At 38.9% G+C, this 214,728-nt stretch overlaps 12 protein-coding genes, 1 long non-coding RNA gene and 1 other non-coding gene across 17 annotated transcripts in view; 5 read left to right on the top strand and 9 right to left on the bottom strand.

Moving 5' to 3' along the window:
- Positions 1 to 7,835: 7,835 nt before the first annotated feature.
- Positions 7,836 to 34,454, bottom strand: wnk2 (WNK lysine deficient protein kinase 2). The gene is given in 31 exon segments (XM_088005637.1): positions 7,836 to 8,270; positions 8,371 to 8,681; positions 8,802 to 8,846; positions 10,222 to 10,320; positions 10,463 to 10,751; positions 10,753 to 11,005; positions 11,098 to 11,421; positions 11,423 to 11,676; positions 12,372 to 12,436; positions 12,550 to 12,607; positions 12,787 to 13,649; positions 15,260 to 15,421; positions 15,509 to 15,551; positions 15,630 to 15,794; positions 15,885 to 16,001; positions 16,093 to 16,255; positions 16,339 to 16,388; positions 17,069 to 17,644; positions 17,827 to 18,237; positions 18,409 to 18,519; positions 19,544 to 19,576; positions 20,156 to 20,278; positions 20,671 to 21,555; positions 21,670 to 21,980; positions 22,556 to 22,808; positions 22,976 to 23,195; positions 23,373 to 23,461; positions 24,866 to 25,023; positions 26,614 to 26,834; positions 27,101 to 27,273; positions 32,888 to 34,454. Coding segments are annotated over 31 exon segments (7,773 nt in total). The 5' UTR covers positions 33,545 to 34,454; the 3' UTR covers positions 7,836 to 7,979.
- A 3,645-nt stretch (positions 34,455 to 38,099) lies between these two features.
- Positions 38,100 to 44,460, top strand: ninj1 (ninjurin 1). The gene is made up of 3 exons (XM_014987471.2): positions 38,100 to 38,422; positions 41,830 to 42,070; positions 43,510 to 44,460. The coding sequence occupies exons 1-3, from the start codon at positions 38,366 to 38,368 to the stop codon at positions 43,662 to 43,664; spliced, it is 453 nt and encodes a 150-aa protein (XP_014842957.1). The 5' UTR covers positions 38,100 to 38,365; the 3' UTR covers positions 43,665 to 44,460.
- card19 (caspase recruitment domain family, member 19) lies at positions 44,456 to 49,113 on the bottom strand. The gene is made up of 6 exons (XM_014987469.2): positions 49,018 to 49,113; positions 48,465 to 48,604; positions 47,800 to 47,956; positions 47,632 to 47,694; positions 47,075 to 47,140; positions 44,456 to 46,975 (listed from the first exon to the last, which is right to left on the bottom strand). Exons 1-6 carry the CDS (start codon positions 49,022 to 49,024, stop codon positions 46,866 to 46,868), a joined length of 543 nt encoding a protein of 180 aa, XP_014842955.2. The 5' UTR covers positions 49,025 to 49,113; the 3' UTR covers positions 44,456 to 46,865.
- On the bottom strand, positions 45,064 to 45,191 carry LOC148159672 (U6atac minor spliceosomal RNA). The gene has a single exon (XR_015762974.1). It is a non-coding gene; the product is annotated as a U6atac minor spliceosomal RNA (small nuclear RNA).
- A 1,233-nt stretch (positions 49,114 to 50,346) lies between the features above and the next one.
- On the bottom strand, positions 50,347 to 61,651 carry bicd2b (BICD cargo adaptor 2b). Its single transcript, XM_014987472.2, has 8 exons — positions 61,148 to 61,651; positions 58,104 to 58,316; positions 57,102 to 57,254; positions 55,747 to 56,211; positions 54,197 to 55,198; positions 53,945 to 54,096; positions 52,529 to 52,760; positions 50,347 to 51,563 (listed from the first exon to the last, which is right to left on the bottom strand). The coding sequence occupies exons 1-8, from the start codon at positions 61,385 to 61,387 to the stop codon at positions 51,561 to 51,563; spliced, it is 2,460 nt and encodes an 819-aa protein (XP_014842958.2). The 5' UTR covers positions 61,388 to 61,651; the 3' UTR covers positions 50,347 to 51,560.
- A 5-nt stretch (positions 61,652 to 61,656) lies between these two features.
- LOC148159671 (uncharacterized) lies at positions 61,657 to 64,798 on the top strand. Of its 3 annotated transcripts, none has more exons than XM_088005635.1 (8): positions 61,657 to 61,897; positions 62,771 to 62,810; positions 62,937 to 63,008; positions 63,117 to 63,185; positions 63,347 to 63,397; positions 63,821 to 63,887; positions 63,967 to 64,042; positions 64,199 to 64,798. In XM_088005635.1, the coding sequence occupies exons 3-8, from the start codon at positions 62,984 to 62,986 to the stop codon at positions 64,274 to 64,276; spliced, it is 366 nt and encodes a 121-aa protein (XP_087861761.1). In that variant the 5' UTR covers positions 61,657 to 61,897; positions 62,771 to 62,810; positions 62,937 to 62,983; the 3' UTR covers positions 64,277 to 64,798. The 3 variants fall into 3 exon arrangements, with proteins under 3 accessions (XP_087861761.1, XP_087861760.1, XP_087861759.1); XM_088005634.1 differs by lacking the exon at positions 61,657 to 61,897 and adding an exon at positions 62,510 to 62,582 and having other exon boundaries at positions 63,821 to 63,883; XM_088005633.1 differs by lacking the exon at positions 61,657 to 61,897 and adding an exon at positions 62,510 to 62,582.
- A 1,368-nt stretch (positions 64,799 to 66,166) lies between these two features.
- tkta (transketolase a) lies at positions 66,167 to 74,390 on the bottom strand. The gene is made up of 14 exons (XM_014987473.2): positions 74,085 to 74,390; positions 73,004 to 73,121; positions 72,805 to 72,918; positions 72,597 to 72,694; positions 71,596 to 71,787; positions 71,312 to 71,430; positions 70,981 to 71,177; positions 69,511 to 69,675; positions 68,508 to 68,664; positions 67,950 to 68,080; positions 67,771 to 67,854; positions 67,569 to 67,662; positions 67,024 to 67,146; positions 66,167 to 66,470 (listed from the first exon to the last, which is right to left on the bottom strand). The coding sequence occupies exons 1-14, from the start codon at positions 74,189 to 74,191 to the stop codon at positions 66,283 to 66,285; spliced, it is 1,887 nt and encodes a 628-aa protein (XP_014842959.2). The 5' UTR covers positions 74,192 to 74,390; the 3' UTR covers positions 66,167 to 66,282.
- Positions 74,391 to 87,277: 12,887 nt separating this feature from the next.
- Positions 87,278 to 158,105, top strand: cacna1da (calcium voltage-gated channel subunit alpha1 Da). 2 transcript variants are annotated; one of them, XM_014987477.2, is made up of 48 exons: positions 87,278 to 88,179; positions 90,101 to 90,206; positions 105,196 to 105,335; positions 108,057 to 108,229; positions 108,732 to 108,884; positions 110,175 to 110,371; positions 111,248 to 111,351; positions 113,969 to 114,138; positions 115,366 to 115,440; positions 117,883 to 117,970; positions 118,098 to 118,124; positions 118,470 to 118,630; positions 119,594 to 119,819; positions 119,914 to 120,121; positions 120,707 to 120,827; positions 120,965 to 121,052; positions 121,205 to 121,235; positions 121,338 to 121,495; positions 121,640 to 121,769; positions 124,832 to 124,891; positions 124,970 to 125,029; positions 126,326 to 126,432; positions 127,187 to 127,274; positions 127,365 to 127,472; positions 127,572 to 127,624; positions 127,712 to 127,858; positions 127,939 to 128,140; positions 128,540 to 128,698; positions 128,825 to 128,935; positions 130,669 to 130,752; positions 138,031 to 138,063; positions 138,895 to 139,023; positions 139,105 to 139,170; positions 140,198 to 140,289; positions 140,381 to 140,540; positions 140,865 to 140,992; positions 141,074 to 141,170; positions 141,263 to 141,365; positions 141,746 to 141,847; positions 143,900 to 144,033; positions 146,139 to 146,255; positions 147,551 to 147,939; positions 149,621 to 149,647; positions 151,063 to 151,191; positions 151,357 to 151,496; positions 152,276 to 152,382; positions 152,516 to 152,833; positions 153,965 to 158,105. In XM_014987477.2, exons 1-48 carry the CDS (start codon positions 87,620 to 87,622, stop codon positions 154,268 to 154,270), a joined length of 6,672 nt encoding a protein of 2,223 aa, XP_014842963.2. In that variant the 5' UTR covers positions 87,278 to 87,619; the 3' UTR covers positions 154,271 to 158,105. The 2 variants fall into 2 exon arrangements, with proteins under 2 accessions (XP_014842963.2, XP_014842965.2); XM_014987479.2 differs by lacking the exon at positions 138,031 to 138,063.
- Positions 158,106 to 158,232: 127 nt separating this feature from the next.
- parapinopsinb (parapinopsin b) lies at positions 158,233 to 160,922 on the bottom strand. Its single transcript, XM_014987457.2, has 4 exons — positions 160,676 to 160,922; positions 160,269 to 160,597; positions 159,292 to 159,534; positions 158,233 to 158,352 (listed from the first exon to the last, which is right to left on the bottom strand). Exons 1-4 carry the CDS (start codon positions 160,905 to 160,907, stop codon positions 158,233 to 158,235), a joined length of 924 nt encoding a protein of 307 aa, XP_014842943.2. The 5' UTR covers positions 160,908 to 160,922.
- A 4,861-nt stretch (positions 160,923 to 165,783) lies between these two features.
- cacna2d3 (calcium channel, voltage dependent, alpha2/delta subunit 3) lies at positions 165,784 to 200,796 on the top strand. Its single transcript, XM_088005631.1, has 38 exons — positions 165,784 to 166,386; positions 167,539 to 167,620; positions 169,882 to 170,103; positions 171,534 to 171,650; positions 174,350 to 174,409; positions 180,093 to 180,255; positions 180,747 to 180,878; positions 182,247 to 182,301; positions 182,406 to 182,556; positions 182,798 to 182,872; positions 182,957 to 183,046; positions 185,632 to 185,745; positions 186,636 to 186,714; positions 188,374 to 188,546; positions 190,177 to 190,248; positions 190,848 to 190,928; positions 191,008 to 191,082; positions 191,877 to 191,960; positions 192,224 to 192,295; positions 192,393 to 192,454; positions 193,219 to 193,286; positions 193,444 to 193,489; positions 193,590 to 193,687; positions 193,752 to 193,845; positions 194,182 to 194,265; positions 194,385 to 194,506; positions 196,294 to 196,365; positions 196,442 to 196,503; positions 196,595 to 196,639; positions 196,722 to 196,784; positions 198,138 to 198,208; positions 198,293 to 198,368; positions 198,584 to 198,624; positions 198,708 to 198,763; positions 198,879 to 198,996; positions 199,099 to 199,211; positions 199,354 to 199,436; positions 199,967 to 200,796. Exons 1-38 carry the CDS (start codon positions 165,911 to 165,913, stop codon positions 200,057 to 200,059), a joined length of 3,840 nt encoding a protein of 1,279 aa, XP_087861757.1. The 5' UTR covers positions 165,784 to 165,910; the 3' UTR covers positions 200,060 to 200,796.
- Positions 200,476 to 201,779, bottom strand: LOC148159670 (uncharacterized). The gene is made up of 2 exons (XR_015762852.1): positions 201,247 to 201,779; positions 200,476 to 201,092 (listed from the first exon to the last, which is right to left on the bottom strand). It is a non-coding gene; the product is annotated as an uncharacterized LOC148159670 (long non-coding RNA).
- Positions 201,780 to 202,022: 243 nt separating this feature from the next.
- On the bottom strand, positions 202,023 to 203,812 carry LOC148159669 (uncharacterized). Its single transcript, XM_088005978.1, has 4 exons — positions 203,497 to 203,812; positions 203,030 to 203,416; positions 202,808 to 202,870; positions 202,023 to 202,574 (listed from the first exon to the last, which is right to left on the bottom strand). Exons 1-4 carry the CDS (start codon positions 203,810 to 203,812, stop codon positions 202,375 to 202,377), a joined length of 966 nt encoding a protein of 321 aa, XP_087862104.1. The 3' UTR covers positions 202,023 to 202,374.
- Positions 203,813 to 208,121: 4,309 nt separating this feature from the next.
- LOC106913396 (uncharacterized) lies at positions 208,122 to 211,192 on the top strand. The gene has a single exon (XM_088005630.1). It carries the CDS (start codon positions 208,814 to 208,816, stop codon positions 210,392 to 210,394), a length of 1,581 nt encoding a protein of 526 aa, XP_087861756.1. The 5' UTR covers positions 208,122 to 208,813; the 3' UTR covers positions 210,395 to 211,192.
- A 786-nt stretch (positions 211,193 to 211,978) lies between these two features.
- The window catches only part of LOC106918051 (uncharacterized), a 4,534-nt gene continuing 1,784 nt past the window's right edge, over positions 211,979 to 214,728 (bottom strand). Inside the window, exons 6-9 of the mRNA XM_088005977.1 lie at positions 214,564 to 214,626; positions 214,014 to 214,115; positions 213,262 to 213,296; positions 211,979 to 212,020 (exon numbers count right to left, since the gene is read on the bottom strand). Of these exons, the coding sequence (XP_087862103.1) occupies positions 211,979 to 212,020; positions 213,262 to 213,296; positions 214,014 to 214,115; positions 214,564 to 214,626 (242 nt within the window). The remainder of the gene's footprint in view (positions 212,021 to 213,261; positions 213,297 to 214,013; positions 214,116 to 214,563; positions 214,627 to 214,728) is intronic.

The raw sequence follows: 214,728 nt of genomic DNA, 5'->3' as shown, positions 1-214,728 counted from the left end.
TTTTTTATTGGTAGTCTAATGCACACATACAGCCATATTCTTACTAAAGTCCATCTGTGATTGGCTCTTCAGGCTGAGTGACGTTTTTCTCTCCAGGAAGCTGCAACCTCAGGGAGCGCAGCTGAGCTCTTAAACTCAGAAGCGAGTAAAAGATCCGGAAATGAACCAATGAAGACGTTCTCCTCATCCAATCAGTGCCAGATTGAATGGCACTGATCCAATCAGTGAATCAACCATACTGAACACAACCAGTTCAGTACGGTTTTGTTTGTATATTTGTGCTCCAGATGTTTTGTGGTCTAGCTTTTGTTCCTGCCAACCTTTGCTCAGCATCACTTAAGGATTTAGGGTTAGGGTTAGGAATAACCCTAACCCTAATGTCCAGTTTGATTCTGATGCTTTCAAAAATGGGAAACCATTTAATGACTGGAGCCATAAAACCTAATGAATGCTTTCCCTTATTCACAGAACAACGTTCAGGTCAGACAACATCTGTGTTTAGATTCTCTGTCAGCTGAGCAGACCACTGGACTGTCAGAACCATGAGTTCTGACAGTCCAGTGGTTAAACTAATAAATACTTTCCCTTGTCCAAAGAATGGGATTCAGGTCAGACAGCATGTGTGTTTAGACTGTGTCAGCTGAGTAAACCACTGAACTGTAGGAATAATGGGTTAAAAAAAACGTGACACATACAAGTTCTAGATCAAAGTAGTTTTGATTCTTATGGCAAGGCAGCTTTTTGAGGACATAACAAAGTTTTCCTTTTACTATCCCTCCTGAACTGTCCTTATTCTTCCAAACTTGGGGGATGTTTGCCTTAGACATTATGCCTCAACATTATGCTGAGAAACTTCTGCCTCTAAACTTCATGTTATTGATTAAAGCTCACCCTGTCATAAGCTTAATTAATATTCTTTATGTTCATCTCTAGCCATAAAATATTTGCTCAAGTAGTGTTTTGTTGTATTTTGTTCATCATTTCTCTCTTTCAGTAACAGCTGAAAACTAAACCATGATGCGATTTTGAAAAAATATGATCCTTAACTATTCATTTGACTGCAAATGAATTTTGATCATTACAAAACATGTATTTGAAATATGTGATAAGATAACCTCCTAACAAAGAAATCCTCTTTCAGACTAATTGTTAATTGTAATTTGTTCTGTGCACTTTATCATGGTCAATTTAACCTACCTTGACTTGTTTTTTTTGGATCAATTTGTAACTTGTACTTTTTCTGAATTATTTATCATGACTTCCAGTTAAACACGGGAAACAAGAAAATCAGTTAAAGGTCTTTGCAGTACAAAGTCAGCGGGAAGAAGCCAACAGTCGATTTCTGCAGGTCTCCTAATCCTGAGGTCAACGACTCTGGAAATAAAAAAAGAAGAAAAAAATATTTAAACTGCTCTATATTTCTTTTGCAAAAATGTGATAATCAAAAGGTGAAAAGTATCACTGAGCATCAGTCTCTCGGTTTGCTATCTTCACTTTTGTGTGGGCATCTTGATGAACCTCTTCATACTACACATGATTTAAAGCTGTACACAAAATCCAACAAGAAAACCTTTACAAAACAATACATCCCCAGCAAACAGTGTGCACTGAATAAATGTTACTTAAGCAAATGCAAAAAAAAAAAAAAAAGAAGCTTAAATTAAGGCAAATAGGTCAACAAAAACAAAAACGTTGCTCACCTAAAGTCCTTCAGTGACTCCAACAGATGGCAGCAGTCTTAAAACAGGCCAGAGGAATTTCCTCATACGTATCTCATGGACTAAGATGACCAAACTCATGTCGCCATCTGTAACTTCTGTTAGATTTTAAACCCTGTTCAATGTAAATCTAGAAAAATAGACATGAAATGGCTTTTGACATGAAATGGCTTTTGAGGGCAATTGGTGGCAATAAAATATAAGTGTGAAAATGAAAAAGGGCCTGATTGCCTAATTAGATCTTCATTTATTTAAAAAAAAAACAACAACTTGTAGCATTTTATGTCCACTTTTACTGTTATTTAGTACTTTGTGTTGGTCTTTCGCATAAAATTCTTATGAAATGCATTGACGGCTCTAATGCGTCAAATTGTGAAACTTTAGACGAGCCTCAAGAGCAACTTTCAGATAACATTATTTGACATACAGTATTTATTTACTGTGTTTTCTCTACTAATCACATATAAGTTCTGCATCTTTGAATCAGCTTGATAAAAGCCTCTAAACATAAGAACGTACTTTGGGGATCAGTAACAATGTTGAACTTTTAAGAACAAGTCACCTTCCAGCTGTGATGTTTTCCGTTCTTGTGTGGCGAGTTGTATTTCATCCCTGTTGAAGGCTGATTCTCTCTGGTTCCACCTTGATACAGTAGTCAGCGCCGACGTGGATAACGATCTCTTTGAAGCCACCAATTTGTCTTGAGTCCAACACACGATTTATGTGAAGCTCTAAAGGGAAAAGAGGCCGCTCATCTGTGTATTATTACTTAAATTAAAACATGAGACATGAGCCTTTGTGGTCTGTGAAGAGGCTAAGTTGATGGTCATTTTCTGCTATGAGACAAAGACTGATCCCAAAGATAAGGAGACATTGTTCCAGGGGGTTTTGCAGAGTTTGAATTCACTCAGCCTCCTCCCTACATTTGTTTTATATAACAAAGAATAGTTTCTGTCTGTCAGAGAGTGCTGCTTTGACCTGCGGACTGCGTAACTCAATGCATTTTCTCCTGGCCGGCAAACAAGTAATAAATCTAAATAGACTAATTCTCTTGCCTTGATGATTCTTTTAGGCGATACATTTTTCTAACAGTCATGCAAGAAAGCCGTGTGTTTGAGAAGTTGGCTTAGCCGTGTGTGCCTTTGACTAGCTCACACACATAACATCATCTGGGCTGTATGTTTAAAATGATTCAAATCGTACAAACTTTGAAACAGCAGGAAATTCTATGAATAAATATTAGTGAACAGACATTACTTTGGCATTCCTAACTGATTTAACACTTAAAAAGCTTTGTTGGATTTAGTTTCAGACAACGAGGTGAAAAAAGGTTATTTTTGCTCAAATCAAACCATTTAAGGTTTGATTTGAGCATTTGGCGTTTTTCCGCACTCACAATCTGAACATAGAGATGAAGGCATTCTTGGGAATTTGAATTCAATTTCTTTTGATTCGTTCATACGGTTGGCGATACGGCTTGTGATGGTGGTGACAGCAGATCGGTGGGTCACAGTGCTGTTGATGTGAAAGCTGTAAATGTCCCAGTCATCCTGTGCAAACACAGATTTTGAAACAAGGTGAGACGATGACCCCAGCAGGCTGGCCAAAGATCAGGAAAACATTGTGTGGGATGGTGAAATCTCACTGGTGTGCCTGCAGAAACACCTATTATTTGTCCTTTATTTCACATTTTCAATGTTGATTTTCACAATTTGAAAATTTTAAGCTTAAATTGGAATTGGTCATCTTTAAAATTTTGAGAGAAGTGAAGATTGAGAGAAAAATAACTCTCTCAATGGGCACATGATTAATTCATCCCTCTGTTGCTATAGATAATTTATCAAGCAGGGAGTGAGCAGAGCTATTTACTAAATCACACATTAATTAGTTGTCAACAATTAAAAACAACACGACTATCGTACACATTTATTTTTTATTAGATATTCCCTTTCAAGTTTCCACTTCAATTTCCCTTTTACATTTATTTTTAGCATGAAGAAGAAGACTTTAACTTCATGAGAAATTAGATCCTCGGACAGTTCATGCACTAAAAATATCAAAGATAAATTTAAAACATCCGATAGATTGGAGAGTGCGAGTCACTCAACACATTTTTGTTGCAATTAGTGTGTTCCGGATGAAGAGAGGATCCTTCATAGTCTTACTAGACAATAAAGATATCTAAATATAGATGTTTATTCTGTTTTCCTGTTGTAAGACTGTACCTTGTTTGGTAGCGATGCAGTCAAAGCCAGCAGAAGCCCAAAGACAGTAAGCAGCACCGTGGCTCGGAGCAGGTTTGATCCTACGAAGCTAAAATATTGTTTTGTGGGCTATTTTGAGCCCCATTGTCTTGCATCCATTAGAAAAATCAAACACTCCCACACACTAATCCACTCCCTCTACAAGAAAACCGAACTATAGTGTAGCTCAGTGGCAAATATGGCTTTTAGTGTTGACAAGAATGTCCAGCTTTTGCACTTGGTCACAATTTTCTCACATCACTTTTTGGATCAGGAACAAAAACATCATGTTAAGAAAAAACAGATATTGGAAAAGATATTGTGCTGTCAAGGAAAATTTTATTATTGACTTTTTCAAATATGTACAGCTTTTTTTTTTTTAGAGTACTAATTTGACAAGGTTGGCAGGGAGTTGGGACAAGTGGTGACAGCAGGCAAAAGCAATAATACACCTAGATTTAAATGCAAGCATTAAAGAGATTAAAGACACAAGGGTCAGTGTAAAGCACAAAAGAAAGACTGCATAGGAGACCCACCCCCAACAAATAAAAAAATAAACATTCAGGAATCTCTGCTTTGGAGACCAAAAGCTAAGAAATACTGTCATGCCGCTCACCAGGAATTGTGTAATTTATATTAGGGGAAATCATAAACACTAATGAAATTACAATTGAACCATCTAAAGTGTGTCTGGGGTCTGTGTTTAATCAATGTAAGGAACATTAGTTAGTTTCTATCCTCACCAAACCAAAAAGGAAACTGATCGAAGAGCAGATTGAACGGTTTATGCCAAACATTTCAGTGAAAACCGCAGAAAGGGGAAAATATTCTTGAAGTCATAAACCAGAGGACTGAAATTGTGAGCAAAGGTCTGAAGATTAACAAGAAACTAATAAACGTTACTCCTAAGTATTTTTATAACTTACACGTTCAAGCACGGGTGACTTTGAAGAAATCTTAGTCTTCACATTCTTTATTCTGTTTTTCTACTGCCAGCATTTTAAAGACAAATAATAGATCATAAAATATCCACGCAATAATCTCTCCAAGTTCAGGAAGGCAACAGTATGTAAAGCTACAGATTGCAAGAGAAGAGGTATATGATGATGATGATGATGATGATGATTTTTACTTTTAAGTCCGTTTGTCCTCTTTGTAATGTGGTTTTGATACCATCATTCTTCAGTGGGTCACCAGCATTTAGCATTTCAGTAAATTCAAGCAGACTGTGAAGATGTGAAGTTAAAGGTTCAGAGATTTCAGCTAGATATAGCTGGACTCAAATTAACATAAGACATCAGTACTTCAGTAAGCCTTAAGTTGATTTGATGGGGGTCACCTTGTGTGAAAGGCAACAACTAGTGGCTTGCTTCTTATCATTTCACCATCTAATCAAATGACGGGCGTTTGTACTTATCTAGTTAAACATTTGGAGCTTAAAAAGACCCAATGTAAACTCAAGTGATCTCCACGGAAAATATGTATCAAACATGTCAACATTTTTCTCAGTAAATGCATCTCTAATAATCCTTTTACATGGAAAAGTGACAGCAGTTGTCAGCAACAACACAAGTAATCAAAAAATAATAATAATTTTGCTGCATTTCAAACTTCCTGAATGATACAGTGATGGCATTTGCAGCCATAATACAGAAGTGAAAAGAAAATAACTTCACCATAAACCCTCAGCGTCCATTTGCCTCTAGGAAGATTTCTGACTGATTCAAAAAATAGTTGTCCCAAAGCAAAAGAGTACTGAGGAAAAACTGGTAGAGACAGTAAAACCCGCATGTAGGTTTTACTCAGGTTGACTGACATGTAGTGTGAATTTCATGTCAAAATAAATATAAAAAACATGTTTGCTGAGAAAAACATTTTTGTGTTCAAGGTTTATTTTACCTGTTTCCTACCTGCGTCATCAGCTCTCAGGCCAAATGGAGTCCAGCTACCAAAAACCGGACCTAAATCAAACAGAGATGCTTTTGGATGACTTTAAAAAGGCTGTTCTCGCTGTTGGACTGAGATAATCTCCTCAGTTTGCCTAAAATGCATTCTGTTAATAATCTCAGGCTTGTGACTTTTTCAGGACAGACCAGATTTTTGGGCTGGAGCAGATGAAAATCTCTGGAGTGGTAGATCTGTGGAGGAGTTTAACAAGTTGTCTCCTTTGTCCCACTGTCTTGGTTGAAGTTTGTCCAAGCATTAATATGAACATTTTGAACGGCCAAGGTGGCACATTGTACTGGATGACGAACACTATAAAAGCTCTTCACTCTCACTGGAATGCTTGAACAAGCACCTACCTTTACTCACATAGTTTTGATACTTTACGTGTCCTAAGTAATGTCGTGTAGACGGTGCTTCTTCATCAGGGTTTTGTTAAGAGTCTTTAAACCTCCGTATCTAGTAGTGGAGGTCTGATTTATACGGCAGAAACCAGGACAGTGGTAATGGGTGCAGGACTTGCTCGTGTTCTGAATCTTTATGAACTCAATTTTAAAAACGTGTCCAGCTGCAGATGTAGGTTTTAGGTGCTGACATTCTCTAACCCTGCTTCTCCCAGTCCGGTTCTTCTTTGCTCTCAATCTACAAAACTAAACATAACCTTCATCCCCAGCCTATCCTTACATACTGACTACACTAATATGTTCATTTTTATGTTTTTTTTTTTACTTTATATCTTAATTGTAAAGATATGTAGTATTTAAAAAAAAAAATAAAGGAGCATTTTCATTGAACCTGATTTCATGACAATTTTGCTGATGATGTGATCATTCCTCAAAAAGCAAAATAAAAAAAACAAGTCTAACACACCCAAAATAAAAACGTAGGACCCCGAGGTTTGATCCCACAGTGTCATTTGAACATTATTTCTTGAGACTAAGAGTCGCTTCCTTATTTGGAGAAGACGTGAGGAGTGACCAACTGAATGAGGTCCCACATACGAGCCACCAAAATGAGCGAAAATGAAGTCAGGCGAGGATCTTTGTTTGCTGCTCTTCTATACTGAAAGGAGTGAGTAAGTGTGGCTTGAGTAGATTGAGTACAGATGCTCTAGAAGCCTGCAAGGAAGATATGTGGCTCCACGCTCTACCTTCAATGCTTGGCGAATGCTTTGGTGTCCTGCTGGGAGTGCCGAAGGAGGCGAGATTCGGAAATATTTGGAGATATCGCTCAGATTGCTTCCTTTTGCAACCTTTTTAACAGATACGCAGCAGCGAATGGATTAATCAAGTCTAGTTTCTGCTTTAGATCTAAATGCTTTTCTTTTGAAAACTGAAACTGCAGTTCAAGGCACTCTCACAGGTGTGGCTTGCACCTGAGGATAAAGTTCAAGCTCATTCAAATCTCTTAAGGATATTGCAAGCGCTTGTGCTGGAAGTGTTTCACTGGTGAAGAATGAAACGTGTCTACATACCGAGCTGAGAAAGCAGAGTAAAGCAACAGGTCCTAGTGACCACAAGGTCAAGTCTTCACAGTGATGGCATAATGGTTCCTATTAAGGTGCTGCATTGAAACCCACAGCTGCAGCACCAAACTATGGATTATCCTCTGTTAATTGTACAAACACATAGGCTTTGTACAGACAAAGAAAAATTCATATATACACATGGCAGCTTGTATGTATAAACATATGGGGGGTGAAATGAGCAACACAACTTCTATTTCTAAGTACAAAATGAATGAACAGAGCATCATGTACATTCTGTGAGAATTAATGTGCATCAATAAACACCGGCAGATGTCTGCGCTTCAAGGCTGATCTGGCTAATTTTAGTTCTCCTAACAGTATACTGCATGTAAAATAATATTTACTATAATATTATGAACATGACAGTTGTTGACTGAAATAAAACAACATAAAACTCAAGAGTGGAGATGGATATATATATATATACATATTATTAAACACATGCTGGTTAAATATATACACTCTATGCACATTATATTGACTACAGCGGCTGAAATATAAGTTAAGGTTTTGGTAACAGAGTTGGAAGACACAATGCTACCCAGATTAGAGAGTCTTTGCCTTGGGGTCGGTCAGCTGATGAGATGAAGATGAAGTAGGGCTGGAGAGGGTGGAGGGCACAGCAGGAAAGGCAAAGACCCCGGCAGAAACTGGAAAGAAAAACCCAGGCCACTGATTGAAGGACAGAGGGGAGGGTAAAGCCGTGAACGCAGCAGGAGAGTGTAGCTGATACGTGTGAAAGGGTCGGGTCGCGGGGCTGGCCATCACTGCAGGCCCAGGGCTTTCAGGCCAGGATAAGGCGCAAGCCTCTGGACCGGGCGGAGTCCACGGTGATGCCTGAAAAGGTTGGAAAAGGAAATAATAGTAAAAATAATAGAAATTCTCTGTCTTAATTTTGTAAATACATACAAGCTTTTTTTTTCTTTTTTAAACCTACGTTTAAAGCCTGAGGCGGCTGTTCAAGTGTTTGAGGCACAACCTGGGGGCACAGCTGCTGCCCACGGATACTCAGAGAGTCGGTACGAGGTCGGTGGGTCACAATTAGAACCTCCTGGGCCCAGTCGTCCATCAGAACCTGTAGGTCTTCAGGCAGGTTGCTTTCACTGGGGCTCATAGATGTGCCTGTCTTGTTGTTGCTGTTGTTGGCCTGAGCTTGGGCCAGGCCAACAACAGGCTGCTGGGGCGGAGGCGTAGCACTGTGCATCTGCTGTGACTGATTGAAGGCTCCAGATGCCGAAGCCCCAGACCCTGACAACACAGAAATATATTAAATATAGTTATTAGGACGGCTTGATCGATAAAGGCAATCAGATTTTGATTAATGTAGTGCGGTTTTAAGAGGTTTTAAGAGGTTTTAATTTGACATACTGCTGCCTCGCTCTTTACCGAGACAGAGCCTTTTGAGTGTTGACCCTGTAAAATAGAAAAAAGATTTAGGTAAACTCAGCAGTTGTCTTACAAATCACATGCGGTGCAAAATAATGGCTTTATATAAACAAAAGAGAAAATAATACAGTACAAAAGCAAAAAAAAACAAACAAACACGATAATCAACGAAGACATGCATGTGAGAACCAGAACTATGTCAAAATGCATTTCTAGAGCATAAGCAGGACACAGATAGGAAGCAGCAGAGCCACAGCTCCGGGAATAAAAAAAAAAAAAAAAAACTTTTCCAGCATGTTTTTCACAGGCCTAAATACTAAGTATAATCAGGTATTGCAAGATGCATAAATTACAGAACTGAATATGTGATGTAAACAAAAGAGAATTGTTGGAAAAAATATTCATATCCCTTAACAATTATTAGATAATTTTGCCTTTACATCCACAAACCTTAATTTATTTTATTTATGTAGCAAATCAACAAAACATGTGAGGTAACTGAAGAAGAAAGTCTTAAAGTCTGGAAAAAAATTTTGCTTGCAAATACATTATTATCAGGCTACATGAATCAGTTGTTTTAGTATCATATTTTGCTGCAACTACAACATAAAAAGTCATTTAGGTTATGTCTCTATCTGCTCTGCAAACTAGAGAATAAAATGTTGGCCTTTGAAAAGTATCTCAAGCTCAAACAGACTGGACTGAAAGCATCTTTGAACATCAATTTCTTGCCACTGGTTCTTAAATAGATTTAGTTTTGAAATTTCACAGGCAGTTGTAAAATATGAGTTATCTTTTGAAACAAATTGAAATAATTTGGTGATAAATATCATCGAGGAGACAATGTGGCTGACCAGAGCATCTTCTTCTTCTTCATGAGAAAAAAACATAAACCACCTACATTTAAGACTGTGGTTGTAACTTAGGAAAGTGTGAACAACTTTAAGGTGAAGGAATACTTTCCAAAAGTATTGCACATGCAATTTGAATTGTGCAGTAACAATTATTACTAAATTTTGATTATCGAAACCTTAGATGTCAGAAACAATACAACTGTTCCAAAAATGAGTGACAATAACTGATTATTAGTAATCTCCAAATGATAGTGATAGTTATTAAACATTTATAAATGTTTTATAAAGTCCTTGATGACATTTGGAGCAACTTTTTTTTTTTTTTAGTCCTAAAAGTTTATCTGACAGGTTTGAATGAACAATGTACTGTATGTCTGTCGAATTAAGACAGGGAGCAAGAAAACTTGTAAATAATGCAAAGCAAAAGCAAATCATACACAGGTCCAGGACAGTTTTGCTAGAAAATAAATAGTGAAATAAAGCTAAATAAAGATAATTTAAAGTAAAATCAAACAGTGAAGTTATGCAGGAAGAAAAGAGATACAAACAGATAGACAAAGACACAGGCCCACTGAGAAATCTAGCTCGTGGTTTGCTACTGGACTTATAGGTCACTCTCTCAGACGGTTGAGGGTAATTAGACCAGCCTGTAGAGGAGCATAACGAAGGGAAGAAGATGACAGAAAAGCATAAGCTCTAATATACTTATCACTTTGTAAAAAACACCATCATATTTATATCATTAACATCTTTTTTTGTTTTTTTTTGCTGCATGGTTTGGAGTGTTACCCTGTTCAGGTTGAGCTTGTGTGCCGGCGACGTCTCCCTGCAGTCCAGCATAGATGTTATCGGAGGACATGGAGCCTTTCAGGGAGCAGGGCTGCTGAGTCTGCACCGGCTCTGAGGCCGAGCTGGGAAGGTGGCTGGTACACGACCGAGGCCTGCCGTGGGTCGGGAAGGAAGTTCTGCCTGGAGAACCGTTTAGACTCACCGCTGGCTCACTGGGAGCTGGAGCAGCACCTGGACACACAAGAGCAACATTCATCCTTATCTGAAATGAAAGTGTTAACAGTAGCTTAGGTTGTAATGAGCGACTCGCCTGGTTTAGTGGAGTCGCTGCTTTTGGTTTTGACGTGCCTAAACTGCTGAACTAGGGGGCTGAGAAGCTTCCCGGGCTTCAGTCTGTGTTTGCTGGACCTCTTCCTGCGGCTTGTGTGCGGTGCAACATGTAGGAGGCCGAGGCCAGCAGGAGGAACCTTACCAAGTCTGCGGTAGAGCAGCTCCACCTCGCCGCGTTGATGTGCTTGCAGTTCTGAGATTTCCTTCAGATGTCTGAATAAATGGAGGAAGGAATTAAACCATGTGAAAATCACCAAAGGGTATGACTACCAAGTCACCTCACATGAGGAAAAGGAAAATCTTACTTCTCTCTAAGTCTCTGCAGTTCCCTCTTTATGTCCGAGTCCTCCATCTCGGAGTCGTTGTCGCTGCTGGCGTAGGCCGAGCCAGGCAAGCCTCCGTGTCTGCACGGGGAATCGGAGCTCTGCACGCTGCTGCTGCGGCCGGTGCGACGGAGAAAAGCCACTGCTCTTTTCATGAGGTCACTTCCTCTGCGCTCGGAGCGCGCGTACTGGGACGGAGTGGCAGGAGCCAGCTTCGCAGGGCTGCTCTCTGCCCCTGAGTCTGCAGGAAGGAAGGAGACATGGACCGTGACGTCCACAGGGACGGAGTCTGAGGGCCGAACATGAGCTCTTACCCATGGGAGGTGGAGTGTCCAGGTAGAAATCGGGCGGGGCAGAGTAGCGGCTGCAGCGCGTCCTCTGAGTGATGTCGTCTTCTGTGCTCACCACAGAGAAACGTCCGATGGTGGTGGAGGTGGCCAAGGCTTCAGGGGGAACCGGGTCCCCGTTGTATCCACCGGGGTGCGCAGGGGAGGCAGCGCTGCTCCAGCTCCTCTGCTTCACATCTCTTCTGTTGGCCACTTCAGGAGGAACAGACATGATCTGGCAGAACAAAGGAGGAAGGCTTAGGAGACAAAGTATGGCTTTTATATTATCAATTCTGATATCTGTTTGTCTTGAAAAACTTACAAATAAGTAGAGAATGATGAGATTGATTGTTTTCAAATAAATACATGAAGATAATGGAAAATGTGTCACATTTGTCATGTTGTTCACAGGGATATATTCTCTGGGACAAAAACTTAATGACACCTGGTCAAAAACTTTTACATCTATTCATTTGATATTTGTCATCTCTATGTGTAAAATCTGTTGGCATCTGAACACTAGGTTTAAGTGTTTTATTGTTCTTAAAATGGCTCCAGAACAAAAATTAAACATCTGGTCTATTTTTATAAGATAATGAAAGTAACATGTGTGAGCAGGAACATGAACAAAGTAGGAAGTGCTCTCCTTACTTCTCGACTCCAACAAATCTGACCATTTCTCTCACTTAGAGAAAATTATAGTCTCTTTTCATTCTCAATATATATTTTATTAACTATCAGGCAAAAACTACATAACAGAAAAAAACCCATTGTGATTCAGAAAGTCTGTCATCTCAAAATATTCATATCTGAGTATTAGAATCAAACTTTTAAGCATTGTGTGAGCCCTAAAACATGCTGTTTAAATGTGACAATGCAGAGATTCAAACAAACAAATGTTGATAAAAATAACAAGCTAAACTTTGATACCTTAAATCGACCTCTAGTTCCAGAGCAGGACACGGAGTGAGGAACGTGTCTTCTTGACAAAGAAGCTGTAAGGCAGTAAATAAATCACTGAGTACAACAAGCCATCGTGTAAGTTTGACTGAAAAACGAATCATCTTAAAGTTCAGTTCATGTCTTTAGACAGATTAGTTGCTCGCACCACAAACAGCGGAGTCGCTCAGAGTGCTCAGGCTGTCCATTCTCTCAGGAATTTGAGGCTTACGGGAGAGATAGAAGAGAATAAAGCAAGAAAATTTAGATATGGAAGCATTAAACATTTTTGTAACATTAAATAAAATGACTGCACCTCAGCAGTCCAGTTTTTCTCAGCACCGGCTCAGCAACTAAACAGATTCTCCACTTATTTAAATCTCAGAGTGTGTTTCATCGTACTTACGAGTTGTTCTCCTGCCCGGTAGCGTCCCTCCCCAATCGGTCCCGGGGTGCTGTTCCCCGACCCTCCGGTGGCGCTGTCCGGGCCCGGAGGAAACTGGATGTACTCTGTCCCAGACCCCGGTGTCTCTGCCGCGCTGCCTGATGGATACATGGGAGCGTATTCCTGGAAGAGCAGGTTTCTCAGTTTTTCATCCAGAGTTTTAATGGTGCTGTCGACGAAGCCTCCCCGGCCGACCCGTCCCTCGCCGTCAGACTCGCTTGGCCCCGCGCCGTGCTGGGACGGTGCCGGGCTCTGGGGCAGCGAGGACACTTTGGAGCCTCCCACGTTGGAGAAAGGCTGGTGGAGGACGACTGGCTGCTGTGGCAACTCGCTGCGCGCCGCAGGAGCGTAAGAGACAGATGCCGGCTCTTTGGTGGCACCCAGCTCCTGGAGGGGGAGAGGGGTCAGAGGTGACCTGCCCTGGGGAGCGTTCACATCTAAGGACAGGGGCATGACAAGAGGACAGCAGGGCACCTCATCAACAATGGATGCTGTGTGGGTCAAATCGAGGGCCTTCTGAGCTCCATGGATAGGGGAGAGCGATCCAAGAGGAGACCCCTGTGAGTCCTCCACTGGGTAAGAGGCGTGGGGCAACGACGGGGGAAACGTTTGAGCCTTGGCTCCATGCAAGCTGGGCTGCAGAGAACTGCCTGCAGGCTCCATTGCAGACACTGACTGGAGGGTGGGGGGTGCAGACACAGGGGGTGACAGGGTGGCCAGGAGGAGGGGGTCAGTGTTGGATGTTATTGGAGGACTGTAGAAACCATAAATTTCATGAGCGAACCCTCCACTTCCGCCAGACATTGTAGAGGACGAGCCCTCTTCTACAAAAAGGACAAAAAAAAAGATCAAAATGTGCAAATTAACTTATAAAATGTTGGTAGACTTGTTTTATAATAATGGGGATGTTTCTATTGTGACATGACTTTTCTGTTTTTGATTTAACTTTAGAGAAGCTAATCCTTGTTTGAGTTCAGTCTAAATCTGTAAAATAAGTTTAACCTGTCATACAAACAAATCAAGCCTTGAATGCTATTAACATTAACTTTAATGCATTTTGTTGGGATTTTATGGAATAGACCAACACAATGTAGTGCAGAACAGTAAAGTGGGAGAAAATGTACCTGTGGTTTTCATTTTGTTTGCAGTTAAAAATATGAAAAAGATGGTGTGGATTTAATCCCAATACCCCTAAATGAAAGCCAGAGTACCAAATTTCCTTCTGAAGTTACCTAATTCGTAAATTTAAATTTGTTTAATTTAATCTCAGAATATATCCACATGCTCTCTGAAGCTCTCGGAGGTTTATTAGGTTTGTTGTTGGGGAACATTAGTGAAGAAGCAAACATGCTAGACCAAGAAACGCAGCAGCCAGCTCTGGGATAAAGTTGTTGAAATGATTATAACAGAATTAGGTTGTAAAACAAGATCTGAATATGCAGCAACCTCGTTTTCAAGACAGCATTAGACAGTGGAAAACATATGGCTATCCAGTTAAATTGACAGGTTTGGCTAGGAGATCATTAATCTGGCAGCCGAGAGACCAATGAAAAAAACAGAAGCCTCTTTTGCTGTTTGTCATAAGCAAGTTAGGCGATGCAGCTGCTCAGAGGATGGCTGGACCTAAACAGAGGCTGCAAAAGACCTGGCTGTAGCCAGCGCTTCCGACTGAAACATATTATTGTGGTAAAAGTAAATCCAACAGAGAATCTCTGGCAAAATTTAAAAGTGATCTTTACAAATGCTCTTAATTGAATTTGACTAATGTTGGGCTATTTCACAAGAACGGGGGGTCAACAAGTCAGTCAAATGAAAAGATGGATGACGAATGTGCCAAAAGACTTGATCCTGCAGCTGCATTTGCAAATTGATTTACAAAATATTTACTCTGGGGTGCTGAATACAAATACAAATACAAATTTTGTCAAAAAGTAAAGTTTCATTTGTTTAATTCAACAAATAACCAACGCCGTGGTCCTTATTTTGTCACCACAGAAAACTGAAGTGTCAATAATCACAACATTTTGTGATTTATTTAGACTACAGTATGGCTCATGTTGAACCAACTCAATTATGCTTCACATTGTGTTGGGCACTCATAAAATCCCAATAAAATAAACTGAATTTACTGGTTCAAATGTGACATGACGTGGAGAACAATTTATTACATTGTGGATGCCCCTGACTGAAGCTTTGACTGAATAATTAACATGTTGGTTAAGATGTACAAATATTGTTTTCATCTTGGGTTTCTAAGCTTCCTCACTGTGCGCACTGGAACCAAGTGAAGTTGTGATAACATCTGCTAGACTACTGACGTCTAGAAGAAGGTAAATACTTCTACACGGCCCTTCTTAAAGGCTTTGATTCTGATGCCACAAGGGGGCGCTGTTGTAGCATGTGGCTACCAGGCAGCATGCTGGAACGCAGTCACCTCTGGATGTGGACGGCTTTGCAGTGGCGCTGTCAGCAGGCTGGGTGTTGGCTGAGCTCCCGGGTGACTGCGTCGCTGTCCCCTCAGACGGAGTGTCCTGAGCGCAGGGCGGCGTCTCCTCCACCGGGCAGATGATGAACCATCTCTTTCCGGTGTGAAGAACTGCAGTCCGAAGCAAAAACGGAACAGTAAATACTCACATATGTCTGAGGGAAAACAAAAGGGAATTTTAAGCACATGTGATGTTACCGTTCTGCTGATATACAGGCTGCGGTGCCCCTGACTGCTGACTCTGCAGAAAGATTTACAGACGTGAGTTTTGCCTGATAGATTCATATTTTTGGCGTATTTGTGCAGATCCCGCTCTTACCTCTCCTGCCTCAGACATCTGGCCCTGCAGAGGACTGCCACTCAAAGCTGTGTCTTTTTCATCCCCCATGTCTTCATGCAGCATGTCTTCTGCTTTGTCCACAATGTCTTTCAGCTGGTCAATGAAGATCTCCTTCTCTAGCAGCAGAATAAAGCCGTTCTCCACCTACAAAACATTTAGTTTTAAATATTGTATAGTGTCACAAACAGAAAGAAAAAAAAACTAACACATTCGATTATAATTACGTAAGCTGACCATGTAGGTGGCAATTTCCTCCGGAGCGTCTCCGTCCAGGTCAAACTTAAATGTTACCATTTTGTGGTTGTGAGTCTCCAGCTGACATTCAACCATTTTGTCACCGGTGTTGCAAACCTATGAGGTGAACAGATGCACCTTACTTTTAAAGACATTGAATTTTATTAATTTGATGATCTTTACTGTCATCAATCACCATCTGACTCACATTGAGCATGCTCAGTTTGGGTTTGCTGGTCCTCTCTTGCCTGGAACGTGTGCGAGCCGACTTGCGATGATGTTTCCTGGGTTTTGAGTCACCTTTGCTCCCACATGCTAAGCTTTCATAGCCGTCGCTTGTTTCCCGACCCGAGGCTACGTCAGAGTTAACACTAGACAAAGAAATTATGCAGAAATAAAAACCCATCCTCCTGCTTGAGACTAACACATCTCACTAAAACGACTCGACACGCACCTGTCGTAGGTGTAACTGGACAGTGATATTGCTCTGTCACGAAGGACATCCTGAAAAAACAAATAAACACAATTTGCTTCATTAGTTGTAAAATATCAGTCACAACTTGATATACACTAATCAACTGCATCTTTTTGAGCTTTTAACGAGTATTACTTTTAAGTACCGTGCAATAAATACGTTTTTAAAACATAAATTCGGTAGACAAGATTGTTTATGCATTTTCTCAAAACTAAAAAGGGGCAAAATCATAAATACAACGTAGATAAGCATCTCGTAGCAAGTTGGAGAGAAATATACTCAAAGTTCTCGGATAACTTCAGATGCATATTTGGCCACTTCTATTCTAAGAAATAATAAAGCTCATTTAATTGGCCGATTTTTTTGTGCAGACTGCCAAAATTAATAGGACCTCACATAATTCTCATGTTTTTATGTGAAAACATTTTCAGACTTAGATTTCTAGCATTCTTACTCGTTTACAGTAGCTTTAAAATATTAAATACTAAAGTTTATTAGGAATTATTGTTAGAATATCAATAGGAAGGAAGGAAGGAAGGAAGGAAGGAAGGAAGGAAGGAGGAAGGAAGGAGGAAGGAAGGAAGGAAGGAAGGAAGGAAGGAAGGAAGGAAGGAAGGAAGGAAGGAAGGAAGGAAGGAAGGAAGGAAGGAAGGAAGGAAGGAAGGAAGGAAGGAAGGAAGGAAGGAAGGAAGGAAGGAAGGAATCCTACTTCTGCGCAGGCCTCCTGCTGGAAGCTCCCAGGGACGGATGTTGCCTCCACGCTGTGCTGAGCCAGGCCGGCGGACTCGGACACTGGGACTGTTGTGTGGACGCCAGCGGGCTGCAGAACTGAAACTCCAGCAGGAGCCGCAGCCTGACTCGGCGCTGACAGACTGACAGGAGCTGAGTCTGAGACCAAACCCGGGGTGGAGGTCTGCGTTGCAGCTGAGCTCACAGAGGAGACCATTGTGAGCTCGACAGTAAAAGTCGATGCACATATTGGTGCCTGAAGTTGGGCTGAGGCCACAGGCTGCAGTGGTTTTTGAGCTTGCGTTGGAGTCTGAGGTGCTGCTGCAGCCTGAGCTGACCCTGGAGCTGGAGGAGGAGTTTGCACCGGGGCTTTGGCTTCAAACTGAATCGTAGTCGAGACGGAAACTGAGGCTGGAGCGGGGACTGGAGACGCTGCAGCTGCAGGAGAGTCTGTGTCCATTCTGCTTCCCCATATCGGAGTGTGTCCAGTGGGTAAGACAGGGGGAGCTGTTTCCAAATGCTGAACATCTATCAGAGTCCCATGGGGAGCAGCCACCTGAGAAATAAGCGGAAAAAAAAAATAAAAACATCACATTTATGGGAACGAGCAACAATTTAATTTACTTTCTTCTGAATCTCCGAAGGCATGCCCTGCATGCATTATGACCAACAATACAGACACCACCTCAGATTTGTCAAGACCGAGCCATTACAGTGAGAACGGAGTCAAATATTCACCTGGACAGGCTGGTCAGCCAGTTCCTGCTCAGGGTGGGGGACAGGGAATGGGGTGGGTTGTACCTGGGAGAAAGGTAAGGGATGGGTGGAATGGAGGCTGCTGGTGTGCTGCTGAGATGTGTGTGGGCCAGCCTGCTGCTGGGGCACCACAGGGGATTTGGCTATTCCCAGGTGAGGGAAAGGGAGAGGCAAACTGGGGACATTTTGAGGCGTGGACATGGGAGTCTGAGGAGTCCCAAGAGAAGGAATAGATGTCAGAGCTGTGTGGGGGCTGAGCGGGAGGGAGGGGAGGAGAGGTGAAGGTGAGTAGTAAGAGGTAGACATAGCAGCGTCGCTGCTGCTGAAGGTGGACGGCAGGGAAGCCGGGGAAAAGGGAGCGGGCATGTGAACGACAGGATATGGGGAGGGAAACTGGGAAAGAAAAAGGGAAAACGAAATAAAATGAACAAAGACAGCGAGTCGGTACATTTAACATTCACACACAGGTCGTTTGGGTTTTTAATGCTCCATGTGTTTTTTGTTGTTTTTTTTCTTTGTGGTTTTTTTATGTCTCCATCGCAACAGCACTCTACCGCAACACACCTGTGTGCTGATGGGCAGGGGCAGCAGAGGGGGAGGAGCGCTGCAGAGCGGAAACCTGCCAGCGGAATCAGGAGGACTCAGATGTGACGACGGCTGGTCAGCAGAAAACAACTAAGGAAACAAATTAAATATCGATTTCTTTTTATTTAACAGAAAATCATTTTTGAATTAGAAATTCAGACTTATTTTTAAAAGTATTAGTGTTTGTTGGCAAGACAATGCTTTTCTCGTTTAGGACATTTTGTGGGAATCAGCATGATTTACTTGTCACAAATACATTCAAGTTAAAACAATGCAGTTGTTTAATCATAAAGTTATGCATTTTTCTGGTTTGAGATGTGTGAACGGCTTAAAATAAAGTATTATTTTAATGCAGTACAAAATTGCATTAGTTCTTTAAAAAAAGAGCTTCTTAAATCCCTCTCCACCTTCTGCAATGTGTCTGATAAGCTGCAGCCTTTTGCCAGCTTTGCTTGTCACAGTTCCAGTTTATTTTCAAATTATCTAATTCAAAGTCTTTGCTCTGCTGTCCAGAAGTCTCAAGTTAAACAAGCTAGTTAGATTTCTGAAGAAAACCAATCTGTAAATAAATGGAGATCCAAAATACTAAAATGGTCTCACATGTTTGCATCATCAGCATTTTTTAAGTCAATAATTTTCTATTTTCTAGTTTTTCTCAGTCTGCTTCTTTGCAACAAGAACGGCATCTGAGTCACGCTTTCTTTTGAAAATGGTTGCTATATTTAGACAAGGTTAATAAATGTGTCAGCATTTAAGCAGAAATTACTGAATGTCTTTGCTTCTGAAATTAAATCAAATAAGATTTATAAAATATGTATTATACCCTGAAACCTTTTTAAATAGTCCGTCTGCATCAGTTGCCTGTGCTGGAGGGACAAATGCGTCTCAAATCTGTTCATGGATTGAAGGCAGAGGGCCACCTGCTGCACTTTGGATGCTCATGATTTAATTATTGTTCAGACAGTAGAGTTATACAGTTATATATATTTTTAAGGAGTTTTATCTGCTGTTTTAAACCACAAGCTATTAGGTCCGAAGCTCTGAACCAGGTGAGCTTCTGGGGCAGCTAATTTTAAAACTGTTACCCTGTGTGTTTTGCAGTGTGCAAGTCTACCTGAGACGGGACGGCAGCTGGTTGGAGATGACACTACAGGGAGAGGAGACAAATGGGAGACAAGCACAGACCACATAAATAGAGTTTTTCGTACAAACGGGTGCACACGGAGTACATGCCCAGCAATAAAGAGCTGCGCAGCGAAAGGGAAAACTCTTTTTTTAAATATTTTTATCCATGCTACGCAGCGCACTATTTAAAGCAAAAACCTCGGGTGCTATTTATTTTGTTAATAAGGGCAAAATTCAATGAATAGGTTATTGTTAGGTAGTCACAGAGGCAAACACGTGTACAGAGAACACATGTTGATCACAGACTGAAAGGAGCTTAAAAAGATCATCTGATGTCCAGACTCCTCTGTTCCAGATCTGATGTTATCCCTGCAAATTACAATGTTAAAGGAATGAATCGCATTCTAGGACACTGCCAAATGTTCTTCACGGATCCCGTTGACTGACTGGAGCGGTTCTGGAGGCGCAGACAGGATGTTCCCAATACTGGGTGAGTTGTAACATTAGTATATCTGACATTGCTTCTATTGGACGGCCTATTTTTCTTTCTCTCTCTCTCTCTCTTCCTGTGAGTTCAGAGGTCATTCAGAGCTTGCAGTACCTGCTCCTGGGTGGACTGGACAGTAAGATGCGTCTGCAGAGTCGGGGCTGCGGCTGGGAAACTCTGGGACGTCTGTCTGCTCTGCTGCACAGGAGGCACTGGAGTAGCTGGAGCAGAAACCGTCTGTCACAAATACAATCAAGAGACCACATTTAATTAAACTTGGTTCAGACATTTGATTTGATTTTTTTTTTTTTTTTTTTTTATCTTGTTCTGCACATTCCTAAAGAGATTTAGCACATTTGAGCAGCAGCTGTCCATGGCATGAAACTAAGGGAGATTTTTAGGAGATGGACAGGTTGCATGTTGGTCATGGGAAGTTACAACAATGGTTAACTTCCCATTGTTGGGAAGTTAACCATTGCGAACCAAGGAACTGAGTTTATGCTGTGAATTAAGCAGAAGCAGAAAACTGGTTGTTAAAAGGACCAAAGCTGCTGGTGGAATCAGGAGGGATACTGACCAGTGCAGCTATGTTGCATTCAAACTACATAAAGCCTCCTTCGCTCACATACCATGTGATCTGCTCTGCCTTTGCTGCAAAGTGATGACAGCACCAAGTTCTCATCAAAGTTTGGGATTCGGGAAAGCGGGGCTTCCAGGCTCTGACTTTTCCCTTTATGTTCAGTTACAGAGTAGTCGGAGTCCAAGATGTGGCTCTGCAGTGGGTGATTTACACCTCCTCTTTCAGGGAGGGTGGGAGAGCTGGTTCTGCGACTGACAATGTGATGGAGACAGTAGTTGAGAAGGCGGAGTTCTCCACCTTCGTATAAACCAAGTGGAAACACGACTGATGAGGATGTGGAAAGGTGTGAAGGTGAGGCGGCCTTGCTTGGCTTGCTGTTTGGTGACGGTTCAGCAGGTGAGCCCAAAACATGAGGTGAAGTGGCCTGTGAAGACTTTAGCAAAGGAACAGAGGTAGATGCGTCTAAGTTGGATGTGCTAGAAGTGCGTCTGCGCCACCCGCCTCCTTCCAGCTTGTCCTTAAAGAGGAGAGACATGCAAGCTTTGCACTGATGTCGGCGGTGGTGGCGCTGTGGGCTGCGTGGCATGCTAAGACGGTGTGCAGAGGGAGGTTGTAAAATCAGGGGAGGGTGAGGTGAATTTGAATAACCTGCTGAGTCACGGAGAGAAAGCTGATGCGGAGGCAAGAAAGGAGACGACAATAAAGAGGGATTGTGGGCATCGTTTGAGGATAGGTAGTCTGCAGACTGCAGTGAACTCTGTGAACTGTCAGACGAGGAGAGAGCTTGCAACAGACTTTGGTTCTTTGTCTGAGAGAGGGAGTGCATCCTGCACTGTAACATCTCTACTGTGGGGGCACTGCCACGCCTAAGACACGCTGCGCTTTCAGCGGCGAGCGGGCTCTTGTGACATACAAAAGGATCACTGTAGTGGCGCTGATCAGGAATCCGTTCAGAAAAGAAGATAAAACATTAGGTTTTTGCAAAAAATAAAAATTAAAAATAGAATTTAAAAGGACGTATCATTAAAACACAACAGCAAGTACTCACTGTTTGACACTGAAAAGGCCCCTGGTGCAGTTGTGCCGCAGGCTGCTGGAAGGTCCCAGGATGCAGCTGATCTGCTGCGGGTGGCTGGTAGGCTCCCTGGTGTGGCTGCGTGGTTGGCTGTTTGTTGTTTTCATGTGAGGCCTGTCCTGCAGATTGCTGGTAGCATCCTTGGTGCAGCTGGGAGTCAGCGTGTGAAGGAGGACTGTAGAGCATCTGTGCAGTGGAAACGGGTTCTGGAAGTGACTGGTAGGGACCGTTCTGCCGATTGCTCAGATCGTCTAATTGCACGTTGGCGTTCGCTCCGCTATCAGCTGTGACAACAGAGAGAATGAAACACTATAATTCACCATGAAAAGCCTCGGTAGGAAAAACAGATAGTAATGAAGGGTCGAATGAGGCTGTAATTGGAATTTAAATTAGGGGTCATGGTGTCTGATTGCTTTAATTTCATTTCATCGCGGTGCAGTCCTATTTTTCTATCTCTACTTCAGGTTAATTCAAAGCAATTCTGCTTAATTTGAGGCTATTTGAGTTTTCACATCCCTTACAATTATTAGTGCAGATTGAGACTGTGTAATACGTAGCATTGTTACAAGTTTCCATATCCCTATAACCTTTTTACACATTTACTAACATTATACTCTCAAACTTCTATAAACCTTATTGAGATTTCATGCTGTAGATTATTTGTTTATCTGCGCCAATTGTTGAAAGAAGGCTACAAGAAGTCCCATTTAAGTTTTCTCACAAGCCATGTAGGAGACACAGCAAACATATGGAAAATATATCGAAGCTAGCGGTTGTAACAATGTAATAACATATGAACAAGATCCAGAGATAATAAAGCCAGTGCCCCTGAGATGTTGTTTTTCATTGAGCTTCTTACATGTGGCAGGTGTGATTACAGGAACAGTGCAGATCAGAGTTTCTTGGTCCTCACAATCTGCAGTGGTGAATATGGTTTCCTCGGGTGGACCAGTACCAGGGACCTGCAGAAGGTTCTGCTGCGTCTTCTTCACTTCACTGTTTCCATTTGGTGAGCCAGTCCTTTCCCTCCTCCATTTTATTAGAGCCACGCGGTCTCTGATGGATTTACCAACTATCTTTACGTCACATTCCAAGAAAAATCCTGACTCCACCTACAAGAAACGGGCAAGACTCTTGTTAAAGGTAAAATGAAATACATAAAAGTCAAAACTGAATACCTTGTACGCTAAACATAAATATGCTTCTGTCATGAGTCATTCAAAATTTGACCTTTCTATATAAATTTGCAAATAAATTATGACTATTTTGGTTCTTTTACCATTTCTTGTGCAACTACTTCTGGAACTTCTTTCTCCAAGTCGAAGGTAAACTCAATAGCACCAGTGTCCTTATATTTTCCCTTTAGCTTTTTAGGATCTTCAACCCACAGCTTTAAAGCAATGGTTGATTTTTTCCCATCGTCCTCCTCGTTTAGCTCAACCCTGACTCCTGTGTCTTCGGCAAAATACGCATGGTTCAGGAGGTCCTTGATGGAGTACCTGCAGAAAATACACAAACACTTCTGCACAACAGATCTTTACAGTGGCAACGCACGCTCAGATCCAAATACGGGCATTAACGTCACGCCGCCAGAGCAGAAACAAAATACAACACGAACACAGAGGTCCAGCTGAGGAATGTGTTTCAGACCAACTCAGACGTCTTTGGCAACTTACCGCTCCTCCCATCTGTGGCAGATACACTCCCCAATAATTTCCTTAATTTCTGGGTCACTGACTTTGCCGTAGCTGGCAGGCTTCACTCCCTGAAAAGCAAACCAGCATGTCCCAACTCACTATGACACAAGTTCTCATCCGGAGCAATTACTATACATCATGACTAGGAGCAATTCGATTAAGCAGTGTCAAAAAGCATTAATTTCCCTCAATAACACATCTTCCCCTCGATGTCCACAGATTAGGGATTACAGAGATACATAGTGCAGGAGGTAAAAGAAGATCTGCTTGCAAGTGGAGACTGGATGTCAATCTGAATGAGGCTTAAGGGGCTTACTTGCTTCGGTTTGATGAAAATTGAGGGTTAATAGTTTAAGTTTAGAAATTAAGGGCCCCTAGAAATGTGACTATTTACATGTTCAGACAAGACTTTTGTAAGTGATCGTCATCATGACATTGATAAGTGGGAATTATAACAAACATGATGTTCATGAAACACGCAAGATATTGATACGTATTTATTGATAAACCTTGTTACGTCGTTAAGATCAACGTGAGCCTGACAATCCATGTAGAAGTATTTATAAAACTAATCATCTTGCTCAGCTAGTTTTGAATTTAATTTAAGAAATCGATGAATTCTTGGGTTTTCACATCTACGCCTTTAATTAGACTCCTGTCCTCAGCCCGTGGTGTGCTGTCAGTAGAACTGTCTGTCTTTGAAAACTTAAAAAGTGCGGCGGGGAAAAATACTAGATTGCACGTTAGCCACGGGTGTGCAACGTGCCACGAACACAGTTTTGTTAAACTCCTTTGTGGTTTGCACCTGATTTCTGAGAGCTCTCAATGCTGACTGAGAAAAAAAGAGTAAGAAAGACAGATTGTCAGAGAGAAACACGGAACCATCAAAGAAGTTCTGTCTCAGCAGATTCTATTGCTGGCCTGATCCATCTGCAGATTCAGCTGGCATTTTTATTATTCACTGTGAGTTTTTAAGGTTTTTCTGGCTCAAAAAGCTACGATCAAGCTGGGTTACTGTTTACAGTTCAGTTCCTATGAAATCACAGAGACCTTCAGAGGTCTGGGCCACAAACAGCCTCACTGTGTTGATATATTCCTTGTCCCTATTCATCAGTTTATATATGAGTTATAGCTGCCTGATTTTATATTGCCACTAAAAATGCTCCAGTTACATTTCCCACTCCTATATTTTAACATAGATTATTGTGACAGTAGAGTACATGTAATATTTATTGTTGTTCTTCTTTGTCTAGTAATAAAAGTTACAAAAACAGTGACAGTTTGCCATAAAAGCTCACAAATAGCATCTTAAGAGGAATATCCACAGTGCTATTGTATCATGCACAATGACAGTCTATTCAATCTATTTAATTCTGTTCTATCATTAATTTCAAATTGCAAAAAGTAAACGTATCCAGATTGATGTGTTTCCTCATGATAAAAAAACCCACATCTCATGAAAATGAACTTACACTTGTGACTTTGCGGTAGATCTGAGCAGCGTTCTGACACTCAGAGTAAGGATACTCTGAGGTGGCCATCTCCAGCATGCACATCCCAAAAGCATAGACATCCACAGCCTCGTCATAGTGCTCCTCATACATCTCTGGGGCCATAAACTCTGGAGTACCTGGAACATTTACGAAAGACCGGGCTGTGTATTAAATATTTACACTTTTATTGTGTTATCAGTGTTCAAATGGCAGTTGCAGCAAAGCAAAAATGAAAGATTTTGCTAATGCTGAAGCTTTGGCTTTAAATGGATCTCAACAAAACTCCACGTGTTTGTAAAAACAAGTGACAAGTTAAAAGAAAAATCAGCATGCAGCTTTTTAGTCCTCTGTTGAAATCTGTTTTTTTAATAATGCAAATGTTTATAAATATTTTTATTTACATTAACGTCACTGAGAGAACTATATTACATTTCATTATTATTAAAAATTTTGAAATTGTGAATATTAGGGACTATAGCTGCTTTGCAACACAGATAAGGTGTTCTGTCATCTCTTATTTCAGAAGGAAGCATCATCTTCCTGGAAAAGACCCATGAGGATAGGCTTACCTCCTTCCAGGAAGTAATTAGTCTGAACAGCTTTCTGCTGACTTGCAGTGCATATTTAAGAGGCAATCGGTAGAAAACATAATAATGACAATAAAACAGTAGAAATGCTCTCCTCTGTGGGTTTTGTCTACATGCAGCATGTATGTACACCTGGTGTGTTATTGGCCTGCTCCACGGGAGAACATCTGCATCCAGCTGGAGGGTCACAGCCAACCACATGTTCTGATCCTGAGGTGAATATCTGCACTCAAAAGTGTGACTGGGCAAAATCAATACCAGGAGCCACGTCATAAAAAATGACTATTTGGTTGATTATGTTGACTTTATAAAATTGTAATTATTCATCAATTGCATTTTACTTACTTCTGCATAGATACTATCAGCTAAAAATGACAAAGTATAATTTAGTGATATTTTATTAGTAAAGTCAACAATATTGAATAATCAAAAAAATTATATTCAAAGGGAATCCCTTAGTTTTAGTTGCCATTTCAACCCAGGAACTGTGCCACACAAACATATTTAAATCAAGAGTTTTTAATTAAAGCTGACGTTCTTAAGACATATTAATATAAACATATATTATGTTAATATTAATTAATATATTAATCATATATTAATATTAATTATATTAATCAATTAATACGTATAATGAATAACAACATTTTATTAATAATATATTCTTAATATATTGTTATTAATATATTAATTGTCACTTTGTTGCACTATTTTTTTAAGCAGACAACTGTCACACTTTTCTGAGTATGAGCTAAACCTAATCCAGTTATGGGATGTAGTTTAGATGTCAGTCACTATGAGCTGGTTACCATGGAGACTGAATGCAGGCAGGTGAAATCACAGTGATTTCTTAGGACAGCTCCTCCTGAAGCTTGGACTTTAAAATCCACTATATTGCTTTTTATACCTTAACATCCAAAGGAAGATGTTACTGAATCAAAATCCGTCTGATAGGAAGGAATTACTTGTTGCAACATCTGGTTGTTTTCTTTTAATTTGTCACCAATCTGGACATGTGAAGAAACTGTCCTTTCAGGGCTGCAGCCCTGGAGCTCCCAAGACAAAATAAATTATGCAAACTGACAGAACAGGATTAAATTTGTAAAATTACTTTAGCCAAACAATTAGCCAGCAACTAACCAATAACACTTTTGGCAAAAGAAGCCCTCTTTAGGGTTGCTAATCCAAGGTCTCCTATTTTGACAGAGCCAGTTGGACCAGTGATGAAAATGTTGTCACACTTGAGGTCTCTGTGGATGATGGGAGGCGTCCTTGTGTGGAGGAAATGGAGACCTTTGAGAATCTGCCGACACCACCTTCTCAGGACTTTGGGCTTCATAAGCTTGAAGCGCTTTAAATACCTGCAAGAAGACAAACACACACTCTCAAATGTTCCAACTCATACACATAAAGACATTTGTTATATATAGAGAGAGAGAGATAGATTGATCTTTTTTTGAGGCGGTCTGAATATGACTAATACTTTTATTAATTTATAAAGTTGTTTAGCTGCCTAAACACACGGATGAAAAGTATAGATCACCTTTACTGTATGTGCACTCATGTAATGTACATTTAAACATGAGGTCTCAAAAGACAATAATTAATTGTTGTCACAGATTCTTACGTTTTCAGCGTGCCCGATGTCATTAGCTCTGTCACAAGGACGATGCACTTCTTCCCTTTTACTGGTGACTCCCAGAAGTCATAAAATCGCACGATGTTGGGGTGCTGCAGGGCCTTCAGCATCTCTGCCTCCTCTTTGAACCTCTGCCTCTCCGCTTTGGATAGTTTTCTTTCCTGGGGAAAAGGAAGGAAAACCTGTGAATTGATGTCATTTTTCCAAAAGTCTCACTCACACTAATCCATAAATAGACGACTTTTCTTTCTTTTTTCTTCTTTTTTTTAATGAACACATGTTTTTCATTGTACTTTATATCAAACTCACAGGCCCATATCAGGTGAAGTGTATTAATATTTTGGGATTTTTATAAATAAAAACAATACTCAAGATATACTGTATTTGGGAACAACATGAAGTTACTGATCAGCGGTTGCAATAAACCTGTCATGCATCAATTCTGCTTATGTACAGGATTCTAATTTGAATTGGTAAAATATTTTTTCTGTACTAGGAGGACACCAAAACCAAAACATCCCTGTAAATCCGGCCCTGTCTGCCTGTGTTGTATCAAGTCCAAAGTCAGCCTAGATGTCCACTTGGACAATTTAGAGCTTTTTATGTGTCCCTCTGCTGACCAGCTTTATAGAGGCGGGACAGATGAGAAACATCAGACACAACACTGCAACTTTTTCATTATACTCTACGTTAGCTTTTCACTTTGTTGGACCGATTTAACAAAAGTACCATAACAACTTTCATCCTGACTGAAGGAGTGAGCTTGACTGGGGCTCCCTTAGGATTGTCTGAGGCTCGTGTTTGGAGTGAACACAGCTTTGGCATTTTGATGTGGCTGAACATGGGGGTCTGACCCATTTACTCTCTTTTTCAGCACTGTTTATAAAACATACAAATCCCAAACATCTCAAAAACCCACAAGTGGGATCAACACGTAATCAGAGGACGGATGAGTAAAAGCCTCATTGTTTTGTCTGAAGCGGTAAAACAGACAAAGTCACGTCTGTCGAGGCTAATACGCGAGAGATTTCTTCATAACCACAAAGGCGTCAACACAAACTCGTGGCTTTGATGCAGTGAGTGCATCCACCTTCAAAGATGTTAAAACTTTAATTTTCTGTGTACTGTGAGTCTGATTGAATCTGTTTAGACTGGATCAATATTTTTGACCCCTGCCTTCCCTGAACTGTTGTATAAATAGTAAAAGAGCTGACAGCAAACATCTTCTGCATCGCGTTTTTCTCTCCAGTCAGCAGTGCAGCAGCTACAGTGGCCACAAATTTCTAGGCGTCTTCTGGATTTCCGCTGCTACTCTTCCAAGAGGGACAATATAACTGGAAGAAATACGTTGCAGTTCCTATTTCAAATGAGTGGGGTGCTCAGTAAGTTATTGACTGACACGTAGGACTCGGATTTCACTCAGCTCCCACTGTGACCTAATGCATCTTGCATTATGCAGCTTCTGAAGCTTCCTTTGTGACTCAAGTTCTCACTGAAGAGCCTGCGTTGTCCTTATGTCCCTATTGTTTCTTTTTAGGAAGTTTGCAAACAATTTAGTAAAGATGCTTTACAGGGAGAAGGTCTCCATGTGGCATCAGATCTGCTGTACATGATGATCGTTTTGCAGGAAATATAGTACAGAAACTTATATTTAAACGCAAAACATGAGAGCCAAATGTGCACATGTATTGAAAAACTATCTCTCTGCGTCACATTCTCCATATTTGCTGCTACCCTTAGCCGAACTCAGTCTTTCCTATCTGATCTGTGTGTTGGCGCAGAGTGCTGCATCAGCAAGAATCTCTCCAAATATATCTTTGTGTCCATACTGACAGGGGGTTTAAACAAGTGTTTTAAGTGTTTAAAACAAATAACCAGGTGCGAGATGAAGATGAAGATCTTAACTCAGCCATAATGTTGCATTTTACAAACTGATCTGATCATTTTGCTCAAATGACTTCCTCTGCAAATGTTTGACAGTTGTTGAGCAAATGAATGTCAAGAGAAGCTGCCTGTGTTGCTTTTTCTCTCCTTTAGTTTTGATTCACGAATCTTTATAAATTTGTGATTAATGCTGACTCACTTTCAGAGCTTCGGTAAACGTACACAGAGTAAAAGAAAAGCTTCAAAGGCATAGTTGCTCTAAAGGGCACAGCCTCGTCTCCAGGGACAGGATGGTTGAATCATCGCTAGATCTCCCCTAAGAACCTGATCAGACACACAGCTCATACACTCTCCACATACACCTCTATGATATGGATGGCTGGGCATTATGTAAACATACGTGACGAAAATGGGTCCATGTTTTTTGGAATACTGTAAATTCTGAAAAACTGTGCAGACATCTTATATTTACTCTCTAAGAAGGATTTCAGAATGCACAAAGCTCCAAGACAATTTTTTTAAAGAGAATTAAGCAACAATTTTAGTACGGGATACAAGGGAGTGATACATAGAACATCTAGACTTTTCTCATAATGGTCTAATCTAAGTTTCATCTCTGGTTGATTATCAGCCTGCCAGGATTCTGCCCTCCCTGGAAACTAGACCAGTAGAAAACGTGAGATAAGCACAATGCAGTAGAGATTTAATTCCAGAGGCAGTCTGAAACTGATTGAGTAGGTCTTCCATTTTTGGTAATTATTCCCCGAGGCCTGATGCAGTGAACCTTCTGCAAAAGCAAGAAGATGGGGGAGGACTTTGCACAGACAATTGCACTTAATGGATAAAAAAAAAAAAAGTTGGCTGGAATCCCCCCCTTCCCCATTTGGCTCCTCTAATGTAAAAAAAAATAGTTTCTGAACAATCACACCCCTGCTAAATAATTCAAAGAAATTATTGTACGAAATGTATGCTACAGCTCTATAACAGCTGTAAAACACTTCCTCTTTACAGGCAGAAGATTAATTTGGCACACTTGAAGTCCTGGAAGGCCAGCCTCTGTCTGCATGTCTGTCTGCAGACACTAATCTCCATATCACATGGATTGCATCTAAACTGATCATTAGATTACTGCATACACAGATTAGTGATGCAGCAAGCTGTCATTGCGGGGGAACAGTAGGGTTAGCATGTAATAAAATAACCTGCATGGTTAATTGAAAACTGAGGTTGCAGCATTTCTTTCTACCATAACTGTCATTTTTTCCTTAAAAAAACAATCTCAGAAAAAAGCATGGAGTGCCGGCCGCTCACTGTTCCTGAGTAATGCAGTGCAATACAGATCCTCTTCCATCTGTGGCTACACACTGGTAGACAGCTGGCTAAAAGAACGCTCCTACACCTTCATTTGCTTATGAGAGAAAAAATATCTGTCTATAAATATTTAGAGTTACAAAAACATGGGCAGTCATGAGAAACAAGAGAGGCATCAACTGCAGGCAAGCTGTAGCGAGAAATAAGACCAACTACCTGCTCCCATCAGTTTCTGATCCAAATATATTCAGTTCAATAAAACTACCACAACATTTATTGAATGTGTATACTAAGATATTGTCAAGGTATATGTGTCAAAATTTAAATAACTATAAGAGAATGACACAGATAAAACCATTTTAGTAATATTAGTCAATTTTGACAATATTAGGAATAACTTTTTTTCAGATCGAAAACAATTAGATCATGTTACAAAATTTTGCTTAAAATGTTAGTTTTGAAAATGTTAGTAATTTGAAGTACATAACCCAACAATTTGAGGACTTGCTACATCCACCTAAGACCAACATAGTCCCATCGTTCTCCTTTTTTTTATCTGAATCATTGTTGTATTATGCTTCTAAAAGAGCTTTTATAGTTACCAAGTGACTTTATTATTTATTAAATAAAAAATGGTAGATAAAAATGTAACTGTCTATGTGACAAAGTGTGTGAATTCAAGTTCTGGTGGTGTATCCTCTCCAGCAGGGGGCTCTGAGGTGTTTTACAGTTTGCTTTTGGCTGGCTGTGAATAAAAATGGCAATATAATCAAAGCTGAACAGTAATGTGCACAGTGACACTGAAGCGGCTGTATAAGTGATTTAAAGACTTTTCCTCCTTGGCTTTTTGTCTTCTAATAAAAAATCTGTCATCACTGAGAGTCTTTCCAAGAAGACTGTAATTGCTCATCAGTTAATCAGTTTTTTCCCTGCAGCTGAGCTGAATTATCTGAGAATATTTTTTCTTGACGCATGGCAGAACTTGTAAGAGCAAGGTTACGTTTTAGCCAGAAAGTTAAAAAAAAAAAAAAAAAAAAAAACATCAAATAGATGTTCATGGAATATTTTTCATGTATGTGCAATGAGCAAACAAGCTATGCATGGGAGACATTAAATATATATTATTTTTGAACATTTTAACTTATCTGGAAAAACATAATTGATACTCAAAGTAGTTGTCTACATGTACACAAAATATTGCTGATCTCAACATTTCATTCGATGTTTTAAACTCTTTTTTTTTTAAAGTCTGTTTTAATATCATCCCAGATTGAGATTGATTTGCATATTACTTGTTATTGTCTCACTATCAGCTAAATTCTGTCGATTTCTCACAGTGGACATCACAGTCTGTCCCTTTTTGCTGCACCCACACAAATGCATTTGTCTAATTTTTTGTAGACAAAAATAACTTTCCTTTTTTATTTTTGCATAACAACTAAAGACAAAATCAGATGTTTAAAAAACAGAAATCCATTTAAAAGTTGTCAGTAAGATTAGCTTTGATTTGAGTTAGATTAAAACCGTGTCATAGTTCTGTGAGGAATTGTTCTCTTGTTTCATTTTTCCCAGAGGCTGGTTGTCACATGACAGGTCAAAATGCAGAATGTGGAAACTGCTTTCAGTTGTTTTTGTCACTTTTGTTGTGCTGCCACTTAATTTCACAGTTCGTTCATAAAAAATAATCGGAAATCATAAATACATCAAATCATTTGGAAAAATGATCACTTCGTAAAATGAATACTTTAAATACGATATTCATAGCTTTAACATCAATTTCTAAAATGAATTATATTTGGAAAAGCATGAACAAAATTTCTTTTCCCTAAAAAAAACATATGCAGTATAAACTTTTTGGTCTGTGCAGTTGCACAGACTGATGATGCTCGACTGATTGGTGCATCTAAACCTGTCACAGACAAAGCTTATTTGTTAAAGGAATTTCTTATGAGAATTCATATAATTGTTTCACATCTAGTATGATGCTTTTTGCAACCCTTATTGCTATAGAATACTTGAATTTTAAGCCATAGGCGTTGCCAACCCTCTTTAGGTTCACTGGCCCCAGGCTGCATCATCTGTGCCCCAGTAAAACTCTTTTGTTGAAATTCCTTATGGAATTTCAACAAAAAAAAAAAGGCGTGACTGTTGAACAACAAAGTGGTAAAACCTCCTATTTGGATGATTCTAAGATTTCAAAAGAAAGTCCACTTACACTGCAGAGAAATTTAAAGGAACAAATAAAACTAATGAATCATGCACAGAACTGAGAATTGTTCCAGATGAACAATGTAAAGGTCGTTTACAACCATCTCTATGGGAATAAGATTTATTTTGAAGAAGAAATCTTTGAGTCATCAGGAGACCTTGAATCTAAGGAGAAATTTCAGGAGAAATCCTGTTTTTGAGGGGAACAGTATAAAGAAGATATATGGAAATGTTTCTCTTTTTCATGTCATTTGCCCAAGGATGGCATAACAACGCCATCCATTGTTTGAAGCCTTTTTGTGCTGCACTCCAGAGGGCCCCTCAGCTAGATTTACTTGAGTGATTGAGAGTTTGAGTGGACACTGAACTCACCTGCAGTTCACACCAGGCCACCTCCACCCAGGTGTCCGTGTCCAGACCTTTGTAGACGGTCTTGAAAGACCCTCTCCCCAACTCAATGTCAAACTTCAGAAAGCGTCCACCGGGGGAGGTGGACACAGCCTTCATCCCGGGCTCCTCTTCGTTCTCGTCGCTGCCTGCTTTACCTGTAACATCTGATGGACCCGGGTCCTCCTTGGGCCCCGTCTCCAACCTGTCCCCACGCTCCTCATCGGCGCTCGCGCTTTCCGTGGCGCTGTCCTTCAGCCCCACCTGGCTCTCCGTGCTGGAGGTCTCTGGAAGCAGAGCCCGGGTCCGATTCCGATCCACTATAGTCCGTAGGTCGATGTTGGGCACCGGGCTGCTGGTGACGAGATCCGACGTATCCAACGGCTGCTCGTCGTGGTCCGACACCCACAGACTCCGGCGGATGAACCTGCGGCGGCCCAGCCCCTGGTACTCCGTGGAGGGGTAGGAGCTGGGGTCGCTGGCCCCGCGGAGCGCTTCGTTCTGGATGTTGACATTGTGGTCCATCCCATTCTCATACACATGCCTGCACGCGTTTGCGTTAATGTCCGAGTCCAGGTTAGGAGCTGAGGAAAACGTGGATCCTAGGGGCGGATCTTTGCTGGAAATGTCAGCTGAATTCATCCCCCCTTAGATTGTCAAGACACTAACCGGCGACATGGTGCAGGAAGGGCTGGGGAGCATGCTCCTCTCCCGACTACGTAGGGGAGTTTGCAGCCTACCTGCACTTGCAGTGACGCAGTTGGCCAGCTCAGCTCAGGATGAGTGGCCTAATGTCTTGAATTTGCTCAGGACGTAGCTCGTTCCCCTGAAGGCGTCCAGCTCGGAGGATGCACGCATTGCTCCACGCCACCTCACGCCTCCCAAACCGCCTCACTGCAACACTTCAGCCTGATGTCATCGCCGGCCAGAGCTCACCGAATCCCCTTCATCCACCTTGCATCAGATTCCCGCTGCAAAAAAATACGTTCCTCAAGCAAATCCTCCCCGGCCTATAGACCAGGATGTTGAAACTGTGCCACGCACCAGCCGCTCCGAAGACACATCACGGGACAGAGAAAGTGCGCAGCGGTCTGTCCTCTCTCTCCCCATCCCGCACTCTGACTCAGTGGAATCAGCGGCTGACGCGATTCGGCTCCGACAAGTGAGAGCTGAGCATAATTCTCAATAAAACAGTCCGCACGCACTTTCTTTTTTTTCTTCTTTTTTTTTCTCCCTTCAGAGCCGTCCTGCAGCAGAGTAGCGGATGGACAGAAGCGCTTATGAGATTATGCTCACTGCGGCACAGGTCGGATCAGGCAGCTGTCCGCGCATCTCTGGACCAGCTGATGTTGCCACCCTTGTCTTCCCGGGTTCATCCTTCCATTCTCTCGCTTTCTTTCTTTGAGGTTTGGGGAGGAATCAGTTGCACGACGCAACCCACGCCCCTAGCAACAACACGTATCCAATAACTCGGCACGCTTTTAGCCAGCACCCTTACCCTCCTCCGGTGAGACGGTCTGAGTGGACCGCACAAACTGTCCGCCCTCTTCGTCACGCGATAAGCCTCCAAACGGAGGATGATTAAAAGCCAAACAAAAGGGATGACATGGTCTAATATTACAGTCTCTAGAAAGCCTTTGAAGTATTCAAATTCCTTGGATAGAAATGTTTTTGTCATGTTGCAGCTCTACACCTCAAAGTGTTTTCTTGGAACTTTGTGACAGACAAGAGCAAAGTTTGCAGCTTTAAAAGATACTGCAGACCATCTTTCCAAAGATGAGTACAGTGTCAAGCAAACCTGTCAAGACATGACAAGGAGGGACCTAATCGACAAGGCAGCCAAAATCCAGACTCTGGAGGAGCCACACTGATTCACAACTCGGGTGGGAGAATCTGTCTGCAGGACAACTTTTAAAATATGACCTTTGTCTAAGAATGTCAAGAAAGGAATTGATTTTAAACAAAAGTTTCAGAAGGTACTTCAAACATGGGAAAGTAGTAGATTTGGTCATGACACAAAAAAAAGACAAACTTCTTGGCCTATGTGTGAAGGAAAAGCAGTCCCACACGTTGCACCAGTGAAACACGGCGGTGGTGGCATCATGCTGAGGGGCTGTTTTATTGGTAAGGACAAGAAAGGTACATCTGATGGGGCTGAATGCAGGAGTGGATGAAAGCTGTTGGTGGTGGCAAAAGAAAAAGTTTGACTGTGGTGGAATTTCATATTCTAACAATGATCCTAGCACAAAACCACGATTACAGACTGATTTCAGTAAAAACATGGTCAGATGTTTGAGTGGCCCAGTCAAAGTGTCGACCCAAATCTTGAATTTATACAGAGGTTTGAAAATTGATTGTCACAGATATTCTCAATCCAATCTAACTGAGCTGCAGCTCATGCAAAGAAAAATGGGAATAATGTAAATATATAGATGTGCAAAGCTGGTAGAGACATACCTCAAAGAGAAGCAGCTGCAATTACAGCAAAACTGTGGACTGTGTATATTGTCAGATTCATATTTGTAGAAACAATTTAAAATCATATTTGCTTTTCCTTCTGTTTCATAACTCTGCATGACTTTGTGCTGGTCGAAATAGTAAGAATATATAAAAACAAATACTATAGGGTCAAAGTCTCTCGCCATATTTTAACATTACGGAAAACTAAGAAAAAACATTTAACCATAGTTAACACCATAAACAAATTCTCGTATTATTTTCGTATGTTTATAAAATAAAGTTACAATTTCTTATATTTAAAGAAAAATTTAAATGGATCAAAGAAATATGTGGTGTCTTTTAAGTTAATTTGGACTGCGAATTTATTTTATACTTAAAGATTTTTTTTTTTTGCTGTAACCTTTTGTATAATTACAGTCCAAAAACTGTAAATGTACAAACCAACATAGTGTGGATTTCAGTGAGTTGTAATAATAAGCTGCATCTGTTCATTTGATATAAGCAGTTGACTAAACAAGCACTTGCTGAAGTGTATGATTTTATATAAAAACAATCAGTGTTTTGCTGACAAAACTTTGATTGTTTAATGAAATACAGGTGAGAAGGGAAGTGGAGGTCACTTCCTCAACTCAGATGAGCATTATCATTTTTTTTTCTACAAGATTTTACCTTGATGGAGTTTTAAATGTTAAAGGAGCATCTTTGATGGCCGGTCTGCTCCCAGTCACCATGGCAACTGTGACAGTTGGTGGATTTCGACGAGAACTCGGAGAAACAACTTAGTAAAACCATAAATGAGGCTTCTGAAGCATTTTTTTCTCAATCTGTAGCTTAATGTAGAAGACAATTGGTCACATGCATTTCTGCAAGAAGATTTATTTTTGCCCACTTAAACATTTCTGTCATTTATTACAAATCAATTGGTCACAAAATTCTCGTTTGTTGGCTTTCTATTCATGTGCCTTGCATGCATACCCCCTACTGGTTGTACCTGGCAACAAAGGCAGCAAAACGCATGGAGAATAAAACAGAACACAAAGAAACACAAAACAACTACAACTAACCACAACACAACCAAGGCAATAGTCAAATCATGTGACCAAAGAGCTTTGTCAACATCAAAGTTGGTCACACAGTGAGATATTGTCCTACATTGAAGTGAAACCCGGGTGAGGTAATCAGTCTCACAAATCAAGTTCATAATAAACATAATTATCATAATGTCATCCTGACTTTGGGAAAAATTTACACGAGTGTTATTGTTTAGAAACCAAACCTGTCTCTATCTTTCTCTTTTTTTTTTTTTTTACTAAGATCTGTTATTGAAGCCAATGCTAAAATGTAATTTAAAAAAAAAAAAAAACTTCTCAAAATTTCACTTGACTTACCCTCAGATTATGTACATATCTATCGTTCCTGTTCCTGTTTTTAACCCCTTAATGTTAAATCTGTTTGCCATGTTTGTCTCATTAGTTTCTGCACTTATGAATTAATTCATTAACCCGTATTTCTATCTCTTACATGATATGGAAGCAGTTTTACTACTTGTATATTTTATTTGCTTAGCTAAAGCTCCTTTTGTGACTATGTTCCTCTTTTACTGTGCCAGTAATGCATTTTCTACACTATTCCACTTTGTAGGTCTATTAGATCAGTATTTCAGATTTTCTACCTTGCTGTTGTTGTTGCTTTGTGATGTGTTGCAAGTATTTTGCATATCATTCGAGCCACTTTGGATTTTTTTGTGGCACGTTTACTTTGCTTCTCCTTTTAGTTGGTGGCATTGTTATTTTTTAATGTTTATTCCTCAATGTTGTCATGTTTTTGTTTTAATTTTGCTTGTGGTTCTTGCTTGTTCTGAGCATCATGCACATGCCTCTTGCACGGCCTTTTCTGTGGTTTCTTGTTAGGACTCAGCAGGCCTACTTATACCCTTACACACAAACTTTTAAATAAATAAATCATTACTGAAAAGTTTATTCATTTCAGTAATTAAATTTACAAAACGAGGGTTCAGGTTATCAGGTTAGGTAAGTTTACTGATCATTTAAGTGCAGTGATGGTCAATAAAGCAGATATCGGCACTTCAGTCCTCCAGATTTCAGGGGCATTGATTTCTAAACATAAATTTTGCATGTGAAAATGTCCATATGAAAAGAAATCTACATTTCATGTCCACCCAGGTGAGATGACTCTGGCGTCTGATACATCTGTATGCAGTGGCTCTTGAAAATCTAACACCAGCTGCAGAGTTTGCCTTGAACCCCTTAAGGTGGAGGATGTGCCCGTTGCTTGTGCATCTTTTTCTCTATTGCACTTTTCCCCTTGAGCCTAACTTTCTGGGAATACGTTTGGATTAGCTTCTTTAGCAATCACACCTATAGAGTGTATAATTGACAGCTTGATGGTTAAAGGTCAAGTCTTCAGTCTAACCCTTGCTTGCACAGGCCATAATAAGGCAATAATAATTTCTACATTTTAGTTTCTGATAAACCGAATTTTTGTTTCTATTAGCTGTAGCAGAAGCAATAAAATCATAAAAAAATAATAGATTCTTGAAACATATACTTACTTACATGTGTAATGTATAATTTGAATGGAAAACGTCCTTCATTTTAAAATATGCATACTTTTGTAATACCGCAGATGTAACGCTAGATGTCAGCAAAACCCCGCCCTAAATTATCCGGTAAACAATTGAATTACACACAGGCATCAGCATCTTATTGGGGACCATTTCTGAAAGTACCCTATAAAAATAAATACCATCGGGAAGTTGTCACTCCGGAAAGCAGCGCACAGCTTTCTGACAACCGCCGCCCCGTGTTGTGTTGGAGGGGTGGTTTAATAAACAACTGTGCTCTCCCATCTTCCTCAAAGCAGCGGGGTATTTTATAAGTAGACCAGCCGAGACTTTGTGCCAGAACCCACGGCGACCCACTGAGTGAAGCCCACATTGAAGCTTCATGACCGACCTTTTCTGTCGGGATACACAGATACGACATGGCTACTGAGAGCATAAGAATGAACGGAGATGCTGACCGAGGCGACGAAGCGGGGGTAAGACATCCTGTTTTTACTGGGCAGCAAATATCTCCATGTTCAATTCAGTTCAGTGAGCCATTGATCCCCAGCGGAAAATTTTAAAATTGGTCGTTTTACAGATAAAAATGTAACTTTGGGAGAGGTTTTTACCTCATCCTTCGTCCGCCCGGTCAAGCTTGATGCTATAGAAAAATGGAAACAAGATTAATTTACAGTGTTTTGAGTCCACGTATAGAAAATAAAATTTAGCGTTTAAAATGTCATAGCAGCAGTTGTAAGCGTTTTCTGTTTTGTTTTTTTTTTCGTAGTCATGTTTCAGGGTGACTTAACTTTCTTTCTGTGCTTTGTTGAGGATCAAATTACACTTAATGACAGATGACACGGGGCATTGTGTCTGCAGTGTGCATTCACTGCTCGGAGAGGGATCAGGTGGGTTAAACAGTGAGCCCCGATCCACTGACTGACCCAAATCTGGAAAAATGTGATTTTCAACAAAACATCTTTGTTCTGAAAGTGTGTAAACTAATCCTAACTTTGGTCTTGGCGTTACCTTTTGTAAATGGTCTTTATTTATAAAGTAAGTTTGATCAAAAAGCTTATTTGTATTCCTTTAAATAAATAAAAAAAAGAAAAATATATATATATGTACTTTTTTTACAACTTTACTTTGCTTCATAGTTTCCCTTTAAGCTCCACTCCCTTCCCCCTTTTTTTCCATTTCTATTACAAACGTGTATGAAACAAGTTTCATACACGTTTTATTCTGGTAAGTATTTCATACTTTTCCATACTAAACCTTCCAGACTTCCCACTTTCCAGTCCACTGAGCTTAAAGATTAGCATTTGCTAATGTTTGTTTAAAATTGTAGCAAACTTTTCTACAGTTGGCTTTAAATATTTAATTGGAGGAAACAAACAAACAAAAAAAAAAACAACAAGAAACCAGAAGGAAAAACCTGGAAAGGGGGTGTAATTAAGATACAGTAGAGGAAAGGCAAAGGGCCATAACAATATGATAGACATCAACGTGGTGTTAATTCTGGAAACGGAAACATCCAACATTTAAACACACATGCAGAGTATGTCACATAAAACCCAAATAAAATAGCTCCATTGTGCTAAACTGATGTAACCATAATTGCAACATGGGAATTATTATCTGTTTATAGCATTTTGGCCTTTCATACTGTGCAAAAAATGTAAGGTCACAGATGACTAAAAGTTTTTTGTGTTGCATTATAAAGGGGGGTTTTCTTCTCAGGATGAGATCGTGAGAAGAAATAAGTTTCTAATAATAATAAGTGGGATCCTACAGTAACTGTACACAGATGAGGAGGAATAGATGGAAAGAGAGTGGAGAGTATCTCACTGATCCCTGAATGTTGTGAATTTAAGGAGTGACAGCAGCAGTAAATAATGACTTTCATATTTTGTCCGTCAGCACTTGCCAAAAAAAAAAAAGAAGCACATTTATAAGAAGATCAAGATCAAGATAAAAAAAAATAAAAATATTTAGAGTTGAGGATTGAAGTGGAAAAATGCTTGAAAATCTTATTTTTAGAGACGTGTCTGTTTTATGTCCTCTGCCAGTATGTGTGTAAGTGGTTTTCTAGAATCTTAGTGCAAGATATTTGAAAGGTCAGATGATATAGGTTGTAACCACAAAGTGCAAAGAAGGTTCAAATACATATGTGTGTGTAGGTGTGTGTGTGTGTGTCAGGACAGGATATGGTTTAAACTGAAGTGTATTTGCAGCTGTAGTTCTGGGCTCTGCTCTTCTCTGCTGGTCTGTCTTCAGTGACAGAGGCTTTCAGCTTCGTATTTTCAGTCTTTATTACACATCTTATTGTTGCAACATTTATTTTGTTAACCATAACCATTTGTCCCTTTCCTAACTTCTTCTTTCTTTCTATCTATCTGTATTTCTTCCTTTCTTTGCTTATTTCTGTCTTTGCTTTTGCTTTCCACTTCCACTTTCTTTTTCAGGTTCCATATTTGAAGCCTGACCACTATAGATATATATCTACCATAAAGTCATAGTCAGCTTCAGTATTTTATGTTTTAAAATGAAGATAAAGGACTGAGAACTCAAAAAAAAAATGTACAATTCTTACATGAATACAGAAGTCAGCCTAGATATGAACAGCAATTATCATTTGCTTATGTTCTCTACTGTCAGGTTTGGACTCTCACTGTGGGTCCTGAAACACACGAGGCGTCCCTCCTGTACAATAATAACATCATGGTTGAAAGGACATTGAGCAGTCACACTGCCAGTGTTTACTTAACGAATGTTTGTACTCTGCGACCGAATCAGACGTCTCTGTAGCGGTTAGTCTGCAGGCTGGAAGTTGAAATCCTGATGAACTACTGCTGTTTAGAATATTTAGGCTAATGAACATTGTGCTCCATAGTGGAAAAGCCTGCATACGTACTGGTAATGTTTCATAAGGAAAGAGTGATTATAGCTGGTGGCAGGTTGTGGCCCTCATGACGCCCTGTGTCGGTTACCACAGAAGCATCTTTTTTTCTTCTTTTGTGGCCTGACCTTGTTGGTGCAGCTGCAGAAAGAGGAATAGAGGTGAACCTCAGAGGTTCAGAGGGTGATGTTGCCACTCTGGGCACAACGAGGACAGTGTTGGGCAACTAAATGTTGCTCCACCCAAATAAAAACTGAACTGACTCTACCGAAATACAGCATGATATCAGGGGTGTTTGTAACGTGTTTGATACATTTGATTCATCTGTATCTGAGGTATCAAGCCTTTCAAATAAAGTATATCTATGACCTCCTCAGTGATCTCCCATAGCTCTGTTTGACCTGTTACTGAGCCATGTTATTGACCTAAATGCTGCTTTTCAGCAAAAGAGAACTTTCACTTCTGTAAAGTTTTTCCACTGCAAACAAAACTTTAGAAAGTGTTCAATTCCGATTTTTTTTTTTTACAACTACACTCATCAACCTTGTTCTTTTTTCTTTTCTCCCTAAATAATTTGATTTATTTTACAAAAAAACTAACTTAAAGTCTTGATGATTTACTGCAATGACAATTACATGTTTGCATCTACACTAACTTTGTGCTCACACACACTTCTTCCTCTGGCCAGTTATGTTTTCACAAGAAAAAGAAGATCAGTAAGTTTTAGAGGAAAATAAATTTCCAGTATGATGTCATCATTTTTTATAGATGAAGTAACTTTTGAAGGATCGATTTTGCACAAATAGGAATAAAAGTGAAACCTCAGCAACGCATTGAGGGTGAAGTCCAACATTTACTAAGGGCTCATCTAGAGCAAGGCTGAACTGAAAGCTGCACAGAAAACTAATCAGTTTGTATTCATGTTGAAAATCATTTGTTAATAACATGGAAAAAGAATTATGAAAGCCTAAATCTGATGTCAGGGTTTGCGTTCGTTTTCAGGAATTTCATCGGGAAAACCGCATCATGCGGCGGCGCGGACCCCTGAACATGAACCATTACGCCAACAAGAAGAGCGCAGCAGAGAGCATGCTGGATGTGGCTCTGCTGATGGCTAACGCCTCGCAGCTCAAGGCCGTTCTCGAGCACGGACCGAGCTTCACCTTCTACGTTCCCCTCATCACTCTCCTCAGCATCTCTCTCATCTTACAGGTACTGGTGGGAGTTATGCTCATCTTTATAGGTAAGCTGGGGAGTTTTGTTGCCTCGTTTCCATTTAATCAAGTTGTCATTAGATGCATTTCTCATTATCGACTGAAGATATTTGTAGGAAGGCAATTAATGTTAACATACATGGCTCTGAAAATTGATGTGCCGCTATAAATTTCTTGCTTTTCCTTTCAACAAACATTTTAATGTCAGACAACGTTAGCTTGGTTAAAGCTAAAAAGAGTTTTCCCGAGGTGTGAACTTTAACTAGGTCACTCCAACACTTCATGGTGTTTCTTTTTTAAGCAGTTGGGTGACATGCCTATGTGCTTTAGAGCACAGTCATGCTCTACAACCCAAGTCTGCTAGAGCTCCAGGTCACAAACTGAAGCCCAGACACTGACCTTTAGGATTTTCTAATAGAACAGGATTCATGTTTTTATCAATTACAGCAAATTTTCCAGGTTCGAATGAAGCAAATCAGCCCCAAACTGTCACACCGCTACTATCATGTTTGAAAAATTATTCTTAATTCTAAATGTTGGTCAATACTGAAATGTAATTCATTAATTGCTACAGCAGTTAAATTCAAAAAGCTATCTATCTATTGGTATGTGATATTTTAAAGTTTGTGTGATACTGAATTTTAGATTTTAATTTTGATGACTATAAGTCATAGTCATCAAAATAACAAGAAATGAAGCAATCACTTATTTCACTCTATATTTTATGATTATAAGATAATGTAAGTTTAACTTTCTGAAGTGAGTGAGTGAGTAAAATTTTCACAATGCGTTTTTGAAACAGAGCTGGATTTATTTAATGTTATGACTGATCTTACTTTGCTAACCTATTACTCACAAATACCTGTGTGTAAATTAATTGACAAAGATTTCCTTGCTTTAAAATGTGAATATTTTGGATTGACCAAGCAGTAGAATCAGAAGTGGAAAGTTGTAGCGACTCTGGACAGTTGTGAATCCGCCCCAGGTCCCCATCTTTCCTTATCTTATCCTAACAGGAAAAAAAAAAAAAAATACTAAGTTGGGGGAGAGGAAGTGTAAGTGGGGGGAGAGGAAGCGTTTATAGAAACCTTACAGGAAGTGGTTGCCTTTACTGTGAGCTGGTTTTGAAAGAGTTCTGTTTACTATCGGCTGCATGCAGTCACAGGAGAGCTGGAGCAGCAAAAGGGAAGTGGAAACACGGGTTCACCCTCTGCTTAAAACGGATCCACATGTTGGATTCCCAGACTAATGAGGCATGTCATCGCCCTTTGGAGGAGTCAGATGGTTATTCCCCATTTACAGGGCTGTCAGATGGTGTTAATGTTTATCAAATCCTTCATAAATGATTACTTCAAAGGTATGAAAGGAAACTGCCTGTCACTGGGTGCTGCCCCCTAGTGGGAAAATGTAGTTTCTCCAGCTCAGTATAAGCAAAATATTATGCTTTTTTTCTTTTCTTTTTTTTCAGTTAAGTGGAATCTGAACGATGAAAGAATGCATCACAAGCTGGACATCTTGGAAAGCTGTGTCATGGCCTTCATCTTTGTCATAGTGGTGGTCAACGTCTTCATCACAGCCTTCGGCGTCCAGCAGCCCCACTCGCAAAATTCACCGCCTTCTTGACGTGCTCCTTGCTCATCAAGACATTATGAGTTTTTATTATTTACAAGTTAAATGGCCATTTTATATAATTGTCTGCTTTTGTCTGACTCTGTGTGTTTTGAACAAAATTAAGTGGTTAGTTCTTATTTTCTCATCTGTTACTGGTGCAAAATCATTGTGACCATTTCCTGTCATGTTAAAATATTTTTCATATCGGTTGTTGTATGTATGCATGCCTGCTGCTTATTAATGACGGACTGTATAACCTCAGCAAAGTTAAAGTAAAATTATTCATGAGCCCAGAAGGCTTAATGCAGTACCGTAGCTTTACTGAAGGAGAGGTGTGTTGTTTACAGTTTGAATTTTTTAATAATGATGTGGTATGTGCGTGCTTTTTGAAGTGCTATGCAAAATGCAATATCTTTGACTGTCTTCCATACATTAGGTCAGTGCTTCCCAAACTTTTCAGTGTGAGGCCTGTGAGCCCGAACACTGGTCGAGCGTTCAATGTACTGCCTTTCATTTGTTTTTAAGTACTGTTTTTAACGGGTATTGCAGACATGCAGTTATGTATTTGTTACTTAGTGTTTGAAGAGAATCTCAAGATCCTACACTTACTGATTGGGTCCCTGTGCAAAAAAAATATAATAATTTGAGTTTATTTACTGCATTGTGCGGTTGCTTTGATTAAATGTTTTATTTACTTTTTGTAAACAAACAAAAAAGAACAACCAGGAATATTTTACAGCTTTAAATACTTCTATGCACTGTGACTGCTCATGTACTATATTTTTTAAATAAAAGTAGAAAAGTTTTATTTTCTCTCCTTTGTTTTTATTTACAAAACAAATCAGAGCTTGTACAAATGATAGTACTTGCAAAAGTAAGGCATTTCTACAGTAGACACATCTTGACAAAAGAAGACACAGTGAAGATAAAATTTAGCATTTAAAATATGTCAAAATTGAGGCCACTCTTGAGCATTAGTTTCCGAAGCCCCTCTCAGTGGCTTTAGTTTCTTAAAAAAGAAAAACAACAAAAAGAAACAAACCATGTAAAAACATAATATATTATTGTAATTCATTTTTGCATCTTTAATATTTTGCAGTGTGACCTTTTTCACAAAAAAATCCACAAGACCATATATAGCCGTAGGGTAGGAAAACAGTACATCAATAGCAGTAATCCACTTCTCAAACCAGGCTTAGAGCTTCATTATAAACACAGTTTCCCTCGAGAACTATATCACAGCGGGCCAACAGGAAAAGTTAAAAATTTCCGCTCTGTCTAGAGGAAACAAAGTCAATGGAAATCAGAAGAGGGCATGTCCTTTCTACAGTTACACATTTTACACAGGAAACATGGTTCCTGTATGTTTAAAATTAGCAGAGAAAATGCTATCCGGTAACAAATGAAAAAAAAAAAAACTTGGTTAGAGATGCCACGAAGTAGGTGGCAATGCCTTAACCGTATATGTGTTGCAGGCCACAAGGGCCAATTCCATCCTTGTCAAGGGGAGTGCTAACCTTCTCTCCTTTCATACAACACGTAAATTTCATGGTTTTACGTCACTATATATACACCGACCGTCACCGTGAGTTTCACTTACGGTTCTACTTACCGAGATATGAAAACTACAAAATTGTATTACTTTACAGAAAAATTAACTCAGAATCAAGATAACTAAAAACAAATTTCATGATTTTGTTTCTTTTTACTCTTTTTCCTAGTAATAACTATACCCATAATGCACTGCGTTCCAAAGCGCGATATTATTGGCGGAGAGTATCACGTGATAACTATTCACGCTTTTACCACATTATTAGTCTAGTAAATACTTCTAGCAATATCTGAAGGTGTTTAGATTTTCACGCTTTAATTCTTGTTTGCTTAAATATGAGAAACAATTTTTAAAGACCCCATGAAACTCAATACAAGTTTAATAATGTAGTTTCCTTCATGTCCACAAGATGGTAATCACGGTACGGAAACAGGTTTGTGACCATCTGGTTTTACTTTTGCTTTATGTTGTTACGCCAATTTTAGCATTTCTTACATATGGTGCCTGGCAAAAGCATCCATGCTACTTGAACTATTCCAAATCTTTTTCATGCTACGATCACAGACTTTTTTTCTTTTCCACCTGTGTGTAATTCAATTTCTATGAATACAGCTGTCCTGTGAAGGCTTTATGGGATTGTTAGAGAACATTAGTGAACAACCACAGTAAGGTATTTAAAGAAGATTTGCATGTAAATCAACATCGCATAAATAGCAAAGCACAATATTATCTGAGAATCGAAAATGTTTGTTGCAATGCAAACCTACAAAGACAAACATTTTTTGGCCAACATGCAAAATGTCACAACCAACATGGTGGTAGGAGAATCATTATGCAGTGGGGATACTTGTCTTCAGCAGAAACATGAAAGCTGGGCAGAGTTGATGATAGCTGGAACAAAAGTCTGGGAGATTGAGAACGAAAACTTACTAAGGGCTGCAAAAGAAACTGATCAGAGGTTCATCTTGTAGCAGACACATAAACATGCACTTGACAATTTATAGCAAGTCTTAAACTTCTATCCCATCTCACACAACTTGAGCAACTTGGCAAAAAAGAATTAGAAAAATATTTCAATGTCTATTTTTGCAAAGCTGACAAAGACTAGGTTTTTATTGGTAGAAAAAAGTTGAAAGTCATTATAAATATAATTATAAACTATATTGTTTTGGTCTGTCATACAGAATTCCAATAAAATATATAAAACTTTGTGGTTGTTCCGAAACATAATATTAAAATGTGGTCTCAATGGACTGTAAATTACATACAGAAATACACTGAGTACATACTAAAACCAATAACCTAACATTTCATCAACTCAGACACCAACAAAAAAAATGCAGAGGTTGGTGCTTTTATATAAGAATTCATTATACCTTGATTGTTTTTAATTAGCATAAAATTAGGTAAATTTATGTACAAAAATAATTTACATTATTTTATTGCACAGTATTACCCTCAAGTGTATTCGTCCCTAAACCACTTAGCAATATATAAAGTGTGACCTAAGTGTCAAATGTGTCTCCACTTGTCATTCAGATCAGTAGCAAAAATAATACGTACTTTGCATAGTTCATAATGTGTACAAAATCAGAAAAAAAAACAAGTTTTTTTTTGTAGTGTCAGAAATTCTGATGCACCAAGTATGGAGATTACCCTTATTACTTCATTATGCCCTCTTCGGTGTACCAAATAAGAACCTCCTGCGCTTTTCTCTTCAGACCGAGGGCGGCCATTCCAAGGGCCTGGCTGCCTCCCGACACTTTAGCTTCTACAAGCAGAAAAAGGCACAGTCTTAACATCAAATCAGTTCATTTAGATATATTGTATAACTGGTCATATTAAACAATTTAACTGAAAATAAAATTACCGCCATAGTAATAGAGAAAAGCTATTCCCACAGCAAAGCCGAAACAGCCTAGGAAAAAGAGAGGACCTGCAAAGTGTACATAGGAATACAGAGGTCAGCATTTAGTCAGGTTCTTTTTCCATGATAGATAACATACTATATAAATAATACATTTATTACATTATTAAGAGTTGTTTTACTCTGAAGTTCCTTGACATCTTAAAACAAAGGCAAATTGTAATGTAAAAAATAATTATAGATATGTAAAATATTGATTTATCAGTCTATAAAATAACCATTTCAGAAAGATAAACAACTTTAGACATTAAATTCTTCTTCAGAAAATTTAAAAAAAAGGCTGAAAGCCATCAGTATGTGGAACACTAGGTCCTCATGACGTCACGAGGCATTAAAGCAAAAGGCATAGAAATAATTTGCGCGATGAAATTCGAGGTTATGTAGCTGCAGCAAATGCTTGTAAAGTGGAATCCTTGTGTCTCCTAACAACAATGCTTACGCAAACTGAAAATGCTAACAACCCAAACACAGAGAGAAAACCTGCATAGGCGTCACATTACCTCTGTCGTTTAGAACGTTTCTCTGTGAGTGGATCTGTGGACTTGTGAGTGGATTCAGAGAATCTGGGATTTGGATGGAACAAAATATTAAAATGTCTCAAGAAATATTTTTGGAAACATCTAAACAACTAACTGACATATGACCAAGATAAAATTGTTTTGACAAACCTCTGAGGCGTAGCCGTGTTGGCAAGCTGTAGTATACCTCCTCCACATGGAGGTGGAGCGCTCTGTAAAACTCCCTGCAGGCTTCATCACCTTTCCCCTGGAGATGTGTCAGGAGCTCACCCAGGCGGACGCTTGTTGGTACGTCCAAATTTCTGAACTGACAAACAAATGCACATACTTTTTCTCAGTCGTAATCAAACTGTGGTTTGTGGGCTCTCGTGCCACGCATTCAAATGTTTTAAATATCTGCAGAAAGTCTTAAAATAGCCACTAATTACCAGTTTTACAGAGGTTTATATTAGACATGGCACAGACATACATTTCTTTACTCCCTCCTCTTCGAAATGGAAAACACAACATGCCATCAAATGAGACAGAAAGTGAAATGTCTGCATTCATGTAGCTAAAGGTCTTATTATGCCCATACCTACAGTCAGAGCAACATTTAAAAGAAAAAATTGAAACAACTTTATTGTCACCAGGCACAGTGACCAGGATGGAGAAGTCAAAATAAACCATCAATGCTCACTGGGACAGAAGTGAAGCATTTTGGGGTCACACAATGTAATAACAACCAATTGTTTTAAGGATTTTGTATACATTTTCAGTCGTGGTGCAAACAGCCTGGTGTGATTAAGACAGTGAAACGCATCAGTGGGACTTACTCTCGTGGCCTCCTTGTCGGTGAGGATCTGCGGGTAGATTCTGTTGAGCTGCAGGATGAGTTTGTCCACCAGCTCTGTGTCCAGTCTCTGCTCAGCTCTGAGGAAGACAGTGTCCTCTAACAGCTGCTCGCGAAAACTATCTGTCAGTAGCAGAGAATAATAAAATTATCTTTCAGCTGTCAGATAAACTAGCTTTCAATTAAATAATAAAAAAAAAAGCTAAAAGAGAATACATTTGACCATTTTCGAAAGCGTTTGTGTAGCGCGTAAAAGTTTCGTGGGGTATCTGAAGACCTGCCGAATTAAACCTTTATTAAGAAAAAGTTCAGACTCGGGCTCCACTAATGTCAAATGGGGTATTTTGAGAACTTTTCAGAAACCAAAACATTGACATTTCACCGTCTTTGACCAAGCGAGACAAAACGCCACGACGGCACTGGTGCGGTAATGGCCGTCATATGGACGTGACGGACAGGGTATAACATTGCAGACGGGAAGATTCGTGGTAAAACGAACTTTTATTTCGTTTTATTAGTCAAAGAAAGGCACAAACCTCCCATTGTAGAATGAGTCCCCTCTCTGTCCTCTGTTTGGACACACCCTCTGACGTCATCACGTCGCTAAAGCTGTCTTGAACGTCAACGTTCTCCAAAAAAGGGAGACCATTTTCAGCACAACAGCCAGAGGGGGTAAACAGTTCTGTCCATTGCTATAGGCATTTAGTTTTCAAACTAAGCGGATATTCATTTGTTTTTAGTAAAACCTGATCATAAATTGTCAATAAATTTTAAATACATTTTATTTTAGCAGTACTTGACTTTCCTTCATCTTGGGATGGCTATTTGGTAAATATTTGTATATCAGTAAAGTGCAAACAGTCCTTTGAAATACAACTTTTTCTGCTGATTGGTTCTTAGCACTTGTTGATATGTAGTATAAGGTGGGTTAGTTTAAATTTATAAGGCCTCTAGATTTTAATGATTTCATGATTGGGCAAAACAGACAATTATCAAGTGGAAGAAGATAATGCATGTTTGCTTGTTTTTTATTGCAGTGTACATTTTTACATCCTTTTTGTGGAACCACATCTTTTGGACAAGAGCTGTATCAGCTTTTCTAGGGTCTGAAAGATGTTCACATTCTTTCATTCAAAAAACATTGTAAGATTGAATGGAAAGTACGTGTGAGCAGTAATTTTCAACGTTTTTCCATGGACTCTAAACTGGATTTAGACCATTAGAACTTACCTTGATCCAAACCATCCTTTGTCAATGCTTTTCTTTTTTCTTGAAATGCCCTTAATTTGGCTCTCTGCAGTTTCTCTGCCAAAAAAAGGGAATCCCACAGCCTAATACTGTCACTACCATGTCTCACCTTTGGCATAGAATGCGTTGAGGATTTCATAGCCTTTGAACTTCACATTTTGTCACACTACAAACAACTGTGAATGCATTTTACTTGTATTGAAAGCAATATACCAACACAAAGCAGTACAAAATCATAAAGAGAAAATGATACAGGATTTTAATTTTCTTTTGACAACTAAATACTTTCACGGAAAACAAAAATTTGCTGAAATTACACCCAGGGACAGCATAAGAAGGGACTAAGCAAATTTACATAACACTTCAAATTTCTTTTTGGGGAAAACAAAAATATTTTTTCTTCCCCTTGACAATTATGTGCGTTTTTTTGTTGGTTTATAATATAAAGCACTAATAAAACAAACATTGTTATTTGTAACAAAAGGAGCAGATGATTAAACTTGAATACTTTGGCTCGGCTGTGTATCCGCATTTTAGGAAATAAACTTTAAAAGTAGCAGAAAATGTTCAGCACTAAAGACTGGAAAGACCAGCAACTCAAATAAACACAAGACTCCTCAGAGCTGTGAAAGTCAGGTTTATTTCTTCACCAGCTATAACTGGAGGTAGTAACAGAAGCCAACAAACAAACTTTGCTAGTACGTTTTTGTTTTAAACAAGAGCTCATCCATCATTACTTCGTAACCAGGCAGCTAAATCTGACCTCCCTCATTTACCAAGAGAACAACGAATCCTGTTATCTGAACAGACACAAATAAATACAATTGCAGTCATAACAAAACATGTAAAAATTAATACTTTTAAAAAGCACAAGCACTTTCTTTTTTTTTTTAATTCAGCCAGGATTGCAAATTGCACTTGTACAAACAAAACACACAATGGCACTGCACTTGACAATGTATGACCAAAATGCTAATACAAAAAGATGAATTAAAAAAGTACTTAAAAACCTCTTCATGAATAAAATCTGAATGAATACTAGTATGTTTTATTAACTTATAAATCTTTAAATAAATTTGCATTAAAATACTGTTCCTCAGTCATTACGAGTTTACTCATGGACTGGCAAAAAATTGGCACAGCTGAAGTTTTGCCACATTTTTGCCAACCTGATTAGGGTTATAACAATATGTAACATTTCCTGAAAACGCATACCTGGTCAGCACATTGGTTGCTCCGTTACTGGCTTTGATTTAAAAAAACAGATCAAGGCGAAAGAAAACAGGGCTTGTGAAACTCCTTCGTCTCTCTCGTTCAAATTTTACCCAATAGGACAAATAGTTTTGTTTTTAAAAACCAGCAATCTCCTACTTTACTGCTAAAAATAAATTAGGTTACGATATATTCAGAGAGCTCAATGTTTGACCAGGGAGCAGGTGGGACAGCATACATCTCAGTTAAAAAATACTGAATAACACAAACATAATTTAAAGAAGGAATCTGTTAGGAGGAATAAGTAATAAAAAGTGCTCAGTTGTGGTAACAGACAAACGTAATCAGTGAGGAATCCATCTCTGCCCTTCCGCTGGTTCAGCAATCAGTGGTGCATTTACTTGGAAGACTGATGAAATCCAAAGGGACGCTGGTGCGTCGAGTCGCTTTCCTCGCTCACATTGTGACAAAAACTACATTAAGTGTTGCGGCACTCTGCTATAATGTTCTTGGCAAATACTGGTGGTTGAGTTCTCGACTTTGCACAGATGCAACCTGGAGTGTGCCAACCGTCACACTGACAGACTTTTTTCTTTTAAGGTCACTTGTCTTGACGGCTTTACTGCAATGGAAAAGAGAAAATGATCAGCGTTTCAGCTTCTACAGACATCTGAAGTTTAAGAATAAAATGGAGACATCTACTGGAGATATCTGAGGCAAACAAATAGGAACGCGAGGAAATAAATAACTGATTTTATTACAAAACAAGAATTACAAGAAGATTTAGGAAATGAATCACTGCATTTTGTAGAGTAACTAATGACTTCTGTGCAACTACAAGGCTTTCATTCAATTGAATGTATTACTGAAAAGTTGCTCTACTTTATCCTTTTTCTTTTTAGAGCACACATTTGTTACAGAACATGCTGGGAGAGAAAATAATGGCAATATTTTAGAAATCTATGGTCATGATCTACTTACTGTGGAAAAAACACAGTAATGCTATCCATATTAACCATTTCAGCTGTTGATAAACACAGTCTGTAATGAAAACTATCTGTAATTGAAAAGCACCTAAAATTGCTCGTTACATTACAGTACATATTTCAGTGATTTTAGTTTTGTGTTTTACTCTCACTTGATCCTACTGTACTTTTAGCTCTTATTTTCAGGTTTAATTTAATTTTTTAACCCTCTTTAAATACATGAGGTCCAGTTACAGCCTACATTTCTTACGGATTATATTTTAGAGATCATCTGAAATAGATTCAGAACTAAATGTTAGTCAGAAAATTAGCGGTGTGCTTATTTAAAAGTTGTTTTAAGTATTATAAACTATATAAATGCACATTTAAAAGCAACTGTTGTTCCTTCACCCTGTAAGTAGATGCTGTATGTTCTCCTAGTAAATAGATAAATATTCAAACCCAACAGATGATTAATAATTGCAGAAAAAGATCAGGAACCTGGTGTTAGAAGTTTTAGCTACAACAAAGATGGTCAAGCAGAAGAAATAACATCTTAAGGTCTGAAAATGCAAAAAGCATCTCATTTGCTGCGAGTCCTGCAGTTTGCCATCTGACTTACATGGTGGCCGGAGGAGGCTCCCTTTCCCTTTGCTTTGCCCTTTCCCCCGGCCGCTGTCGCACTGTTGCGGCGTGCCTGCTCGTGGTCGAACTCCAAATCCTCGAGGCGCTGAGTTAAAGCCAGTTTCTGCTGAATAGCCATCCGTAACAGTGAGTTCAGCGTCTTCTTCTCGTCCTCGGCTGCAGCCAGCTGCCTCTGCATGTCATCCAGCTGGGTCACGTACTCGTCGCATCTGAGAGAGAAGTAGAAGAAGAGGTTTAGAGCGACGTAGGAGAGGGGAGGGGAGAAAAAAAAGAAGATGGCATGGATGCACATTTCTGCCACTAGGGGGGAGTAACGTGGCTGAAGTTGTTATTTTATTCCCAAGACAACTTTTCCAGATGGAAGGATGGATTTCCTGCAAGCTGAGTCAGTATTACATCAGACTGCTCCCACAATGCTTTGTGTCTTCATAGATAGAAAGACAAAATAATTATAAAGGAAACGCAACATCAGGAAATGCAGAGGTGCTAAATAAGAACTACTATGTCAATCTGGAGCTGCTTTTAAAATTAAAGTGATGACAATATGCATGCGTGCTGTTGGCAAGTCTCATGATTTTCCTTCATGTTTGGGTTGAATAGGGAAAGTTACCGGTGCCACTTAACAAATCAGAATATCTAAAAGCTTATTCATTTATAAAAAGGAAACTATAGAGAATGAATTTTGATCATTCTGGTGCCTCTCACACTCCAAATAAAAAGCTAAATTTACTTGAATCTAAAAAAGCAACAGTCTTTCTTTTTCTCTTCAGCGCAAGTCAGGCTTAACATAACATTTTTGTTCAGGAGTGGATTAAAACAACGATAGCTCATGTCCTGCTTTGATTCACAATCATCTCAAAGGTTCAGTTATTCCTGTTCCTTGTGCACCTTTTGCCACCCCAGTTTTTTCTTCCACTCAATTTCACATTAATGTACATGTATAGCGCTCTCAGTACACCATGTTTTGTTTTTTTTGCCAAATCTTATTGTGGCAAACTTTCTTTCCTCAGTCAGAAATCTACCCCAAAACTGTGAAGGCCAGAAGACGCTTCTCATTTTTCATTAATCTTTTTAAAATTCAAATTTCCTGAGAAAGTGAATTTGGGGTTTTCATGCACGCGAAGCCTACAATTATTAACCTTAGCAGACCTACAGAAAATTGTTGCCAAATACTACTGAGTGTAATAAATCAATATCAGAGTTTCACTTTTGCAATAATTTAGTGACATACTAACTAATTATCTTTTCAATTATATTACCATCTGTCTGAGGTACGCTATGGCCAAAAGTAATAGTTTGTCCAGTTTGTTTTAATATGTTTATACTCTCTTCTGCTAAGAAGTTGTAAGGATCTTATACGACTGCCTTCGTGTTGCTCAGAGTCACATTTTACCTTGTAGCAAACATGGCCCGAAGAGAGGAGAAAGTAGCTGCGTCCTCCTTTAGAGCCTTGAGTTCATTCCGGAGCTTCATCATCGTCTCGGTAACCATGGCCTTCTCACTGTCGTATTTGCTCTTGAGGTTGGCCAGGGCGACTTCTGCTGTCTAAATGGACGTTTTACATTTACATTAATTACTTGCAATTCTGAAAACTGACAAGACGGTAAATATGAGACAGATGGCAAATGTAAAATCCTCCTCTGACCTGTTTGTTGGCCTTGAGCACAGCTCTGAGAGTGGCAATTTGTTCCCTTTTGGTGCTGAGAAGCGACTTGAGTTTGAGAATCTCCTCCATGCAGGCCTCTTTGTCTTTGTCTGCCACGGCGCTCAGCTCCAGGTTGGCGAGCCTCTGACGGGACAGCTCTGTGGTCCGGTCCACCGCCTGCTGCAGGTGGCGGATCTGGTCCCTGATGATGGCTACCAGGTTGTAGATGTTCATGGGCTCGGGGCGATGCTCTGGAGCTGCAGCAGTCACCACAATGCTGCAGGACTCGGACTTTCCATTGTCGTTCTCACCCATCAGCCCGCTGGTCAGAAGAACAGTCTGCTGCTGCTCCTTCCCTTCCTGCCCTCGTCTCACCAAGGCTTTGCCGTCTTTGTAGTAGTCAAGCATGACCCGGTTGGGAGTCTCATTGTTGCACATGCACACGTGGTTGTAGAGATTGGCCAGCTCTTCGCTGAAAGCTATGAGCTCATCCTGGGCGACATTGAGGCTTCCGAGGGATTCTCCTGCAGCCGCTGTGGCCAGACGGAGCTCCTTCTCCAGACGGGACACCTCCGCTTTATCCGCTTGGTTAATCCTCTCCAAAGAGAACAGCTTTGACCTGAGGTCTTGGACGTCGCTCTCCAAACGCGCTCGCTCGTCTTCGTACTTGGTTCGGCACTCCTCGTACTGAGCCCTCAGCGTCTTCAGCTCTTGCCTCAGTTCTCCGGCTTCGGAAACGGCCACGGTGTACTTGCACTGCAGGATCTCCGGCCCGTTGATGTCCAGCTCGTAATAATCTCCGTCGTCGTGGCTGTCCCTGTCTTTCTCGGTGTCGAGGGCAGACTGGCGCTCCTTGCTGGCCTGGAGTTTCCGCATGGCGCTTAGGTTTTCAGTCAGCCTGTTGACGGTCTCCTTCTGCTCGGACACCGTGCCGTAGGCCTGCTCCAGCTGCTTCTGGCTCTCCTGCAACGAGTTCATCAGGGCCATCTTCTCCCGCTCAACCTGACGCACAAACAAAATAAACCTCTTAAATGACGCGGGTCACCATTTCTCTTAATAAATATCTATTCAATCCTATATGAGAAAGTTTGTGTTACCAACCACTGGTTAGAATCTGCTCAGTCTCATAACACAAACTTAATTCAGTCAAGATCTTTTTCAATCATTCTTGTTGAGATTTTTAGTTTCTCAATACGTTATCGAACCGTTCTGTTGCCCATCATTAAGGCAAAGCTACAACCACAGATCAGTGCAGCACTAAGTATAACTTGATAAGTTTAGAAGTGATAATTCTGGAGTGTTGAAAGAATGAGACACTGAAACTCTATATAATAAGATTTCGTTTCCATAACGTCTTAAAATTAATGGCAAAGTAAAGTCCTGGCTTTGTTCTCACTATCAAACCACCACGTTGTTAGGAACGGTCAACAGACTAGTCTAAACAATATTCATTTTTGATTAAATAAGCCAAAAAAACATGGCTTATTTAACATACTGCTTTAGGAGAAAATAAAACAATTACACTCAAGGTGCATCTCAGCATCTAATACCTGAGCAAGCTGTTGCTTCAGCTTCTGTATCTCAGAGATGTTGAGCTCACTCAGCAGATCATCCACCAAGCTAGGAGCCGGCTTGAAGGCCTCTCCTCTCTTGTTCACCAGCGTTCGGTTGTCCTCGTCGCTGTCGCCCATCTTCACCAGGCCGTTCTCGAAGCCTCTGATCAGATCGTCGTTGTCAGGCTCGTGGATGGTGGAGGGATCCTCGTGGAGTTTTGGGTTATCGATGGAGATATTAAAAGAGCTGCTGTACACGGACCCCCCAATGGTCATGTAGTGGGAGAGCTCTTTGCGCAGCGTGGCCTTCTGCTCGCGCTCCGTTTTAATCGTCTCTAAGGCTTCTGTGAGCTGCCGCTCTGCGATTTCTCTCAGACGCATAGCATCCTCCAGCTGGCTTTGGACACACTGGGAGTCCTCCTCCAGCCGACGGATCTCATGCTTAAGACCTTCGAACTCCACCTGTGCACATTGTCAAAATACATAAAGCAATAGTTTCACTTTGCTGCGTGGGGTTTTCTGTAATTGTGCTGACAGGCAAAATGAACTCCAGAGTATTCCAAAAACAACAACAGAAGGATTAAAGATTTTTAGATGGGGAGTGCAGGAGAAAAAACACACCAAGTAAATCATGTCTAAGCTTTGTTTTAAACGTCAAATTATTTGTGCATCAACATTTTTTCATGTTGAGAACAGAGACACTATATGCTAATTTCTCCACTTTTATCTAGTGGGGGAAATAAATTCAATGCAAAAAATAATTGTGAACAAAATCAGGAGAGTTTGCACCCTGCAATGAATCAACACTTTCAAATATCCCTGCTCTAACATCTGACCAGGATAGAGAAAACAGAAAAAGGATCTTTGAAGATTGCCATCATTTCTATTCTGTAAAATCCCTCCAGGTCGTCCGTTTAAACTCCTCAGGTTTTCAATAGGATTTATGTTTAGGGACTGAGACGGCATGGCAAAAATGTGGGTTTGTTGCCAGGCAAGGCGTTTAGAGATACCAAGAAACGTGCAATATGCGGTTCAGCTAAAACTGTTTTATCTTAATGCAGAATTTGTTTCCTTCACTGAATTCAAGTTAAAAGGTCTAAAAAAATTTAAACCTCTCTCACCAGTTTACCATCAAATTTGTCTAATTATGCACATATTTCTTATATCATATATTTTACCTCCGAACATTTGATGAAACCAGTTTATTTAACAACATAAGACTATAAGCATCTGCTTTATTTCTGTAGTAGCCGATGTGTGTCCCCGTCTTAGTCGTAACACAGCAAAAGAATCAGATTCACGTACAAGAACTTCATGACCATCGTCCATTTTTGGCACTTTGCTCGTCTCACCTGGTTCTGCCGCAGAACAGACACCTGTTTCTGCAGGGAGATGTTCTCCTCCTCCAGCTCAGTGTAGTCCTGGAGAAGTCGAGCTTCCCGAACTTTATACTCTCTGATGTCGTCTCGAAGCTGAGCCCGCTGCAGCTCTGCCACATCTGAATTCTGGACAGGAAAGGTGTCAGAACAGGAATAACTTTATGTTTCTGCAGCTGGACACTGGATATACTTTAGTTATTGTGGGAACTATCAACTTATTCCAGGTCAAATTAGGATCAGCGTGTAACACAGAGCACAGGTCAAGACTTGGAGAGGAAGTGACATCAGGAGGACTCTGTCCACTTAACTCAGGCTACAAAGAGACTTTTGAGGACGTCCTCTGTTTTACTAACTATGGAGCATTACGTCATATTTCCTCCTGGACAAATTCAGAACTGACCCCTTTCTTGTTGCAAACGCCACTACCTGGCTAGGGGGGAAATTACTGCCTTACAATACAAATAAATAAATCTTGAAAACATTGATCCCATTTTGTGAACTCAAAATGCATTTCTGTCAAACTGCTTTTATTTTGATTGCCAGAATATTCTCCAGGAATTATTCCTAAGGGGAGGAATAACTTTTCATTCACAATGTACCTTTTTCCTCACAGGAACCAGGAGCTGAAAAAAAGCTTCTGGGAAAGAGATTTTCTTCACCGGTGAAGCACTTTTCAGATTACTGGTTAACGACGGGCTGTGGCCGACCCAAATGGACAGAACTGAGAGGTTATTTAATGACTAATCTAACACACAGCACAACACAAAACATGCTAATTGAAAAGTTTTAATGCATTGAGTTGCTCTGTGTTCTCTTATTGAGATGGACAATAACATGCAGCAGCTGATTGTGATTCCACCTGTACAGTGAATTAAATCAACCCAGTTAAAATCAATGGATAAAAAGGAGATTTAATAAAAGCCCATGCTTGAAACACTCCATTCTACAAAAAAAAAAAAAAAGGGAGAGGTTTACCTCTCTCATTTCGAGAGCAATGGCTGACAGGCGATCATTTTCTGCTTGAGCACTTAAGAGGGACGCTTTGGCCTGTCGGAGCTCATTCTGCAACTCCAGGACCTTCTGCTGGTACAGAGCTTCTTTACTGGCTGACTCCAGTATCAGCGACTCCTCCCTGCTCTCCCCATCTGCTGCCACCTTCCTGTGGGTAGAATGAGCCTGTCCAAACGCCTGAAGACAGACCAACACAGGAAACATGAAAACAAGCCGATTTCATCGAGGATTAAAAAAACCGAAAGCCGTTTTAAGTTGCAGATTTAGTTGTACATTCAAAAAAAATGTATTTATTAGTAAAACATGGAAGTGTTTAAATTCATTGGTGCCAAGAAAAGCAAACCTACTTTTTCAGTTTTATTGTCTTAAAATTTGAAATCAAACATATTTATAAAATCTAACATTTTTGTTTTTGATACTTTCTGCTTCTTTATTTTTAAGGTCACCATTTCCTCAATTATGTAGACGGACGAACAAACAAACCGATAAAAAAAACCCCGCAAGATTTAACTGGACAAATCAATTTTGTAAAAATGTCCTTCACATAGAAGAATATAATGTTTTATTTTTCGAAAATGACATAAAATCACGATGCACAAGTACTCTTCACAAATTGTTTTCTGTTCTTTAAGTAACTTTTCGCCCAATTTAGTGCAGTCCCCTTGCTGTGATTTATAATCAAATGCTTTTCTGAGATCAATGAACACACCCACACATTTATTTTATCTATAGAGTTAGTAGTATCCTCAATAAGTTTAATTAGTGCATGTGACACTGGTCGTTTACTTCAGACGTGATTTGAGGAACAAGCAGCGGCCTGCTGTCACTGTTGGTGCTGCTGAGGCGATGACTCCAGACCAACAGTCAGTCATAAGACACGATGCCAGTGACGACAACAATAAGCCGCTTAATTATTAGAGCGTGATGAGCAATGGAATAACCTAATGTGGATGTAACTCAACAAGGGCTTACATATCTAAAGTTGTCACTCATTGACTCTCAGAAGAGGAAAAAAAAAAACTAAGTTCCTCATTTTGACTTGATATTTAGCCCACTTAGTAAGAATGTATCAAACATATTTGGTATCAATAATGTTTGCTCTGACCACTGTGACAAAGATCTAGAAAACATTGAAGCTTCTGACTGCAAGTAAAACGCCTCACAATGAGCAATTCCCAACGCGGAGAAGCGGCGTGCGTTGGACGAGCTGGAGGACAGTAAAACTGAGCCATTACGCTGAATAATTCAGAGTGAGCAACATTCAGAAACTAGCAAGTACAACAGCTAAAAAAAGCCAAAGTGGAAGTCCTTCGGGGAGCAGTTCCTCCACTGATAGCGTGGTTAGACGCTCCAAGAACACTCAGAGGGGAAAACCGAACTTCTCCTTCTAAAACATGGTGTGATTTTTTTCCCACAAGTCGGGATCTTAGATGCCAAGTAAGCAAAGACATAAGAGGCGTTGATGTCTTTTTGCTTTGGGTTCACAGCAAACACAACTTATTAATCTATCCAGATAATGGAAACAAAGTAAAATTAATCATTTCCATTTCAGGAACAACACATTTATTTAGATTGCTTCTGGCCAACATTTGCTGTCTTGGCACTGTGACAAATGATATTTTAATGACTTTATCACTTTTATACCTTCTAAATCGTATGTTGATTTAAACAAGTGTCACCAGTTATATCACTGCCATAGAGAGCCTCAATGAACATTAGTCAAATAATTAGCAAACACTGGTGGTTGTCCAGGCAATTCATTATGTGCAGTGATATTTAGATAATAATGAAAATATTGTGCAGCCTTATCTGTCACACCACTTTCCTGTAGGCTGTGAATTCAAGGCATGTACTGTTTGTATTTAATTTAACTCATAAACATAACTTATATTTTAAGAACATTTAAACCTGTAAAATAACAATAATGATAACAATAACAACAATTACTGTTATCATTTCAACAATAATAAGTTGTATATGCCATAGGAAATATAAATAATTACTTATGCTATGAAAATTACTGATGGATTTCTTAAGAAACAAAATGTAACGTATCTCATTGTCAGAATGTAACATTCAAGCTTAAATTGAATTTGTATGCAGGCTGAAATCGTCTTTGCTTCTAATAAATGCTTCTATTTTTAAGCTATCAAAACTTTTAAAACTCAATAATCTGAATTTTATTCTAGCTTCATTGTCAAAGCAGAACGTTTACTAAAGATTAGCTTAGTGAATGTAATCCAGAATTATTTTTAGTGATTTTAAGTCACAGGTTTCAGTGTAAATTGAGGGATATATTTTGCACAGAATTTCAGCTTTCAAACACTTCCAGCTGTCCTATATCATTATATTTTTTCTAGTTTAAGAAAATTTTGCTATCGTGATACCTACTTTAGTATCTGCAGCTGCTGTTTGCTGTGATTGTATTTTAACCCTGAAGTGAGTGGTGCATGCAGGAAAAACATTGAAGTTTTCTGTAGTTATGAGCTGGAAATGTTCATCTAAACAACCCTTTGAAAAAAAGAAGAAAGGGGAAGTGGATAAAACCTGATTAGGAGATATTATCTCACCAAAAGATTTACTTGTCAGTGCTCAAAAGGAAATGTCTGCAGCATGTTTGTATTTTCAACCACCATCAGACTTTTCTTCAGAACTCGACCCCACAACAAAACAACAAACTAACTTTGCAAATACAATTGTCTCTCTTAAGTTACTGAGATTTATTTGACTAGAGGGCTTTGGTTTTTACATACCAAGGGCAAGTGTGGGCAAGAGACCAAGATGTTGCTTCTTTGCCTAGTTTTATAGCATAAGAAAAACACTGTTTAGCGGATCCTAACCCAGCTGACCTGCTAATAACCATGATTATTAACACATGCGCAGAACATTTAAACCACTATGTGCGATATTAACCAGGTTAACGTGCCTCCCGGTCACAGTTAGGGTTACCTCCGACAGCCTGTCAGCACTTAAACATATCCGTCTGCGTGGCTTAGACCTCAGCTTACCTCCTTCAGCTGATCCAGCTCCTGTCGGACCGTCTCGTATTCCGCCTCCATCTCATCGAATCGCTGCTTGAGCTGCTGCTTCTCCTCCAGGACGGCCAGCCCGTACTCCGCCGCCTGGATCTTTTCGTGAGTTGTCTCTCGCAACTCGCGGGTCAGACGGTCCACCTCGACTCGGAGCCACTGCGGCCCAGCTTCGGTCACCAGCACCGCATCGGGATAGTCCTGCTCCTCCATAGACATCTTGGCGAACCGCCGATTCAAACCGTGACGGAACCCAGCCCTGACTTAACGGGAGCAGCCCAAGGGAAAAAAAAAAAAAAAAAATCTCGGAACGCCGCAAATCACTGTCCTCTTTGTTTGAACCGCATTGTCGCGGTTTGAATGGCGTTTTGCTCCTTCTGCTTTTTTCCCCCAGTCACAGACGTCGAAATGCGTTTAAATTAAATAGTTTTGTCATTCTCGATGACTTTCCTCAGTATCTTCATGAGGCAGCCAGAGGAAACTTCAGTTGAGATCATCGATTGGAAAAAGCTCTCCGCACAGCTTTCAAATCTACGTGACTGTAGAGGGAATTGTAGTTTCGAAGGAAATGCTAATGTCACATTGACGGTCTGGTACAGCTGGGACGTTGACTTCAACTACCAGAGTGCATAGCGTGACTTCCAGAGGATACGTACTGACAACATAAGTTAATTCAAGGCTGCCATCTACAGGTTTTACAATGAAACTACATCGATATCCACGAAACGGGTAATGCGTTAATTTCATCTACAGTTTAAAGGTCGAAAACAAAATATCTACATCCAACTCAGACCTGCCTTACTAATTCCTCTGAACGTAATCATAGTTAAATTTTAAGAGACATTTTAATGGGAGGTTTAAAGGTAGAAAGACAGCACAAGTGTGCCTTTGAATGTTGCAGAGCGCCCCCATATGGTGAGAAATGCAAAGAAAACTTTGACCTTTCAAGACCGCCATATGCAGAACCTGAGTTATTTTTCTAATGGCGAGATATGTTCAGGCTTATAAATCTGCAGTTAGACTTAAAAAAAATAAATAAATAAAGGAACTACAGCAGAGCGTAAAACCCTGTGTGCATGGCTTAATAATAGCAATAGTTATAAGTGGACTAAGTTGACTGGTTGTGGCTTATACCTACAGTAAGCAATTTTTATTTTCCAACAGAATGTATTCTGTTATACTAAAACATGAAAAACTTACTATTTGATTTCCCTCCAAAGTCTTGATTTAAAAATATCAAAATTGTGAAGTAAATGTGAAAGCAAAACAACCTGATGGGTTGGGACTTTCCTTTTGTCCCAACCCATGACTGAGTGGTTGAACCGGCTTCAGGAAGTTGTCAAATAAATGTTGATTGTATTGCTGTTGTTGTACCTGCTTGGAGAGCTCTCCCAGCTACAGCTGAGCTTACATGGTATGTACACCTGTTCGCAAAGGTTTTTGCCATGATCTTAAACCTGTGTTAATGCTAAGCTATTTTCAGTGTCTTTATCTAAATTTTAGTATTTTATTGCTTTACACTCAGCTCCCTCAGTCTTCGGCAGCGCTGTGATTGTTTTCTTTTTCTTATTAGTAAATCATGTTTTTGTTTCACCTTTTTAGGAAAATGGAGGAACTCCTATTAACAACTTTTACAAACACTGTACGTATACTTTAGTAATTTGTAATTACAATAACTATCTAGCAGTGGCATACAGTTTCCTGAATCAAATTGTGTTTTTATTTGAAGAATATTTTGACTCTGACTGATTATTCTTACTATTTTCAGACAAATATTACCATTTTTACTCAGTCTGCTTTGGTCTGGGATGTGCCATGGCATTCTATAGGCCATTTCATTGTAAGTATGTTCTGTATCCAAGTTGTTAAAAGGTAATTACTTATGTTCTATTATCCAGCTACTTCTGTAGACATGGCACTTCAGTTTTTCTTTCTTTTTCATTTCCAGCTCTTTTGATACCGTCAGTTCTAGGTGTGTTTTTCACCATAGCATTTGAGATTTTAGGTATAACGTTGGGTAAGCTAACTCTTATTTTATTATACACTGACATTTTATAACTTTAAATATGGCTGCTGTCGTTCCTTAATCTTTTTGATTTATCAGTTCCCATTTCTTTGTTGATTTACAAGCATGATTATGTTGCTTGAGTATGTCACTAATAACATTTTTCTTCTTAGACCTGCCAGCCCATACTAAAAACTGTAAAGGGCTTCCATATGACAAAAGAGGTAGGATTTTGCATTATAATAAAATCCTACTAAGCCACAGCTCCTTCCAAACTAATTGGCATTACTGGTAAAGACGTGTAAGTCTTAAAATAATGAACCTTTAGATACAGTAACATATTTTGTTGCAGTTCTCTCACTTTGAGTCACCCTTACAATCCCACTCTAGGTACATTTTTGGCAAAAATGAATCCTTATCCAGCCTTTCTCACAGTCAGATGCCATGTTCTCTTGTTTTTTGCCCCCAAGAGAGGTACAATATCACCTAAACGTATTATCCTTGATGTTCTATGTTGAACTGTAAAAGCCTTTTTCATAGATGTCTCTAGACTGCTGCACTGTACAATACCTGTACTGCAGAAGTAATGGCAAACTATTAATTCATTTGGAGTACAAAAGCTAATTTAACCTTCCACCTCTTTTCAGATGTGTGCTGGGGATTTGGTCTTGCCTTTTTTGTGGCCTACTTGAACCTTCACTCTTACCATGGTAGGTACCACATACTTGGTGGATGCTTGATACCTTGGGCACATGCTGTTTCATGTGTTTAAACACTCTCCTTTCTTTTTTAGTCTACACTCTTTCATATGGATGTGGAATCATGATGTTTGCTCTAAGAGGTGCCAAACGAAAATACAGCTTTCTGAGGTATGCAGGCTTGAAAAGCGGCTTACAGTTGTGTTCTTAAGAATTTGGAGCTTTTACTTCATCAAAATTTAGGTTCAGTGTTTCTCAATACATTGGAGAGTTAGTTGTGATCTGATGTAAAACATTACATGTTTTCTTTTTGCTTTTTTTGGACAGGAAGCAGAAACAGCAGGGAGCCTGGAGGTAGCGTACGCTTACAACCTCAGGAAACACAAAACGGGTTTGAAATCATAAAGAACAAACTTGTTCTGGTAAACTGTGAGGAGTGAGATAAGCCAGGAAGTCATCAATGATGCCATGAAAGAATGATAGCATTGGACTTTGCTTTATTTTTATGTTCTCTTTTTTTGTAATGAGAAGCTCCTCAGGAATATGTTGTATTGAAATTTTAATATATGATACCAGGATGTAATTTACTTTTGTATAAAATATTTTGTTTTATATTTAGAATTTATTTAAGTTATGCAGGCACTGAATAAACAGAACAGAACACAAGTTTTCAAAGTCAAATGCAGAGGGCTTTATTACATGATAATATATGGGAGATACAAAATTTCAAGTAACCAAGAAGGTGTTTTGTTTTTTCTCATGTTCACAAGTCAGATGTAACTAAAGTTGCAGCTACAGCCTTTTCTTAGTCATACACTGTACCAACACTGGATGGACCTGAAACCCTGAGGTGTGTTACTCTGAACAGCTGTAAAAATTAATATTAAAAACGGTGCTGAAAAGGAAGAATAAAGAAGTGAAACCTTATTCAATGGTTTATGATTTCCTCACATTTCTTTGTTTTGTTTTTTTTTTTCCTTTTTTTTTTGTCCCCACTACCTTCTACAAACAAGAACCCACATGCCATCTTTCTGACACCGTTGACACAATAAACACATTAAACTGGGCCTCACCCAGTATTAAAACATTAGAGAAACCCACAACTATGTCTTGTGAAACAAAGTAAATAAAAGAGCACTGAAAACCACATGAAAGTGTAACTAAGATGTAGAGATGCACCGAGACATAAGCTGGTGATCAAAATTCAGCTTGGTTGGCCCTGACCTATGACCTTCTAGCTGAATGAACAAAATTTAATTTGTTTAGGATCAACAAACATACCATACCTGGGTGCTACCAAATTGCTCTTACAACAGCAGTTTTTGGTGCGGAGGCCGTTACTGAGGGAAGACTAGTTATTTTCTGTTTCAGTTAGGGTTGTTGAAATTAAGCAATATGACACCCCCAAGGTTAAAAAAAAAACTGTTTTAAATGGATTTTTTTTTTCAGTGATGAATGCCTTGCACTCATTGTTGCTGCTTACAAAAGACAACTAGACTTCACTGGCTTCTTGTCATTTCATTTGTTTTTACCCAAGCTTCTCGTGAATGAAATATTGTCATCTGCATATTTCAACTCGGTCCAGCTTTGGGGACTTGGCAACTGAATTAAGAAAGGGGCAGATTGACAAACTTTCAGATATCTCGGAAATCTGGATGTATTACAGCAGAAGTAGACAATGTTAGCTTTTTAAAGTTTTAACCTCTATCTGTCATGGAAAAGGAGGAACTGAGAAATACTGACAGCCTTTTGAAATTCAGGTAAGAAGCTACACATGGGAATACAAGCAGAGATGGGTGTTTACAATTGCTAATGCTAATCATGCTAATTGCTAACATTAGATGAGAGACAACTTAAAATCTAAATTCCCCGTCATTTTGTCTGTAAAATTAAAAACACTGCTTTACAGAAACATTTCTGTCTGAGATGTTGCTCTTCATAACTAATGACAAGAAACCTGCTGATATTTCTTCAACAGAAAGGAACTAAAATTGGTTTTGGTCGGTCAAAGCTTTACAAAAACAACAAATCCCAGATTGGTGCATCTCTAGTAGTGTGTTAAAAATAGAACAACAATTTGTTTTACACAGTGATAATCCATCAAAGGCAAAATAACCAATGGCAACAACTGGAACCAATCCTCTCTCCGGATTGGTCCATAAGAAGGTAGAGATTAAAAGTGAAGATGTGTGTGTCAGAGGTTATTTATCTCTGCGTGTTAGGATGAACGCACAAAAGGAAAGTTAAAGCAGACGTCTACTTAAAGGTGAACTGCACAAAATCACAACACTTCAGTACATTTTTTAAGTGGTTTAATGATAAAAATGGGTTCTGTGCTTCCACAACATACATGACTGTCTATCGCCATCTGGAGGGGATTAGTCAGAAAGGTGGGTGGGGCACAGAGGAAATTACTTGGCATTAGCAGAGCTGCTGAGCATCTTTCGGATGGCCTGTGCGATGGCATCACGGTCTATCCCATAGATCTTCAGGAGCTCATGAGGTTTGCCACTTCTGGGAACGTGGGACACGGCCAAGCGGTGCAGAGTAAACCCAGACTCGTTGACCATTGCTGAGGATACTGCCTCCCCCAGACCACCTGTTACAGAACGGTTTAGTCCATTGGAGAAACAAAATTCTGCACACTCTTACAGTAAGAAATAAAATTACTTTATGCCAAGTGAAAACCGTTAGAATCAGCAATTTCACCTGATGTAGAACATTAAAAAAGCTGCTAAACATTCTTCATCAAATACAGTACACACTACAGCCCTGTGCTTTTATCCTATGAAGAGCTGTGCAAAGCAGACTGTGCTATCTAGGTCATGATCTGCCCCACAGGCACAAGCTCAGTTAAGGAAACCTGACAGCGCTCTGCCTCTCTTTCTTTAACATTTACAAAACATACGACTCCACTACCTTCCCTCCGATAGGCGCACACAGCAAAGCATCGTCAGCCAATAGGTCAACGCCAGCACAGCATGCGTGTGTCACTGAGCCAATAGAAACGTGCCACCGCGACACAGTAACACATGGACCAATGGCGGAGCTCTGAAGCCACATTGTGCTAAGACGCTTTTGGCTACCGGGTTGGCGGTGCTCATTTAAAATGCAGGAGCAGTGTGGCGTGAGTAACGATTTCTGAAACCTACCTTCGTAGTAGTGGTCTTCGACGGTGAGGATCCTTCCCCTGGTGACGCGTGCATGGTCGATGATGGTTTTAATGTCCAGCGGTTTGATTGTGAAGGGATCAATCACTCTTACAGAGGTCCTCTCTGGAAGACGAGTTTAATGGACCAAAACAATCCGTAAGCATATCAGTTATTTGACAAGTACAATTAGTAGAGAAAACTAAAGATTATACGTAATGCTGTAGTTTTTTCTGCAGTGTTTCACACACAAGATGGCCATGGACATTTTTTTTGTGGCTATTAAATTATGGCCAGTCCTTTTTTTTAGTCCAGGAAAATAAATCAGTTTAAATTCTAACCTACTTTCAAATTTCCCATCAATATTTACCCTAAGAAAAGATATTCAAAGTAGAGTTTTGTTAGCCCTTTTGACCACAACCATCTTAAACATCAAGGGGCATCTTGATGTGGTCAACTTTCACATTTCAGGCAAACTTTAAGGTTGTCCAGATGTCTGTCTTTTCAGTTAAATTGTGCTCAGTCCTGTATTTCTTATTGTCTTGTACCTTTCTTGAGATGCTCAGCAGCTGCAATGGCTTCATGCACAATCACTCCAGCTGCAACCACAGTCACTTGATCCTCTTTGCCTTGGAACACCACCTGGCAAAGACAATTTAATTTTCTATTTTAAGTTGCTATGTTTTTTATGCTCTTTTTATGTTTACCTATGGAGCAGTTCATTTTGCTAATAGGATAATAGTCACTCACCTTTGCCTGTCCAACATGAAAATCCTCATTGCTATTGTAGATGATGGCATTGTCTTGGCGGCTGGTTCGAATGTAGCAAACGCCCTTATTAAAGAGAATAATCAAGAAAAACATGATGATAAAGGACATTTTTGCTTTATGTAAGGGTTTTAGTACTCCTACGGAGAAACCATCCCTACCTTTGTGGTTGCAGCCAGTTCCACAGCCTTTTCTGTGGTGACACCATCACTGGGGTAGAAGATTGTAGCAGTAGGCAGGGCCCTGAACATAGCCATGTCCTCCAGAGCCATCAGAGAGGGGCCTTCCTCTCCTGTCAGAGGGCAAAATTATTATAATCTATACAATGCATCCAACAGCAAGGCAAATTAGTTTTTTGGTGAGTTGTTGCATGCAGGAGAAAAAAGGTCATTCTGGATTCAGGGTACCTGGACTAACAAAGGGATACTTGGTTCCCTGCTGACAGCTTCCAGTGCAGACACAAAAGGAGAAAGAGGGTAGGATTGAGTTACGATTGAAAGACCAGTGGGGGGGGGGAAGGGAACCACAAGGAAGTCACAACATAAGAGTGGAAGAAAAATAATAACTGGAGAGTCATTAAAATGTTTCTTTATTTTTCCTAAATTTACTATTATTACAGTGAGTGCCAGACACAGTGTGAAGGTATAAAAGTGGATTTTGTGATGGGATATCTGACTGTGGTAAGCATGGCTTATTATTATTATTAGCAATCTACTAACCAGTAGACAGACCACAGTGGGAGCCACACAAGTTGATGTTGCTTTCTGAAATCACTGCCATGCGAATTTGATCATAGGCACGCGTAAAAAAGGAGGCAAGGGTGCTGGCAAATACAACGTTCCTCTCGCGGGCAGCGCATCCCATGGCAACACTGACCTGCAAAAAAAAAAAAGGCTTCTTATTATGTATATAGGTGTAATATTCCTGTGTCAAGGGAGACAGACGTGGGTCAAACAAACTTGTCCAAACAAAATACATTCCTGAGAATTCAATATTTCTCACAAAAACCTTCCCCCAAAAGTCTCTTTGAACCAAAGACCAGTTCAGCTTAGAGTTAGTGAGAGTAGCTTTCCAAAAATCTCTGCAGCTTATTTTGCCATATGGGGTGAATCAGTGACATACCTCATTTTATGAATAATTTCCTTTGTTCTTTCTTCTTATCGTAAGCACCATAAATATGTTTTGTCAAAAGTAACATATGGTATCAGGATTTTTTTTTTACTGTTTTATTATTAACTAAAGTATATAAAATTACATCAGATTATCATTCTCACATTGCCTATTACATTTTAACGTTTCTCCTGTATTCAGCCAGATGGTTCCGTCCTCTGTACTGATTAATATTTTACTTGTGAATACACTTGTCATGGCGGTTTATCGTCACATGCATGCACGCATGACCTACATTAGAGATGACTGCTGGAGCCATAGAGTCAGTCTGATTGTCTCTATGTTACGGTTTAATGAAAGAATTAAATGAAGAAAAAGAGAGGTATTTTCTAACCAGGATGATTAGGATATGTTGAATTCAGCATGAGAAGGAAGGGTAAAACCGATTAGGAGCCACAATAAAAGACATGTTAAGTGCAATTTCTTCTGTGTTCGTAAAACATCCCACCAGATAATCCCGTATTAAGAACACAGCACTGAAAGTATCAAAAAAATATAACGGGGAATCTGATTTAGTGAACATTTTTATATGTATTCATTTGGGGATCGTACCATGTTCTGCTGAGCAATGTAGCACTCAACAAAGCGGTTTGGATGTTCATTCTTGAAGATCTCAGAGCAGGTGAGGTTATTGGTGTCTCCATCAAGGACCACAACACGTTCGTTGTAGCGACCCAACTTGGCCAGTGCCATTCCATATGCCTTGCGAGTGGCAATCTGTAAAGAAAAAAAAAATCATAATCCAGCCATCAGTTTTGATCAAGAACACCAGTATAATATTGTGTTGCAGTTATTAATTTGCAGGTATCACCTGGATTCAACCTGAGAACAACTTTTAGTTAATGTATATTTTCAGCAATTATTTGATTATTTGTCCTCACAGGAAGAGATAATTGTGGATAGGTTTAAATACATAAACAATTGATAGTGCACAGAGAACTCTTAAGGATTTTATATGTCACAAATAGTAATTGTAATTTTTCAGCAGTAAAATTCTGAAATACTTGCTGTACATAGCTGCACCAAAGAAATATTACCTCAACTTTAAACTGCTTTGATTCCCCAACTTTTAGTGTGATGAGTGTGATTGCTAATAATTAAGCAATGTCCTTGAACAAAAATCCAAGAAGCACAGAGAACATAATTACCTGTGAAAAATATTTCCCCAAGGCAAAACCACCCAAATATGTCAGAACTAATCTTTTTAAGCCATTTCTCCTGAAGGAAACCCACAGAAAATATGTCAATCAATAATCTTTTAGCAATTTTTACAAATTTTAAAGCTTTGACTTAAAAATGTCTATTTTTCTATCTATTAGCAGCAGCCATCTGAAGTAAGATATTCTGTTTCAGCTGCGATACTTTTGGCATTTGTTGAATATCATTTTTAATAAACTTGTTAACAATTATAATAAATTATGTAATTACATAATTGATAAAGCAACATTTTTCTGTATTTCACAAAAAATCCTACCCTAACTTCCAATATATAACCGTTTCCTGTTCTTTTAATCTTTTCTTTATTTGACCTTTCATAATTGATTAACTTTGCTCCACTTTTAGAGTGTGTAAATGTCTTTTCATAAAATAACATTAAAATGAAAATTATTGCACTGAGCAGTGCATAAAATAGAACTTGGGCTTAGAAAGGTTATTTTCAAAATGTCATTTTTTAAAAACATTAAAGCTGCAGTAAATGTTGTTAGACTAGCTAAGTGGCCTTTAAAAAAGGAGTCTGAACATCCAAACCTGTTAGCACATTACATGTACATAAACAGTGGTACAAATTTAAACAGACATTATGTATTTAATTTGCTATGCATTAGCATAGCTAGCAAACTATAACCTAAATGCTAATTCTTTATATTTATGCCTTAATGTGTTAGCATGAGGCACAACTTAAGAAACACAATCTGGAAATTGATGTTAGACGTGGTGATTAACTTGAGATTTAACAGCAAGAATTTTGTTAACAGACATAAAAAGGTGAATTGATTCTGCATTTGTGTAAATTTGACAAACTTTTTCTCCAGGCTTGTAGTTCGGTGCACTTGGCATGCGGATGTTCCTCAGGCTAACAGGAGGGGAGTCCTCTATGGGAGCCGGGGGGTAAAGGTGCTTGCTGGTGTTCATAATCCGACTCTGCAGATCCTTCATAACCATCTCAGCCATGTCTTTAGGCAAAGCTTTGGCATGCCAGCCCAGCTTATCCTCTGCAGCTGAAACAGCACACATAAAACGTACAGACATTTTTAGCTATGTCACTTGGAGCTGATAATGGACTGTGTGAGGTTTTGTATTTTATGAAAGAAGTGAGCCGTCCATTTGCAGATGAGGAAGGTCAAACTGTTACCTGGAATCCCTTTGCCTTTGATGGTTTTAGCAATGATTGCAGTGGGTTGGTGACGTGGTTGGCTCAAAGCCTTGCAAAGCTCTTCAACACTGTGACCATCCACAATAATGGCGTGCCAGCTAAACTCAAACACACAGATGGGCTCACAATAAAATCATGCACATCATTATTTATATTATGGATAACATGAAAATGTCAGTGTTGTGATTACTTTAACATATGCTATCATCATATTTATTTCTACTCTATTTCTACTCATGCTGAATGATCAATGTTCACTATACCCGAAAGCCTCACAGCGCTTCTGGTATTTCTCTACATGATGCTGCAGGGGTGCAGGGTCACTTTGGCCCAAGCGGTTGACATCCATGATGGCCACCAAGTTGTCAAGCTGATAGTAGGAGGCAAACGACATGGCTTCCCAGACAGAGCCCTCCGACATCTCACCATCCCCCAGCAGGCAGTACACACGGTAACTGAGGTGGATAACAACATGAGGGGCTTTTGTCAGCATCCTTGTGTGTGGTATATACATTTGGTTCTGTTTCTTTCTCTGATCAACATTTTCCACTCGGACTGGATTTCTGTTCGGGATCTGAGCTGTGGCTTTATTATCAAACCCATTTCTAAAATAAAATGAATCTGTGCAAGTAGACAAAGAAGTTATTTTTTGAGAAGATATTTCCGCTTGCGTAGATGTGCTGGCTGATATAAACCAACAAGAAAAGATGAACATCTGATTTTAAGCCCCCTTTCAAATAATGGTTTTCTCGTGAAGAGAAGCGAGAACCAGATATAATCAGAATTTGACTCTACAGTTAAATGTGCTTGGGTGGTTAAAATAATTGAGATGTGACTGCTGCGCTCTGTGATTATTAGAGCAGAAGAATTGTGAGTGCAGACATGTAGCTGCAGCACACACCCACTGAATGTGGAAATCCTCATGAAAATGCATAGTAAGGTACATTCCTTAAAACCCAAATTTTATTTACAGAATCATTAAGTATAAAAAATTTATTTGATTAGTATATTATACCCTTTCAAAACTGAAGGATACTATCTTGTGTATTTTTCTGTGACTGTGCATTCATCTTGATAATGTAGCTGGGTAATGAGACATGGTGACAAGTTATGTCGAAAGATATCTTTATTGAGTTTACAGAAAAGTCTAGGGTATTTCCATTAAGTTGTCAGTCAAGACATGATAAGGTGCTGAAGTACCTTAAAATAGTCCCTGAAATTTTTATTCTTCCCTGTTGTCCAGAGTAAATGTTTGATGGATTACCTGGATTTATCAAAGTATTTCCCAGTGTAAGCCATTCCACAGGCCACACCAAGGCCCTGCCCCAGGGATCCAGTGGCTACATCGACAAATTGTTGCCTCTGAAAACACATGAATTATGAATGTCATCAGGAGGTGGGGGCTGTTGATTCATTGGGTGCACTAATCAAGGGTAATCCCTGTAGGTGTAGTGCAGTTTGTGACCGTTTACCGGGGTTGGGTGTCCCTCCAGGGTCGAGTCAACCTGGCACAAACTGAGCAGATCACTCTCCTTTAGGAAACCAGTTTCAACCCACATGGAGTACAAGGCAGGAGCAGCGTGACCCTGAGAACAGACACAGCAGCAGCTTAGAATGCCAAGACAAATATGAAGCAGATTCCTGACCATTCCTGAGAACACTGCAGCTCACCTTGGAAAGGATGAAGCGGTCGTTGTTGAAATTTCTCGGATCTTCGGGGCGGTACTTCATGGTATGGAAGAAAAGGACAGACATGATCTCCGCTACGCTGCAGCATGATGTGGGATGGCTGTACAACAGAGGAGATAAGACTCAGAAAATCCCACAGACTCCAGCTCAGTGCTTTGCCTTCACTCTTTTAATTCCAGGACCAATAGAAAGATTACACATTTCTATGTAAGCTGTTTCTTTTAGACAAATACTGCACTAGTTCTGGAGGAAGGTCTTACTGCTACATACATGTGTTCATGTTTTTTACAGAAATTTAAAAACTTATCGGGGAATCTATGAATTTTAAATGAACAGTGCTCAGACGAGGAACTGTTGGAAATGCAGACATGAATCTCAAAACAAACTTGGCTTTCTAAAAACTGCAGTTAAATTTCTTTAAGGGGAAAATAAATGTGTAAATGTCAGATCTGAAAGGTAATCATTATATCCTAAAGAATACACAAAACACATTTTTTCAGCTCTGTAGAATCCAAAATATTTAAGTGACCTGCTAATCTTAAATAATCTGACTGTTGGTTTCAAAGCAAACAACATTCACCAAAAAAATAAACCCAGTGCCCGACTATCCAAAACAATATGCTCAGCCTGTAGTGACATGTAATTCACGCATTAATGCTCAAAGCTATGCATGAACAGAACCACTCCATGTTTCCATTGTCAGAATTTTAAAAATCAAATCTACATTGTAAGGGCTTAATTATAATATATATATATATATATATATATATATATATATATATATCTCAGATCATAAAATTTTGAATGTACAATTTTTTATATCAATAGACCAAAGGAGCACGATGCCAGAACACACTGTTCCTCTGAACCTTTGTGTGCATCATTTGTCTTTGTGTGTGCATCTGTGCGGGCATAGCTCAGTCGATTATTTTTTCCAAATTGAAAAGCATTATTTAAGTTTCTCCCTGGTACGCACATTTGTGCTGAAACGTCCTAATCCAAGTATCGAGATATCCTTTTTCCCAGATTTAAAGAACAGGCAATGTTTGTGGCTTGAACTCACCCACTTCCAGCGGCAGTCGTTGCCTTGATGGAGTTGATTCGGAGGCGGTTGGCGATGTTCCTCAGCGCCTGCACTGTCTGCTGGTCAGGTTTGTGGTAATCCTCCATGAAGTCAAAGTGTTAAGTTCCACAGCACCAGAAAAGTGGAAAAGGAATGGTGAGTTTGTGTGTTTTTTGTGTAGGTCTGAGCTTTGCCAGAGCAACACTTGTGTTTGTATGTGTGAGAGGGACAGAGAGAAAGAGGGAGAGCAGCGAGCAGAGGCTGGATTTTATCCTACAGGGCTTACAGACAAAATGCACAAGGACAGATGCACATACACACTCACGGACATTCAGACACGGAGGAGGGGGCAGGGTGATGGTGGGGGTGGAGGGTTGAGGGATGGGTGTTGCTGCAAAAATATAATGCCATATATTCCACTCATTCTATTGGCTGCAGTGTGACGGTTATGCTGATGGGAGAGGTGTGGTGCTTTAAGCATCTCCGCTTGATCAGATGTGACATTACTGTCTCAACTAATACATCAAACACGACAGCTGATTACACCTTGTTTTGCACTGACAAAAAGCCACCCATTCTTGTTGCTAAGGCTTAAAAAACTAGCTACTCAAGAAATGCACAGATTAAATATTTGAAGTTACAAGAACAAGAAAAAAAGGGATGCCCAAAATAAATTAATTATATGAGATATATCAGCTATAAGACATTGATGACCCTTTGCAGCAGGGAATTGTGTGCTTAAATGCTAAATCTACAAAGTAAAAGAAAAGAGACGCATATAAAGCTCAGCTGATTGGATAAATCTGCGCATTGCAATCGTATTTCTGCCTTTCAGAATTTTTGACATTTTTCATGTTGCAAACTCAAATCTCAAGGTATTTCAACAAGATTTTATACAGTAGAAGAACCTAAAAGCTATTCATTTAGCTGCTTCACGATTATCCAATAGTTGTGAAGCAGAAGGGAAAATTATGATTTTTAATTTAAAAAATGTGTGCCGTTCATACAGGAATAAAGCACATTTAGTACTGATGACCCAATACTTTGCAGATCAACCTTTAAGTCTTCAGAGTATGGCTGTACCATTTTTGCATGTTTGCAGTTGGGAAGTTTTGCCCTTTTTTCTGCCTGAGTTCAGTCAGAACAGATGGAGAGCATCAGTGAACGGTCATTTTGAAGTCTTGATTTAGGTTTGGCCTTTGGGTTATTCTAAAATATGAACAAACAATCCACACATATTTATCCATCTGGCAATACATTAACATTATCACCTCATACAATGAGGTGATAATGTTATTTTTCTTTACTCTGCATGCAATAAAGAAAAATACCAAATCCAGGCTCTGAATTTATTATTTTGTTTAAATTGTACAATAAGGGTGTGTTCCAAAAATAACAATAAATAATGAGATACTCTTGTATGTTATTCGACGATTCTTTAGCGTTTGGTCTCATCTCTAGAAAATCCCCTTTGAGCCTGTAGGAAGATTACTCTGCCACCTACAGGATAATCTTTGTCAGTACATTTGACCTGTTTCTATTTTCATGCCATCTGATGTATAATCTAAGAAGACAAACTGAAACGTGAAAAAACCTCAAGTATAAAATATAAGGTATTCATAGTTTGCACAATTACTGCTTTGTAAGCATCATAAGTTAGGCACATTTGGTCCTTCTCTCTTTGACTTTATTACACTGACAGTTTGGTTCAGGAACTAGACATATGATGATCATTTATCATGTATTACTCAAAAATATTGTTTCAGAATAGTTCATGAATTGAATTATTTTAAAGAAATAAAAAAAAAATATTCCTGAATCCTGCATGTAATTGGCTGCTGTAAAAGTCACAAAACTTAGTTTTGTGACTGAAAGGAGGAAGAAGAATGTTATTCTTAAAATTAATTATTATGTTTGTGACTTTATTGTCTGTAGTGCTAATATGTGAAGTCTAGGGTAATATGTAAAGGTGGCACATGAAAAAGTTAATACAAATCTATAGTGACTAATAATATTTAGAACCACATTGGAAGGAGCAGGTAAAATCGAGGTATAATTTTGCTATTTACAACTCAGCATCCTGAATTATAGCATGCTACAATTAATAAATCAATTAACCAGTAGTGAAATAGACTTGATGATATTACTCCCTCCTTGCTTAACAGTACATACAGTTTTTGAAAAAAAGTCTCACTTTAACATATTTCTGGTCATTGTAGCCAAACATCTTGGTATGTCTCATTAGATCACAACACATTTCTCCTGAAGGCATCTGGTTTATGTAGGCAGCAAGAAACTCATTTTTGATGGTAAACTCACCTCACTGTGGACAGTAATACTGGTGCTCCAGAATAGTCTTGATCATATAGCTTAAAGCCTCAGTGATTCCTGGGTTGCTCATAAAAATCATAACCTGTTGTCTTTCATCTGAAGTGACAGCTTGAGTGAAATTGTTAATATTTGGACACAATTGATTGTTGTAACTTGACAATGATTCTAAAGACACATCAAAACTGGTTTTGGAAATATTACATCAAGTTTCTTGTGTGGCTTCCCAGAAACTCTTTCCTCAACTCGATTAAAATACAGATATGATGCTTGCTCAAGATCCTTTTCTGTGGCATGAAGCCAATACATTTAAATCAACTTAAGCAGTCTGCCTATAGGAGTGGTCAAATATCCAGCCAGAAATACATGGAAGACATTAGATGTTCAGAGAGGATATGTTTAAGTAGTAGTCTTTCATAACCTTCATGTGTTTATGTGAAAAAGTCCACAATAAATTACAAAGTGCAACAAATTGTTTTGTTTGATTAAAATTCCAAATTGGTATGAGATTTACGCCTGTTTTGTGTGTATACAAACTTCTAACTGTAATTATGTGTTGTGTTTGAAATTTGGGAGGAACTGAACATTTTGAGATGCATTTCTGCTTAATGCAGACAGACACTCTATTTCTTGAATAGAAAGTCATTGATGATCCTCATAAGCCAAGTGTTTACCAAGAATTAAACACCAGAGGGCGCTGTCTCCCAGTAAATACTGACTGGATGTTGCCTGACATGGAAAAGCATTGGTGGATCTGATAACCAGTACTAGAACTGGTGAAGAAAAGACTAAAAGTTCCCCGCATTTATTTTAATTAGGAACTTTAAGTATTAAAAGAAAAAACTAATTGTGATAGCAATACTGCAAAAACAAAGAGAAATATGTGCAATTGTGGCACAAGCTTTATGACCGTCCCTGCTCCAAATAATTTGTCCGGATCCCCCTCTGCCACATTATCATCTCTGCCCTGGAAGGTCATAGCCCAGCATCTTTGCGTTTACTGTCGGACGGCGATGACCTCCTTTGAGGGCCCCCTCTGCTTCCATCCTGGTTCCACCGACATTGTCCTTCTCTCAGTTTGCAGCAACTCCTCTGGGCTCCTGGGTCCTGTCAGAAAAGCTTTCCTTCACAGAGCCCCACAGGTGCCAGCCAATGGAAGCCTGGGAAGACGATGACACGTGATGGAGCTTGGCCAATGTCTGACTTGCACAGCTGCACACTTCCTGGAGGGAAAGTACATTCAGAAAGCATGAATGTTTCTATTTTTAAATCTGTTTGGCTGAAAAAGAGGAGCAGAAGCATCACTATTAAAATAATACCTTAATAAGCAGATAGATAGATAGATAGATAGATAGATAGATAGATAGATAGATAGATAGATAGATAGATAGATAGATAGATAGATAGATAGATAGATAGATAGATAGATAGAACACATTTAATGTCAGTCACTCCCTTGAGGTTGAGCCTCTTCCCCTTTGCTCTTATCAGTCGATTTCCTTAAACCGCTCCACAGCCACCATAATGACACAGTTCTTGCCCTTCCTCCTGAGAGCTGTCTATCACCCACAGATCTTACTCACTCACAGTGGAAATAAGAACAAAACCTTTTAGGATCTGCCATCAAATTGTCAGAAAAGCCCCAGACAGATGTTCACACATGCACTGGAAGATCGTTTTCGTGGCAGGAGTAAGGCCCGGGTTCGGAGGACAAATGGTAAAACACATTGGAGAAGGAGACGCATTCATAGCCTAAAAGTGGAGCTATTGATGAAGAGAGGAAATGAGAGCCAAGGAGATTAAAATGAGCTATTATGGAGATTTGGATGAAGAGCTTCAAGAGGAGCAGAGGAAGTGGATGAAGAGGGAAAAGAGAAAGGAAAGGAAGATTGTGTGAGCGGGGTTGAAGCATGCGTTCTGGGCTCGGCGGCGAAGTTGACGATGTACTGGGAGAACAGCTGCGCTGCAGGGCTTTCAGGCTCCATCACTACTGCTCTCCTTCAACCAGCTCCACACATACACGCACACACCCCCACACCCCCACACACCCCCACACACACACACACACACACACACACACACACACACACACACACACACACACACACACACACACACACACACACACACACATATATATTTATATATACATATACACAATGCTATCATAAACATGCAGAGGCACTGATCAGGCTCAGTGCAGACAAATGTTCTGCAGTATGAACCAGGTTTCACTTACACATCTAGACAAAGGTATCAAATCAAGTTCAATTCAGTTTATCTATATTGTGCCAATTTACAACAATTGGCATTTTAAGGTAATTTACAAAAAGTAATTTAAATTCCTTCATTCATACGATGAGGTATGAGACAGGCAGAGGCAGGGAGAAATATTTTTCCAGACTTTAGGACTCTTTTCCAGTCCTGGACTTCCGGACAGGATATTTCTAATTCTGGCAATATTCCAGAAAGAAAGGAAATCCAAGAAATCCTTTCAATAAGGGATTTAAATGACATATGCTGGTCAAAAATAACACAGAGGTACCTTTTTACCAGAGGCCAATTTAATGCCATCCAGATTAAGTAACTGACTAAGCTGTTACTTTTGGGGCAAAGATGAGAATGTTTTTCAATTCTGTTTTTCAATTCAAGAATTCACAGTGTTTTCTTAATACTGTTTCCACTGATTGTCCTTGAGATGTTTCTATGGCTTAAATGGAGTGCACCATTTAACCTGTGATAGGTGACTTGTGACCACATATTACAAACAAGGAATATCTGAGAGCACATCACATCGAACCTTGAAGCAGATAGGTTACAGCAGCTGAACACTACACCGAGTTCCACTCCTGTCAACTAAGATCATTCAGCCTACTCTTCACACAGGCTCACAGAAATTAGGCAAAAACATAGAAGATGTTGGCTGGTCCAATGAGTTTCAACATTCAAATGGTCAGAATGTGGTGTAAACAGCACGGACGCAGAATCCGTCCTTCCTTGTGTCAATGCTTCAGGTCGCTGCTGGTGTTGGAGTAATGCTGTAGGTGAAATTCTTTTGACACATTTTAGTATTAACCAAGCATTGTTGAAAAGCCACAACTGAGTATTACTGCCGACCATTCCCACACTGTACCAATCTTCTGATGGCTACTTCAAGCAGGATAATCCATCACAAACTAAAGCTAAGATCATGTCAAAGTGGTTGATGTAGTGGGACGGGAAATTCAGGGGAGATTAACATCATGGATGTGCAGCTGACAGATCTGCTGCAACTGGAAGCTGCATTCATGTAAATATGGATCAAAATCTGTGAGAAATATTTTGGATACAATTTTTTTAATCTATGCTGTGAAGAATGAAGGCAGTTTTAAGGGAAAAATGTGTACAACTCATCACTAGAAAGCTTTGTGCAAAGCACTGAGCTACATTTTGCTGTCTATGAACAGAATGATTGGTGTATTGATTGACAGAAATTACAATATATGTATTGAATTATGAACTGGAACACCAGATGAGACTGCTGCAGATATTTTTACAGTTTAGGAGGACGCTCAGGTAAAATTACTCCTGTAGATTTATCACAGTCTGATGTAAAAGTGGTGAGGGTGAAACTTAGGGATAATGGATGAGGAGAAAGGGCGAAGTGCAAAATACAACAGATGTTCACTGTGAACTACATATATTGAAAAGCAGCATATTTATTTACACAATCCCATCAGAGAAGAACTACACGTTATTTACACAGAGCAGATATAAACTAAAGTTCACTGTATCTGATGATGTCCAAGTCAAAATAAAAAGCTTTCTTTGTTGACTTGGAAATTAATTCCTGCATTTATTTATGTCTAGTTGCTAAGTGATCCAAAGTTCTCGTTTCAGATTAAAGTAAATTTTACAATTAATTTGAAAATCAGCGTCTTTGGGTCTACACTGATGCAGTAATTTGTGCAAACACAGCTGTATATAGTGATTAAAGAAATGTTTTAGTTGACCTTCAGTCATGTTTTACAAATCCTAATTTTAATGGCGCATGTTCTATTCTAATTCTGAGAAACTAACTTTTTCATGACCGTCTTGGTCTCAATCATCAAATTTAATAGAAATAAACATTTTTCAAAGTCTAATTTTAGTTACTGAGTTAAATGACCTTTTCAATCATTTCTATTTTTCAATTCAGCTCCGTCTCTGAAAAATACAAATTTATTCAGCAGTTACCACCAACATATGCACACCGATGCAGAGCAGGATGTCCATTGGTGAATAATGCACGTTTGTTCTAGAAACCATTATCCAGGGCAGACAGGTAAGCCGATACAGAGGACCTCATCCCAGCCTCGTCGTCCAGCCCCTCTTCACCTGCTCACTCATTCACTGATCAGGAGAGGAATGTTTTCAGCTTTCTGTCAGTGAGACATGATGTAGGTGAAGAAGAAACCCCACAGAGCTGTTCTAATTAAACAGGTAAGATCTCCACAACACTGGCAGCGATGGCTCAGACACATCGTAACACCAGACTCTGAAATCCTGTTACTCTTATGGATAATGTAAATAAAACTCTTGATGGTTTTAGTCAGCCTTGCCTAGGCGATTGTTATTTCTATGTTGTTGTTTTGGCGACAGCAGGATAATTAAAATCTTTCAATAGTTGTTGAAAGGTCATCTTTGGGTGAAGGCTATCACTTGGTCATTACTTTTTCATAAGGGCAGTATTTATGCATAAACCCTTGAGTATGACAGATGTACAAGCTCTCCCTGAGGCTTCTGGTCTTGTCAGATATTTATCTCACTGTATCACACACAAGATGTTATTTATGTTTCTTTAACGTTACAAAAGGAGCCTGTGGTTCTTTGTTATCCTGCTGTTGTCCCGTTTTACTACTACCGATGTTGCTAACGAATTATGTCACAGGAAACAATCAATAAATCATCGTTTCTATTCAAACCTCAGGGAAAGAAGTACACAATATATTTTGGGGTATCTATTATGAAATAATACTAAAAAAAAAAAGCTTTCAATCAGACATTATGCAGCTAAAGGCAGCAGCTGTAACAGGAGAGAGGTGTGTCACCAGGATGAGGTGGTGTAGACTTACTTGCTCATTATGTACACATGTGACATACAGTCTCTGGACAGGGCACATATTCTCTGACTTTGCTAGTCATTAATAATTACATGGTGAAAACACTTAAAGGTAAAGGCTTCCACATATATGAATGATAACAGAGTTCAATAGAAATATGCTCCAAACAAAAACGACAGACTTGTAATGACTTAACACAAATTTAAAAAAATTACTAAATTAGTAATATACGTAACCACCACATGTTTGATTGTTGGCATGTGTTTTTTCTTTGTTCTTTCTCAAATGCTGTAGTAGTTTTCTGTCAGATGTAATGGGACCTTTTAAAAAATTTAACTTTCCCTACAAGTTTTGAGGATCAGCAAATTTTGTGTTTTTATTTTTTGTGACACTGGGATTTTTGTTCCTTTTGCTCAGCACTGGTTTTCTCCTACTGGGAAATGGACGCAACTTTTGCTCTCTTTCCAGCTGTTGAGTAATGACCGCTGCAAGTGAGGTCTGTGCTTTGAGTGCTGTTGGTTCTTTTCAACCTTGCTGATGGAAGAGTGGCAAGAAGGAAGCCATTGTTCAATTAAATTCAAAAATACTTAATTTATCCCATAGGGAAAATAGATGTTGTCATATCTAATTGTATAACAGTGTCTTCTAAGAGTTATTGTAGATGTTGAAGAAGGATCTACGGTAGCAGTCAGTCTTACAACAAATCTGAAGACGCTTCTGACTTTGACAGTGTCAGGACTTTTCTTGAGATGCTGACAGCAGAGACGATATTCCACAGCAACATGTCCTGGATGACGCCATCACTTGTTGGCAAGCACTGCTACATTTGTTTGTTTTTGCTGCTCCTGTTTGCATGGTCAAAGCAGAGCAGGGAATCTGGGATATAACCCTTACCTAATATGATCTATGGAGGAGATGGTTTGAACTTCCTCCTTCTCGCTCTACTACCCCTTCTTAGATTCGGGGCAGTAGTTCAGGTATTATTTGAGTTTTTGAGATCCTTTTCAGCTGCTCCCAGTTGTAAAAACAATACTTTGTTATCATGATTATGTATAATAGGCATAGGAATTGTCCAAAAGTAAAAAGTAAGAACAAAAATTGATTCAGGTGCACAGTATCCAAAACCAGAGAGACATGTAATGAATGAGGCCTGGAATCTGAACAATAGACATCCTGTTTCCAGTTCCCCTCAAGCCATATAGAGGACATGGCAAAAATGTGAAAGAACAAATGCATTGCATAATTGTCACATAATCATGATGTGGGAAAGCTGGTCAAAGTTGCTGATAGTAGATGGATGGACCTAAGTGCCGGGCAGTCCTGTAAGAAAACCCATTAGAGGCTGCAAAAGACTCAAAACTGCTGCGGAGATTAGAAAAAGCTTTCAACTTTTGTACTCCACAAAATAAGCTCCCAAATATGATGATTTAATAAATCCAGTCTGTATCCTGATGAGTGACCCGCAGGTAGCTCTATCTGGCCTATCCAGGAGAGTAAGGAGGTGTAGGAGAAGGTAGAGGAGGAGGAGGAGGAGTAGGAGGAAGAGGTGGAGAGCTCACTCTCTGATGAACGATCGCATCGGCTGTTCACTGGCGCCGTGACGATAAACAGTCAGCGGACAAGGATGCTCTGTAGTCTGGTGCGCACACTTCTGTCTCCAGCTCTCCACAGTCACCATGGAGGAGCCTAATTAAATGCACAGACTCGGTGTGCGTGTCTCTGCTGCTCCGGATGGGGGGAGCCGATGATTTATTTTATTTTATTTTATTTTAGGATTTGCAAGCGTTTCTCGCCCTGTTTGAAGCCTGAGCGGAGAGGACCGCGGCGGATTTGCGAAGTCTTCAATTAAAAAGGTAACGGCTCTGAACTGAAGTTAGCCCCTTTTAGCATGGCTGCGTTTATCTGCAGGTTTCAATATGTTTGGGTTTAGTCGGAGGACAGTTTTGTCTCGCTGGAGCGGATCCGTCGCTTTATCAGAAAACAGCGATATGCGTCTCTGGCCGCACTATTAGCCCTGAGTGGATCTGATTGAGGCTGGTTGTAACGAGGTTGCCAGCTGTTTGTGCAGGACCATCTGACGGCTGCGTTGCTCAGTTTTTCAGCCCTGAAGTCAGCCTGTCATTTCACATCGGTTTTTGAAGACGGGGGGGTATTTGTACCATGTCTTACCTTGGTGGGGGTCCAAGGAGAAACATAAGGACGCTTTGTGATGGGTTGGTTTGTCACGAATCGCTCATGGAAATGTCAGTGCTCATTTCCATCACCGATCTCGGTGCAGCATTGAAATGAAAATCCTCGTGAAATAACACCAAAAATGCATTTTTCACACTCACACCTCGCTGTGTGGACAACGCTACGTGCAAAGCGCAACACAAAGGATATGTAAGTGCTTTAGCATAGACGTTGCAGTTGCAGCCCCGCTCTGCAGCCGTCCGACACTCATATTGCATTTTTGTTGGCAATAAGAAGATTAATTCTTCTCGGAGCATCTCTGCAATGTGACCTTTTCGGTTTCTTCCTCTGCGGGGCCTGCTCGCAGTTCAAGGACTTATACAACTGACACGACCGAGTGACGCCTGAGAGTGGCAGCTCTCAATTTTTACACGCTTTGTTTATTTGTTTGTGTTGTCGCTGCATTAAAGCATCTGCTTCGGCTTTTCTCCCTCACCACGGCTAGACCGAGAGAGTCAAGCCAAAACCAATCTGCCATATTGGTTGTAGTTCTGAAAGATGAGCCTCTGTTTGTCCGCTTACATTAAAAAAGACACAGCAGAGGGATGCATTTCACATGTGGTCAGATTATGCAATCATTCCCCTTTGTGCTATTTTGTCTAAACATATGCTGTTTTTGTATTTTTTTTTAGCTCACCATCATAGTTTGAATCAGCAACACAATACTTTTTTTTTGCACTGACACTTGTGTCTGAAGAACTATCATATCTTTCATAATATCAGATATTTCTGATTAACTGTAGGTCAGTATTAGCCAGTGTTGTGCTATGAACAGCTCCTATTGCCTCTCAGCCAACTTGGACTAGTTTTTTTGTTGATATGTTGAGTAGATTTATTGTCAATTAAATTAAAATAATAAATGTTTCAAAATTTTTGGCCCAAATTTAAACAAAGACACCTTTTGATTATGCCTCAATCTTTTTGTTCAATAGGCAAAAATATAAAATTATATACAATTATCACTGATCAATGATCTTAAGACTGAGTCATTTACAACAAACATGCAAACAAAACATATGTACAGTCCCATGTGGGAACCATGGTCCTACCTGCAGCTGTCAAAAACAATGTAGACTGGTCTATCACAAGACAAAGTAGAGACACAAAGGACAAACAATCATGCACAGACACACTCATACCTAAGAATAAATTAGAGAGATGAGCTAACCTAACAAGAGAGCTCACAAAAATGTGAAAACATGCAAAAATGCAAAAAGACTCGATGCCACGATTTGATTTTGATTTTTCTTGCTGCTAATGAATAAAACATATTAAATTGCTTAAATGATTTAGATTTTTTTTTAGATGAAAATAAGTGAAGAGAGGTGGGGTAGAAAGTTGAAGAGAGAAGGAAATAAGAATAGAGGAGAGGAGGAAGGACAGGGAGATTGCAAAAAAGCATGCTATCTGCTTCTACTGCTGTGTAGAGAGAGAGAGAGAGAGAGAGAGAGAGAGAGAGAGAACAGACAACTAAGAAACCACAACAAAAAAACAATATATGAATAACGACAACAATGTCACTTCAAGGCAATAGGTAAGAATTAATACAATATGCAGTTAGTGGCAACCACAGCTCATGGTAGTGTATCTGTGAAAACCTGAATTCATACCTGAGTGAACATCTGTGTGTCTATGAGCGCGTGTTTATATAAGGTTTTTCCACATGAAGAATGAGATGCAGTGACGAACACACAAGCTTTGCTGGCACCAAAACATTCAGAGTTCTCAATGTCTACATGCATTTTAGCATTGATAGTGGACTCTGGGACCAGAGGTGAGCCTGACTCCCTCTGGTTGCCATTAAGCTTGCCTACCACATGGCACTGCATGTGTGTGCCATGAGAATGTTTAACTTGTACAATAAAATTGAGACTCAGGGTGCCATTAGACAGAGGAAATAGAGAACCCTCCTAGCGATACACCTGCAACCTGAAGTGCTGGATGTGTGTTAGAGTGATTGATTGGTAGGAAAGAGGTGTCCAGGCATGGGGAGGGAAGAACTGGTGGGATAAACGGCCCTCGCAGAGAGACAGCTCCCCTGCTGGCCCCAATAGGCACCAAGGGGTTGAAGCTCCGGGTAGTGTTGTAGTACTTGAGACCGGTCTTGGTCTCGAGACTGGTCTTGACTTCCCTCAGCCTTGGTCTCGACTTGGTCTCGGACCCTAAAAGTCTTGGTCTTATCAAGATTATCAGGTTAGCTGGTCTTGACTACAACAATGGCCCTAGGCCATCCACCCCAGGGTACATGGTAACAGCACCAGTGGGCCACATCGAAGATCAAGGGTGTCCACCCAATCCCTTCGGCTCCGTGCTCCAGAGGGAGAACTGTAGCTACTCTAACATTTGGTCAGGTCCCAGAACACAAAACACATTAGATCCTCCCTACTTCATCTGCAGAATACACTCCCTAAATGAGAGTGCAACACACCAATGGAACGACAAGAACCGCTATGCCAGCTTAAGAGGCCCCAAAATCTGCCAATTAACCAAAGTCCCTCAGTCCAAGGCTGGGCACCACCACATGCACTGCTACAAAACACCTATGTCCACTGGCACAGACCACCTTAAAGATTTGCATGCAAAAGTCAGAGTCACTTCCCAAAGTCACCAAAGGTTGCTCCACCTTGGTGGCTGAACCCCCAGGAATCCTTGAGATGCATTAAAATACAAATACTAAGAGTATTCGTATTTTTTTAACCCCTTTTAAGTTGCCAGCAAGCCAACTGAGGGGGAAGGTGGAATATTACATTTCAGAAACTCAGAAATATAATCTTCATATATTTTGCACAAGAAGCTCTGAAACTCTGAGACTATCCATGTTGTCCACTTTTCTTGTTATAAGGGTATCTGATAATTATTAGATGTAGAGGAGCAAGACCATTCATTTCGTAAGGCAAAGTACCTGAAAACATGTTAGTCGGTGTTAATTCAGGCCAGGAGGAAAGTGATCTGTTCTCACCTAAAAATAGGATCAAATATAGATCCTTCTATTGTTAGGCTGGAATAACAATAGAAGATCAAAGCAGAATTTAATGACACTATTTGATTTTCACTACATTAGTTGTTAATGCAACAAAAAAAGGATAACTAAACAATTAAAGCAAAAACAAAAAAACAAAACAAACAAATACAATATATCAATAAATATGTATATATTTCCACTATTTTACATTTTATAGAGTTCAACATCCCGGCAAATTCACTCCAAGGTCAAACCGAGCAATTATGAGAGAAACTACAAAAGAACTGAACAGCTCCATGTCAGATTATGCTGGCCTCAGTTAGCATGTTAAATGCCACCGCAAGAAAAGAAGGCTTGTTTGTAGGGGTTGTCAGAAGAAAGCTTCTTCCTCTAGATACATTATGGCAGCACGGCTTAAATGTACATAACATCTGAACGATAACTACAAAAAGAATGTCTTATAGACAGATGAGACCAAAGTGAAGATTTTCTGCCTTAAGGCATAGTTCCATGTTTGGAGAAGATCAGTCCCAGCATACCAGCACAAATCTTCTCACTAGCTGTCAAGGACAGTGGTGAAAGTATTTGGATTTGAGACCATGTGTCCAACAGCCAAAGTTTAGCTGAAACTGGGTCATGCAACAAGACAATGATTCCAAATACAGCGGCAGAATGACTGAACAAAAGGATTCGAGGTGTTGTAATGGCCCAGTGAACCTGACTGTGGTGAGATCTTAAGAAAATTGTATATAAACAAATACAAAAGAATTGATACTTCAAGTTATTGCTGCTGATGGGGGTTCTACAAACTTACAATCACGGAGTGTATTCAGTTTTTTTTTTACATATTTAAATATTATGAAATTTTTTATTTTTATTTTTTGCTTATTACTGCATGTATTGGTCTTTGGATCACACAGTTTTGCAGATAAATGACACACAAACTGAAATATTTTCCACAGGCAGACATTTGCTGCCTGTGGAAATATTTTTATTTCATTGTTATACAAAAAAAAAAAAAATCAAAAATTTCTCTCACCTATTTTCTTTCAGAGGCAAATTATGCCAGCAGCATCAGAGTCGCTCACCCTGGTGACGAGCCAGCTCATCGGTCAGACCACTCTGCCCTTCACTCGCCTCTTCGTCTGCCCTGGCAGATCCATGCTGCTGGATGCTCCTCAAAGAGCCACGCCCACACCATGAGCGCCAACGGGCCTGCCCCAGAACCAGCCCCAGAAGCCCCTTCCATCTCAACCCCTGCCCCAGCACCGGCCCCTACTCCTGCCCCAGCCCCGGCGCCGCCCCCGCCTGCCCCACCTGCCCCGACATCCTCCACCATACCGGTAGGTGCGTTGGCTCAGAAGAAGCGACAGCAATATGCCAAAAGCAAGAAGCAAGGCAGCAACGCCAACAGCCGGCCACCGAGGGCTCTTTTCTGCCTCAAACTCAACAACCCCTTACGCAGGGCCTGCATCAGTGTGGTGGAGTGGAAGTATCCTTTACTGTGGCTTTGTGATGATTGGTGGAGGTTGAAGCTCAAAATTCCCAGTTTAATTAATGAGCTGCCAGGATGAAAACGCTAATCTTACAGTTAAACCACTTTGGTGATCAGTTTTTCAAACAGAAAGCATCTGGTGATTAAGTAAGAAATTAACATCTACACAAGCCTCTCTGGTGGGCCACTTTTGAGTTTATTAACCTTATGACATGCAAACACTTTTCAGCTTTATTTCTCTATTGTAGAGGTAAAACAGTCATTAAATAGTTGTGGCTTTTCTAAATTAGAAAGAAAGTTAGATAAATAATATAGAGACTACACTGAAAAAAATGTTTCTTTGAACCAACTTTTTAAAAAATTACTGTAATTTGTTGCAGCTAATTTGATTATTTTTGCTTAAGTAATAAATCTGAAATTAGAACTAAAGCTTCAGCAGAACTAGTCAAATTAGCTGTAACAAATTAAAGTAATTTTTTAAGTTGGTTGAAATAAAAAAAATTTTCAGTGCAGTTACAATTCTGTTTGTCAATAATTATATTACAATAATTAACGATTAACACAAATACTTTCATTCATGACAAAATCAAATAACCTTGAAAAATGAATCAAATTGAAATGTAAATAACTTAGTCCTAGTTCACAAAACATTTTGTTTTCTTATCAATTGTATTTTTAGTTTATATTGTAAGCAACAAAACATGAAAAGAAATAAAACAAAAAAAAAGGAAAGAGTGTTGAATTTTATCTTCAATAATTGCTCTCCTGATATTCATTGGTACTTCAGGTAAAGCGTCTCGTTAGAATGTAAAAAAGTCCCCAAAACCCAAAGAGGGTCATCTTGGGGTCGCGATGTCACCACAGAAGAGAAGAAGAGTTTAAGGCCTTCTTTTACCCGTGCTGTGTATTTTTCAGTTTTCGGTCATTTTAGTGAGGAAACTGCTCTAAACAACAAGAGCACCATTTTATCCCCCATAAAGACAAAGTGAAAGTCACTGCGTCCTTAATCTAGAACTGCTGCTGCTGCAGTGACATCCTGTAGATTAAAGCGTCTCAACACAATCGTGGAGGGTTTGTTGGTAAACAGATGGTTCCATCAGGAAATGTCATAAAATGTTACAAAGGAGATTACCATGCGTGAATGGCTGAGGTACATATCTAACTACAGTTTTATGTTTTGTTTGTGTGGAGAACGTCGACGTCTCCTGGGGATTTACAACCAACACAGACGCAGCTGTAGCTGTATCAGGTGTCCTCATTCGTCCCGGATAGAAAGCATACAGTACATCAGTGAAGCTTGTTCAGTACTTAACAGATTTTTTTAATGTATATTTTCTAATGACATTTATCTGCTGTATGATTTCATGTTGAAAATGTGATGCTATGTTGACATTTAGTGCTGACTATTTGAGGTGGATATTGTGCCTTTTGATAAATTACATGCTGTCTTCATATTATAACTATGCTTTCAGCTCAGGCTGAAATTAATTCGATACTACATTCTGGGTCCACTGCATCAGCTTTAAACTCACATTCTATAATCATTTTCTTTCTTTCCTTATTTATTTTTTACAAACTTAAAGACCTATTTTTTTTACATTCTGAGTCATTAATCATTTGATTTTGGGGAATATGAGATGACTCATATTTCTAATTATACACTGTTGTTCTTATATTGCACAATGAGTCAGCACATTATCGACCTAAGACTAATTTCAGTTTAATTTGATAAAGCAAATAAAGCAGTTTATTAAAATGTTGAGTAAACAGATCAAACTTAGCCACTGCAATTCAAGATTAAAACCCCACTATTAGCAAAATATAAGTCCAGGAGAAGTTTTTTTTTTTACTTATTATGTTGTTAAAATATTGACTCTATGTAATTTTCTTCATTGATTTCCTTAACTTTCACTCTCAGGCCATTTGATATCTTTATATTAATTGCCATTTTTGCCAACTGTATGGCCTTAGCTGTCTACGTCCCTTTTCCTGAAGATGATTCCAACTCCACAAACCACGATTTGGTGAGTCGTCTGTATCTGTCTCAGAAGCGGCTTATTTATTTAGTGTCTGCTGTTATGGAGCTGCTCTCACATCCATGGAGTTCTAAAAACTTCCTTTTGGTATGAAGTTGTATGTTTTCCATAAATTGACTATATATGGTACAGTATTTGTGAGATATATGACTAGTGTTTTTGTTGTGGCATGATGAGGAGAGAAGAAATACTTGATCTCCAAAAATCTTGTCTGTCACTGGCAAAAGTATTCACACCCCTTCAACTCATTACTTTAACAAAATTGCTCCAGCTCAGTCATATCAGCAGATGTATAGTGAGCAGCTTTTAAGCTCTGCCATAGATTTACATTTGGTTTTAGATTTGAATGCTGACTTGACAATTATAAAACATAAATATGGTCTGATGAGTAATTTAGACACAGCTGGCAGGTTTTCTTTCATTATTGTTCTGGACTTAGCTCCATTCAGTTTCCTGTCAACTCTGACCAGCTTCCCCATCACTGCTGAAGGAAAGCAACTCCCCAGCATGTTACTGCCAACATCATGTGTCGCTATGGGGATGGTGTGTTCAAGATGATCTGCAGTATCGGTTTTTATCTCATGAGGCCCTTTAGATTAGAACTTCAACTTTAAGTTTCTTTTTTACACTATTCCTAAAAGAAAGGATTTCTGTAGTGAGCAACTAATAGTGTCCCTCTCAGACTCTCCCATCTCAGCTGTGGCGTTCTCTCATTAGTGTTCTCGTTGCGCTCTGTCAGTTTTGTTTGTGAGCCATGTCTTTGTAGGTTTGCAGTTCAGTCGGACTCTTCACATTTTTGAATGAAGAATTGAAAATTTGTTTGTGACGTTCAAAAAAAAAAACTATTTAATTGAGTTTGATTAAGCCTTATAACTTGATCCTGCCTTAAACCTCTTCACAGCTTTACCTATTATCTGTTGGTCTTCATGATGCTGTTTTTTCACTAATGATCTTAAACAAACCTTTGAGGCCTTCACAGAACAGCTGGATTTATTCTGGTCTTAAATTGCACACAAGTGGACACAATTTTCTAAGTCGATGACTTCTGGAGAAAATAAACTGCTTAGATTTTAATTTAAGGGTGTCAGAGTATGCCTGATGCCATTGTTTAGAGGGTCTAAAAACTAATTCTCAATTTCTCTCCACTTGATAATAATTTTCTACTTTGTGTTGGTATATCTCATCAAAAACTTTCAAATTCATTGACGTTTTTGGTTGTCAAGTGGTAAACTATGGGCCAGATGAAGCGGTGTGAGTACTTTTACAGTTACTGCTTTCCTCTGTGGTATTTTGATTGCAGTATCATATTGTGTGCCGTTATGTAGCTGGAGCTTTATAAGCAACAACAGGACCATGCATGCAATCTGTGTTTTCAGTATGTAGCTTTAATATGCAGATTTGTTTTGCCTACCCAGAGAAACACTTTGAACCGATGCTTTATCATGTCACGGTCCGCCTGTGAAGTTGTTTTTTTTCTTTTTTATTTGCCTTTCTATTTTTAGCAACTGCTCACCATTGCACCACTCTGTGCACCCTGTGCATTTATGTCTGAATGATGAATTGTGGGTGATGTAGTGTTGTAAGCATTCTTCCACTGCTGAGGATAAGCGTGCTCTCCAGAAGGCAGACAGACGCACAGACTGCGGTGCTTACAAGAGCAAAACCAAGCTCACTGTTCAATGATTAATGAGAAGTGTGTACAGCATGTCTGCAGACAGTCGACTGTTTTTGATTGATACGTTTTGAGGCATTTAAATCTCAGACAAAGCTTACCAGTTTGCTGTAAATGACCGAGAGGAAGATGTAAACATGTATGCGATGTGTTGAAAATGGTGCAGCTCTGGTTAAAAGTGTGCCTGGCGTTAATGAAGGAAGGAGTATTGCTTCTCACTGTGACCTCCTGGAGGGTGACATCTGGGTGTCTGTTTACACATCACTGGTTCATCAGGGAATACTGGTCCATCTGGGACATTGCCTGTGACAGAATGATAGTCAGATTTCTGTCAAGTTTAGTTGTGAATTCAGTCCGAAAGACATCATTTTTGCCGCATAAACACATAAAAACAGTCTATTTTTATCCACTGATACAAATTCAAGCGGGTTCACAACCAAAAATAAAAACTTAAAAGATAAGAACAGCGTTAAAATGTTTGCTCCTTGCCTCTCGTTATTTAAATTGGGAACAGAAGTGACTTCACGCTAAAGTCACTGTGAAACAAAGTTCTTACTATTTCAGACGAATTGATTACAAATCTGTGTTTCTCTTATACTAGCAACTAGCTAGAGTGGCGGACATTGCTGAAACAGTTGTCTCCATGTGCATTGTCGTTCTTGTGGACTCAAATGTCCATTCTATGGTGGAAAGAAGTTGAACCTAAGAAGGTTTGAAATCAATGGTGATAAAGATTATAATAAATAAACACTCCTTTCTTTATTTTCCTTCTTCAAGTAGGAAAATAAAGAAAATTACACAATTGGAAAAAAAGATAAGTTAAATCTATTTAATATTTGTACGACATTAAAAACAATTAATAAAAAAACAGCAACAGACATTACATTTTGTTCCATCATGAAAATCCTCAGTACACGTTAAGCAACTCTCGACAGGGATTTTTTGATCTTGATTAAAAGGAACTAAGTGTTTCAGCCGTTTGTAAGCACATTTTGGGTCAGTTAATCAGGGGGTATAAATAAATTTAAACTTAACATTTTGGGCAAAACCTTTATGCGGAATAGTTTTTGAAAGATCAAAGCCTCTTTTAGCGGATAATAAAAAAAAAAAAAAAAAATTAAAGGCACGTGGAGCCTTTGTTTACAGAGCGAGCCGAGGTCCCGGCAGCTGGACCCACCGGTGGGTCCGTCGGGTTCTAGGTTAAGTAATAACAACAAAACTGATAATACTACAATAATAACACAAGCAATAAATGCCATTAAAGCATTTTCTTTTAAAACGTATAAGTTGTAGTGCCAGTAATTGTAGGGACCTTGGTAGATTCATAAAGGTGTGTTAGCAAGCAAGCTGCGTTTTTAATCTCACCCAAGCATTCACCTGTTAATCATCGCTGCTGCGCCTGTCGTCTGAAGCTGTTACGGCTCTCATTTGCTGTATTTGTTACTCCTTCCTAATGAACAGGTATAGTCCTCCTCTAAATAGAAGTGTCAGATTGGATTTATGGATGCACACATTAAGAATTAACTGACAAACTACGTGCATGACTGGGCGCAGAGCCGATCATTGATGCAGCGTGAATGCTTCATAAACAAGGGCATTAAGTAAAGATGAAAGGACAAGCTGATGAGTAGATCTGAAATGATTTATGATCTCTTTGAGTAAGACGCACGGGGACAAAGCTTTGCTTTCATTTTATTTAAAAGACACGTGTTTTTCCTCATAGCTACACTGCTTTCCTCTGATAGTTTTACATTTTTTAAAAAGTTAGGTGTAGTTATGTCATGTCACATCTAAATCACCTTCTGGAGGATGAATAATGGAATATTTTCCTTTCCAGAAGAGGTAGAACAATGTAATTATTTATAGCACAGAAGTGCCAGCTTGGCCGCAGTTGTCTATACTATACTAAACTACACTATACGGAGATCGGGAGCGGAAAGTGCTGACTTTGTTTTGCAATATAGCCGACACAGTGAAGATTATGTTACGCACTACTCTGCAGCTGCATAGGTGGATGAAGACTGATATGAAACCTGAATTATAGATTTTGGTTGGCCTACTATGCAGTGCAAGGATCAAATTATATTACGCTGCTACTAAAGCATGCAGCGTTTTAGCCAGTAACACATTAAAATGTCATGTAGCTTTTTAGCCGCACAGACACTAAATCCCTGCATTGAGCTGATGTCTGGAGTTTTGGACGTATGGGCTTTTTATTTAGTGTGTTGTTCATTGATGGACTTACTGTCCACTATGTTCAGAGTGCTGAGGTGCTGCAGAGCTGCCTCAGTGTTACACTGCTGCATAGTCATGGAGGCTTTAATAGCCTGAGTCTGCCCGTCTTGTTAGTGAGGCTTGGTTAAATGCAGCAGCTCATTATAAATAGAAAGCAATTTCCTCCCCAGGCAGCACAGAGGGCAAAAGATTGGGGTCTTACTACCACCAGGAGGCACAAGTGAGTAACAGGATGCAGCAAGCACAAGGAGTTGCATGTACATGTGCAATGAGACAAACACCAAGTCAGAAAGTCATATTTTCAATCCAGTCAAGGTCAGCTTGTTCTGTTTCTGCTCTTTCTTTGCTTAGACATTTGGTTGGATAATAAGGAGCCATGTTGCGTGTGACTGTCTCCTCTAAGATTTGCAAAGAGACATGCGGATAATCCGTAGCACTGCTGGTTCTGCTTTCAGGTCATTTCTGTCTTATCTATCTGAGGATCAACACCGCAGGTGGGAGTCTCCTGCTGAAGGTGGCTCAGCGGAGCAATGACCTTTTCATGGGGAATGTGATTCATACATCTCATTCTGCGTACGTTAACATACAGCCAGCTGTGTCTGATACCAGGAACTGTCGGTGCTCATATAAGTGTTGTTGCGTAACTCGTGCTATATGGGTGGCAACAAAAGGACACATACAGATGAAAAAAAAAGACATATCAGTAGAGTTTGTACTGGTCCATGGCTGCTGAGTTTAGAGGATGTCTCAGGTTCAGTTTTTTTTAAAACAAAGCACAATGATGAAATATAAATTATCATCCGTTTGGTGAGTCTGTCTGCTCTTTTGCTACATAACACAGAATATGCTTCCTATAAATAACAGCTTTAGACATTTATTTTTTTAACCTTCATTTAACCTGGAAGAAAAACTAATTGAGATTAAAAATTTAATTTTCAAGAGTGTCCCCGACTTGACAGCAGCAAAACAAGATAAAAAATAAGACAATTTCAACCTTACAACATTTGACTTTGATACAACTAATCACATAAAACATCTACAGCCTGAGATTTCTATCTCCTGGTTCTTTAAGAGTCCTTTTAAACAATTCAATAAAACCATGTCATCAATCTTTAGATCCTCCCGTAATTGTTTGCAGTAATGAGGAGCAGCACATTTAAAGTTTCTTTTCCGGTTCTGTCCTGGTTCTTGGGTCACACAATGCTTAATTGTCAAATTTTCATTTGTGAAATTATTTGAAAGCTGTATATTATTTTGTAATCACATACTAGTTTCTGTTGGCCTAATATATATATATAAAACAAGAAAATACTTGTGCTTTTGTGGTTAGAACATGACAACATAAAAAAAAACCTTAAGGGACATGAATGCTGTTGCAAGGAATGCTAAATATAGCAGCAAAAAATAATTAGTCCTCATCTTTCAGGAGAACTGCAGTTGTATACTGATAATTACTCCCTTCTGAAAAAACAGTCAAAAATAATAATGAATTAATGTCAATAATCAGTTTTAACCTCCTACCAAAGCTTGTGTATCTTCCACAGCAGGACCTGTTGCTTTATAGTATATTTATCTTCTTTATTTGTCTTTTTTTATTTATATAAAACAAAACCGATTTTTGTATCATTGTTTTAAATTGCACCTTGTTTACTAGTAAGACATAAAAAGCAGTTATAGGGTTTTTAAACCAGAATTGGTCCAGCAGGTCCTATTTATTCGAATAGCATGGTTAAAAGTCAGCGCAAATGGAACAAATGAAATAAATATAATATGCGAGAGGTGCTTTATGTTTATGTGTGAGTGTTTTGGCTGCATTTCATACTGCCTTAGAGTGTAAATATGTACACGTGTGGGGTGAATGAAACAGTTGGCTCTGCCTGCGTGTGTGTGTGTGTGTGTGTGTAGTTGCTGGCACAAGCAGCTATGTCTGGATTGGGGACTCCTGTGGAGATGATGATAGAAGAATGTGTTTAGTCACTTAACGTAACTGCTCATTTGCAGCTCACACTAGCACTGTCCCCGCTTGTTATCTTGAATGTGTATTTCTGCATGTGTGTGCAACATTGAGAGTGTATCTGTATGCAGGCGTGTGACAGGGGGAGCAACACAGTCATAGGAGCAAAGCGAGAGCGAGTGCTGTTTCAGTTCTGTATGGAGAATGTGTTTATTGTACATAATAATGTAAAGCAGCAGAGCCTTGGAAAAGTATTCCTGCCTGGACGTTTAGCAGAATTTCTCATGATTCAGTCACAAATTTGAATGCATTTTCTTGGGAGAATTGAAGAGAAAATAATATAATTAATAGTTTTCTGTATGTTCTAGCATTTAAAAATCTGAAGAGCATGGTTTGCATATATATCCAACCCCTTTACACTGATACCCATACATGAAATCCAGCAAAACAAATTGCCTTTTGAGAGTTACCTAACTACTAAATAAAGCACATGTGTGCAATTTACTCCACATTAGTGAACAAACAGTATTGTGAAGATCAACAAACACAGCAGACAGAATACAGCAGTGTTAGCTTATAGAATAATAACTCAAGCTTTGAACATGTCATGGGTGTTTCAAATCATCGAAAAAAAAAAAAAAAGACATGATTATCCTCTTAAATGAACTGTCTATGTGAGGAAAGCGGTAACAAAAGTGGATTCTCAATTCAGAGAAGAGCAAAGTTAAAAATGTGCCCTCATGCAAAATGCTGTTTGGTTGTAAACTAATTATGCACAACACTCTGATCACACCTTCCCCATGACGCCGCATGGCAGTGGAAGGATCATACTGTGGGAAATCATTTTTTTCAGCACGGAAATCGAAGTTTGTCAGAATTAATGGAAACTCTGCAAAAGTGCTGCAAAAGATTCTTCTTGGGCAGAGGTTTATCTCTTGGTATAACTAATTATTCTGACCTGTTACACCTACACACTCGAATGAGATCTTTAAGGTCAAATAATAAAAATTTCCGAGACGTTCCTCGGGAGCAGATTTTAATTTGTGGAAAAAAAATAATAATAAAATCCTTCCCTGCAGATAAAATCCCAGTAAAATACATTAATGTTTGTGGTTGTCGTGACAAAAGATGAACAAACCACAAGTGGTATGAATACATTTGCAAGGCACGGCACAGTACTTAATACACAACATATTTACACAAATAGACATGCATATTGCTAGAAAACACATATGAGTCTTTTTTATAATCAGATGGTAAGAAGCATGTGAGACGTTTGAACGAATGATCACACGGCATTGATCAGAAATGACCACATGGACTCCACGCTCTCAGTCCTCCTAATATAGACTGCACACTCAGGCAGCCGGAGGAAGCAGTGGGAAGCACTAAACGCTGGCTGCCCTCACCCTGCTGGCTCGGCTGCACGGCCCTGACTTATCTTTACCGACAGAGGAGCGAAGCAGAGACGGAGAACGGACTGAGAAAAGGAGATGGCAAATATCTGTCATCTCTTTGAGCGCATCAGATCAAAAATAATATAAAGACATGTGGGGGCATCTTTGCTGCTGAAATAACTGATAACAGTAAGGCTTATTTATGTAATCTACATCCGGTTTGAGCAGACCGCTCGCTGGACTACATATGTCCTACACTCTCAGTTATATTGTAGCTTGTAGTTTGCCGTGTTTCTGCTGCTCGGAAGCGTCTGGTCACACACAGATATCATGCATGCATGATGTCACCTTGACTCACGCTACTCTGGGCTCGTCGCCACACGCTCAGATGTGAAGACATGCAAGCATGCTACAGCAGCGGTTAGGTAATAACACAACGTAAACCCTCTCCTTTAGTTATCCATAAAAAAATATTTTCATGGATAACTAGTTTGTGCAAAGAAAACATGATTTTCTGTCAGGGGATGAAGACAGATTTTTCTACAGTTTTCTGTCCCACAATCTTAATCACTTGGTTAAATAAAGGCAAATATCTCTGAGTGAAATATTTTCCATTAACTTTTTATGTTTTCTATCATATATGTAGTCTTTCTTTGTCCTTAAATAATTTATAATTCCATTTTTATTCCCACAATACTGTCTAATGTAATTATCAAATGTCCCTTGCAAACTTTAAGTTAATGAAATTCGTGCCTAATATTTATCTAGCATTATTTAAATCAACTATTTTTTATTTATCCATTTATTTTTTTCATTGTTGTGTTCGTCTGGGATGCCTAAAAATTTAGTTATACAATTTAAAATTGAATTGTGGTGATTAATGTGACTGTATTAGGTTTCGCTGCGTAATTGTAAGGTTACTGCAGTTTTGTTTCCTCCCTTTTAAGGAGTTTGTTTTCAGTAATCTCAGAGAACTAACAGCTGCAGCTGTTTGAGCTATTTTTTAACCCGAAATTGTTCAAAAACAATATATGAGGCCAGTTCCAGAGACAGTGACATTAATTATGAGTCTGTGGGGGTAGAAAGCAGGGCTGCACAATATGTAGCTTCAACACCTTCATCTTGATGTGTGTAAATGTGACATACAGTCACACTGAAGGATGTGTGATGTCAAGTGAAGCAAATTGACTCAAACAGACCGCACAGTTTTTTGTTTTTTTGTCCACTGTTGGATTTTGACCTCTCTCCCATTTCAGTCATGAATCGAATCCAGTGCAATCAACTGTCCTCAGAAATCTCATTATTAGCAAATTGAGTGCAGCTGTGTGTAATTTAATCCCAGTATAAATCCAGCTGCTCTGTGAAAGCCTGAGAGGTTTGCTGGAGAACATTAGAGAGCAAACTGCATCACGAACACGAGGAACACAGCGGATCAGGGAGCAAATCAACTTTTCTCCTCAAAGTTTTCCACTTGAGGAGAAAATCACTGTTGAAATCATCATCCAAAAACAGGAGAATAACACAACTGTAACCCTGCCAAGACATGGTGTCCATCTTTTCAGGCCAGGCAAGGGGAGCATTTTTCAGAGAGACAATCTAGAGAACCAGCAAAGACCCACAGCTTATAAGCTGTGTCTGTGCATGGAACAAGTAGTTTTGCACTCCACAAATCCCAGCTTTTATGGAAGAGAGGTGAGATTGTTGACTTGAAAGTCATTAAAAAACCTCCTGGCTGCAGTTTTGCAAGCCATTTAGGGGACACCAACAGATGTATCATCGTTACCAGTTACCTCACTTCCTCTTTTTGTACGTTTTGCTTCCCAAATGTAAGGTCTTAATTTGCAAACAACCAGGCAAGTTAGTCTCATAATGTTTACTGGGGTAGAAGTGATGCTGTTGCTTTCTGTCTGAGGTGAGGAGGAGATAAACTGCAGCTCATGAGCTCTGCAGACACACCACTCCAAACTGCTAATCTACTCACATTGCTGCTGTCTGCTTAGCTAAGTCATATGGCAAGTTAGGTTGGAGCGCGCACGGTTCAGTGGGTGAGCAGCATCATATGTCATGTGGTGAACTGATCAGCTGTGAGATGAGCTGAGCTGCGCCTGTAGATGTGAGTACTCACCCTGTGGCGAAGAAAGGCCAGTTGGGGTTGTGGCTGTGGGGGGTTGGTGGAGGGGCTTCTGAGTCTTCTGTTACTTTTTTAGTCTAAAACTTGGCTGTTAGGAACTGTCTTGGGACTTGAAAATGTCTCGATGCCTGATGAAAGTTGTTTTTCTGCAAACATGAGACTGAAATCAAGTCAAGTGAACATATTTTGCTGCTGATACAGTGTTACAGTGAGTCTTTTTACAGCAGCAAAATACAAACGTAAGAGTCGAGAGTATGGTACGTATGGTCATCTTCTTTGCTGTGTCTTGTTGCTCCTCAGACAGCCTAACATGCTGATTAATGACTAGATTACTGTTTAATTGGAAGGGAAATGGTTATCATTTGCAATTATATTTAACATGCCTTCCTGATCCATTAGCTGGCAATGTGCATAAATTAACTTCAGCTTTAAAAGCCAAAATTGTCCTGACAGTGCGTTACATTTTAGCACCTGCTCCTCAATTACAGCTGGAGAAAATAAGAAACTATTTATTGCAGCATCATTTGAAATTCACATCCTTGCGTGGGCAGTCTCATGGCAATGTTTAGGCTGCTACGAAAAGCTGAGTAACGTTCTTTTTTTTCTTTTTTTGTGTGTGATTTCTTGTTTACCACCAGCAGAAAATCACAGCAGCAGTTTACTGTCCGTTCTTTGTGCTCGTCGTTGCCTCTAAAATTGTTCACTCGTCTCTGTGTCACTTTCTCTCCGTCCCCACATGAATCGCTGTGTTCTCTCTGCTCCCTGCAGCTTAAGAATGCTCCAGCACAGAGGCAGCAGCCCTGAGCTTAACTCAGCCTTTTATTGCAGTAACAAAGAGGCCCATGTCGGTTATTCTGGGCTAAGTGCTTCTCACAATCTGCTGTTAAGTGTTGGGAAAACGAGCCCCACAGCCTGCAGTGCTCCTGGATTTGTAGTGTCCGTAGAGATCACAAAGTTAAGGACTCCCTCAGGGAGAAGAGGTAATTATCTATATAATAACATATATGAAGGCTTTTACCTCTTTTTACTCTGTGTTAAAGGTTAATTTTCATATTGATTGTACATAATGTAACTGGTTGGTGATGGTCATACAGTGCCTTGCAAAAGTTGTTCTAACCTTCAGGCTTTTTCACATTTTGTCAGACCACATCCACAAACTTTAATGTATTTGATTGGATTTCAATAGATGGACCAACACAAAGTGGAGCTTAATTGTAAAGTTTAGTGGAAGGAGTTTCACTTGGAAAATAAACCTTTCCAACAATCTTTTCTGGCTTCTAATAGATTGTCTCATATTTAGCTTCATCCGTCTTCCCTTCAACTCAGCCCATTTTCATTGTTCTGGCCAAAGAAAATCTGCCCCTAAGCATGATGCTGCCACCACTATGCTTCACCATAAGGATGACGTGCTGCATTATTGTTTGGCTTGTTGGCCTGAGAGTTAAACTTTAGTTTTATCTAACCAGGACATTTTCAAAATTGTTTGCTTTCTCCAAATAGTTTTCTTTGTGCTCTTCTTGCACCTCATTCTTGTTGCACAGATCTACCAGTGATTTTCTAGCTGCTTTTCTGATTAATGCTCAACTTGCTGAAGCTGTCAGTGTTTGTAGACGGCCATGTTTTAGTGCGTTTGGAGTTGTGCCATGCTGTTTTCCGCTTCAGATGATGGATTGACCTGCAGTCTCTTGGACGTGCTCCTTGTTGTTTGTTGTTTGAACTAGGTTTGATTTTGGTATATCAGACTAAATGGGAAGTGAATACATTTGCAAATATGGCCTTTTCAGAGTTACATTTGTAAAAAAAAAAAAAAAAAAGAGAGAGATACAATTTTTTTCCCCCTTCCACTTACAATTATGCACTACTTTTTATTTGTTTGTCACATGAAACCCCCCCCCCATTGCCCTTTTGGGTAATGGTACCCAAAAGGTCAAAGGGTGGGAACATATTTGCTTGCCATTGCTTGTATTGAATACCAGCTGCTTACGCTGACCTTACTCATGAATAAATAATGAGGAGCATCTCTCTCTGGCCTACAAGAAGTTGCAGGACTGTTCTAAACAAGCTGAGCCCCCTCTTCAGTTTATCCGCCTACAATTTCTACCACAGCCAAACACACACACCACCTTTGTCTGGATGTGTGTGTATTTGCTTTCAGCTTCACATCTAGTTGTCCTCAACCTGATGGCTTAATGTTCCTGTGTTCCCTCTGCCTTTGAAACAAGCAGAGAAAGGAGCACAGCAAAGTTACATCATGTTTCTCTGCATACAGTACCCTCTGCAAAGCCCTAATTATCCAAGCCAATCCATTCAGTGTGTTTTTTGTCCAGCTTTTTGCTGCTTTTAAAGACCCTGCTTTAAAAACCAACTTTATCATTTTATAATTTTGGCCTTTTAAAACTTAGAGCTGCACAGTGGTGCAGTTGGTAGAGCTGTTGCCTTGAAGCAAGAAGGTTCTGGGTTTGATTCCTGGCCCGGGGTCTTTCTGGATGGAGTTTGCATGTTCCCCCTGTGCATGTTTCAGAGCCCTCATGAAAACTCCAGCCTATCCAGCTGCAGAGGATCAAATTATAAATGACTGTCCAGCACAATATTGTGCAGAACTGCATACAAGTTTTCTGGGGCAGAAAACAGAAGAGTTCCTTCTGCTGATACAAGACACAGCTACTACCCTTCAGCACATCCAAAGTTCCACTCCGACATGGTCTGTGTTCGGATGCATGTGTTCCTCATATCCTGTTGGAAGGTCATCCTGTCTGACACTGTTATGACTTTGGGGACTCAGGTTTCCCTCCTTAAATGTGCTTCTGATTTGCGATAACTTTAGAAAAACATGACAAAGACAAAGTTCTCTTTTCAGCCACTAATCACCTCACATAAAGAAATCTGCTGTGTTCAGAAGACCCACCTCCTTCCTCTTCACAAAAACAAAACAGCAACGACACTGGGTTTTCTAAGCCACATTACATACAATTCATTTTCTATGCAAACAGTCAACAGCTAATCACAGCCAGTTCAGATTCATAGTCCTGAAAAATGCAATAGTTTGAAAAATATTCCTATTTAAGAAGCTAGAGATTAGGCAAGTGTAATATTCTGTTTTCATATTTATACTGCTTTTGCAGGACACCCTTGCATGTTGTATGGAATCAGACTCCCTGCACCTCTAAGTAAATCCATCCACCCATTTTCTATACACCATTTTCCCTTAGTGGGGTCAGGAGGGTTACTGGTGCCTATCTCAAGCAAGAGGCAGGGTACACCCTGGACAGGTCTCCAGTCTGTCGCAGGGCAACACAGAGACAGAAGGAAGGAACCATGCACACACACTCACACCTAGGGACAATTTTAGAGAAACCAATTAACCTGACAGTCATGTTTTTGGACTGTGGGAGGACGCCAGAGTACCCGGAGAGAACCCACACATGGACAGGGAGAACATGCAATCTCCATGCAGAAAGACCCCAGGCCGGGAATCAAACCCAGAACCTTCTTGCTGCAAGGCAACAGCTCTACCAACTGTGCCACTGTGCAGCCCTCAAAGTAAATCATGTTTGAAAAATCACTTGCACAGTATGCAACTTTTACAAAAAAACATTTTTTAAATATTTGTTAAAACGGTCACTGTCATGACAGTATAGTGTGAGACAATCTCTGAAAAAAAATCACAGAAAAAATAAGGATCACTTCAATTTTTTATGCATTTTTTTATTCAGGAGCCAAATACTAAGACATTTATGAATGTTGCAATGCTTGCCTCTGTAAAGTTTTTCTCTGAATATATAATTGCAACAACAGTCACAATGGAAGTTTCGCTTGTGTCTTAGCTATTTGCTGTGCTGAAATACATGCTTACTTGAGGAAAAATCATATGCACTTTTGAAATCTTTCACTGGAAACATAAATCACAAACAAAGAAAAAGCACTGAATTGCCTACCTCTTCATCCAGATGGAGTTCATTCTTTCATTTCTTTACTCTTGTTGCCATGGTTATCTCAGTGTAGTGCTTGATTATGGGTAGAAACTATGCTGGAAAAAAGGAAGAAATTCATCAGAATTGAATGAAGTCAGAACAAAGATGTTTTAGTTTAATACTTCTGAACATCCTTGTATCCTGTAATGAACTTTTTTGTATCTTTGTAGTCTTTAAAGGTGAGGAAAATCAACACTTCATACTGGTACAATAATATTCACACACTGTGTTTTTATGTTGTCACTGCATGAAATATTAAATGATCAGCTTAAAAGAACAAAAATGTTCCACCACCAACATGTAGAATATTTCTCATTATTTTATTGCATAAAATGATTCATGCAATAACAAAGCCCTGTATTTCAGAGCTACAATTTAATACTACTGGTGTTTATTCTATGTTCATTTTGGATTTGTAAACACATTTTATCGTGATGTCAGGCGCGCAACATGACGTCACGTCATTACCTGTTTTGTTTTGTCTGCTGGGGGGCAAAAAGCTGCTGGCAATGACTACCATTGGCGTTATCTGTTAAGTCAGTGGTCCCCAAAGTCGGTCCTCGAGGGCCGGTCTTTGGGGACCCCTGTGTTATCAATATAACGCACTAAATATTAAATGTTCACCTGACATATAAAAGGAAAAAGGGACGCGGTGCTTTGCTACTACACAACTAAATAAAAAGGTCAGGAAAAAGTTTTAATTAAGAAAAAAATAGGGAAAGGAAAGTATATTTATTCTGGTTTGACTTTGACAACCGTAATATGTAGTTGTGATGTGTTTCAGTTCAGTTAAAAAATAAAAACAGCCGACCTAAACACTAACTCTGATTTATCACTAGCAGGTGTTTTAATTAGCTAATTGACCACAGCCGCGTTAGATAGCTAATCGCAGCGTTAGCTAACAAACAAACAAACAAACAGACATAATACTGTAATGGACTGTGTTGGAAATGTTTTTGAGTGTGTTTTGTGTGTGTGTGTGGAATGTTGTCAGTTGCTATGAAAACGAGGTTTTGTGTATATAGCCGACACAGAGACCCAAAGAAAAGTAGCTTTGAGTTGTTGTTCAACGGTTTTCCTGCGTTATTTTCCCTTTGCTGTGGCGTACTGCACTAAATCAATCATACCTACATCTCCAGGTTTCATTTAGTTAAGGAAATAGCTCTACCGCGGCAGCGCGGCTACGGATGGCATGTAAAAGAAGCGTTTTTGCCCTACAGCGTTTTGCGCATGCGCAACATTTCCGGATGTAAACAATAACATGCAAGAGGTCCATAGCGTCCGATTGAAAAAGAAAAAAAAACGTCTGTTATCTTGATGCCAGAAAATATCTATTTGAAGTTTTCAGATTGAACCCATGCCTAGTAAAGAGGCAAGGCATTGAATTTATTTCTTTAGATCTGTATATTTGTTTTTTATTATGTTATGCTTATAGTAAGATTACATTTGTTTGTGATCAAATGTGTTTGTCTCTGTTTCTATTCTGTGTTTGATGGCCACCAAAGAAACTAAGATGTTTCTGAAATAATGTGGTCATGTTCTCATAAATATGACCTAAAGTTGCTGCTGCAGCTCATTTACTTTTACTTTTGTTTTTGTCTTTCTTTGTGTTTGCAGGAAACAGTTGAATATGCCTTCCTCATCATTTTCACTATTGAGACCTTTCTGAAGATTATCGCTTATGGTTTGGTGATGCACCAGAATGCATATGTGAGAAATGGCTGGAACATGCTGGATTTTGTCATTGTGGTTATTGGGTAAGTCCTTATGTCATTGATTGCTGCTTTTAACATTTTGTGCCTTTTATTTATGTATCAGGTCCTAAGGGTTTTGTTATTTTTAGTTGGGTGCTTTTTTCTTGCTTCAGTTTGACAGTTTACAGTATTTGCTGAAGGAGACGTTAAAGTTGCTTAAGCCTCTGCTCCGAGTGGCCAACTGCTAATAGAGCCCCTCAAACACCCACAGTATGTGACCCAGAAAAGACAGAGAGAATAAATCAGAGCTTTACCACCACTGGAGTGACTCACCATCTCTCCATTTTTATTCTCCTCTCCAACTCTCCCTCACATCTTTCCTTCTCCTTCACTCACTCTCTACCATCCTGCTCTGTTTTGTGTCTGCAGCTTGTTGGCATTAATGCCACACGGTATATTTTCTTAAAGCACAGGGAAGCAGAAATTGTTATTTTCTTAGAATGTATAAATGAAAGACAAATAAAAATAAATATTAGCAAGTCTTGAAAATAACCAGCACAAAATATGAAATACAAATTTCCCAAACTGAAATAAGTTTATGGTTGTTTTTAGTTTACTCAAATAATTGTCACTTTGTACACACTGTTATGGAAACATCAGATGCATGCCTTTAAAGCTTGAATCTTTATCCATGTAATGGTGCAGCGCAGCAGAATGTGACCTTGGCCCTTAATTATTGCATTGCAATTGTATTGTAAACAAGATCCTCAAATTACATAAAAAAAGATGATGGTAACCAATACATCTTCCTCTTTAATATCATAGTTTTGATGGTTCATGCTGTTAGCTCCTCAACCCTTTCCACCCTTCTTCCTGTCTCCTGCACATTATCATCTTATCATCTTTATCACAGCTTTTTCCCCCCACCCTCCTCTTTCTTTCCTTTCCTCCTGCCTGTATCTCTCCTCTAATACGCACAGTCCGATGGGTAGCTGGGTCAGATCTCTGTCTGTGTGCCGCATGCGGTGTTGATCTGCCATCCAGTCACATGCAACGAAGGCTGCCTCTGCTATGAAGAGTGACTCTTGCAGCTGTAAACCACCAAAATGACAAACCAAGATAATCCAGCTTGTATCTGATGTCAGAGGTGCAGTCCATTTTCTGACAGGGTTTAGTGCACGCGTGCACAAATGAGACATCTTTAACATTTGATGAGTCATGGTTTATAACAGATAAATGGTTTTGATGGAATATAAAGATAATGGTCTTTTTCAAATGGTACGAGTACAACTTTCCACTGAAACAACAATGTTTTCAAGTGAACATCATTTATGCTGAAATGTCACTGATAAAATCTTAAATGTCATAACAAAAAGTAAGAAAAGACATTTTCTACAAAGGTATGTGTAATGTAAAATTATTCATACTCCTTTTTGTATTTTGTCACTTTAAAACACAAACACCTCAATACATAAAGTAGGGTTCTATGTGATAGACAAAAACGCAGCTGTGTGTAAAAGCCAACAAAAACCTTAAAATGTTATAGTTTTTTTGTGTTTGTATTTGACCTCTGTGTGCAGGATCACCTCATCCTGCTGTACATATTTAGGGGTATGAAACTGAAAATTTTCATTATACAGAAAAGGTGGAAAATGTCTGTTTTATTATCGGGATGTTGTGTTCAGGGTGTGTGTGGTGTATTTTTCTCCACAGTTTGGATCTCATCTAATCAGAAAACCTTCTTCCATATGTTTTCTGTCTCCTGATGGTTTATGTCAAATTGCAAACTGCACTTCTTATGCTTTTTTTTCTCTCTATTTGCTATTCTGTTTGCTAGGGTAGATTTGTGGAACTCATCATTGATAATATGTCTGTCAACAGTCTCCCACCTTTCAATTTCACCAATGGAAACTTATCTGTTAAACCAAGTGATTTGTGTAGTAAGTGCTCTTTATGTTACTAGAAAAAGGCTCAACTATATTTATCAACTAGACTTTAACGGGTGTTTGAAAACCTTCATAAAAGATGCTTCAACTGCTAAAGGCTTGGCTCTTCTGTGGTTTCATCAATAAAAGAAAGTTGTCAATGTGTGAGCTTGAGCCGATGACTTGTGAAACGCCGACTGGCGGACGTTTAGTCCAGCAGCTGTGACTCAGTGGAGCATAAGTTGGAGCAGACTGTGCTTAAAGGCCATCAGAACTTCTTCCAGCTCCTACCAGCAGCTTCATTCACTGCTTTTACTCCACAGCTTGCATGTGATAAGTCAAAAATGATTTCCCCCTCCTGGCTAGGTGAGAAATGTCTAAGTGAGTGTAACAAAGTGTCCTTCTTCATTGTGAAATTCTGATTCTGCTCTGAGTCCGTAGTAGGAAGCAGTTATTGAATGTATTTGCTTTTCTACTGTTTTTTAGATACACAACTGATACATCTGAACAATTTCAATATTTATAGTGATATAGACTCAAATGATCAATCCAGTGTCTAAGATGCAATTTTATTTCTTTATAAAATATTTAAATTGTTTTATTGCCCAGCAGTAATATTTTGAAAACAATTATCTCCTGTTTAATATAGCCATGATTTCAACAACTAGTGTGGAGCTAAAGAAGCCAAATATTCATCTTAACATTTCTTCAGAAGTGACCTGAATTATAGATGAATCATAATATCTGATGTCCGTTTTTTTTGGCCTCATCAAATAGTGTTTAAATAAAGCTGAAACACAAAAATGCTGCATTTACTGTCCTGAAGAAATTGATAGAGGAAACTTGTTTTTGGTTGCAGACTCTTCAGTGTTGTCTTGGAATTTTTGACCAAAGATGAGAAGGGAGAAGGTGACGGAGAAAGTAGCCATCCGTCGACGCATGGCCACGGGGGTAAGCCCGGTGGATTTGACGTTAAAGCCCTTCGAGCCTTCCGTGTGCTGCGACCCCTGCGGCTGGTCTCAGGAGTACCCAGTACGTTTTCTACAGATACTCTGCATGTTTTTGTGTGAAACAGTTTAATTTCCTTATTCAGAACAAAACAGAAGGTGAATAAATCCTCATGGCAAGTGCAGACAGTAAATGTTCAGACCCTGCAGACTGTTTACCAAAAACATCTATTCAGTATCTTCATCAACACTTCAGGGTTCAGTATGTTAAAGCAAAACGAGATTAAAGGTTTTAAAGGTTTAATAAAAGTATATGGGTTCCATTAAATGCACTTTGATGTAGTTTACACTTAAACTAGTGTTGCACTGCTATAATAATATATATTTTTACCTAATAAACACCACAGGGTGCTGAAGGTTCAGTTTTATGACCCAAGCCATCAAGATTTGCATAAATGTTTTTCTTGTATTCCCCGCAGGGTTGAAACTTTACCATCTGGTGCTACTTATGTAAAAATTTAGGAGTAAGAAACAAAAATATAAGAGCTCATCATTTTATCATATGTTTGTTTTTCATTTTTGCTTAGGTTTACAGGTGGTGTTGAACTCCATCATTAAAGCCATGGTTCCTCTGCTGCACATTGCCCTCCTTGTCTTGTTTGTCATCATCATCTATGCCATTATTGGCCTGGAGCTTTTCATCGGTAAAATGCATGCAACCTGCTATATAGGCGGCACAGGTGAGACCTCTTGGTTTTCTTTTACTCATAAAAGCAAACCCGATTTTCAGTCAATGTAGCGTTTGAACAGCTTTTTCTGCTTTCCTTACCAAAAACACATGTTGAGGCTCTTTCTACATTTATTTCAGTGAATCATGACATCATAGTGACAAACTTAAAGGATTTGCTAAACACATGTGACTTGCTTCAAGTTGTCTCCAGTTTTATTTTATAATGATCAAAAGACTGTAGTTGTGACAATTCAGCTTACTTTAATACATTTTTATGTATTTCATTTTCTTCGTAAGGGAGTTCATAAGCAGTGCATTTTGCCCTCTTGACCATTCCTTCTGTTTTTGATAATTAAACAAGTCTTAATATCAGACAAAATGAGCCTGAGAGAATACAAAAAGCCACTTTTAAATGAAAACAAACTTTTTCATATGGAATGCCTGAAATGCCAAGAAAAATAAGCTTTAAAGTTGCCAAAACCTGAGTTATCAAGAGGTGGACTTGGTGGCGTCCTCCTGATAACTATTGTCCAGAGTTGTCTGCTAGGGAACAGGTTTTATGGTTGTTAGTCCTGGAGCAACAAAGCTAGTCCTTACCTTGGTTGCTGATATTGTTTGTTATTTTTTGATCAGTTTAGTTTCATACGGAATAAGACTTAATGAACACCTTTTTTTTTTTAAAATTGAAAGAATGTTTTCATTGATCCTTAAAAAGCTTTTATTTTTATTTATTTTTTTCTTTTAGGAAATCTAGCACGGCCCTTTGTGTTCTTTTTGTTAGCTGTTGTTTTGACCTTGAATGTCTCTCATGGATGCAAATTTGGCGAATCTCTGTCTCAATGTTTAATCATGAAGAAAACCCTAATCAAGTCAAATGAGGCCTGCAGTGTCTCAGATGTTGTTCTTGGTTCATTTAAACTCCTGGATGATTTGTCAATATGCTGGCAAAACCCTCCAAGAATGTATTATATTTTCAGTACTGTTTAATGTTTTGTACATTTATTAATTATGCTTCTCATTCACTGGAATCCTAAAAGCACAACTTTTTAACCTTTCCTTGTTCCCACGTGGAACTGTTTACAGCATTACCAGACAGAAAACACAGAAACTCATTAATCTATTAGAAAAAAAACATGGCTTAGTAACAGTATGACAGAATATCTTTTCTGTAAATCAGAATGATGCTTTGTTTTCATGTCTGCATGTGGCCTTCTTAACGCTAAATGTAAGCTGAGGCTAGAAATCAAAAGTGAAGGTGACTTACCTTCATCTAACGATGACTGACTGTGTCTTTCTGCAGATTTGATAGCAGAGGAGGATCCAGCTCCCTGTGCGATCTCAGGGCACGGGCGCCAATGCCCCATCAACGGCACACAGTGCAGAGAAGGCTGGCACGGCCCCAACGGGGGCATCACCAACTTCGACAACTTTCTGTTTGCCATGCTGACGGTGTTTCAGTGCATCACCATGGAGGGCTGGACAGACGTGCTCTACTGGGTGAGTACTGCTCTGGCCTTACATCTTGATAACCTGCGACTGACACACTGATGCATCCTCAACCACAGTAATGTGACTGACAGGGTGATGATGAAGGTGATGATCATTTCCTGAGGCACCTTTTATCACTCGCATGTGATTGATTGGCTAAATGACTCAACACATTCATCAACCTATTACTACTCAACTGGCACTATCAATATTCTTCTGTGATCTGTTTTAAAAGAGACATATTATGGTCGATTTATACAATCTTGCACAATAATTTATTTTAATTCATTTATGTCGATGACTCTAATATGTCATAGATAGTGAAATACTGATTACTGGAAGTTGTGTCTAAATATATTAAGTAGATAGACAGATTTAAGTTGCCTAATAGTTATCTAGCAGTTAAAACAATGTAATTGTGGTATCATCCCTATAAATCCTAGACTTCACAGTTGTTTTTTCCTCAGGTTTTTAATCCTTGACCTTTTTTACATTTTGTCATGTAACAACTATAAAGTAAAAGTTTTAAAATACATCTCATAACATTGAGTAAAGATTACGACTCGATCACCAATTTTTAAATAAAAGCTGAAACAAGAATAGCTTATACCAAAACTGGATTAATGCAACATCTTTTCACAGGAAAAGGGGAAGAGGAGGTTTCTAGAGCTTTTTCACAATGTTCATTATCACCTAAATGAAATGAGATACTATGTTAAAGAAGCAATGCAGCAAAGAAAGCTAGAACAATTAAAATGAGTTTTGTAGTATGTCTCCTTGAAGACAGATGACTTTTTCAGCTTGATTCTGTCTTTTCCGCTGATTTTACTCCATTTTTCCTCTTTTCTCTCTTCTCTTCTTCTCCTCCCATGTTTGCTTTTCCAGATGAACGATGCTATGGGCTTTGAGCTTCCTTGGGTTTACTTTGTCAGTCTTGTGATCTTCGGCTCCTTTTTCGTTCTTAACCTGGTTTTGGGTGTGTTGAGCGGGTAAGAGCCTTTTTCTCTTTGAAGACAGGGGCTTTCTGCTCTTTTGTGAGCTGGAGGTTCTCTGTTTTCTCTTTGTGTCTGTGTCTGTTAACTGGCTGCTCTCGGCTCCTGTAGGTCAACGATGCCATCGGATTTGAAACGCCGTGGATTTACTTTGTCAGCCTGATTATACTGGGCTCCTTTTTCGTGTTAAACCTTGTGTTAGGTGTGCTAAGTGGGTAAGACGCAGCGTGTGCGGTGGATTTGGTTTGCAGTGTGGAAAGCATGTTTCTCTGTTTGGGATAATAAATCAGTTTACCATTGTTATGGTAAAATTATGATAAATTAATAGCTGACCTGCAGAATAAAGGCACATTCTAGTAATAATGGCATAATAATGCAATAACTCATTCTCAAGGATCAATTAACTTTAAATTACTATAAACATTTAAACAGTGGAAATGGAAGACATATGAAATATCCAAAATAAAGAAAGGAAACAACAAATAAAATGATTTATGAAGTCTATGTAAACAAAATGATCTTTCATAAGGGATAGTTGAGACCAAAACATGACAATACTTTTTTATCATTCAGTTTTTGGTAAAAAAAAAAAAAAAAAAAAAAAGAGAAAAGAGAAAAACAATAAATCAAGAAAATTTAAATTATTGAGTGTCTTTTAATTTATCATGTGATTAATTGATTTATTGTTTATTGTGACAGGCCTAGTTATATAGTGATATATTTCAAGAAACTTATATTAATTTTGAACATTGTCGGTTATAGCTACTAAAAGCCAATGTTCAGGTTCTGTAAATCAGTATAAAATGTGTTTTATACCAAAAGGTTGAACTGCTATTACTTGATACTTTGTTGAGGCTTTTCTTGCATGAATTACTGGATCAATGTGGCATAACATGGAGGCAAGCCGCCTGTGGCTCTGCTGTTGTGTTAGTTGAGCCCAGTTTGCAGAAACCTTCAGCAAGTCAACATCTTGCGTTCCTCATCTCATCTTATATTTTCTCTATGGGATTTCATTCAGGCTACTTTCCTGGGCAGTCAATCACACTTAGTCAGCATTTGTTTTAACTTCCACCTTTTTCCATCACATTTTTGAATTCAACTTAACTTTAAGTTAAATTTATTTGGATGAAGCATAAACAGTTGTTGCCCATGTCTTGGATTGTGACTCTTGAAGCACAGAGTCCAGCCACAGCCCACACTTAGTGAATCTACCTCACACATTTGCATGGGCTTTGCTTCACAGGCTTCTTAGTGCTATTGTTATTATCACTGTTATTTGAACAACTTTTTATACCACAGCTTTTCCTTCCACTGAACTTCCCATTGGTACACTATGTGACAACACTCTGTAAACCTCTTCACCAGTGACACTTTGTGGCTAATGCTGCTCATGTAGCATGTCAGTGACTTCACCTGGAGAATTATCAACAATCAACAATCTTGTTTATGATTCTATTCATTGAACATGTTTTTCGGGAAGGTGATATTTTTGTGCTGAAAATTTATTGGTGTTTTTTTTTATCTGTTTCCATTAGCTATAAGCCATAATGTTCACCATTAACATAAAAAAGCATGTCAAAATACAACCATGCATTAAATCTATATTATTTCATTTCAGTAATCTAATTACTAAACATTTCAGAAATATTCTAATTCACCTGTAAAGTGCTGGTAAATTTCTTGGCTGTTTTGATTCTGAACTCTTACATCCTGTCTATGACAGCTGCATTGTGAACATTTCTGCCTTCAGCCTGTCCCAAACCCAGTCATCTCCTGAGAGAAAAATTAATCTTGTTCCTCGCCCTTCACTCCCTCTGCGCTCCTAAGCTCTCTCAAAGCCTGGTTTGCTTTCCCGCCGCTGCAGCGCCGGGCGGGGTGTTACAGTAGATTTAACTCTAGCTGGTTGACCAGTAGGAAGGAGAGTTTAATTTTCCTTTTTTAGAAATCCATTAAGGTTGACAGAGCTGTCACACCAGGTGGACGAGGAGTTCCTGTAGATGGTTTTAAATTGATGTTATCTTTTCGCTTACTTTACTTCTAACGTTTTTGAGCAGCCTCCTCACTGGCTAGGTCATTTCTCATTGCGCCTTGTGCTTTAGTCACCTAAATATTGCGTAATTGTCAGGTATTTAACTTAGTCATTACAGCAGCCTAAATGTGTATTTGTCTTAGTATAAACATTTTTCTTCTTTCATAGTTTCACTATTTAATAATTCCTATACGCTATTATTTAATATGAGTGTTGCATGTTTTTATAAAACTGTCTGTAGAAATTTACCATTTCTGTATGATTAAGACGATCGCCTCAAGGATATGCTACTATATTGCTGGACTCTATTTATAGCACTGTGCCGTCTCTGTAAGGTGCGCATCTCCCTCCAGTGGCAAGAGTTCAGAAAAACACAAACTGAAATGTTAAGCCATGCCCAAAAAACCCCCAAAAAACAATAAATCAGATAATTTAATGCTAGAAAACACAGATATTCTGTTGTGTGTGAAAGAGCCGCTCTTGTTTGCTGTGAACGCTTGTTTTTCTTTGTGTTTGCATTAACTCATGCCCATCTTTGTATGTGTATGTTTGTTTTTGTCTATGATTGCTGCTTCCATATTGCAGAGAGTTCTCTAAGGAGAGAGAGAAAGCTAAAGCTCGAGGAGACTTCCAGAAGCTGCGTGAGAAGCAGCAGCTGGAGGAGGACCTGAAGGGCTACCTGGACTGGATCACTCAGGCTGAAGATATTGACCCTGACAACGAGGACGAGGCTGAGGAGGGGAGCAAGAGAAACCGTAAGCAACCGTCCTCTGCTTCCTCTCTCTCACAAGAACATTGCTGAACTTGGATTATTAAGGAAAATATTCAGGAGCATTCATTTTTTTGTTGGCATGAAAGCTTTGGGCTTCACTTACGGAGTGGCACATTTCCTGGTGACCAAATGAACTTGTTGCGCTAAAACCTACAGGCAAACGAGGCTCTTCAAACACAAGATGTGCAAAGAAAAAGCTGAACTCAGGATGTTAGAAAATGACCATCAGGTAGAATAAAATAAATCACATTCTTTTAAATTTTTTGCCAATAATATATAGTTAAATTAAAGCTTACACACTCCTGAATATTTTCAGGAATTTAAAGAAGTGTGTTGCTGTCAGCTCAGCTTCATAATCATCACAATTATTTAAGAAAAGTGTCCAAAAATATTTTGTAAATATTTGAGGTGTTTTCCAGAGCATTTAACTAAATATAGAAAATGACTGACATCTTTGAGTTTTGTTTTAAGGCCCTTTTACATTTCCACAGCTAATCTTAGGACTTTTTTAGACCAGTGAGTTTTGCTTGTGCTAAATCTCGACAAACTATATAATCCCATCAGAGAGGAAAAAATCTGACAAATGACTTTAGCGGAAGAAAAACTCTCAATCCAGATCTTCTTTCTTTAAGTTCCAAAACATGATGCAGAAGCGACAACATGCTTTGGCCTCACCTCATCTTTGATAATGGTGATTACAGCTTATTGCATCATTTGCATATTCATTCATGAGCTCCAACTGCGATTGCCACACCCATTGCTCAGTTTCTCATTCTATATTACTTTTTAAGTTTCACATGCAGCGTTACTCTGAATATTTTCCCAGAAGGCTGATGTTCCACACCTTTTTCTGCTCAAAAATCCCATCTTCATCCAGCTTCACGTGTCAGTCGGGTCTCCATGAGTCCCTGCAGCTAACATGTTCGCATGTTAGTCCAGGTCCTCGTCACTTCCAGATGCTTCCTGTGACTAACTGCTCTCCGTTGTTGTTCTTCTGCCCTACTCAGTGTCTGCAGTCCAGTCTGACTCCTGCTGCTTTTGTCATTGTTGGATATTGATATTTTGAATACTGTTGTTGTCCTGTGGTGCTTGTCTGCTCTGACCCATTTTGATAGCAGCCCATTCTCGCCCTCTTCCCCGCCCTCCCCATGTCCCTCTGCTGTGCCGTTGTGTCTGAATGCATGGGGGCTTGCATGCATTGCACATGAAGGGGTGACTCTGGCTGACCTCACCGAGAAGAAGAAAGGAAGGTTTGGGTGGTTCAGCCAGTCGTCCGACACTCATGGTAAATCCTGTGGTTCTCCCTCCAGTGTTCTCAAGCTTAGTGTGTCTGTGTGTGCCCAATCTGTATGTGTCTGTTGTTTTTATCACATGATGTAAACAAATAACCTGTGCTGATATTTAGTAACAGTTTTAGGTATGGATTGTTCTTGGAAAATGCTGAATTACTGAAAATAGCATGGTATCCCTACAAAACAAATGAAAAACAAATTATCTCTGGTGATCTGCTACCTCACAATATATAACAATACTTTTTATTCTTATCCTTTTGTGTTTTGTTTTTTGTATCTGTTGGTGAAACAAACTCTCTTTAGTTTCTTAAAAAAGAGAGTTTATTGTAGAATAAAGACAGAGAATATGCTTGAAAACTCATATTTTACATCCCGGCCCTTATTTTTTAGAAAGGGAGAGAGATAGTTTTCCCCCTTTGGATGGGACACTTATTTTTATATGTTAAAAATAACTTTCTTAAATGGGATATTTATATGCAGATACATGCTGTAACACAAGCTAAGATCCAATCTCATAGCCAGATGGCACAAATTGGAATTACATTTCTTAAATGATTATAGTAAAAACCCGAAAGCGTTGAAAAGATGAGTGGCTGATATTACTTTGCGCCATATGCTGCAGGCTCAGGCGAAATGCAGTTCCTATTAACCAAAGCATATCAAGATAATTAGGGTACTTTATTCATTCTACCTTGAGGGGACATGTTGAGGCCAGATGTCTTTGAGATAGATAAAACTTTTAAAACCTCTAACCTTTTGCTGCTGATGCTGTAAAGTCAGTTGTATAAACACTAACCTTAAGCACAGCTCCTCAATTTACATGCTGACAACACAGATCATTTTAAATGCATCATTATAAGCTTTGATACTGATTCCAGTTTCCAGTTTTTGAAAAGCTTTGGCCTTGTGATACCAATTCTGACAGATTCTGATTTCTTTCCTTTTTAAGAACTATTATTTAAGACTATATACAGTAGAAGCAGCTTTAAATGTACATTCCTTTTTAATTTAAGTGGCTATGGTTTACATAGAGCTTTGTCACTGAAAAAAAAGAGTTTTGCTAAAACATTGACAAATGAGTTCAATCTTCCAAACGGCCTTCACTAACAGTAAGTTGTGCTGTTAGTGTGGTTAGCATCACAAAAATAGCATCCTTCTCTTTTATTCTGGGAATATGCAAAATGTTGACCCTTATCTTAACTGTGAGATTTCCAAAAGACTCCCGAGTTTTCCAAATCCAGCATGTTCCATAAAAGATAGAAGGTGAAGCCCTCATACAGCCTTCCTGCTATCTGCATAACGTTTTTCTCTCAAACAGCTTGAATGAAAATACCCTGTTTCATCTCTGCTTCCTCTGACTTCCTTTAAACTCCTCGCTGGAGCTAAAAATAGCTAAATTAGGTCCTTTTTAATTAGTAATATCACTGAGGATTGTAGATGTTGTTATCAACTCGACACAATGCATTCACTGATTGGGAATAAACTTGTATTTTTGAGATTTCAGCAATGTGATCCACAGTCAAAACTTTTCAAGATGAAAATTTCCTCATGTGTTTTTTTACTAATAATAGAACTATATTACTTATAAAATCAGCACAGACTGATTTACTGTATGTTTGTCACTGTGCATGGTTTACTACTGGACAGCCTAAAGAGTACACCTTCACTTCCATATCCTTTCCCTTAACCTTACATGTCAGCCAATAAATGAGACTATTTTTTTTTGTGATAATAGATCTGTACACACTAGCAGCCACTTAACATACTTAACACCGTGTGCCCTAGTTTAAAAGCAGAAGTCTGAATATGGGAAACGGGGCTAAACCCAGATCACGACTCCAGCAGCCAGCACTGTTTTCAGAGCTGAAAGCTGTCTGAAAGCTCAGCAATCAAAGACAACTTCCCCACATAAGCTCAGCAGAAGCACCTGAATTTAAGAGCCGAGACATTTCACACGACTCATCGAGTGTCGCCACAGTCTGTGTTTATATCATAGTAAATCAAGTGTAGCAGCATTTCAAAGAGAAGTGATAGGAGCTCCGACCTACTCTCTCCAATGTCTTCCATGTTATTTTTATTCGTTTATTTTTTTTAGTATTGGTTGTCCCTGGTACAGCAGCTGTGTATTTGCCTGTAACATGACTGCCTTGCAGCGCCTTCAGGATGATACTGATGATGACAGAAACACAGCTGCTCCTTTTTGTCTCTATGGATGCTCTTGTTGCACAATCAGAGATCTTTGACTGTCTTATATTTACTGTTCAGCAGTGATCGAACACTTTCCAGATTTTATTTAAACTTTAAGAATTACGTGGATTAAGAATTTTATTTCTGTTTGCACTTTTTGGTGTGGTTTGTATGATTTAAAAAAAAAAAAAAAAACAATCAGCATGTGATTTTATAGTTGCTAATGGTTGTTCTGTGTGCTGCTGCAGCGAGCGTTCCAGCCAGTGAAACAGAGTCTGTGAACACCGAGAATCAGAACGGGGAGGATGAAAAGACACCCTGCTGTGGACCTTTGTGGTCAGTACAGAGCAACCTGCAGCTAGTCCACATTGCTTTAAACCTCTAACTCACAATGGGATTTCACAACTTTTATCTCTCAGTACTCCTAGCAGTTTTGTAAACTAATTTTTGTTTTTTCTTTCAGTCAGAAAATCTCAAAGTCAAAGTTCAGGTCAGTATATGTTTTAGGTACATCTTCTAGTGTACAAAGCTTCTGGTATAAGTTGTGATCGTATGTGACTATTAGCCTGTTAGCGGCTCTTGCTTTACTTTATACATAATGAGTTTCTTTATTTTCTGGGGATGATAAATTAGCAGCTTTCATAAGGTCAGCATGTACCGTAAAGTATTTTTATAGAAAAGCCTTACTCCGTGTTTTTAGCTCATTTGCTGTTCAGTGTGACTTGCAAAATTCTACTCACACAGTCCCCTGGAGGCTTGCGCTGTAGTATCAAGACTGCATGGTGTGTATTTTCTTAACTTAAGGTTTTATTTATCATACCCTCTCCTCTTGTAGTCGGCGCTGGCGCCGCTGGAACAGGTTCTGCCGCAGGAAGTGCCGTTTGGCTGTGAAGTCGGTACCTTTTTACTGGCTGGTCATCATCCTGGTGTTCCTCAACACGCTCACCATCTCATCGGAGCATTACAACCAGCCTCTGTGGTTAACACAAGTTCAGGGTACGATCTGCATGCATAGACATGTCTGTCTTCTAACAAGAACCACATCACTACTTTTAAATTGTTTGGGGGAGATTTGAGGATTTTTTAATGATAATCTGGGTAAATGTTTTATAAATGCTTTCTCCAACTGGTACCTAGAGAAAAACAGAGCAAATAATACAAAGTAGAGATGATGGACAATATATAGTAGAGGATGAGAAACATGAAAAACAGAGAGGGATGAAAAGATTAGGATGGATGGAGGATGAGATAAATAGGGATTAGAAATAACAGAGATAATAGGGGAGGAATGAAGTTCGTACAGATGTGGGATGAGAGGGATGAAACAAGATAGTGAAGAGTGTTAACAAGAGCAAATGAAGCTAGCAAGGAGGGATGAAAGGGATGAGGAAGATAAGGATGAAGGTGTGAAAGAGATGGAGATAAAAGAAGGGATGGAGGAGGGATGAAAGAATGAAAGGCTGGGAGAAAGAAAGGTTGAGATCAAAAGATTGTGATAATCACTGCTAACCAGGTTAGCCCGATACAGCAGCTTGGGTAACAATGATGTGGATGTTTAATTTGTCATATCGATCTACACTCAGCTGTGCACCGGCCAGTCTTACGTCTTACGTCTTACTCCTTAATGTTTGTTTTTTTTTTATCTCACACAAAGCATGTTTTTTATGTTTAAGAGACATCCATATGATACAAAATAATATCGGTTACAGTAAGAGAACAAAGAAATATACATATACTTACACTAAATTTTTGTTGAAAACTTCCTCCTTTCATTGTTTATTGTGTTTTTAATCAAGCAAGTTTAAATCCATACTGTAGTTATGTAGTCACACTGAGTTCTCAATGAAAAGATGCTTAAGTATTTTTTCTGATTAATGAAAATTAAAGTCAAATTGATTAATTCCATCAAATCAAATTGACAGTGTCTTTCTGAAGGTTGAAATGATGTTTTTATTTCAGATGTGGCGAACAAGGTGCTGCTGGCCCTCTTCACATGTGAAATGTTAGTGAAGATGTACAGTCTGGGACTCCAAGCCTACTTTGTGTCCTTGTTCAACCGCTTTGACTGCTTTGTGGTGTGCGGAGGAATCACTGAAACCATTCTGGTCGAGCTGGAAATCATGTCTCCTCTTGGGATTTCTGTGTTTCGCTGCGTCCGTCTCCTGAGGATCTTTAAGGTCACGCGGTGAGTTTATTTTGTTACTCGTGTCTGTTGGTGTGTCTCCCCGCTGTGCTGTTTATTTATTCAGGTAATCTCTTGTTTCAATCGGCCCTCACAGGCACTGGCAGTCTCTGAGTAACCTGGTGGCATCTCTGCTCAACTCAATGAAATCCATTGCTTCCCTGCTGCTGCTCCTCTTCCTCTTCATCATCATCTTCTCCCTGCTGGGCATGCAGGTGTTTGGTGGGAAGTTCAACTTTGACGAAACCCAGACGAAGAGAAGCACCTTTGACAACTTTCCCCAAGCCCTCCTCACTGTGTTTCAGGTAATTATTTTATGATTAAACTTTATCTGAGAAGCTTGTTTAGAGTCTTTTTTTTTTCGATATTACCCTGAACAACATAAATATAAATAAGGCACAACAACTTTCAACAATCAAACTACACAATGTTGGCATTTCATTCAAATGACATTACAATTACATGTTTCAGCCTCCAAGTTATTGAGATCTTTGGGATCTATACTAGACCATATCCTTCATTTCCTGTCTTTTAAGTTCTGACTTTAGGTGCAGCACATTTAAAAGCATCTTTTTTTTTCCAGAATTTATATGAAGTTTATTGCTGACAAATGTTGACTCTGTGCTACAGGCAGTGGAAAACAGAAGAGAATTGATATTCAAATCACGCAGCGTTTGAAATATTTCTGAAACTAAAAGTTTGAGTCAGTCTTTTTTGTTGTGGGTATGTTGCTATGCAGTGTTTTTTAATGTTTCCACGTTTGGTAGAAGTACAAATACAAACCTTTTGGTGGGATTTCATAGGATAGATCACTAAAGAAAATCTGAAAAGTGTGGCGGGCAGATGCATTCAGCCTCTTTGAGTCTCACTAAGTACTATAATGCATTTAGATCCTGACCGGAGAAGACTGGAACGCTGTCATGTACGATGGGATCCAGGCGTACGGAGGCCCCTCCTCCTCCGGGATGGTCGTGTGTTTTTACTTCATCATTCTCTTCATATGCGGAAACTGTATCCTGACTCATCCTGACGCTCATGTTGCTACTATTTAATACTGTTTGGATTTAAGCACCTCAAAAATGTGGTTTGTGGAGTCTTTCTTTGTTTTTTACATCAGAGGGTTATTCTTTACTGACCTTTCTTCTCAGATATCCTCCTGAATGTCTTCTTGGCTATCGCTGTGGACAACCTGGCAGATGCAGAATCACTCAACACAGATGAAGGAGACAAAAAAGAGTGAGGACCTGATCTCACTATTTATTTCTGCCATATTTTTGTTTGTTATTATTATTATTATTATTATTATTATTATTATTATTATTATTATTATTATTATTATTGCCACATGTGTGGAAAAAGTACCTATAAAGTTTTTCTGAACCTTACAGGGACAAAAAGGATGATGAGAAAGATGAAAAGGTATTATCACATTTCGTTCAACCACCAAACAAAAACTAATATACCAATTTATTGTAACACAATTGTTCACATTTTCTGATATATACATATTTTTATTATTAGGAAGAAGAGGAAGAGGACAATGATGAGAATGGAGGAGATGAAGAAGACCCAGAGGTTCCATCAGGTCCTCGGCCGGTCATCGCTGACCTGGTAAAGAAGGAAAAGATCATTCCGATCCCAGAGGGAAGTGCCTTCTTCATCTTCAGTAGCACAAACCCGTAAGCACACTTACATCATCAGTGAACCAATTCTCAACAAAAAAAAATATTTCACCCAGCACTGAAGATTCATTACACATTAAAATCATGAAGTTGCATATATTTTCTCTCAGATATGTAATTAGCTGTTGTTCTTTCTTCCAGGGTGCGAGTGTTTTGTCACCAACTCATCAACCACCACATATTCACCAACCTCATCCTGGTGTTCATCATGCTCAGCTCCGTGTCGCTCGCTGCCGAAGACCCGATCCGCAACTTCTCCGCCCGCAACATTGTAAGTCTGCAAAGCTTAAACAAAAATCTATATCCACAACAACATTTAGCACAGACCAGAAGAAGAAGTAGCACTTTGGACTAATCACTTGTCAGGTAATAAATGTTGTTTGACGCTCCTTAGTCTCGTCAAATGACCCCACTCTTGGTTTTTGCATGTTTTAGCTCTCTGAGTGTAAAGCAAATATATTCTAGAGTCCTTTCCAAAGCCTTTATTTTTACCTGACAATTTTTTATTTTTTAACCTGCCAACTACTGAGTTGTTTTAACATGTGATGAATTGCAAATGTTATTTTTTCTTTTGATAAATAATAGCTGAATAGATGAAAGAATAGGTGTCGGAATTTTGTGGAAAAAAATGTTTGTATTAATCCAGTGAGAGGCAAAAAGTCTAGTTTTACCATAGTTTACTCTCACAAATCACTGATCATATTTTGTAACAATTAGATATGGCCAACTTAAAATCATCTTTTTGTATGAAAACTGTAATTTATCAAAGTAAATTTGGCATTTATCTGGCATCATGTCCCTGAAGACGCAGCCAGGAGGTCAAGGCAGAAACCTTTTTTGTAGCAGCATTCATAATATTCATACTGCTTTAAAGAAAAAAGAACTGCACTGTCTTTGAGGACAGAAACACAGGAAAAAGGCACGAAATGTGTTAAAATGTGTGCTATGAAAAGATTAACAGTAAAATAAAAGAAATTAGATAACTCATAATTACCTAAGAACTCATAAACTTATATAAAGGTGGTAGGTTGATAAGTTATTCTGTAAAAATCTTCATAAAAATAATATTCTTTTAGAAAAAATGTGATTGTTGTTTTTCAGGATTAGGATTACTCTGATTAATGTGTTTATGTAGATAATACAACTGTAAAAAATGAGAAATAGTGGAGCTTCTTTTGTGCTGTTTGAATAGAGTTATGTTAAAAGCAAGTTTCCTAAGCAACTTTAATAACTTCCACATTAGATTAAGCTACCATGTAGATCAGTTTCTAAATACTTGCTGGGAAATCTCCTCCTATGTTTGTAGTTGTTTTACTCTGTAATTTTTACTGGATTCACAAAGTAAACTGCATTAAATACATGCAGGAGCACGAAGTCGACCAGATGGATTCATTTGCACCTATTTCTGTTGGTGCAAATGACAAAAATCACAAAAAACAATCCAGATGTGATTTAGAAACGAGACAGAAGAAAGAGGGTTATGGAGATCTTTGGGATCTATTCTAGACCATATCCTTCATTTACTGTCTTTTAAGTTCTGACTTTAGGTCAGGACCAGCTCCTCACCTGTTCCTCATCTTTATGAGCAGCAGCAAACAAACTGTGGTTCCCTGCTGCAGTTGCTGCACTGAAGCGCCCGGTGGGAACTTCCACTCATTCATAAAGTTTGTTTTTACCAAAGCATCTGCTTTTAATGCAGTTTACACAAAGTACATAAATTCACAAACTATCGGCATAAAATATTTAGCAGACATCACTAGAAAACATGTGATTTGTGACATCTCTGACCACAACACAACATTAAATGTACTGCTAATGTTTTTTAGATATATTGTTCTTGTCATTAAGATAAAATATATCAAACCCAAATATATTAAAAAGGGTTTTTTTGTCTTTATTGAAAAACATTTCAAATAAAACAGCTACATATTAAAATGACAACAGATATCCTATTGCAGATATTTAGCAAAATTATAAATTGTCTTTTACAAAAGGTCATGTAACATTTTTTTTACATTTTATTTAGTTGGACTTCAGCAAAAGTGTCTTGAATGCATGGACAGCGTTCCATTTAATGTGAACAAACTGTTCACATTAACTGTTCATCAAAAATACCCAATCTTCCCAGTGAAGTTAATCTGGAAAATATAAGATAAATCAGTAAGCATAAAAATAGAATGTGCTCATATTATTGAGAATTTGCAGATCAGTTTCTGATCTGTTTTAAATCCTGGAATTTAGGATTAACTTTTATACATTTTTGTTTGGATTTAATTACTTGAAAGAATATCCACATAAATGTACTGTTTTTTTTGTATCAAGCTCAAAGTTTGAGAGTCCACAGTTGAGGAGAGTTTGTAGAAAAAAGTTTACAAAATGTGAAAAAATTATCAGGTCACATAGTTCCCTTTATTCTAACTAAATACAACTTTCTGCAAAGTAAGTTTCAGGGTTTTTTTATAGCCTTACTGTATATTCCATGTGTTTCAATGGTGTATGAACTGAAAATATGGGGCTCGAAGGCATTACCTTTTAATGCATCTGATACAGTAGACATGGCATGTGGATTGTTTCAGCGTTTTAAAACGCTTTGTAGCAAATGCAAACTGTGTAAATTTGATTGCTTTGACCTAGTAATGACATGACTGAATCTATGGTGCGAAGGCACTCTGTCTACCCTGGTAAAGATTCACTCACCTCAACATGTCAAATGCTTGGAGAGGCTGACCTGGCAGTAGCTAATGTTATTTGACCATCAATGGGCTCTCACAGCCCTTTAGGCAAGATGGTGTGGGGATTATAAAGTCTTGAAAAAAAGTATATGGCACCATGGCATAATTTAATTCACTCTGTCCTTATGAAATAGAACAAAACATATTACTCTCTTTCTCCCAGTACACACAGATTATACAAAATATGGGTTCTTTATAAGCAAAACCCATATTTCATAAGGAAGACTTGATGTTTTACAAAGTAGGTTTAATTATGTTATCTTGAGATTTTTGTCAGACGTCTTTTTAGATAAAACTGCATACCTGACAAGGTAGGAGTGGTCTGACAGAAACTTTTTAAAGCAAACTCAAAAAGGGAAAAAAAAATCTCTTATGAGCTAAATCCAGCAAAAACACTAGTGTGGTCCCGATTTTAAGTTCTCAGGTAGGATGTTTTATTTTCTCTTTTAAATGGAATAGAGTCTCTATGTTTGAGTGAAGTAACTCTTGGTAATCCTCCTTTGTAAATGCTTAAATATTTACTCCTTTCTTTCATCTTGTTTATGATGTATAAAGCTGCATGATAACTGTCTTTGTTAAACATCTACATTGCTTTTTGCAGATACTTGGTTACTTTGACTATGCTTTCACCGCTATCTTTACTGTTGAGATCGTGTTGAAGGTAAATGCCCTGTGTCCCCTGTCTGTGCTGTCACTAACCTCATTCCAATAACACTCCAAACGTCTCGTTGCCTTCCAGGTCCTAGGCTATGCAGATTATGTCTTCACTAGTATGTTTACATTTGAGATCGTATTGAAGGTAACCCCATAGAGTGACAACGAGAGCCTTGCTGCATTCTCTCCTTGTGTGTCACCTGCCACTCAGTGCAACCTAGCTTGTTTGTTTCCTTTCTCTTATTTGCTTTTATTCTTCATGGCACCTCTTTTAAAAAGCAAAAAATTACTATTTTGGACTTTTTGGTTGCACACACTAACATTAACACGAGATTTGTTAAATGATCCTGATCAAAGAGCTTCTCATGGGGGAAGGAAACATCACATGAACATGACATTATTCTCACTTGGGAGTCACATCATTGGGGTCAGTCATCGCTGAAACGATTTTTGGTGGAAATGTGGAAAACAAGATGCAACCTCTGTTTGCCTTGCAACAAAATTTTATGGGGTGTTCCGACATTTTCGAAGGCATTGGCTGAAGTTGAGGTCAGGGTTTGTGTTGTAACAGCATAAAGCCAGCTCCAGTCAAAGCTACGAAGCTCCATGCTTATCATACTGACTGCTCTTCAGAATTACCATAAAAGAGGGGGCACAACCAACCATGTTCCTGCCGAGCATGGTTCAGTCTGCTTTCCCCGACTGGCTGCATATCAATGTGAAGTCGCCTCTGCAGCCGTTCAGGCAAAAATAATAAACAATTGATGACTTTACTGCTTTCGACCTTCATATTCTCAAGCGCTCTTAGTTAGCAGTCTTGTGTCTTGGCCTCTCTGCAGGGCTTCACATTTATATGTGCTTGGAAAACAAGCATTTTACTTTCATTATTTGAAGAAGAGTTATTTTGGCTGGTTTTTTCTTCTCTGCCTGCTGAACTGCAAAGTTTCAACTGGGAGCTGCCTCCAGTTTAATCTGAGCATTTAAAGAACATATCAGAATGTGCTTTAAGAGGACGGCCAACATGAATGTGACAGTAAGGCCATTTCCGGTTTCCAATCCCTATAAATAGAGCTGTAACAGGTTTGACTTCATGGCAACAAAATGCATGTTTGATTGCCTCATTCCATAGCGGATTGCGAAATAAATGACTTACTACTACATTCATGTTTTTAAGGGCCGTGGGGGTGGCGATTGTAGAGTTAGCCTTCCTGCTTCACTGCTGTGAGCTCGCCACCCCAAATCAGAGTGATCTAAAAGAGTGTGGAGAAGTGTGTGCGTGTGTTTGACTGCAGGACTCTGAGTGCTGAGAATATTCCTGTTTAAGCTGTTTATATCGGCTGTGTTTGAGTCCTCTGCAGTATGAAATGTAACACTGTTTGTGTATAAAAAAAGCTGTAATTATTTTTTTTTGCGCCTTTAATACCATCTGTCCTCTCCTCAGATGACAACATATGGAGCTTTTCTCCATAAGGGAGCATTCTGCAGGAATTACTTTAACCTCCTGGATCTCTTGGTGGTCGGGGTTTCTCTTGTCTCCTTTGGCATTCAGTGAGTAAAATTGAAAATCTGATCTGCAGGCAGTCATGATAGGATCTGAGTCTCTTTTGCAGGTCTCTTCCTGCACGCGTCTCTCCTGCCGTACTTCTTCTGCGTTCTCTCAGATCTCTGGAATCAGATTGTCAGAGTTCTCCACTGGGAATATTAGAGCTTACCCAACATTCCCAGCCACATGGAATATAGTGACGTTTTCTGGTATTAGCCATTTATCAGCACTTTCATCTCAGTACACCTCTGACAAATATTGTGCTATGAAATGTCTATTTGTGAACATGTGCCTTTTATTGTTTAAATCTACAAACTACAGAGGAGTATATTTGTTTGCTCTGTAATCTGATGATAGTTTCCACTAAACAAACAGCAAATCTCACTGTTTTTATTTACAGCTCGAATGTTTTCAACTGCGATATGAAAGCCTTTCTAACTCTGAGACAAATTGAATGCAGCATCTGACTTTTGTGCAAGTCTTCTCTAGTAAACGTTGTCTCTCTCCTCCCGGTTGACTGACAGAGTCGTTGCCCAAAACCCATTCCAGCAACTCAGATGGTGTAAATTTTGTTGTCAAAATCTGACATCAAAATGTGTTGAGTAAAAGGGAAAATACTTTAAGAAGTGTTTAGGGTTAGGATCCGGACCCCTAATTAGTCACATTTGGCACACATTTTGCAGGTTTTAAATTAAAATAAGATTCACAGTCTTTTCTTTTGGTGTCACTGAGGAATGGTTATTTATTTGGTTTCCTCAGGTCTTCGGCCATCTCCGTGGTGAAGATTCTCCGAGTTCTTCGAGTGCTTCGACCCCTGAGGGCCATCAATAGAGCCAAGGGCCTTAAAGTAGGAACTGAAAACATATTTCAGCTTCTGCACTAAAACTACAACCGTTTGTGTTCAGGTTTATAATATCTTGGTCTCTTTGTTCCACAGCATGTTGTTCAGTGCGTCTTTGTGGCAATCAGAACTATTGGCAACATCATGATTGTTACCACTCTACTTCAGTTTATGTTCGCTTGTATTGGTGTCCAGCTATTTAAGGTGAGCAGCACTCACTTATAAGACATTATAAAGACAGATCATTTTGAAATTAATAGTAATTAGTATGAACATAACACACTTTCTTTTTTTGTTTTATAGGGAAAATTTTACCGCTGCACAGATGAGGCCAAGTCCAGTCCAGAAGAATGCAAGTAAGTTTCAAATTTCTTGTTTCTTGACCTTCATTTATCCCTATATACTGATTTTCACTCTCCACATAATTGAACATTTTCTTCTAGAGGCACATACATCCTGTATAAGGATGGAGATGTTAACCAGCCGACGATCCACAGGCGCGTGTGGCACAACAGCGACTTCAACTTTGACAATGTCCTCATGGCCATGATGGCCCTCTTTACTGTTTCCACGTTTGAAGGCTGGCCGGCGTAAGACTCAAACATTTTACTCTCAAAGTCTTCGGAGTCCAGAGTTTTTAGTAAAACGATTGACATACATGTGTGTTTAGGTTGCTGTACAAAGCCATCGACTCCAACAGGGAGAATCTGGGACCCATTTACAACTACCGTGTGGAAATTTCCATCTTCTTCATCATCTACATCATTATCATTGCTTTCTTTATGATGAACATCTTTGTGGGTTTTGTCATCGTCACATTTCAAGAACAAGGAGAGAAGGAGTATAAAAACTGTGAACTTGACAAGAACCAGGTAAAAATCTCTACAATTTTTCTTTTTCTGTACACTCTGGCTCTGATTCACCAGCTCTGTCTTTTGTCCAATGTGAGCTGGATCTCAGAGTCTCTCACACAAGACATGTAGCTCTAATTTCACTAGTTTAAACATTTTATTTGCATTTTTTCAGCTGGTTTCAGTTTTCTTGTTTCACAATCTAAATGTAATCTTTATCAATTAAGCAGAAAAATGACACAACTCTAGAGAAATGCTTTCTGCTGCACATTCATCATCTAAGTGTCTTTATCTATTAAAATCCAAGCTGACTGTTGGCATTAAACGTTTCACTAATATCGATCCCAAAGGTTTTAAAGGATTTTATCAAGCAGGCAGAGATTGTTTGAAAACTCACCGTTCGTGTCGATATCTTTGCAGCGTCAGTGTGTGGAGTATGCTCTGAAGGCCCGTCCCCTGAGGAGATATATTCCCAAGAACCCGTACCAGTACAAGTTCTGGTATGTGGTGAACTCCACTGGCTTTGAGTACATCATGTTTGTGCTCATCATGCTCAACACGCTTTGCTTGGCTGTCCAGGTAAGAAATCAAGAAAACGTTTGCCTCAGTGTCACAGTTGCATTTGTTAGGTTTACAAATGATGATTTCACATTTTAAAATAACCTTATTTTTTTCTTTACCCTTCATATTTATGTTCTTTTTCAGCACTATGGCCAATCAGCACTTTTTAATTATGTAATGGACATTCTCAATATGGTCTTCACTGCTGTATTCACTGTGGAAATGGTTCTCAAGCTCATCGCTTTCAAACCAAGGGTGAGTACCATAAACAAAATGAACAGAAACATCATTAATTAACAAAAGCAAGAGTCTGAGAATTTATGCAATTAATTAATCTGCCATTTTGAGAAATATATTATCTTTCCACACAAAAAAGGCTATTGTTTAACTAGAGATTGAAACAGTAGAAACTTGATTTATTTTGTTGATAAATTGAACATTTTCTGATCACCGTTTCAGAAAAGAAATAAATAAGAAAATAAGATTTTATCACACTTACGAAATTTAAACCCAATCCACTACGCTAATGGGGCTGCAGCTTCTTTGACCAGTTTTATGTGAAATCTTCTTTTGGAGCGTTTTTTCATATTTCCATTAGTACTTTCATGACTTTTCTTTGGTGACAAGACAACGTATCTGTTTAGCTCCCTCAACTGTTACTTTGGCTTCAATAGATTAATATTACTCCCAGTCAGAAAAAATTTGGTAAAATAAAAATATAATTTAGAGCTTTTTAGACCCTTTCTCTTCTTTTACCCAAAATGATGGCAGTATGTAGGTTTTGAGGAAGCAATCCTTCATCCTGAGCCGGTACACACCTCTTTGCTTCTGCTCTGCTCAGTCAGCAGGAGATAAAAGAAGCAGCAGTGCTTACTGCAGCACTTTTTACTGAGATTATCTCCCATGCTGAAAATGATGCACTTTTGTTGCACCTCCGTGTTGGAGACTTGCATTTCTACTGAGAAATTGAATTCTGGGTCATCGCTGATCTACAGCGGATACGCCTCTGAATTGGCAGACATTCGTAAAGTCGGTGCCAATGAGTGCAACACGCCACTTTAACCAACACAGCTGCTGTCCAGCCTGGTTAGCGTCATTGAGTCATTTGGCCTTTGAATTATGAAAGGGTAACGGCAGAGGGCACATTGGGACTTTTAATAATTAAAAAATCACATTCCTTTCTGCTAAAATTTGACTTTGAATATTGTATAATAAACCTGAATGATAGAGAGATGTTCAATGTTTTTTTTCATCTGTTTTCAATGTTTGATTCACAGCTCTGTGTTCCAAAGAAAGACAGGATGCTAGTAAGAAAAATGTGTTTTGCAGTGCTCAGCTCTTTTTTCTTTTAATCGCTGTCTTTGCAGCAGTTTTGCTTGTAATTCTATTGTTAGCATGACTTTCGGTGTGGATTTTGTTCCCTTCAGCTTAACAACAGCCTGTAGATCAATGCGGTGTAATTATGGGCCCTTCAGCTGAGGATGTCAGCAGGGGGCTCCCTGTGTGTTTTTAAATTAGAAGTATAAGTAGATTTAAATTTCTGTGTAAGAGTTAAAACTTTTTTTGTTTATTTTTGCTGACTTTACACTTGACCCACACATCATTCAGGGATATTTTGGGGACGCTTGGAACGTGTTCGATGCCCTGGTAGTCATTGGCAGCATAGTAGACATTGTTCTGAGTGAAATCGATGTAAGTAAATTCAGCTACTGTTTGCCTCGCCGATTTTTCATCCTCTTCCTCCTCTGGTTCAGCAATGCTTCTGGCAGGTTTCTGCAGCAGGGCTACCACTTTTTGTTTTCAGTCTGATCCTTCCTAACGCTTTATTTCTCTTTCTCTTTCTCCTCCCCCGATCCTGCCATTTAAACTTTTTTTAATTTCATTTTTATTTCAAATTCCTCTCCGATTTCATCCGTCTGACTGCTTCCATGTTCTCCTGTTCACCGTCTTTCATTGCCCTTTTTACCCTTAAATGTTGCCTCCAACAGCACTATTTTGCTGATGCTTGGAACACATTTGATGCCTTAATTGTTGTTGGTAGCGTCGTCGATATTGCTATCACTGAAGTTAACGTAAGTACTATCTTTCTCTGACTCTAAAGTTAAACTGAACCCTTACAGAAAGCCAGATGGCCAATTTAAATGTGTTTAATTTAAATAAATAGTTGTAATAGCTTTCTCTTGTAAAATTTTAAATATAAATGCCATTGACATTGTGTAAATGATTAAAAAAGTGCGCAGCTGTTAGATTATCATAAAGCACCATTGGCTGTTTTGTAAGCTTCAGTTTGACTTTCAAATAAACTTTTACAATGCCTTGCAAAAGTATTAATGCACCTTGAATTTTGTCAGATGATGTTACATTACAACTACATACCTCAATGTATTTTGTTTTAATTTTGTGTATTTGACCAAAACAAAGTAGTGAAAATTTGTAGTGAAAGAAAAACAATACATGGTTATCTTTTTTTTGTTTGTTTACAAATACATGTTTTAAAAAATGTACCATGCATTTGCATTCAGACCTCTTTACCCTAAAAGATCTAAATAAAATTTCACTACAACCATTTACTTTCAGAAGTCACCCAAATAGTAAAAAAAGCAACGTGAAAAACAAGTTTCTAGTTTTCCACAAGTAAACATGAGGAAGATTTGGTCAGATGAACTTGAACAAATTTGAACTTTCTGATTTGCTTAACAAATGTTTGATGTGCCGGAAAATTGAGACTAGACATCATCTTGAATGCACCATCTTCACAGAGAAACATGGTGGTGACAGAATCATGGTATGGCAACAGACACAGGGAAGCTGGTTAGAGTTAATGGGAAGATGAATTGAGCTGAATGCATGACAGTAATGGAAGAAAAACCTGCTAAAGAGGGAAAGATTGTATTATCTTCTAGCAGGACAGCAACACTAAACGTATAACCTTCAATAAGTTTAGAAGAATGCAAATTTATTTTCAAGAAAGGTTCACTTTTATTCAGTTTTGTTTTGGTCTATTACATAATATCCATCTAAAATGCATTGAAATATGTGATTGTAGTATAATAAATAGTAAAAAAAAAAGTTGAAGTGGTATGAACACTTATGCAAGACGGTGTATTTATTGTGTGTTGTATTTACACATAATTTATTAACCTTAATAGACTGTGGTTTTCTTTACATGTTTTATTGTGACTATGGCTGGGTATCATGACTGCAAATATTATGTACATGATTGTTTACCTTGGAGTGTCACAGGAACTGTTCACATTTTTCTGTGTTCGGTTCAGAACGGGATCCGTTTATGATGTGGTAATCTAATTCTTGTTTTTATTCACTTTTTTTCCCCGTAGAAACTTGTAGAGGCAAGTATGGAAATAAAACAATGTTGCTTGTGTGTAGCTGGTTGTTGATGACAACTTTATCTTTTGATCCCCTTTGCAGTTGGCTTAAAATTAAAATACTGACAGGATGAAAGAAAGTTGGTTAGGGTTTCCTTAAGAGCACACAAAATATTTTACTTACCATTAAAATTAATGTCAAGAGCATAAATGACTTTTGGACCTAAAAAAATATATTTTTCTTTCTGCAAAGATTAAATGTAAAGTGTTTGGGATTACAGTTTAAGGCACTTGAAACTCAAGCTGTTCCTTCCAATCCTTAGAGACATACTTTTAGTGAAATATGTATAATTTTGAAAGCTATAAAATGAAGCTCATCATAAACAGCTAAGATTTTTTGAGTCAGGTTATGTGGAGTGGTTATGAGCAGTCTTTATCTTACCTGCAGCGCACAGCAGTCTGAATTGTCCAGTGTTGGATAAACGGGGATTATTTTTTTTATTTTATTGTATAAGCAAAACAACAGCCTGCTGAAGTGGTGCCGCTTCCCAACATATCTAAACTCAAAAACTAGCTAATTATAATTTTGTTCTGTTTTTTTGTTTGTTTTGTTTTGTTTTTTTTTTTGGTCTGTACACGTAAAAATATGTTGGAGTGTTAAAATAATAACACTTCTTCAAATGTGAAAATGTAGCAAACATAATTTAATTTCCTAGTAAATCAGTTTTTTGGACATGCAAAAATAAAATAAAATAATAATACTCATTATGATCCTCTCAGCCTAGGAGCCTAAATCACTTATTTATCCCTACAATTAAGTTACTGCAAAAACTATTCAGATATTCTATGACTCAGCAAAAATGTTACTTAGTCTCATTTTATGGTGTAAAGAAGCTTTGTCTACACTAATAAAAAAACACTCACAATAAAATATAATAGTGAATGGTTGAACTGGCAGCAGCTTGTGCTGTTTTTATTGATTCAGCTAAAACATTCTTCAGTACTTGATGGCACTCCTATATGCTTCATTCAGCAGATGGTTTTACAATCACCTTGCATTTCCACACTTTAAACCCTCATAATAACTATTTAGGATGGCCAGCATATAGACATGAGAAGATAAGAAACAGTGTCCCAGCATCTTCAAGTTCCCTGATTAAAAAGCACTTTAGGCTCAACAGTGGAGACTTTCTGACTGAGTAAAACGTAAGGCAGCATTAAACCTATTAAAATACATTCAGTTTTTAAAAGAGAAGCCGTTTTGCGGCGTTACGTTTCCATCAGAAGGTCATTCAATTGACTCTGAGGTAAGAACTTATCTTTACATCAGAAAATCAATGAGACAACTGCAGGCAAGATGCCGACTGCCAATAAATACTCCACAGAACCCCACTAATTTAGCAGTCCCTCTCAAATAATCACTTTCAGACTTCACCGACTTTAATCCTCTTCTTCCCTTCCCGAGTGCTCTCACGTCTGAGCTGCAGTGCTGTTTTTCTGGAGTAACAATCAGTGTTTTTGAGTGTTGCATGACTGTGTTAATGAACTCTAACTTTGCTTAAAAGAACAAATCATTGTGAGTTTTCAGGTTCTCTGTGTTATGCATGTGTGTTTAACATGTGTTCAGTGTTTAATCCAGCTGTGAGTGTGTGTAGGACTGAGGTTGTTGTGAATTTCACCAGGGCGTTCATGTTTCAAACACACCTTCCATGACATTTATTTCTGCATAACCTGCATGCTTGTCTTTAACTGAATGTTTCATTCAATCGTAGCAGCTGGTGTGTGTTGTGTGTTTGCCTTGCACATCGTCCATATTTTCAGCTTTTCTTCAGGCATGAGTTAAATAAACAGCCTTTTAAGATTCTGGCCTGAACTCACTAATTGCATGTTGGTGGGTCAGACAGTCATCTCACAACCTGCCATCCTTCCCACGTCTGCCTCTCACAGATGACAGTCGGCCACGCAGTCCCCACCCTTCCGGTCAGTGTTTTCCATAGAGCCTTGTGAAGTTTGTGCTTTATGTTGGTTTGTTTGTTTGCTTGCTGTCCCCATTACTTTTTTTTTCTCCAGACAGAATGGCCCTGGAGTTGAAACTAAGAAATTCTGCACAACATTAAGGATCGCATAAACAAAATGATTTTTTTTTTTTTACTGAAGCTGATATTTTCATCAAAACATTAATGATGTTCTTACCTTAAAGTTGTGTGAGAAACTGTGGCTTTGCTTAGAGCTGATATTTTTGGGAATGGATCAAGTCATGTAGTGACCTGGAAGTAATTCGATTGCAACTGAATAGACCAGGTGTCACTAACTCCAGTCCTTGAGGGCCACCATCCTGTAACTTTTAGACGCGTCTCTGCTCAAACACACCTGGATGAAATAAACTGCTCGTTTCCAGCCTATTGCAGAGAGGAATGAATGTTGGTGAGGGAATTCAGACATTTTGGAGCAGAGGTGAATCTAAAAGTTGCAGGATGGTAGCCTTGAGGACTGGAGTTGGTGACCCCTGGAATAGACAAAACCAAATCAAATGAAGGAGCTTAGCATATTTTGCTATAAAAATGCACAATTAGAGGATTGGCTAAGTAGAAGCACCTTTTCCCATTGAATGTGAACGACGCCAGCTGAGTCTGAGGTTCTTTGATGATCTTGTGTTGGTGTCTCTTTGAGTGACTGTTTCTGTGTTTTGTTCTGTCTCTCTGTAGTGAGCTCTTAAAGCTCTGAATGGAGCACATGTGTAGCGCAGGTGTGTAGACTCCAGTCAGGTGCATGAACTCTGCCACAGTAACTGTCTCTGTTTTTTCCTCTTTTCTCCCTTCTCACTCTCCTGCTTCATTATTTAAAGGGGCATTTTAATAAATTAGAAAATCATCAAAATGACAATTTATTTCAGTAATTTAGTTCAAAAGGAGAAACTCCTTTATTAGATAGATTCATCTCAAAATGTTATGTGATGGTTGAACACGTTCCTGGCAGATGGTTAACAGACAGACATCAATCCCCTCCACAAGGAGGGTGAACCAAAAAGGTAATTCCTAAGCAACCTAGTTGTTTACAGAGTACTGTATACAATCATAATAATGGAAAGTTGAGTGAAAGGAAAACGTTTGGCTGTAGAAAAAGGTCCACAAACAGCAGGGGTAAGAGGATGTTAAAGCAAAGCCCATTCAAGGTGCAGATTTTGGACCAATTCAGAACTTGAGCCATCACAGATACTCAAATCCTGGACATGAGCTTCAACTGGTAGATCCTTTGTGTTAGGGCGCTTCTGACCAGAGATAACAGTATTTAACTTGGGACAATGAGAGTTATTTTAGAAATCAAGCTTCCAGAGTGTGGAGGAAAAGTGAAGAGGCACAGGATCCAAGTTGCTTTATCTTCAAAGTGAAGTTTCCACAACCAGCGACGACTAAAACCACAGAGAAGCTGCTGAGCATGAAGATGAGAAATACCAAAACAAGTAAATCAGAAAAGCTGGAGGTTGCCTTTAAAGGAACCTATGATTCCTGAAAGTATGGATGTACTTTTGGCTGATACTTTTGCAAATCATAATATTTACATTTCAGAGAAACTAAATTTTGTTAGCTGTCCCTCATAATCACTATAACTAACACAAATAAAGTGATGACATATATCCTTCCCAATCTTTCTAATACACAAGTTTCACTTTTTGAATGGATTTAATGAAATAACTTTTGAATTATATTTTTATTTACTGAGGGGCACCAGTATCTTGTTTTGTCTTCTGTCCCAGCATTTTTCTCAGTTGCTGGCCTCTTCCTCTTCCTCTCTTGTTTTCTCTCTTCTCTCTGTGTCGCTCACTCTTTTCTCTCTGCACCGGACTGTGAGAGCGCCCTGCTGTGGCACTTTAATTTCAGGGCACTACTGGTATGCATGGTTTGCTGCTTGGCTCTGAGGTCACCGCTGGCTCTAAATCATTTGAATGTTTTGCGCGTGTGCGTGCAGTGCTACCCCAGCGATGCGGTGACGCAGAACGCATGCTCCATTAACGCTGCGGCCAGGATTACCTAAAGAACCTCCTCGAGCTAATTCTGAGTTGCTTTTATTTTTTAGTTAAATCATCTCCGTTTATTTCTGCAACTCATGCTGACGGTTGGTTATGCTGAGGAATTGGAATGACGCCACATCTGTCTGGAGTATTTTTTGTTTGTTTTGTTTTCAGTGCTGAGCATTATAAAAAAAATCACCTTTTCAGTCGTTAATAAAGCTTTCTTCAGTTTTAAGACATCATTCAGTCCATCCACACCACTTGATTAACCAGTGTTGTCTTGAACCTTGACCCTTTACAAATGTTTTCCTATGAATCAAAAAGTGTGTGTATGGGTGCAAATATGTGAATATAGAATTTTGTTGTGTAAAAGGATATGCAGTGCTGTGCAGATATCTTGAATAATTTAAGATTTTGCTGCCAAATTTCTGGGTGTCTTTTTATGCATCCTTGATTGTTTATTCTTCAGGCTCGCAGAAGGTCTATCAGGTTTTTTCTTTAAATCCTTTTTAGCCCAGAACTTGACTATTTTCAGAGATTTTTTTAAGCCAATTCCACCATAAAACAATGTAACCATTAAACTAAGTTGCTGAATAAAAGTAATTTATTTCATTTAATTTCAGATTAATTTTTGTGAAAGTACAGCTAATGTGAGAAGATTGTTAATATAAAGTGTTAAAGCCCCCAGTAAATGAGCAGTAGTCTGTAGCTTATAAACTAATTTCCTTCACTCCTGATTAAAAGAGATAAAGATTGTTTCTTGACTTTGAGTCTCAAACCACAAGTCTGGAAAGTTTGGTTTGTGACTCAAGTTGGAGTCTGAAACTCGAGACTTTGTCTCTTAGGGACAATAACAACGACTACAACATCCAAGGATGTGCATCATTAAGATATTTTAGTGTTAATATCAAACTATTCCTCTAGTTGCAGAATGCAATTGGTGAGATCCTCACAGGTTTGGGAACATTCTCTTTGAAATACATTGACAATAACATCGTTACCTTTGCAAAGAGTAGATGTGGCTTTGCATAATCTCTAGAGTGAAGCTGCTTTGAAAGAATAATTGATTGTAGCATTTTTGCTGAGAAGTTTTTATTTTTGTCATACTCTAGTCCACATTACTCATTCTGTACCATCTTGAACGAAAAATGAAAAAAAGAAGTAGCAAGAGTCTAAAGAAAAACTGAAATACTTTCTCAAAGCCAGGGGAACCATTTCGAAATATTCCAAGAAAATCTAACATCTGAATAATAAGTATTTTGAAACTATCTGGAGTGTGTTGCATAGTTATAGATTTAACATGTTAATTTAGCTAACAAACAGTCTCGCACATGCTCAGCTGTTTAATTTGTGCCTGCATTAATGAACTATGCTCACATTTTATGGTTTTTATGTCCAGGAAGATAATTTTTCTGAAGTCCATTTGTCAGAATTTAAAACCTGAAAGGGTTTATAATGAAAACACACAAGTCCAGGATGTGTAAGAGCAGCTGTTTTCACATCATCATTTCACGGCATTTATGTGAGTTAGGACACTTGCCATTAACATTGTTTAAATCTCACCAAAGACATCTCTCCATGGTATCCGTTTAGTCCCATGAGTAGTGACCGCTACACTGGGGGGTTGTGATAAAGTTGTGTGCCAGTCGTATGTGTTAATAAGTCTTTTATTGTTGTTTGTCACTCTGATGTCTAATTGTTAAGTCCTGCATAATGTTAAGCTGACATCTTGTGTTGTGGAGTGTTTAGTATCTCCATAATTTACTGTTAAGGTAATGCCTGCCAGTACATAGAGTTTCCACAGATAAATACGTGTCTGTCTTTGTCCAAGATGATGCAGGAGACATGTTTGTCCTGTCAGATGAGAAGAGTAGTGACTTTGTGCTGTCTCCGTCTTCTAACTGACATTTGCTGGCATTTTGTGACAATAACTTCACATGTAACATGTTTGACCAAATATATGTGAGACCTGCCGACTCTGTCTAAGTCATTAATACAGGTCTTTGATTTTAAAGCCAACGGAGACTCCTCAGGTGGATGAGATGGGGGTAAGATGCTTTGCCCCCCATGTCAGGGCCATGCCATGTTTGGATTTGCATTTCTTTTGTTCTGTCTTCTCATCCTTTTTCATCAGTTGCTGATTTCAGCTTCATTCACATCGTCTTTAATATACTTTTCTTGCATCTACTTCCTTAGTTTGTTTACATATATCCTCAGAACATTGGCTTTTCATTATTCCTAAGTGTTTGGAGTTATTTGGAAGAAGGGGTGTCACTCAAACGTGACACTTGTCTCCTGTCGAGTGGGAGTGGCATTGAGCCCCTCTTCACGTTTGTGCTGTTGACACGGCTTCATGGTCTCTGCCTCCGTTCTGGCGGCGGGTAGCAACCCATGGATGAGCCTCTGGGATCAGGTCACCCAGCTGTGACCTGTGAACCTCCCGGTCGACCCGCTTGGGTCGGTCCCACTGTGACTCCGCATGCAGTGACTCTGGACTGAGGGTGCCATGCTTGAATAGATATGCCCTGTCAAGTATGGCAAGGTTTTTCTCCAGCATGCCTGCCTCCTTGCTTCCTCCCCCCTTTTAGGTCTGTGCAGGAACAGAGAACGTGGCCGTGCTTTGAACACAGACCTGCAGAGACATATCGGCTACAGCTGCACTGCATTACAAACCTTATTACGGCTTTAGAAACTGCCTACCAGGGCTTTGCTCCAATTTCACAGTTAATTTCATGTATAAAAGTGCAGTGCTGCTTTGTTAGCCCATATATAACTGGTTTGAAGGTCTCCGCTCATCCAGCAAAGCACAGTCAGGCACACTTGACTCAGTCAATGCACCGCTAATGTCATAATTATTGAAAATACGTTTTAATCCGCAGAACACGGAGGACAGTGCTCGCATCTCCATCACTTTCTTTCGCCTGTTTCGAGTTATGCGGTTGGTCAAACTCCTCAGCAGAGGAGAGGGTATCCGCACATTGCTGTGGACTTTCATTAAGTCCTTCCAGGTGAGGTGGTATTTATATTCAAATAAAATAAAAAAATAAAAGTTGACATTACTCCTGTTTTACCTATTCTCTGTTTTTCAGGCCTTGCCATACGTTGCTCTGTTGATAGCCATGTTGTTTTTCATCTACGCTGTCATCGGCATGCAGGTTGGTACAGTTGATCTTTCCTTTATTTTACCTTTAAAAACTGTGTTTAATTGTTATTTTATGTGGCAGACCAACACAAAATAGTGTGTAATTGGGATGTTTAATAAAAAGGATACACTGACTTTAAAAAAAAAAATCTGACAAAAGAATCTTGCTTTCGTTTAGTGAATCTTGAATGGCTACTTTTTAGGATAATATTTTGTTTATATATATATATATAAATCTTTTTGCTGTATGTCTATCAGCTTTGCACATTTAGAAAGTGAAGTCCATCCCATTCATTCTAGCAAAATTGCTAAATCACATTGGATGGACATAATTTCAGAGTAACAGTTTTTAGTTCTTGCCACGAATTCTCAATTGGATTTAAGTTCAAACTTAAATCCAATTCTAGTGCATAAATGCTTTTAAACCATTAAATTGTTGCTCTGACTGGGCATTTTCTCATCCTGTTGGATGGTTAATCTCAACCACAGCTTCAAATGTTTTCCTGCTTTTAACAGGTTTTCTTGCAACATTGTCCCATGTGTTGCTCAGACCATCTTTTAGCTGCTTTGTCCTTTCTGAAGAAAATCCACCCATCCATTTTCTTTAAACCCTTGTCCCTCTTAGGGTTGGAAGGGGTGGTGGTGTCTATCCCCAGTGAATCAAACCCAGGACCTTCTTGCTCCAAGGCAACAGTGCTACCTACTGTGCCACTGTGCAGCCCGCTGAAGAAAATCATCTCAGCAAAATGTTCCCACTACTAATTCACCATAGAGATTGTGTTCAGTGTTAGTTTTGCACCAGATCAAGTGTTTTGATTTTTGTTCAAAGGTTTGAGTCTCTGACAGATATTTGCTCTGCACACGACATAAAGGCCAAAAGAATGACAAACATTCGTTACCGTTGTCCTCTCGTCTGTTTTCACAATATCGTGACATAATATGGAAAAGTTTACAGGGGATGAATAGTTCTGCAAAGCTCTGTGACTCGGTGTAATAAAGAGTTGGTCTAACTTAATTTCCAATAATGTTTCTGCTTTTAGGTTTTTGGAAAGATTGCCATGGTCGATGGAACGCAAATCAACAGAAACAACAACTTCCAGACCTTCCCCCAGGCTGTGCTCCTTCTTTTTAGGTGTGTTATCTGCAGCCTTTAGAAAAATACCTTCGGTTTTTACACTTTCTGTATGTTTAATGTACATCTGTTATGTCCTCCTGCTTTACAGGTGTGCTACAGGTGAGGCGTGGCAGGAGATAATGCTGGCCTGTATGCCGGGGAAACTGTGTGACCCAGAGTCCGACTACAACCCCGGGGAGGAGATGACCTGTGGCAGTGGATTTGCAATAATTTATTTCATTACCTTCTACATGCTCTGTGCTTTCTTGGTACGTACATTTTCTTTACCGTATTTAATTTTGGTTAGTTGTATTACTTTTTTCTTGTGTACGTCCTGAACAAGCACAAACACACAGGGGGAATGTTTAGTTTTTTCTGCATAAAATAGCAAAGGTTTGCCTTAAAACTATATTTGCAATGTGTTCACTCTTAACCAAAGCATTTCATGATGCCATAGTGAGCAACACTGTGTACAAGTTAGTCATATTTTACATGAATGAGTGTTGTTGTTTTTTTACAACCATAAAACATGACAACAATATGTTGTAAATGTTATGATACTCTTTTCAAACTACTTTGTCCAATTCCTGCAGATCATCAATTTGTTTGTGGCTGTCATTATGGACAACTTTGACTATCTGACACGTGATTGGTCAATTCTTGGTCCTCACCACCTCGATGAATTTAAGAGGATTTGGTCAGAGTACGATCCTGAGGCAAAGTATGTGTATTGTTTGAAATATCAGCTTTCTGTCAAACTTTGGCTCTTTGACTCATTAAAATGCTGCTTCTTGTCGTGCAGAGGAAGGATCAAACATCTCGATGTGGTGACCTTGCTTCGTCGTATCCAGCCCCCTCTTGGTTTTGGTAAACTGTGTCCTCACAGAGTGGCATGCAAGGTCTCTTTTTCTCTGTTCTTATTCATTGATGTCGCTGAGGAAAAAAAAAATATTTTTCATGTTAAAAACCTGCATCTGCTTGACTTTTCCAGCGGCTGGTAGCCATGAACATGCCTCTCAACAGTGATGGGACGGTCATGTTTAATGCTACGCTGTTTGCCCTGGTGCGCACAGCTCTGAAAATAAAAACTGAAGGTATGAACTTCACATGAATGATTTTACATGACTTTGTAGCTATGAAGGGAAAGAAAAAGGATGAAAGGTTTTCAAATATTTTTATGAATCATCTCTGAAAAGTGTTTGAGGGATTTATTTTATCTTGCATACATTATCACATAGACGTTATAACAGACGTTATATTTTATTTGAACAATTAAAACCATATGGTTTGTCACACAAAACTCAATTTTGTTAACATTTTTGGTTGTGATATGAAAAAAAGTGAAAATTGTTAGAGGTTAAACACTTTGCTAGGCACTTTATTATTCCAATAATTCATCTTGGCACAGAGTTTGTTGTCAAGCTGTAATTTCTGGCTGGATTGCTGGTTTCACACAGTGTTTTCTGACATTCAGGTAACCTGGAACAGGCCAATGAAGAGCTGCGGGCCGTCATCAAGAAAATCTGGAAGAGAACCAGCATGAAGCTGCTGGACCAAGTGGTGCCTCCTGCTGGTGGTTAGTGGAACTGACTCTTATTTGTCAATAAACTCACACTTAATAAACAGCATGTAGAGAAGGACTCGCACATAAACACGATTTGCAGCCATGCTGTTCACATGTTATTACTAACTGCTCTCATATGAAAGTTTGTTTGATGAAGACAAACCAATGTGTATCTGCTCTGCTCATGTTCTCCTGGTTGTCCTCTCAGCAGTTCGTCTTTTATATGTGTATTTTGTCCACACTCCTTCCTCCTGCCCCGGATGCTGATGGAGACCACTGACTATCTGCTGGGCTTTGGGTTGCATGGCCTTGTAGACCAATGTGCAGATGCATGCTTCTCTCTTTCTCTCTCTCTCTAACTAATACTCTCTGTCGCCTCTCTCTCTGCTGTCTCTCGCTCTCTGACTCGCTCTGTTGTCTGAATTTCTTGTCTTTTACTCACCGCTTGAGCTTTTACAGCTTTGTTCTCCTGTCATATATCTCTGTATCCAAAAACTCTGAAGCACTTCAGAATATTCTGAAGCAGTTCTGTTTTAGGGTGGTGGCATGGAACTAGTGTTGCCTCTCTGTCCAATCTCTGTCCCCAGCGTGCTTGTTCAAAGTGACTCAGACCCCTGCTTCAGAATGATTCTCACGCTCTCTCACTCACACACACACACACACACACACACACACACACTTTAGTTCTGCAAAGAAATTTTAAAAAACAATGCAAGATAACATCCATGCACAGCTTTCAACGTAGTATGCAATGTTAGTACTTTTTAGTATTAGGCATACATCGTGAAAAGAGATCTGACATGTATGATGCTTAAAGTAGATCTGCATGTTTGCATGTGCAAAAGTAGAACATTTATTTGCAGTGGGTTGGAATATCTGGTTGCCTTCTAGTGAAATTAGCTTAGAGTTTAAACAAATTAGGTAAAAATATTTATAATAAATGCTGCAGGTTTTCCTAGATGGAAGATTTAAACCACTTCTATTTTCATAACTTCCTCAAACTAGCCCAGCTTATATATAAATATATATTTTATGGTCGTGATTAAGAGTTATTCTGACTTTAAGACTTAGAGAAAAAAAAAAGTTCGGCGTTGGATTTTTTTTTTTTTACTCTATTTCTGTCAACCTTATGTACCTGAGAAATATATAGACATTTAAAAATTGGAGAACAAGAGAAGTTGTTTAAGGTTGCTTGGAACTAATAAGGTTTTACTTAATGATATTCCTAATTTTAAATGTAATAAATCTAAAATAAGTTCATAGCATTGTATTCATTTTTGTAAAAATGTAAACATTTACTAAAATATCTGTAATCTCGCTAACATTATGGCAAAACAGGAAGGTCTTACTGCAACGATTTATAAACTTGGCTGACTTTAAACATGTTCTGAGAAAATGTTGGTATCATTTATTAAGAAGTTAACTTGTTATTATTCCAGCTTACACTATGAGGAAGGACAAAGTGTAACCATTTTTACATTTTTGTTGCTTGTAATTACTAAATTATTATCTGGAAGTAGTTTTAAATGGTTAAAAAAACAGATTTGTAAGAAACAGCAATTCCTTATAGGATTTCAGACTTTCAGGATGAATGACGTAAAAGAATAGGAGCATGTTGTGTCTCTTTGTCATTAATTGTAGATAAAACACAGATTCATCCCATCAGTTAAGGCGCCTTTCATTGCCTGAGTGATTACTACTACAAAGTTAACCAGAAAGTAAAAGAAAAGAAAAGAACCTCTGAGGTGATATTCACTAAAAAATACAGCCAATTCCAAGGATTTAAGACCTTTGACCAATACTATCCACCCAGATGTTAAATTTACCTTTAAAAGCAATCCACATGCAAAAACATATTCAAAAAGTTTTTCCCCAGTTTTATATTTGGTCCACAGTTTATACACTATCGGTATGAATGTGTCTGACACACTGAGAACGCCTCCTCCATGCTCAGCTAAAACCTCAAAGGACGTGGGGGGAGGAAGGCCTCTCCTCCTCCCTCCTGGGCTGCTGTGTGTCGTGACCTGGTGACACAGGAAGCATTTGTGTGGTCTGTTCACTCAGATGATGAGGTAACCGTGGGGAAGTTCTATGCCACCTTCCTGATACAGGACTACTTTAGGAAATTCAAGAAACGTAAAGAGGAAGGCCTGGTGACTGCGCACCCTTCCCAGAACAACACAGCCATTGCCCTGCAGGTGAGTGCTTGTGTGTTTCTGAGAGAATGATCTGTGTGTGTGTGTGTGTGTGTGTGTGGAGTAAGAAATTATCAATAAAAACTGTGAGAATGGATCTAATAAAAGTCTGCAACATGTCTTTTTATGCATTTCACTCAGATATCATCGAGTATGCTAATGTCTATGATTTGTGATCCAGCAGGGCGTTCATGATCTTGGTGTACAGTATGAATTTGTTACTGTGGTTTATGTCTCTCTAATTTGTGCCTTTGGTCCTCCTGTGTCTTTACATATCATACATGTTCATGTTAAGCATGTATCATTGTCTCGAGCACCACTTCATGGGTTTTCTGTGCATCACAATTCACTTCTCATATAGTTCACAAAGCTCTGGCTATTTTTGTTAATTTACTACGTTGATATATGGCTTAGGTATTTTCATATATCTTGTAGTGCACAGTGTACAACAGGAAGTGCACACCATATAGTTTCTTTATCACTTTGTATTGGCAGGTGGGAAGTTATTTTAACATGCACTTATACAGAGGAAAAGTTGTTGCTGGGGAACTACAACACTTACTTTGCCACTAAATGTCAGGAAGGACACTAGATTTAAAAATCTTGATTTTTTTATTTATTTATTTTTTCATATTTTTTGGAGTATGCTGCACAAGGCTGTTTGATTACAGGTGATCCAACAGGGTAAAAAGCCAAAAACAAACAATGTTTAGTTCAGTTTAATGGGAAAACCCAAAGCAGATTCTTCAGTCACAAGCTTTCCCTCCTTATCAGCAGGAATCAGTGGAGCAAATTTAGCTGGAATGCCATCAGTGACACCCGCAGCTTCAGCTTAACTTGTCCTCTATCATCTAATAATACTTTTACAGCTTGGGTTCTTACCTTCCTGTTCTTAAGAGAAACTGAAGTTTTGAATTGTAAAGTGGAGCTATCTGGTTGTCAGACCAGCAATCCTTCCAAAGCAGATTTATGGCATCTTAAATATTCTTTAATCTGTAAAATGTAATAGTATTTCATGCAAACACTGTTTTATGAAATTCTCCGTTGGAGCATTACATTGGACGATAACTTACACAACTGTTGAGGTATTTTTTCCACAATTCAATAAAGTTTCATATGTCATATTTCTGTGAATGAGTGCGCCTGAATTAATAGCCAGTTGCTTTCCCAGACTGAATTAATGTGGCTCCCAAATGTTTTAAGTTTGAATTAATTTTTAAAAGTCTAAAGAATATTTGTCAAATGTTCATGTGTTGAATGAAGGCGGAGGAAAAGCAGTTAAGGATTTTAATTCATACCCTACACCTTTCAAAAACGTTTGACTTCCCTTGGGCTTGATCTTCAGGTAATGCAGATTTACACCACCGCCAAGAAATTTACTGAAACGTTTCCTACAACACACAGCAGCACGCTGGATATTTAAAATGTTCTCTTTTGCTTGGATGTGATTGATCAGATAATCAGAACCACAGTCTAAAGGTCTGTGATCAAAGCTTAGTTCAACAATTATTTCAAGTTTTAAAAATGTGTGGGAGTTTAGTTTTATAGGGAAGATCCATTCCAACATATCTGTTTCAAGAATGAGATAGATTAATGTGTTTCTGTTTGAGCTTTCATAGAATCTGACTTAAAAAGAATAATGCTGAGCCAATTAAATATGGTACTGGCAAGTAAGTCTAAGATTTTTATATATACATAACATTAGCTGTAACGCTTTCAAGGTCATGTAAGAAAGGATCACACAAGTCGCATCAGAGAAACATGTAAAGGCTTTACGTTGTTCTGAAACTAGATTCCAACAGACAGAATGCAATTACTCTGTTTTATGCTAATCATTAAAGCTGTAAATGTCACTCAAAAACCTTTTAAAAATCTTGTTTCTATTTGAGACATGTTAGGAAGATATTTCTCAACGTATCTAAAAAAACAAACACTTGTCTCTGTCTCTGTGTTGTCATCACCTCAGTCTGTCAGAGTTGTAAATGTGAGGTGCTGCACAGCGTAGGTGTGTGTATGCTTAGTGTGTGTGGTGGCTGTGACTGTACAGTTGAGCTGTAAGATGAACGCCGCGGCCTTCGCGCTTAGGCCTGTTGTTGTCATGATTACAGGCTGGCCTTCGCACGCTGCATGATATTGGGCCTGAAATTCGCCGAGCGATATCATGTGACCTGCAGGATGACGAGCTAGTTGACTTTATTCCAGAGGAAGACGAGGAAATTTATAGGGTAAATGATTTAACCCTGCATGAGGGGGGAAATGTTTGGTGCAAAATTTAGGTTTATGGCAATGTGTCAGTTTGTGTTTTACTGGTAATGCACAGTTTACATGTAGCTGCAAATGTACATACAGAATATTTGAAATCTAAGTTTAACAGCCTTTGCAAACTGTAAATGTTTGTTTTCCTTTGCTTCAGATGTGTTTTCCATTTTTTTCTAGGCATGGGCCAGTTTTCAGTCACTATTTTAAAAAGCTAAAACTACTCATGGTAAACATTTACCACTTCTCCCCTACCTGTTAGTTTCCACAGAAGCATAAAAAATGGTCAAAGGTTTGTGTTAAAGCTAATTATTTTATATAAAAAGCCTGAAATAGACTTTCAAATGAGACTGAAATCATTTATCTAGTTTAATAATAGCAGAATTTTAGTGAATATGTAACAGATTGTTGTTCATTTTTAAATGTCCAAATCTGTTTTGTTGCTGAGCTTAAATTGCAAAGTTTTGTCTCAGACATTAATCAAGAGAATCTCTTGCACAGTTAAAAAAAAATAAAGTCCACTTCTTGGTGGAGAGTTTAGCTATTGAAAACATTTTTTTTTCAGGGAAAATGTTATATTTTAAAGCATTTCCTTTTCAATTGATACAGTTATGTTCATTTCAATGAAAAAAGTGTATAAAAATCAAGCACAAGTGAGTTTGTAAATCAAACTCAGTTATCAGTTCATAACATTTTATGAGTTAAAACTTGTTCTCTGGTCATTAAACCTGAGGTTGAATTTAGATTTTATCCCTGGCTTTGATCAGTTCACTGATTTTATACACCACCTGCCTGTGTTACTTTAGTCAGAAGTATGCGGGCATCAAAACCAAAATACCTAAGAAATATGGTAATATTACCCTAAAATTCCCAATGATGTAACAGTAATATACTATTGTACTTTGTGATATATTTAAGCAACAGTAGAAATCATAGTTGTATTTGTTTTAACAGAGTTCAGTTGTGTCATAAATTGTACATATTTTTATTTAAAATAGTAATTCAATAAAACTCTGGTATTTTCTTAATCATAACATCAGTTCTGGCCCATGCCTAGGTTCTTGCTTCCATCAGTTGTAATAATCTCAACAGTGCTGTCATTTTACTCGCATATCATGTCATGAACCAGCTTTTAAACCTACTTTTGCACAACATAACTCTTGAAATGACGCCAGTTTTCCAGCTAAACAATATCAGTCTGTTTCTCAGCTGTTGTATGGGAGTAAGAGGCTCTTGTGGTTTTGCTTTGGACGTTCTTCTGCAGCGTAACGGCGGCCTCTTCGGTAACCACCTAATGAACGGCGGTCACCGGCGAGCCAACGGCCATCAGACCAACACCACACAGCGCCCCCTGCAGGTGCAGCCCCCGCCTCACTATGCTCACATGGAGCAGCCAGTGGGGCGCCTTTCTCGAGCTAACGCAATGGCTCACCCCAACCACCATCATCACCATCACCACCATCATCACCGCCACCACAACTCCTACGGCAAATCTCCCAAATCCACCAACATCAACTTGAACAACGCCAACATGTCCAGTCTGCCCAACGGAGGACACCATATCTACTACGAACGCGCTCCGCCAAACGGTTACCCAGGTTTACGCACCTCCTACTACGACTATAACAAGCCACGGACGCCCCAGGGTCAAAGGTAGACACGCTGATTTTTAACACTGAGATAAATTTTAGCATGGAATGCACAATTAATTTATCCCATCTTGGATTCCCATCATTGCCCCCGTCTTTCCTAACCTTTGTTTACGATATTTTTTTTAATATGTAAAAGTGTGGATAGAATTACAAAAAAAATACAAGAGGAGAAATCAGAGATTGCTGTTATGTTTTCTCCTTCAGACTCTTTCTTGGTGTCTTTTGCTCTGAAACTGGAAAAAGACAAAACAGTTGAACATTCAGATCAGAGGTTGGCATTTCGGCTGTTACTTTGGTTGATGTCTTGTTTAGAAACAGAAGAAATCAGGCTTTGTGTGACAGCTTTCTCATGCTTGAAGTGAGCACAATTATTAACACTTATAACCAAAATGTTTCCACCAAAATCTGGCAAAATACTGAGTTTTAGATTGACTTGACCAAGCTACATTTCTCAGAAATTAAAATTCCAGTTGTGCACTGATTTGCCATCCAATTAATCCTAATCTGTTCCCATTAAGTAATCCATGTACAAATCATTTGGTAGTCAGGTTTTAATTGCAAATAACTCCAATTCTTTTTTTAAATATTAAGAATTTTGCTCATTTTATGGGACTAGTGAAAAAAAAATTACTTTCTTATATAATTTATTAGTTTTATCTCATGGTTAAAATTTGCAACTAAATGTAAAATATGAATTACTCTTAATAATGTTAGACTAGACATCCAGTGTGGCAGCGAAGCTTTTCAACGGCATCAGGTCTTTAGATATCGCTGTCTAATTCACCGTTTTAACCTCTGGTTGATGATAGATTCCTTAGTTTTATTAAAGCATTAGAAAAACTTTATAAGCGCCACAAATGATCACTTCATTCATAATAATTATCTCATAACTTACTTCTTTATATTAAGCCATTCTGAGAATAAAGTGGGTCAAAGTTTTCATCAGAGAAGCAGAAATGCTGATCTCTTCTTTCATGTTCATCTTTTTACGAAAAAATCTAAATGTTTTAATTGTACATCAGAAATATATATATATATATTTATATTTTTTGCTTTTCCTCTGGTCTTAAAGGGAACTACAACAAAGAGCTCAGTCGGTGTTATAATATTTTTATCCGCCTGTTGACCAAATAATAAATGACAAGCCTTTGTTTCCAGAATGAATTTAATCAGTGACCAACATCGTGTTATTCATATATTATGTTTACTTCGTTGTTGCAACATTTGAAGAGTTTCTCTTAACCCTAAATAAGTTTGAAGAGCAATTTAATTGCTTTGTCTTTATGCATGAAGAATAGGTTTTATTGAATGACCAGAAAAAGCTGAACTGCCCTTCAGCATCATTCTCTGTCCTCTTCATACATATATATAAAAATACATATATATAAAAATGCATAAAAATGCATTTTTATATATAAAAATGTATATATATATATATATATACATATATATATGTATATATATATGTATATATATATATACATATATATATATATATATACATATATATATATAAAAAAAAATATGAGACAGACATATATATGTCTGTCTCATACAGACATATATATGTCTGTATGAGACATATACATGTCCCTCCTCCTCCACCCTTTTCTCTATGTTCTCCTTTTCTCCTTCCTTACTAAAATGCTTTCTCTCAATCATCTCTCTGCTCTCTTGGACAGAAGGCGCTACTATGAGACGTATGTTAGGTATGTTGTTTTATTAGGATTTATGTCTAAAAGGCATTAAATGGGCTGTTTTTGTTTCATTTTGACATGGACGGCTGTATTCTTGCTAAGTCCATAAAATATGGTGAATATTTCCAGTTTTGTGTCTGAATCCACTTCAGCTATAGAGCAGTTCTGTCAAAGATGTAAATTATGATTCAATGTAAACACAGTGTAAAATCAGTGGTTGAAATAGAGTCATGTTATTCCTAAACACCAAAATCGCCCAGTTTATCGCAACAAGATTAACAATAAATTTCAGTTTAACATCACAAGGTATTATTTTTTGCTTTTTTTGCTGTATTGATGTGGCTTTTTCCCTAAAATTAGTCAGTTTATTATTACCTTGCAAGTCTGATTAATCTATTGAAATACTGCCATTATTCAGCCTTATTAAAATTTACTTTGAACGTTCACACAATCATTGATATTTTACAATAATATTTTTCTGAGTGCAGTTATTTTTAATTAAGTCATTTACTAATTCTTAAAGAGCAAATCTTTTTTTATTAAATTGCTTCTGTTGTGCTACAGAAAACTTTTGGCAACAGTGTCTTCCTATAGATTTATAAATGATTAATTAATGCTTAGTAAAAAATCCAATTTAGTGAAAATGAGTTAATAGTGACCATGGGTAGAAAAACAAAGTAGCATCAATTTGAGTTTGCTCTCTTTTTTGAAAAAACATTCAGGTCAAAACATGATAGAAATTATTTTTTTCTTGTATTTCTGGTTCTGAATTTATTATTTTAATCTCAATTGTTCAAAAGCATACAAGAGAGTTCACACTTGTCATTACTTAATAAACAAATGTTTTTACTCCTCAATAATCTGAAGTAGTGCTTTAAAGAAGATTGTGTTTCATACAGCTTTGTAAGGAGCAGATAAGGTCATAAAGGCAACAACTATTTCAAGTTATTGCTGTTAGAGGTCATCAGGTTAACAATTTTTCTCACACAGCATTTATTTGATGGCTTCATCTTTTTTTAGTAGATACTAACTGAGATTTAGATTTAAAAATGTATTAATCCTGTGGAATCAATCATTTTAATATATCCTGATAGATAAATCTTTCAATTTGAACAAATGATGTACTTGCATTTTTCTTATTCTGTAAATTGTTCACTAAAACACATCAAGGAGAAATCAGTATAACTATTTACGGTCTGTTTTGTGACTTTACATACGTTTTCCTTTAAATATTGGTTACAAATTTTGGAGTTAATTAAATTGGCCATAATGCTGAACCTGTGATCTGCAGGAAGCATCTTGAAATGCCTTTTTGATTTTATGTGGTAAATATTTAGAAGGCTAAAAGGCTTGTGTCTGCATGACAACGCATGGCTGTTGAAAAAGCAGAGTGAACACAAAAACCCTTTCGCCTGATCGTCCCTCAGGTCCCAGAGAGGAGACGGCCATCACCCCACCATCCGCAGGGAGGAGGAGATCGATGAGGATCGCTTCTCTGGGGAATATTACAGCGGAGAGGAGTTTTATGAGGAGGACAGCATGCTGTCAGGGGACAGGTGCCTCATTTTTTCCATTCTCAAGGTGTCGCTTACAGAGTGACGATGTATTCACTGAGGTTTTAAGTTCTGTTTCATTTTGCAAGCATCCAACGGCATGTCCAAAACATTTTTGGCTGCTGTTTGTGCAGCTTTTTTATACATTTTTTTCATCTAAACCTGCAGATATCAGACCAGTGACACGGAGTATGAAACTCCGAAAGGCTACCACCACCCCGACAGTTACTATGACGACGATGAGCAGCCTCTCTACCGGGACTCACGGAGGTCACCAAAGAGAAGACTGCTTCCTGCCACACCTCAAGGTGCTGCATGAGGCACAAAACCTACAGTTTGTGATCAAAATGTGGAATTATGCAAAGATAAAATAGCTTATCCCTGCAAATCCTAAGCACAAGTTGGGATTTCCGAACAAATTTATGTCCATTATTAAGCAAAATGCTTCATCAAGTCCTCATGTAAAGTTTTCATATATTTTTATTAAATACAGCAACTTGATAATGCTAAGATAATAATATTTATGTAATAAAAACAACAGCAAATGAAAGAAAATGACTGACTTGAATAAATACTAAATTAAAAATATACATGTTTCAATTTAGAAATGTATTTGGAAATATGCCTCTAATTAATAAAAATATAAAATCAAAACAAATACTTATCAAAATTTTAAAAACACGTCTAAAATAAAATATTAATACTTTCTCATTTCGTGTTTGTTTTTAAACCTGAAATAATGAATTTTGAAATGCATAACTTGCTTTAATAAGAATTTTGAATATATTTCTAAAATATCAGTTAATTTAAAAACAGACATTTTCCTTATTTTGTTTTTACTTTTCCACATTAATTTTAAGTACTTTGTTTTAAACAGTGGCGTAATTGTTTGCTCCTTAAGTAAAAGTGTTGATCTTTTATTTAATAACATTTTTCATGCATTGTGGAAAAAGATATTAGCCTGTGTGTGCAACCAGTTTTCATTCCCAAACGGAAAAAATAGGAAATAAAACCTGTTTTGGATGAATAAAAGTTGAAATTTTTTTGAACGATTTATGTAATTCCACTTTTTGTCTCATTCGTTCAGGTCACAGAAGGCCTTCCTTTAACTTTGAGTGTTTGCGCAGACAAAGTAGCCAGGATGAGCTTCCACATCAGCGTACTGCTCTACCACTGCACCTTATGCAGCATCAGGTAATTCATGACTGCTTTCATTTTGTGTTTCAGACATTTCAGTTCTGACAGAAATTATCTCTTTGGATGGTCTTTGACCAGAGCTGCCACGTTTCCTGTCTGCATGAAATATTTTCATCTCCTCACCGCTCAGGTAATGGCTGTAGCAGGCCTGGACTCCAGCAGAGCCCACTGCCTCTCCCCCACCCGCTCCACTCGCTCCTGGGCCACACCTCCCGCCACCCCGGCCAGTAAAGACCAGTCGCCGTACTACACCCCCCTCATCCGGGTGGACCGTCCTCACAGGGAGAGCATCTCTGGCAGCCACGTGTCTGTGCGCAAGAGCTCCTGGTACACAGACGATCCAGAGTATTCCCAAAGGACGTATTCGCCCATCCACCTGCAGGTTCCCCCGGAGTACCACCACCAGTACCACCAGAAGAGAGGCAGCGCCACCAGCCTTGTAGAAGCGGTCAGTGTCAAGCCGGTTTTATGTTGTTGCACATCCAAGCGTGGATGTATTTTATTAGGATTTCATGTGACAGATTAACAGGAAGTAGCAAAAAATCGAAATGTACACGGTTTTCTAATTTAGGTAACAATCTGAAATGTGTAAAATGCATTTCTATTGAACCCTTTTTCCCCCTGAGACACCTAAGTAAAATGTAGAGCAATCACCTGCCTTTAAAAGTCGGTTTGTTAGTAACTCTGGAGGAGCTGCAGAAATCCTCAGGTGGGAGAATCTGTTGGCAGGACATCTAAAGATTGTGCACAAATCTGACCACTACAAACCGATAAGATGAGATGAGAACTTTATCGTCCTTAGAATAGAAATGTAATTTACATAATCTGTCAGATGCCTCTCATAAAAAACAACATGTGTCACACAACATCATAAACATTCATCATTATGATTTATAAACAAAGCTACAGTTTGATCTCCACTGGGTATTTTATTGATTGTTTTATGGAATATGGCAAAAAGACGTTTTTGCATCTGTTCCTTCTGTAACACGGCACACTGACTCGCCTCTCAGACGGCAAAAGTTCAAATTCATCGCTGAACACATGGAAGTAAAGGAAGAAAAGCACTTTGGAAAGGCAACTTTAGGACGTAATCTTGCAGTTTAATGTAGGAAACACAACAAACATGAGAAAATGTGAATCAGATGAGACCATGTTTGTACTTTTTATTACATGCAACTCTTTGTGTGGCATAAAACAAACATACAGTCACTATCTATTACAAAACGGTTTAGGTTAAAGCATATTCATGTGTTAGCATGGCCTAGTCAAAGTCCACACCTAAATATAACAGAGAGTAGGTGGCAAACTTAAAAAGTGATGTTCACAGATGCTGACTTTGAAATCTGATTCAATTGAAATAAAAATAAATAAAACAACACGAGTGATCGCCTGTGATTTCACTGCTTTGTTTTTATTGACAGTAAGAAAGTTTAAGGAACGCAAATACATTTTTAACAAACTTTAGTTTTAGTAGAATTGTAAAAAACTAGACATTGTTACCTTTTATTATTCAGACTGCAAAAAAAAAAAACATTTAAAAAACAAAATAACATTTCCTTCTCTTTCTGCCCTGCAGGTTTTGATATCAGAGGGTCTCGGGAGATACGCCAAGGATCCCAAGTTTGTTGCTGCCACAAAGCACGAGATCGCAGATGCATGTGAGATGACAATAGACGAGATGGAAAGTGCAGCCAGCCACCTGCTGAGCGAAGGGATCGCCCCCGGCATCAACGGGGTCAACGTGTTTCCCCTTCTGGCCCCCAGGGACTACGAGCTGCCGGACACCGGAGCCAGTTACAGCGACGAGGAGCCAGAGACCGAATCCAGAGCTCCTTACGAAGAGGACCTGGCTGACGAGATGATCTGCATTACGACTTTATAGCATTAGCTGGAAGATCTGCAGATCTGACTTGGGTACAATCTGGAACATTTAAATAAAAAAAAAGAAATGCATCTGTTGGCTCCGACCAAAAGAAGTGCCTTTTACACAGAGCAGAAAAAAAAAAGGCATACGGGAGGAAGAAGCGCCATAGAAGTCCTGAACGTTGAGATCTCCTCCTGCCAGCAGAGGAGGCGAGAGACTGAAACTCTCTGAGGAAGATCTTCACCTGGAGGGAACACAGCCTGCAGCCGGCTGGAGGCCAGGCCGCTGACGCCAGGGAGAGAGAGAGAGACGCTCTGCAGGGAGGGTCTCTACAGGTGATGACAATCAGATGTATGATGTCATTACCTCAGTCACTTTATTAAGGTTCGGCATATCATGCAAGTTTTCAATGCAAGCATAGTGAGGCATATCTAGACATGTAGTCTTTAGGGGAAAATCAGAGCTTGGTCCGTTTGTCGTTTGAGGCAGGTTGTCTTAGGATCGCTGGAGCTGATCGAAAATGTCGAGTCGTAACAGATTATGCAGGAATTAACTGTCCTACTTTTAGCATCATTCAACTTTAGTTGTGTGTGTTTAACGAAACAAAAGCATTTGGAGTAAATGCACTAGCAGGCAGGTTATTTTAAACATTTAAGAATAGCCTGGTTAATATTTCTTAGTTGATATGCTGTAAATTGTATAATATAACAAGAGAAACTTTGTAAAGAGATAACTCTATATTTTGTAATTATGTATCATTTAAAAGATCAGCAATATGAACCCTTGTGATTCCTGTTATTCTATAAAAGGAAACTTGCATTATTTTAATGAGGTACTATGATATTTAAACGCCTTTTGTTTTGTGCTAATATGCACACTTTATTTTGCCTATAAAACATTTTTAGATGCTCTACTATGGTTACACACCTGCACAATATATTCAAAAGACTTCCTAAAATGGGGTAAACACACGTTGGTTTTTGTAAAGCGGGGCGTTTTCTGCAGTCGAAGTGTCTGAGGAGTACCTATGAGGATATTTTGTGTCGTGTGTACATGAATTTAAATGCATCCATGCATAAACATTGCTGCTTTCTTTGTTGGTTTTCGAATCAAACTTTAGTTTGTCAGCCCCTGATGAAATGCCTTTTTTTTTTGCTGCTGAAAGAACTAAAACTTGGACAAACTGATATGTGTGCGGCTCATGCTGGGCTTGGTATAAAACTCCACACTCCACAGGGACTTCTCTGCCTTTATGTACCGTGTTTTGCAAAAACTTTTTATGCCCTTTGGATGTTTTCACATTTGGACACATTTCAATCAATGACCTCTATATTTTATTTTATTCTGTTTTTTATGGGATAGACCAAAACAGCACGGTTCATAGTTGTGGAAGGAAAATTAGACGTGGGTTTATCTTTTCTTCACATAAAAATCTGAAATGTATAAAATGCATTTGCATTCAGACCCCATGAATCAATACTTTATTGAAAAACCTTTTTGCAGCAATTAGTGTCGAGTCTTTAATCAGTCCAATTGAATTTACGGTGCAGCGTCGCAATAGCATCTAAATCAACTTGAGTCTGGACTTCGACTTTCACTAATGTTCAGTAAGAAGCATCTGAGGTGTTTAGGTAACTGATAAATTAATGCAGGGATTAAATTATGCACAGATGAACTCTAATCACAATTAATAGGCGACTTCTGAAGGCTGTCGGTTGAACTAGATTTGTTTTGGGGACACCGGAGCAAAAGAGGCTAAACATCACTCTGGTCAACAGCCAAGGAGTTGTCTCGGGTTTTTCAAATGTTTTAGGGTCATTTTGTTGTCCTGAATCCAAAAACCACGTTGGTTTTGCTCAATCGGGTCAACTTTCTGAACTATGGATGCATCAGAATGCATAACTTGTTCTAACAAATGGATTGGGTTTCCTGAGAATCTGGGATTAATGATTGATGAGACGGAGAATTATTTCAGTTTACATGTACTTACCTTTACCAGTGTTTGTTATTCAATCTACAGAAATCCAACTTTGTGACATTTAATTGAACAAGTTTTTTTGAGAAATATATGAGAAATATTAACGGAAATGAGCTGATAATGTCACAAAAAGGAATCAATTTAGTCAGAAGATCAGATTTCTCTAAATTATTAGAATAAAATCCTGACCTGATTGAGAAAAATTGACGTCATTTTTGGATTCAGTGGTACAAAAATAATCATAATTCTGTTGAAAAAGCATAGACAGCTTCCAAAGAACATTCTTTTGTAACCCAGTGTTATTATCTACTGTGGGGAAATGAACAATTCCTTCCTCTTCACAGGAGCTACTTTGTGTTGGTCTGCCACATACAGTTGGAAAAAAAACACGTTTCTTGTTGTAATGTGACAAAGTGTGAATAACTTCAGTGGGCATGAATACTTTTTCAAGGCTCTACGGTTTGTGAGGGCTTGCGGCTGCAGGCCAGTGAGGCTCGTGTTCACGGTGGAACAGCAGGGGGCGCACTGGTGCCAGAAAGGCTGGGTGGTGCAAAGCAATAACCCCGTCCGCACCCTTTTCTCTCTCCCGCCCGGTTTCTCGCATACAGTTTATACCTCGTTGGCAACTCTGACGACATATAAGTGTGTCAACATATCTGTTCGCACAGCGTGGAGACTTTAAATGAGTTTTACTGCGGGCTGTACTCCCCCCGGTCCCCTTATAACAGCTCAACTTCTTCTGTGTTTCATCAGTTGTCATTCCCCAGTCCGTGGACTAAATAAACAATAGTGTTTCTTTCAAGTATCAAAACGTAGAGTTGAACTTTCCACAGGTGATGTTTAAGGTTCCTGTGACGTGTTGCTCATGAGCACTTGGTTCGTCGGTGGGTGTCCTCTCAATCTGAATGCTGTCTTGAACGTTGAGGTTTTCCACTTTGTGTGCACATTGAAAGGGCTCTTTGAATTGTTTGTGAGTTTCAAACAAAAAAAAGTGTGTTCTAGTCCTTTTTTTGTTGGTGGCTAAAAGGACCAATGCACATAAAAGGCACATTGTACTATTTGTAGCAATTACAGAACTAATGAACTGAAGATATGCATTATTTTGTAAAGACTTTTAAAAAGTTGTTTTGAAACTAAAGATAAAGAGAACTTACTTTTACCTCATGTCAGGGAATTCCTGAGAAAAGAAAATGATTTGGTTAAGTCTATACCAATGGTATTTAAATATTAGCACATAGCTGTTTGTCTTTGCACAAGTAAATGTATAGTGCTTTTTGTTTCTCCTTTTTCTAAACCGATTTGTGTATTAAGGTGAGACAATTTTTTGTACTTTTTGTGACCGTGCATATGGTTTAGTGGAATCTGTATCTGTCATTTACACCTCACCTCTAAATGCTGGGAATGAAAGAGTATTAAAAAAAATATTTTCAAGGTGCACTGTTCCTCTGTCTCACAGGTATGGAAAAAAAATAACAGAAAAAAATACCAGTTTACAGAGAAACACATATTCATTGAAACATTTTTGTTAGTTTTTCCTTCATCTTGTTACGGTTATTATTCTTACTATAACGGTTATTAATGTTCAGAAATCTGTATTAAAATAGAAGATAATGTAAAATATGTACAAACATATGGGATGACCCATGGTAATGTTCTCTACTTGAAAGTCTTGACATTTCCTCAATGTTTTTATTCAGTAAAACATCATTTCTCTCAGTAGCAAATGCTTTAATACATATTTAAATCCTCTAGATTTTGTATCGATGCATTTTTTTGTATTTTTTTTCTTTTTTTTCTTTTTCATTTTATTTTGGCCTTGACTTCATTTGATATTTTATTTTCTATCATCAATAAATAAATTTATGCTGAATTAATGTTCTCGCTTATTTGTCACTCAGTTTTTGTTTTGTCTTTATTGCAGATTTAAAAAAAACAAAACAAAGATGACCGCAGGACACTAATTTATTGATGTGCTTAATGCAAAAAATCTGGTTATAATATTTCAACTGGGAGCCACTTTATTTGTAGACACGGCTTCCACGGTGGTCGTCGCCTCTGACGCCTCGTCTTCCTCCACCGTCTCCTTCCTGCAGAGCAGGAAAGGCACTGCGTACTTACGAAACTATCAAACAAGCAAACAAAAAAACAAACATACACAGTTATTAACATCTTACATGTAAGTCAGTGGATCCATGAGGACATCGGTTTCAGACTGTAGGACAGTTTTAAACATGCAGCATGAAGCTCCCATAAGCTAATGCTGAGCCTTGTGTACGCTCTCGTCTCTTTCCTGGAATAAAAATAAAGTGGATCTAATTCGTCCTCTTTAAAGAAAACCAAAGAGACGCATTAACTACGCTCATTATTTTTCTTTCTTATCTCCTCTCTGCTTCTTTCCTGGCTTTATCCAGAGGGAAAATATGTCTTCTGAGAGCTATTTCTTTTCTTCCTTCACAGAAAAATAGCTCTGTTTTTATTATTTTACTATTTAGCTGAATTTCTCTGAAGTCACTGATGGAGGTTGGTTCTGTTTTTCTTCCCCAAAGAAATTAATTGTCACTCATGTCGTCTGTGCGTCGTCATTTGTGTCCAGCTGTTGCTGCTTATACCCTGTTTGCAGATGTTTTCCTACCTTTTAAAAGTATTCAGTCAGTACTTAAATGTTTATTTATGTTTATTTCCTATGTAAAGCCCTGACAGAGTATTTGTGTCTCTTATTGTGATGTTTTTCTTACCCAGTAGAAAGTATGTGTGGCCGTGTTTCCTTTGTATTTATTTATGCAGCAGGTTATATTATAAATAAAAATGTAACAGTTTTTCTCAGAGTAGAAGAACTCCAACAGTTATACGTTAAAATTATGATGCAGCACTAAAAACACTAAGCATGTTTTTAACTTGAAGTACATCGGAAGCATGATTTCTCCAGCACGATGTCTGTGTTATGTGTCTTATCACCACTAGATGGGGTTGATGAGCTTTTACAAAAGCAGCTGAGGATTTACAGCTGATTTACAATCCCTGTTCTAATTGTTAGAATAATCAAAGTGTGGTTTTAAGTCACCTGTTTGTTGAGCAAGATGTAGATGATGGGATTGTACGCAGTGCTGCTTTTCGCCAGGTAAACCGGCAGCGATCCCACCAGCGGATGAATCTTTGCATCAGGTCTGCAGACTACAAACATGGCCAGACCGGCGTACGGGAGCCAGGCGACCAGGAATGACAGCACCATGAGAATCACCATGGACGCCACCTTCATCTCCCCTTTAGCTACTGCTCCTCCCTCCACACAGGCCATCTTTGAAACCTGCAACACAGGAATGATTAGTGACTGACAAGCCAAGGCCCGTGAGCTGTGAAAACAGCTGTTTTTATTTTAATAAATGATCCTCGTAATAATAAAAATCAAAAACAAAGATATTTGTGATACAGGTTAGCAGTTGTTAGTAATTGAATGATTCATTTCATCTCAGAGACATGGTGTTGTGTCCCCAAGAAATTGAATAAAATGTATAAAAAAAGACAAGAAACTGATAAAAGCAAACTGAAAAGACCATCAATTGTGAGGTTAATTTTGAATTAATAATTGCACTAAGGTTCAGAAATCTGCTGAAAAAAACACCTGAAACAAAATGGTAAACATGTCACCATGACGATTAATAATTAGCAACATTTCAGGGCATCAAATGATGATAATCATTCAAAAGTTAAAATGGAGAAAGATTTACTGTGTAGATTGGAGACAATTTTAAATTTTTCAAAGTAAAATTTAATTTATGTGTAGACTACTTCTCTTTGTTCACTCCACATCAATTTTATGCGTTTTCTCTCTTGGCATTTTGTAACTGCGTTGTATTTCTTTGTTTATTATGCTCTTAACTGAGCAAGGTGATTATCTGAAGTCGTTCCTCATCATATTTCTTTATAAGAACAAAGTATGGCTTCTAAAGTGCTGATGCAGGAGAGGCATTAAAGCATAAAAGAAACATTTTGGATCTCAGACATGCCCACATTGGTCTTTTGGGACGAGAAACGTCTCACCTGGTGTAACGTCCACAGCAGTTTTGCATACGAAACCAGGATCAGAGTGAGAGGAAAGGCAAAACACACAGCAAAGTATGCAATGAGGTAGGAGACGTTGTTGGGGTCTGTGTTGTGCCAGTCTGGTGCGCAGTTCGTCCCGACTCCCTCCAGGTCGTACCTGCCCCAGCCGAAGAGCGGGGGCAAGTTCCAGGCAAGAGACCAGAGCCAGGACAAGACTATGCCTCCGACAGCATGCTTCTTCTGGAAGGTTATCTGTCCCAGAGGCTTGCACACCACAAACATCCTCTCCACTGCGATCAGAGCCACTGTGCACAGGGACGTGACGCCTGCAGAGCAAGAAAAGCTGATAAAACCAGTCAACTAAGGTGAGCCGGTTCCTGAACTGCTCCACTCTTTAGACTCACCACACAAGGACACAGTGAAGCCCTCCACCACGCAGCCTGCCCTGCCCAGGGAGAAGTACCCCTGGGCGTTGTTCACCACCGACAGCACCCCCCCGGTCATCGCTGTGCCCAGGTCGGCTGCGGCCATGTTCACCAGAGCGTAGTTGAGCGGCTGCCTCAGCTGCTTGTGCATGAGGGACACGATGATCACTGTACCGTTCAGCACAATGGCAGGAATGGTAAAAAAGGCCATGATGACGGAGAGCACAACGAAGCCCGCTCGTGACAGAGGGGGCTCCTCCATGTAGAACGAAGCGTTTGGCTGCATTGCTGCAAAGCAGGGAAAAAAGGGGGTCCGACTCTGTGTTTCCTTTTTAAGTCAGAGTTGCCAGATCTTCAACAACTCTCTGACTGAATGAGACGGCTGGGATTAGACGGCTGGAATAAATCCTTTGGATCTGGAGTTAGGAAAGAGTAATTCCTTCAAATGATCATCCCTGATCCCTCACCTTTCGCTTGATTGCAGAGAGGTTTAAACAGGATGCTCCAGGCTGGATTAATGTCAGCTCATACAGCCAGCACTCCGCCAAACCCCACAGCGGGTTGCAGAGATTACCTTCTGCTCATCTCATAACTTATTTGACGTATAATCCCTTCTCTCTGATTCTGATCATTTTTGTTAAGTTTTGTGCCTCTTTTCAAAGATTTATCCATTAATGCAAACTGAGGCTCATTTTGAGTTGATTCAAGTTTAATATCTGGTTTGTTTCTTTGTGGTTTAGTGGAAGAGACATTTTGGTCATTATCAAGCATCTTTTATTATTTACATTTTTAACTAAAACTGTTTCTAGTAACCGTTTCCTGACGCATGAAGATCAACACATTTCTGCTTCACTTGAATATCATCTTACTTTGTTTTTCCTCTTTGGCCTTGTGTGTCTTATCATATCTGCAGCTCTCTGATCAGCTTTATAAAAGAAAAGTAAAGCTTTACTCAAAGTGAATTACTGAAAACATATTTTAGAAACTGAATCTGAAGCCATGAAGCTTAAAAAAGAAAAGAGAAACTGGATCTGGCAAAAATACTTGTAATATATTAACCAAATCTATTGAAATCATAAACATGTTTTCTTCATGTAGTGAAATAAAAGACTGCTCAGTTTTGTTTTCTATAATAATTGAACAAATGTAGAAATTAAAACTCTTATTCATATAAAAACAGGGAAGCTGTATAACTGAAACTGCTCTAAACCTCCCAGGTGTTTTGAAATGTTTGGGTTTCTGTTTATTACCTTTGGATAAAGTTCTCAAATCATCTGTTTAGCAGGACTGCAGAAATAAAAATGCCACTAAAAGTAAAATCTGATTGAAAATATCCATCATACACATGATCTCAAAGAGTTACTGGATAGCTGCCCATGGATGTAAACCATGCAGTGTTTTTTAAGACACACTCTTTTGTGATTTCAGCAGATTAACCATAAAACAGGTGAAGGAAGTGAATTGTATTTGAAGTATTTGAGCAAAGATAAAGGAACATTAAAGCAGAAGCAGCCTCATCTGAAGCTTCTACAGAAGTAGCTGCATTTTTCTCATTGAGATATTAAATGTGATTAAACTCCTTGGATTTACTTCAAACTATCGATCCAGAATCTGTCTTGCACTCTTTGTGTATCTTTTTACTTTATGTTGATCATGTCTGCTCCTCAGTAAACCACTGGTTGTGGGTCTGTTTACACAATGCGGTGTGCTGCTGTAGACCCACATGGTCGTACTATTAGTTCCCAAACCAGTTACCAAACTCACATTGCATTGTGTTATATTTAGCCCGTAAAGCTCCGATGACCCGTCCGCATCACACACGCCGTCGGCGCTTCGACACGTTTGACTCGATCATGTAATCCACAGTGGGGTGAACGCTGGAAGTGATTTGTGTGGAGTAAACCACAGCCACTGGAGATTTGAGGTGAGGTTAAGCTTGTAGATTTAACAAGAGGTGTCCGAAGTTTCACCTTCTAAGAGGTTTATGTTCAATCAAGTCAAGATGGGGATTATAACTGCAAGGGTTCAACACAGGCTAATGGTTCAAGACTGTCTGCCTCTAATTATAAAGCAAAGCATAACAGACCTCAAAATTAGAATACCTTTATGTTCAACTCTTAACAATGGCTTTTTTGTCTTTTTTTTGTGTGAAGATGATCTACAAGTCAGTGCAAAGCGTTGAGCAAAGATCACTGGCTTCATAGTTAAAGCCAAATCAAAGTGTGCAGACTAATTATTGGAATTGTAAAATTGATTTTACTGATATTATTTTACTGTCAGCAAGAAGAGATCAGCCAAGTAGACTGGGATTTAAAAAATATCTTTGTGTGAAACAATGATAGACTGAAAACTTTAATGTGTCTTAAATACAACTGAATCAGTGAACATTTAAAATACATTTTAAAATATGGCAAAAACAACAAATGATAATACGAGTGTATGTTTTGTTTTGAAATATAGTAAGCTAATATTGGCAGACGGATGGACTGATGGTGCCTTTTTCTACAAAGTCTTGAAGTTTCTGTTCATGCCTTTTGTAAAAAAAAAAAAAAAAAGAAAAAAAAAGTTGTTTACCAGAATGTAAAATAATTGAGTGTTTAATGGGGAAAAGGGGGCAAACGTGAGGAAAAACAACCTTGTTGTTTAACTGTTGGATTAATCAAGATAATGGGTTTATGCTAAAGCCAAGAAAAACAAAGGGGGTGATGAACACAGGCTTGTTTGAACCAATATAGACGTGCTTTAAACCAACTCTAAAGACCTTAACACAGAGAAATGGTGCCTCTCTGCTGTGTTATGCGACTAAACGCTGTTTGGTTGAGAATTATTCATGCAGTGAGTTCAGCACCATGGACAGCAGCCATACTTTCCTGGACATGATGCGTGCAGAAAGATCGTCTAAAGCTCATCTGATGTAAAACCTGAGAGAGAGATGAGTTAAACAAATGAATGTGTGTAGCTCACATTGAAAAGTGAGTTAATACGAGCTGCAATTTTAGAGGTGTCTCAGCTTTAAAATAAAAAGACGATTTTACTCAACTGCTCTGAAAGAAAGCTAATTTAAAACCGTATTTCTGAGAGTGAGTGTCGATTAAAAGCCTCTAGACAAAAAAAAAAAACAAAAAAAAAACAGCAACCCTGGTGAGTCATCGACTTGGTTTGCTCAAGGACACATCAGCATGACTGTCCAATCAGTCTTATCTACAGCGGCTCCAATAAAACCCTCCTCACTTCTGTGACTGAGAGATGTTTTTATTTGATGGCCTTTTGGTTAATTAAAACATTTTGGGAGTCGGTGTGAAGCTCAGGCCGCCGGTCAGAGAAGACGCTGGATGATATTGTCCGTCATCCAACATTCAGGTGGCTTATCGGCACGTCCCAGGCAGCAATGGGGCCCCTCACAACTTTGATGTACGATGCAATTACGAGTCTAATAAAAGCCTCAAGTGGAAACAAGGTTCCTGTGGAGGGTGAAGGCGGTGGGCTGTGTACGGAAGGAGGAAAGAGAGGCGCTGCATCAACCCGTCTGATGCCCCGACGTGATTATCGCCTTATAATCAGCGTTTACAGTGCAGGACGATGGGGACGTCTTCCGGTATGATTGAATAATGGGGCACTGGAACTGTTTTCATACATGAGGAGTCGCGACACTGCAGTGCGCCAGCAGCAGTGCTGGGATCTGCATAGAAAAGTCGCTGTTGGGTGACAAGGCTGGCCCAAGTGATTAATTAAGACTTCAGCCAATCACGGGTAATGCACATTGATAATGCAAATCTCCATCCTGTTTCACAAGGGCTCTTATCTTCTGCTTAGACGAGTTGTTTCTCTGTAGCTACAGCCGCGTCCCGGTAAATATGAATGTCGTTGAAACGTTTATTTGTTTCAGGAAGTCATTTCAAAAGTGTTAAATAATACAAAGAATAATTACGCACGGCTTCATATTTTTATGCGTGTTTATTTTTTGTTGATTTTAAGGATTATGGCCTACATAAAAATAAAACGTAAAAACACGTTTTTACGTGAAAGAGACAGTTCTGTTTCTTTCTGTATGTCTTGAAGCACTCACGTTAAACACTATAGTGAGATTTCTGTTGTCACTGTTGCTTGTCCACAATTTCTCTATACACTTTTTCCTTTCACCTAACTTTCCCTAAATGTGCTTGGACTCTGTGAACAGCCAGTTTCTTTATAAGTTTTGTCTTGTGAAATGGACAACCACCAAGTCAGAAGATTTACTGGCTTTTTTAGGTTGTCCTCCTGTGAACCATAGTTACCAGAATGATCAAAAATGAATGCTTGAAATACTCTGTAAGTAATGAAAATATATAATGCATGAGTTCACAGGACACTGCAAATCAAAGCCAAAACACAATTTCAGGAGTTTTTTTTCTTTTTTTTTTTTTTCTTCTGGTGGAACTTGTAATTAAATTCTGACTTTGGAAAAACCCTAATAGTCTAACATTATGGTTTTAAAGTACCTATTTACTTAAAGTCAGCAGATTTTATATGTTGAAAATGTTTTTTTTTCAGTGTTTTTTTTCTAATCCCCTACAAAATTTATTGCAAGAAACATTTAAATATTGTGACTTTTCTATTTTTGACCTGCTGTAAACACAGGAAATTGGTAATATTTGAGGAAGGGGCCTGAGTGACAGACATTCATTAAAGGGGGATTATAAAGTAAATTGCAAGAAACATATTTATTAAAATGTGTATCATGCAGCTCTTGAAACTTTTCCTGCCTTGACATTGTCCTTCTGCAGCCCCCCCTTGATGACGACACTGTTTAACACTCTTTTCTCTCTCTCTCCCATTTTTGCAGCAGAGCTGTAGTCCTCACCAGATATCTGCAGCCTCATTATCTCCCACAGAGACTTTTATACTAAAGTAAATTACCATCAGTCCAATATGGTTTCCAGTTTTAACTTTATGTTCAGAAACATTTATAGCCCATAGACTGTTTTCTTTAACCAAAAATAGCAAAAGGAAGTATAACTTCTGGTCAGATTAAAGAAATCCCTTTGTAAAATCCTTTTTTGGTTTTGTTTTTGTTTTTTTTCTCAGTTATGGGCAGACATCTAGGAGTATTAGGGGAATCATATGCATCAACTTTAGGACAGAGATGTTTAGTCTAAGTGAGACTGCAAACATTTAACCAATAAATTATTTTTTCAACTCAGTCCCTGCATGTTTTTCTGTTTATGTTAGGAAGGAATGAAAGCCATGCATTGTCTCCAAAAAGCAATAATCTGCTTCTCAAAGCTATTGAGCTGCAAACAAAGAGAGGCGCTCTGTAATTCCTGCACCATGAGCCGAGTGGGTTTTCAGAGAGGGGGGAGGAAAAGATGGAGAGACACGCTGGAGGAGGATGCTCTCTCTCTCTCTCTTTCTCTCTCGCTCTCTCTCTCTCTCTCTCTCTCTAAAGCCCACTCAGATACAGTAGTGGGGCTGAGGACATGTTGGCAGTGGAGGCAGAAGGTGGAGAAGTTGCACCGGAGGAGAGGATCGAGCTGCACCGAGGTCGGACGGGATTTGTTCACTCTGCAGAAATTGTCCAGAGGCAACACAGGGCTTGAAATGGAGGGAATCTGCAGGATCCAAGTCTTGCACACGTTTCTTCTTCTCTGGATCTTCATCGGCTGGAACGTAGCGGCGGTGGCGGGATCCCAGCAAGGAATCCCTCTGTCAGTGTGAGTGACGATTAGCTGGATGCTCCGTTTTTTTAGTTTTTTTTTATTCTACTTATCTAATCAGTTTGTTGGATTTTATAAAGACTGAACTCATTCAGCGCCAAATGTGTTTCACACTCAGAATATTCAGAATTTGCTTTTTGAATCTCTGAAGAACAGCGCTTTAGTTATGGAATCGGACCCTGTGCTACCTCAGAAAATTACTGAAGTATTAAAGAAAATGTGATGGAACAACTAATCTTTAAAATGTGACAGAAAGGACCAATTGATTTTTTTGTCACAATGCTTGTAAAGTTACTCAACTAAGCTTTAGGTTTGCTAAAATTTAAGAAGTAATGTGTAAATGTCTCACCTTTAGGTCCATCTTTATGATTTGTCTAATAAAGAACTAGCAACAAAAAGTGTAATATTCTATTTAAAAGGAAGTTAGAGTCACCCAAGTTTACTATCATTATTATTCAAAACTTACATAAGAAGCATGATTAATATATATATTTTTAAACTCTGATTTTCTGACCATTGTGTTACGTTTCACCAGTCACTTTTTTTTCCAGCTGCTCTTAATCACCAGCAGATATAATTAAACTGAAGGTTCATTGAAAACACATCCAGCATTTCTTTAGTGCTCTTTTGCAACACTGAACAAAAAAACAATAAAACTTCAAAGATTTTACCTTTACATTTGAGTTTTAATTCCTGAATGAAAAAAAAAGAAAATAGATTAGACTTTTTTTTGTCCTTTTTATGAAAACCAGGGAAGTGTTTGCATGATTTAAAGCTTTCAGGAAAACTTTGTATTAATTAAAAGAACATTTTAATTCTGTAAAGCCACAAATAAACATGTTTTATAGTTGTTGTTTTTTTACATACTTGTATGCAAAACAACATCTTGGAACATTACAGATTATTGTTTCACAGAGAAAAGATTTAAATTTAGTGAAAGTTTCTATAAGTGCACAGCAGGTGAATAAGGTCAACTTATCAGGAGAAGCTAGAAGCAGATACAGGTTCAACAGCTGCAGATGACAGGATGAAGTCATTAAGTTACCCAAAACATACGTATGTTTTACCTCCTTATCTTTTCACTCTTCTTTCTCAAGGAAACTCTGATTCTTTGTCAATTCATCACTTTTTCTTTCTTTTCCTTGGCAGCGTAAAGCTTTGGGCCTCTGCATTTGGTGGAGAAATCAAATCACTTTCTGCGAAGTACTCTGGCTCCCAGCTGTTGCAAAAGGTGTGTTTGTAACTTCTCAGCGTTTCCTTTCAGTCCAAGTGACTTCTTTATTTTATTTGATTTGTGTGGTAACTTTCACTTCTGCTGTAATGTATTTGACCTCTGATAGCTGCAGGAGCATTTGAGTGTCTCAGCTGAACGCTGTTTTAGAGGAGACTCAGGTGTGTTTGGAGTGCAATGCGAGTGTGTGTCAGTGTGCCTCTGAGTTCATGTGTGTTTGCGCTCGACGCGGCCCATTAACCGCAGCTCTGTTTCCCCCACTTATCTCCTCTCTCCTGTGAACTCTCCCGAGTGGAGAGCTTCGAGCCTCGGATGTAAACACGGGCAGCTGAAAGAGTGTGCGTACGTGCGTGCGTGTGTGTGTGTGTGTGTGTGCGTGCGTGCGTGTGTGTGTGTGTGTGTGTGGAGGGAATGAAAATGATAAACAAGTGAATGGCGTGAGTGGAGAGCACGAGATGCAGATTATCGTTGTGGCCACTTGATGGCATAGGTGGGTTCAGGTTTAAAAAGGCAATCATAGTGAAGTCAGGTTGATAAATGGAGGCCTGTCCTGTTCACTTCACTGGGATCAGACTGGAGGAGGAGCAGTAAACAGCTGGAGCAGCTTCTCCTTATGAAGGCTGAGTAACTGCAATGTTGGAGGGTGTGTGGTTACTTTTACACCAAAAACATCAGCAGAAAAGACCAAGACTCTGACAGGCACTGCAGGCACTTCCTCTTAAACTCAATCAAATTTCCAACCACAGCTGATTAAATATAACTCTTATTAGCTCTACTTTCATGATTAAACAAAAACTCAATATAACATGTTGAAATTTGGCTGAAACAGCCAAATATATATATATATATATATATATATATATATATATATATATATATATATATATATGTAAATGAGAATGAAAAATAGCATTAAATACCACATTTAATGATATCAGTCGCAGCGTTCGGTCAGATTTTCTTATGGCGCTTATTTCCTCTTTTACTAAGCTCAGCTCTCAATCATCATTTCCTGGCAGCAACTAAAACAAAATCTATTTTGGGAGGAACTGAAGATTGACTTAACTTTTTTTGTTTTGTTTTGTTTTTTGGGATGGCTTGTGCCACCCACTGTAATAGTTGTGCCCTGGGCAAAACGCCTCTATCAAATCCCCCTGCTCTCCATAAACAAAAAATTTTGAGATTTATGTAAGATTTAAAGCTTTCTTGGCCTCATTGTGTGAGGGAACTAAACAAGTACCTTCATGAATATGCAAATGTTATGTGTTGTATTTCAAATACATTTAGTCCTTTAGCTTCTTGTTGTTTGTCACATAAACCTTGTGATATTTTAGCTTACACTTTTATCTGCTAAATTACAGAAGCAGCAGCTCATTCTGACACGTTTCCCCTTTAGGAGTGAAAAGGTTTACTTGATGTTATAAAATAAAATAAAGAAAGAAGACAGAAGAGTGACAAGGCGAAAAATAGGAAAGGCAGCAATGGCAGCAATAACATGCACAACGTCATTGTTACGTATGACTTGTGTGAAACATGTTTCACACAAAAACATGTAGAAAGTGTCTCCAACTTTCTCAGCTGATTAATAATTTGAAAAATCTTCATATTCTGTATGTTAGAATTAATTACTTTGCGAATATATGCCTTAGAGTAACGCATAAAACGATGAACTGGCAGTTTGCTGCACTGAAGGGTTGGAAGGTTTTTCTTCCAGAAGGTTCAGCGTTGGTGTGTTTTGACTCCCAAATCCAACTGAGATCTTTATATTTATTCATTGATTTTTGGTGTCTGACAGCAAGACCATGAAAAAATAGACTTTTCTGTAGCACTACACAGTTTTTACAGTAGTTTTTATTAGTGTGAAGATATACAGACCTAAGAAAGAGATTAAACTAGATCACACAACCACTCTTCAGAAAGAAACATATTGAATATTGCTTGTTGTTGTATGAATGCCTCTCTATTTATGTTTCCATAGTTGTTCTGTAGCACCAAGTCTACAAGGTGAAAGTATGACGTAATGCAGTGCTTCAGATTTACTGCTTGCTTTTGTGAGAAGCTGCACCACAGTGATTATGTTTGAATCTAAGCAGAGCAGGCCTTCTGTTGCACAGGAGTAAAATATATATTTTAATTTAAAAAACACATCAAGAATGAACTTATATCCTATTAAAAAACTGACGACAATTTTTATCCTGGATGATTCAGAGACTGCTTTGTTCATTAAATCGCAGCTTTTGAACCATTTCATTGCTTTTTAGGAGCTGTGGTCCATTACGGCGCCGCGTCCGGGGGCCAACTCCACCCCTGAGGCCAGTCCCCCCGTCAGGGCCACCAGCAGGCTGAACCCAAAGATCACAGCCGCCTGTCTTTGGGAAGAAAGCGGAGGGCAGCGAGGAAGTCCTCGAAAATACGGAGAAAATGTCCAGACGGCGTTTAGGAAGCGTCTCCAAGCCCAAAACCCAGGACTCTCCTGCCCAGAGGTAACCGCTCCTTTACCGGGGCCTGAACGGTGTGTGAGCTGAAGCATCACGCTGCATGCAAGGGGAACATGCATTTCATTTGTGTACAAACACATTCCTGCCTTCCAGCCCGCACATTTGCTTCTTCTCATGTGCCCGTAAGCACCTCACACATGTTCCTGCGCACGCCGGCGTGACCGGAGCGATCTGCGCTGATGAGCCGGTCAGCACCAAGCATTGAGCTGTGAGCCAGCTGACAGGTCGTTAGACAGCTGATCATTACCTGCTTTTTTGCTCCGATTTCCCTGATTTCATTACGGCTCCTGTGAACCCGAAGACACGCCGAGCCTCTTCTGGGTCCCGGAGCTCCTCCGTCGGTCATTAGTCCAATCGATAATTATGATCAGGGGTTTTGATGGATGGATCTTCACCTCCACTTGACGACTGGAGGGCTTGAGAGGTGGTGAGGCTGGGGGTTTCTGTGCAGGGGCTTGAGGTGCTGGGGCGAGGAGGACAGGCGTGAAATGAACTGTTCTGCTCCACTGCAAATTCACACTCTTCCTTTCAGTAGGTAATTTGTCGCCTCATGTACTGGTGTGCGTGTGTGTGTGTGTGGGGGTGTGTGTGTGTGTGTGTGTGTGTGTGTGTGTGTGTGTGTGTGTGTGTGTGTGTGTGTGTGTGTGTGTGTGTGTGTGTGTGTGTGTGTGTGTGTGTGTGCTTTGTCCACATACTCTGTGTTTCTTTTGTATGTGGGAGCCTATTGTGCTCTTTTTAGGATAACATTATCGGAAGCAGCTGATAGCCTGAAAATGTGGAGGATTCTTTTTTTTCTTTTCATTTGGCCTGCGTCACCGTGTGTGTGTGCCGATCAGATGTTGGGTTGTATAACGCCGGATTCCTCCGAGCTGTTGCAGGCTTTTTGTTCCATCACAGGAGGTCCTGTACATCCAGCAGAATCAGCATTATTTGAGGTGTAGTTCATTACACGGAGTTGCCCGGGCTTGACGTGTTATTATCTTTCTCTTGTGCTTTGACTCCATTTCAATTACCCTCTTACCATGCATAGCCTTCACTCCCATCCACACCCTCCTCCTCCTCCTCGTGACCACCCAACATGGCCTCCTCCAGCCTATCGCAAAGAGAAAGACATCCTGCATGTGCAGCCAATCACCGAGACCAGATAAAGACAGCGAGGCGTTTGGAGCTGCGGGTTTTATCAGCTGCGTGCATCATGTCTGCAAACACATGACCGTTTATAATCCTTGTTTAACAGCCTTCGTCTCCGAGGCGCGAGTGAAGCGGAACGACGCCTGAAACATCTTACCCTTTTCCTCATTTCGCCACATGATGTGAATAACAGCGTCAGCCTTGGTGGCTCCTCACCTGTGTGTGTGAAGATCCCTCCCTCCACTCGTCCTGGCTGTCACGTTTATTTATGATTATTTTCTCAGAAATATAAAGAGCCTGAAAAGTCGGTCAGAGTGGAGGAGATTGACGGCGTGAAGCTGGTTAAAGATCTGGCTGTGAAGATGGAGGAGATGTTCCAGAGAAAAGCAGAAGCCACCAGGGTATGTAAATAAATAAAAATGTTGAGGAATAAACAAATCATCTGTGGGTGTGTTCACTGCAGAGCAGAAAACGGGAGTCTGGGGAACAGCAAAGGTGGAGTCGGGGTGTCTCCAGGAAGTGAGAGGGAGGCTCTAAGGTGTTTGTGCTTTTCAGACAGGAAGTAACTCAATGAGCACAAAATAATCTTGTGTTTTGATGAGGCTATTTATCTTCGGGAAACTCCTACTTACACACGTCTCCCTTCGTACTTATTTGCATCCCTGGTAATGATTTGGACAAAAGCCAGTGGTTGGTAAGGAGACCTTTATGCTGCACCTTTCCTGCAGGGAGCTTTTCTTCTTTCCTCTCTCTCTGCTCACTTTGCATGGTGGAAAGACAGACTTTGGTTGTTCCTGCTTCAAAACTCTTTCATTGTTGACCTGACTGTGGACATACACGACTGTTTCAGCACAGCCATTTATAGACTTGTGAGGATTAACATGTAGCATGTTTCATAAATAACTTGTGGCCTTGTTTTTTCCATTTTCTCTTTATATGACAGAAAACTTGTTTTTGTCAGTTATTGTGTCAGTTTTGGTACTTTCAGTTTTTTCTGCATTTTGGGTCAACCTCCTGACTGTCTTACATCCATTAAGCTTTATTTCTACTAAATATTTATCTGTATTCTTCACTCCCATGCTGGATTTCCCTGATGTTTCTCCACAAAACCCATATTGCTCTGTCCTCTCCTGTTCCTTACTTTGAATTTCTTTTCTTATTTTTATTCAAATTTCTTATAAGTCTGGACTTTATATTATAAAATATCTCGTTTTAAATTATCTATTTTGCCTCCTGCATGTGGATGGGTCCTCCATAACCTACTTCTATCTTTACAAACAAACATTACATATTTAATTATTGTTAATAATTGTGGCAACCAGTAATTTTAACATACATTTTTATTTCTTAATTTGGGGTTATTTTTTTTACCACATCAGAAAAACACGCTTGTTTTTCCCCATTTTTTAAAAATTATTATTTTTAACATTATGTTGCTATTTAAACTCATCTTTATCAGTGGCACCAATACCTGTTGTGCTGCAGCAGTAATCAAGTATTATTGACATCTTGAGTTCAGTGAGTTCCTGGGAGTCAGCGTTTAAATAATCGTTCATTTGGGGAATCTTTAGTTTGAACAAATCTTTTTAAAAACGTATTATGAATTTCAAAAGTTTTCTTCTGGAAAAAAAAAAACTGGAAAATTTTCTTTTCCTTTTTTTTGACGGGTTAATGTTATCAAAAATAAATATGCAAGAATACAGGCAGTTTCTAAATTAATCTATTACATTTCTTTTTTACCGCTGGATGTGCTGTTTGGCACAAATAGCGAAAAGATAAAGCTCTAAAGCTTTTAAAAGCTTTATGATTTGCATTGATTTCATCCTTCTGTGACCCGAGGAGAGTGATAATAAGACCAATCCATTTGTTTAAGTCATTAACTGAAGTAATTACCGATCAGAAAATTGTGCTTTTGTAATTTGATTCTCAGTTTGGCGAACAGATAATACGTTTCAAGGGTTTCGTCATCACTCGCATCACTTCTTTTTTTGTAGCCACTAATTTTTCCTTTTTTTTTTTTTTACAAAGCAAACTCTTAGTGAATGTTTAGTTTGATGATATGTTTAGGAGCAGCGTCAGCTTATCTAAGTCTTGCGAGCTCGGAATCATTTCAGTGCTGCACCTCTGCAGGGACTGCAGAGGGACTGATGAGGATTATACGCATGATCCCAAGAGTGCGATAAGTGGTGACAATTAGGGTTTGAATCACGGCGTTAATTTAATAAAAGAGATTCTGTGAGATAAGATGTTACATGCTGTATCACTGTGTGTGTGTGTGTGTGTGTAGGGGTGTGTGTGTGTGTGTGTGTGTGGATTAAATGCTAGTTAGATTTGACTCATTTTGCCCCCCATCGCAGGTTAAAAAGATTTCTTGGCTTCAGAAGAACGACGAAGGAGAGCTTTAAACGGGGTGCATTTCATTAACACAAAAATATGCGTTCTCCGTCAAACATTACATTCAATCCACGATGCTTTTCTCCCCTCTCTGCTGACGAAACACGATTTCACCGTGAGGTCAAATGAATTTGGCTCAGCAGCCTCAGTTGTGTTTATGTTGCAGTTATTTTTGACACATGTGACAGATGTTAATTACCTGCGTGGCTCCTAAGGCAAGAGCGATTTCAGTGCTGGTTTCCCCCCGGAAACACCACAGCTAAGCACATTTTATTTTTCATTTATTTTTTTTATTATTTTTATATATATATATCCAGAACCGAGCCATTATAGCTGTAAGTTATCGCGCTTTTAGTGAGCGCCACGAAAATCGTTCTCCACCCAGCCTCCATCCATCATCCCGCCTCTATGTGGACTTTAAGGTTCGTGTGGATTTCAATTTATGCAGAAATGCCTAAATGCATCTTACTATATATTACAAAAATGAAAAATATTCCATAGTGGCATGTTCGCCAAGAGGAAGCCTATAACTGAACGCCGTAAAGACGCAAAACGCATCTCGGAAGGAAAAGCTCAGGGGTTTTGTGTATCATCTGCATTAGATTAGATTGAAATAATTCCTCCAAGTTTTATATCTACTAAATGCTTCAGGGTTTCAGCAAGAAACGCGTGTGCACGTCCTAACGGGCCTCTTTCCTTCCCTCAGCGGCTGGTGGAGGCTGCGGAAGAAGCGCACCATCAGCACGAAGACAACCCAGACCTGCAGGTGAGTTTCAGTCAAGAACGGAAAAATATATATGAAAAAAAAGACAGGCAGCAAGATCTTTAACATGTGAGGTGGAGTATGAATTATTATTATTGGACCTGTGAGGAGCACCTGCAAGGTTAGAGAAGGTTAATAGGCCCTTAAAGTTTTAAGTAGCGCAGGCGCCGTCCTTCTTCTGCTCTGATGTCCTGTCAGCGGGTTGATACATGGCGATCCTGGGATGAACAATGTCACACAGATCCAAGGCTACAGGACACGCTGAGCTGACTGATTTCACAGAGCAACATCACGTCTATGCATTAAACTCTGATACAGCTGCAATGTTTTCTGCTGTAATCAGAAAAAAAGCATCGTATAAACTGCGTGCGTTACCAAAGGACATCCTCCCAGATTAACACGTCACGGGGAAAGTTTTGAGAAATGTATGCTTTTTTAAAAATACGAACTAAAGTGTTTATTATTATTATTATTATTATTATTATTATTATTATTATTATTATTATTATTATTATTATTATTATTATTATTTCAATTTATTTTTTGAAGAAAACTATTTGTGTTTTTGAAACTATGTTGCAAAACAAACATGTTTGCTTGGACGCTCCAGCTATCCACCGTTATCTTGAAGAAAACAACAAGGGGACACATAAAGATTTCCTAAATCTCCAACTGTATTTTCAGGAAGCAGTGTAACATAATTTAGTTCAAGTTTAATCAATATTTTAGATTTTTAACTTGAACTAATTGATGCGCTCCGGATTCCTTAAAAACACACAAACAGGCCTTTTAATTAGCTTATTAGGAAACCAGGATCAGATGCCAACTTCAGGTCAAGTTGGCATCTGGTTAGTCTATAAGTTGTACAGTTAATGTTTTATCACAGTTCTGATCCTTTTGGGGTATTAGGTTTCTATTTCATTAACTGATTATCAGAAGATGCGTTCAGGGCGGAACAGACAGTTTCTTTAAAAAAAAAATTGCAAACCTCTGACACAACTGGGTCCTTGCTAAGTGCCACATAAAAAAAAAACACGCACACATTTAGCGTGTGAACGTCAGTGGGTCAATGACTGAATGTAGTGAGGCGCTTTGGGGTCCTCAGGACTTGATAAAGCGCTACACAAGTACAGCCCGTCTACCATTTACCGTATGATTTTTGCTTGGCCGTATTAAAATACTAAATATCAATGAAAATGTGTTTAAAGGAAAATATTTTTTTCCTGAGAGTGCAGCTCTAACAATGTTGGGTTCAAGGTGGGATGCCACATTGCTCACATTTTATGGGGGGGGGGGGAGGAAACATGTATAGCGTTATTCTTTCGCCTCATCCAAAAACGGACAAAGAACGACTGAGAACCGGAATTGTTTTTGGGATATTATTGTTCAGTTTAGTGCCGCACCAGTTCGGGACTTTGCTCAGCGGTTCTCATTGCGGGTTTGCAGGGCGCTGTGTCTGAGCCTCCTCCGTCTCTGCAGTGGAAATGCAGCATTTCTGCGCTCTCCCTCTTCGCTCTCTCTCGCTTGTCTCCCTCATTGCACCGCGGACAAAGATAAATGAAACTCTCTCTCTCTCTCTCTCTCTCTCTCTCTCTCTGTCTCTCTCTCTCTCTCTCTTTCTGCGCGACGCATTGTTTCACCTCCGTGGCTCTAGATTGGAAAGCGCGCTGGAGCAACAAAACACAGAAATAACTGCATCAGTTTGCGTTTAATAGAAGCATTTACATCTTATGAATACGTTCAGCGCTCTTGTTTCCACGGATGTTTATACCCGCAGAACCAAATGGGAAGATTGGAAATTCAAATAAGAATGCAGTTTGTTCTTTATATATATATATATATATATATATATATATATATATATATATATATATATATATATATATATATATATATATATATATATATATATATATATATATATATATATATATATATATAATATTTTTAAACAGATTCAAAGCAAATGCGTCTTGTCACTGTAAGCTGCAACACAGGCTTTTACATGTCATTTCATCTGAATCGCCATATAAAAATAATGAGGAAGATGCAATATCCACCTGTGGTAGGAATGATCTGATGTCCTGATGTCGCTCCCTCTGGCATCATTTAGTGAACCGCCGCCTCTTCTGACACAACACATTTTTCACGCGTCATTTCACCGACCGCAGCGAGATAAGCCGGCTGCTCTTATCTCAGCTGCTTCCCGTCAGGACCGTCACGTCTGACCCGAGTCCGGCCTGCGGTGCAGCAGGCAGGCTGCTCACATCAGGCCTGATGGTGCAGCTCAGGCTCATTATTATTCACCGTAGATTAAATTGGAACAATTGTTTTTGAAATATAAGCTCATGTTCTCATTTCAGTTTAAGGTTTTAAACTGTTTTTGCAAAATGTAAAAATAAAAATAAGAAAGCATAATAATATCTTAAATAGTTTCTTTGATGATAATGTAACTTTATTTCACTTTGTCTTATAAAGCGCACATCAATAATATTCAGTTTATCGCATTTTGTGTTGCAGCCACAAACTTGCATGTATTTATTTGTATATCTTCATTTTTACAAAAAAAAAAAAAATCTGAAAAGTGCAATAGTCGTATTCAGACATTTTCTCTGATTCTCCTGAAATAAAACTCCTAGAAGTTAGTAAATTAGTAAATAGTGTCTATCTGTGTGTAACAATCTTAACATAAATACAGCTGCTCTATGGATGCTTTACAGGTTTGTTAGAGAACATTAGTGGACAAACACCATCAGGAAGTCCAGATCAGAGATAAAGCTGTGGAGAGGTTTATTGTGTTTTGGTCATAAATCACCATTCCAAACTTTGAGCACCACATGGAGAAATGTCCAATCCATCATTCAGTGCTGGACACAAAATGACACCAGAGTCTGGCAGGAAGCAGGTTTATCAGAAAAGCTGCTTGTGGAAACTGTGGAGGAACTGCAGAGATTTTACATCTCAGGTGAGTGAGTCTGTTGACAGGATTTCTGATAAAATAAGCAACTAGAATTTAACTTTATAATAACCTACAAGCAAAATGTTGTGTGGCAGGGAGAAGCTAACATAACTCATAAGCCTAAATACCTTTTGAGATTCATTTCAAAATGGAGTGAAAATAGTTTGAGCGTTTGCGTTTCGCTCAAGCAGATTGGCTGCAATACACTCTTGAAGCTTAAATAATAATAATAATAAAAATTCCCTCTCGACAAGTATGCACCACTTTGTGTCGGTTTCTCACATAAAATCCAGATAAGACGATCTGATTCACGGCAGCAGATTGCGAAGCTGGTAGTGGTAAGAAGAGTTGTTCGTGTTGCACACAACAAAGCTCGGCGAGCGTCCTCCCTTGTCACCATAAGCCTGGTTGCACAGTGGGGCCCCTGCAGTCTGTAATGGAGGGCACATCTCTGCAGCATGGCCTCCAGCTAACTGCAGCGCTGAAAGAGTCAGTGGGCCGTCTCGGAGAGCTGCAGTGTCCCACGGCCCGCTCTACAGTAATAACCCTGGTGGTTAACGCGCCTCTCTACAGAACTGAATTTCTGCTGAGTGTGCACGTCCCCCACCCCACCCCTTCCTCCCGCCCCACACCCCTCGGAGGCTCCTCCTCCTCCTCCTCCTCCTCCTCCTCCTCCTCCTCCTCCTCCTCCCCCTTCCTGAGCACTGCCGCAGCTCGTCAGAGAGCTGCTCAGGCGTGGTATGAGCTGTCAGAGGCTGCTTGATGGTGATGCCCGCTCAGTCTCCCCCGAGAGTGATGCCGTGGAGTCCATCAGCCATCTCTCTCTCTCTCTCTCTCTCTCTCTCTCTCTCTCTCTCTCTCTCTCTCTCTCTCTCTCTCTCTCTCTCTCTCTCTCTTTCTCTCTCTCTCTCCCTGCCTTCCTCCGCATATCTCCCATCTCCCTCCTTCCCTCTCGGTGCGTACAACAGAGGCCACGGAGAGGCCGCTCAGACAGGATGAGTTATTCTTTTACTGCAGCAGCAGGCAGCGAAGGACAGGTCATGCAAACTGTAAGCACAGACTTTTTTTTCCCACTTTACACAAAGTCCTCCTGCAGCACATTCAGTGCATCCTTAGATTCAATTACAGACGAATGATCTTTGCATAACTTTTTGATAAATACAGAAGCTGATGCAGGTATTTCTTAACGTTTCTTACTGACGAATCCTCCATGTGTGAAAATGCTTTCGAGCAATTTACTCCTAACTCATTTAGTGAGAGAACTGCATTGGTTTTGGACGTTTTGTTACCGGACATTATTATTTCGGTGATTTAAATTTGCTTAGCTGAGAGCACAACTATTGATTTTTATACCTTTGTTGGACTGAACTGCCTCACGTAATCCAGCTCAGAAAGCGGAGTCCCTCAGGGCCAACATGAACAACAGTTTGCAAACTTCCATCTTACACATTATGCCTTGCAAAAGTATTCATACCTTCAACGTTTTGATTAATTTCCACAATTTGTTATATCACAACCACACATTTTCTTTCAATATTAAATGACTAACATGGAGTAGTAGAGCATATAGGATGCAGTTTCAACATTTTTGAAAATGCAAATCTTAGTCAGTTTTTAAAAAGAAATTCCTGGAGCATTTCTCGCAGGATGGATTACCTTTATGTTGTCTCTCTTCATACCATTCAGATTTCTTGATGACTGCTGTCTCTTTTTGAGACATTTTGAAGGTTTGCGTCAGGTTTTGGATTCAGAGTAAAATAAAGTGCTGTCTACAGGGTTTGCTGTGACAGTCCATAACTTTGTGATGGCTCTCCTTCATCAACCCACAGTAGCAATTTCCTTCTATAAAAACTCCCTGAGACCATAATACACCTGCACTATGCTTGACCATCAGTGTTAAGTACTATTTTGCTTGTTCTGCCTCTCAAAAATGCTCATCTGATAAAAGCCTCTGTCCAGTAATTATTTTTCTTACAGCTTTCAGAGTCTAAGTCTCAACGGCTATCTGCGCCGCGGACAGGTTGCCAATCCATCACAAAGACGACAACGCAGAGATAAGAGTCAAGCAGCTGACCATGCACTAATATCTCAGGGTGATTTGGAAACTCCAGTTTGCCAAACATGCGTGTTTCTAGATGGTGGTGGTGAACTGACAGAGGAAACTCTGTCATAGAAATTGCACACAGAAAAGTCCCAAAAGAAGTTTGAACCCGCCGGCAGCACCAACCTCTGCTCCAAGACTGAGGAAGACTCTTGGAGTCTTCTCCAAATAAAGGCAGCAGCTGTTTAAACTGGTGGCCAATACGTCTTCATATCAGGAGCAGAGCGGAAGTATAAGACATTAACTTTAGTAGATATCTAAAAAATATCTAAACTGTGACCTGCCAAAAGGGGGAAATGATTCTGGTGGCCAAAACTACAAAAATGTTGGCAAATCATATCAACATTTTTGTTGGTTTGATTTACTAACAACAATGTTGGTAAATCGAACCAACATGATTCCTTTTATTGCCACCCTCCAAAAAACAAAAATCACAAAATCCTGGAGGGACTGAATGATGTGAAAAGATGTTTAATTTTAGGAACTACCTGCAAAGACAGCTATTTTAAAAGTTTAACAGGTTTTTATCAATCCGAACATTCAGGATCTCGATTTGGCCCAAAACAAAAATGAGTTTGACACCCGTCTTACATCACGCGTGTTCCCTTTTTTTTTTTTCATTTTAGTTCGAGTACTTCAATGCTGTGCTGATCAACGAGGTGGGCGAAGACGAGAAACCCGTGGAGCTGGGGGGCGAGTTCATCCTGGAGCCCAATGACCATTTCAACAACCTTTCGGTCAACCTGAGCCTCAGTGTGGTGCAGGTGCCCACCAACATGTACAATAAAGGTGAGGACTCCTGGAGCGTCGCCTCAAATACAGGACTGAGAGTTATTTACCTACAATGCAGGAGGCTGATGAAGAGGGAGGAGAGATAAGTGAGTGATGAAAGTGAGGAATGGTAGCCGGAGCTGTATCAGAGTCACAAGCTGCGGGAAGTGAAGTCGGGCGATCGATAACGGCCCAGACATAAAAGGCAGAGCCCTCTGTAAAGATGTTGTTCATACTGATAGCTGCTCGGCTGCTTCTTGTTGTCACGTCGCCTGGGTGGCTTTTGTTTGGCTCAAATAGACTCCCAATAACTCTCTGCTCTCCGCACAAAGAGAGGCTCGTCCAGCAGCAGGAGGGGAGGGGATGATTCAGATGCAGCCATTGTGTCGGCTTCAGAGGGAGTCAATAAGGGACAAAGGTCAATCATGCAGGCGCTAATGGCGACCAAGATGGCTGCCGTTATCGCCGTTTAATTCACTTGTCCGTTTCTTTGCCTCTGTCGTTTCCAGATCCAGATATCATGAACGGGGTTTACTGGTCGGAGGCCTTGAACAAGGTGTTTGTAGAAAACTTTGAAAGAGATCCAACGCTTATCTGGCAGTACTTTGGGAGCGCCAAAGGTTTCTTCAGGCAGTACCCCGGTGAGAGCCGCCACTCCTGCTCTTCTCATTCAAGTTCAGGCTGTGGTTCTGCACCAATTTTTGTAACAATTGCTACTAAAGTAAGTCTTATAAGAACACTTTAAAATTGTGCATATTTCCTCTTTTTTCTTTAAAGTTTTATTAAATCTTTTTATGAATAAGTTGATATTATAAATTAATAAGACATATTCCTGGGAAAACTTCTGTCAAATCCTCCAAGGTGTAAAGTGAACTTTTTCTGAACTAAAAGGCTTCTTATCAATTGTGTAAATGCAAAGATCATGTTTCAATACTATGATAATAAATCTTGAACAGAAGTCTGAACCTAAGAGAGAAAATCTTGTTTGGTTTTTTTGTTTGACTTTAAAACTTTGGGGTTACTGATTAAGAAACCCTTTCGTCCAGAATGAGCTCTGTGCATAATCCTCATAAAGATTAGCTTTTTGTGTTTGTGTGTGGGATTGAGAAAGAGAAAGAAAAGAAAGCTTTGTCTCATGGGAGCTGTCACTGCAGTAAAGAGGAAAAAAACTGATCAGAACAAATGATTTAGGCTTTCTAAAGGGGTAATTTGGCTAATGTTGTAATTTTACAGACCATCAGAGAGGATGCATTTAAACAGAATGCCATTAATCAGAATTTGCCAGTGTTGGTCTACAGCCACTGAGGGAACAGCCCTCTGTTCCCTAATCCAGAAAAGGTGCTGATGTGATTCCAGAGAAAAAGATTTGGGCAACATTAGACATGTGCATCATATAAATAACACTGAATCAAGGAAAAAAGTCTTTGCTTTGAACGCATTTTTTCCCCAAGCATTAAAATTACCTGTCATCTTGTTTTCAATTTGAAAAAAAAAAAAATATTGTGCCACAATTTCTCAAGATCAATAATCAGTTTCATGCAGGTGAAGACAATAAGTTCAGTCAACATTTCTATACATGCAGGTAAAATTTTAATAAGCAACATGAAACACCAGAAGTGAACATGGACTGATCAGAATTATGCAGCTGAATTTGGATCATATCAGTCTTGGTCTCTTCTGATCTCCCTGGGATACAAAGAAATAACACATTTACCAATCTGTTACACAAGCTGTTTGCTTTAAAGTGAACACAGAATAACTATTGTTGTTACGCTCATATTTTCGTAGGTGTTTAGCAAATATAATCACTTTATGATTTAAAGTTTAAACATAAGCCTCATCATGTAATTTGACTGATTGTTAGACCTTAAAGAGATTTTTCTCTGATCTCACAGCCCTGCTTCATAATTAACATATTATTCTTAGCCTTTATTTTCTTCATTGTGAAACAATATCCACTTATTCTTTTTTTTAATTCCTGTAAATTGAATCCATAATTTTTCCCCTAGGAGTAAAGTGGAATACAGACCAGTCCATCAGCTTCGACTGCAGAAATCGGAAGTGGTAAGTGTTGAAATATTCAACTGAATGGAGGAGAAATAAAGTAAATTTGACTTGTTATCTCATTTCTCTGACGTTGAAGTATTTAATTTAACTTCATGCTGCAGGTACATCCAGGCAGCCACGTCTCCGAAGGATGTGGTGATCCTGGTGGATGTTAGCGGGAGCATGAAGGGTCTGAGGCTGACCATCGCCAGACAAACGGTTTCCTCCATTTTAGACACACTGGGCGACAACGACTTCTTCAACGTCATTGCTGTATGTTTACTTATTTATACTCTTTTTCTCTACTTGTTTGTGATGGGGGGGTAAAAAAAAAAAGGTTTTTGCAAAGATATTCTCACACTGAACGTTTTTTACACTCTGTCAAATTACTATCCCATCAAAACTAAGTGAAGTAGTTTATAGTGTGAGGATTTAATGGGAGAAAATTGGCAACAGATGCTTTTGCAAGACAGAGTATGACTGTATGCGGTCGTTTGCTCTTCTTCATCCACAGTATAATCAGGAGATCCACTACGTGGAGCCTTGTCTGAATGGTACGTTGGTCCGAGCTGACACAACCAATAAAGACGTGAGTTCCTAAACGATCAAACTCCTGCCGTTGGGAAAGTTTGATGGGATTATAATGTTTAAAATGATTGATTTTATCTGTCAGCATTTCCGTGAACATCTGGATAAGCTGTTTGCCAAAGGGATTGGGCTGCTGGGCGAAGCGCTGACCGAGGCCTTCACAATCCTGAATGACGTGAGTTTCGCTGCGTTAACCTCTGACCTTCAGTTTAATGCAGATGCTGTTCAAACATTTATCCAGCCTGTTTAAACCCAGTGCATGACAAACAGATGCATTTGTTTTTTGTTGACTGATTTTGTGGGATTATTATTCACACTAATTTGACATAAAAACAAAGGACTGAGTGACTACAACAAATGGATTCAGTTTCTTCTCTGATTAAAGGACTCGCATGGCTAAAACGGCGGTAAAACTTTGACATTTGCATTTGTTTCCAGTGACAGGAAGCATTCAACTTCTGAATTATAAATAGCAAAACATTCCGGTGAAATATATTCAAGCATTTGGGAGGTTGCGTCTCCCGTTGAAACGCTCCGTTTCAATCCCCCGTTCCAGCCTGCAAACACGGACACATCTATTCTGAAGAGTGATTAATGGCTCTAATTAATGTCAATGATTAATATTGCAGCTGATTAGAACACGGAGGAGATAAAGCCAGGAGCCAGACTGCATTTCGTTTATCTCCCTGTTTTCAGACGAGCTGTGGCCGGGGCCGCCGGAGCTGAGGGAGCGCAGCTTTTACCTCTGCGTTTGTCAGATTAATTAAAGCTCTGCAGTGAATATGGTAATCAGCTGCTCTGTGGCGTGCTGCTAAAACTCACAGCTGCACTGATACCCGTTGCATCAACTCTGAAGAGCTTATCGCAGACTAGATCGAACAAAAATGTGTTGAATGAAGCAGGATTTACATAGTTTGTTGAGAATATCACAGCAACACAAACTTTCTTTACAAACTGATATCAACAAAAAGTCTCCCGTTCATGATAAAACCCTTTTGCCACCACATTTGGTTGTTGTGATTTTTTGATAACAAATCAAAAATGGAAGCCTTGTTTTGGGATGATCAGATTTTAATAATATTATCTGATCAATACCAGGAAAATTGATGGCCTGCGACAGGATTCATATCCCTTAAATTAGTGCATAAATGTGAAATGTCACACCGCGTATCAACGGAAATTACCCATCATTAGCAGATATTTATATATAGATATTGTTCTTCAATCCAGCTGTTTGAGCTTGATTTTACTTAGGCCCGCCACACTTTTCAGAATTTAATTTGTTGAAAGTTGATTTTAAAGAGTTACATGTGTATTCTTGTTAATCTAGAGTTGGCAAATGAACTACAAACTAAATACTCAGACAAAAGACCATGGAGCGTCTTCATTTGAGCAGCTGTTGTCACTTCGTTGTCGGCCAATTATCTCCTCAGCAGCACGAGAGTCATTCAGTCAGTGGTCCTACATTTTCATCCGTCTTTATCTCAGACATCTAATCATGTCAAATCTCAGAGTAAATCAAATTACTGAGCTGCTTCAGGTCCTTCAGATGTTTAATATGATCCACTGTCACACCGCTAGGCTTCATTTGTGACACATCCAGAGCATTAAAAAGCACAATATGAGCCAAATGTGAGTTTACTTTAGTTATTCTTAACTGGACTTGATGTTTCTATAAATTGTAGATTTCACTTTTAATGGGTTAATTTCTCTGCAGAGGGAAATTGATGCTTTCTGCCGTTAAAATGTTTAACATGAAAGCTTTACTTACTGTTGCAGAGGTACAGTCTGCTCAGCTTGTCGTGTGTTTTCTGGCTGTTGCTTTTCTGGTTTGTCTGAAGTTTCAACTTTCAGCTTTTGTTGTTGAGATGTTTGCAGGGAATTCACAACAAAAAGTCAGAAATCAAAGTATTTACTTTATATTAGATTTGCCAGATACACAGAACTATAACAGATATCAAGATACTCGGTTTACAAGAAAAAACAACAATAAGTTGTGTGCATCAGACACTGCATGGCCTTTTCAGTCGTAAAAATGCGAAAAACTATTATTTCTCCTTATGTCCTTAAATTTCTCTAGACCTGCAAACGAATGCTTCATGTTGTCAGACAAGTTCTGTTTAAATGAGTTCCTAATGCTACAGATCAGGAAGTATTCAGTGAATCTGAACCAAAGAAATGTTGATTACAGTTTATTCGTGATTTACTTTGTCTGACAGCAAAATCTGTCTGATGAAATGAAGCATTTCAATGTGACAAACAGATCAAAAAAACAAGTGCAAACACTTTTCTATTAAAGGAGCTGCACAATCAGGAAATTTTGCAATGTGAAACTGTGATGCTTGTCTGTCCAGGATAAGTAGGTAATGGATGACTGTCATGAAAATAACCAGCTAATTTAAGCTGTAAATGTGCAGATCTTGTATTGTTTGTTTACTTTTTGCTTATCTGCATGAAGGATTTGAATCTGATGTCAAACCTGATTTAGGAGCAGATGAGCTCAGCGGGATTTGTCCTGTGATTGTGTCACTGCGGATCCCTTTGTCTCCATATTCGCGTCACTGCAGGTCAATAAACCAGTTAATTACTGCACTACATCTTCTGGCATCAGAATGAAACACTCCGCATTACTCAGGATTACTTAAACACAAAGTCTCCCCTACTGACCGACATCTGCTGACGGCACAGACATGTTTGTCCGTAAACAGAAATAAACATGTGATATGTCTGTTTTCTGTTTGTCTTTTCCTGCGTCTGTAGTTTAATCAGACTGGACGTGGCAGCGTGTGCAGCCAGGCCATCATGCTTGTGACGGACGGAGCTACGGAAATGTACGACGACGTTTTTGAGAAGTACAACTGGCCGGACAGAAAAGTAAGTCCTGACCTCGTTGTTTTTTTTTTCTTTCCGTTTGAAACTCTCCTCTCCTCACGTTGTTTTTTTTCTGACCTTTCTGCTTGTTCTGTGGTTTTCTTGCATCACTAATAAATGTACATTTTAATGCTTTACGCCAGCCCCAGCTCCTGTCTGATGTAGTGAGGAATTGGTTTCTTACTTCATTACAACTCAGTAATGTAAAATCCATGTCAGTGTGATTTTTTTTCTTCTTCTTCTTTCCAATGTGTTGATGCATTACAACTCATTTTCCCCTCACGAGGAATAAAACACGGCAAATTAACAACTTTCAAGGGCAGTGTGTGCATTAAGTGCTGGATCAGGAGCTCTGTGCTCCACCGCAGAGCTGCTGCTGCTTCCTGGACTCGGCGCTGGTTTTGAAGTTCTTTGTCTGGTTATGTTTGTATAATCTAGAGGCAATTGAAATTAAATCACAGAACAACAATAGCAACAGCTCGGGGGCCTTTGTTCAGGCCTTTCAAGCGTATGTGTGTTGGCAGGGTTTGGCACCGCATCCCCCACTGGGTCCACGCGCCCTCAGGGCTCCTGCATGGCAGCGATTCAGTGTTTTCTATGCTTTATGCTTAGCAAAGCATCTGGAGCCGATGAGCTGTGCAGGCCTGGCAGCGAGTCGCACAGCGTTCTCCAAAGGGACAGTCGCTCCTGCCCTCACCCCAAAGACCCCGGCGAAAAGGAAACTTAATTGATTTGACTGCAGCAGAGATTGAAAACAAAAGGACAAGAAACACAAAGTGACTTGGGGGGGAAAGAAAAAGAAACTTTTAAAAGCAGCTCAATCGCGAAATAAGACCGTATATTTTCTATCTTGTAATCTCTGATGTGTTATCATGTCTGCGTTCTTTGCACAGGTGCGCATATTCCCCTACCTGATTGGGCGAGAGTCTGCGTTTGCAGATAACCTGAAATGGATGGCTTGTGCCAACAAAGGTTGGAGACTTTTTGATTAACACTTTCAAAGTGCTGTTTGCTTCGTCTGCATGAATATGATAGCCTGAAGATACGTGGAAAGCCGAGCGCTTCGGCGTTTCGTATCTGTCGTGTGTGTGTGTGTGTGTGTGTGTGTGTCTGCGTGGTCTGGCTCAGATACCGTCTGCCAAGAGGCAATGAAGTGTCACTTGACGTGGGGGGCGGGGTCAGAGTTCAACCTGCTCTAATCCCTCTTCCTGTCACTGTCTACCTCTCGGCTGCTCTCCGCTGATGGCTGCCACGTGTCAGCGCTCCGGATGAGTGCTCCCTGAATGGGGGAGTCGCAGCCAGGAAAACGGATCACTGAGGAATTGTAGAATGACGAGCATCAAACCCCCGTCTCCTCTGACGGACCCCCCTCTGTGAAATAACCTCACATGTCCGATGTGAAACACTGTCAGGAGCTGCTGCTCTGATCTGAAACGCTGGGAACCTGCAACAGCTGCAGTGATGGGGGTCTGGACAGCAACAACGAGCAAAATGACCCCACAGATCTGAGAGAAACTGCATTTCCATTCAGTGGCAGTTTATGGTGAAGCCATTATGGCTCTCTACCCAGGGCGCCATCCAGTCAGTGGGCAAGGGATTCCTGCTAAAAAAAAAGAAAATTTGAGAAAACAGCAGCTGGTTAATGACTATGAAGTTTTGATTTGGACTTTTTCTGCATTATTTCCAGGAATCTTGAACCATTTGAGCATCTTTGGTTCAAAATCTGAAACCGATTAGCTGCATTGTTCTACACACACAACACCATTTGAGATTAATGAAGCATTTCTTCTATCTGCATATGCATAAAAATACTTATTCATACATTTCATGTGAAAATGGCAAAATACAGACTTATCAACCCTGAACTGAATTATTCCACAATGATTAAAATAACATAAAACACAGTTTAAGATTTGTCAAATTAAAAAAATGTCATTCTTAGATTGATTAAGGTAGAATTTTGTTTCATCTGTTTCTTGTGATCTCAAAATTGGCTGCATGTAAAAACTCTACACTCAGTTTTCAACTTCAGACTCTGAGGGTTCTTTGTTTTGTTTTTTTATTTGGCTTGGTCCATCTCTAGCTTATTATAACCATCGCCTGTTTGTCAGTGTGGATCAGGAAGTCCTGTTAGCTCCGTCATTCTCAGCCTCTCCTGATGTTTCCTGTTTTAGGGGAACATTTGCATCTTGGATCCAGTTTCATGCAGTAAAGCTTGGCTGCCATTCCTCTTATGGCTGATGAGTTAAAAACCATGTTGATGTTGAGCAGTTCCTCTTTGTTTTCTGGTATATTGGTATGTTTCTATCCATATGCAATGATTCACATACACTAGATATTAGGGTTGTCTTACATAATCTTTGAACTAATGCTATGATACGCACCTAATTCCCAATGATTGCTATGCATTTCAAGCTTTGCTCTTTAACTCTTTGACTCAAGAAAAGGCCGAATCCACTGATCATAAGACAACTTCTCTCTGGAACCAACGTCTGTTGATCTCATAATTATATATTTTTATTTTAGCCTGGACAGTCTAAGTACATTTTGTACAGCTGCATCAGAGGAGGAGTTGCTCTCGTCAAAATGAATCTTTATTTTTTTTTTACTTTAGTTTCCGTTTTATTCCAGGGTATTTCAGTCAGATCTCCACGTTGGCCGATGTCCAGGAGAACGTGATGAGGTATCTTCACGTCATGAGCCGTCCAAAGGTCATCGATCACGAACACGACACGGTGTGGACTGAAGCGTACGCGGACAGTGCTGTAAGTATGTCACACCGCATTAACTGCAGTCCCATCTGCGTCGTCAGGATACATCCTCTATTTACGTTGGTAATCTAGTGTCACTGCAGGCATGAAAAACATCCAGGGATTTACATTTTTCCCGATAAGCTTTAGATCATCTTTTGTAGTGATGTTATCTTGGGCTAGATGCTACTCTGAGGCGGTGTACAGTGAGGAGAGCCCATGTGTGGGTCTGTTCTCTCATCATTATTCATTATGCTTCTATAATGATTCCTAATTATGAGCTCCATTAATCTGCATGGATTCCCCCTTCCCTTTACGTCTGCATCCACACATTCAATGCACAGACATTTGTACTTTACTTTAACTCACTAACAATTCAATCTTTGTGTCTTTTCTCCTCCGTCAGCTTTCTCATGCTATAGAGGAAAATATCTTAAAGGCAATTTTAAATTTCTGTTAAAAAAATAAATAAACTGACAAATGGATACATGGAGGAGACCAATGTTTTCCTCTCAGATTCAGCAAATATGACTTTAGAGGTTAAATATATTCTTCTTGCTTCAATATTTCCCACAAAATTTAAAGTGTGGAGATACGCTTCCAGCACAGAGGCATTTATTGTTCTTACTTCCAGTTAGGAGACAATGTTCCCAGTAAAACACACATGCACACACACGCACACACGCACACACACACACACACACACACATGGTTGGGAGATTGTCCTCTGGAGTGTGTGCTCCTGTATCTCAACCTCAGACACACCATTCATCATTCTGTGGATCATTGCACTTTATCTCCTAAAGCCCATAATAAAACTGACATTGGAGGAGAGACCGAGAGGAGGAAGAGGAGGGGAGGAAGAGAGGGTTGGTGTGCAGATTGTTTGGCATCCATTGGTTTACCCGTGTGCATGTTTGTGTGGACACAGTTTAGGAAGACTAAGCAGCTGGGATTTGTCCACCATTGTCTGCAGTGATGAGTTTAAGGACCCTCCATTCTTCATTTTGTCAACTTGTAGCAGCTTGCAGAGGTTTTGCTTCATGTTTATGCACATACAATCTGCAGCACACACACACACACACACACACACACACACACACACACACACACCACACACACACCCCCACACACGCACACACACACAAACATGAAGCTGCTTGTCTTGACACACAACAGACCTCCTCCAACTGCAAACATTTGCTTAATTATTTTAATCTTCATCAAGGTTGACAATTTGAAGGTATAATGATTTGATGCTAGAAATAATTTAACATTTTTTTTTTTTTATTGCTGGTTTTGCTCTCAAATAAAGTCTAGTTTTAAAGCCAGTGTTTGTTTTTTCAAATTTGAGTTTACAATATTGCAGTGAATGACATTCTCTGAATTTTAACACCTTTGTATTAAAATATGTTGCTCTAACATTCTTTGTGTTTATATTTATTTATTCATTAATTTATTTGAACTGATTGTGCTCATTGTAAATGTATTATAAGCGTGCTTAAGATTAACAGGTCAGGCAACACAGTTAAACCAGCTTTCCATTGTTAAATGACCGAATAAATAATTACCCTTGCATGAACAGGCACATTTAAAAACATGACATAATTTGATTTAATTTCTAACCTTCCTATTAGAGTTTAAAATGACTAGCTAATTAGCTTTTGCTTGTTGTTTGTTTCAGCTTCGCGGTAAATCAGGTCCAGCTCTGACGACGACAGTAGCAATGCCAGTGTTCAGCACAAAGAATGAAACGGTGAGTAAATATTTCTCACAGAGGTTCAAACCAGAGGTCGGATAAACTGACTTAACAACAGGGGATGTTCTCAAAGCGCAGCATTTCTCTACTTAAAAAGGTTTTATTCAGACGATTACTCGTAAAGACGAGGAACATTGGGACGGTTATCATTGTGTCAAGAAAGTATTTTTTTCTGTTGTTCTTTGCTTAAATGTGAGGCTCCAGCAGAACCTCTCACAAATGACGCAGGACGAAGAAAAGTTTAAACTGACCCATGCCTGTGTAGGATAATTTTACTCTACCTACTTAATAAACAATAACATTGGTGGATTTTTTTTTTACACTTTTTATTTATTTATTTATCCTTTTAGTGCCCATTTTTATTGACAGAACAAAATCAAATTATGTTGAAGCTTTTGGTTTTTCTGAGCCACTAATAATTGGTCCCCATCCGACTACTACTAAAAAAAATAACCTTAGAACCTCATAAAAACATAATCACTGACACGTCGGAGAAAGCAGTAGAAGTTCTGCCTTCATTTTGCTCTGGCAGTGCATCTTCCCCAGTTTTTGTTGTGCGACGGCTCCTTAATGGTGTGTTGCAACTTGTCATGCAGAAGAACCAGGGTATTCTGCTGGGAGTCGCTGGCACAGACATCCCTCTGCAGGAGCTGATGAAGCTCATCCCAAAACATATGGTACAATCAGCTTTCCTCTGCTAGATCACTGTTTTTATGTCTTCTTCAACCCTGCCTGACTCTCCTCTTCTCCTTGCAGTTAGGGATCCACGGATATGCTTTCGCAATCACAAATAATGGCTACATCCTGACGCACCCGGACCTCAGGCCTTTGGTAACTGAGCTTCTCTGCGTTGCAGCATTCCTTTATTCTATCCTCTCTTTTCCTTTGGTTGTGTGCACATCATCAAAAATGTCCTTACGGGCACACAGAGTCTAATGTGATATCTGGCTGAGAGGCTACATGAGCTCGTATAGTCTGTAATCCCACCTTTTCCTTTGATGTATGCATGCAGGGATAAAGGCCACTCATAAGGCTGGCTGGCCTGAGATTTCCCAGAGGTAACTTAACACTTGCTGGCAGAAACCACGGCCCCTCGCTCTGGGACCTCTGGTTCCTCAAGGAGCTTTGGCTGTGCTGGTGGATCTGTGTACGCCAGTGTTAGTGCTACAGCTCTCTGTGCCACTGTGTGTGTCAGTCTGTGCTGGGTCTTTGTGTCTCTTTGTGGCTGTCGTCGTAGTCGTTGACGTTTCATGTGAGTCGGGGCAGTGGCAGAGCTTGACGTGTTCTTGTCTGAGCGTGGAGTTTCTATCAATCATATTAATTAATTTAATTCACCTGACAGTGTTAATTTCACAGATGATTTGTTAAATAATTACTCTGCAAAAGCACCTTAACAGTGCTTGATAAATAAGGATGAGGATGAGGATTCATTACATGACAAAAAGACAGGCTCAAGCGGAAACGCTTCGAATTGATGTTTTCCACGTCCGTGATGTGTGTTATGAAAACATGGAGGAGATTATTTCAGATTAGATTAGCTTCTGTGTGTGAGCTTTGTCGGTAAAGTGAAGCAGGATTGTAGAGATGAGATTGTTAATCTGTGCTTGTTGTTTTACTTTGTGCAGTATCAGGAGGGGCAGAGGAGGAGGAAGCCTTATTACAGCAGCGTGGATCTCTCTGAGGTGGAGTGGGAAGACAAGGACGACATCGTACGTGCAAAACTTTCATTACAACACGAGCAAAGTTGACTTTCTCCTAACCAAATGCAATCCAGGCTAAATCTGTTCGGATGTGCAACATTACTTTTTAATATTTTTTCTCCCAATCTTATCGAGAGCTTCCGCCAGACTAAATGATCCTGAGAGCAGTCTGGTTACTTCCAAGCACAGTTTTCGCAGCAAATTTACACAGAAATCTTGAGCAGGCAAAATGCGAGATCACTGACCGAGCTTCACCCTGTGTTATCGCTCAGCTGCGAAACGCCATGGTAAACAGGAGGACGGGGACTTTCTCCATGGAGGTGAAGAGGACCGTGGACCGAGGGGTGAGGCTGCAGATACGACTGTTCGGCGTAAATCAGAAGACGGTCGTCATCTTTAATCTCGTAGGAATAAACAAACAAGTTTGTCTTTTATTTTCAGAGGCGTGTTCTCAAGATGCACAACGACTATTACTACACCGACATCAAAGGAACTCCGTTCAGGTGATTTAAAACCTTCAAATCACTTTAAAGATCAAACATCAGGGTTTAACTGGTCAATACTGATTCACAGCTTTTATTTCAGCTCGGACCTAACTAACCCATTTAAATTTAGGAACATAACACATAATGTAGGAGAGGAAAAGAAGTGCTGTATGATTAAAATGTCTGTTTTCTCATTGAAGCATCTTTGCGTTAATAACTAACCATTTACATGCCTTTGGATGATGCATTTATAAATAATAGTTTATAGGAATTCGTTCTTTTGATTAATTTAATAAATTAGAAATAAAAGCTTTTAGCTTCTAGATTAGGATCTTTGACCAATTGATGTTACATCTTGTTAGGTATATTCAGAAATGAATTGACTTTTGTTGCATAGAAAGACACAAGTCATTTTTTCTCACCTTTCTGACAAAAACTCTGATTAAACATTTTCTGTTTTAGGTCCATTGGGATTAAAAAATTATTTGTATTAGCTAAATGTCAGAAAAAATGGAGAAATTTGTTATTTTAGACGACTGTCTTTTGTAAAATGCATGAAGTGGCTCCAATATTTTGGGAGGCCTTCCACATCCTTGTAAATTGTGATAATTACGGGAATCCCAAATGACCTACAACAGGAAAAGTTACTTTGATTTAATTCCAGAAGCTGAGGAAAAAAATATTTCTGTACCTTTATACACTCTGACTACTTTCAAGTAAAGCCTGCAGTCCATTAAAGGAATAACTTCACTTTTTACACTCCTTTGCGTTTGTGATTCCAGTGTCGGCGTTGTTCTTTCAAGAGGTCACGGAAAGTATTTCTTCAGAGGAAATGTATCGATGGATGCAGGTACTTTAATCAATATGACGTCAACAAAGACAGACGAGCGATATGCTTACATGGCGCAGAACTCAGATTTCTGTGTCACCAGAAAACCTTTTGCTCATGTAAACTCAGTCAGTGCCGGAGCGGCGCTGCTGGAGCGTTACTGACTGTCGTTTTTCAGGGCTCCGTGATCTGGAACAGCCAGATGTCGCCCTGGCAGATGAATGGTGAGGCAAGGCTTGTAAAGGTGGTCGTTCATGCGTTATTTAGGTTACATCATTTGGCATTGTGTGGACTGGGGTTCTGATTTGTTTGGGCTGGACACAGGACCTACTGCAACACGGAGGAGAAGCACGAGCACCGCCACCTGACCCAGATTCAGGCCATAAAGCTCTTCATGACTGGCCGCAGATCACACCTCAAATGTAAGAGAGTTGCACCTAAACTGGTTGCTGTGGTTTGTAAGGTAACTTGTGCTGCATCGTTCAGGTGACAGAGAGTTGATACAGGAGGTGTTGTTCGACGCTGTGGTCACAGCTCCACTGAAGAGCTACTGGAACAGTCTGGCTCTCAACAAATCAGAGTAAGAACATTAGAAAACACTTCCTATACTTCTCCCCCAAGTCAGAATGCATCAAGTCTTGATTCTTATTGTGTTTCCCATTTCATTAACGGCTCATTTATCATGATCAGATTTCAAATTGTTTCTGACTCTTTGTGTTCGTCTTAATTTTATCCCCTTCATGCGTGAATTATGATCCTTTATGTCAGGATTGTTTTCCAAAATGTTTTTGATTTTCTTAAGGCATAAAAAGCAGGTAGAGGAAAAAAAAAACTTTTACAAGCCACTTTGTGTGTTGCATAGCTGAAACAAAGAGACGTTTATTTGGTTACCGTCTGCTTTGCATCCCTCCTGCAGGAACCCAGACAAAGGAGTGGAGATCGCATTCCTGGGCACACGGACTGGCCTGTCCAGAACAAACCTGTTTGTACCGACTGTTCAGTGAGTGCTGCAGCTCAGCGTCTCTCTAATCATTACTTACAGCATGAAGCGAGGTGGTGAATCTAATCATCGTCTTCTCACCTCTGCTTCTTTCTCCGTGTGTCTCTGTGGCTGCACAGAAATTTCCTGACAGCGGAGGACGAGGAGGGTGTGTTTAATGCTGATCACTTCCCCCTGTGGTACCGGAGAGCGGCGGAGCAGGTCCCAGGCACATTTGTCTACTCCATCCCCTTCAGCACAGGTACTCTGCACCGCCGCTGTGATTACACAAGTCACTGTGGGAAAAGTCAACTGTCAGCTCTCTGAGCCCCTGGAAAACTACACCTACTTGGAGCTTTAATTTTTATATTATTTGTATTTTGCTGCTGAATTTTCAGGTGTAGCTAAGCAGATTGGAATGCCACCATTTTTTTTAATTTGACCGTAAATTTTCAAACAGTTTGAAAATGAAGGCCCCAGTATCTGCTGCTTGTCTTCCAGTGAGAAGTCTCCAAAGTCAGTACTGAGATGTGTCTGTTGGAAAACTTTATTGAGAATCCGATTTCATTTTTTACCAGAACTTGGCACCAGGTGACACCGACAAGGTTTAAAGCAATCTCAGCAGAGCCACAGGCTGATCTCCTCAGTCCTGCGCTAAATTGATTTATTATTATTATTATTATTATTATTATTATTATTATTATTATTATTATTATTATTATTATTATTATTATTATTATTATTATTATAACATAGCTTCATTTGATAAATTTAGTGTTTCATCAGCCTGGATATTGTCTTCATTTGCAATTTTACTCGACTATCGTCTCTCTTCACTGGTCTGTTTGGGATTTCTCCCATTGAGCTTGATTGTTCAAGATTAATTTCATCCTGACCAGTCAGTGAACAGAAGGAGAAGTTGTGAACAGTAACTTTGACTTTCTGTGCTGCTTTTGAAATCATCATTCAGTCCATGTTGGTTACAAGAGGAATGCTTCAGACATTTTAATGCTGGTAGATATTCAGTTTGTCACTTCTCTCTTCGCTGTGGGGGATTGTAGTTTACAGCAAACACAATTTCTGGTAATTCTCATAGCAGAGCTTTGTTCACAATTCAGCTGGCGCATTACAAACGTCACGACCAAACGATGGCGATTGGGTAAACCTCAACAGAGTCCACGCCTCCAGCAAGCAGCTGTTTCTCAGCAGCCATGTGTCCAGTTCTCTGTATGAAGCAAAGCATAAAACAAAAGGCTGGTTTTTATCAGCTAAGTGTTTTATCAACTGCAATCTACAATCACGATTGTTTGCAATAAATCTGAATCCATTGATCCAGATACCTGTGCATTCATGCAGAGTTGCTGAGGGTGAGTGGTCTGGGTTTCATCAACAACATTCATTGGGAGAAGCAGGGTGTACCCTGGACATGTTGACTGTTCAGTCCACTTTGGACAAAGATTGATGACGTGTAAGCACTACCCCCTAATTTAGAGAGGCTATAACAGAAAAGTCTTATTTTTGAGCTGTGAGAGGAGGAGAAATCAGCAGAGAAACTCACACATGCATGTGGAAAACACACCAACTCCATGCAGAAAGAGCCCAGACTGGGTCTGAATTATGCATCAGTTTTACTCTTTGAATTACCGAATAAAACAACTTTTCACTTTTGTTCTCACTCACTGAGATGCAAAAACTAAATCAGTCTTTTAATAGATGATGCTTATTTAGACTGTAAATTTTACTAGCAAGACGTGCAGCTCATCTTATCTGCCTCATAAGCTGTGAGTCATTTTAATGGACCTGGTTCCGTCCACGGTTCGGGGGACACAAAGGACTCAGACTTCCTGTGCAGAACTTTTACATCCTCCATTCTGTTTTAAATGGCTGAATGCATAACCTGAAATCTTCAGTCACGACACTCAGGAACAGTAAAGTTGGATCCGAGGAAGATCCAACTGGACTCCACCGTCACCCAGCAGCTGCCGGGCAAAGGGCGCCACCTAGTGAGCATAAAAGGTAACATGAATGAATTTCACTGCTCTTTTCTAGCGTCTGAGAGTGTGGTGTTGGCCAGCACAGCAATTCAGCTCCTCGACGACAGAAAGTCTCCGATTGTTGCTGGTAATAGTCGTCCACATCACATTTATCTGCAGCTCTGTTTATCAAGTCAGAGCTTATTATCTGATGCCGTTTTCAGCTGTGGGGATCCAAATGAAGCTCGAGTATTTTCAGAGGAAGTTCTGGACTGCCTGCAGACAGGTAATCTGAAACCTCTGTGACGTAATATTTTAGAAATGATTACATTTCTAATCATGAATGAAAAAATAAACTCTGATTGTGTTTTACTCAGTGCACAGCTCTGGATGGAAAATGCATCATTAGCTGTGACAGTGAGGTAAGAAATCTTCCACATCACTGGTTTTACTCCTGTTTGAGGGTTTATTTTTAATTTAACCTTCTTGTTTCTGTCCTTGCAGGACATTAACTGCTACCTCATTGACAACAATGGCTTCATTCTTGTTACAGAGAAACAATCTCAGGTAGAGTCCATATTTCTGCATTAACAGTCAAGTTACTGAACAATTTAGATGACAAAATCCTAACCAGAGTTTATCTAGATACATTGAACTTTTCTGGAGATTTCTGGCAGATAATCAGAAATCTCCAGAAATTATCTATCAGAAAGAGATTTCTGATAGATCTATCTGATTTCTGTTTTATAGGATCAGATAAAAGTAAGAAGACATGCAGCTGTATGAGTCCCAAGATCTAAAAAATATGTATATATCTGTAATTAAATCCCGAGAAATAAATCCAAATTTGAATGTTTAGCTGCAAGGTTACTCTGTTCCTCAGGGATTAAATGTTTTATCTATTTAACAATTCAATTGAATTATCACCAGTTCACAACAAATGTAATCTCAAGGCAGTTTACAAAAACATTTCAATTCAATCATAAAGCATTCCAAATTATCCTGTTATAAACAGTACAGTATCCTCAATTAGTTATACAAAGTAGTTTTAACAAAATGTTAAATTTTACATTTTGAAAAATCTCTCACTGGAATATTTTCAAACGTTGCCACATTACAACCCTAAGCATCAATCTGTTTCTTTGGGATTTAATATAAGACAAGGCAATGTGTTAAACAACTCTGAAGAAGAGGAATTATTTATTTAAAGTAAAAATCTGAGAATTTGCACCATTTTTATTTGACGTCCCCAAATAAAATCAGCTAATTGGAAGATGGAGTCCAGCTGTGTGTCATTTAATCTCAGTGTAAACCCAGATGGTGTGTGAAGGCCTCAGAGGTTTGTTAGACAGGATTAGTGAACAAACATCATGAAGACCAAAGAATGCTGCAGAGATAACAGAGATGATCATCTTTTATATCAATATCCAGAGTTCAGAAAACTGTCAAAAACTAAACCAGAATATTACATCTGCAAACCTAAAACCTTACCTCCCACCCAAACTTCAGGTAGGAAAAATGAGCATGAATCAAAGAATCACCTTTGCAGCTTACAGTAACTCTGGATGAGCTGCAAGGATCCACAGCTCAGGTGGGAGAATTTGTTGAAAACTTTTAGTCCAAAAATCTGGACTTCATCTAAGGGTAGCAAGTAAAAAGCCATTGTTGAAAGAAAGTTATCAGAAGCCAAGTGGGACCAACATTCAATCACAGATCTATTTAAGGGCTTAAAAATGGCAACTTTCACATTTCCCAGCCAAGTTAACTGAGCCTGAGCTGAAGAATCAGCAAACGATTTTAGTGAACATGCTAAGTTAGTAGAAAGATAAATATTACTCAGGAACTATTCATGATATTATTATTTTTGATGCTATTTCTGTAATATTTCCAGTAGTGTAAGTAACCGTCCTCCTCTCTCAGACAGGGCTTTTCTTTGGAGAGGTGGAGGGCGCTGTCATGAGCAAACTTCTCCAAATGGGCTCCTTTAAGAGGTCTCACACACTAATTGATTTCTGTCTCTGTTTGCACTGCAGAGCTTCATTATGCGCATTACAACCTGTGCTGTTGTGTTGCAGAATCAACCTGTATGATTACCAGGCCCTTTGCAGAGAGTACGCTGGGAGCAGCGACAGCGCACGCACTTTATCAGATGTGAGTGTTTGAAAAACACCAATATGTAAATAGAAGAAGACCAGAACTCTGCAGACTGTTCCAGTAATATTCACTATGGTTAACATATTCAGAAGTACCAGACTTGTTTGCGTGTTAGTGGTTATTACTGTTTGTGCACCGTTGCAGTGCAGTGGTTAGAGGTGAGAACTGCGACAAGTATGAAATATTCTCTTCCTCCTTTTCTTTTCTTTCAGCCTTTCTCAATGGTTAAGTGGCTCCTGACAGAACTTGTCATGTAATAACTTTTAAATATATAATATTTTACTTCTTACAATTGTCACAAAGGATGCATGTTTACATTTTCTGCTGTTTTCTTAGTTTCCTGCTAGAATTCAACCTGTACAGCTGGTGGAACGTCGACCTCTCAGTCAAAGGTGATCAATCGTCTTAACGTTGTTTGTTAAGATGAGCCACAGCGTGAGAAAGAAAAACCTGCTTTCTTTTTGTGCAAACTTTGTGGTAGACCTAAATATGTGTTTTCCTGTACAGCTCAGAGACCTCATGGTAAAACCATGATGGTGCCCTGCGACACAGAATACCCGGCCTTCGTCTCCGAACGCACCATTAAGGAGACGACAGGCAGCATTGACTGCGGTGGTTGTGTCAGGTACCGACTGAGGCTCACAACAAGAAGCTCGTCACTGAATCGTCAAATAATTTCAACTTTTCACTGTAACAATTTTAATTCTAGTTTGTGTGTTGGATGCAGTTCTTTTGTCATACAGCAGATTCCCAGCAGCAACCTGTTCATGGTTGTAGTTGACAACAAGTGCGACTGCAGCAACATTGATCCTGTAACAATGGACCCCATTGAGATCAAGTATATCCTTTATAGATCTGCTGCTTGAAGCATTGTTAGATGCTGGTTGTAGGATTTGTTTAAGAGTTAGGATAATAAATTTGAAGCTTTAAATGTGAGCTTTAATGAACTGTTCAGTCATTTCTATCCTTGACTCCTTTGAACACAACGAGTCACTAAAATGTGACAGACTAAAGCTGCAGAAGGACAGGAAAAAACCAGAGTCATGTCATCCGTTCCACCCTGAGGTAGGAGAAACGTTCCTGTTCACACAAAGCAAAGTGCTTATTTGATTCTTATTCAAAGTAATTTATCAGCAAACTACCATTAAATTACCATCATAGTAAATTCAGAAAAAAAGAAACAAAAAAACAATTATACATATATATATATATATATATATATATATATATATATATATATATATATATATATTCACACATTTTTTTCCATCAAATCTGATTGAGGATTACCTTTTAAGCAAAGATAGATTTCAGCTTTGAGAAAGTAAGACAAATACTCCCAAAAGACCTGCGGCTGTAATTGCAGCAATAAGGGTGGGATTCTCCCAATTTTATTTTATTTTATTTTTTAAATTAGGCAACCACATATGATTTCTTTCTTCCATTTCAAAAATTACAAATAAATCCAATAAAATGTTTTCATGTTGTTCCGACTGTTTGCATCATTGAAGCCTCTGAAGCTACATAAAACACATCAAACTGTTCAACATTATGTTAACATACTGAGGTGTAACAGCAGTGTGTGTCTTCTGCAGGAAAATGCCATGGAGTGCGGCTCAGCCAGTCGCCTCTCCGGCTGCCTGGCGGTAAATCTGCTGCCTCTGATCGCAGCGACCGTCAGCAGGTGACCATGAGCTGCACGTCTGCAGCCACATCCACCAGAAGACGCTTAGAAACACTTAGAGAACGTGACTGATCAGAACCGACTTCGCTCTCCTCTGCAGCAGACATTACTCTACTAAGACTCTATTAGGTCTTTATCAGTAGCTCTGAGGCTCACATCCATTTCTGCAGAAAACACAACATAATGTGAACCATAAGAGTGTGTGCTTGGTGAGTTTGCTCTGCTCACTGCAAATCACTACACTGAAAGTTTGTCTTGCTCTGAATGTGTGCTGAATTAATGGGAGGGAAGAAAATGTCAAAGTCTGAACAAGTCCACTGTGCAAAAGAAGATATTATGTGTGTTTCATTGTCATGAGGAAAAAATAAAGGAATGTAAAATGCACTTTTGTGAGCTATGGAAAGAATAAGGAAACGACACTTTTTGGCTATAAATCAATGAAAATAATTTAATGTGCAATTGTTTTATTTCCCTGAATATTTTAGTTGCTTTTCTAACAAAATATCTATTGTTAAAAAATATCATTTATAAAAGATAGTAAATAAAAATGTTATTTGAACGGTTCTGCCAGTTTCTCTTCAATTAAAGTGAGAGAAGTTAAAAATGCATGATGAAGATGCCGTGTGTTGAAGAATGTTACATTTATATATTCAGCCATAATTTGTTGAAACGTCCATGTAATCTTAACCATGTGTCTAAGAAAAGAGATTAATAAACCTAAAGAAATATTTTCCTTCTTTACGCATTGTGCTGCTTCCTCTTTGTGCCTTTGTGTGTCAAGTTTACATATAAATGTTAAAAAGACAAAAACAAGCCAAATCATAACAGAGAAAGGGAAACAAACATGGTTGTCTTGAACAGGGAACTGGTTTAAAATGTATTGGCGAAACACAAACGGTTGTGTCTCAGAAGACATAACAGCATCACATGGGAGAGTCAACGTTCGATTGCAAAGATATTGGGCTGATCACCTGTGGACTGGAAGACAATGGTAGTCTGCAGCAAGGCCATTTGCTGGGGTGTGAAAGCAGGAGGACCTGTGTGAGTACAACAAAACAACATTTTTATAATACTCCAATAACAACTACAAACTCAGATTTAAAATAAAAAGTATATAAGAAGCAGGACATCAACTTATACATTGTTCATAGAGGAACTCCAACTTCCTATCAGAAAATATAAGCAGCTCACCTGTAGCAGAGTCAGCTACAAGAATGTAGGCCACTGTTTGGTAGACATCTTCATCCCCAACTGGTAACTTTTTCTGGGTGATTGAGAAGAAGTGATGTAGAGTTCAAATAAATACACAAATTAAATGTGGTGGTCTTTTAATTTTTGCCTGTATGCTCTGGAAAAAATGAAGAGCCCACTGCACTGAACCCCATTGAAAACCTCATGATTATTCCCCCAAATATTGATTTCTGAACATCAGTATTGTTGTTTCTAAATGAATATGAACTTGTTTTCTTTGCATTATTTAAGCTCTGCTCTGCATCATTTTTGTTATTTTGACTATTTCTCATTTTCTGTAAATAAATACAAAATTTTTGCTTGGAATTTGAGAGACATGTTGTCAGCAGTTCATAGAATAGAAAAACAACGTTCATTTTACTCAAACATATGCTTACAAAAAGTAAAATCAGAGAAACTGATCATCTTAAGTGTTTTTGTTTTTTATGGATAAACTCAAAAGTATACATATTTTTACCACTTCTCTGGGTTTTCCTGAGTCCTCTTCATCTAGAAAGTGTGAAAGAAGAACACAAATATAACAACTTACTCATTATCTGCACATGTAAATGAGTAATCATGTCCATTATCTGCAAATGATTGATTCAATGACATAAAATGCTTGCTTTTTTTTTTTTTTTTTTTAAAAAGACATTGTAATCTAATTGTTCTTAGATTTTTGCAAATGCATAGAACTTGGTGCAGAAACTTTTTCAACAAGCAGAGGGATGAGGCCTTTTCTGTAGTTGGTCACCAGATTTACAGGTTTCACAGAAAATCTCTAAACCCACATTGATAGAGAGGATCCAGAGGAGGAAGCTAATTCAGTGGAAAGGTGTGCTTTGTTTACATAAAAAGTTAAGGTCAAAAGTATCTGTAATTATTTCACTGATTTGTTAATTATGGGGACACAGTCCGTCTGCGGGATGCAAAATTCTGGCAAAGAGGTAAGTGACGATGTACTTTTTCCATTAGTGGCATCCAAATCTTGTTTTGCTTTTTATTTATTTTTTTTATTTCTGGACTTTTGGTTGATATTGTGTCTCTACATAAAAGTGAGCAGTGCATTGCTTTGAAAATACATCATTTTCAAAGCTGAAAATGGTGTATCACTTTGCATCGAGCAAAGAAATGCACCACTAGCAAACCTATAAATATGAAATAAGGTAAAATAAATATGTTCTCACCAGTTATTTGGCAAATCACGACTGTGAAAAGCAGAAAAATGATGCCGAGGACTGATCCAAAACCAGTAAAAGCCACAAGTAATATTTTCAGAATCCACAAATCTGTTGAAAAGATACATACTCAAAATAAGTCAAACTAGACAAAAAGCAGCTGTATGGCATGTTTATGCTATAATGTTTATGTTTTTACATAAACATTTTAATAATTAGGCAAAAACATAACATAAGTAAAAAATTTAATAAAATGACTGCCATTAAAATTTAATTCAAACTGAATTTAAAAAAATGTTAAAGTTTCAGTTTATGTTCTGAAGTTTATGTGAACACATGTTTACCTGGCAATCGTGCGGATGAGACTTTATCTACAGTAAAGCCATCAGTCGGATTATTGTTTGATTCTAAAAGGAGATAAAAAAATATTCACATGAATGAGGATAATATTTACTTTTATTATATTTCTAGCTTTAATGCAATACAGCAATTAAAAAAATAAAATCAATCATTGTTCATAAAAGTGTGAAAGGAGAGGAGAAGTCAAAGTGGAACTAGAACGACACCTGTTCTGCTTGTGGGTCCAGTTGAAGTTCTGCTTGTGGGTCCAGTTGAAGTTCTGCTTGTGGGTCCAGTTGAAGTTCTGCTTGTGGGTCCAGTTGAAGTTCTGCTTGTGGGTCTAGTTGAAGTTCTGCTTGTGGGTCTAGTTGAAGTTCTGCTTGTGGGTCTAGTTGAAGTTCTGCTTGTGGGTCCAGTTGAAGTTCTGTTTGTGGGTCTAGTTGAAGTTCTGCTTGTGGGTCTAGTTGAAGTTCTGCTTGTGGGTCCAGTTGAAGTTCTGTTTGTGGGTCCAGTTGAAGTTCTGCTTGTGGGTCCAGTTGAAGTTCTGCTTGTGGGTCCAGTTGAAGTCTGGCTGGGAATGAAGGTTGTTAAATTTGTTTTCTTCTCTGCTTCATCTGAAACAAATAATTGCAGCAGAATGTATTTTTGTAGTATCATCATGTTGGGATTCAATAATCCACAGATGGTCACTTACCTTGAATGAGGATGGATGATAGATTCCCATATTCAGAAACCACCTGTCCGGGTTCAGCTCTGTACCGACAGTTCACTTTAAGATTAGCAGGAAGCCTTCGACTTTCCATGTTTACCATTTGTAGCAGTTCAGCTCCTCTTAGCGTCTGATGACAGGAAATGTTTCTCTCAAGTCCTCTTGATTCAAACAGAATGAATAAATAACACATAGAGACAGAAACAGGTGAAGGAGCCGCGCAGGTCAGTGTGACTGTGTCCGTTTCTGTGATCACTGCTGGATTCACGGTAAATTCAGGTGCAGGAATGATGGTAACCATTAAATTACCATCATTAAGTTACCATAATAGTATCAATCAATCAATCAATCAATCAATCAATCAATCAATCAATCAATCAATCAATCAATCAATCAATCAATCAATCAATCAATCAATCAAATTTTATTTGTATATCACATTTCAACAGCAAGGCATTTCAAGGTGCTTTACATAATTAAAGAAGAAATTGTTAGATATTTTTTGGTATTATCATTATTACTTTAGTTCATATTCAGTCTAATGTTAATCAGTATTATTGTGATTTTTAGTTTAAAGTGTTCTCTTGCTTATGTGTGTATAAACTGACCTGGAGGTTACGACTGTCTGTTTATCTTTATGTGAGACACTTAACTCTGAGTTTCCCAGATCTTAATTCTTATCAACCAGAATACCTCCTAACTGCTTGTGAGCAGTCGTATTTTGTCTCTTGTTTATCCTCCCTCTTTGTTGACAGTTTGACCTAGAGCTGAACTGGGCTCAGACCGTAGATCAGATATCACACCTGGAACTGAGTTGCTGGTTTGTTTTGGTTGGGTGTTTTACGACCTCTGTTGTTTTCCTGACTGCCCCCTGTGACTGTTTTTCTTTGACAATAAAAGAAGGAGCTCACGTGAAAGCAGATCAGAATTCTCTGGAACGGCCTGGAGAGGCCGTGACGGAAAGTTCTCCTTTTGCAAAAGCTTTGTCTATAAAATTCATATACGTTGTCTGTGGTCTTTTTATATAGGTTCAAGAAAAATACCTATCATTTGGTGCCGAAATCCGGGATCTCTCAACCCCCCCCGCTGACAGGCAGAGGAAGACGCGCTGAATCCGTGCACGGCCAGAGTCAACTGGACCTGGAAAGAAAGACCCAGGAAGCAAAATTCTTTGCTGGGCCAGCGACACATGTCCGACTTTGTCTGCCAACGGCGGAGTGACGAGATCCGACTGGACAACCCGAAAAATACAGAAACGTAGGTGAATTTTATAATGACTATTTTAGAGGTTTGAGTATCCTTGTTAAACAGCGTTTTAACTAAAACTCTGAGGTTTGAGTATCCTTGTATGATGTCGCTCTGCTAAAACTCTGAGGTTTGAGTATCCTTGTATGATGTCGCTCTGCTAAAACTCTGAGGTTTGAGTATCCTTGTATGATGTCGCTCTGCTAAAACTCTGAGGTTTGAGTATCCTTGTATGATGTCGCTCTGCTAAAACTCTGAGGTTTGAGTATCCTTGTATGATGTCGCTCTGCTAAAACTCTGAGGTTTGAGTATCCTTGTATGATGTCGCTCTGCTAAAACTCTGAGGTTTGAGTCCTTGTCAGATACCAGCTTGACTAAAGAAGTTATAAGGGTCCCAGTTGACAGAGTTTCAACTAAAGGCACAAGGTAAGGCTCTTGGAGCCTCCTTACTTAGAGGACACCTCTTAAGGGTAAGTCCTCACGTAGATAGGAAGCTTATTATTACTGTTCTGTTATTACTGTGCTGATATTGCTGTTTGCTTGCTGCTTTGATGTGTGTGTGCGTGAAAGAGTGATTGGAGGTTTAAATACTGCTCAGTATTTTACCTCATATAACACAGTGGGATTAAGCAGCAAACCTCTTGTGGATGCAAAGGCGAGATTCTCCCACTCGAAAGAGTTGAAGTGGAGAATACCACAACAAGGTATTTTTAATTGCTGGCCTACTGAAAAGATCTCCAGTTCATAGGACTCCCTAGGAGTCAACGAACCTGGACTAAATTTAAATAAATAAAAATTTTCGAAGCTAAAAATTGATCAATGGCAAACAATTGTGGGAATTTTGGAGAGTAGTGTAACAAGAAAAAAGGGAATAAAGAAGGCTAAAAAGGAGGATGAGCTGAGGTGTGCTAAAAAGGTTAAAGACAAAAATTTTAAGAAGCAAAAAACCTATTTGTTAGACCAAAAGATAATAAAGTCATTCTAAGCACACGGAATGATGTAGTGGTGCGGTGAGCACAAGCTCCTGCAACCAACCCTTCCCCCGTTGCTGCAGCAGCTCCGTCTGCCCCAGTCTCAGCCGCTGCAGTCCCAGCAGCACGACTGTACCCCTCATTAGAGGAAGGTGCACAAAACTTATATGTTTTTGCACCCTGGACCTTGATAGAGGCCAGAAAGGGGTAGAAGGAATAACGCCTGTAACAGAAGACCCCGATAAGTGGATAGAGGACATGACTGGATTAATCCATTCATATAGATTAAATGGGGTAGAAGCAGGAGAAGCAGCCATGTCCTCATTAGGAAAAGATTGGGCAAAAGTGAGGGGACCACAAACAGGAGAAATACACAGCATGATCAGACTCTACCACACCCCAAAAAGACAAACCACCAGACAAAATTGATGAAATGGTGGACACATGTGCAGTTTGTTACACGTTAATTAAAAAAAAATATATATATAAATAAATAAATAAAGAAATTGAATTTCGGTATGAAACCAGTGCATGCAAAATAATTTTTAATGTTACTAAAAATTAGGTTTAAGCCTCACAAGTCAGAAATAATTACTTTTAGGAAACACTGGTGTTTGTTTGTTTGGTTTGTTTTTTAGTGTACCTACACTTTCAAAGAAAAATTAGTTGAGAGACGTCTCACTGAAATAAAAACATGGGAACAACTTCCTTGTATGCTAAAAGTGGAATTATGACTTTCCTGAAGGAGGAGAAGCTGAAAAATAAAATTAAATAATAAAATTCTCCCCAGAGAACAATGTGTAATATATTGTGTCGTAATCAGATTATAACACCAACTTGGTGAAATGATCCTTTGGCTGTATAACTGGAGGGGTCAGAGGTCAGAGTAAGGTACCGACCTGGACATTATCCAGCCTCATGACTCTCTTAGGCCTTTTTGAGAGGAGGGCTGCCCGCTGACCTCACAGTCTGCAGCACTAAGATCGACAAATTTAGAGAAATCCATTGTTCTCTGGTGAGATGTGACTCAGGTGAAGTTAACATAAACTTACATTCTACATTTTAAAGGTTAATATTGTACAGGTTAAAAGAGACTACAGCTTTTAACATGTTTCATGTTTATATGTGTTTGAATAAAAAAAAGGATTTATGAGTTCTTAAAAAGTTGGGTAATAAGTGGCTAAGCACTATACGATCACAAGAGAAAAGTTATATGGAAATGTTTGTAAAAAGAAAAAAGACACAGAAAGCCGAACAAACCCTAATGGACTCTTATTTGCTTCTTTCCTTTTCCTCTGTCTGAGCCTTGCTGCGGTGAGTCTGACCTCCGACCTCAACTCGAACCTGTCCTGCCAGATCAGATGATGTCCCTCCTTCATCACCAGCCAATGACAATTGATAAAGAAGCGAAAAAGAACACAATGATTTCTGCCACCTAAAGGCACTAAGATGTCCGCTGATCCTGATTCTTGGACATCTGGGAACTGCCATACAGCAAACTACTGTATGGAGTCCTGCTGGACGTTTGGACTGGAACTAAATTCATTGGTGGACAACCTGGACATTCACTAAGGGACGGTCTGGACAACTTATCCAACACCAGAGCCGTTGGACTGACAGGGAGCTGGAGGAGAGGCGGGGGGAGGACCAGCTGCAGCGACGCCAACAGCAGGAGGGGGAGGCGAGAAGTGAGACAGTGGAGAAATGCGAGATAAGTTATACACACACCACTGTGATATAAGAATGTGCTCACTAATCCTGTTTGCATATAGGAATAATCTACCCAGAAAAGAACATTTTAGAGGTTTTTAGGTACAATGTTAGATAAAATCGTTCATTTTGTACCCGTTAACTCAGTCCTTAACAGAAGGACCAGTGATCCTCTTAGGGCCCACGGGCCATAGGTTGGGAAACCATGAAGAAGAAAAATTATAATCATTAAAAGTTAAACAAAAAATTGATAGAGCTATGCAACTAAATTACACCAATTAAAAAAAATGTATTAGAGATTCTTAGCTAATAATGATTTTCAAATGTTTTATTTACTAGTTTGGAACTAAATTAAACATCTTTACGTGTTGAAAAAATTGATATTGCAGTGTTGAAATATTATGAAATATTTCATTGAATTTAACTGAAAATTTTAATTTAGAGTTTAACAAAGAAAAACCAAAATATAATCCTGCAATTGAAATACGTGTCTGCTAAAATATCTTCTATAAACCTATGAGTTCACCTGCATTAACTACTAATCCTCCCAAAGACTTTATAAAAGCTTAAGTGATTGTGACACATGGGCAATGCCATGTGTAAAAAGGGGGGAAAAGGAAAATGGTGAGGTAACTACATACTATATAACTACTAAATTCTCACATAAAAATTTTTTTGTTATGTACTTTTGAGTTAACAAATACTGTTAGATGATGATTGATGCTTTTTCTAAATGGGTTGAAATAGTTCCATCAAAGCATGCAGATGCTTTGATGGTAGCTAAGGCTATCTGCAAAACTATACCCCAACACACGGTATTCCACAGAATGTTTAGATTTAGTGAAGCTTTATATGAGAATCACCCCGACAGCTGATGGTCTAAACACCTTCTGAAATAATTCATTGGAGAGCTTACAGATTGCCTCTGTTTGCTCCAGAATACAAAAAGCTGATGAAGATCAGACATTAGCAGATTATATGATCAGGACTCTTAAACTGAAGGAAGTGTCCAGAGCAAAGTTACTGCCTTATGATTCTCTTCCTGCACAGGAGACCGCTCCAATCGAGCAAGGTGACTGGGTCTACATAAAGGTCATCAAACGAAAGAACTGGGCGAGTCCACGGTGGGAAGGACCGTTCCAGGTGCTGATGACCACACCAACAGCTGTAAAGATTGCTGAAAGACCCAGCTGGATACATCTCAGTCACTGCAAGCTGCAGAGAGTGTTGGATCCCTAATCCGGAGTGGCGAGGAAGGCTGGTTACACAGGGATTCCTGACCAATAGGGCGGTTTGTCTCAACGCCAGTGAAGAAACTCGACAGATTCTCACTCCTTTAGTTTGGGGGTTCTGACATCTCTGCACGCCCAGCAGCAATGGGGACGCCATATGCCAGATGGATCTTCTACTGCGCTGTGACTGCTGTATGCTTGATGTTTGGAGGAGGAAGCGAGCCTGAGTTCCACCCACACGACTACAGTACCAATCTTTGGTGGAAACTGATGAACAGAACCGCTTATGAGGGACATGCTGTGAACTGCTACGTGTGTGCGCAGCTGCCGGTTTCCATACACAACTCAGGTCTCCGACCAGGTAACATTACTGACGACAAACAGATGTGTCTCTATGGCCTGAGCACACAACCACGACTCAGCGTCCCCATGAAAAGAAGAAAATGCAAATGGTGCAAAAAGGATTTTTCTGTTCTACTTCGGACAGGAGATGCCACAAAAGGACTTTTTGGATCTATGAACTGTTCATTTGAGGATGACGTACTTCCGTTTCCACCGTTTCCACAAGCCACAAGGAAAATACCAGAGACCATTTCTTTAGCAGGAGCTAAACCAGGATCTCTGAGGAGCTATGTTTACAACAACAGACACGTTTCTTTTGGGACGGTGCCCTGGAACTTGTGTAACAGAGTTTACACCTACTGCGAACCGACACAGGATTTCATCGACTGCACAGCTTGCAGGGGTCAAAGGGCAACTCCACACTGCAAAGTCTGGAAGGACAACCCAGACTGTGACAACTTGCTTCAGGAGAGGAGTTTCAACATCACGCATAAGACAAAGAGGAGACAAGTGACAACACTGTGCAGCGCCATAGTGCCAGGAGATTATGGCTCACGGATGTTGGCGGACTGGTACTTCATATGCGGGAATGAAGCATACATGTTCTTGCCGAAAAATTGGGGAGGACTGTGTGCTGTGGTACCTCTAATCAACCCGATTGCGTTCATCAGGAAAGCACAGAATGATCTACACACCCGCTCCAAACGAACAGTTATGTCAGAGGTCAAAAGATGGGGAGGCCTAACAACACATACCGGAGTTCCATGGGAATTCAGGATTTGGAACGGCGGAGAAAAATTCATGCAAAGCCTGTTTCCATGGGTTGGTCTAGGAGAGATTCGGGACCACGTTGAGATAAACAGGTACGGATTACTGCGACTAATCAACATCACATACCAGCTGGCCAATGGCACCATGAAAGAACTGACTGAACTGAGAAACATGGTTATGCAAAACCGTGTTGTCCTGGACTTCCTCACAGCCTCTCAGGGAGGGGTCTGCAAAATTATTGGCCCGACGTGCTGTACTTTTGTGCCAGATGAAGCAGGAACTGGAGGAACTATTTCTGACGCTCTATACGAGCTGGAAGATTTAAAACAGTATGTGGAGAGTGGAACACGCGGCTCACCCTCTTTTGATTTGCTTTCATGGCTTACTTCTGGACCATGGTGGTCCTTGCTGTTAAAGCTCGTGACACCTGTTCTGATTGTTTTAGTTCTGTTCTGTCTTTTCACAAGTTGCATTATTCCTTGTCTACGACATATGATGTTTAAAACAGTTAACACAACTGTTATCAACTATCAGCTGGCAAAGGCATCTTATGAGACAACTGAAGATGTTTCAAGTTCTGATGGTTTTCTGAACAGTGATGAATTTCTGTAATCAATAAACAGATGAATTCATTTGCTGAATGATTCCTGCACCGAAAATGTGGAAACAAGTGGTGTAGTGATGAGAAAACTGCATTTGATTTTTGCTGTTTCTTTTATTTTCATTTATTTCATTATATTACATTTATTCATTGTGTATTTTCTGTGTTTAGCTTAGGAAAAAAAAAAAAAAACAAAAAAAAAAAACTTGCATTTATTGGTTCTTTTCTTTTCTTTTATTTTCTATGCTTGGCTTTTGCATAAAGTTTACACACATAGTAAAATGATAAAAAGGGGGGAATGTTAGATATTTTTTGGTATTATCATTATTACTTTAGTTCATATTCAGTCTAATGTTAATCAGTATTATTGTGATTTTTAGTTTAAAGTGTTCTCTTGCTTATGTGTGTATAAACTGACCTGGAGGTTACGACTGTCTGTTTATCTTTATGTGAGACACTTAACTCTGAGTTTCCCAGATCTTAATTCTTATCAACCAGAATACCTCCTAACTGCTTGTGAGCAGTCGTATTTTGTCTCTTGTTTATCCTCCCTCTTTGTTGACAGTTTGACCTAGAGCTGAACTGGGCTCAGACCGTAGATCAGATATCACACCTGGAACTGAGTTGCTGGTTTGTTTTGGTTGGGTGTTTTACGACCTCTGTTGTTTTCCTGACTGCCCCCTGTGACTGTTTTTCTTTGACAATAAAAGAAGGAGCTCACGTGAAAGCAGATCAGAATTCTCTGGAACGGCCTGGAGAGGCCGTGACGGAAAGTTCTCCTTTTGCAAAAGCTTTGTCTATAAAATTCATATACGTTGTCTGTGGTCTTTTTATATAGGTTCAAGAAAAATACCTATCAGAAATAAAAACAGTATGTGACATTAATAAATAGATGAAAAGTAAAGATAAAAACATCTAAGACATCAGAACCCACACTCTAACCCTAATTTAACCATAAGGTGGGTTTTAAGTTGAGATTTAAAGGCACTCAGTGTTTCAGCTGTTCTACAGTTTTCTGGAAGTTTGTTCCAGATTTGTGGTGCATAGAAGCTGAATGCTGCTTCAAAATTGTCTGTGACGAACAATTTAGTGCAACCTAAATTGAGCGGTTGCACTCCCAATCTTACCTTTTAAGCAATGACAGATTTCAACTTTGAGAAAGTAAGGCAAATACTCCCAAAACCTAAAGAAATATTTTCCTTCTTTACACATTGTGCTGCTTCCTCTTTGTGCATGTCATCAGGTTTATGTGCAATTATTAAAAAGACAAAAATAAACTGAATTATAACAGTTTCAGCAGAGAAAGGAAAACAAGCAGATATAAAAAGTAAACAAGAAATTACAGTTGGACAAGAAGTACAAGACAGAGGAAAATTTAACTTCAATTAATTTAGCATAAATGCATAAACTGTAATCTAACCTCAGAAAATAAAAATATGCAAGCTTGGAGGATGAAATATCAGCTCTAAATTATACACTTTAAAAATATGATCTTAGAGGGAAAAGTTTTTCAATTAGTTTGTTCTCTTATTTACAATAACAGATAGAAAAAAAATCAACTAATCATCGTAGAACATCTAGTTTGGACCAGCAGGCTAATCAGGGATGGTGGAGTAAGTGTGGTAAAGGTCGTCAGGCTGCAAGGAGAAAATAAAAGCATCAACCACAGTTTGAGGATGAACTGCATGGCAGATAATCTGCTGAGTCAGACTTACGCCATCAGTTTTGGTCTCTTGCATGATTTGCATTTCCAGATCTGTAACAAAAAGAAATATTTTTAAGGAAGTAGTTTTTTTTTTTAGATATTGACTATTTGCTAAAGAAAAACATTGCATTTGATTTAATTATTCTTTAGCAAAATCCAATAAAGTAAAAACGATAATCACCCTCCACATTGGCTCCCCTGGTTATGTAGGATGTTTAAAAAGGCTTAAAAACCTTTTTGCACAAATCATATTTGTAATGTGATTACAAATATTATAACTCAATAAAGCCATCTGTACACCCATGTGGGATTTTTTTTGTACTATTAAGATTTTAGACATATTTACCAGAAGTGCCAATAAGTATTGAGGGTGATGCATAAAAACATGCTTTAACATCCCACTTTAGTAAAAACAAAAGTAAAAAGCATCTTACCATCACAAGAGGAATCAGCTATGTTGGTAATCAGGTAAGGTTCAAGATCACATGAAGGTACCTTTTTATTAATTGAAAGTAAATAGAATCGTTAATAATAAATATATGAAGAGGAAACTGTACATAGATAAATGGAAATTATGGCATTCTAGCATACAGGTTAACTCAGCATTCAGCAGCTGCTGAATGCAGTTAGGTGAAATATTTTAAATTACAGATGAGAAAAATACTATAAAATACTATATACTGCTATAAACTGTAAGTTTTTCAACAATTTTAGCTCTCGTGGATGTTAAATAGAAATTTAAGCAATACTTAAAAAATAAATCTAAATTAAATCAAACAAAAAAAATGGAAATGTCGTTTTTTTTCATCAAAAGGTAGGAAAAAATACAGTTTCTGTTGGGTATCCATTAGGTGACTCCCACATTTATTCTGATTTAAATTGGCTAAAATCATGTTTAATAGGAGGTTTGATGAATTCATGATTACTCAGCATTTTAAGAAGTTTTTCCATGTTTACACCGAATATATTTAGTTTTTAGAGAGTTTTATTGAGTTGTCTGAGGAAACATTTAAAGCCTGGAAGTCCAGAACAAAATCCAGAAAAGTTTTAGACAGCTGAGTCAAAAACCGAATTATTTGGACACCAGAGGATATGTTTGGTGTGACCATTTTCTGACACTCTCAGGTATATACATATATTTTCCATTTGGATAATATAACATTCTTTAATTACCACTTTTCTGGGTTCTCTTGTGTCCTTTCGGTCACCTACAAAGTGTAAAGCAAAAACAAATATAAAATCTTATTATCTGCAACTGTAACATGTTGATTCAGAGATATAAAATGTTTATTTTTCCCTTTTTCCTATGAAAAGAGATTATAATTTACTTGTTCTTAAATTTTAGCAAGGACGTGGAACTTGGTGCAGAAACTTTTTTCAACAAGCAGAAGGATGAGACATTTTCTGTAGTTGGTCACCAGATTTACAGGTTTCACAGAAAATCTCTGAATTTGCTTGGTAACTCAATCTCAGCTCCAATCAAACATTTTCTCTAAGACTCAGGCTACTTTATATGATTCTTCATAAATGAATCTTTTGTAGTTGCAGCAGTATGTCTTGAGTTAAAGACGAGTCCATGACTCGCCTTCAGAAATCTGGATAATCATCCAAGATTCAATGAGACACATAGGAAGATAAATTCTTTACATAAAAAGTTAAGGTCAGAAGTATCTGTAATTAATTTCCTGATTTGTTAATTATCATCTGTAGGATGTAAAATTCTGGATAAGAAGCAGGGGACGACATACTTTTTGCATCAGCAGCACCCAAATATAGTTTTGCATTTTATTTAATACATAATTTCTGTATTTTTGGTTGATATTGTGTCTCTACATGAAAATTAGCTTAACATAAAAACTGAAAATGGTGTATTGCTTATATCCAAGCAAACCTATAGATACGATATAAAAGAAATATCTTCTCACCTGCTCTCTGGCGGATCACAAATGTTAAAAACAGAAAAATGATGCCGAGGACTGATCCAAGACCAGTCAAAGCCACAAACAATATTTTCAGAATCCGCAAATCTGTTGAAGATATACAAGGTCAAAATAAGTCAAACTAGACAAAATACGTGCAGCATGTACGTATTTCCTATGAGTTGTTGCTAAGCGCTAAGTGCTAGCAGCATAACATCCAATTGTAATGGGTTTTTTATCATTTTTGGGGACCAATAAGCATTCTTGAATTGACTGGCGTGATGCTTTGAGTACGACAGACTTTCTCCTCCCGGATCTGGTGGGCGGTTCAAAGAGAACCGATTAATCATAACAATAATCGATAGAGTACTCGATTACTAGAATATTCTTTTACAGCAGCCTTAGTTATGATGTTTATGCAAAAGATAACATATAAATAAAAAGGGAAGAATTTTGCTGCCATAAAACTGAATCCAAAGTCAGTTTACTGAAATGGAAAATGAACTAAACTTAAGTTTCACTTTATGTTCTGAAGTTTATGTGAACACATACTTACCTGACAAAGGTGCGGATGAGACTTTATCTACATTAAAGCCATCAGTCGGATTATTGTTTGATTCTAAAAGGTGATTAAAAAAAATCACATGAATGAGGATATTATTTACTTTTATTATATTTCTAGTTTTAATGCAATACAGCAATTAAAAAAATTTAATCTATC

The sequence above is a fragment of the Poecilia mexicana genome, unplaced genomic scaffold (genome assembly GCF_051168715.1).
Source record: "Poecilia mexicana isolate PSO_F unplaced genomic scaffold, ASM5116871v1 scaffold_5, whole genome shotgun sequence".
Classification (NCBI taxonomy): domain Eukaryota; kingdom Metazoa; phylum Chordata; class Actinopteri; order Cyprinodontiformes; family Poeciliidae; genus Poecilia; species Poecilia mexicana.
Note: the sequence above shows the minus strand (reverse complement) of the source record. Positions and strands in the feature narration are given on the sequence as shown.

Bases quoted from the DNA above. Each gene is read 5' to 3' on its own strand.
- ninj1 (XM_014987471.2), top strand. From the start codon at position 38,366: ATGGCTACTGAGAGCATAAGAATGAACGGAGATGCTGACCGAGGCGAC. The intron at 38,423-41,829 runs GTAAGACATCCT...GTTCGTTTTCAG, and splicing joins ACCGAGGCGACGAAGCGGGG to GAATTTCATCGGGAAAACCG. The intron at 42,071-43,509 runs GTAAGCTGGGGA...CTTTTTTTTCAG, and splicing joins AGTTATGCTCATCTTTATAG to TTAAGTGGAATCTGAACGAT.
- card19 (XM_014987469.2), bottom strand. The intron at 47,957-48,464 runs GTAAGTCCCACT...TTTGTTTGTCAG, and splicing joins CCGACAAGGAGGCCACGAGA to TTCAGAAATTTGGACGTACC. The intron at 47,695-47,799 runs GTTTGTCAAAAC...TCCAAATCCCAG, and splicing joins AACACGGCTACGCCTCAGAG to ATTCTCTGAATCCACTCACA.
- bicd2b (XM_014987472.2), bottom strand. From the start codon at position 61,387: ATGTCTATGGAGGAGCAGGACTATCCCGATGCGGTGCTGGTGACCGAA. The intron at 55,199-55,746 runs GTATTAGATGCT...TTTGTGCGTCAG, and splicing joins TGAAGCAACAGCTTGCTCAG to GTTGAGCGGGAGAAGATGGC. The intron at 54,097-54,196 runs GTCAGAGGAGGA...ACGTCCATTTAG, and splicing joins TGCTCAAGGCCAACAAACAG to ACAGCAGAAGTCGCCCTGGC.
- LOC148159671 (XM_088005633.1), top strand. The intron at 63,009-63,116 runs GTAAGTATGTTC...TTTCATTTCCAG, and splicing joins ATTCTATAGGCCATTTCATT to CTCTTTTGATACCGTCAGTT. The intron at 64,043-64,198 runs GTATGCAGGCTT...TTTTTTGGACAG, and splicing joins CGAAAATACAGCTTTCTGAG to GAAGCAGAAACAGCAGGGAG.
- tkta (XM_014987473.2), bottom strand. From the start codon at position 74,191: ATGGAGGATTACCACAAACCTGACCAGCAGACAGTGCAGGCGCTGAGG. The intron at 67,855-67,949 runs GTAGGGATGGTT...CTCTTTAATAAG, and splicing joins AACTGGCTGCAACCACAAAG to GGCGTTTGCTACATTCGAAC. The intron at 66,471-67,023 runs GTAGGTTTCAGA...GTTCTGTAACAG, and splicing joins CGAAGACCACTACTACGAAG to GTGGTCTGGGGGAGGCAGTA.
- cacna1da (XM_014987477.2), top strand. From the start codon at position 87,620: ATGACACACAAACTGAAATATTTTCCACAGGCAGACATTTGCTGCCTG. The intron at 126,433-127,186 runs GTGAGTAAAATT...TGGTTTCCTCAG, and splicing joins CTTGTCTCCTTTGGCATTCA to GTCTTCGGCCATCTCCGTGG. The intron at 127,275-127,364 runs GTAGGAACTGAA...TTTGTTCCACAG, and splicing joins ATAGAGCCAAGGGCCTTAAA to CATGTTGTTCAGTGCGTCTT.
- parapinopsinb (XM_014987457.2), bottom strand. From the start codon at position 160,907: ATGGCCTTTTTTACCATTCCTGCCATTGTGCTGAACGGTACAGTGATC. The intron at 160,598-160,675 runs GTGAGTCTAAAG...CTTGCTCTGCAG, and splicing joins CTTCACTGTGTCCTTGTGTG to GCGTCACGTCCCTGTGCACA. The intron at 158,353-159,291 runs GTGACTTAAAAC...CTTGTTTGATAG, and splicing joins ACATCTTGCTCAACAAACAG to TTTCGTAAGTACGCAGTGCC.
- cacna2d3 (XM_088005631.1), top strand. From the start codon at position 165,911: ATGAAAGCCATGCATTGTCTCCAAAAAGCAATAATCTGCTTCTCAAAG. The intron at 170,104-171,533 runs GTAACCGCTCCT...TTATTTTCTCAG, and splicing joins CAGGACTCTCCTGCCCAGAG to AAATATAAAGAGCCTGAAAA. The intron at 198,209-198,292 runs GTCTCACACACT...GTTGTGTTGCAG, and splicing joins CAAATGGGCTCCTTTAAGAG to AATCAACCTGTATGATTACC.
- LOC148159669 (XM_088005978.1), bottom strand. From the start codon at position 203,812: ATGGTTACCATCATTCCTGCACCTGAATTTACCGTGAATCCAGCAGTG. The intron at 202,871-203,029 runs GTGTCGTTCTAG...ATCTCCTTTTAG, and splicing joins TGGACCCACAAGCAGAACAG to AATCAAACAATAATCCGACT. The intron at 202,575-202,807 runs GTAAACATGTGT...TCTTTTCAACAG, and splicing joins CTCATCCGCACGATTGCCAG to ATTTGTGGATTCTGAAAATA.
- LOC106913396 (XM_088005630.1), top strand. From the start codon at position 208,814: ATGGGGACGCCATATGCCAGATGGATCTTCTACTGCGCTGTGACTGCT.